The sequence below is a fragment of the Anopheles coluzzii genome, chromosome 3 (genome assembly GCF_943734685.1).
Source record: "Anopheles coluzzii chromosome 3, AcolN3, whole genome shotgun sequence".
NCBI lineage: Eukaryota > Metazoa > Arthropoda > Insecta > Diptera > Culicidae > Anopheles > Anopheles coluzzii.
Window position 1 is genome coordinate 50,985,517 of NC_064671.1, and position 245,739 is coordinate 51,231,255.

The 245,739-nt window shown below is 41.1% G+C and overlaps 5 protein-coding genes and 1 long non-coding RNA gene across 13 annotated transcripts; 4 read left to right on the plus strand and 2 right to left on the minus strand.

The window, feature by feature from the left end:
- The first annotated feature begins 5,049 nt into the window (after positions 1–5,049).
- On the plus strand, positions 5,050–10,404 carry LOC120956216 (uncharacterized). The gene is made up of 2 exons (XM_049608911.1): positions 5,050–5,200; positions 6,545–10,404. The coding sequence occupies exons 1-2, from the start codon at positions 5,050–5,052 to the stop codon at positions 10,402–10,404; spliced, it is 4,011 nt and encodes a 1,336-aa protein (XP_049464868.1).
- Positions 10,405–24,501: 14,097 nt separating this feature from the next.
- Positions 24,502–30,904, minus strand: LOC120958635 (uncharacterized). 5 transcript variants are annotated; one of them, XM_040381575.2, is made up of 5 exons: positions 30,779–30,904; positions 28,555–29,005; positions 26,426–26,509; positions 25,370–25,620; positions 24,502–25,278 (listed from the first exon to the last, which is right to left on the minus strand). In XM_040381575.2, exons 2-5 carry the CDS (start codon positions 28,999–29,001, stop codon positions 25,152–25,154), a joined length of 909 nt encoding a protein of 302 aa, XP_040237509.2. In that variant the 5' UTR covers positions 29,002–29,005; positions 30,779–30,904; the 3' UTR covers positions 24,502–25,151. The 5 variants fall into 5 exon arrangements, with proteins under 5 accessions (XP_040237509.2, XP_049466068.1, XP_049466067.1 ...); XM_049610111.1 differs by having other exon boundaries at positions 28,555–29,001; positions 30,779–30,900; XM_049610110.1 differs by having other exon boundaries at positions 30,687–30,900.
- Positions 30,905–55,111: 24,207 nt separating this feature from the next.
- LOC120956055 (uncharacterized) lies at positions 55,112–56,308 on the plus strand. Its single transcript, XM_040377434.2, has one exon. It carries the CDS (start codon positions 55,112–55,114, stop codon positions 56,306–56,308), a length of 1,197 nt encoding a protein of 398 aa, XP_040233368.2.
- A 17,781-nt stretch (positions 56,309–74,089) lies between these two features.
- LOC120955571 (muscle calcium channel subunit alpha-1-like) lies at positions 74,090–183,710 on the minus strand. Of its 3 annotated transcripts, XM_049610047.1 has the most exons (26): positions 183,539–183,710; positions 183,020–183,355; positions 173,546–173,791; positions 163,581–163,687; positions 143,563–143,715; positions 143,250–143,443; positions 142,540–143,119; positions 141,626–141,851; positions 127,330–127,540; positions 126,881–126,901; positions 126,711–126,810; positions 126,331–126,628; positions 126,072–126,175; positions 119,615–119,759; positions 119,031–119,327; positions 118,856–118,943; positions 118,629–118,736; positions 94,262–94,314; positions 94,051–94,197; positions 93,504–93,978; positions 93,330–93,431; positions 91,823–92,011; positions 91,650–91,752; positions 74,961–75,772; positions 74,702–74,771; positions 74,090–74,639 (listed from the first exon to the last, which is right to left on the minus strand). In XM_049610047.1, exons 2-26 carry the CDS (start codon positions 183,310–183,312, stop codon positions 74,368–74,370), a joined length of 5,394 nt encoding a protein of 1,797 aa, XP_049466004.1. In that variant the 5' UTR covers positions 183,313–183,355; positions 183,539–183,710; the 3' UTR covers positions 74,090–74,367. The 3 variants fall into 3 exon arrangements, with proteins under 3 accessions (XP_049466004.1, XP_049466006.1, XP_049466007.1); XM_049610049.1 differs by lacking the exon at positions 119,615–119,759 and adding an exon at positions 120,083–120,188 and having other exon boundaries at positions 183,020–183,710; XM_049610050.1 differs by lacking the exons at positions 142,540–143,119; positions 143,250–143,443; positions 143,563–143,715; ... (2 more) ...; positions 183,020–183,355; positions 183,539–183,710 and adding an exon at positions 142,191–142,425.
- On the plus strand, positions 97,122–97,647 carry LOC125907493 (uncharacterized). 2 transcript variants are annotated; one of them, XR_007452712.1, is made up of 3 exons: positions 97,122–97,299; positions 97,360–97,463; positions 97,542–97,647. It is a non-coding gene; the product is annotated as an uncharacterized LOC125907493 (long non-coding RNA). The 2 variants fall into 2 exon arrangements; XR_007452711.1 differs by having other exon boundaries at positions 97,130–97,299; positions 97,366–97,463.
- Positions 183,711–190,062: 6,352 nt separating the features above from the next.
- On the plus strand, positions 190,063–194,836 carry LOC125907469 (uncharacterized protein K02A2.6-like). Its single transcript, XM_049610053.1, has one exon. The coding sequence runs from the start codon at positions 190,282–190,284 to the stop codon at positions 194,512–194,514; it is 4,233 nt and encodes a 1,410-aa protein (XP_049466010.1). The 5' UTR covers positions 190,063–190,281; the 3' UTR covers positions 194,515–194,836.
- The last annotated feature ends 50,903 nt before the right edge of the window (positions 194,837–245,739 follow it).

Consider the following 245,739-nt stretch of genomic DNA (forward strand, 5'->3'; position numbering starts at 1 on the left):
GCGTGCGTGCTGGCGTGCGCGCGTTCATGCATGTGCGCGCGCACGCGCGCGCGTGTATGTGTGTGTGTGTGTGTGTGCGAGTTTGCGCGCGCGTGTTTGTGTGTGAGTTTGCGCGCGCGTGTTTGTGTGTTTGTGTGTGTGCGTGCGTTTGGAAACCCCAAAACTATTTTATTCTGATGCGTACATTTTCATCCGCTGCGGCTACAACGTCCACGCATTTTCGATCTCGCTACCTGACAGACAACACAACCATTGGTATTGACATCTTTGCGATCGGCTCTGCTGTTGGGGGTATTAAAAAGACACACGATCTAAGCAAACGTGCGTGTGATATATTGTACATTTATTTCTAATTCAGCTAACGGACGCAAGTGGAAACAACATTTTGAATTGAATCCCTACAAAAGAGGATTCTGGATTTGTTTATTACGGTGCGCGTATGGTGCTGCACCTGTCCGTCCAGAATCTGATGGCTTGTTGGTTTGGAGTAATTATCATAACGCCGATTGACCGGCAATGCCTTGGAATGGGCTCGGATGGGTAGGTTCATGTTTTGGTCGAGTGCATTCCATGCATTTGTCGCCCCACAGCGGTAGACCCGGCAGCACCAAAGTCAAAACAAAAACCATCCCCGAGTGTGGACTGCTATGCTAAGTTCTTCTTCTTATTATTATTCTTATTATTGGCGTAATGGCCTACGCGATCATGTCGGTCTTTTCAGGACTTGAGTACCACGTAGCCGGATAGTCAGCCCTTCCTACGGCGGACGGTTCATACGCGATTAGAACCCACGACGGGCATGCAGATGTCTGGAATGATGGCGGTGCCGCGGGCCCGCTCCTATCCAGTGTGCAACTTGCATACTGCCACACTGTCTCCTGCCCGGTGCATACGCAGCAGGCAGGGGGAAGGATGCACCTCCACGATAAAAAAAAACACCGTCATGAACCAGCGGTGGATCTAACGGTAGGCGGACTAGGCGATCGCCGAAGATTTCTAGTCTGTAGTATGCCGTATGTCTACAAGTGGACAGATTATTAGCGACAAAGGCCCCGGGAAAGATGGTCGTTAGGGCTCCGTGGCTGGAGAACCATTTGCACCTCCCCTCCCCCCATGGCGACAGCAATTTTAGGGCCTGTGACCGATGATCGTAGGGGTCCCATGGCCACCCCCCCACCCCCATCCGCTGGCATTTTAAGTATACTGTTCAATCTTCCAACAGCTGTATGTCAGTACCCCCTCCTCAGGGGCCTCAATTCGTCTTTCCGCCTTTCATGAACACCTTCCTTTCTTTGACCGATGGATTATAACATTCCGGAAGAAATTACATTTGGCGACAGTTTTGCATACACACATGCGCAGGATGCTTAGCATATCTATGTAATCCACAACAGACGAAAGCAAAAGCTTAGTGTTAGAAACGTGTTAGAGCGAATTATGGTTCTGCGCGTTGCACAGCAAACCCTCCATCGTGCGCTAGCGATTCCGTAATCATTTTTACATTGCATCGATTAAACTCATTGCGCTTTTTTGGTTTGATTTGTGAAAATGCAACTTCATCGCCGCAATGTTTGTTAACGGCTTTTAAGCGCCACAGCAACTCATGAGCATTGACCACACGCGAGAAAGAGATGGCGCTATGGAGGGAAAGAGCACGGACGATGGCTGACAGCGATTGGCCGTCTGACGCACCAACACATCCAAACCTTCGGCAGCGCGCTCAGGCGAGGGGTATGAGGCGGAGCCAGGGACGGGCAGCTCGACGAGCTGCTCGACTAATTTGCCGTTGGAGAGAAAAGGAAGGCATGATAAAATTCTCAGAACGCCATAACGCCTTCCGTCGCTTTGCGCAGCGGGCGCGAATACCAGTTCGAACGCGTTCGATGAATTCAGTCGTATAGATACGATTTCCACACCAACAGCACACGTATCGAACACTGCTGGACAAATTCGACGGCGTTCGAGGAATTGAGTTGTATGGGTACGATTTCAACACCAACAGGGTACATTTTGATCTCTGACGACCCGTTCGCACGGTGCGAGAAAGAGCGAGAAAGCAATATGATTTTGCACGTTTTATTACCACATTTATGTGTGCCGTCGAACACTGAACGGAACGTTCGAACGCATTCGGTGTAGTCAGTTTCTTCCAAAAGTCCTGGTCGTTGTTTTTGTTAAGAACCTCGTTCGTTCGTGCACTTTACCGAACTGTTCGAACGGTGCGATTCTCGTTCATTTTACACATGCCTAATCCGGAGAGCTGCCTCAGCAGCATCATCGGCGTCCGGTGCAACCACGTACGACAGTGGTACCAACAGCAACACCAACAACAACAACACCGACAACAACAACAACAACATCACAGCGGCTGCAACGGAACGAGCGAGCGCAGCACTGCGTCGGCTTAAGCCGTACCGGCCTGATTAAAACGGGGAAATGTTGTGGACAGACCGCTCCCTCATCCTGAGGGCTCGCCGTTGACAGCAGGCCTGTCATCCGGTGACGTCCTCAGTGAGGATCGCGGCGCGAGCAGAACCAGTCGTCCTCTCCCCGCATTGCGTGTGTGTGTGCGTTTCTATTCATATCCGTATTTATTGTATAACGATGCCAAAAAATAGTTTAAAATATATGTTCTGTTTGTGCCGTACATCACCGTCCATGTTTCATTTGTGCGGACACAACACTAACATAAAATACAATTCTAATCTAATATCTAATGGTAGTAGTGCAATCGTTTGCTATTGTTAGTGTTAGTAGGTGAGTGAGTGCTATACGTTACGCGCGATGCGTTATGTATGTCTTTGCTATGCGTAACGCGTCTTAAGAAACGGTTACACGTTGTGTCGCTACATATTCACCGCTACATATAGCAAACATCCAACCAACGATCTGTAGGAGGTATTGGTTTCCATAAGACTGACAGTTTGACGTTTAACGTAAAAGTCGCTTTCGCATATTGCTCTGTATATTTTCTTGAAAATCGCGCTGTTTATCACACTATTTTTCGGTTTCTGTATAATCACAGTATTTTAGAACACCGTTCGTATATCGTGCATTAGTGCGTTTATCTCTGTGACCCAAAAACTCGCGCATATTTCGCATTTCGGATCGCTTCTGAGTTCACGCGTCCTGACCGCCATCGCTCTTGTTGCTGCAATGACAACCTGCACCGTTTCCCGTAGAATGGCCCGTATTTGCAACGCCTGCACTATGGAAATTGCGGAGGCATCTATCAGCTGCTGCCTGTGCGACTCTCCATTTCATCAGCGCTGCACTTCGGTTCCCGCTGATCTGTTCCTGCGCATTTCGGAATATAAACAATTACACTGGTGCTGTATTGGCTGCAACAACGTCTTCATGAATCCGCGCACCAAGTTCGTAAAAGACGCAGCCATGCAATCTGGATTCCAGGCGGCAATAACGACAGTAGCCGAAAGCATCAAGACCGTTATGGAGCCATTGACTAAAGAAATTAAAACTGGGTTTGCACGGATGAGCCAACTTGACCTAAAAACTCCACGTAGCAGTCACCCTCCCGCAAAAATTCGTCGCATAAATCCATCTGTTGAGTAATGAATTTGTACGGTATAAACGTATGACCTTCTGTCACTTGAATTTGTTGCTTGGGAATTGTATTGAGGGGACGAATGAAGGAAACAAGGAATAAAGAAGGAGTCTAGCGCAAGCGTTCAATCAGTACAGACGTTCCTCTCTCTACCAGTTGAGAAATTCACTAACTAAAACATTATGGTCCTTCGTAGAACCGGATAGAATTGGCTATCGAGATAACGACAATTCGTTGCACACGGGTGCATTAGTGGCAGTGTATTGTGCGTTTGCTGTTTCGATACTCGTAGAGAGATAGAGGAAGTGTGCATAACGGCAGTGTATTGTTCGCGCGAGTGTCACAGTGTGAGTTGGACACTAGGACATTCAGTGTGCGTGTAAAATAGCTGTGCGCGTTCGGACAGGCTCATACTTGAGCATACGCATGCGTTAGATCGTGCACTTCACAAGTGGCTTAATTGTGAAGTCCAGATACGCAACATTTGGTGCATCGAGCGTTCAAAGTGTGGAACGTTTTCGGTGAGAAGTGTTGTGTAGCTTCAGTGCGGAAGTGCAAGTGTCCCCACAAACCGAGTACCTGACTTCCAATTCGTGGAACGTCGTTGGTGGTATCGTTTGTTCCAGTGTAGGTGCGCAAGTTACCTACACACGCACATCGAGCGTTTTCAATCTGTGGAAACGTGGTCGGTGCGATACATTATTGTGTGTCGTCGAACCGCTGCCGTTCGAATTCACAAGAAATTACCAGTGCAGGTTTGCAAGTTCCTGTACAAAGCATATCGAACGTTTTCAATACGTGGAAACGTGGTCGGTGCCAGTTATTGTTTCTCACGGTCAAGTCTTTTGGACGCTTGTTGAACAATATATTGTTCAAGTGTTAGTGAACATTGAATTAAAAGTTGTATGTTTCAAGTGTAGGTGAGCAAGTTCCCTATACACGTACATCGAACGTTTTCAATCTGTGGAAACGCGGTCGGTACGGTATCTTTTTGCTTGTGATCGATCATCAGTCGTTCGAATACGCAAGAAGTGTTTTCAGTGCAAGGAGGCAAGTTCTCTACTTAAGGCATATCGAACGTTTTAATTCGTGGAAAACGTGGTCGGTGCTAACAAACGTATTGTGAACAATACAGTTCGCGCGCGTTATTCAAACGGAGTGAGCGTGTGCGCGAGTGAACAATTCTCTCTTTTCGGGTTAAGATAAAGGTTCGCGCGCGTGATTCAAACGGAGTGAGCGTGTGCGCGAGTGAACAATTCTCTCTTCTCGGGTAAAGCAAAGTTCCGCGTGTGTTAATCCGAGTGTGTGCGTGTGTGAGTGTATGCGAAGAATACGATCCGCGCGTGTTAATCCGGGTGTGTGCGTGAGTGTGCGAACAATAAAACCGCGTGGTTTGAACTAATTCTACGGGTAGTGTACGGGACAAATTGAACTATTTTACGAACATTCAGTGTTGTGAAAAGTGTTTTTTGTTACAAGTGAAAATGCCTGGTTCACCAGTTCCAACGACGTCGGCGGCGTTTGAGGAACAAGACGCATCGCATCGTGTATCACATGTGCAAGCTGCATCAGACAGCGATCATGGCCAAGCCAATCCAATACTGAGGGCAGCCGTGGCAAGAGAAGCTTCGGAGAGTGAGTTTGAAGGTTTTGAATCAGTAAATTCAAGTCCTACTTTTCCAACAGCAGCAATGCTGGCGGAGAAAAGAAAGCGAATGCGTCAGCATTTCGACCAAAGGCTGGACCGCATTGATCAAGCACTACAGCATGCAACAAGAGCGGATGCCGCTTTTCTGAAAGGATGTGCGTCACGCTTGTCGATGCTATCCACGGAATATGAAACATGGCACACCAACAATTTGGTTTCTTCTTCCAATGCACAGTTCGAACAAGAAGAAGAAGAGTACGCCTCTTTCGAGAACCGCCATTTTGAGCTTTCATTGGCAATTGAAAGAAACTTGTCATCAAGTGTAGTTTCCACACCAACACGCGATACCATGCCACACACAAAACTTCCCGAAATGCGCTTGCCAACTTTTGATGGAAAGATGGAAGATTGGTTACCGTTTCGAGATGCCTTTCTCAGTCTTATTGATCGCAATAAGAATTTAGCCGACGTAGACAAGCTACGATACTTAAAAGGCTCTCTTCAAAAGGATGCTCTTAACGTAGTAGGAGACATCGAAATCACCGACGCAAATTATTCTGTTGCCTGGGAAGTATTGAAATCGCGATTCGAAAACAAAAAGCTAGTGGTGAAACGATATCTTGATGGATTATTTGCGATACCACACATGAAAAAGGAATCATACGAATCACTGATTTCTTTAATTGACAGTTTTGAGCGTGGTGTTAAAATGACGACTAGAATGGGAGTGGCCACGGAAGGATGGAGCGTGCTCTTAGCTCACATGGTCTGCTCTAAATTAGACCTGGCCACACTTAAACAATGGGAAATACATCATAGCTCAACCAATGTTCCCACGTATGACGAGATCATGAAATTCCTTCGCAGCCAAGCAACTGTTTTGCAAGCCATGGCTCCAGACAGGAATCGAACAAGTGAAGCAACAACAGCTGGAGGCAGAATGAAAACCCGCAACGAAGTGTACAGCGTGGTTAAGCCGGCCACAAAGGTTTGTTCATTCTGCAAAAGGGCTTCACATGCTGCGTACCTGTGCGAAGTGTTTCGAAATGCATCTGTGGAAAAGCGACACGAGCTGGTGAGGAACGGACAGTTGTGTTTTAACTGTTTGTCGGCGGGTCATCAGCGAAAGGATTGTTCGTCCGGATCTTGCCGTGTATGTCAGCGAAATCATCATACGATGCTTCACAAACCGAATTCTCCAATTGATCAGTCGTCATTAGCATCAGCGTCATCACTGCCGTCTACATCAAATGCAGAAGCAGCTACACCGGCTTCTATTGTTCAACATTGTGCGCGCAACAATTTCGAAAAAATAATCCTGTTACCAACAGCAATGGTACAAGTAGTGAATGTTGACGGAACACGTATCTGGGCTCGAGCTTTACTGGATGGAGGTTCACAGATCAACATTGTTACGGAACGATTGGTACAGCTGTTGAGAGTCCAGAAGAGGAACGAGCATCATCTGCTTGGTGGAATAGGGAAGGCACAGCATTCGTCTCATCATTCTGTGAGCCTTGCTATCCACTCTCACTGCTCTACCTTCAAGGCAAGCTGGAAGTTCCATGTGCTGCGAGAAGTGACGTGGGACCAGCCAGCACATGCAGTCAATCCGGAAGGATTGAACCTACCGAAGGGAGTGACGTTGGCGGATCCTCATTTCTATGAGCCAGGGCCAATTGATCTACTTATTGGGCGAGAAGGTTACAACGATCTACTTTTGGGTAACATTCTTCGGTTGAATAGCCCAAAACTACTACTGCAAAACACGGAGCTGGGTTGGATTGTCTCAGGTCAGGTAAGCCAAGGTCTAACACACTCTTCCTTAGTGCTCAACGTCATGACGCTGAATGACCAACTAAGCCGGTTTTGGGAACTGGAAGGCTGCTACTCCCCTGCGATGTTATCCGTCGAGGAAGCTGAGTGTGAGGCAGCATTTGTACAAACAACTTCACGAGACCACGAAGGCCGTTTCGTGGTAGCCTTACCAACGCGTACTGAAAGGCTTAATCAACTAGGTGACTCTTATGAAGCTGCATCACGGCGGCTACAATCGCTCTGTAGGCGATTAAATATCGACTCGAAATTGAAGCAGGGATATTCTAAATTCCTACAGGAGTATCTCGATCTAGGACACATGGAAGAAATTCCATCTGACCGCCATGACATTGGAAAGACATATTACATGCCGCATCATTGTGTAGTACGACCCGACAGCCTCACGACTAAGCTAAGAGTCGTATTTGATGCATCCAGTTCTACTGATACAGGGGTATCCCTCAACGATGCACTGATGGTGGGACCTTCAGTGCAAGATGATCTTTTGTCGTTGTTACTCCGATTTAGAGTACCCAGATTTGCGATTTTGGCTGACATTGAAAAAATGTATCGCCAAATTTGGGTGAAGGAATCCGATCGTCCACTTCAACGCATCCTGTGGAAAGAATCTGCTGATGATAGAATTCGCATCTATCAGCTGAAAACCGTTACGTACGGCACAGCCTGCGCACCTTACTTGGCCACCCGTTGTCTGCAAGCGTTGGCTAAGGAAGGAGAAACAAGATATCCCAGGGCATCCAAGGTCCTCGAGCAAGATTTTTACATGGATGACATGATCACCGGTGTGGAATCTGTTGAAGATGGCCGGATTATTTGCAGCGAAATAAATCAGCTTCTACAATCGGCAGGATTTCACCTGCGCAAATGGGCTTCAAACTCGTCTGAGTTACTGGAGCAAATACCAGCTGAACTACAAATCGAGGGAGATGTTTTGAACATCGATCGCAGCACATCCATCAAGGCTTTAGGTTTAAGATGGATGCCATCATCGGACCAGCTAGGGTTTAGTGTGCCTGGTTGGAAGGAATCAGAAATCATCACCAAACGCATTGCGTTATCAGACGCAGCTAAGTTGTTCGATCCTCTTGGACTGTTAGGACCAGTCATTGTAGTAGCAAAGTGTTTCATGCAGGAGCTCTGGAAGAACGAAAATACCTGGGATGAACCTTTGGAGTCTGAACGGCAACAATTCTGGTTGCGCTTCAGAGAACAACTCGCTGATCTGACTAGCTTGACAATTCCACGACGAGCAATTGGTGGAACAGTGCGAATTGAAGCTCACGGATTTAGTGATGCTTCCCTACGGGCTTATGGCGCCTGTATCTACATACGAGCAGAATCGTCCGATGGCCAAGTCTCAGTACGGTTGTTATGTGCTAAGTCAAAGGTGGCACCGATACCTAATACCAAACGGAAGAAAAACGTGTCCCTTCCACGGCTCGAGTTGTCGGGAGCGTTGTTACTATCACACTTATGGCAGAAGGTGAAGCAAGGGGTGAAATTGGAGCTTAAAATCAACTTCTGGGTTGATTCGACGATAGTTCTTCATTGGCTTTCAAGCAGTCCTTCCCGTTGGAAACAGTTCGTTGCGAACCGAGTTGCGGAAATCCAGCACCAAACCTACAAGATGCCTTGGAGTTATGTGGCCAGCGAGCACAATCCAGCTGACATTATTTCCAGGGGAATGATGCCTTTGCAGCTCATGGATTCCCAACTTTGGTGGCAAGGGCCCTCATGGTTGCATTTTCCAAGTCAAGCTTGGCCTACGAACAAACCCAATACTGAAATTTCCTCGGAAGATTTGGAAGAGCGATCGATTGTAGCCACATCTCAACAGGTACCGCCAAATTTTCTATTCGATCTTTTTTCATCTTACGAAAAATTGGTGCGACTTACGGCATATCTGCTGCGATTCATGTACAATTGTCAACCGACACACCGCGGAAATCTACGAAAGGGGTTTCTAAAAATAGATGAATTAGTGTCAGCGTCTCTAACGCTCGTTCGTCTGGCCCAACAAGAAACCTTTGCTGAGGAGCTTCGGGATGTTCGTCAAACTGGAGCGGTCAAGCCGAACTCAAAACTGAAAACGCTAACACCTATTCTGAAAGAGGGTATCCTACGTGTGGGTGGTCGTTTGCGAAACGCGCCTGTTTCGTATGAACGCAAACATCCGATAATTTTAGCGTTTTCTCACCCATTGACCCTACTGATTGCGCGTTCTTATCATCGACAATATCTGCATGCGGGACAACAAGAGCTCATATCTAGCCTGCGTGAGAGATTCTGGCCCCTTCGCGTACGCAACCTGGCACGAAAGGTCGTATATGAGTGTGTAAGTTGTTTCCGATCCAAACCAACAACGGCAGAGCAAATCATGGGAGATTTGCCCAGAGAACGCGTAAACCCAGTTCTCCCATTCTACAACACTGGTGTGGATCTGTGTGGTCCATTATTCTATAGACAAACCAACAAGAAGGCTGCTCCAATCAAATGCTATGTTGCTGTTTTCGTCTGTCTTGTGATCAAGGCAGTACATGTGGAGCTTATTGCCGATTTGTCTACTCCAGCCTTCATTTCTACATTGAAGCGTTTCATAGCTCGTCGCGGTAAACCATCCGTAATCCAGTGCGACAACGCCAAAAATTTCCGGGGAGCTGATCGAGCGCTCAAGGAGATGTATGAGCTGTTCCAGAAACAACAACATCAGGATGCTGTTACAACTTACTGCGGAACGGAAGGGATCACCTTCAACTTCATCCCTCCGCGGTCACCCCATTTCGGTGGGATCTGGGAGGCCGCAGTGAAGTCGCTGAAACGGCATCTCAAGGCTACGATAGGATCCAGTATCTTGCGGCGAGACGACCTGGAAACTATCTTAGTTCAAGTGGAGGCTTGTTTGAACTCGCGACCGTTAACTGCACTTTCCAACGATCCAGAGGACCTGGAAATTCTGACACCGGGTCATTTTTTGATTCAACGGGCGCTTACATCGGTCCTTGAGCCATCTTATGCTGAGATTCCAGGCAACCGCCTGGACCGCTATCAACAATTGCAGGAGTATGTTCGGCGGATTTGGAAGCGATGGAATCGAGACTACTTGTCTGGTTTGCATCCGCGTACCCGGTGGACTTCAAGGCGAGACAACGTTCGGGAGGGCACTATGGTCCTGCTGAAGGAGGACAACCTTCCCCCTCTCAAATGGCGCTTCGGCCGAGTGCTGAAGATTTATCCTGGTGATGACGGCTTGGTTCGAGTGGTTGATGTGAAAACGAAGGATGGAATTTACAGAAGAGCCATCACCAAGATCTGCATACTGCCCGGACAGAAGGAAGAAAGAGAGGTTTCGTAATAAGGGTTGAAAGCTACCTTTCAACGGGGGGCGGCTATGTTGAGTAATGAATTTGTACGGTATAAACGTATGACCTTCTGTCACTTGAATTTGTTGCTTGGGAATTGTATTGAGGGGACGAATGAAGGAAACAAGGAATAAAGAAGGAGTCTAGCGCAAGCGTTCAATCAGTACAGACGTTCCTCTCTCTACCAGTTGAGAAATTCACTAACTAAAACACCATCCAAACGTTTGTTTTCCGATGTCATTAAGGACAATCACGCATTGTTTACATTCGGTGCTACGAGCAATCAAAGAAATAGCCAAAACAACAATACGAAGCGAATTGACGATGTTCAACGCAAAACTCATGCACCACCTGTGATAACTGGCACAAAAAAGGATATAGCAGCTTTTCCTATCAAAATAGTTCCCGCTCATTCCGCGGTGCAAAAATGCGCGTTGTATACTTCCCGGCTCTCTCCCGATACAACCAGTGACCAAATTGTACAAATGGTCAAACAAGCTTTATCCATTGACGATGCTACAGCATACTGTCTTATTCGCCAGGGTACAAATACGGCTACACTCTCATTCCTGTCGTTTAAAGTGTTAGTGCCTTTATCACTACGTGACAAAGCTCTTTCCTCTGACACCTGGCCTCTTGGCCTATCAGTACGTGAATTCATTGACTACCGAACTCAACAGCCGAGTGCAAATTTTCGTATACAACCGCCAATGGGTCTCTCCACCCCTACAACTTTGCCTACGGTGCTAAATATTCGCTCACCGCCACTGCTGGATCACACAATTTTATCGGCACACACTCCACGCACATCACCAACACCGCAAACCCACTAATATTCACCGGTATTCAGTCCACGCACATCGCGCACACTTAGGGGAAAGCGGGGCAAAATGGGCATGTGGGGCAAAATGGGCACCCTCTATTTAAGCATTATTTGACTACAAAGCTACTTTCCAATGCTCAAAATGTATTCATTAGAGTGTTTTATGAACACCATGTAAGTTTCATAACCCTAACACAACAAATAACCAAGAAAAGTGCAAAATAAGGTTTAGTAGCATATTGATGTAATTTTTGTCACTTCGAAAATAAGCTTAACCCAGTGTCACAGGGATGCGTTGAAGTTTTACATTATATATTATTAAAGATATGATATTTCTATACAATTTGTCTGAAGAAAGCAAGGCGATCGAATGCGTATTTTTACTAATATAACATAAAATACAAAAATGCTTCACGTGGGGCAAAATGGGCAGTTACGCTTGGGGCAAAATGGGCAGATACTTTTGACAAATGGCGTTTGGTGAGGCTATGGTGTTGTATTTGTCGCCTCAATAATGATAACAGACACAGCTTCAAAAGAATCGATTTTGTAGATTTAAACGTGTAAAAACTGTTTTAATTTTGATAACATATTTTTGGAAGAATTTTAAGGGCTTTCCTGACCAGCAAAACAAAAGATAGAACGAAAATACAATTCACGAAACGGTGCGCAAAAGCATAGACCATTACCTAAGCGCAGTTGTTGTGGCCCATTTTACCCCAGTGTTTTGACGTTTCACAGTTTGTTTACATATGCCCATTTTGCCCCAGGGCTATGCCCATTTTACCCCGCGTGTCAAAATAGCTTCTCGTAAAACATCAACTTTTATTTTACACTGTTTTCATGATTTTAAGTTGTTTTCATTCTATGTGGCAATTTTAATCCATAGATAAATAGTGGAGGCATACAATAATGCATGAATAATTGTGTTTTGTGGCATATTCAATAGAATATTCAGTAAACTGCTTAACATGCCCATTTTGCCCCGCTTTCCCCTACAACCACACAAATCATCCTGACAGGTCTCAAGAAACGAAGAACACCGGCGCTGAAACAACGTTAGTAAATAATAATTGCACTTACCAGACGATTGTTTTTCCTACAACAAACAAATTTTTTTCCACTGAGGTAGTGCTTGACGAGAGGCGCACGCAACTTAATGATCGTGAAATCAAAACAAACCATCGCCAAAGAACGGACACTACACTCACACAATCGCACGGCTATCATGTCAATCCTACAGGGGTCGCCTGCCGTAATAATACTGACGAATTATTGTTCCTGTACCAAAACGTTAGAGGATTGAAATCTAAATGCAATCAAGTATTTGACTATGTTTCTACAACCCACTATGACGTTATTATCCTGACTGAAACATGGTTGGATTCAACGATTGATTCCTCGGAATTGTTCCCGGATAATTATACAGTGTATAGAACAGACCGCAGCAGCAAAAATAGTAAAAAATCAATCGGTGGCGGGGTTCTTATTGCCGTTGCTTCACACCTACGTACAATACTTTGTCCTACACAGGATACCGTTGAGCAACTCTGGGTAAGAGTTTATGGTAATAAACGTACTTTTATCACGGGTGTAGTGTACATTCCTCCAGATTTAGTAAACAACACTACTACCATGCAAACTATCTGCTCCACCATAGATAATATTGCTTGTGCAACCACCGATACGTTTCTCCTATTCGGGGACTTTAACTTCCCCAATCTTTCCTGGAACACCGATGATTCTAACGTTCCTGCACTGCGAATCAATTATGAGAATTCACGAATTACGGACAACTGCCGCTCTTTGCTTGACTGCATCTATAGTAATGGGCTTTCTCAGATCAACTTTATACCTAATGCATCGAATAACATTCTCGATCTCATAATTGTCTCTGACGAGATCCTACATTATTGTGCCCCACCGGTGGTGTCACCCTTCCCTATGGTTGCCGTTGATGTTCATCATCCTCCTGTTGAACTACACTTAACTGGTGCTGGCAATAAAGCTCGTTCCTGGCGTTCTACCGCACCAAACCGTGAGTCCGGATGTTAACTCAGCATTGGAACTATTTAACACAACACTACTGGCGCTTATATCTGATTGCTGTCCTCTAATGCCACCGCGTCGCAGTCCACCATGGTCTGATGCACGTTTACGCCGTCTAAAGCAAAACAAAGCGTCATGCTTTCGCTTTTACAGTACAAATGGTACACAACACTCCAAATTAAGGTTCATTGCTGCCCATAATGTATATAGAAGCTATAACAGACAACTTCATACTCGTTATCTCATTCGAGTGAAATTCTCGCTCATCAGACACCCAACACGATTCTGGAGGTATGTTGAATCAAAACGCGGTAACAGCTCGCTCCTCGATGTTCTCACATATAACAACGTCTCCACAAGCAGTAAGGAAGGCATGTGCAACTTATTTGCTGATCGTTTCAAGGACTGCTTTACTACGGATGATGCAAGCTTATCATTAGAAGCAGCTTTAAATAATGTGCCCTGTGATGTTGTTGACATTGATGTCTAACTACGTGCTCTGCAGCAGGTCAAAACCTCATACAACCCTGGACCCGATGGTATTCCTACGGCAATCCTTGCCAAATGCCGCGAATTTTTAGCAAAGCCTCTGTCTCAAATCTACCAACTCTCTTTTGCACAAAGTACTGTACCCACGGCCTGGAAATCCTCTGTGATGTTTCCGGTGTACAAAAAAGGGGATAAAAACTCTGCTGAGAACTACCGCGGTATAACCACCTTGCCTTCTTGTGCAAAGGTGTTTGAGATCGTCATACAAAACTCGCTAATGTATCACTGTCGTTCTTATATTTCTACACGCCAGCATGGTTTCTTTCCTCGACGCAGTGTTACCACAAACCTGGTGGAATTCGTCTCCAACTGCCACGCAGCCTTTACTTCCGGAGCTCAGATGGATGCAGTATACACTGATCTTAAGGCTGCGTTTGATCGTGTGAACCATCGCTTGCTGTTGGCTAAGCTCGCCCGGATCGGTCTCTCTACTCCGCTGGTGAATTGGTTCAGGTCCTATATCTCTGAACGTAGCTACTACGTACAAATCGATGGTGTCATCTAACGTTTTCGAGAGTTCATCTGGCGTCCCTCAGGGCAGCAACTTGGGACCACTGCTGTTCTCGCTTTTTATTAACGACGTCATACTGGCCATTACGGAAGCAGATTGTCTGCTTTATGCGGATGATGTTAGGCTGTTTCGTATCGTACGTAACACTTCCGACTCTCTTTCTCTGCAAAGATCGATTGATGTTTTCTCTGACTGGTGTATCAATAACGACCTGCTAATTTCTGTTGATAAGTGTACGTCAATGTCTTTCTTTAGAATAGCTAGTCCGATAAGGTATATCTATAGCATATCAGGGACACAACTACCGCGGTGCAATACGGTCAGGGATTTAGGAGTCACCCTGGATCGCAAACTAGATTTCCGACAACATTACTGTGATATTTTAGACAAAGCTAACAAAATGCTAGGATTTATTCGTCGACATTCGAGAGAACTCAATGACCCACACTGCCTGTTAACTCTGTATAAGTCCTATGTTCGTTCCATCCTCGAGTTTAGTTCTACAGTTTGGTGTTCATTCTCTAGTGTTTGGTCCAATAGAATAGAAGCTGTCCAAAAGAGAGTTACTCGTATTGTCCTACACTTCACTCCGTGGCGTAATGTAACCCCTCGTCCATCGTATCATACTCGTTGTTTGTTGTTTGGTCTGGACATACTTGCTAGGAGACGTGATAATGCCCAATGTACGTTTTTGTCCAAACTTATTGTCGGTGAGATAGATTCGCCAGAACTACTGGCTCGAGTCAACATAAATGTCCCTCCTAGAGTATTCCGTAACTACAGACTAATAAGAACTGACCTTACAAGACGTGCATACAGCGAGAACGACCCAATGACTGCGATGGCCCGTAAGTTTAATCAGCGTTACATTTTATTTGACTGGCACCTACCTACCTACCTGCCTACCTACCTAGATTCTGTTGATCCTAAAGTGTAACACAACTGTGAGCCTTTATTTCACTTTCAATTCCGCCACGATACACACAGTAAGCCGAGCCAGAACCTTCTGATCTGCTCCGGCCGATCGCGGCTTTTTATATCCTCCTTGACCCTTGCGTGAAAGAGAAGAAATGTTCTCATCCTTGTTCCTCAGGAAAGTTCCAGAACCGTTCCCTGTCTCTATATCTCGCAAACCGTTCACGGTCTCTACAATCCGTCTTGTCATTGTACTGCGTTAGTTATTTAAGTTTTAGTTTTAATTCAGTGATAAGGCCGCTTGTTTGGCCAATCACTTAATACAATAAACAACAACAACAACAACAATAAGAATCTTCTCATTTTGCTTTATGTACCCGGGATCTATTGGTATCTTTGACGGTTTAGCGTTCTCGTTTCCGAGGCGATCAACAATCTTTTCGATGTAGCTTTTCTGATTTAGGGTGTAAATGCCGTTTACCTTTTCTACATGTATCCCGAGGAATTGTCGTATGTCTCCTAGGTTCGAGTCCATGAACTCCTTTTGAAGCGTGGTGCTAATGCTGCGATACTCCTCGTCCGTGTTGCAAATTACTAACATGTCGTCGACATAGATAAGTATGAAGCATCGCTTACCTGCACTGTTACGGGTATACAGGCATGAATCTGCTTCACCGGGTTTAAAACCCATACTTCTGAACTTCCTCTTTTAGATCAGCATAAAGATATGCGCATCTAGTATCGAGATGTTTGACGATCATGTTTGTGCGGTTTGCTACTGACAAAACTGTTCTTAGTGTTGTCTGTTTTGCCACGAGAGCGAACACCTCGTCGTAGTCTGTACCGTACTGCTGTAAGAAGCCTTGTGCTACTAGTCTCGCTTTGTATCGTACGACTTGGCCATTCTCATCGAGCTTCTTCTTGTACGTCCATTTACAGCCGACTATTTTCCTCCCAGGTCTTTACCAACTCCCATGTTTCGTTTTCGTAGAGAGAACTGATCTCCTCCTCCATTGCAGATTTCCAAGCGCTCTTTTCTAGGCTTCGGATGGCCTCTTTGTCGCTTCGAGGTTCTTCGATTTCGTCACTTGCGCAACCCTTGACTTCTATGTAGCGCTGCAGTGGTATCCCTCTGGTTGTACGAATCGACCTTCTTGTCTAGCTTGTCGTGTTAGTCGATGTTGAGCTATCGTCGTCGCTGTTCGCCGAATCGAGATGACCTGCATCTTCGTTCGTAGCGTACTATTCGATAGGATCATCAATCGGACTGTTTCTTTTCAGCAATGATTCGTACACGATCTCTTGGTGACTGTCCTCTTCATTGGTTGCTTTATTGATTGTTTGTTCCGAGTAACTTTCAATAAATCTTGCGTCTCTACTGGTGATGATGCGTTGGGTCCCTTGGTCTAGAAATCTGTAAGCTTTGTGTTCGCCAGAGTATCAGACGAAAGGTAGTTGTCTTGCAGTGGCACTAAGCTTCTTTCGCTTTTCCTTTGGTATGTGGACCTTGCACTCGAAAATCTTTAGATGCCCCATCTCCGGTTTCACTCCATGCCAAATCTCATATGGTGTCAGCTTTGTGGATTTAGTAGCCAAATTTTTAGCGTAAGTAGCGTAAATAGACGGCAGTATTCAACGGCTCGGCCCAATAACGCTCATGAAGGTTAGCATCGAAAAGCTTACTCCTGGTCATTTCCACGAGATAGCGGTTCTTACGCTCCGCGACGCCGTTCTGTTGTGGACTGTACCCCGCTGTAAATTGGGCTTGAATGCCACAATCCGTTCTAGTTCTAGCGATGCATAACTTCAATGCGAAACCATACAATAGTACAGAGGAAATGAGAAAGCTCTCCTCCAAGCGATGAAGCTCAACTGGTTGGGGTATCCCACCAACAGAGAGCGCCACCAGCTTTTTTTTGCTATTTTTAGAATGCATGAGTCGTTTGCCGTCTGCTAAACGAAGTCTTTCTATATTCCGTTTAGGTAGTGTAAACTCTTTTTCCATAGGAATCCGCGAAAACTCGAGGCACGCTATTGCGCTCGGTCCCGTACGATAGCGTATGCATGTTTGTGTCGTAAAAGTTCTCGGTATCTGACTTGACAGGGGCCTCACCTTTAGCCACCACATCAGTTGACTCAGTTGTCAATCAAGTGCGGAAAACATTGGCTCTCGTAGAGAAAATTGCTAGCGATTTCTCCGACCCTATGTGCCTGAAGACTCTGTTCTGCTCTCTGGTAAGATCGATTTTGGAGTACTGCTCAGTAGTCTGGTCCCCTACAACTCGGACCCACGTGAAACGTATCGAGCGTGTGCAGCGATCCCGGGAGGATTGTCCTCTCCCATGCCTCCTTACGATAACAGATGTCGGCAGCTTGGCCTGGAACTATTGGGCCGTTCTCATGTCCAATCCTCGATTATTGCCGCATTACTCCTTGGTAATATCGATTCTCCATCCCTTCTTTCTTCTATCCCTTTCTACGCCCCTAACCGTGTCCTTCGTAACCGTCCTCCCCTACTGATCCCATCCCTCCGAACTGCAGTGGTCCGTAATGACCCCCTCCTTCGAGGATTTCCTTAAAATTAATCGATTCAACTGTGTATACTATATGTTTGATTTCAACCTTCCTTTATCCTCTTTCCGTTCCCACACCAGAGCCCTCTATAATCCCAAGCTGCCTTAATTTTTGTTAGGTTAGGAACATAGGTCGTAAGTATTATTTAAGTATTTGTGTAACCAAAAGGTAGACAAATAAATATGAATATGAATTAATATGAATGAAATATTGTAGAAAATAAAACTATTTCTGTTTTTTTGGTCATTTAAAAATTTTGGAAAAAAAATGCAAATTAATTTCGTTTGAAAATTGATGGAGAAAATTGCACTGATTTGACATTTGAACTGTCAAAAATAAAAATTCACGTAACTCGTGTGTCGCGTAACTCAGGGAAAGTTTCTCAATGCACCTATTATTGGGTTTCGATTCATATATTGGAATAGTTGATTTGTTTGAGAGAATGTTTCAAAACGATAAGACTGCACAGTTTTTCCCCAAATTACGTGAATAATTCGTTCCACAGACATTCGCGTTACTCGGAATTTCGCGCAATTCAAATATCACGTTATGCATCCAAAATATAGTTTAAAATTTAAAATTATTTTTTATTCAATTTAGTTCATTGATGTAATTTATTACTTGTTTGATGCAATTATTGTAGAAATCTAGGGTATTTCTATCTTTTTAGTGATTTAAAATTTAATTAAAAAAAATGCAAATTATTTGTGTAATTTTGCGTGCATACTGTGGAGCCGTCAGACAGTGGGAGCCGCGCTGCAAAACATTTTCATAAATTGTATTTATTTATCATGTTTAATTATGACTTCACGGCAGGATTTTTTTAGTTTATCATTTGTCCATATGAATGTTATACGAAAACAACTCAAAATTATATTTTTGTATAAAACATAATCGGTATCAACTCGATGCATTTTACAACGGCACCCACAGTCTGTCAACCGCTCCACAGTATGGTTGCAAAATTCCATAACTCGGTTGCAACACTCCATTACATGATTGCAAACCTCCACAGAATGCTTACAAGATTCCACTACCGTTTTGAAACATTCTATTAAACGATTAAACATTTCCATTATATGACTCGAAACTCTGCATAAGAGCTATCGAAATGAGTTTGATATATTCACACGTTTCAACGGGTTTGTATTTATGAACTGAATAATGATATAAGCTGAAAAAGCTAAGGACGCTAAGCTAAGCTAAGGATATGCTCCTAGCCTTATAACCATTAATTTCTAATGTTCAACATGGCTTTATGCCGAAGCGATCGATTGAGACCAATCTAACATACTTACTTAACTTTTGCCACTCCTATATTGACAAGGGCTTACAGGTTGACGTCATTTATACTGACTTCTGCGCTGCTTTTGACAAGGTCAACCACTTTCTATTGCTATCTAAATTATCAAAGTATGGTGTTCACACAAATTTGTTATTTGTTATTTATTAATTAAAATTCAACGGACCGCAAGTGGCCCACTTGAAGCGAATTCATTTACATTCATTATACATTTACATTCATTGTTCAACAAATGTTGTTGAGTGGTTAAGAAGTTATTTAACTGATCGTTGCATTAACGTTAAGATAGGAACTAGCTTATTTGCCACATTCCATTATTAATCTGGTGTTCCTCAAGGGAATATACTAGGACCTGTACTATTTATACTATTTATATTTATTAACGATGTCGTGTTTGCTATTCCTCATGTTAAACTGTTATTATATGCGAACGATCTAAAAATGTCCTGTTAAATATTCTGACGACTGTGAAATGTTACAAGACTCATTAAACTATTTTTCTGCATGGTGTTTTAATAATGAAATGTTATTTTATGTTAGCAAATGTAGTTGTATAACATTCTCAAAGAAATAAAATCCTATTATTTATAACTACAAAATCAATGAAGACAGCGTTCCACGTTTTTCTCAGGTTCGGGACTTAGGAGTTATTTTAGACAGTAAGCTTAGTTTATTTAGCCATTATCAAACTATCGTCACTAAAGCTCGTAAACAGTTAGGATTTGTCTTACGTGTCTCAGCCGACTTTAAAGATCCTTTCAGTTTAAAAACATTATACTGTTCTTTAGTCCGTCCCATCCTGGAATTTGCCAGTGTAGTTTGGTGTGCCCATCAGATTACATACATAGATAAAATTGAAAAAAATCAGAAAAAAATCACACGTGTTATGTTTCATCGTCTTCCCTGGTCAAACCAAATTCCAAGTCCTTCGTATAATGTTCGGTGTTTATTATTTGGCTTAGAGACTTTACAGCATAGGAGAACTACGGCTCAGATAACTTTTATGCATAAATTATTAATTGGAGATTTTGATGCACCTGATATTTTAAATTTTATTTGCTTTTCTACTCCCTCTAGAGGTCTTAGAAGTAGAGAGCTACTAAGAAACCCTTTTAGATCGACTGGTTTTGGTGCCAAAATCAAAATGATTGATGTGTATAATAGGTTAGGGTTATCAGCAGATTTCAATCAATCCGTAAGTCAGCTGCGTCAGCATATTCAAGTTAGTTCTAGGGCCATACTTTAAACATGTACACTGTAAGCATTTAGTTATTTAGGCATACTGCCCGATAACTTTGATTTAATTAAATAAATAAATAAATAAATTACGGACGTCACACGATGCGCAATCTTTGGCGTAAACTGGATTTCAGCCATACAACCCTATAATCTTTTGACAGGAAGTTTACGCTCTCTCATACAAATCAAGCGTAAACTTATGGCTGAAATCCAGTTTACGCCAAAGTCTACGCATCGTGTGACGTCCGTAACTGTATCAATAAATGATGCGCAATCTCAGATGGCGCATATATTTATCTGTCAAACGGATCGGTTTGATATATTTATCTGTTCAAAAATTATATGTCTCGGACATATAATCTTGAAAATTTATGCGTAATCTGAAATTGTATGGAAATGACGTTTATAGCTCAGGGTTGGCTACGTGAAATGATATATTTTTTGACAAAACGAATTTATGCGCAATCTGAGATTGGGCCTTAACCCACTGTAAAGCCACTTCAAACCCACGTGGATTAGTGGTGGTTGATACAGTCGTTAACCCAGAAAATTTTAGAATAATCGGAGCTCTCAGTTCCGATCAAATGTATTAACCTTGCACGCGCTTGGCCCACCTTATCCAAACATGTTGACGAGGAAAAGATGGATCAAGGGCGGGCTAGGGTCTATATGCCGAACATGATTTTAACACATCGATTACTTTAACTCAGCTGTGTCAAACTCAATTCATAAGAGGGCCGCAAGTACAGATTTTCAGTGATTCGTGGGCCGCAAAGTTGAGAATAAAAAATATATCTCAATCTATCTATATATATAAAAATTTCGTGTCACGGTGTTTGTTGCGAGCAACCTCCGAAACGGCTTGATCATTTTCAACGAAACTTTGCACACACCTTATGGTGGTATGAGAATAGGTTTTAAGACTTAAAAATCGTTCAGATGTTACATTAAACATAATTTAAAAATGATTTTCTAACTCCCATACAAAGAGCAGGATTGTTGTTGTGTTGCATACAGCACTTTGACACTTGGTGTGAGGGGTCTGGCGGTTTACACTCGATGATCGGTTCCTGAAGGGATACGGGCACGATACAACTATCCCGAGTAAAGCAATTATGGAATATTTTAGTTTTTTTTTTATGAATAACTCAGTTTGTCGGGCCAGCTAGTATTCATATAAAAAACTGTTTAAAATCATTATTGTTAAACAAATTGACTTTTTGTAATCCTCGCTTCAAATCTGGAATAGTTTCTTATTTACAAATTTGCTATGTTTTTTTATTGTGCACTTTTTTATTTAAAAAAAAATGTTTAATGTACTTTTAAGGTCACATGCGTTGTTTTCATCCTTATTATTAAAATAGGAAATTTCTCATTAGTCGCGTTCTAACACGGTACTTCTGTTAGAAAATATCACTCAACCACACTTTTTCACTGAGGTAGGGGAAGTCTACCAGGCTGTTGCGAATCTTTTTCAAGCCATCCGAGCTTTCCACCGCTGGATGAATAACAAAAATATTTGCATGCAATTTTTTGATAGATCAAGAGGAAAATGGTAAAAAAACGTGTTTAAACATTATTTTTCGCTAATTTCCAAGTTCGAAGGGATATATGGTGGTATATGGTGGTATGGAGGCATTTCTTATTACATGAACCCATATTTTACGAATAATTTTGTTAAATTTCGATAATTTTATCTGACGAAGATTCATGATGTGTGATCCCATAAAGATTGGCAAATCTTGTTTTGCACTTGAAGGGAGATGATTCGCGAATTGAGGTATGGACTGTGTGAGCTAATCTATTAATACAGGGTTTACCAGCATAATAAACAACTGTCCACTTGTTTATAACAATAGTCGTTTTGAATAAATACCGCTGTCTACCACTTGCTCACACGTCAGATGGTGTAAGCTACTCTGTCCATTTCAATAACACAATTTTCGCCTTGGATAAGCAGCTGTCAGATTCGGCACAGTTTGTTTTGTTTTGACAAATTTTGCAAAAACAAAACATTTTCAAACACGTTTCTTTTATTCAAGAAATATGCAGTATAAACCATACATTTCAATAAATCAAAACATTAATTTTGTTAATTATACAACAACCACAAGAAACCGTGCCGAATCCGACCGTTGTGCAATCGAAGGCGAAAATTGTGTTATTGAAATGGACAGAGTAGCTTACACCATCTGACGTGTGAGCAAGTGGTAGACAGCGGTGTCTATTCAAAACGACTATTGTTATAAACAAGTGGACAGTTGTTTATTATGCTGGTAAACCCTGTAAGCTATGTATCGCACGACTTCGGCATTTCGATTATTTTAATTCTTCATCTAAATACTTTAGGCTTAAGCGTAATCATATCATTTTGGTTTAGATTTTTGGGGAGGTTCAAAAGCACATTAATTCGTCTTGCAAAATGTGGGGTACACAAAATTCCAACTTGGCTACAATCATTATTATTAAAATTGATGGTGGCATGATTATGACAAAAAAACAGAAGTGGCTCCAATCGAACATCAATGATGTAACATTATAAGGTTGGAGCCGTGCAAATCGGAGAAATTCGGAGCCGAATGAATCCTTTACTTGGCACTCGGGGGCATTGAGATGGTCAAATTCGGTGGGACCGACCGGATCCATTTCTCACTGTAGAATAGCCGCTCCGTGCGACAACCGATGACTCCAACGGTTCCGAATGGCTTTAAACAGCTCTATAGGCTTCGGACGGCACCGAACGGAACTGTTGGTTTGATTTGGCCGGATTCGAAGTTGCTATAGCTAAGATCGAAAATGGTTTTGAGCCGTGGATGCGATTCTGACAATCCATCATTAGTTGTTGCGAAGTTTCGAAGTGTGTGTCAAGTTATTTCAAGTTATTTTCATTACTTTTTCGTTGGTAGAAGGTAGTCGCAAATCTATTTTTCCATATAGAATGTGCAATCGAGTGTGCACAATACTATGCTAATATTCAGAATTTAATCGAAACATAATACCGACTGAGTTTGCATTCAATTCAATGTTTCTTAAGGGTCTCTATTCTTCTGTACGATTGTGTAGAATAAGTTTATGAGATGTTAGGGGTACATTCATGTTAGATTCGATAAATATACCATCTAAATGATAGTTCTTCTCTGGAAAATTAAATACACTTCGACAAATAGTAATAACAGTTTTTTGGTTTGGAGTGATTTTAGAAATTCTCAAAATATTCTCGCGGGCCGTATTCAGCATTGACGAGGGCCGCATGCGGCCCGCGGGCCGCCAGTTTGACATACCTGCTTTAACTCATTCACTTACATCACAGTATAACTTCGGCAATATTATAAATCTAAAACTGTGCACTGACCAGCGAAATGAATGAGTCCATTTGCAAGTAAACAAACACACACAAATATGTTTTACAACAAATGAACTTAAACCCACACGTTTAATCGCTTCCTTTGCATAATTCAACACATATTGGGGTGAAACATGTTTAGCAAATGAATTACCCGTGTATAAAAACTTACTTTAACAACATTGAAGAGGCCGCTTCTGTGGCCGTGTGGTTTAACCCACCAAACTGACAGTGTTTGGCTTTGTTTGATGCAACTGGATTTTTTGTACATGAAATCGGTGGCGGTTTCGGTATCTTGGTTATTTGGGACTGACATTTGTTCTAATTTTTTAACCATAATCTGCTCGAATGTTTCTCGAAGTACAAAAAATTAAGGATTTGTGTGTGATAAACCACATAGAAAGTTTCAAATTTGCGTTTGTACGTGCCTATGACCTTCTTCTATCGGATGATAACGTTCAATTCGTTTTAGATTCATTTGCTTTAATATTTGACGATGAAAGAAGGCACATATTACGCGTTACGTTATATCCTTAAGGATAGAGATGAAAGCAACGTCACAGAAAGCCACATCACAGTCGATTTTAAAGAGCTTGTACTAAAAGTCCCATAAACTGGTGCGGTTTAAGGGAAGTTTATGGTGCCAGTTTAAGGGAAATAGCTCGAAACCATGATTTTAGAACTCGAAAATGTCAATTGGGATGGACTTCAAAACCAAATCACCTCAAATTAGCGGGTAAGGACTCTGTAATGTTTAGCGGGTGTAAAGAATAAACAAGTGCTATTGTTCCTGGTCTATTATTTTGTTTTTATTTTGCAATAAATAGTGTTCACTTTAGTAACTATCACAGGGATAGGTAGTTGTGTCGTGATTTTATGTATGTGAAAGGCTCGTTTGTAGTTTTACATGGTACATCTCATAAATTTAAATTGGTAAAAGATGTGTCTTTTTATTGTGAGCGGCACACAGATGGAGAATTTGTATGCAATAATCAACTATTTTATTTTTAGCTTAGTTTATCACTCGTGAGAATTGCTTGGATAAGTGATTGATTTATATAGATAAACATGCACTATGTTGAAATTCTCACTTTACTGCTCGGCATGATGAATTTGAACATATTAGTTAGTTGCTCAGAAAACTACAGAACTATAGCCAAATAAATAAAGGATGTTTATAAATAAGTATAAATAGAACGGACACGAAAACTTTTCTTTACCTCTACATATAAAATAAATTTAAAAGCTACATGTTGGCTTATCGATTTTGACGGCAGGAATCATAAAATTATGTTTTGCCATTTTTACCATCGATCCTGGACAGTTGTAGTATTGTCTTTGTATAAATGTGGATCAAAAACAAGTGTTGAATTTTTCTCATTCGCCTAGCAAATTGCCATTTTTTTCTTGTTTTCTCTAATTAATCGCTTTGATTTACACTTCATTACATTCAAGGTATAGCTGTCGGCAATCGAATCCGGAACGGCCATTCCTACCAGCTTCATAAAAGTTTTCGAACGATTTACCTGTCTGTCGCTCTAGGATGTAGCTCGTAGCATATCTGAAAAAATAAGACAGTATAATTTTAAAGCTCAATGTAAAACAATAATGTTAAATGTTCATAAATCATTTAACATCCACAGAATACTCACGATCCTAGTTGACAAAAAATGCTGGATCCTCCAATTGCGCTCATGCAGTCAGTGTTAGCTTCACAGAGAAATTTCTGCATGCAACGATCATCTGCATTTCGCGTGCTGCGTACGTATCCTTTCATCATGCTTATACTAGCAACAGTAGCATCACTGATCACATCCTTCTTTCCCATACTACGTGCAGTCAGTGAACGATGCGAAAATGACGTCTTAAGTGCATCCAGCAAATTTACGACGATATTAATGAACTGTAATGATAAATCATGTATTTGAAACTTTTATATGTTTATTACTTCACTTTTGTTAACACACGGAGTTATGAAGTTATGAAGTAGCATAGCTGAGTAACTGTTGAGACTTTGTTTAATGAGTAACAATTCATTTTATATCACTTTTAAAGCTTAAATGCACATCAAACAAATCTAGCATTGCCAAAAATTTATAAACTTAAACCGTTTGTGCGTGGATCCATTGAGACTTTATTCAGCAAAAAAATTTACTTCTTCTTCTTGTTTGACACAAAAACCATGGACGGTCTTGGTCTGCCTGTACCGTAAATGGACTTATCTATCTTTTCTCATTGAATACCTCGAACAGGATGGCCAGTCCCACATATACGGGGATACGATCTTATTTGCGGATCTTAAAAATTTAGGAAATTGTATCTTGAAAAAATTTTGTTTTTCAATTATCTGATATAAATATATATAAATATATATATTCAATTATAGGGCAAACTATACATTCAGTTGTTTGATTTCATTCTCAAATAATCTCACTTACTCAAAAACGCCACGTCATCTTAATCATTGTGTGAATGAATTATTGATTTAATTAACAAATCCCACCTTTTAAATACAACGCTTTCATTAGTATTAGTGAGCGACATTACGATTGATTTACAGTATTTTAAGCTCTAATATCAACAAGATAACTAATTCACGTAAGATAATGCATTTATATAATACACTAAAAAAGGAATATTTTTTTACAGAAAATTTTATTATCATAGAAGATAGAGATAAAAACCATATAATTTACAATAATACATACCTCTCCAGCCTGTTTTGCCATCGTATTTACTTGGTCCGGATCTTTGGCGCCAAACATGGCTGTGAATACGGCAGCTAAAACGTTCTAAATGTTCAGAGGAAATAATTTATATTAAACTACACTTGCAAAAACCTGCTGTGGTGATCGTAGAGTAAAGGGGGGGGGGTGGTAAAGGGTAAAAATGACCAAGAATTCAAGTACAATTCAGGCAATTTAAACAAAATAAGAAATAAGAATATGAGCATGAATAAGTAATGGTATAATGGTATAATGGTATAACTCATTAATTTAACTTTTGATATTGAAACAAACTATGTTTTTGCAAAAAAAGACAACATTTAATTATTTTACCCTGTAAACAAAACTGTCCAATTCGAACTGGAATTAGTTTTTTGTTTTTATTCAGGAGTAAATGGTTTTTTGTTTTTAATTTACGAGAAAATGGATTCTTCGTATTTTTATTTTATCTTTATATTTAATGTTATTGAGTGCAGTTATTTATTTCAAAGATCACCATTTTTTAAAGGTTAAATGCAAAATATCTGGGAAAAAATCAGAAGACCACCTATTGATTGAACTCACTCATTTTGCGATGTGCACTGCATATTTGATCGCCCACGAATTTTATTTTGACAGCTAGGATGTATTTTTACTGCCCCTAATTTATTTCAAACCGAAGTATGTGTTATATGTTTAACACTTTTAAAATATGTTTTTACACTTTACAACACTAGAGTACAAAGCGCGAAATGTTAATCAAGCGAAACAAAATGTTCTAATGCTAATAATTTTTTAAATAAAACGAGGTAAATTTACTTCAAATAATACAGAATAAAAAGGCCAAACTGCATTTAAATAGGGTTGTCAAATATCAAATGGAACCGATGAATATTTATATTAGGCCAGTACAAATACGTGAAAAAGAAAGGCGAGAGTGAAAAAATATGCAAAACGACTTGATGAACCTAATTATCTCACCCATCTAATTAAATCTGATAGCAGTTAAGAGAATTGACAGTCCGAATAGGAAAATTGGGAGATACATAGTTACAAAAAGAAGGAAACAGAAAAAAGATGATAATCACTGAAGATCGTATTTGAATAATGACAAGCCAAGGAGCAAGTAACATTTATTGGTGATTTATGAAGCATTACAAAATAAAAATTACCATTGACTAATCCTAACTAATTTTAAGACATACTTCTTCTTCTTCTTCTTCTTTGGCACAACAACCGCTGTCGGTCAAGGCCTGTCTGTACCTACTTAGTGAAGTGAGCTTGAATTTCAATGACTTATTGTTACCATAGCAGGATAGTCAGTCCTACGTCTGGGGGCACGGTCTATTCGGGACTTGAACCCATGACAGGGATGTTGTTACGTCGAACGAGTTGACGACTGTACCACCAGACCGGCCCTTTTAAGACATACATGAATGATTATTACAGTATTTTACGAGTCATAACACCTCAACACCTTTCAAAAATAAAATATGTGATAACTGTTGATCGTCTTGCGATCAGTTATTAATGCTGTTGACAAGAAATATAATGACCCGGATAACATTGAGTTTTATCATGATAAAGGAGTAGAGCGACACAAAATACATGCAACATTATTCCATTCTTGCAATTAACAGATTTCGACTTGAAAATTATGTGTACATGAATATAATGTCGTTTATATTTTGGTAGAGATGATAAATTTCGTAAAACCTTTCGTATATGCTACAAAATCTTTTAAAGGGTTATGGTGATTAAAAGGACATGAGTGAACTTTGCGGGTTTTTTTTTATAAAAGTCGATTGTCGATTTAATTATTTTCGGCTGCGTACTGCTATGTCTGACCTTGCCATTCATTACTTTTTGGAGACTGTCAATAATAAACAAATGTCTTTAAAACAAAAATATATTCACAACGATTTCTTATCCATAGTCAATGTTCATCTACTTTCAAATATTGTTAGGCTACTAAACTATTGTGAATGAGTAGCAGGAGATCTTTTTAGTGAGGGACGTTTGCAAGTTATTATGCAAAAGTCTGTATTATGTTCATAAATAAATTGCATAATTAATCACCCTCCACCACGTTTACAGTATGTACGATTGTCTCAATTAGTTAGATTGCTTACCTGCATCGGTGATCCTCCATTATCAACCTTATCAATACCATCCCCTGCACCACCTCCTCCTAGAAGGGTAGTGATGATCTTCAACCCAACCGAAATCACGTTTGCCCATGGTGATTGACCAAAGGTTGACACACCATTATCAATATCGTCAGATTTTGTTGGCACGTTTCCGCCGCCTCCTCCGCCGCCGTTGAAAATCATTTGCATCAATAGTCCAAGCATGTTGGACCACGAAAAACCGCCTTCTTGTATCTGGTTAGTCTGTATCTCATCGAGGTCGTCGAGTGCCACTTTCTTAATGGCGTTTGGTTTTTCCGCAAACTTTCTCTGCTCCACTGTGTGTAACTGGTGCTGTTGATACTGTTGCGGATATGCCCAGGTATATATCACTAGATTACTCAATACTAGCCCCAAGAGAAGCATGTTGGCTCCAACTTTATGATTCATCTTTCTGGGAAATATAACGAAGCATATTATATTGCATTAGGCAAATGTTAAAATATTTTAAAATACGTGTATAGCACATCTGCACCAACCAACCACAAAAAAACTACCAAAAACAGCACCTTCACTTCCACATGAAGCAGAAAGTAAATACAACGATGACGGACAAAATTCATGATATAATACCCATAAGGGAAACTTTCTCTTTTTGGAGATCATTCAAACCTAGAAACCAGCGAACATGTTTACTGATTTTTGTTGCTTCCTTAATTATCACAACACAAAAAACTTATTCTCGACAGTGAATTACTATTACTTCACGTTATACATTCTCAAACATGTTTTATGTGGTCCACTGTTTATAATAGACATGACCTACATGAACAGACATGCTGCCACAGAAAATACAGAAAAAAAACTGCTTACCACTCAATTTAATCGATCTATTTCTTTCATTTTGTTGTTTTAAAACTTTTTACAGTCACGAGCGAGCCAATAAAATTAATCTATACCAAGGCAATCAGTTTTAAAACACTAACATTCATCCAATCGAGTCTTTATGTAAGATTATGTTAACACTTTCATCCAGCACCCATAGGTAAGACTGAAGTACTAGAATTTAAATCCGAAAATTGAAAAAAAATTGCCAAATATTTTATTTTCCAACTCATCATTGAAATGCTTTTACTGTGTGGCAAAATATTTTAACTATTATACTGAAGTTAAGAAAAAAAAACACTTCGTGTAATATTTGGATGCTGCTACAGTAATACGAAGAGCTGCTGCATGACGAATGTAGGTACGAATCAAAATAGGCAGACAAAATATCACTGTCAGGCAAAAGAGAAAGTTTCAATAATTTACCACAGCAATTTCCCCAAAAAAAGGTCAAGATCCACTTCGATGCTAGTTTGTTTCTATGTTCATCAAATATTCTGTTGAATTTTTATCCAAGTCCAACTAAATATACATAATGACGTCAATAATTACACACACAAAATAAGTGTACAAAAGTATTTTACAGAGGCTTTATATACTTTCTACGTGTTCTACGCTTTGCTTTTCTTCGCTTTAAAATCAAGTCCAACAGCTACGTGGGTTAAAAATGGCACACCCCGTTCGGAACCCCGTTCCATAACCTAAATAAAATATAACTGTAAAAGATTTCTCATTTTCCCATAACTGCTGACCGCTATCCGTCCAGAAGCATATTCTTTTCCAATGTGCTTTTTATCAATTACCACAATAACGGAATCTTTTCATACGGAGGCGCTTGTGGGGCTGATTTAGTAAAATATTCTATGATAATTAGGCATGCTTAATAATGTATGGTTATGCATAATAGCCTTTTTTTAATTTAAGCTACATATTTATGTTATCACATAGGAAGCAAAACAAAATATACTTTCACACACGTCACAGTAAATAGCACTTATATGACAAAAGTATTAAACTACAAAAACGTAATACAAACTGTTTTTTTTTTCTTCAACTTGGTGCACTAACTAACCGAACAAGTTAATTTTTCCCCGGTTAAGAATTATTTTCTATTTCAAAAAATCGCATTATTCACTCATTTATTTAGAAAATCTTCACAACCTATTTGGGTGTGTTTCAAATAACTCATAACCGATGCACTATTGAACAAAACAAATAGTTTTGAAAATTTTTCTCCTTTGTAAACATACATTTCGAAAACACCTTATGTACAGCTATGGTAACAGATCACTAACAGATATATCGCAAACATAAGTAATTAAATGTTCCATCAAGAACAAACCTTAAGTTTATTGAAAATTTGCAAGGTACAACAATGTTTCTTAACACCACAATACAACTCACTGCTATGCACCACTGAGCTCTTTTCTGTACGAACTTCACCGCCCGTCTAAAAGACTCATTGCCTTGAACTTGCCTTTTTATAACATGACCCACTTCTTTGGCTTGCTTTCTTCTTTCTTGACGTGTTTACAGTTACCGAGGCGTTCGACCTCTCATCAGCAGCATCAACGGCAACGTTAATACAGCGATCTTCGCGGGATCGAAGAATGCACATAAAACTGGGCAGAGAAAGCGAGAGCGCGTATAAGAAAAAATATGTGAGGAAGTTTGAAAAAGAAAACATACACAGAAGCTTGGTCACACGCATACAAACATAAATTCAATCATATACCTACACAAATATGTTAGCAATCATAAACCAACAAAGTTGGAATAAGACAGACAGAATAAGACTGTGATGAATCAAATAAAGACAGACAGAAATCATCAAGCAAAAGTTAGCTTATTGTTCTCAATATCTACCAACTAATCCACCGAACAGACTGACCTGGCAAAATTACTCGACCAACCCTGCGTTGGAGATCCCATGCAGTCCAATCTACCTTTTAAAAGGATCTCTTTATGACCATCACTGTGAAGATCTTATGAGGAACAAACAGTTTTTTTTTTACTTTATCTAAAACAAAACTTCTACCTATTGTAATATTTCTTGAATCATTATTGAATTTGTTACCCCCAATATTCATGTCATCAATTTATGTTTATAAGTTGAATAGAACAACATCGCAATGATTGCTTCAAATCAAGTGGTTGTAAGCTTTTTATGTAAAATAGTAAAACAGTAAATGTTTGTAAAAGGAGATGGAATAATTCCACAAGAAAGACTGGAAATAGTAGTATTAAAATAGTTTATCAAAGCATAACAAAGATGTAATAAAGTTAGCAAAAACAATTACAAGCAAAATTACAAAACATTTTTTTCTCGTCTCTACCATAATTGATGTTTCTCATTTTATTTACGAACCGCTGAGTTCCGATAGTAGCACACACGTTACGATTAAGTGAGCATAATAATAGCTAAATGCGATGTCTGTCTGGTCGTTCAAGATACTGGAAACTACAATTGTATAGTTGCAGAACCATTTATCAGTTACCACTTGTTTGCAGGCATTTTGTATATTACATTTTAAAAATTAGGTAATCACTACATTCGATCAGAAAGGGTAATAATTAAATTAATTACATTCAGAATTTCATAGTTGAACGTTTTTTAGTTGGCATGCCTTTTGTTGATTGCTCGATAATTGGCTGACATATCATTAAAAATGCGTTTGTATGCAAAAGCCGGTTTTTGAAAACAAAATAAAAAATCTCATGTTATTATTATTGTATTGTCCTGTATTATTCCAAATTTTCGATTTTTTAATGGAAAAACGTGCTTACTAAAAAGCGCATATTCAATAATTGGCAGGCAATCGAAGTTCAACCAGTGAGTTCAGACTATAGTATGTTATTAGTTATAACATAACAACCATAACATAGCATAGCAACCATAATACAATAAATATACCATTCACTTTCATACACATACCTTATTGTAAAAAATCAGATAAATTGATACAATTTGTAGTAATATGTACAATTTCATAAACAAAACACAAGCCATTCAAAAGTCCTCAATGCTTCGTAGTTCTATAATCGGTAAAATAAAAATCGACAACACTTAAAAGAACACAAATTGCAAATTAGGTATTTTCTTTCCATTTTGATCAAGACTCAAAAATATTTTTTTCTGCAATTATTATTTTGACAGAAATATACATTCTCATGCAGGTATCGTTATTGTTAAGCAATATATTTCACAACAATTACAACTAAAAGAACGCTATAATAGAAAGCCATGGTTTGACATTAACATTGACGCACGTATACGTTAAAGTGCTGCTGTAATAAGTTTAAATAGTTAACTTGACGCTTATTCTGCCCTACGAACGAAAAATTATAATTGATTCTTCTAGACCAGGGGCTGGCAAAATGCGGCACGCAGCTCAAAGCCGTCCTCGAGTTCATGTAAGAACAATTCTAACTGTACTTTAATCTTAATAACGGGTAGTAGAATTGCAAATCACAAAGGTTCTCTGCAAACTTTACCTTCTGTGGTTGTCTGGATTGTTTTCCTTGGACTATAGTTCGTTGACCGGCTAGCAAGTCTCGCCATTATAGAGCGCCTTTATAAATAGAGCTTAGTTTCTTTTACTCAAATGATGGGACATATTCACTCTTTATAGAACTCATCTTTAAACTATTTCACCATGTGTATACCGAATGCTAGGTTATAGCATAACGCATGGCCTAAACCAGGTATGTCAAACTTGCGGTCCGTGTCGATTTTGAATGCGGCATGCGAGAATATTTTGAGAATTGTTTAAAGCTTTGCGAACTAAAAAAATATATTATTATAATTTGTCTAAATGTGTGCAGTTTTCCAGAGAAGAACAAAAATTCTGTCGCTATATTTTTCGAGACTAACATTTATATGGTCCAGGCAGGTCTTGACCGACAACGGTTGTTGTGCCAAGGAAGAAAAAGAACATTTATGTACACATTATATCTAACAAACTTATTCTACACGTACGTACAGCAACCGAGACCCTTAAGAAACATTGAATCGAATGCAAATTTAGTCGTATTAGATTTCGATTAAATTTTATATTCTATTTTGGGTAGACTCGATTGCACATTGTACGTGGAAAAACATACTTACTTCAACTGTCTGGAAACTAAACAGGAAGACAAATATATACATACATACACTTGGAAACTACGCAACAACGAGAGATGAATTGTCGCAATCGCATTCACGGTTCAAAACCATTTCCGATCATCTGCTTAGGACCAAATCTAACCAATTGCTCCGCTCGGTGCCATCCAGAGCCATTTGGACCCGTTGGAGTCGTCATTTTTCGCACGGAGCGCGCCGCGGCTAGTCTGCAGTCAGAACTGGCTCTGATCGTTTCCACCGATTTTGACGATGCCAACGCTTCCTACTGCCGAGTAGAGGCTGCATTCGGTTCCGTATTTTTCCGAGCGGTTCTGTACGGCTCCGACCTTAGAGTGTTACATCTTTGATGCCGATTGGAGCCAGTAGTTGGTAAATCATGAGTTGATGAAATATTTGAATTGAGACGCAAGAAACATTCGTCAATATAGCATACACTTGTGCATAATGACGAAATCATACCATCATAAAAATCGGTTAGTAGCCAATATATACGACCCATTAAAAGCGTTTGTAGCCAAATTGAAATTATATGAATCCCACCTTCTTTCCCATCTTTGAGCCGGTCCCGTAGTACAGTCGTCAACTTGTACGACTTAACAACATGCCCGTCATGGGTTCAATCCCCAAATAGACCGCGCCGCCATACGTAGGATTGACAATCCTGCTATGGGGAGGAATCAATTAGTCACTGAAAGCCAAGCCCACAAGTGGGTACAGGCAGGCCTTGACCGACATCGGTTGTTGAGCCAAAGAAGAAGAAGAAGAATCCCACCTTCTAAAAGACGAATTATTATATACTTTACAACCTCCTCAAAAATCTGAACCAAGATGAAAGGATTACATTTAAGATAAAAGGATATTGATTAAAGATTAAAATAATCGAAATGTAGAAGCCTTGCACTACAAAGCTTCTTAAAAGGTTTTTCTCATAACAACACAAGTTTCTGTTATAAGAAATGCTTAATATACCACCGTAAGTCCACTTGATCCTTGAGTGTAATCGAAAACTAATGTTCAAACACGATAAAATACGATTTCTCTTCGAACTTAGTGAAAAAGTGTGTTCAACATACAGTCTTTCCCCGAGTTACGCAAATAATGCGTTCCAAAAACATTCGCGTAACTCGAATTTTCGCGCATGTTGAATATCATGTTTTATAGCCAAAATATACTTGATTAATAAAGAGTATTGATTGAACTTAGTTCATTTATGTAATTTATTACGTATTTGATGCAATTGGTGTAGATAAATGGGTTATTTCTGTTTTTAAGTGACTTAAAACTTTAAAAAAATGCAAATAATTTTACGCATGACAATTGATATAGAAAATAATACTGATTTTACATCTGAACTGTCATAAATTAAAATTCGCGTAACTCGATTTCACGTAACAAGAGTAGCTTGTAACTCGGGGAAAGACTGTACGCAAATATTCTATTGAGAAAATATTCAATTCTGTTAAAGATTCAACCCTGCAAAGTGACAGTTTCGCAAAGATTTAATTTCGCTAAGAATTGCAATGACTTAGAAAGATTCTATTCCATAAAGAGTTGCAAAAAAGTAACAAGATTCAATTCGGCAAAGAGTGACAAAGGAGTCGGAAGATTTAATTCCTGGAGAGAGTCGATTCTTATTGAGATTAACACAGGAGCCGAACAAGAGGAAGCAGTAAAGAAATGAAATGGAAGAACACCGGTGGAGAAAACAATAAAATTTTCTTTCGAGCCTCTTTTTCAAAAATAGGATTACAGTATGAGACGAAAAAAGAGAAGTACTTGTTTTTGTTGATAATCTCTTCTCTTCTCTATATAGAAAAAAATCTCGTGTCACGGTGTTTGTTGACAGCAACGTCCTCAACGGCTGGATCATTTTCAATGAAATCTCGCACACACCTTATGGTGGTATGAAAATGAACACGTACAACATGTTCAGATGTTACCCTAAACTTTATTAAATGGCAACTATTATCATGGGTTCAAGCCCCAAATAGACCCTGCCGCCCATCGTAGGACTGACTATCCTGCTATGGGGGAGGGGAGTGGTAATCCATAAGTCATTGAAAGCCAAGCCCACAAGTGGTACAGGCAGGCCTTGACCGACTACGGTTGTTGCGCCAAAAGAAGAAGAAGCGGTACATTTTGATTTGAAAATTGATGTGGCCAGAATAGGGTAACTGTACCAGATTTCGGCAGTGTACCTATTTTCGCCAGGGTAACTAAAAACGTGAAATTCTGCACAAATACGGTAAAAAAAATGCCACAAAACACAATTTTGTAGTGAAAGTATACTCATTTGTTATTCATATACCAAGTTTTACATCATTTCCTTGCGTATTTTCCAAAATATCAACTAAATTGTGCAAAGCTCAGCATTTTTCGGCAATAGCGAATAGTTTGGTAGGTTTTGTGATTAACAAAACCAGAACATTGAAACAATGAAAGTGTGGTTTATTAAAAAGATTTTATGCTTGTATAAAATGTTCTTACTTGTTTAGAATTTTAAAACCACGATAAACAAGTTATTTTTCAATTTAAATGCTGCAGAAAAAAGGTACACAATAACCGCGAGGCCACATGAGGTGAAATATACAGCGAAATGAACTATTTGACAGGCGAAATATTTGACGGATAAAGCATCACAGCAACCAGCTGATGTGCAATGTAAACAAATAACGTGCACAAAATCGCAACTAAACCCATTGAATAACTGCAATATGCAGTATTTTGTCCATTTTGAGTCAACATTTCATTATTTCTTCCAATTAGGGAATGTTCTGCTTAAGAAGATATTATGTTTAAGTGAGTTTCGAAATCGGATGTTGTGTCTCCCCCAACCCTTTACCTGTATCTGTCAGATATTTCACCTGTCAAATAATTCATTTCGCTGTACAGTAGAACGTCGATTATCCGGGGACGGATTAACCGTCGGGCCGCTTAATCGTGCGCATAAAATTGACAGCTGTTCTATCGTGACCAAGGTGTAAGGATATTAGGAGGTGAAGTGCTTCAGAGCAAATTGACATTTCACGATTTGACATAACAATACTGTGGGCTCCGGTATTAAAATCGGGGAGGACTGGAGGGGGGTATAGAAAATTGTATGCGATTTGACATAACAATACTCAATGATGGCTCCTGGAAAACGCGCTAACAACCCAACTGACATTTTATACCACGAATAATCGGGAATTCGAGCAAATTCCCTTAAACTGGAGCCTTAAACTTCCCTTAAACTTCACTAATTTAAGGGAATTTAGAAAAAGGCCTTTAAAATCAACTGTGATGCGGCTTTTTCGTTGTTTTATTTTAGATTCGCTCGAAAATGATGTTTTCTATTGTTATAGTTGGTCATGTACCCATTTTATACTTAAATAATACCCATTTTTATAGAAAAACGTCACATAAAATTAGCTTTTGTTTTTCATCAAAAAACCATAGCTATGAATGAAAAATGAGCTCGACGGCATCGTCCATCGATAGAAGAACGTCTAATTTACGATCACACCAAATTTACATTTACATTTTGTTTACATTTATTTAATATGTTCATATAATTTATCTACCCCATTTTTTCGATTAAATATTCTTTAAAAATATATTTTGGACTTTGCGAGTTCTTGTTTAACATTAAAACATCGATTAAAGTGTATTATTTTGTGTTATTCCGTGAATTTATTCTACAATTCATTGTGTTTTCGACATTTTTGGTGATAAAAACTAAAAAATTGTAGTATTGTGGAGATTTGACCCCTAATTAGACCATAGTGCCGGATCGGAACATGACCATCACCGCGACAACTGTGCGAAAATCTGAATGTCAAAAATAAAGATCATTCGTTTACGGATCGTTGAACTGACAACACCTTCAGCCTTCGGTTTATTCTTCTGCCTTGCGTATTTGTCCTTTTGTGATACGTTCAACGTTAAATTCAAATTAGTAAAATTCGAGGTTTACATCTCAGAAGTGGGATTGTGCCATGCCGTCTAAAGAAGATATGTTGTGTGCGCTGGAGAACGCGAAAGTGCCGGTGCTTCCAACCGCTACGATTGCTCAAATCCGCATGTTGTACGAGGAGCTATTTCCTAGAAGTCACGTGGTAGCCGAACAAAAGCTTGCGCCCGAAGTAACGCATGAAAGTGTTGATACTGGGGATTTGGCGATAAAGCAAATGAATGACGAGCAAGAAATTGTCAAGACAGCTAATTCTGGCAGGTTAGAGACGGAATTAGAAACACTGCAGAAGGAGTTGCAAGTGCTCGAACTTCGTCAGAAAATGCTATGCTGAAGTCATCTAACATCGCTTCGACTTCGCTACCATCATCATCATCACCACCACCGCTGCCTTTACCTACAGCGCAACCAGTGCCGCCATCTTTAACATCGTCACCACCGCTCCCTTTGCCGCTACCTACAGTGCTGCCAGTGTATGTACCCAACTTTGAAGACTTCATAGGAAAATTTAGTGGTGAAAGAGGAGGAGTAGGGGTGGAGCACTGGTTTCGAGAATTTGAACAAGTATGTAGCTTGTACACACTAAACGACCAGCTGAAATTTTTCTGTATGCGCCGCCTGCTTACTGACACCGCCGCCATTTTTGCTAAAACCTCAGGCGCATGCACCTATGAGACACCAAGCTGACCTTATTAGTACTTTCACATCAAAAACTTCTCAAGAAGAAGTGTTTAAAAAACTAAGGGCACGACATCTCTCGCAACATGAAAGCATCACAAGGTATGTGTTGGAAATGCAGCAAATAGCGGGCACCGTAATTCCAGAGGAAGACTTGGTCAATATTATAATTGACGGAATTGATGATCCCATTAATACGTCATCCATACGTTTCGCTGCAAAATCGCTCGAGCACCTTAAAACCCTTCTGAAAAAATACGAAACTTTTCGTCAAACTCGTGGCGTGACTCCTACACCAGCACCGTTAAGCACTAAACCCACAGCTCCACCCCGCAGCACTGGCCCAGATGGGCGCAGAACAACAATAATGAACCGGCCAGATGCTTTAACTGTTCTCAATTCGGCCATTATCAAAGCGCTTGCCCAATGCCACGCCGCCCCAAGGGATCCTGTTTTAAATGCCACCAAATGGGACATACACATCGAGAGTGCCGAAACTTCCAGCCCGTTACGACTGCTGCGGTGCACCATCTGGGTTCCCATGGATTCGATGAAGAAACAGCGGACCAGATACTGCTTAGCGAAATTGAAACGGTATGTGTTAGTTTCAATATCCAACATACATGGAGCGAACAAACGTTTTTACGATCACTTTTTGATACAGGCAGCCCTGTAAGTCTAATAGCAGACAATGTAGTACCAGGTAACTTTCCGCATCAACCTACCCCTTCTGGGTACCGAGGATTAGGAAATACTATGCTCACGACGTTAGGTCGAGTGGAGTGCAGGATCATAATTCGTAATATTAGTGTGAAACACTCGCTTATCATTTTACCTGCTAGAAGTATGCCTTGGCCATTCATAATAGGTCGTGACCTTTTAGGAAAATTTAGAATATTTCTTACACACTATCCAAGTATGATTCCCGTACGCTATGCTCGCGAACCGGAGGGTAATTCAGATTTCGAAAAGATACCAAAACCTGTTAAGTCCCTTGATCCTTGATGTAGGTGATCCGTTTAGCCACATTTGTGTGTCGGAGATATTTGACAGCCCCCTTGAATTAGATATCGAAAAGCAACTTTCGCCTAAAGAGTCTGCAGCCATTTTGTCCGAATTTGATCATTGCTACACTAACTATCCTATTGAGAATATAGAATATCCTCAGTATTCCATGAAAATTAATCTCGTTCATGATACCCCCATTTATGCAAAGCCACGTAGACTTTCATATGGGGAGAGGAATCAAGTGCGACAGATAGTAAATCAATTGTTAAATGATAAAGTCATTCAACCAAGTAATTCCCCATACGCTTCTCCCCTTGTGCTAGTTAGAAAAAAAAGTGGTGAAGTGCGTATGTGCGTCGATTACAGGCCCCTGAATAAAATAACAGTAAGGGATAATTTTCCATTACCGTTAATTGAGACATGCCTCGAACACCTGTGTGGTAAAAGTGTATTTAGTTTGCTTGATTTAAAAAGCGGTTTCCATCAGGTAAAGATGGATGAAAGCTCAATTAAGTACACCTCCTTCGTAACACCTGATGGGCAATATGAATATTTAAAGATGCCTTTTGGGCTTAAAAATGCCCCCGCGGAATTTCAGAGATTCATAAATTCAATATTACGCGAATTTATAGATTCCGAGAAATTAGTTGTCTACTTGGACGACATCATAACAGCTTCTAATGACTTTCACTCTCATCTTGAGACGTTGAGTTCTGTTCTCGAGAAACTTAAACAAAATGGACTTGAACTGCGCATTGATAAATGCAAATTTGCCCACACTAATTTGGAATATCTTGGATACGAAGCCTGTGCCTCTGGTATACGACCTAGTGGAAAACACCTTACATCAATATATAACTTTCCTATGCCCACTAATGTCAAACAGTTAAGAAGATGTTTAGGGCTCTTTTCTTACTTCCGTAGGTTCGTTCCATCATTTTCTCATATAGCTAAACCTCTTACAAATCTTCTTCAGAAACATGTGCCATTTGATTTTGATAATTCTTGCATCCAAGCATTTCAAACCCTTCGTCAAAAACTTGTCCAGTCTCCTGTCTTGGCTATATTTAATCCCAAATATGAGACGGAGCTGCATTGCGACGCGAGCTCTTTCGATTTTGGTGCAGTCTTATTTCAGAAACAGAATGAGGGGAAACTTCACCCAGTAGCATATTTTTCTAAAACCACCTCAAAAGAAGAATCAAAACTTCATAGCTACGAATTGGAAACTCTATCCGTAGTATATGCGTTGAAAAGGTTCCACTCGTACGTCCATGGTTTACCCTTAAAAATAATCACGGATTGCAATTCTCTTGTACAAACGCTGGAAAATCGTAACGCTTCTGCGAAGATTGCCCGGTGGTCCTTATTCCTCGAGAATTATGACTATACTATTCAGCATCGCTCAGGTTCCTCTATGGCCCATGTGGATGCTCTGAGCCGGACTGAAGCAATTGGTGCTATAAGTGAACTTGATAATGACTTCCAACTACAGCTAGCCCAATCTTGTGATCCTACTATTGAAAGCATTAAGTCCCAACTAGAACTGGAAAATTTACCTGGATATGTTTTGCAAGATGGTTTCGTATATCATGAGTCCCCCTCAAAAGAGCTTCAGTTTTATGTCCCCCGCGAGATGGTAGATAATATCATCCGCCACACACATGAGAAAATAGGTCACTTATCGGTTGACAAAACAATTTCAAAAATTAGCTGTCATTATTGGTTTCCTTCTATGCGGAATAGAGTTGAGTCTTTCATCAAGAATTGTTTGAAATGTATCATATATTCAGCTCCCACTAGAACTAATAATCAGACCATCCACAGTATACCGAAAGCTCCCCAACCTTTTGACACACTTCACATTGATCACCTGGGACCACTACCTCTTACGAAATCCAAAAAGAAGTATATATTAGTTGTGATAGACGCAAGTCAGAAAGTATGCAATGCTCTCAAACAATACATTTCCTATTACAGCCGACCCAAACGGATAATTAGTGATCGAGGTACCTGCTTCACGTCCAACCAGTTCGAAAATTTCCTTAGATCGAATGAGGTACAGCATGTACTCAACGCTACTGGTTCACCACAAGCAAACGGACAAGTCGAAAGGGTTAACCGCGTACTTCGACCCATCCTCAGCAAACTTTCGGACTCTTATGATCACGATGATTGGAATTTGCATTTACTGGATGCTGAGTATGCGTTGAATAATTCAAAGCACGCCAGTACGAAGTTTTCACCCTCAGTTCTCCTGTTTGGTATTGAACAACGGGGTCATTTAATTGATGAACTAACGGAGTTTTTATACGGACGTCACACGAAGCGTAAACTTTGGCGTAAACTGAATTTCAGCCATACAACCCTGAAATCTTTTGACAGGAAGTTTACGCTCTCCCATACAAATCTAGCGTAAACTTTTTGAGTTTACGCCTCGTGTGACGTCCGTATTAGACGAGCGTCGCGGAAGTACACTAAATGATTTAAGCGACATTCGGGCTGAAGCATCGGCAAATATAATTAAATCTCAGCTTACCAATGAGGCATATTTTCGTAAAAATCATAAACCAGCAGCTAAATATGAAATTGGAGATTATGTAGTAATGCGGAACATTGATAGCAGCACTCAGCAGAATAAGAAGTTGATTCCTAAATATAAAGGTCCGTACGTAGTCCATCAGGTATTGCCTAACGATCGCTATGTCATTAGGGACATTGAGAGCTGTCCAATAACTCAGATGCCATATGATGGCATATTAGAATCAAACAAGTTGAAGAAATGGAGTGAACCGTATTAAACCGTTAACGAAATCTGAATTACTGATATATTTACACATAAATTGAGGTCAATTTGTTGGTTAGGATGGCCGAGCTGTAGTATTGTGGAGATTTGACCCCTAATTAGACCATAGTGCCGGATCGGAACATGACCATCACCGTGACAACTGTGCGAAAATCTGAATGTCAAAAATAACCCAAGCGAAATTTTTCGGGGATAATGAACATAAACTCATGCCATCTCTTTCTATTCATCAGCTCTACTCTCTCACACGCATCGATGAACTTTTACACATCTCTTTGTTCATTGTGCTATATTTGAAGGGCTTAAAACTGATAGATGACGATTCATGTTCATGAACTAGTAGTGGTCAAATGGTAATGTAATGTTTGCACCATGGTCGACATGAGTTCAATTCCATTTTTATTGTTTTCATTGATGATTTTAAGTTTTGATTTCTTTTTAAAACATGCAGCTCCAGTAACTTCAGACCCCTTTACTCATTGTTAGAAATGCGTGTTTAATAGTAAATCTATTATTTTTATTGTTTTATTTATTTCTTTTAATACATTTAGTATCAGTACCCCTTCATACAACAAAACAAGCAAATAGCACGATCATGAATAATAATATGGTGGCGCAACTGGCAAAGTGATTCGAAGTAGAATTAGCGATGTGGTTGGTAGCATCAAAGATGAAGCATGAGCATGAATTGGAATATGAGGGAAGGGAATGAATCCGAATGTTCATTTCTATTTTTAGCTCTTTTTTGCATGGGTTCATCCTTCACGTGTGTTCACTATCCCCGAAAATGATCTGTATTTCGCTGGTCTTTTCGGGGATAATTCGTTAACGAATTATCCCCGAAAAGACCAGCGAAAACCAGCGTGGTCGGGAGCTTGGGAAAGATCATTCGTTTACGGATCGTTGTACTGACAACACCTTCAGCCTTCGGTTTATTCTTCTGCCTTGCGTATTTGTCCTTTTGTGATACGTTCAACGTTAAATTCAAATTAGTAAAATTCGAGGTTTACAAAATCTTTTTTTTTTCTTCAATTTTAACATTAATTTCTCATTATCTACGAGCCGCATGGACATTAGAACTCTTACTCACATGATTTTAAATTTCGTGCATAAACAAATCAACTTTTGTTAATATATCTCATTTTTTCGATAAAATCAATAGACACACAAAAATGCACATAATAACAAAGAAATCTGTTCTATTTGCTAAGCTTTGTGTGCGGAAACCAATGGTTAACGGTTTTTAAATGACGTAAAGTCCCTCAACTATGGCGACCCCCCAAAGGCCCTTATCCACCACCTGATATTTTTAATCCACCTTGATCGTGACGAACATTTACATCGATAGTCAAGTTTGTGAACATTTTTTTTATGCAGCTATCTAGTATCTAGTGATATTTTAGAGTTTCATTTTTGTTCATAAAAACGTATCAAACCTGTAGTAATTGATTAGAAGCATATTCTACTAATTATTAACCGATTGTTTCAAAGTGAATTGCTTGTAAAATCAGTAAATACAGGCGGTCCCCGAGATACACGGTACCTCTTATACGCGGATTCGGAGATACGCGGTTTTCTAAATTTGACAGTTCTTTGAACAAATTGTACTGATTTGACACATCAAATGTAAATTGCCAAATAATTTCCGTTTTGATCGAATGTTAAAAACTATTTAAAAACGTTTAAAACTGTTATATTCCGTCAGAATCATATCAAATAATTTATAAAGTGGCTAAAACCACCCCCTACTTTCAAAATTACACGAACATTATTGATATTTTGGCTAAAAATCACGAGATTCGACTTACGCGGAAATTCGAGATACGCGGTATTTTGCGGCCGTTTTCGGTCCCCATTAACCGTGTATCTCGGAGACCGCCTGTATTATAATTTTTCAATGAATTTGACGTTTCTTGAACCATTATCCGTGAATTTGATTAACCTTTAAGTTGGCAACCGGATACCCGGGTATTTTTTTCAACTTCAAACTGCAATAACTTTTGATTCATTGCTTTTATTGACCTGAAATTTTCCGTAGCGTCTCAACTTTTAGTTTGTGATTTTTTGGTGCATAAGTTGTAATTTTTAACAGCCTGTAAGTATTTTATTTTGATTTTTTTTAACTTTACCACGTAAGTTGGCAACCAGCATACCCGGGTATTCTATACAATATGGAGAATGACGTTTCTCTTCTTCCTCTTTTCGTATTGTGCTTATTTTCGAGTCAAATTCAAGCGATTCCAAATTTCAATTTGACCGTTATTTTTATAATAAAATGAAAAAACTTAATGAATAAATGAAATAGAAGAGAATATATGGTCGGCATTACTTGCTTAAAGCATTAAAATATAGAAAGTATTGTTTACCTATGAAAATCGTTAATTTTTTGCATCAAAACGTGTGGAATACCCGGGTATGCCGGTTGCCAACTTACGTGTGTAAATCTGGTTGTCAACTCTACGGTTAACCGGCAATCGTCCAGTCCCAAGCTGCCCGGATAATCGACGTTCTACTGTATATTTCACCTCATGTAGCCGCGCGGTAAATGTTGATTTTCGACAGCTCAATGTTGTGGGCTCCTCCCGAAAACAGGTAACAATAAAACACCTTGGATTTGGCTGAATATTCCTTTTAAACTTGATAAGAACACTAAAATGCGTATGTCGACACATAAAACTACCTTTTATGTATCAAATATCACCAATTTCACGACAAATAATGTAATAACTTATAAAAAAATAAAAAATAATTATTTGTAAGCCAGTTGGTGCCGTACGCTATAACCGTCGAGCTGTCACTTTTTTTCAATGGCTGCTCTGTTTGAATATCACAACAAAAAGGATGTCAAAACCAAGGTGTTATAAATGACAAGGTGAAGTTGTTCAGAGCAAAATAACATTTCTCGACATGACATTTCTCTTCCGGGGGCTCCGGTATAATCGGGGAGGAATGGTGCGGGGTATTGAAATTTGTATGCAGAGAGTGACAGATGTCCCCCACAATGTCGCCCAGCAAAAGCGATAAAAATCAACCTTCTAAATACATTATCCTTGGTCAAAACGGACGAAAATAAGCAAGCAGAATGTCAATAATAAAAGTTTATAATGAAAGTAATAAAAAACTAAAAAAAAAGTGCTTTTCAACATCAATCTTAGGAAAGTAAGGGTGTTAAATTGTTTTAAACATTTTTTCTACCTACAGTAGAACAACGATTATCCGAATTATACAAACTTGAGTATCGATGCAAATGTTCGTCACGATTGAATAGCTGTCAATTGTATGCGCACGATTAAGCTGCTCACCGGTTAATCCGTCCCCGGATAATCGACGTTCTATTGTATTTACAATGATAAAAACATTTTATGACCCGTATTCGCGTTGCCGAAAATAGGAATACAGCCTGCCAAAAATAGGAACAAACTACCGAAAATAGGAGCAAAATCAATGTTAGCATTTTCACGAATACAGGCGGTACCCGAGAAACACGGTACCTCTAACACGCGAATTCGTAGATACGCAGTTTTCTAAATTTGACAGTTCTTTGAGCAAACTGTACTAATTTGAAACATCCATTGTCAAAGGCCACCCAAGCGACCCGCTGTGCAAAGCGACGGAAGAAATCATGAAGTTCTCCCAATTGACATTTTCGAGCACGAATAATAGGGAATTCGAGCAAATTCCTTTAAACTGGAGCCTTAAACTTCCCTTAAACTGCACCAGTTTAAGGGAATTTAGAAAAAGTCCTTTAAAATTAACTGTGAAGCGGCTTTTACGTTACTTTCTTCTAGATTCCCTCGGAAATGATGTTTCCTATCGTCACAGTTGGCCATGTTCCCATTTTATACATAAATAATATCCACCCGCTGCGCAAATTCGAGCAGTTTCCAGCGCAGAAAATGCACCAAAATCTGCGCTGGCCAGCGCAGATTTTGGCCCGATCCCCGCGCTGGACTTCAGCGATTCCTGCGCTGGGTCGAGCAAGTTTAGTGCCATCTGCTGGCGAAATGGACGAACTATTTATGGCGGCGGAGCAAAAAAAAACGGTCAAAAAAATTTAAAAATATTGGCGCCCATTTTTTCGTCCGCTTCTTCTCCCTCCCTCACCCTGCCCTGCCTTACTTGTACTTACGGCGCTTTACCCGTGCTTTCCGCCGCCAGCTGATTGGTTGTTGTGGTGTATGCGTTGGTTCATATATGTGCATTGCGGTTGTGTATTGTTATTGGTGGGTGTTAGCATTTATTAATTTGTGTGTGACCTTGAGACGCTGTGGGAGAAGCTGGATTGGGATTCAAAGTGTTATAGGTGTTTTGATGGTTTATTTTATTTCGTGCCGCTGCTGATGAGACCATTCGATGCCCGTGACAATCGAGGGTGAAGAAGCCTATTTAAAACAAGCGTAGGAGAACGTCTAACACTAATCTAATATTTTTTAATTTGAACATGTTTGATGCTTCGACGACCTTCTAAGCATCATGAAGCACAGTGTATAGTGACTATAAAATTTTTTTTTTTAATGTGCCGAAATCTTTCTCGAGTTTTTGTGTCTCGACACACACACACACACGCACACAGCGCGGGGAAAGTGACCATTCACTCTATCATGCCGCGATCCCCCACCCCGCCCGGCGCTAGGGATGAGGATGCTACAAGAAAGCTGAACCTACCGTTCTACCGATAAGGTAGCCGTAATCGATCATGCGTGGAGGGGGGGAATGGTCTAGTGGGGGGGGGGGGGGGGGGAGTGCGTGCTTGCGCGACTTCGGGGGTGCGTGCTCGCGAGCGCGCTTTCGTGGGTGCGTGCTGGCGTGCGCGCTTTCATGCTCGCGGGCGCGCGTACGTGCGTGTGTGTGTGCGTGCGTGCGTGCTGGCGTGCGCCCGTTCATGCATGTGTGCGCGCGCGCGTGTGTGTGTGTGTGTGTGTGTGTGTGTGGGTGCGAGTTTGCGCGCGCGTGTTTGTGTGTGAGTTTGCGCGCGCGTGTTTGTGTTTGTGTGTGTGCGTGCGTTTGGAAACCCCAAAACTATTTGATTCTGATGCGTACATTTTCATCCGCTGCGGCTACAAAGTTCATGCATTTTCGATCTCGCTACCTGAGAGACAACACAACCATTGGCATTGGCATCTTTGCGATCGGCTCTGCTGTTGGGGGTATCAAAAAGACACACGATCAAAGCAAACGTGCGTGTGATATGTTGCACATTTATTTCTAATTCTAAGCTAGCGGACACAAGTGGAAACAACATTTTGAATTGAATCCATACAAAAGAGGATTCTGGATTTGTTTATTACGGTGCGCGTATGGTGCTGCACCTGTCCGTCCAGAATCTGGTGACTTGTTGGTTTGGAGTAGTTATCATGACGCCGATTGACAGGCAATGCCTTGGAATGGGTTCGGATCGGTAGGTCAATGTTTTGGTCGAGTGCATTCCGTGCATTTGTCGCGTCACAGCGGTAGCCCGGCAGCACCAAAGTCAAAACAAAAACCTTCCCCGAGTGTGGATTGCTATGCTAAGTTCTTCTTCTTCTTATTATTATTATTGGCGTAATGGCCTACGCGATCATGCCGGTCTTTTCAGGACTTGAGTACCACGTAGCCGGATAGTCACCCCTTGCTACGGCGGACGCCTTCATGCGCGATTAGAACCCACGACGGGCATGCAGATGTCCGGAATGATGGCGGTGCCGCGGGCCCGCTCCTATCCAGCGTGCAACTTGCATACTGCCACACTGTCTCCTGCTCGATGCATACGCAGCAGGCAGGGGGAAGGATGCACCTCCACAATAAAAAAACCCCGTCATGAACTAGCGGCGGATCTAACGGTAGGCGGACTAGGTGGTCGCCGAAGATCTTTAGTCTGTAGTATGCCGTATGTCTACAATTGGACAGAGTATTAGCGATAAGGGCCCCCCGGAAAGATGGTCGTTGGGGCTCCGTGGCACCTCCCCTCCCCCCATGGCGACTACAATTTTAGGGCCTGTGACCGATGATCGTAGGGGTCCCATGGGCACCCCCCTCCCCCCCATCTGCCGGCAAATTAAGTATACCGTTCAATCTTCCAACAGCTGAGTGCCAGTACCCCCTCCTCAGGGGCCTCAATTCGTCTTTCCGCCTTTCATGAACACCTTCCTTTCTTTGACCGATGGATCATACCATGCCGGAAGAAAACACATTTGGCGAAAGTGTTGCACACACACGCACGCTCACACCCACGCGCAGATGGCTCAGCATATCTGTGTAAGCTACAGCATACGAAAGCAAAAGGTTAAGGTAACAAAGTTATGCTTAATGCTAAACACGTTCAGCACGATGACATGCCCCAGGGACTGCAAGTGAGCTTTGCAGTGTGCCGGTTTCACAATCAGCTTGCGTTCTAAATGCCGGCGGATAGAAAAGTTGATGAAAATCAGCGCCGGGCTGAACGTGTAAATGCGAATTAGGGTTCTGCGCGTTGCACAGCAAACCCTCCATCGTGCGCTAGCGATTCCGTAGTCATTTTTACATTGCAGCGATTAAACTCATTGCGCTTTTTTGGTTTGATTTGTGAAAATTTAACTTCATCGCCGCAATGTTTGTTAACGGCATTTTTGGCGCCACAACAGCTCGCGAGCATTGACCACACGCGAGAAAGAGATGGCGCTATGGAGGGAAAAAGCACGAACAACGGCTGACAGCGATTGGCCGTCTGACGCACCAACACATCGAAACCTTCGACAGCGCGCTCAGGCGAGGGGTATGAGGCGGAGCCAGGGACGGGTAGCTCGACGAGCTGCTCGACAAATTTGCCGTTGGAGAGTAAAAGAGGGCATGATAAAATTCTCAGAACGCCTTGATTTCTTCCGTCGCTTTGCTCAGCGGGATTTTCTGCGCTGGAAACTGCTCGAATTTGCGCAGCGGGCGTGCGCCGTACTCGGACACTTTTGCTGACTGTTCGTTTTGATCTAGCAGTCACTTTCAACCGTACGGATTTATATCTGGTGGATGAAATTGTATTTGTGTTTTTTTTTGGTGGAATATTTTTTTAAAGCTTTTGAAACTGTTTTAACTGGTGCTGGGCCAAGTTTTGTTAATCAATTGGATTGCTTGGGTGTTGATCAAACGTGTGTTGAGGTGAATTGAGCTTGCGGAAAGAAATGGCATGTCGATATTTGCGAAATTGGTGCTTTCGTCTAATCAATTTGAAACGCGAACAGTTTGGTAAGTTGGATGAGTTTTTGTACAGATGTTTATAGTACTAACCATAAACAATGTATCTTTTTCATTTGTGTATGAATCCTTGACCAGCGTGATCCAATCGAATAGCTTCAAGGACAAAAATGTACAAAGAAAAACAGAAGAACATGCATCGCAGTCGCGTAGCTGAGCATGAGAGTTTAAATAAAGAACGTACGGAAGTGCTCCGACAAGAAATTCAACAACCATAGAATTCTCTACTTTGCTTTCCGAAATCAGCCAATAACGTGTGTGATTCCTTAGCAAGGGGGAAACCGAATGGCAAGTCGATTAACGACTATATTCAGATGCTTGAGCATAATCATATATCGGCCTATGACTGGAAATGAAGTTGATTATGGCAAATAATTGATGACGATGATGATTTATACAAATGTATGTTCATGTATTTGCCCTTGCAAAATTCATGCGAAATATCATAGAAAAAAGTGATTCATTCACATTGGCTTTTATACGGTGTTAAATTTAGCAACAATGTCATAAACACAAGTACAACGCTGTCGTTTAAAAACTATTTTACACTCATTCAATAAAGGACTTATTAAATGTTTTACAAAAAAAGACCTGCGTCCTTCTTAGCCTGGTTGATGTTCACTACATATTGTTTATGTTTTCAGCTACCAAGTAATGCAGGAAGAGGAATATTCAAAATAAACCTACAAGTCCAATTCAACCTTTCAAACTGAGATGGATGCATTATGGGACAAACACATACACACTTATTTCTTTGAAGTGTTGAACAGAAATCCACACACTTAAACAAACAACAGTAGATTTTGATATTATAGCACTCCTATCACACAATTTAAGACAAATAATTGTAATTTTACGATCCACCTACGTTGATGAGATTAACGATAGCTTCTAATTGTTGCCACTGTGGCGCCGTTTCCTGGGTATAAACATTAGCGTCCAAGTACTGCAGGACTCATCATCTATAATTTATGAAACTGAAAAACCAGTGATTATCAACTTACATTTAAACACTTAAAGCAAAACCATGAATGTTAAGCAGAATGCATGTTGTTAATCATAGAGCTACGGCGTTTGATTCAGTCAAATCATTTTTCTACAATAAAACCCTGCAGAAAGTAGAGCACAGATTAACACGATCAGGTCTACACGCTATGGCGGTCTACAGGGACCTCCAGCAAACTTTCCCGTACGCCGGTGGCGGTCCCTGTGTCTTTTAATGGGAGATGAACAATCATTACGATCAACTGTACTCTGCCCTCATGAATGGAAGCAGTGTACAGGTTGAATTTCGTGTTCTAAGAATTATTGCGATTGACAAAAATCTCATCGGACACACAACAGTATTGATTAACAGTTGAGTTGAAAACTTAGCAAAAATAAAATCAATTTTGCATCGTGTACTTCTTCACTTCTAATTGGCGTAAACGTCCTACGAGGACATGCCGGCCTATACAGGCTTTCAAGACTTTATTCAATACCACATAGCCGCATAGTCAGTCCTTACTACGGGGGGACGGTCCGTTCCAGGCTTGAACCCAATGCGGGCTTGTTATTGAGTCGTTCGAGTTGACGAATGTACCACGGGACCGCCCCATTTGCTTCGTGTATATTTGGTTAAATTCAACTTAAATTCAGTTAATGTAGGCGGAACGGAAAGTTAGTAAATTCAGTACCGGGTTGAACCTATTGATGGTAGTTTGTGCAAAGGAGGACAATCAGTTCTGTCAACGGGATTTGCTGCCACATTACAATGATTTGCATCTATCAAGCAGTTTAAGAGCAATAAGTCTGCTGGCAGTGATGAGCTAGAGGAAAAGCTCTTCAAAACAGAACCGGTGAGGCCTACTCTCGAAATCGTTGGTGTATTCATGATTATAAGAATCTGGGACCAAAAAGAACTGCTAGAAATGAGTGGATGCTGGGTTTCATTCACCCATGACATTTAAATTTAAAAAAAAAACAGACGACCAGCTGGAATGCTCGAATTTTCGTGACATCACAGTCTTTAATGACGCCTACAAGATCCTGCCCCAGACCCTGTTCTGCGCGTATGCGTACCTAGCTACAAATTTCGTCGGCAGCTACCAAGCAGGGTTTGTTGGAGGCAAATCCACCACTGACCTATTCATCGACTCCAGGCAGCCTACAAAACCTTAGTCCGGTATGAGCTATAGAAAATCATGCAGCGGTACCACTTTCTTGGGAACTTGATCCGGATGGTAGAAGCCACTATGAACGAGGTGCAGTGCAAGGAAAGAGTATCAAACTTGATGTCGGAATCGTTCGAATCGCACAGGGTACTGTTGACGATCACAGGTTCTGAGACAAGGTGACGGACTGTTCTGTCTGCTCTTCAACATCGCCCTGGAAGGTGTCATTTTGTATGCAGCCGAAGAAATTGTTTCATGACTTTCAAATGGTTAATGTTTCATTATTGAGAAATAGCGAGTGTGTGTGAGGCGTATAAATGCAGGTGACTCAAATGCAAATCAACAATCATTGGTCAGACTCAGACCAACTGGGGAGCAGTTTATTAGTTGACGGCGACAGTCTCGAGGTCGTAGAGGAGTTCTTCTATCTTGGTATGGTTGTTACTTCGAACAACAACATCAGCAGCTTCATCGTCTGCTGAGATCCAGAAGACTTAGTCCGCATGAAATGTGAAATATAACGCACATTGATTCGCCTGGTCGTCCTCTATGGACACGAGTCCTGGATCATTAGAGCGGAAGACGCAAACGCTTTGAGCGTGTTTGAGTGACGCATTTTCCGACCACCTTTGGTGGTGTGTTCGAGCATGAAGTTTGGAGGAGAAGGATGAACAACGAGTTTGCTGAGCTGTACGGCGGATAGAGCATCCTGAAGATGGTGAAGGCAGACACGATACGATCGCTGGGGCATGTTATGAGGATACCGAACTCATGTCTCGCCAAGAAGGGGTTGGTAATCTGGATCGGATAATGTAAGTTTTGTCGGAGAATGGGTATCTCCATGGTTAAAATGCTGCAACTAGGGACCAAACATCATGGAGAATTGTTGTCCAGGTCATGTAAGGACGATGTGCTCGATCGTGAAAGAAAATATCGATAAAGATAGGAGAAACAGGACTGCATGTGAAGGTGTTTGAGTACAGTCTCGAGTGGTATAAAAACACTCGGGATTCTGTTGCAAAATCCTGTAACCGGGCCATCTTAAGCTAGTCTCCCTATACAAAACGAAGTAAGAGGTGACGCTCACGTCACGCTCACGTTACGCTCATAGGTGAAATGATTGCTCACTATAGGATCTTCCTGTACGAAAAAGTTACTCACTATAGAACGGTTTTGCTAACCAACTATGGGTGCTTGGATGATTTTCATTTCTTTGTGGTGTTTCCATTCTCCGAGGCAACAAGCAATGGTAGAGTGATTGAATCATTGATATATTCAGATCGAAAGACATCATTGTTTTATTCAATACAAAACTTCTACACCAACGTTTTCAAAGTGTTTATGTGAAGTTCATCGTAGCATGGATTGATCGACTTAATTTTTTACGAAAATAAAAAAAAAAACAAAAGAGAGGAACAGTTATGAGCAATGTGTAAAAAGAAGTGACATACTAATAAAAATAATATCTTTTGAAAAAAAGTATGTCAATAATAAAAAAAAGTTTTTTGAGAATTATTCCTCATTTATATGCATCGAAATTTTTGATGAAAAATATGGTATTGAAATTGTAGAATTTTGGGATGCTTCTGTCAATCTTTCACTGATTACCGTCGAAAATAACATTTTCTTCTTGAAAACAAACAGTCTAATCAAGTAGTCTATGGAATCAAGCTGATTGTCAAGAAAGTCTATAAAGTCTTGAAAAGAAACAGTCTAATCAAGTAGGCTATGGAATCAAGCTGATTGTCAAGAAAATATAATTCATGTAAATTGACGACATTCAAGCATATTGTGAAATAATTGTTACAAGATTTCTTAACAAGATTAATTTTTAACAAGAAATAAGTGTTGGAAAAGTTTCTAAGCAGTGGACGGGTAAGCATATACATCACATTGAGAGATAAGGTTACACAAGTAGTTCAACGTTACTGTTCGATTTTAAGAATATGAGTGCTGAGCCATGTCCACAGGACTGGAGGGTAAGATATGCAACTCCTCCCGAAGAAACACCCGATGCAAAAAAGAAACGTCTACAACGCAAACGACAGGTCGAGTACCGTCATCGTCGACGGACAATTGATGATACTGCCGGCCCGGAACCATCGGAAACGAGGACAAACGATCGTGACGAGGAGCCGTGTCCTCAGGACTGGAGAGTAAGATATGCAACACCTCCCGAAGAAACACCTGATGCAAAAAAGAAACGTCTACAACGCAAACGACAGGCCGAGTGCCGTCATCGTCGACGGACAATTGATGATACTGCCGGCCCGGAACCATCGGAAACGAGGACAAACGATCGTGACGAGGAGCCGTGTCCTCAGGACTGGAGGGTAAGATATGCAACTCCTCCCGAAGAAACACCCGCTGCAAAACAGAAACGTCTTCAACGTAAACGGCAGGCCGAGTACCGTCATCGTCGACGGACAGTTGGTGATACTACAGGTCCGGAACCATCGGAAACGAGGACACATGATCGTGAAGAGAATCCTTCATCACATGAATTGCAGGTTGCTCCATCAGAAGATACGCATGCTGCTCGATCACATCTTCAGATTTATAGAGAGATAGTAAGTATATCATATGTCAATCTTTTGCAACAGCTAAAAATAAGAAAACTTATTAATCTTCACCATACGCAGCAGACAGAATTCGTTCTCCCGCTTTGCCAACGATGGGAAGCCTTTCGACGGAAACGAATCCAAAACAAATACGGAGCACGAACACTAAATACTGGGCTCTGTTATCATGATAACTACAACTACCCTATACGTCATAAACTGAACGCTCGCACACCGTGCCCATATTGTGCGACAGAAAAATGGGCTGGAGAAACTGGAACATTGTGCTGTAATGGTGGTCAGGTCATTTTGCCACCATTTCAAGAGCCTCCAACTGAGCTATCTGAACTGTTTGACGATGCAGAATTCATGCGAAATATTCGTGTATACAATAACGCATTCGCCTTTACGTCCATGGGAGCATCAATACGTGCAAATGATCATGTGCGTCAAGATCGCTCCGTCGCCAACGGTACAGGTGTTTATACGTTCCGTATCCAGGGTACTCTGTGCCATCGAATCGGTGCACTTGACCAAGTCCCAGGTCATGCGCCAGCATATGCACAACTTTATTTCAACGACACGCGTATAGAAGAGAATCAGAACAATGTTATCGAAGCACGAGTTGCTTTGAGCAATAAGCTGGATCGAATGAAAGTGGCAATTCTACAGCGTATGTTTGATGCCAATAACTCCTTGGCTCACCTGTTTCGTCACGCAAATGAACGTAAGACGCTACAACAAAATGTCCAGCTACACATTCACGCCCGCTTGCCGGGCCTCGATCAGCGTCGCTACAACAGACCAACCGCCGATGAGGTTGGTGGCATATTCCTTTATGGAGAACATGGACAGTCACGTGACATCGTTTTACAATGTCGTGCTTCTGGCAACCTCAGCCGTGTTTTCGAATCACATCAACTATATGACCCACTAGCCTATCCGCTCCTGCATCCATACGCAGAAGTTGGGTGGACATATAATATTTTAAAGAGAATGCGGCGTGATCGGGCACAACGACACACACGAACAGGTAGCCGCAACGATGATGAACCAGCCGACGGTGAAGGACAAATGGCAGTTGGAGAAAATACCAGATCACGGCAGATTACGAATCGAGAATATGCCGCTTATCGGATGTGTAAAAGGGCCGGACAAACATCCCTAATCCATCGTGCAGGACGGCTTATGCAACAGTACGCCGTTGATCAATGCTGTAAGATCGAAGAACAGCGGCTCAAATTCCAACGTGAACATCAAGCACAGCTGCGTGCCGATGCATACGCTGGCATAATGGATTTTGCTGGTCCAATCGTCAATCCGTTACCGGAAGATCCGCTCGAACACGACCGAAACCTTGGGCAAGCGGGCACACGCATTATTCTTGCCCCATCTTTTCCAGGAGGCGAGCGCTATATGCGCGCCCAATATCAAGATTCGATGGCCATTGTGAGAGCTATTGGAAAGCCAGATTTATTTATCACTGTCACTTGCAACGCGAAATGGGTAGAGGTATCGGAAGCTTTACTTCCACGACAACATGCCGCAGATCGACCAGATCTGACGGCCCGTGTGTTTCGACTGAAACTAAAATCCATCTTGGATGACCTTTCGGCTGGAGTTCTTGGTTTAGAGATTGCACGCATTCATGTTATTGAATACCAGAAGCGTGGCCTTCCCCATGCTCACTGTTTGCTGATGCTTGCTGAAGCGGACAAGCCACGGTCGGCGGATGATTATGACCGTTTAGACTCTGCCGAAATCCCGGATCCAGAAAACGAACAACTTTATCAAACAGTACGCATGTGCATGATGCATGGACCATGCGGTAGATCGAATCCGGATGCACCGTGTATGAAAGATGGTGTATGTTCGAAAAGGTTCCCGAAAAATTTCACCAATGAAACAAAACAAGCCGATGACGGTTATCCAGTATATAGACGACGCAACGATGGACGTACTGTAACAGTAAAGGGTGTACACCTGGACAATCGTTATGTTGTACCCTACAATCCATGGTTGTGTCATAAATACGATTGTCACATAAACGTCGAGGTATGTTCGTCGGTGGCCAGTATTAAGTACCTTTACAAGTACGTGTATAAGGGACACGACCGAGTAGTAATTTCGCCATCTACATCATTGAACGAGATACAAGAATATCTTGATGCTCGGTACATATCAGCATCTCAGGCCATGGCAATCATCTTCGGTTTCGAGATGCAGGCAAAAACAGTCACTGTCGTCGTACTACCGATACACCTCGAGAACCAACAGGGAATCGTCTTTAATTCGAACGAAAACATCGAATCTGTCATCGAACGAGGCCACCACACAATGCTAACGCGCTTCTTTCAGCTGATGGCAAATGATCCTTCCGCGTGAAATCTCACATATCAAGAGCTACCGACGTACTTCCGATATGCCAAGCCAACTCAGCGACTTCTATGGCATGAAGGCTCAGGATGCCAGTGGATTCTACGCATTCGTGACGCAAGCATCGTGATTGGTCGTATGGTATACTGTCCGATGTCGCAGATGGAACGGTACTGCTTGCGGTTGATGCTGTGCTATCGCAAGCTCCCAACTTCATTTGAAGACCTTCGGACGGTTGACGGTATCGTTTATGCGTCTTACCATGAAGCAGCTACTATGGCTGGGCTACTACAAGATGACCATGAATGGGATCGGGCAATGCAGGAAGCCGTTTCGTTCCATATGCGATCTCAACTGCGCCATCTGTTCGCAATCATCCTGTCGCAACAACCACAAAATCCTCGCCGCCTGTGGGAGTCGTACGTGTTACATTTATGTCAGGATTTCCATTGGCAGCATCGAGAGCGTTATACAACGCAGGACTCTGATCAAAACATGCTGCTACGTACACAGGAGCAATTTTGTGCTCTGCGCGTTATCGACAGATATTTGCGTCAAATGACACCATCAAAAACGCTGACCAACTTTCCATACATGCCACAATTGGCTGATTTTCAACATCTTCCGGTGCACCTTCAATCCGATCAGCATAACGATGTAAATTCGCACATCGATGCAGAACGTTCGTATAGTTTCAATGTACTAGACGAAACGCTTGCATGGATAAATCTACTGAATTCCGAGCAAAGAGTGGTGTACGATATTGTCACTGCCGCGGTAGATCGTATCGGACCAGAGATAGAAGATTTTCCAGAAGAGCATCACAACCTTTTCTTTCTGGATGGTCCTGGTGGTACCGGAAAATCTTTCCTCTTAGAGAAAATTCTGGCGTATACGAGGCGGAAGTCAAAGATAGCACTGGCTGCAGCTGCGAGCGGTATCGCCGCGTTACTTCTGACTGGTGGTAGAACAGTGCACACAACTTTTAAGCTGCCACTGGTGCTGGACGAGTATAGCACCTGCAACTCTCTTATCGTCTGGGACGAAGCTTCGATGAGCAGTCGCTTTGCTCTGGAAGCAGTAGATCGTAGCTGTGATATCTCAGCGGATATTCCTAACGCAATGTACTGAACACGGTTAATCCTGTACGCACAACTTTTATTGGTTGCGACTTAACTCCTTCGCGTTTTTCATCAGACTGACCCACTCCACTCGGTCACAAAATAAATTTCATAATTCCCTCTCTTCTCTCACTCTCTCCTTATCTCTTCATTCCCTCTCTGTTCCCCCTTAACGTGGTCCGGCGAACAGCAGCAACTCGCTTGCCTCGCTTCTCTGGTCCGTCCGACCACACAAGCCGCCCGCTTGCATTCTACGGTGGGTTTCGCGGAATTCTGGCCGGTGTCGATGAGATCGAACAACAATTGCGGGTGCCGCCGTTCCAGACAATTGTCGCCAAAGCAGATGCCACTCGAACAGCCTTCCGTTCGCTCCTCACCCCGCACCTCTCTCTTCTTCCTCAGCCCACCCTTCTCGCCCGTTCCTTAGACCGCGCATCTCGCTCGTTCCATCGAAATGGAACATCCTCCCGGCCAGGTTGAAGCTACGGATCTATAACTGGAAGAAGAGCCAATTTATGAACAGGACGTTTAAACTCACCACTCCTTGTCTTCACATCCGCTACCCGGATCAATCCGTCCTCGCCCGGGTACACCCTTGTAATGCGTCCCAGCTTCCACAATTGCGGGGGCGTGTTATCCTCCTTTATTAGAACCAATGCTACCTCCTTTACGTTGTCCTTTATTTTGGTCCACTTGTATCTAGTTTGCAGTTCGCACAAATACTCCCTTTGCCATCTATTCCAGAATTGTTGCCGTAGTTGTTGGATTCTCTGCCATTTACGCAATCGACCTTCAGGCATATCTAAATATGATGGTTCTGCAACTCCAATCAAGGGACGATCAATTGTAAAGTGAGCTGGAGTGAGGCATTCCAAATCGTTAGGATCATTTGAGTGAGCATACAATGGCCTTGAGTTTAAGATGGCTTCAATTTGGCATAGGAGCGTGCTAAAATCAGTTATTGTTAGAGATGCAGATTTATATATCTTCTTCAGTACACTCTGAACACTCTTGACCCCTGCCTTCCAGATTCCTCCAAAGTGAGGGGCACCAGGTGGTATCGTTTTCCATACGATCTCCTTTTCTTGGCAAAACTGGAAAATGCCTTGGCCTGTCGCCTCCTTCCTAAACATCTCATACAGCTCTCGTAGTTCATTTTGTGCTCCGAAAAAATTTGTCGCATTATCACTGAAGATTTCTTCAGGTATTCCACTTCTTGATACAAATCGTCTCAAAGCTGAGAGAAAGGCACCAGTTGATAAGTCCTCCACTGCTTCCAAATGGATCGCCTTTGTCACCATACACACGAATACACATATGTATCCCTTTATTGCCGTAACACGACGTATACCGGATTTCAGCATAATTGTCCCAGCAAAGTCAAGCCCAACTCGTTGAAAAGTAGGAGCAGCTGTTACACGGTAGCTAGGAAGATCACCCATCTGTTGTTCCAAAGTAGTTGGCTTGCTTCGGAAACAAGTAATGCATTTATGCAGAACCATTCGAACCGTTGATCGCGCATTGACAACCCAAAATTGCTGACGAAGAATCGCAATCACTCCAGATGTGTAACGATGTGTAATCACATTTCGATTTGGAAGAAGAAGTTGATGCTTGTTTCCAAAAGCCAGATTTGCATTTCTTATACGACCTCCTACCCGCAGTAAATCATCATCCAAAAAAAGGTTAAGGTCTTGATAACGTTGCAACGGTTTGCTATTTTTTACGGCCGAAACTACTTCCGGTAGATCCTGATGCTGAATAGCTCTAATTATCCAACGCATCGATTCTCGCAATTCGGGAATAGTAGGGTTTGGATCATTAATGCGTTCGCCCTTGCGACGCTTTGTGTTTTGTTTGAACCGCACGATGTAAGCAAGTATTCTTTGTGTCTTTCTAAAGGATTCATATTTCTCCAAAATTGGAAGAACTTTCAGCGGTACGATAACATTGCAGATAAACTCGTTGCGCAATTCAGGAATTTCATCATCATTTAGTTCATCGATGCAAACATTTGGTATCTCACAAGTACGTAAAAACTCCGGACCATTCCACCATATCTCATTTGAAACCAGCAGCGACGCCGATTGACCCCTTGATATAACATCCGCAGGGTTTTGATGTGTCCGAACATAACGCCAAATGAATGCTCGGTTCTCGTTGATCTCGGCTACACGATTTCGTACAAAAACTTTCAGACGCTCCATCGGCTTTTTCAACCATGCCAGAACTATTTGGCTATCCGACCACAAGTTAATCGTTTCGAAATTAAAATCCAGCTTTTAGAAAGCGGAAGCGGAAGCGGAAGAAATTAAATGCTTCCAGTACTTTTTTCACAAGACGAAAAAGCAATAACGCTGCAAGCAGTTCCATTCTAGGAATTGTCACGTTCGATAAAGGAGCAACCCGAGATTTGCTGATCACTTATCTCAATTGCGCATCTCGATTCCTCTCTATTGATCTTATATAGACGCAGGCTCCATATGCCTTCAAAGAAGCATCCGCAAATCCATGGATCTCAAAGGAAACTGCATTTGTACCTACTACATGTCGAGGAATTCGAATTTGATTTTCTGTTGGCAATGCTTCCAAAAAATTATCCCATTCCTCTATCAACGGCTCAGAAATTTGATCATCCCAGTCCAACTTTGCTAACCATAGCTTTTGCATCAAAATCTTTGCCAACACAACCACTGGAGAAATAAGCCCCAATGGGTCAAATATTTTTGCAATGGCAGACAGAACCTCTTGTTTTGTAGGTGTTCTGCCCTTAGACGGTACCTTAGTCAAAAAAATAAATTCATCATTCATCGGATTCCACATCAAACCTAACGTTTTGATGATTTCGTTAGCTTCACAATCGCCGATTTTTGTTAGAGCATCTCGATCTTCAAATGGTATCGATTCTAAAAGCCTTTCATCATTCGCTTACCATTTATGAAGTGTCATACCCGCCTTTCTAAACACCTCAATGAGTTGCTCTTGTGCAGCATGGACAGTCTCGATATCATTTGCCCCAAACAATCCATCGTCGGCATAAAAATTCTCTTCAATAATGCGACTGGCTAAGGGAAAACTTTCTCGTTCATCTCTCGCTAGCTGCAACAACGTTCGCGTTGCTAGAAAAGGTGCTGCTGCTGTTCCGTAGGTCACCGTGGTAAGCTCAAGCACACGCAGTTGTTCATTCGGCGAAGCTCTCCAGAATACTCGTTGTAGCGGGCTGTCGCAGGGATCCACCTTTATCTTAGGGCCGGTCATCATAACGTCATTCAAAGACAAGCCGTTTACTTTCGCCGAAGCATCGAACACCACACGGCACTTGGTAGTGTTCTTGGCCGGGTTCAATACAGCATGATGCGGCAGATACCACTTTTTCACGGAACCATCGTCCTCACTTTCATCAACCACTCTACAATGCCCTAACTCCTTGTATTCACTCATAAACGCTTGATATTGTTCACGTAAGGATGGATTTTTCAACAGTTTTGTTTCCAACAAATAAAACCTACGCAGCGCTACACTTCGCGAACAACACAATTGGCTTATCGATTCCCTTAAAGGCAACTGCACAACGTACCTGCCACTGGACTCACGATAATGTGTCTTCACAAAATGTTCTTCACATATCTCGTCTTCCACCTTCACGGAACGCTCACTTGTCACATCTTCAACTTCCCAAAACCTTTGCACTAGGCATGGGCAAAACGATTCTTTTCAAACAACGCGAACGAACTAGTTCGCTCACCAAAAAGAACCGAACGCGAACGACGATTCTTTCGTTCTTTGTTTCATAAGGTTTTTATTCACAAAGAACGCTCGTTATCTTTTTCATTTACCCACCATAGACGCATACTGTAGCCAAAGAAGTACTCATTCTGCAGTTGAAACCAATCATTTAAAAACATTAAACACTCGGCTGTCTGGTCAACACAATCCATCGCAAAACCAACCAAAAACTAGCATGTAAAAAACTAATACGAGCAAAAATGTCTCCTGCATATATTGTACCCCATGCCTTATACACACTTAAGGATTCTATTTAAAAAAAAACTACTTAAATATGGATCAACATGATGAGCGCAATCAATTCAGTTCAGTTCATTCGCGAACAATGACTAATCCGTTTGAACGGGCTCGATCTATTGAATTGTATAGGTATAATTTCCATGCCAAAAGAACACAGATCGAACACCAGTTCGAACGCGTTCGATGAATTCAGTTGTGTAGGTACGATTTACACACCAACAGAACACAGATCGAACACCAATTCGAACCCGTTCGATGAATTCAGTTGTGTAGGTACGATTTATACACCAACAGAACACAGATCGAACACCAGTTCGAACGCGTTCGTTGAATTCAGTTGTGTAGGTACGATTTACACACCAACAGAACACAGATCGAACACCAATTCGAACGCGTTCGATGAATTCAGTTGTGTAGGTACGATTTATACACCAATAGAACACAGATCGAACACCAGTTCGAACGCGTTCGATGAATTCAGTCGTATAGATACGATTTCCACACCAACAGCACACGTATCGAACACTGCTGGACAAATTCGACGGCGTTCGAGGAATTGAGTTGTATGGGTACGATTTCAACACCAACAGGGTACATTTTGATCTCTGACGACCCGTTCGCACGGTGCGAGAAAGAGCGAGAAAGCAAAATGATTTTGCACGTTTTATTACCACATTTATGTGTGCCGTCGAACACTGAACGGAACGTTCGAACGCGTTCGGTGTAGTCAGTTTCTTCCAAAAGTCCTGGTCGTTCTTTTTGTTAAGAACCTCGTTCGTTCGTGCACTTTACCGAACTGTTCGAACGGTGCGATTCTCGTTCATTTTACACATGCCTAATGCATACCATCTTGGCGACACACGCTCTGCGGTGCGGTGAGATTTGTGTTCTGTGTCCAGTGGTGCAAATATACACACACACGCTCTTGGCTACACACGCAGTACGGCGCGGTTGGCTTGGCAGAAGCGCATACACACATTCACGCAGTAGGCTTTACTTTCAGTCCAGTGAGGTTGGTGCTTGTGTGGTGTTTCAGCGCTTGGTAGTCAGCGGATAAACCCCGTGAAAAATGGAGATTTATTTGATTTAAGGTAAGTAAAAGTGATTGAAATTATCAACCAACATCCCCCCTTCTAATTAATATAATTTTTCTTCCATTTCATGTGTGGTTCACGACGAACGGAGACAACAAAACCTGTGGCTGTGTCGTAGTGTTGGCGTATTTGGCCCGTACAGTGTAGCTAAAGGAACTAGGCGCAACAGTGAGGAAGAGCAGAAAGTGTTGTGACGATTTTGTGATTTTATTCACTGTGCGAGTGTGAAAGGGTGTTTTAAAATAATGTGCGTTAATGTGAAATTATGTTCAGTGTTCGTAGTGCATGTGTTTTTGATTTTTGTAAAACTTGTTAGATAAATGATATTAATTTCAATAAATAGATTTGTTGTGATATAATTCTGTGCACTGTATCATTTCGGAAAGAAATCCTGGCAAAAAAGAGGGAGGGGACTAATTAAACGAAGGTTCGTGCAGACCCCCGTTCGGGTTTTGCTTCGGCTTCGGGTTTGCTTCGGCTTCGGGAGCCGACGGATCACTTGAATAATTTCGCCAACTCAAGTTCTTTTTCAAGCGCGTATTCAAGCGATCTCTGAGTGCTGGTGCCCGGTGGGGCACTTTACCGAACTGTTCGAACGGTGCGATTCTCGTTCATTTTACTCATGCCTACTTTGCACTATTGTTTCCAAATTTTCTTTTGTCACCACATTTGTGTACACCTCACGCTCTTTGTGTATTTCCGCAACACGTCCACCTATCACCCATCCGAAATGAGTGTCCGTCATCATGGGAAGTGTTTTTGCCAATTTCACTGAACCAGATACCATTATTTCCGAAAGACAATCCATTCCCAATAAAATGTCCACACAACTTGGATTGTTGAAATATGGATCGGCCAACATCGATTTATCCGGCAAATTCCACTTCGACGTATCGAAATACACAGAGGGTATTCTACCTGTTATTTCACGATACACAAAACATGTCACGTCCATAGCAAAATCACTACACCGAGATTTCACTGTAAAAGTACACTTTTTCTTCACCGAAGATTCAACGTTGCCAATCCCCTTAACCGGTACGTTCACGTTTACCAAATTTACGCCTAATTTCGTTGCAAGCGCTTCAGTCACACAACTGATTTGCGATCCACTATCCAACATCGCACGACACAACAACACCTCTTTGTTCGGTAATTCCGCGTAAAGCAAGACGGTTTGCAATAGAACAATACTTCCCGCCGCATCGGTATTGTTCACATGCTGGCTCGCGCTCAATTGTTCGGGTTCCCTTGAAACCGGTTCTGAACCGTTGTCCCAATGCAATACCGTGTTGTGTGGTCCGTGGCACCTATTACATTTCAAATGCGATTTGCAACGATTTCGAAACAAAACGTCCCCTTTGCCCCGCTGCAACATTTCCTTGGCACCTTTCTAGAACCGACACTCTTTCTTTTAGGAAGCTCAAGGTTTTTTCATAACACGGAAGTTCGTTTCTAGGGACACTCGCTTGCCATAGTTTCTTTGTTTCAATATCTAACGCATTCGCTATCAAATGTATCACCATCGCACACGACAGACCGGTAAACTTTTCACCCAAATACTTTAGATTTTCCACGTGACTTTCAACCGATTCAACCAAACCGCGCAAACCTACATAGCTTTCCTCATTCACTTTTTTCAAATTCAAAAGTCCACTAATATGTAAGTCTACCATACGCCGTTTGTTATCATAACGTTCGGATAACAGTTGCAACGCACGTTCGTAATTACCGTCGTTTATCGTTTTCTCATCTATTATCTTGGCAGCCTCACCACTCAAGACCTTTTCAAGATGATACAACTTGATACGCGAATCTTCACTACTTTTGTCAACAATATCTTTGAATATTGTTTTAAACCGCGCCCACTCCTCATACTTGCCACTAAACGAAGGTATTGGCCGAGGAAGCGGAGCATTCACAATCACTGACGAAACGCTAGGAGCAGGTATCAATGCCTTTGGTGAAATGGACTGTGCCGCATGGGCTTCAGATGCACTATCTATTTCCATCATCACCTCCTCATGCAATTTCACTGTCTCCTTAAACTTGGCGTCATTCACTTCACTTTCGTCATGTTTTATGATCTCACCATAATGTTTGTTGTGTTCTTCTAAAGCACTATCTGCCTTCTTCCCGAACACTTTGCACTGTATCGCGGTCAGCGCCTTTCCCTCTTCCTTCGCCTGCACAATGTTGTCCCTTATGCGAATCAATTCGCCATACGCAAGGTCACGCATGTGTACATGTGGCCTTACAGCAACAATTACATCCACCCAACCGGGTTGTGGCGCCGGCTTTACGGTTCGAGTGCGAGGCGTCCGAGGCGTTCGAGTAATGATGACGCGATTTTTACCGATATCCAGAGCACAAAGGGTCAATATCCGAAGTTTGAAGGACCAATGTGATATCTCAGCGGATATTCCTAACGCAATGTACTGAACACGGTAAATCCTGTACGCACAACTTTTATTGGTTGCGACTTAACTCCTTCGCGTTTTTCATCAGACTGACCCACTCACTCGGTCACAAAATAAATTTCATAATTCCCTCTCTTCTCTCACTCTCTCCTTATCTCTTCATTCCCTCTCTGTTCCCCCTTAACGTGGTCCGGCGAACAGCAGCAACTCGCTTGCCTCGCTTCTCTGGTCCGTCCGACCACACAAGCCGCCCGCTTGCATTCTACGGTGGGTTTCGCGGAATTCTGGCCGGTGTCGATGAGATCGAACAACAATTGCGGGTGCCGCCGTTCCAGACAATTGTCGCCAAAGCAGATGCCACTCGAACAGCCTTCCGTTCGCTCCTCACCCCGCACCTCTCTCTTCTTCCTCAGCCCACCCTTCTCGCCCGTTCCTTAGACCGCGCATCTCGCTCGTTCCATCGAAATGGAACAGTAGCTTAAAAGACATTGTAGGTGTACATCGGCCGTTTGGTGGTAAGGTGGTACTGCTTTGTGGTGACTTCCGGCATATTTTACTAATAGTTCCGAAAGGTACCGATGCACAGGTGGTTTAGCAATGTATAAAGAAAAGTCAATTGTGGAGGCTGTTTCGGGTTTTGCGGTTAAAAACCAACATGCGCGTTCGAACTACGCCAACCGTACAGAATGCCAATGATCTACAACAATTTGCTGATTTTCTACTCTGCATCGGTGAGGGTCGCCATTCCACATATCCGGGAATGCACGCCTCTGTAGCAAAGCTTCCACACGATATGGTGTTACCCAACTCTTCCAGCATTGATGCCGACGTGAGGAAGTTGGTAAAGCGAGTTTATCCGAACTTACGGTGGCATTATCGAAAAGCAGAATATTTCACAGATCGAGCAATACTCTCACCAAAAAATTCTGATGTGACAGCTATCAACAACAGTGTGTTGGAACAATTACCTGGCCAGGTGCAGGAGTATCTTTCGGTAGACACGTTGGTCAACCCGGAAGAGCAAGAGGCGCTTCAGTTGCCACCAGAGTTTCTGCACTCTATTAATGTGAGCGGAATTCCAGTTCATTGTCTGCGGTTGAAGAAAAACACACCAGTACTGCTTCGGCGAAATCTTAACACCGAGAGAGGGCTATGCAATGGGACGCGTTTACAGATCATCGATATGAAACCACATTGCTTACATGCACGGATTTTAACTGGCAAACGGCGGGAAGACGATGTGTTGTTGCCACGTATCTTTTGTGATAGCAACGATGTAAAGCTTCCGTTTCAAATTCGTCGCAAGCAATTCCCGGTCCAGGTTTGCTTCGCAATGACTATAAACAAGGCGCAAGGTCAATCCCTACACCACCTTGGTTTGTACCTACCCTCAGATGTGTTCGCACACGGACAGCTTTACGTTGCACTGTCGCGAGTGACATCAAGGAAGAACGTGGCGGTGCTGATAGTGTATCCCGATTATGATCTTGAGGGTGTCACAGTGAGAAACATTGTTTACCACGAGGTGATTGACAAATTAAAAAAGATTGATGCAGGAAAATAATGAATCTTAGTGCCCGTTATGTTTAAGGAAAGCCTGCTTTTAAGTCCAACAGGAACAATACAAATACTGGCATACTGGTAACATACATAACATCTTTCTTGTTTATTCACTTATTCAATTAATAATATATTTAGTCGGAAATGAACTGTAACAGTTTGCGTGTTCAGGAATTGTTACTTATCAAAATAAAACAGATAACAGATTTGATAACTCTGAATTTGCTGTGTAACCCACTAAAAGGGCCAAATTAACTAGTTAGGACAAAAACACATTACAAAACAAAATGTACGAAACCCATTGAGTATAAATAAAACCAATTCCGACCATAGGCCAGAATCGTTCGGACTGTCAGGATAGGACTATGCCCATCCAACATCTATCGACTTCTCATTTAAAGAGTTTAGTTATGTCCCCCTACCCAAGGTAAGGCCTCTAAACTCAAACGTTTCCAGTAAGGGAAACCTCCTAAAGGTTTCTATGATCGCCTGGACGATCAAGTGTCGAAAAGTCCGCTTCGAACAAAGTGTTATTCTACCTCGATACATGTCAGCGAAACACTGACCTACCACGATGGTACGCGTTGATCAGTTGTACCGTTGTACGCTCATCAGATTACATGGCGACCGTATCAAAAACCGAACATATTATATGGCGACCATAGCTATCACCAAACCTACTACACGAGTTCTCAATCTCGGATCATAATAGAAAATGAGCATGTTGTTTTAATGTGGTGTTAGCACTTTTTTCCAGTTTGGAATAAAATAGTGCTAGAATTGGATAGCCGGTCTTGTAGTACAGTCGTCAACTCGTACGACTTAATAACATGCCCGTCATGGGTTCAATCCCCAAATAGACCGCGCCGCCATACGTAGGACTGACTATCCTGCTATGGGGGGGAATCAATTAGTCACTGAACGCCAAGCCCACAAGTGGGTACAGGCAGGTCTTGACCGACATCGGTTGTTGAGCCAAAGAAAAAAAAAAGAATTGGAAAAAATTATGTTGTGTTTTTTTCATTAAAAGTAAACAAAATTATATTTCAAACGATATATTATTCATCCTCTGTTGTGGTCCGATCGAATTTAGCCATTCTGTCCACCTGGGTGTGCCACTCAGCGATAGCAGTCGACGGCTTCCGTATGATGTGTGCGTGGAAGGATGTGCGTGAGTTACAGGTCGCTGACCAGAGCATTGAGAGAGATAGTGCATGCAGTGAGTATTTATCATTCGTGCGGCTGAGCTAGGGCAGATAGGATTAACATGGGCCTGTGGAATAGTATTGTATAATTAGGGAATAAAGGTTTTATATGTTATGTCGATCCAAAGTAATTGTCTTCGTCGTTGTAGTTACGTCCATGCATCCGACATAAAATCCTCCTACTGCAATTATTCACACCTAAACTCATTGTGAGAAAATGGGACAAAAGTTGGGGGAAAAAGCAATGTTAGGAAAGAATTTTCAACTTTGACCAGTCATGACGGTTGAAGTTGAATTGCCAGAGTTACAATATTAAAAAAAATCTTAACTAACTATTTAGCTTAGTAATAAACATGATATTTTTTTCATCCAAGAAAAAAAATTGGAGCTTCCGGGCAGCTCAAAAAATTGCTCGACAAAATTGCTTTAAGGCGGCATAATAAAAGTCTGAGAAAATGAGCAAGAAGCAATGATTTTTTCCGTCGCTTTGCACAGCGGCCATATATGATACCGACCACTATCCGAAATCCTCGCATTTACCAGGTCTGTTTAAATTAATAGTGCACATAGTAAAGTGGTCATTATAAACTGTGAATACTCATAATTTATTTTTTATCTCTTCAAATAACATTCCCAATTTATATAAATCACGCATACTACTCTATTTGTATTTGTATTAATCACGCAGAGACGCAAAAAATCAATTCAGTATAGGGAACTGGGGGTAGTTTCGACACCTTATGGTTTTCCCCTGATTGCAATACTTTTGCCATTGTAAACTTACTAGTAGACATCGAAAAAGCTTTTTTATTCATTATGTACCATCTTACGAGAAACTACGGTTCCTGGGTTGATTTTGATAACATTTAGATAAAAATAAAACGTGTATTTTTTGTTGCATCAAGACTGCAGTGCGGGGAAGATGGACACCATGATGGGGTGAAATCGATACCTTGTGGGGTGGTTACGACACATTGGCTATAACTTTAAAATAACAAACTCTGATGGCCGACTGTTTTTCATTGAAGGTCAACAAAGTATAGTGTACCAATGTTATGAAAAATTTACACAAAACATTATTGAAATATGCGAAATAAATAAAATTACAGGCATGAACAAAAACTTCGTTACAAATAGCCATGGACCAGACTCCTTATAGAAGAAGCTGCGGAGATAGCATCTGGTTTAAGGGATGAATGGTTAAGATTCCTTAAAAAAACCTTGCTGCCAATATCTTCCAGCTATCGTCATATTTTTTTCATAACATCGAAAGGTATGCAATTTTATCTTTCTCTGCCAACTCGAAAGCCAAATGTCGAACATAGGTCAATGTGCTTCCATACGAGCGCCTATTTTTTTTTCAGTTAAGCCTAAACCGGCCTAAAGTAAGCAAAATACGGTCAAAGTCATAAATATATTTATTTTAATAAGCCTAAACCATATATTAAGTACATGTTCCGAGTTTGGCAAACGTTCTATGAGAGAATAATAGCTAAATTCCATAATTATAAGCTCCGTAGTTAGATGACATCGCGAGTTTTAAAGCCTCTCAGATATTTTTAATTGAGTGTTTGCTGAGATTGGTTATGACGTATGCCGTACATAGTTACAGAAAATTTATTGAAAATATATGCACTTTCAAATTACGATATAAAAAAAGTTAACAATTAAGCATTACACTACTAACACGTGTGGTGTCGATTTTACCCTCATTGGCCACACATGTTTTAGTGGTACGTTAAACTATATAGTTTAATATAAAAATTACGCATTTTGATACAGAACTAGTCAATAGTGTTTATAAAACAATACTAATGATACGGAAACTATTTTTTTTATTTGATGCCACAATTATTTATGTCCCAGAAATAAAAATTTACATCAGCTGTCAATCAGAACCATCATGTGTTTATTTTATTGTTTTTATGACAGTTAACAGGGTTCTGATCAATGAAATGATCTATGAAATGTATAAATAATGTGTTGGTAAAAGTTGTTAAAAGTTGTATAACTACTAAAACGGCAAGGTGTCGATCTTAACCACAGTGTCGAATCAACCCTGACTTCCCTTGTAGTCTTTCCCCGAGTTACCCAGCGCTCAAGGTGGATTAAAAATATCAGGTGGTGGAAAAGGGCCTTTCAGGGGTCGCCATAGTTGAGGGACTTTACGTCATTTTAAAACTTTTAACCATTGGTTTCCGCACACAAATAGAACAGATTTTTTGGTTACTACGTGCTTTTTTGTGTTTCTATTGAATTTATCGAAAAAATGAGATTTAATAAAAAAAAAGTTTTGATGATTTGTCTAGTCACGAAATTTAAAATCATGTGAGTAAGAAATGTAATCTCACTTAAATTGTTCATGTGTCTCGTAGATAATGAGTAATAAATGTTAAAATAGGAAATATGAATGATTTCTTAGTTTTTGTCCTCAAACATGTCGAAAACACAATGAATTATTCAAAAAATTCACGAAATAACACGAAATAACTAACTTAAATATTTGTTTCAATGTTAAACATAGATTCAAGTGAACTCGCAAAGCTCAATATATATTTTAAAAGTTATTTTAATCGAAAAAATGTGGTAGATAAATTATTGTATTGTATTGTATTGTATTGTATTGTATTGTATTTATTAGTTGCGAGTCCACCTTATAATGGTTACACAAGCTTTAGTAATAATAATAATAGTAATAGGTAAAGACTAAATGTTATCCAAATCGTATTCGCTCTCTAAATTGTCGTGTCGTTTCATTAAAATCAAAATGTCCTGCAAGTGCATTAAATTCGCGCATCATTACCGTAATGGGTTCATTAGATCCGTACTGCGTATTTCTAAAATTAGTTCTTAATAATTGTCGATTTCTGGTGGTTGGCCTGTTTGCATTTAAATTAATTTGTTCCAATATTTCCGAACAGTCAATATTTCCACAAAGTAGGTCAGCAATGAACAAGGTTTGCGCATTTATTCTTCTATCAGTGAGAGTCTCTAATCCTAGCAGTAAACGACGCGAATGGTATGGTGGCAAAGTGTTACTATCACTCCACTGAAGTCGCCGTATCGCAAAACGTGTGAATTTGCGTTGGATTCTTTCCATTCTCTCTTTCCAAACTTCTACAGATGGACACCAAACAATTGAGCAGTACTCCAATATAGGCCTAACTAATGCACAGTACAAAGTTTTCACACTCACTGGATCGTTGAATTCCCTCGTCATTTTAAACAATAAACCTAAAGTTCTGTTTGCTCTCTTGATGATATCTTCATAATGCGTTTTAAAAGTCAGTTTTGTGTCAAGTAGAACACCTAGGTCACGTATTTCACTTTTCTTCTGAAGAAGCTGTCCGTTTATCCTATAGCTATGTGAGACTGGTAGACGTGCACGAGTAAAGGACACAACGACACATTTTTCAATACACAGACATAACATATTACGCTTACACCACTTATCGAATAAGTCCAGAGCCATTTGGAGGGTATTAGTGTCTTTGGAAAACGAGTATAACTTAATGTTGTCGGCATACATTAAAAATTTCACATCACGCAGGACAAAACTCACATCATTAATATATTTAGCAGAAAAAGTAGCGGTCCAAGATTACTGCCCTGAGGCACACCTGATGTAAAGTAAAACGGATTTGATACAACTTGTCCAAATTTTACACAATATAGTCGGTCTATTAAATAAGATTGAAGCCAAGTGAGAGTACTCTCGGTTAGTCCTAGTTTTTTTAGTTTTGCGAGCAGCATATCGTGTGATATGCTGTCGAAAGCTGCTTTCAGATCTGTGTACACACAGTCTGTTTGTAGGCCAATATCCAGGCCACTCAAACAATCCGAGACAAATTTTACCAAATTTGTGGATGTTGAACGCTTCGGCATGAATCCATGTTGTTCGTTGCAGATATAATGCCGAGATGCTTTCAGCAGGATCTCATGAAAAATTATTTCACACACTTTAGCACATGAACACATTGACGTAATTCCTCTGTAGCTCTCTGCAAGGTTCGGATCGCCTTTTTTGAACAGGGGCGTCATCCAGGAAGTTTTCCAGATCCTCGGGACCGTTCCGGAAGAGAATGAGATCCGGAATAATTGTGTCATATACGGCAATAAGGTGATGACACATTGCTTTAGTACAACAGATGGAATCCCATCTGGACCCATCACTGCAGCTTCTACCATTTTGCAATTTATTTCAATGAATGGCATCTCTAACATGTCAGCAGGAGTGTTACAAGTGGCTTCGTTAATTTTTTCTTGATCAATAATGCGAGGACTGAATATATCACGAAACCGAGAAGCAAACAACTCACAAATGTCACTTTCTAAAGATGCAGTGGTACCATTGTATGACAGTTCTGTAATACTTTGTCTGTTATTTCGTTTTGAGTCTATATATGACCAAAATGCTCTTGGATTTCTACGAAGGTTGTTTTGGACACGAGTAATATAATTTTCAAGAAGCATTCTGTTGTATGCACGGTATCTTCTCGACGCAATACGACGTTGTTCTCGGTTTGTAACTGTGTTATGACGCTCAAAGTTTCGTAACGCTGTTTTACTTCGCCTTTTCATGTCTGCTAGAAGGCGATTACCCCAGGGTGGTTTGCGTGGTTTATTTTTTTGAGGAACTGTTTTACTTATGACATTTGTTAATGTTTCGTTGAATTTTAAGACTGCGTCGTCGATTGTGATTCCTTCACCATATAGAAAGTTCCAATTCGTATTTGCTATTTCAGTGTTAAGTGCAGTATAGTTGGCTTTAAAAACATTTATCAGCAGGTAATAAATATGTTGTAGAGTTAGATTGTTTAACGGTCATAAGATTTGCTAAGTTGTCATCAGCTAATACAAGATCTAATATTCGTCCAGTTTGATTTCTCACATTGTTGATTTGTTTTAACAGGTACATATCAATGATATCAATTATATGATTATCACCTATAGCGCTTTGGGTAGAACCACTACTCCATTCAATTCGATTCCCGGTCTGTTCCCGAGTTATGCGGTTTCTGCGTTCCCGAGAAACGAGAACGAACTAGTTCGCTCACCAAAAAGAACTGAACGTGAACGACGATACTTTCGTTCTTTTTTTCATTGAGTTTTTATTCACAAAGAACGCTCGTTATCTTTTTCATTTACCCACCATAGACGCATACTGTAGCTAAAGAAGTACTCATTCTGCGGTTAAAATTAATAATTTAAAAATATTAAACACTCGGCCCATCTGCTGTCTGGTCAACACAAGTTATCGCAAAACCGACCAAAAACTAGCATGTAAAAAACTAATACGAGCAAAAATATCTCGAGCATATATTGTACCCTATGCCTTATACACACTCAAGGATTCTATAAAAAAACTACTTAAATATAGATCAACATGATGAGCACAATCAATTCAGTTCAGTTCATTTGCGAACAATGACGAATCCATTTGAACGGGCTCGATCTATTGAATTGCATAGGTATAATTTCCACACCAACAGAACACAGATCGAACACAAATGAGCCAGTTCGAACGCGTTCGATGAATTCAGTCGTATAGATACGATTTCCACACCAACAGCACACGTATCGAACACAGCTGGACAAATTCTACGGCGTTCGAGGAATTGAGCTGTATGGGTGCGATTTCAACACCAACAGAGTACATTTTGATCTCTGACGACCCGTTCGCACGGTGCGAGAAAGAGCGAGAAAGCAATACGATTTTGAACGTTTCATTGCCACATTTATGTGTGCCGTCGGACACTGAACGGAACGTTCGAACGCGTACGGTGTAGTCAGTTTCTTCCAAAGGTCCTGGTCGTTCTTTTTTTTTAAGAATCTCGTTCGTTCGTTCACTTTACCGAACTGTTCGAACGGTGCGATTCTCGTTCAGTTTACACATACCTAATTTGATGCGATTTTTGAAGAACATTGTGATATTTTTTACTTTTAAGTGGATTACATCTAGTACAAAAATGCAATTTACTCTGCATTGGACAATTCTTGAAGAAAATTATTTCCCGCGTATTTCCGAATCCGCGTAGGTCGAGAACAGCGTAACTCGGGAACAGACTGTATTATCAAATTAAAAAAAAATGTAAACAACGTTTGAATCCTGGGGACCTTACGTCAAGTGACGAATTGTAAAATGCTATAGATTCCACCACCTGATATTTTTAATCCCCCTTGCCCAACGCTTTAGCACTAATCGGACACAACATCGAACATGAGAAATTATGTTCCAATTATGTTCGACATGTTCGATTTTTCATGTTCGATGCCGTGTTCGATTGGTGCTAGAACGCAGGGTCGCGCGAGTAATGCGTTCCGGAGGCATTTGTGTAGCTCGGATATTCACATAAGTCGAATGTTAAGTTTTACAGCCAAAATATACTTTATTAAGAATGATTTTTGATTGAATTTAGTTCATTTGTGTAATTAATTACTTATTCAATGCAATTGGTGTAGAAAATTCGGTCATGTATGTCTTTTTAGTGACGTAACACTTTTGAAGAAAATATGCTAATTATTTTCATTTGATAAGAGATGGAGAAAATTGTACTGGTTAGACATATGAACTGTCACAAATAAAAATTAACCTAACTCGAACTGGCGTAACTCGGAGAAAGACTGAATCAGTACTAAAGATTATGTTTCATTTTCTGCTGCATTTACAACCCGGCTAGTCTGTTTTGAATATATTTCGCCAAAACAAAGTGGTTTTAGTGCTCTATCACTATCATTGGTTTCAATTTCAATATCACTGGTGAAAGTTTCTTTGAACTGATCGTGATCATGCATCATTCTAAAACCGTACATTAGAGTTTTATTGACATCGCGGAATCCTTTGTTCAGTGTAGCATAAGTTCTTGTCGTCCGAACCGGAGGGCAATGTTCTTGGGTCGAATTAATAGTATTAGCTATTTGAAATTATAAAAAAATCGTATCAGATATCGGTATGCTGAATGATTGTTTTTATTACCTTTATTAAAGTAGGGTTTCCTTATCGTGTATGACGTGGGCCAATTAATTCCAAAGAGCTTGTGATTACGCTAAAGTAAAATGAAAAAAAAGGTAAAAATCAATTTTGTAAAGCAATCCGTTCTCTAATGGTGATTCGCAAAACCACTTTAAATGTTAAATTGTAGTAAAAACAAATAAAATTATAATAAAGTGTATAAAGCATGTAGAAATAAACTTAAAAATAACAAAAATTACAAGCACCATATAAATACACCTACCCGATGTGTTGGCTCTGGGTTTATAGAAGATGCACTTTCATGAAGTGTGCCGGAAATCTTACGCTTCAGTTTAGGCCCTTTTTTATGCAGTATTCGTAATCCGGCTAGTAAAGTCATGTGTGAAGCCGGTTCAGAATTACGGTCATAGTTTTTTCGTTTTTTAAACCTCCTGAAGTAGTCCTGTATTAAATATGTTGCATAGAATTTACCCACTGTTACCTCATCATCTATGCCAGGTGGGGGTACTACTTGATCCAGCAGTTTATTGCTCGTTCGTTTCCATATTTGTTTAATAATGTGTCTCAGCTCAAGATTGGCTTCATCGATGTTCCCCTCAGTTTTGATTTTTAACGAGGTGCGCACTACCGCAAACAGTGTTGCATTGAATAACACCGTACCATCACTGTTTAGCGGCATATTCATCGAGACAAGACGCTTACAGGCTACTCGGTGTGGGCACAGCTTGCCAAAACCAAGCGGTGGCGAGATTTTACGTAGCAGGGTCACTACGTCCAGATGCTTGATACGACCCTTCGCGTCAGGATCGTACTCGCTCCACAGGCGCACAAACTCATCCAGATGATGGGGTCCAAGAATGGACCAGTCTCGTGTCAAATAGTCAAAGTTATCCATGATAACGGCCACGAACAAATTTATGATGAGAAATGAACAAAGTACATAGAAGGAAATAAAGTAAGGGAAGGCAAAGTTGGATCCACAGCCTTCTTTGGATTCCTTATCCTCTGAGTTTTCATCGCAGCGTACCTCTTCACGAGCAGAACAATCAAGCATGATATCTTGCCAAGCCTCTCCTTAGGGGATGAAAATAAAAGAAAATGGATGAATAATTTATCCAGGCTATGCTTTTGTGTAAATTCTAAAATGATAAACTCGATACACGTTTTGTACTCACTAGCGTAATTTTGATCTACACTAGTGCACCATGTGGAAGCTCGCGGAAGCTGTCAAAAATATGTTTGGTCATTGAGCGAATGATGGTTTATGTATGCCATCTGCAATTTAACTATTTTTTTATCGTTGCTGGTGCAGATTGAAATGTATGCATACCATTTGTTTCTAGCTATTATAAAATCTTTTCAGAGCGGCACATAATTATTATGCTGCACGTAGGGTTGATGTTTCGGCCAGCCGCCTTCAGATACTGAGGTCAAACTCAAAATTAGTCTATAGAATTAGTCTATAGAGAAAACATTTCAATTATAATGAATACAAAATCAAGGCATCGATAATCCTTTGCATCATTGCAACTTTGTTCATTGTGCTGCTTTGGAAGCATGTGTGAGTTTTACTGTCTTCTCCTTCTTTGGTACAACAACCGTAGTTGGCCAAGGCCTGCCAGTACCAATATTGAGGTTGGCTTTCATATACCTATTGTTTATCCGTAGTAGAATATTCACTACGTATGGAGGTACAGTCTACACGCGGCTTAAATCCATAACGGGTTTGCATATACTATTTGACGACTGTTCCACGAGAAAGGCATAAACCGGTGGTTTTTTATTTCTAAGTTATGTTTTTATGTGTTTTTAACATTTTTTTTAATGTATGCAGTTCAGAAAAGTGTCAGTACCAACAACAGTAAGAGTAAATAGCACGATTACTAATTATAATCTGGTTGTAAAACTATGAATGAATGAATTATCCTCGAAAAGACTGACGAAACCCAGCATGGCTGAGAGTTTTGATTGGGTGTACCCTTGCTAGTCAATTGTAGGGGCAATGGGGTAAAATGAGCATGCGGGGAAACCAGGGCAACCTTTATTTTAGTATTATTCTAAAAGGATCAATTACAATACTCAATATGTCGAATTGTTTCATCAACACCATGTAAGTCGAATAACCCGTTGTTACAGGGTTTTACAGTCCAATTAACAATCGTCAAGATGCTTAAAAGAATGCCTGATTTGAAAAACATACCACTTGTACCACTAGTAAATACGTCATCCCGCACACACACGCATCCTTTTGTACACTTTCCACATGATTTAAATAATTGTCGCCTTCAACTAAATAGCTGTCAGCGACGGCACGGTTTATTTTGATACACTAAACAAACAAGCAAACAAAAAACATGCAAAATCTTCTCACCGAACGAAAAAAATATAGCTTATATCGTTTTATTATTTTAATCATGCGGACAGTGTACAAAATGCGGGATGACGTATTTACAAGTGGTGGACAATTATGTTTTTCAAATCAGGCATTCTTTTAAGCATCTTGACGATTGTTTATTGCACTGTAAAACCATGTAATTAACAACCAAGAAAAATACAAACTAACATATAGCAGCAAAATTATATATGTTTAATCACTTCAAAAATAAGCTTCATGTTTGTTCTACGAATGTGTGAAAAATGTCCATGATATGTTAATAATGATATGGTTGATCCTGTTTTGATTTTATTCATATCCCCAATATGCAGTCCATACAAGGCTTGGAACCATGGCGGGTATATTAATCGGCACGTCTCCGCTTCCAGAATCCGTCAAATTCAACCCGCAATATTCACAATTATGCGTCAGCGTTAAGTAACTCAATTACTACTTTACAATTTATCAACAAGTTCTTCATTAGTTCAATAATCACTGATTACTTATTGATTCTTAATTCACCTTCATAGGCGATTTTCTTGTGAGGATAAACTAGGCCAGCAGCACAATCTAAGAAAAGGTGAAATTTGCAACCCTTTTTTCGATAATATTCGACGCCAAATTTGTTCTAGCGTCTAGACAAACCCAGTCGATACAGTAAAATCTTCATTAGGTGAATCTGCTAGGGACTCTCAGCTTAGAGACATACTCTCTCTTTTTTCTCTCTCTTTCTCTTTCCCTCTCTTTATCTCTCTCTTGTTGCCCTGCTCACGATAGATCGCGTTGATGTGACATGGCCCGGTCAACAATTATTCTCCAGGATGCTCGGTCCCTGGTTGCAGCCTCCCATCCATGCAGACATCCGATCTCCGACAGGTCTCGCTTTATCTGACCCAGCCATTGAGTTCGCTGTGCTCCCCTGCGTCTTATGCCGAACTGGGGATCGCTGTCGAACACCTTCTTGGTGGGGTATGAGTCCGGCATCCTCATAACATGCCCCAGCCATCATATCCTGCCAGCCTTCGCCACCGTCAGGATGCTCGGTTCGCCGTACAGCTCAGCAAGCTCGTGGTTCATCCTTCTCCTCCACGCTGTATGCTCGAGCACACCGCCAAAGATAATCCGGAGGATGCGTCGCTCAAACACGCTCAGAGACTCGTGTTCCTAGACGACCACCGGGCGAATCAATGTTCAAAATATCTCACACTTCGTGCGGGCTCGAAGTTTTTTGGATCTCAGCAGTCGGTGAAGTCCATGGTATGCACGATTCCCCTGTAAAATGCGTCTCCGGATTTCGCTGCTGATGTCGTTGTCCGAAGTAACGACCGTCCCGAGATAACAGAACTCCTCTACTACCTCGAGACTGTCGTTGTCAACTAATACACTGCTTCCCAGATGGTCTGAGTCACCGGCAAGCAGGTACTTCGTCTTCGTCGCATTGATTTTCAATCCAATGCTTGCTGCTTCGCGTTTGAGTCGGGTGTACGCCTCACACACCTTCGCTGTTGTCCTGCCGATGATGTCGATGTCATCCACGAAGCCAAAAAATTGGAGAGACCGGTAGAGGATCGTGCCACGGAAGTCGTTGTCTAGCCCCGTGCATCGAATGACACCTTCCAGGGCGATGTTGAAGAGTAGACAGGAGAGTTCGTCACTTTGCCTTAGACCCCTTTGAGATTCGAACGATTCCGACGTCAAGTCTGCAGAACAGGATCTGGGACAGAATCTTGTAGGCGGCATTAAGGACTGTCATGACTCGAAAGTTCGAGCAATCCAGCCTGTCGCCCTCTTTGTAGACTGGGTGAATAACACCCAGCTGATGCATTTCGACGGTAAGCCTCCCCGGCCCCATCTTTAAGAGGTCGGCCGCCAGCGCATCACTGCCAGCAGACATGTTGCTCTTTAGCTGCTTGATAGCGCTGACAATCTCATCCAGAGATGGAGAGGGCATTGTTGTCGCTAGTGTTACTGCTGTGCTGCTGCTGTGGTGGTTGCCTTGTTTTGCCACATGCTTTAACCTCTCCTGACTTTACTCCAATCAGGTGTCCTTCAAAGTAGCACTTCCTCCTTTCGTTCACCTCCCGCTCGTCTATCAGGAAATTTCATTCCACTTCCCAGCACAACGCGGTTTTAGGAGCAAACCCGCTCAGTGCCTCCTTTAATCTCCTGTAGAATAAGCGGGTGTCCCACGGCTGTGAAAGCAGTTTTAGCAGCTGTTGCGAAATATATCCGTTCTGGCAACCCCGGTCGTACATCAAAGTCGCACACGAAACCGGCATTCATCGATCCCTTCACTCCGAATTGCAAACATACACAAGTGCACGTCTTACAGGGTGTCACACTTTATCTCACGACCGCGGAAACCCTTCCCGAATCTGTCTTAGCCAATGCCAAGACTGCGGTATGATGCTTCAAAACGTTGATGATATCTGAAAACAAGGATGATACCTGAATTCATCGGATGCAACGCTGAATTTGCGGCACATTTCTCGAATACACTGTTTCACCCTCAGGACATGCGGTCAAGCAAATTGTTTACACGTATAACCCTTGTGTACAACAGTGTTGTGGTGATGGGAACAATTGTTGTTGGTTCGGTACGGGTTCGCGTCATAGGCCTGGTGGCAGCGCTGAGTTAGCACTTCGCGATTGGTGCGGTAAACTAATCGAACTTGACCTTGCGTAACAATTGAAATCAATGTGATGCTTCAGGTGAAAAGCGGACTTCCAGTTATGCTAAACCGTGGGAACTTTCGACGTTATGCCATCTAGCATACGTTAACCTTTCGGATTGGAATTGTGACGAACATTCCACACCGTCTAGACAGGTCTAATTTCGATACGCACACGCACTGCCCAGTACCGGAATAGCTAATGCCAAAACGGACTGCGGCTGCAGTATGCAATAAGAGACGCGTGTCCGCGACTTTATCGAATGGTTCCCACCTTTTGCCACCTTACAAAATAACAGGGAACCGATGACAATTTCGGTTCCCACAACAAAATGCAACTTTGGCAAAACGGCTTCAGGTATCTCGCCTAACGTGAAACTAATGAAATTAATAAATAGAACGCATCGTGTCCGGAACTAGGACAGTGATGAACTAAGAAACAAACAAGAAGGTTCTGTTCAGTGTTGAGCATAATATCACAAAGGTCCGAGTTATTACATGGCGACCGTGACAGTGTGTACACGTAAACGTGATGTTGTAGAACAGTGAGACAGTGATTACAGTGAAAAGTGTTAAGGCCGGGCTACATTGATCGTACTCGCAAGTGTAATTTTTATATTCACTAGCGCATCTGGCGGCGACCAGCGCAAGCTAGATGTGGGTATAATTTAAGTGCCAAAATTATTCATGCTTGGTGTCCCATCAATTTTCGACCAGGCTACCTGTTTGCCGTTTGAAATTTTGATAAACATCCATAAATTGCAACAAAGTAGGCCGTTAATTGTTGTTGTTGGACAAATCGTCATTCATACAAAGCGCTGGTCAACATTTTTCCCCATCTTCCAATATATATGCATCATTGGGTAAAATTATAGCCTCCTCGACCCAAAACGTTTTTTGACAGATAAATTATACCAGCCTCTAACTTCAACCCGCCGCCGCTAGATGGCGTACGCGTTCACAAAAATTACACTACGGAGTACGATCAATGTAGCCCGGCCTTTACGTTTGAAACACAGTGAAACAGTACGCAATGTGCTCCCCTCAATAATCGAAAAAAAAACCCATACATAATGAGTGACTCTATCGAGTCAGATTTAGTCAAAAGTATCAATTGATTACTTCACATAGTAAAGAATAGAATCGACAAATCTGAGCTCGAAGAGGAGGTTAAAGATGAGCTCCACGAAACCGCAATCTCAATATTGGTAAGCTGCATGGATAATAACTTGCCACTAGAAGAAGTGCAACACCAGCTAGTGCGAGCACATTTACTGTGGTCAAGTGTTGTGAAATTGATAAATGGTAACGCTAAGAACATGTCAATGGAAGAATAGTGATTATAATTAAAAACAAAAAAAAACAATATAGATGTGAATAAAAAGACGTGTAAAAACTTAGTGAATGAAAATGACGCGCGCAGAAATGGAGAACCAATTGAACGAAATATTGGTAAGAATCCAAGAAATTAGTGACGCGAGTGAAAAAGAGCGGTGGCGACAGTACTTATCAGACTTTGATATAGAAGAAGCCACTACGGACATCATCCAAGAAATAAGTATGACGATAAACTTTTATTTCGATGTGGAAAATTTGTGAAAAATAGTTATCTTGAAAAACAATGTTGAAAACCGTGAAAAATAGTTATCTGTGAAGGGGATGAAATCAAAAACAGTGATCATGTCAGAAAACGGTTCCCTGACGTTTAAAATGTGTCGGTCATATAACAGGCACACCGCCGTTACAGGTGATGCCCAAGTTAACGTAATTAACACGCTTGAAAAACATAGCCATGATCACGAAGAGCATGATTGGAAGCTCTGGCTAATACTTGCACTCGTTGTTGTTAAGCTCGTAATAATACTCTGGAAAGAGTACAAGGCAGCAATGAGAAGGCAAGCAATACGTGCAGTGAACCTAAGAACAAGTACGCAAAACATTTAAACATTTAAAGCGAAAAGTGATGTGATGAAAAGTGTCAAAGTTGTAATGAGTGACAAATATGATGAAACAATTCCCGACTGCAACGGAAGTTTCAAACCATTCCCGACTGCAACGGAAGTTTTAAACCATTCCTGACTGCAACGGAAGTTCTAAACCATTCCTGACTGCAACGGAAGTTTTGAACCATTCCTGACTGCAACGGAAGTGCGAAAAAAAATTTTTCCTGACTCTAAGAAGCATTCCTGAATACATCGATGCATAATAAAGGTACTGTAAGTGAACAATATTTACTATAAAATATATAAATACAAATATACACTAATATACAGTATAACAACAAATGTATAATAACAGTAGAGTAATATATGCAGGTTAACGACAATATAATAATATATTGTTAGTAATAATGACATATCAATAATAAGTAATACTAAAATGAGTCGCAAACGTACTCAACCGTCATCAAAAAAATGACTGGGAAATGTCAGCATCAGTAATAAGAGAAGAAATAGAATTATATATCAAGAACCTTAATAATGTCTTAAGAAATTTAAAAAAGGCCCCAAATAGGAGATATAAAAAGGATACACTGCTTAACAAATTAGAGCAGACTAAATCAATCTATAAAAATATAACAGATAATTTGGCTAGTTTGGAGCATACAATTTCAAGCGAGGAAATAAAATTCTTCCTAAACTGCTCAAGGAATATTTTTGGAGAGATCCATACAATCATAGCAACAAAATTAGAACAAGCATATGCACATAAAATTAGTTTACCAGCTATTGTGTATGCATTAAAATTTACATCAAAATTAAAGGCGAAAATCAATACCAAAATGGCTAAAGTAGACATTAAATTAGGAACAACCCTCATACCGATGTATGATGGGTCCCCAGAAACACTGCATTCCTTCATCGACGCAATTGAACTATTCAATTCTATCACTAACGATGAATTTGCATCAGCTACCCAGGAACAAAAAAATATGGCAGAAAATATAATTTCGCGTTTAGTCAAGACACGACTCTCGGGTACGGTTAGACAAAGAGTAAACGATAACCAAAATCTCTCAGAAATTATAACAACACTCAAGCAACATTGCGTATCTACGGTCACAACTGACCAATTAATTTCCAACCTTAAATCAATACAGTCAAAAGGGAACGTAGCCGAACTTTGCGACAATATTAGCAAAATAACAAACCAATTACGATCCCTATATATCACCGAAAACATTCCTGTAGAGACTGCAAATCGAATGGCCACAAAAGCAGGGATAGAAACTTTAATAAATAAATCAAGAAACAATGAAACAAAAATAATCCTAAAAGCAGGATCCTTCTCGAAGCTAAGCGAAGCAGTAACAAAATTTCAGGAAAATGAGATTAATTACACACCAGCGCAGGTGCTCTACGCAAAGCCACAATACTTCAACCAAAACTTTCAGCAGAGAGGCAGGTATAACAGCCGATACAACGGAAGAGGAAACAATAATAGAGGAAATTTTCGAGGAAATTATCGCGGAAATTTTCGAGGAAATTCCCAAAGAAACCAATACCAAAACAACGGCCAGTATCAAAGCCAGAGATTCCAAAGAAATCAGGGCTATAGAGGTACGAGTCTGAATAACAGACCACAGTTCAACGCTTACCTACAAGAATCAAGGCCGGTTGAAGCCCCAAACCAACAAAATGACACGAATATTTTTTTAGAAACCACACCAAAATAGTATACACCATAAACGGAACCACTGACAACTACGTATTACTTAGGAGTGATATGTCGACGAGCGCGCTATCACTGATGGTAGACAGTGGTTCAGATATATCAATAATCAAAATTAACAGTATAAAAAACAACAAAGCATACAACCCTAACGAACAAAGCTACATACAAGGCATTGGAAAAGGGTCGTTTACAACAATAGGAACAACAAACGGTTTTCTACAAATAGGTGGATATAACATTGCTGAAACTTTTCATATAGTTGACGAAAATTTCCCAATACAGGTAGATGGCATACTTGGCAGAGATTTTTTTGAAAACAATAATTCTCACATAGACTATGAATCATGGCTTCTTCACATTAAGATAAATTTTGAAAGAATTTCTATTCCTATCGCGAACAACAAAAGAAATAAAATAATTATCCCAGCTAGATGTGAAAGCATAAAATACATAAATAAAATCAAAATAGATGAGGATAGTGTAATACTATCTCAAGAGATAGCCCCCGGAATTTTCTGTGCTAATTCAATCATAAATATAAACCGTCCATTCGTAAAGTTCATCAATACAACCGAAAATGATTTTGTATTACCTAAATCATTTCTCCCCAGTTTGGAACCACTGAAGAATTTCCCGACAGACAAAGAGAACGAAATTTTCAGGCGAGGGGTAGGTAGAAACACGCGGTGGGGGCCCGGCCCAAGATCGGATCCAAAGTCCGTTGTTTTGGGCTCGAAATTAAAAATGGCGAATGGAGCGCTACCACGGAGAGAATGCGCTCTCTTGCTTGCCTTTAAAATACACGAGGCGCTCTCGCTGTAAAGAACGCTCGCTCGCGCTGTTTCATCGTATTTTCCTCATACCCCTTCCTTCCCGTTTCTTTCGGCTTGCGCAGCGCTGAACTGGTACCCCCTCCCACTTGATTCCAGCGAATTGCGCTGCGCTGGACTGACACCCCCTCCCGTTCGTTTCTTTCGTAGCGCGCTGTGCGCTTCCCTTCATTCGGACTTGGTGCACCCGAATCAAAACAAAAACTTGAACACATCAAACTTGGTTTATATTTTATCACTTTTATTGCAAATAAAGGGGCATTTTCACACATAGCTTCACACAATCTTGCCACAAAATCACACACATTATTTATATAAAAAAAATCGCCGTATTTAAAATAGTCGCCTAACTGCATGGATACCGTTGTTGATGTTCAATACAGCAAACAAATATTAAAATGAAGCAACGCAAATCACACATTTAGGATAAATGATAACAAATAAGCGCAGCTTCATTTCAATGTGCACAACACTTCAACACTTAGCAAAACTTCGATCGCCCGGGACTTAGGCTAACACGCGCGCAGCCTTTCACGGCGAACGCTTGAGCTGAACTGACGATTTCGTGTGGTGGCAAGAAGGGGAGCACACAGAGGAACACTCGCTGCACTAGTGCGAGCGAGACACCGATACCCGCATGCCGCTGCGAGAAAACCAAACTGAGCGCGCAGGCTGAAAGTGAACGCACACATTCACACATGTGTAATTGTGTGAGTGCAAAAACTGTGTAGAAACCAAAACACGCTCGCGCCTCCGCGTAATTCCGCGTATTTCCAACCGTCTCCCCATGCTTCTACATGCCCCTCGCCTGAAAGTCGCACACTTTTTCATTCTCATTGCTAGTAGGGTTTTATTACGTTTCCATTAAAGAGGCAAACAACAACAACAACAATCACAGCAACAACAACAGAAATCAAAAGCTTCAAGAGCAAATAACCATCAACACTAAAGATACTGAAGTAACAAAAAAACTAATAGAGCTTTGCTCACAGTATAATGACATTTTTTGCTTAAAAGATGACGTTTTAACTTGCAATAATTTTTATGAACAGAATATAACGGTAAATGACAATAAACAAATTTATGTCAAAAATTTCAGAATACCAGAATCTCAAAAAGATGAAATAAACAAACAAATAAAATCAATGGTTGATGAAAACATAATTCAAAATTCTGTTTCACCATATAATTCGCCCATCCTTTTAGTACCAAAAAGAACCGGTAACGACAACAAATGGAGGTTGGTCATAGACTATCGTCAGCTGAACAAAATAATTAGCCCCGATAAATTTCCTTTACCACGCATAGATGATATTTTAGATAAATTAGGCCGTGCAAAATACTTCTCAACGTTAGACCTAAAATCAGGATTCCACCAAATTCCGTTAAACAAGGATTCAAAAAAATACACTGCATTTTCAACAGATACAGGGCACTACGAATTTAATAGGCTACCTTTCGGGCTCAATATTAGTCCAAATTCTTTTCAACGTATGATGTCCATCGCTTTAAGCGGACTGTGACAATGTGCTTTCCTGTACATAGACGATATCATGTGACGAACATTCCACACCGTCTAGACAGGTCTAATTTCGATACGCACACGCACTGCCCAGTACCGGAATAGCTAATGCCAAAACGGACTGCGGCTGCAGTATGCAATAAGAGACGCGTGTCCGCGACTTTATCGAATGGTTCCCACCTTTTGCCACCTTACAAAATAACAGGGAACCGATGACAATTTCGGTTCCCACAACAAAATGCAACTTTGGCAAAACGGCTTCAGGTATCTCGCCTAACGTGAAACTAATGAAATTAATAAATAGAACGCATCGTGTCCGGAACTAGGACAGTGATAACACACCCTTTAAATCAACTGTTAAGAAAAAACGCCACTTTCCACTGGAACGAAATTTGTCAACAAGCTTTCGATACCCTTAAGAACCAATTACTATCACCACACATTTTAAAATTTCCGGATTATACTAAAGACTTTGTTATTATAACCGACGCCTCTAAAATAGCTTGTGGAGCCGTACTAGCTCAAAAATACGATGATATGGAACTCCCCATAGCTTTCGCTAGCAAAGCTTTCACGAAAGGAGAATCCAACAAGTCAACTATAGAACAAGAGCTAACTGCGATACATTGGGCAGTTCAGCATTTCAGACCATACATATATGGTAGGAAATTTAAAATTCGTACAGACCATCGCCCGTTGGTGTACTTATTTTCAATGAAAAACCCCTCATCAAAACTGACACGAATGAGATGGGATCTAGAGGAGTACGATTACGAAGTTGAATACGTCCCGGGTAAATCAAACGTTGTATCAGATGCTTTATCAAGAATTCCGGTCACATCGGAAAGATTGAACGCTATGCACATAGTTACCAGGGCTATGAAACAAAAGAAACAAGAAACTGAGTTAATTCACATCAAGGAGCCTGATCAACTCCATGTATATGATGCAACAAATAGTTTAGAAGCATTCGATCTACCTAAACTAACGTTTCACCTGGACAAAAATAGAAAAACCCTATTTTTGAATATCTACGATAAAAGATTTCGTAAGAGACTTGCCGAAGAGGAAGTATTCGCAATAAATACGAACATGAACGAAGAATTAGAAAGGGTATTAAAAATCATTGATGGCAGGCCTGCCCAAAAAAATAAAATTGCTGAAAGATGCAAGAATAATGAAAAATATAACCCTTCGAGAGGTAAAACATACGTCGCAATACAAGCTAATGATGACATTTTTAAATACGTTAGTAAAGAAGATTTTAAAAACATTGGCAACGCTGTTCTTAAGAACACTGCCGTAATAATCTATGACAAACCTGTCGAGGTTTATAAGAAAACTGATATTGACATGTTGATTAAAAGATACCACGACATGCCTACAGGAGGTCACGTCGGAATCAACAAACTATATAAAAAACTAAAATCGATTTATTCATGGCCGAACATGAAAAAAACAATTACAGACTATGTTAAACAATGTTTAAGCTGCAAAATAAACAAACATGCCATACCATTGAGAACCCCTGCAATCGTTACAACAACGCCAAATAAACCATTCGATGTAGTATCTATAGACACTATAGGACCTTTTCCTATAACAGAATCAGGAAATCGCTACGCTATTACCCTGCAATGCGATCTTTCAAAATATGTTATGGCTTTTCCAGTACCAGACAAATCAGCTTCTACAATCGCTAAAGAAATTGTGAATAAATGCATACTTATATACGGACCCATGAAATGTATTAAAACTGATCAAGGAACAGAATATAAAGGTGTTTTTGACGAGGTTTGTAAATTGCTTAAAATTGATCGCAAATGTTCAACAGCTTACCACCCCCAAACGATCGGAGCCTTAGAGCGAGACCACAAGTGCCTTAATGAGTATTTAAGAAATTTTGGAAACGAGCGTAGTAACGATTGGGATGAGTGGCTATCTTTTTACTGTTTTTGCTATAATACCACACCAAATAACCTACACGATTATACGCCATTTGAACTTGTTTTCGGGAAAAAGCTGAATGCATTTGAATTCTGCAATATTAACAAAACGGAACCATTATACAACATAGATGCATATGAAAAAGAGTTGAAATATCGCCTTCAAATTGCTCATGATACAGTAAGAAAAACTTTAGAACAAGAAAAAATAAAAAGAACAATACTATTAAACAGCCTACTAGATGAAAGGAACATAAGCGTAGAGATAAACGATATAGTATATCTTAAGATAGAAAATAGACATAAATTAGAACCAGTCTATAGTGGACCCTACATAGTAACAAAAATAAATCAAGCTAACGCCACTATAAAAGGTAAAAATAGCAAAGAACAAGTAGTACACATATCTAGACTAGTTAAGAGATAAGAAAACTATAAAATAAACATAACAATATAATGTACTCATATACTTAAGTATAAATTCCAGAAACAAGGAAAGGTATCTGAAGCCAAATTTTCAAAAATCAAAAATTCGTCTTTAAAAAGGGGTGAGGTGTGACGAACATTCCACACCGTCTAGACAGGTCTAATTTCGATACGCACACGCACTGCCCAGTACCGGAATAGCTAATGCCAAAACGGACTGCGGCTGCAGTATGCAATAAGAGACGCGTGTCCGCGACTTTATCGAATGGTTCCCACCTTTTGCCACCTTACAAAATAACAGGGAACCGATGACAATTTCGGTTCCCACAACAAAATGCAACTTTGGCAAAACGGCTTCAGGTATCTCGCCTAACGTGAAACTAATGAAATTAATAAATAGAACGCATCGTGTCCGGAACTAGGACAGTGATGAACTAAGAAACAAACAAGAAGGTTCTGTTCAGTGTTGAGCATAATATCACAAAGGTCCGAGTTATTACAGAATTTTGCTGATCGGCCAGCTGATATACGGTGCGTTTGTTGGAGACAGTAAAGCCTTACCTTGAGTAGGGGGACAATACTGCTCTTAAATGAGTTGAAGGGACAAGATGTACGATCCTGTGTCCGATCAGAACTGACCTTCTGTCCGTTCTGATAGCTTTATTGATACTCCCTTCTTAAGAAAGTTAGCGCACATTTGTCTACCAGATGTTTACGCTCGTAACTTTCTCTTTCGCAACTTGATGCGCTTTGACAAACGAATATTTGTCAAGAGGGTCGCCTTCCTGGTGGGCTTTTACAGTTTACAATGTTTTGATTAAGGTCTAATGTGTTTCTTATGCTAATTGTTCTTCCTTATTTATGACCTACTTTGGAGGTCTTCCTTGTTTATTTCCAACTTGGGTGGTGCGACCACCATGGTAAACACGGAACCGCGTGTGCAGTAAAGCACGGGACGCATGTGCAGTATTTTACCCGGCTGTTAGCATTCATGCGTTAAGCGGGTATGCGATAGCATGGATGTGACAGTGTTCTGAAAACGCCTAACTAATCTTTTCGTGTATTAATCAAAAAGAATATATGAATAGTTGAAACTAATCTCTTAACAATCTTAGAAAAAAATAATACAACAAATATGTATTACTTCATTTGATTTAATAGTAAATCAGATACGGGAAGGGGTCCCGCGGTCTTCAGAAAAAGTGTGAAACCCTGTGCATACGTTGTTATAGCCGGTCCAAGATCAGTTTGGGAAGGACACAATCTAAACACAGCTGCGACGGTCCTGGGAAGTTGTTAAAGGTAACTTCAGACCTTTTTACTATAAGAGCCGGCAGACTGCCAGCAGATTGTTCGTCCGAATCCTCAAAACGGTGCTACTTGGCCTGCAAGAGCAGGGTTTGCAGTTTTCTCAGTCGTTTGTAGTTCTCCACGTTTTGACGTGTTTCATGCCGTAGCATGCGGGCGCGCACTGCATTCTTCTCAGATAGTGCTCGTCTGCACTCTTCGTCGATCTATTCCTTTTTTCTCTCTACATGGTAAACGGCCGATGCTATGTTCCGTAATAGTGCTGATGGCTCGTTCCACCATACGTCAATCGTCTGCGAGGGACACTACGGCGATGTTGTTATCGGCCGAAAGCGCTACTCCGAGCACTGTCTCGTATCCCTCCGCCACATCAGCATACTTAAACTGGTCCAGGTTGAGCCTTGAGGTGGGCTGACTCCATAGGTTGTTAACCACGGAGAGTTTCTGGCGTATCAGGAAATGGTCCGAGTCGACATTTACACATCTATACGTTTTGACGTCGATAATATCTAAAATGTTCCTTCCGTAAATTAAAACGTGGTCTATTTGAGGCTTTGGATCACCCTTAGTGTGCCTCCAGGTGTAGCTAAGAAGGCGAGCATGCTGGAAGAAGATGCTGCGGATGCTGAAGATGTGGGAGGAGGCAAAGTTTATCAGGTAGAGGCCGTTTTAGTTTGTTAGCTGTTGTACGCTGAAACTTTCGATGATTGGTTTATATACCTCCTCCTGTCCGACCTGTGCATTAAAGCCTCCGATGACGATCTTCACATCATGACATCGGAGACATAGTCATGTTCAAGAAAAATAATGTAAGTGTTGCATTGAAGTATCCAAGAAACCACGGAAAAAATCTACCACTCTTCAACTAATATATTTGTAAACTTTCATTAAAAAAAAATATCTTGGAGAATATGGGCTGCCAAATAGGTACGCGTACACTGCACTTATCTTGGTTCACGAATCTTTCCCCTTTCACCAGAAACAAGTGTCAAGAAAAGATTCGTCAATATTTATACGTTCAAAGACAACGAATCTTCGTCCAATACAAGTGTTGTAATGCAACAAAATATTTCGTAAACCCGATACAACTCTTAGGCTCTGGAAAACAGCGAACACTAATGATTAACCTTCATTTCTATAACCACCTACCCGTGTATGTTTTGCTCATAAATTGTATAATAACTTTTTATTGAAATCGATCCAAAATTTGCAGAATGCCTAGAAAAATATGTTTTAAACAGTGATCCAAAAATCAGAATGTTCAAAATTTTATGTAATGTTCTATGTTATGTAATTAAAAAAATATCTATTCTTTTTCTGTACTTATATAACTACTCACATGGGTAGGCAATGCATACAAAAACGAGTGCATACACACTTTATCTCAAGACCGCGGGACCCCTTCCCGAATCTGTCTTAGTCAATGCCAAGACTGTGGTATGATGCTTGAAAACGTTGATGATACCTGAATTCATCGGATGCAATGCTGAATCTGCGACACATTTCTCGAACACACTGTTCCGCGCCGAGGACATACGGTCGAATATTTTTTTACACGTATAACCTTTATGTACATCAGTGTACTGGAAACACCAAATTATTCTTTTCATGTTTTTTACCAACAAAACGACAATTGAATAAAATGAGTGAATGCATATTTGTTTCATTAAAATATTAACAAGTGTTAAGAAAGTAGTTTCAACTATTTAAATTCTCTTCTGTATGCGAGTTCACAGACGTTTCGGTTTTTTTTAGAGTTAACGAAATTTGATACAAATGTATGACAGATAGCAATAACATGTGAATAACTACTCAGAAAATTGTAGTTATTAATATATTGTGAAGAACGGTTATTGTGTATTGACGGGGTTTTATGATTATTCTGAGGTGAGCTAGAAGTGAGCTGGACTCTCTTACGTAGTGGACTGCATATTGAAGAATACGACCATAACAGGGTCTACAATGAACAGCGATATTATTAATGATAAGGGAATGCTTCAAAATGAAAAAAGACACGTATAAAACAAACTCGTGTACTTCCTGGAAATAAGTTAATCTATGACTGCGCTTTCTAGTTAGTAGGCTTCCAAAAATCTTTTGCCTGGCCCTGTATACTGACTTGCTAGCTATTTAGAATAAAATTAAAAAAATACTTAAAATTACATTAATTCATTTGGATTCAATAAACTTCAACATACCAGTCGCTGATCTAAACAAAACCAAAATTGCCTGAGGAAAGGTTTGGAAATTGTTATTTCTATGTATTGCGGTATCGTCATCCAACGCAATACGACCAAAAACCTATAATAATGTGAAACAAAAGGAGGACAAATGATATAAGTATGGAAATTCCATCACATTTAATACTTACTTGCATTCCTATGACAGCATAAATAAAGAATAACATTACTATAAGTAATGCTACGTATGGCAGTGCTTGAAAGGATTTTATGAATGTCCAGAGAAGGGTGCGTATTCCTTCACCACGAGCTAACAATTTGATTAGTCGCATTACACGAAATAAGCGGAAAAAATTTATGGATATGATCGTCGAAGCACCCTGTATTGATTACAAAAGATGAGTAGAGATCGGTAAATTTAATAATGCGTGTCGTTTTTTTTTATTAGTGTTGCATATAGTAAATTCAAGTGGAAATATGCAGTGTATATTTGATATTCTAACAATAATTCAAATGCAATTCATACAATTAATCACAAAATAACTAAATCATTCAATCTTACAATGCTGTTAGTTTGTTTAGTCTCTTGAAATCTTCTTTGGCTAAACAACAAACAGGTTGTCTCCGAAAAATGCTATCAATGCAGACCGTGGAGTAACAGTATATGTTTAATTTCGCGTTCTTCAACCAAAATATATTTAATTTTCTTGTACTACAGTGAACCCTCTCTTATTTGACACCTCTCCAATTTGAAAAACCTCTCTTATTTGAACATTTCTCGCAGTCCCTTGATTTCCAGTACATTTTTGTTCCTCTAATTTGGAAAACCTCTGAAATCTGTGTCCCTCTTATTTGAGTATAGTGTCGCCATGGTTATTGAAAGATGTATGCTCAAATTAGCGATTCTGTTCGCAGTTTCCTATAGCAACAGTTAAGGCTGCATACTAAATGTTCTGTCTCTTTCTTGTCTAGTATGGACCTTTCATTCACTTTCAACTTCTGTAATTTGAAAACCCCTCTTATTCGACAGTCCCATCGCCTCTCAAATAAGAGAGGGTTCACTGAATTTAATCTTCAAATGGGTGTTTGTATCTACTACAAGATTTATTTAGACATGAAATCTTATTCTGAAGATTGAAATATTTTTCTTTTGAATAAAATCTGAACTCACTGGTTGAACTCTTATTCCCTGCCAATATTTGAATTTGTGCTTTAAAGTTGGCGCGTTTTTCCTCATTCAAAAAAAAAAAATGAAATAAAATTTTCTCGACAAGCTATGAAATTTTTGTAATTTAAAAAAACCTTTTCCTTACAATCGCATGCTTTTAATTGAAATGTCAGCCAACAATCGAGCATGCAACTGAAAAGCATACCAGCTAAAAAGTGTTCAAATTGTGACTGTAGTTTGAAAGATTCAAGGAAAAGGAAATTTATTTTGAATTTGACAGTTGATGTGTCAAATCAGTACAATTTTAATTAGGTACTGCCAAATTTAGAAATCCGTTTTGTTCATAATCCTCGTATGTGAGGCGCTACGGATTTTGGGGACTATGTGTACTTTTAAACGACTTATGGCACCTTAAAACTTGATATTCAGCCCTTGCTAAAAATGCTATTATGGAACAGTGGAAATACTAATAGTAATGAGATTATTATTTTTAATAATATTGACTTCAATAGTCATCGATTTATGCTTACCTTAGTTCCGCTACTAGTCGTCACCTCGGAATAAACGATATCGATAAAGCTTCCTAATACGATAATAAAATCGAAAACGTTCCAAGCATCTCCAAAATAGTTCTGGAAAAAAATACAAAAGTATACAGCATAATCAATGATGATGACAGCTGCTCGTCAAATATGAAAACATACCTGAAACCTGAAGGCTGCTAGTTTGAATACAAACTCCAGTGCAAATACTGCAGTGAACAGTAGATTTAAAAAATCTAGCCATTCTGTGTAGGGTTGTGGTTGACGATAGAATTTCATAGACAGTGTAATCGTGTTCATCATAATCAGAATAAATATGGTGTACTCGAATAGCTGTGACGTAACGAACCACCATACTTTATACTGTATCCGATCATCGTTTGGGATGTATCGTCGGACTGGTTTAGCTTTAAGTGCAAATTCGATGCAATTACGCTGATTTTTATCGAGATCACAGTTTTTATACTCTTGTTCGCCTTCATTTTGAAATGTCACTATCACAAAGCCAACAAAGATGTTTACCATGAAAAAGGCAATAACAATTATGTATATAATGTAGTACGTCGCAACCAACGGCCGATAATTGTATATTGGTCCAAAGTTTTCCGTATGTGAGTCGATCGACACATATAGCAAGCTATAGAATGAAATCGTGTCATAAAGTTGAATAGTACCATACTGAGAAAATATATATTGGTTAGATACATACGATGGCCAGCCTTCAAAGGTAGAAACAGTAAATAGGGTAAGCATAGCTTTTTGTACATCATCGAAATGAAACCTATTGTTAGACCATTCCCTTTCCTTCGACACAGGTTTATCTACGTTACCATCTTCGAAAACTAAGTAAGTGCCGCTGTGAAAATAGTTTGTTAAATAATTATTGATGATACACAGGTCAAATTGATTAATATACTTACTGACATTCCGCTTCTTCGTATTTCGAACGATCTGAGCAGGAAAAGAATTTACCCTAAAAATATAAAAAGAATAAAAGGAATAAAAGGAAGCAAGTTCAAGGAATCAAGGAAGCAAACATATTTTTATGTACTCCATATTCAATTATTTATATCTATCTCTATCTCTTTCTCTATCTTCATCTGTATGTAAAAAAGACTTCGTCCAGCAGACGGCAAATTACTAATGCATTCGAAAAATATCAAAAAAGCTGGTGGCACCATGGTAGGATACCCAGCCAGTCGAGCTTTCCTCGCTTTAAGAGGTTTATCCTTCCTTCAGTACTGTTGTATGGTTTCGCATTGAAGTTTTGCATCAGAACTATAGCGGTGATACGATTGTTTAAGTACTAAACTAAAATGTAAACCACCAGCACTGAAGCAAGTGAGGATTGAGTAATGGTCGTTTGTGTTCATACCCACGTAGTTGACCACACGACTATTCATATCGATTTTTGCTCGGAATGTTTGAAGGATATATAGGCAATGCATAGATGAAGTTAGGCGAAACACATTGCATGAAATGGACAACTATGTGATGAAATCCATAACGTTAAGAATTAGACTATAAGTAAGTTAGGTAACTTTTTTTTTTTGAATGTGAAGCAGGTTTATGACGAAAAAAGTTTTCCTACTCAAGTTAAAAACCCCATGATGGATAAATATTATGATACAGTCAGCTAAGCCAAAAGCAATTTCAGTTAGCGAGGAAAAATGAAATTATTGAACCCACTAATTACCGAATTTGAATCGTCATTGTAAAACACATATAATTATCTCAGAAATACATTACTACTACTACTAGTACTACATCTATGTGATGATGGTTGAAACACGCCATCTATTGAGCAAACCACTGAAGATACGGAGTTTTCGTGTTTATATTTTTGGCATTATGGCTTATACAAAAACTGGATAATTCGATTGTTTCGGATGAAGCAGAAATATTGCGCGAGACAAGTAGCTCTGTTTGCAAAATGAAGTACACAGTTTTAATAATAATAATAATGAAGCAGAAATATTGCGCGAGACAAGCAGCTCTGTTTGCAAAATGAAGTAAAAACTAAGTGCTTCGACGATCCTTCTGTGAATGTGTGTCATCTTTCAGCGAGCTCAAGAACTTGGAGTTGCTCTCACGCATACAATGAGACCCCAAAATTTGGTCGATTAAACCACGGGGAATGTGGAAGCTTGAGGAAGCAAGGAGAAACACGCTGCCCCAGTCCGCAAAAAGCCGAAGTTTTGTATGGGATCGTGTCGTACACACCCCAACAGTCAAAAGCCGAAGATTTTATATTGACCTTTCGTTTTTTCTATCTGTCTCTCGCTCTAATTTGAGTGATTTTCCATTCGTGAGTATCCACGAGCTCCCTCGTGTGGTTGTTGTTGTTGGAAGTTGAAACCGAAACCCCTTCGTGCGCTGCCAAAATCACCCAACAGTCAAAAGCCGAAGATTTTATACCCAACCCAACAGTCAAAAGCCGAAGATTTTATACCCAACAGTCAAAAGCCGAAGATTTTATATTGACCTTTCACTTTTTCTATCTGTCTCTCGCTCTAATTTGAGCGATTTTCCCCTGATGAGTGTCCCCGAGCCTCCTCGTGTGGTTGTTGTTGTTGGAAGTTGAAACCGAAACCCCCTCGTGTGCTGCCAAAATCAGCGAAGAACGAAATCGAGTGGCTCAAGCGAAAAAACGAAAAAAAATGACGAACGAGTGTGCTGTGACAATAACACACACACGCACAAGGCGACAACCGAAATCTGGTGCGATACCGGCTTTCAGTGGAGCAAGTACACACATGCACACATTTGGCCACACCAGCGCTCTGTTCTAGTGCAGGTAGTTTTCTGCAGTCCACGGTGATACTACACACAGCCACGCACTTGGCGATACACGCTGTGTGGTGGACGTTCAGAATTCAGTGGTGCAAATACACACATGCATACACTTGGCGACACACGCTCTGCTGTGCGGTGAGATTTGTGTTCTGTGTCCAGTGGTGCAAATATACACACACACGCACTTGGCTACACACGCAGTACGGCGCGGTTGGCTTGGCAGAAGCGCATACACAAATTCACGCAGTAGGCTTCACTTTCAGTCCAGTGAGGTTGGTGCTTGTGTGGTGTTTCAACGCTTGGCGGATAAACCCCGTAAAAAATGGAGTTTTGTTTAATTTGAGGTAAGTAAAAGTGATTAAAATTATCAACCAACATCCCCCCTTCTAATTAATATAATTTTTCTTCCATTTCATGTGTTTTTCACCGCGAACGGAGACAACAAAACCTGTGTTTGTGATGTGCAAATGTTGGTGCAAATGACGGGTACAGTGGAAAGATGACAACCATGATCAACAGCGGTGGAGTGCAGAAAATACGGTGAAAATGTTGCTTTTTATTCACGGAACAGTTGATAAAAGTGTTTTTAATATAATGTGCCATAATTTGTGTAATTTGCGAAGTGTTGACCGTGTGTGAAATAGTTGTTAGTGCGTCTCATTAAACCGATTTATTTGCTTAAATAAATCAAGTTGTTCTACTACATGTGTGTGACACTGTTTCATTTTGGAAAGAAAATCTGGCAAAAAGGGGGAGGGGGCTATTTTAACGAAGGGTCGTACCGAACCCCGTTCGGGTTTTGCTTCGGCTTCGGGTTTGCTTCGGCTTCGGGACCCGACGGATCACTTGAATAATTTCACCAACTCAAGTTCTTTTTCAAGCGCGTATTCAAGCGATCTCTGAGTGCTGGTGCCCGGTGGGATGCATTTACCAGCGGATATCGCTGGACCGAGTCTACCCATCTCTCTCGATTCACCATGATTTTTCTGCTATCGCGCTCATCCGGGTGTTAGGCATCCTCAGTCTGTCCAGAACTTTCCCTGTGGAAGGATGTACTTAAGTGAGGTGCGATTTCTTGTGCGACGTACTTTGCTCATTTACGTTTTGTGCCGTGTTCCTTCTTCCTCAGTTATGAAATGATTTATCCTAGCAAATTGTTGAGGTAAGTTTCTTGCTGTGTGCTTGTGCAGGTACATTCAACTAACCCTTGGCGTCTAAAAAGTTACAGGTGTGTGCGCTATTTATCAACGACTACCTGCTAGCCTCGTCAACAATCTTCAAAGTGAGCGACGGAAAGAAAACATTTTCCAGTTTTAAAATATTAAGGTAAGTTTTGATCTAATCCTCTGCGCTAAACTCTCCATAGTAATACATACTACTTACATTCATTATTGCTTCATTCAGCCCCCGGTGAGGACGTCATTACTTAACAGAAGCCGGTTCAACACGCACAGCTCCTGTTCATGACGTCATCATAAAACTGAAGCCAGCATAACACGCGCAGCACGGATGGTACCCCGAACGCAGTAGGAGGAAGGAAGCTTTGACGAGCCGTCTGTGAATGTGTGTGTGTCTTCTTTCAGCGAGCTCAACTTGGAGCTGCTCGTCACATCGTGTTGTCTCGCTTACACTACAGCATCGAACCATCGCTCCGTATGTCCCCCCTCCTACGCGTACAAAACCACCAGTACAGCGCGACGCTTTGTCGGAGATGGTTGTGTGTGTTTCGTTATAAGTCCCGCGCGCAGTGTTTGTGCGTTGATGCGCATTTCGTTATAAGTCTCGTGCGCCGGTGTGTTTTGATAAAGTGTGAAGTGAACAGTGTGTACAGACGCACATGCAGTGCGTGCATCGACAGGTAAGAATTTGCTGAACAGAGGCAACGCAGATTGTCGACAAGTTTCCCGCAGCCTGGCTCGACGCGGTACTTTACAGTATGACGCCATACGTGAGTATGAAGGATTCTAAATGTGTTGTGAAAGTGTAATTTATGTTTCAATAAAGTGTTTAATGTAACCAAAAATGACCGTGTTTGTGTTTGTTGTTAGAATAAGTGCGTATTTGCGATCGTGCATGAAAGAAAACGAGAAACGAAAGAAACAAATATCTTTGGATGTGTTGGTAGCATGATTGGAAAGAACATACGGAGCGATGGTTCGATGCTGTAGTGTAAGCGAGACAACACGATGTGACGAGCAGCTCCAAGTTGAGCTCGCTGAAAGAAGACACACACACATTCACAGACGGCTCGTCAAAGCACGGTATTTGTATTGGTGTTAGTGAAGCGCGCGTGTAAAACAGAATGCGAACTCTCATCGCAGCGCGTTTCTCCGTGCTTCCTCAAGCTTCCTCATACCCCTCGGCCTGAATCACTCAAAATTTGGGGTCTCATTGTTTGCGTGGTACCCTGCCGACAATGACACTCAAATTCTCTCATTTTGAGCTCTCGGGTAACCAGCTGTGAAGGGATGCAGAGAAAGATGCTTGCTACAACATTCCCCACACCCGGACGTTTTTCCGTAGATGAATGATATTTGTTTCTTTATTTGGTTGTTTATTATTTTCAATTGTCCGCTCAAAATAGGCTAAATAATTTGTTCTTACAACCTTAATCTATATTATCTTAACCTATCCAAGCATGATGCAAAGACCACTCAATTAAACGGCTACGAGAAAAACACTGAAATGACAATTATGCATCAAGTATAACGAACACAATTACCACTATTGATTGAGGGTGCAAATACATATACAGAACTAAACAGAGGTAATATTGAAATCGAACAGGTGAGAATTTTGATTGGAATTACTGATCGCTCTTAAAAGTAGACCATTCTGTCCAAAACAAGTGCGGCGAATCGGGACATACAGTGGAGGGCGTATAAGCAGCCGACATGATGGAACATAAAAATTAGGACATTTCAGCAAATAAGGAGAATTGATCATATTGTACAGAATATTAGCGATGAACATACGCGAAGTATACGCGTATTACAGTAGAACGAGATCATCGCTGCATAAGAGAATTTTTTTCGATGTACCGAACAATTATCTACGACAAAATCGTGTGCTCACCGCTCCTTCATTCGCCGTACTGAAAGGCAGCAGTTTTCTAAGCCGACACGGTTCTGGAGCTTCTGGAACAAACGGTGCAATATAAGTAGTAGCCCTCCGTGATGTGAGGGCTACAATGACGCTACAATGACGAAATTAGTATCGATACATCAGATATTTGCAACACTTTCACCAATCGTTTCGATAATGCATTTACCCTTCCTATTCACAACCCTAATACACTAGCAGAGGCCACTCGCTATACTTCATCGGATGCTATCGACTTTATTATACCTACGATTGACAAAGGATTAGTTGCGCGCACACTCAGCGATATAAAACCATCAACGTCATATGGTCCTGACAATATTCCATACACTTTGAAGCACTGCCGTCAATCACTCGCACCCATTCTTGCCAAAATATTTAACGATTCCCTTATGCGTGGCACGTATCCTGCGTCCTGGAAACACGCGCGAATGGTTCCTATCCATAAGAAGGGCAGTCGACTTGCATGCTCATACTCATGCTTGCAATTGTGCGCATCATACTATGCGCTTGTGCAAAGGTGTTTGAGCTCATTTTATACAACCCGCTACTCACATCAGTTCAAAACTACATGAGCCTCAGTCAGCACGGATTTCTCCCAAGGAGATCTTCCATCACAAATCTTGCCGAATTTGTAGTTTTCTACTTTGACAACATGGATCGCGGTATTCAAGTTGAAGCAGCATATATCGACTTCAGGGCTGCGTTCGATAGTATCTCGCATGATATTCGGCTCTCGAAGCTAAAAAAAACTCGGTTTACTCGACTGGCACATCACCTGGCTGCGTACATACTTAACTGGTCGTTCGTACTTTAGAAGCATAGGATCTCATCGTTCTCACTCCTTCACCAGCTCCTCCGGTGTACCTGAAGGGAGTAACTTGGGACCGCTACTCTTCCTCATCTATGTAAATGATCAATCTTTTGTTTTACCGCCAGGGCAATACCTAATGTACGCCGACGACGTAAAAATATTCGCTCTAGTTAGAAACGACAGTGACTGTGTACGCCTTCAAATGATCCTTGAGAATCTCGACAGCTTGTGCAGCAAAAACGCCCTCCAGGTGTGTGCCGATAAATGCCAGTGTATATCATTCAGCAGAGTCCGTAACCCTATCCCGTTTACATACACTATGCTCAACACGACTTTAGTTCGTACGACATGCATCTGTGACTTGGGGGTGTTACTCGATCAGAAGATGTCATTTCGCCCTCACATTGACAGCATTGTTGCTAAGGGAAATCAGCTACTCGGTTTAATTACGCGGACCTGTAGCGAGTTTACTGATCCCATGTGCGTCAAATCGATCTTCTGATCCATCGTAAGATCGTGCCTGGAGTACTGCTGTCCGATCTGGTGCCCGCTTGGCGTTGGTGACATCAATCGCCTCGAAGCCATTCAACGGAGAATCACCAGGTATGCCGTTCGACTCCTTCCATGGCAATACCACCAATTTGCGATTATCTCGACGTAAAAACCCAATGCCCAATGTCTTTTCATATTCCGGCTCCATAACGGAGAGATCGATTCTCCGGCATTACTAGCCAGCATCAATTAGTTCGCTCCCTGCCGGATACTTAGATCAAATTTCCATCTCCGTGTACCGCGTACTCGCAACAATCATAGCCAGGGACACCCTTTTATACGTATGTCCCTAGAGTTTAATGAAGTGTTAGATTTGTTCGACTTTAGTATGTCTACATTTACGTTCAAGGAGAAATTGCGTCTACGTCATATTTAATGTTGCTTATAACTAGAGTTCTATATATATATGCTCCTTAATTTAATTATAAGGTTGCCGATTAGACACGAAGGTCTGTCGGTTACAAATGAAATGAAATAAATAAATAAATAAATAAATAAATAAATAAATAAATAAATAACTAAACATTCGACCGTATAGGGGAACTCGTTCGTTGAAGAACGTTCGTCGCTCATGAGTGGGTTGTATTAGGGTTGGGTGGTATCACTAGATTGGGCTGCACAAAGCCTAGACGGTTTTCTAATTCTTGATCATAAAAAGCTATGAAATGAGTGAAAATGAGCGTCGTGGCGAACGTTCCCGGGAACGAACGAGTTCCCCGATACGGCCGATTGTCTTCGCCTGAATGAAGCCCACATTCAGCTTTTCTAATTGCAACAACTGACATCGTGTATCATTGTCAGGAACTGATTATTTGAAGCCCTAAATGCCTTGTTGAGTGCAATACGAGTCAATCGTTTTTGTACTTTCTCAATTCTCTCCATGTGTGTGCTACTTGTTGGGGCCCATATTATGCAAGTGTATTCTAAAATCGGTCTAACCCAATATCAGTACAAAGCCTGTAAACACCCGGGATCATCTAAATCACGGGATAAACGAGACACTATACGGAGACTTTGTGTGGAAGGACAATCGAGGAGCCGCTATAAGGACAAGCTATACGAGATGTACGGCGACCTCACTGTCGTACAACGTATCAAGCTCGTCAGGCTCCGGTGGGCTGGTCATCTTGTACGCATATAAACAGATGACCCAGCTCGTAAAGTCTTTTTAGGCCGTCCACAAGGACAGAGGAGGCGTGGTAGGCAAAAATTGAGGTGGCAAGATGGCGAGGAGGCGTCCACCATTAAGGCCGGAATAACTGACTGGATAGAAGTGGTCTTAACACGCTACCTTGAGGCACCCCAGAAGGGTTCGTAAAATTGTTTGAGAAATGTGCTCCAATTTTCAGAATTCAGAGTTCGACTCGATAGAAACGACACTTTCCTGGATAGTAACAGGCCACTAAGCCCTATTAAGTTAAGTTTAGCCAAAAGCAAGCCATTAGGGAGAGTATTGAATGTCACATTAAAATCTGTGGATATAACATCAACTTGGCGACCTGATGCAATATTTTTAAATAGAGAGAAGACGAAATGCATTAGGTTGGACGAGGTCGAACGTTTAGGAATGAAACCATTTTGATGTTGAGAGATATAATTGACAAAACAGGAGCGAATATTAGAGTACACAATAGACTCCTTAACTTTAACACAGGCACACTAAATATATCTTTTTATTTGGCTCAACAACCGTTGTCGGTTAAGGCCTGCCTATACCCACTTGCGGGGTTGGCTTTCAGTGACTTATGGATTCCCCCCTCATAGCAGGATAGTCAGTCCTACGTATGGCGGCACGGCCCATGCGGGCAACGTGCGGGGCTTGAACCCACGACGGGCATGTTGTTAAGTCGTACGAGTTGACGACTGTACCACGAGACCGGCCTGAATATATATCCCTCTTTAATTTGACACTGAAGATCGACAGCCTTTTTTGTGAACGGGTACAAGTTAGCCGGTCTCGTAGTACAGTCGTCAACTCGTACGACTTTAACAACATACCCGTCATGGGTTCAATCCTCAAATAGACCGTGCCGCCATACGTAGGATTGACTATCTTGCTATGGGGGGAAATCAATTAGTCACTGAAAGCCAAGAGCCCACAAGTGGTACAGGCTGGCCTTGACCGACAACGGTTGTTGAGCCAAAGAAGAAGAACAAGTTACGCCGATTTCCATAGCATACGTAAACATCCACTGCTGAGAGACTTGTTAAAGAAACGGGACAAGATTAAAGCTAAAAAAAGAGCTACAATATTCCAATACAGAGGATGGGATGCCATCTGGGCCAGAAGAAAACGATAGTTTTAATTTGGACAATACTACACGAACAGACGATACGTCAATTTACCACATCACAAGGAGACCACTCTGTAGGGGCAATACTGCTCGCTGGATCGATAAACACACAAGAGAAATATGCAGCAAATTATGCACAAATATCTTGAGGAGCTGAAGCATTGTCATTGCCTAGTGACACGAGTGGTGGAATGCTTTGATGATCACGTTTAGATCTCATAAAGCGCCAGAAAGAAGTTAGATCAGAATAAAAACGAATTTGTAAACGAGCTACATAAGACTTATACCGAGCACGATTATAAATGCGATAAGCTATCGAAGCGTACTTATTTACACGACGTTGAAACGGGTTACGATTAAACCGGTATGAACGAGTGGCTCTATCTTTGACGCGTTTCAAAGATCTTAGCGTCCTGTTCGAACAAGGGGGATCAGGGGATGGTGTGAGGAAAGGACAGGAGAGGAGCTAACACTGAAGATGAAGGAGAATAACCGTATTAACAAATGATTCAATGCAATCGTCTGTTGATAAGTCCGTATTTTAAAAAAATCCAATTTTGCAAGGATAGTAATCTGTTCAACTTATCATAATCCATTTCCTTAAAATTCAGGGTTTTTTTCGAGTGACTGAGTGAGACGACTATTGGGTCTTGTTAGAGCAATTGGCCAATTTAATGCTATTTCGATCGGAGGATGACGGACATTAACATTGGTCAAGGGTAAAATATACGGAATAATATAAGTACATATTGCTGCCGCGTGTTCATTCAAACTAAAGTGGGTAGAAAGGAAGTGTCGTCATGTAGAACAATTGGGCATTGAGGCTTTAGAACAAATCACAAAACCAGGATCGACGGCAGTTCTCAAATGCGACGAATGTTGCTGGTATTTGGATATGATAAATTAATTGTTTTCGTTTCATAAACATTTGTTTAGCACTGAAAATTTGTATTTTGCATCCACACTCCATAAATCGGCATTTTATACGTTATAGTGCAGCTGCTGCCTGTAAACAAATATCGACGGCTGTTGTCAAACTGAATCTCAAAATGTCAACATGCCAAACGCTAAGAAGACACCTCCTCTATATTCCACCTTGATTCAAACAATCGACAAAAACAATATTCGCAGCAGAGATATTGCTAGTTGTTTCGCCGTGAATAGTTTTCGGATAAAGTTTCCTTATCTTTCGTGGATTTTGGCTGCTAAAACTTGTGAAGGTGATTGTTTTATTGCAGCTGCGTTGTATGTTAGCCGTGTGATCATCTGCGGCGTGTGTTGTGTGTGAAGGTGCATCTTGCGCAGCTTGCATTGGAAATGTAGTGGAAGATTTGATGGGAGTGCTTTCAGTGTGAATCATTGGGCCTGATCGCTAACGAAAGTCGATAAAACTTATCCAATCGGTTAATATTATTATTATTTATTATTATTATTATTTATTTATTAATCTTCAACGGGCCGTTTGGCCTAATTAAGATGTAACAGTTTATTAAAAAAAAATACAGAACAAAAACACAATTCGCATCGCAATTCACTGCGGCCACGGCAAAAGCCGGAGACGTTCCTTGAAGCAGTGAGTCGAGATGTCGAAGTCGAAGCAATCCGAGACAGTATTGAAGACTGCCGACATGCGGAACATAGGGTTAGACCGACCAGCGCTGGAACGGGGTTGAGCGAGCCGTAGAGTTTCTCTAGACCTAAGTGTTCGGAATGGTGCATAGATATCGACTCGATGCAACAAAGGTGATGAGTCGATAGAGCCATTTAGCAATCCAGCGATGAAAGAACACTGTGCATTGCGTCTTCTAACCGAAAGAGGTTCAAGGCCTAGAAGACGGCACCGCGCAGCATACGGAGGAAGACTATTGCGACCCTGCCAGGGAAGTAGGCGTAGGGCATATCGCGTGAGTTTACGTTGAATCGCCTCAAGTCGAGCAATTGAAGAAGCGGTAGTTGGGCTCCAGACTACGCACGAATATTCCAGAACCGAACGAACGATACAGTTGTAGACAGCTTTGATGCACATGGGGTTGCGGAACTCATTAGTTGTCCGGATAACCACGCCAAGTAATTGATTTCCTCTAGCTACAACGTCATCGATATGCTGTTTAAAGTTCAAACTAGAGTTAAGCAGAACGCCCAGGTCTTTGGCATGATTTTGTCGAATAACTGCAGTGCCGTCCATGAAGTAGATACCAGTGACTGGGCTCCTGCATCGACTAAAAGACACACAGTAGCATTTCTCGATGCAGATAGTCAGTCCATTACGCTTGCACCACGAACAGAAAATTTCGATACAGTCTTGCAGGAATGTACAATCCTGGACCTGTGTTGTGAATAGGCGCAAAAATTTTTGCATCGTCGGCAAACAGACTGATACTGTCGGGAGGTAAAGCGAGGGTAACATCGTTGATGAACAATATGAAGAGAAGCGGGCCAATATTGCTTCCTTGTGGCACACCCGAGCTGCTGACTATTTCTTTTGACATGTGATTATCAATTTTCACGATGTATGTGCGATTAATTAGGTAAGACTTAAGCCACTGTACGAGCGAGCTGGGAAATCCTAGCTTATCGAGTTTAGCGAGAAGAATTGCGTGCGGAAGAGAGTCGAATGCTGCTTTCAGATCTGTATAAATTGCATCGACTTGAGCTCCGGCATCAATTTGACTAGTGCAATAGGTTACAAATTCAACCAGGTTCGTGGCAGTCGACTTTTTTGGCACGAATCCATGTTGATACGGGCTTAGGTAGCTGCGACATGCATGTAGCAGATTTTTGTATATCACTAGTTCGAACACCTTGGCAATGGCACACAAAGATGTAATACCCCGGTAGTTGATGGCATCTGTCCTGTCGCCCTTTTTGTAAATAGGAACCATCCAAGATTTCCTCCCTGTTTTGGGAAAGTAGCCATTAGCTAGCGATTAGACATGGGCAAAATGATTCTTTGCGACGATTCGAGCGAGCTGGCTCTTTTGCTTACTGCGAATCACGAGCGAGCTACCTTGTTCTTCTCGCTACGTATTTTGGATGGGCAGGGCGCTCGCGAGCTACCCTGTTTTTTCTGCATAGATTTTGGATAGGCAGTGCGCTCGCGAGCTACCCTGTTTTTTTCTGCATGGATTTTGGATAGGCAGTGCGCTCGCGAGCTACCCTGTTCTTCTCGCTACGTATTTTGGATGGGCAGTGCGCTCGCGAGCTAAGCAGTTGTTTCTGCATGGATTTTAAGTATACAGGCCGCTCGCGAGCTACCCTGATCTTCTCGCTACGTATTTTGGACAAGCAGAGCGCTTGCAAGCCAGGCTGTTTTTCTCTGTTTTTGTGTTATCTCTGTGTTCTGCACATACGATGCGCTCGCGCTCTACGATGTTTTATACGTGTGTTTTGAATAGGCAGTGTGGGTCGACGACAGTAGCTTGTGATGTTTTTTTTTTCAATAAAACGTTAATTTGAGTTTTAGTTTTAACCACAATAAAAATATTTGTTGTTTTTACTTGTGGCTATTTACATTCCGTATAAGCCCAACAGTATTATTGATTTAGATTTTTTTCTCGGAACAACTAATTTCAAACGATTTTTTTTTATTTTTTAATGCGAGCGGGCGAATCATATTTTTCTGGAATGAAGAGCGGCGAGCGCCCGCTCATTAATGGGAGCGAGCGAACCTTATGATTCCCGCTCTTCTTGCCCATGTCTACTAGCGATGCATTGAACAATTTTGAAAGGATAGGTGCTACTGTCGTTTGACAGCGTTTCAGCACGGTAGAAGGAATTCCGTCGGGTCCAGGAGCGAAGGAAGGCTTTAGTTGCGTTAGGGCAGATAAAACGATCTCACTGTCGATGAAAGGAGTGCTCATGTTAATTGCGCCAGCCTGAGTGTTGACGAGAGCAGCATCAATGGTATCGGTATCATTCATGGCCGGTGAAAAGCAATCTGCGAAGCGATCCGCGAAGAGATTGCACATTTCATTAGTGTTGGCACTTGTTGCTCCTTTGTACGTGATAGATTTCGGAGTATGCGTGGATTTTGTTTTGCTCTTGTAGAAGCGCCAAAACGAATCAGGCCACCTGCAGAGGTAACGTTGAATATTACTCAAATATCTGCCATATCGAAACCTGTTATAGCTGCAGTATAAAGAGTGCGTGTCAAAGTAGATCGAGCGAGATCTTTGGCAGCGGCGCGTTTGGTAGTGACGATAAGCAGCTCTTTTTACACGTTTGAGTCGTTTGAGTGTGCGGTCCGCCCAGGGGGAGTTAGGTTTAGGACGCTGAACTGGGACGCAAACAACAAAGGCTTGCAGCATAAAGGACGAAAATGAACATACTGCTTCGTCAAGTGAAACCGCGAGAGCCAGAGCCGCTGAGAAAGTGATCACAGCGGTAAACAGAGAAGTTGTTGTTGAAGAGAAGAGCAGATGGAATGTTGTCAACAAGCCAAGTTTCCGTGAGGGCGATGAGATCGAAGTCAGCCTCCGATACAGCTAAGTGAAATTCTTTTGTTTTAGTACGCAAACCTCTAACGTTTTGATAATAGCAGCTTAAATACTCAGCGGTAGCGTTGTCATTGTGGCGGTTGGATAAAACGGGTATACGGTAAGTCAATTGAGCTGCGTTGTCAGAGCATAAGGTTGGCGTGTTTGTTGCGTGCAATGAGCGGAACTTCGTCTAGTTGAGAAAAAAACGATCGAATGTAGACTGGTGCAGGTGCGGAGATGAAGCGCGGTGGTTTTGGGGCGGTCCAGAAACAAGTGTTGAGTTGGGTGCTTCCAAATATGCTCGATTCCACCGGTGGAATTTATTTTCCACCGGTGTAAAATTTCTCCACTGGTGGATAACTCTTTCCGATTCGAGTAGCTATTGGTTTTGCCTATGTGTCAATCACACTTTTGTTTACATTTAGAGCTGTTGTTTTGCGGAATGAATAAAATAGTAAATTTTGCTTATTTACGGATCATTTAGTAAAGAATCCACACCAGAAGTGGCCTTAGACAGTACCGACTGTTGGCCTGTTCAAACGTTCCGGGTAAAGTTTCAAACGGGTTGTTGGCTGAACAAGTATAGATGAAACAAAATTGTATGAACTAGAGGACGAGGTTTGAATCCTTTCTGAACTTGCCGCATTCGCTGACCCTTGTCCTGTGCCATATGCGCCCATCAACTCCAGCCACCGCAAACGTTGGATCCGTGAACGTCCGTATTTTACGCTCTCGTGCAAAAATATATTGAAACAACGCGGTACACTTATTCCGTACAATAAGGAGTGTCCGAAGCCGCTCACGGTCTCTCGCCCTCGCCAGTCCATTATTCTGGCCTTAATGACTGACGCCTCCAAGTCATCTGGAGTCATCACTTAAATTTAAACCTACTACTCTCCGCAATTGCGGATTTAACGGTAAGCGGACTGAGTGGCCGCAAGATATAATATATAAAGTGGATATAAAGTCCAGCATATATGGTCTGTACAGTAGTCCCATCGCAGGCCTCCGTGAACGATAGAGGCCTTATGGACGAAGGGACTCAAAGACTACAGGGAGTCCATATATGAGGGATTCCGACCAATACTCCCCACTCCGCCAAGAAAAAAATTAAAGTGTATTTGATTCAAAGCCAAGTGACGCAATCAACCCCACCCCCCCCCCCCCCCCCTCCCGCACAATACCTGGGTCTTTCGTTTCCATGCGTTTAACATGACCTGTCCACTGAAGCCTGGCGAGCTTGATACTACAATGAGTGTGCTTCGACACATACGATGATGATTTCGTCAGATTTGATAAAAATAAAATAACTACGTCAAAATTGTAATAGATGAACAAAAAAATTCATTGGGTGACGCGTTTGTCACGAGGCGTGGAACTTAGCGATGTGTGTGCCAATCCGAACATTCCTGGCCTGTATCCTTCTATAAGCGACCCCGAGTTTTTGGGGATAGTCCGTAAGGTACAAGTAGGCACAACCCTTCGATTGGTGCAAGACAACGCAAACGATTCCGACCGGAACTCGCCGCTCCAACGGATATGAGTTGCTTATAATTTCTTGTACCTAGTGTTCCTACTGGTCTTGTCAATCTCGTTGCATTTACGTGTCGGAAACAATTCTAACATGCCATAAGGCCATAACATAAGGTTGGACAAAACAGAAGGATTAGCAGAAAAGGATTTTTTTTTGGTTTCTTATTTCTTAGCTTGAACTATAAAAACTAGATACCTATAATAAACTTAAATTTATTTGTTTTGATTGTTTATAAAAAAAAGATAAATTTATATTTTATAAAAAAGAATATTTTAGCTAAATCGAATGATAAAACATCTCAAATAACTCAAACAGCGATAAAACATTCTTTTTGCGAACTGTTAAACATGGTTTTTAATATTATTTAGTTTTCCACTGTTATATCAACTGGGGTGGAGCAGTAAATATGGCTATCCGACTGAAACGGTTTTTTTTATATGAAGTTTTCAACTGCATACCCCACTGCTCGACTTTTTAACCACGTTGCTATGGCGGCAAACACCATTCCACTCCACTTCCAAACCGATCAGTTAGCGAAGATTCTGATTAAGAAAACGCAATTGGATAACATTGGAATTTTGCTAACCGACTAAATTATCCACTTCGTTATCGACTTTCGTTCCCGATCAGGCCCATTGTGTGATGCGCCATGTTGCAATGACGACACTTGTACTGTGAGGAGCAATCGCGGGCACGGTGATTGTCCCGCAGACAATTCAAACAGAAGCGGGCATCAAGTACCTTACGGTACCACTGGGCAGGATTCATAGTATTAAATCACTGGCATTTCGTTACCCCATATTGGTCCTAGTAAGTCTACTAGTAAGTTTACATTCCCGTGACCAAGATTTTGCCGATATACTGAATATTCGCAATTTTTTCGATAAAGTGCTAAACCCCTTTGCCTTTCACTGCCCGACCGTTACACTGCACTTAACATTACTCTCGCGTACACGATAATCGCAGTTTTAGTAAGATGCCAGCTCAACCGCTAATTTTATCGTCGAGACGGACGATTTTGATTACCAGTTTGGCCCGTTACGAAGAGTTTTTTTCAAAACTGCAGGAGCCGTTTGATGGATGAATTACATAGAAAACTATCGTTTACTAAAAGATTATCTGAATTTACTTGTATACGAGGAATTTGTAGGCTGGAAGCGAATCCATATAATGCTGTCTTCTTCTTCTTCTTCTTTGGCTCAACAACCGATGTCGGTCAAGGCCTGCCTGTACCCACTTGTGGGCTTGGCTTTCAGTGACTAATTGATTCCCCCCCATAGCAGGATAGTCAGTCCTACGTATGGCGGCGCGGTCTGTTTGGGGATTGAACCCATGACGGGCATGTTGTTAAGTCGTACGAGTTGACGACTGTACTACGAGACCGGCTCCATATAATGCTGTAGTGGGTGGAAATACGCAAACAAATGTTACTTAATTCCGAAACTTTGGGCGAAAGCAAAAAAGACGACTGTTGGCTTAGCCTGTCAAACTGACACTGATATGTTCCTGGTGGGTTGAACTTGTTGTGTTTTAATGGACTGGTTTGTAATGTTTGTCAATTTTCTCCCGGTGGGCTATTTGCGCCAAATCGAACGGTGATCGATGCTGTGAATGAATTGGCAAAAGAGGTGCCGATCATTTTGTGAAAATGGTAGGGGAACTGGTGGTAGTTTCGACACCTTAAGGTTTTCCTCTGATTGCAATACTTTTGCCAATGTAAACTTACTAGTAGACATCGAAAAAGCTTTTTTGGTGTATTATGTACCATCTTACGAGAAACTACGGTTCCTGGATTGATTTTGATTTTGATTTTGGAACATTTTGATAAAAACAAAAAAAGTGTGTTTTTTGTTGCGTCACGACTGCAGTGCGGGTAAGTTCAACACCATGATGGGGTAAAATCGACACCTTGGGGGTGATTTCGACACATTGGTTTTAGCGTTCAAAATAGCAAACTCTGATGGTCTGTAGTTTTCATGGAAGTTCAACAAAGTATTTCGTACCAATTTTACGAAAAATTAACACAAAACAGTATTGAAATATACGAAATAATTAAGATACAAGCAAGAACAAAAATTTCATTTCAAATAGCATCGGACCAGACTCTATATAGTAGAAGCTGCGGCGATAGCATCTGGTTTACGGAATAATTGGTTAAGATTCCTTTAAAAAACTAACCTGGCCATCTTCCAGTAATCTTTTTCTTTTTTTATAAAATCGAAGGATGTTCAATTTTATTTTTCTCTGCCAACTCGAAAGCCAAAAGGTGAACATCGGGTCAATGTGATTCCAAACCAGCGACTATTTTTTCTTCAGTTAAGCCTACCCGGTTTAAAGTAAGCTTAAAATACGGTCAAAGCCATAACAATATTAATTTTCATAAGCCTAAACCATATACAAAGTACATGTTTTGAGTCCGAGTTTGGCAAACGTTCTGTGAGAGAATAATAGCTAAATTCCATAATTATAACTTCCTAGGTTTGTTGACATCTTGAATTTTAAAGCTTCTACGGTATTTTTAATTGCGTGTTTGTTCAGCTTGATTATTACGTTTGTCGTACATCGTTAAGGGACATCTGTATAAAATACAGGCTCTTTCAAATTACGATATAAACAAAGTTAACATGCTACAAATAAGCATTACCAAGTGGGGTGTCGAATTTACCCCCATTGGCTGCACAAGTTTTAGTGACATTTTATATTATAAAGTTTAATATAAAAATTACGCCTTGTGATACAGAACTAATCAATAGTATTTATAAAACAATACTATGAATATGGAAACTATAATTTTGTTGAAATAACGCCACAATTCCTTAAGTCCCAGAAGTAAAAACTTACATCGGCTGTCAATCAGAACCACCATGTGTTTATTTTGTTGTTTTTTGACAATTGACAGGTTTCTGATCAGTGAAATGTGACTCAAATGTTCGAAACAGTTGACATAAATAATATGTATAAGTTTTTTGTCTTCAAAAAGTTTTACAAATACAAAAACGGCAAGGTGTGGAACTTACCCGCGGTGTCGAACCAACCCCGACTTCCCCTACCCAACGGCATCGAGTACGGATCTGCGAAGCGTACCACTTGATGCTGGCGCTTCCCTATCATGGTGTGTGTAAAAACCTAGAGTTAAGCAGAGAAACGGTGTAAAATACAAGGTTGCGAGAGCGCGTTTTGGTTTCTACCAAGGATAATGTGTTTAGAAGGTTGATTTTTATCGCTTTTGCTGGGCGACATTGTGGGGGACATCTGTCACTCTCTGCATACAAATTTCATTACTCCGCACCAGCCCTCCCCGATTTTTATACCAGAGCCCCCGGAGGAGAAATGTCAAGTCGAGAAATGTCATTTTGCTCTGAACAACTTCACCTTGTCATTTATAACACCTTGGTTTCTACACATTTTTGACACTAACACAGTTACAAATGTGTAAATGTGTGCGTTCATTTTCGGCCAGCTCGCTCAGTTTGATCTGCTCGAAGCGCTGTGCTGATGTCGGTGTCTCGCTTGCACTGCTGTACCGAAAGTTCCTCTGTGTGCTCTCATTCTTGCTACCACACGAAATCGTCAGTACAGCTCAAGGATCGGCAGCGAGCGGCCGCACGTGCCTCAGCTTAAGTCCTGGACGATTGGTGTTATGATTTTGTAAAGTGTTCAAGTGTTCAAGTGTTGTGCGAATTCAAATGAAGCAGCGCGAATGATTCGTAATGCATGTTATGTACATCGCTCAGCTTCATTTCATACCTTTTTTTACAGAAATCAACGTGTACCAAAGGATCCCCACCAAAGTGAAAAGTATCGGCACATTAAAAATAATAATCATGCTAATCGCAGAGAGAGTGAGGTAGCGAGAGGCGATACATCCGTCCGTACGGAATTGTCAAAATAGAAGGCTTTTCGAGTAGAGGAGGAAAATCGTCAGTCTTGTGATTGATCTTAGCAAGGATGGACGCAATTATTCGATTGGATGAAATAAAAAGTTGTTATTAATAAAAATATTCCTATTAAAAATATATTAACAAAAAACTTCCTCAGTATGTTGTTCATCGCTCTTATCAGCGCTTAATCGAATTAACGAAGAAAATATCCATGTGCTTGTGCTTAACCTTTTAGGAGGTGCATAGAAATATATCGCTTAAACTGAAACGGCTTCAGGCAAGTACACTTTTGGCATCTCTATTCCAAACACATTTTAACTCAAATATGATCATTATATTTTCAGAACTGCCAAAGGAAATGCTCGAGTCACCTTATACCACTGAGCAACTCAAACTGCTAATCGTTTGTGATTGGTAGTGCCGTATTTTGAGCGGTTCAAGACGGTTTGTGCTTTTTAAGCACGAATCATTTATTTATGTAAATATAAGTCAGTCCTTAAATTCCTTCAATTCAGTTCCTTTTTAATTTTTTATATGAATTATGTATTCATCACAATGTTGTCATAATATATCTTCATCTAGCTATATTTGTCAAACAGGTCATTTTGTTCACTGTCTCTAACACTAAACTAAACTAACTCAAATCAAATTCTAAATTAATTTTAATTCTTAAGTATAGTAATATGTGATTACAAACTACCCTCGTTAGTCCTTTTCTTCCTATTAAACTCTTATCGACTAACTTTTTTAATCACGCCTGTACTCCGCAATACGGCTCCTGCAGTCTGAAATTTGCTACTTAGATATTTTTTCTTATTCTAATGCGCTTATTCTTATAGTGCTCATAGAAGCTACTTCATTAAATAATCTTAAAATATGTCCGTATTCAATTATAACTGAAACTCAATTTTTGGTCCACTACGGCCTCGTCCACTCCAACAGCATTCCAAAATAAACACGCGATTAAACTATAGGTACAATGCCCTCGTGTTTCTTTGCCATAACCCTTGAAGATGTCCCGCTACTAAAAGCGTCTACGTCACTGTGCACTCGCTTAATCAGCGATACAATAGGAACTGCTACCGGCCGTATGTACGTCGTATAGCTTTGCGCTCGCGCGGAAACTCTCGTGTGCGTTGGAAGTTTGTTGACGCTAGGCAAAAATCGTCTGATTTCCCACCTTCGTCAGCTAGAACCTTGGAGTGCTGCTTGACGAAAACTTGAGCTTCAATGACCAGCTAGAGCATGTTATCGCTAAGGGAAACCAATCGATTGGCTTACTAAAACAAATTGCACACGACATAACTGACCCTGTCTGCATCAAGACGCTGTACTGTGCTTGGTACGGTCAGTGCTGGAGTACGCTTCGGTAGTTTGGTGGCTGCTCGCCCCCCGGCCCGTCTGGAGTCGGTCTAGCGCAGATTCACGAGGTTCGCTTTGCGTTTCTGGAGTGTCCAAGTGGATTATGATCATCTTCGACGGTCGCTGAGCGCTGCTACGCCTTGATTCACTGAAGCAACGCAATTGCAACGTCCATAGATTGTTTGTTGCAGGACTGCTGGACAACCGCGTTGACTCGCCAATGCTGCTTTCCGGGCTGATTTTGTATGTCCCATCACGATCGCTCCGTGCCAGGTCGATGCTTGACGTAGAGGATCGCCAAGCCCGTTTTGGCGACTCAGATCCCTTTTTACGTATGTGTTGTGAATTTAATGTCGTTTGTGATCGCCACCAACATGACACGTCGCGCGCCGCGTTTATAAGCTGTATTCGTGACGTGCGGCCTACTCTGTGTTAATTTACAGGGTTTCGAATCATATAAGGGAATAGTTCAATCACTTAGGGGAATGTTGCAAATCGGTAGGGGAATATTGCATGCAAGCTGTGGATGTTTGCAATTACTTAGGGGAGTTGTGCAATCGATTAGGGGAATGTTGCAAGCGTACTGTGGAGCTGTCATCAGACTGTGGGTGCCGCTGTAAATACCTTAAAATATTTTCGTAAATCTTACTAACTTATCATGTTTAATTATAGCTCTGCAGCAGGATTTATTTAGTTTATCATGAGTACAGCGGAATCCCACACGAAAACAACTCCAAACGATGTTTTTAAAAAACATCATCGGTATCAATTCGTAGCTTTTTACACCAGCACCCACAGTCTGATGACAGCTCCACAGTACGCTTGCAACATTCCCCTAATCGATTGCGGAATCATTGAATCGAATGCAAGCTCACTCGTATTATGTTTCGATTAAATTCTGAATATTAGCATAATTGTGTGCACATTCGATTGCGCATTCTGTAAGGAAAAATAGATTTACGTCAACTGTCTACAAACGAAAAAGGAATGAAAATAACTTGATACACACACTAGGAAACTTCGCAACAACTAGTGATGGATTGTCGGAATCGCATCCACGGCTCAAAACCATTTCCGATTTTAGCTATTCCTACTCCGAATCCGGCCAAAATCAAACCAACAGTTCCGTTCGGTGCCGTCCGAAGCCTATCTTCTTCTTTTCTTTGGCTCAACAACCGATGTCGGTCAAGGCCTGCCTGTAGCCACTTGTGGGCTTGGCTTCCAGTGACTAATTGATTCCCCCCATAGCAGGATAGTCAGTCCTACGTATGGCGGCGCGGTCTATTTGGGGATTGAACCCATGACGGGCATGTTGTTAAGTCGTACGAGTTGACGACTGTACTACGAGACCGGCTCAATCGGCTACGGTCCGAAGCCTATAGAGCCGTTTAAAGCCATTCGGAACCGTTGGAGTCATCGGTTGTCCCACCGAATTTGACAATCTCCATGCCCCCGACTGCCGAGTAAAGGATTCATTCGGCTTCACTTTTTCCGACCTTAGAATGTTACATCATTGATGTTCGATTGGAGCCACTTCTGTTTTTTTTCATAATCATGCCACCATAATTGTTAATAAAAATGATTGTAGCCAAGTTGGAATTATTTGTACCCAACATTCTGCAAGACGAATTAATGTAATTTCCAACCTCCCCAAAAATCAAAACCAAAATGATATGATTACGCTTAAGCCTAAAGGATTTAGATTAAGGATAAAAATAATCGAAATGCCGAAGCCTTGCAATACAAAGCTTATTAATAGATTAGCTCACACAGTCCTCAATTCCTCAATTCGCGAATCATCTCTCTTCAAGTGTCAAAAACAGATTTGCCGATCTGTATGGGAACACACACCACGACTCTTCGTCAGATAAAATTATCGTAATTTAAAAAAAAGTTATTCGTAAAATACGGGTTCTTGTTATAAGAAATGAATATATCACCAGAACACTTGGAACTTGGAAATTAGCGAAAAATAATTTTTAAACACGTGTTATTACAATTTTTCTCTTGATGTGTCAAAACATTGCAAGCAAATATTTTTGTTATTCATCCAGTGATGGATAGCTCGGATTGCTTGAAAAAGATTCACTACAGGCTGCTAGACTTCTCCTACTTCAGTGAAAAAGTGTGTTTAACAGATATTTTCTAGCAGAACTGCCGTAAGAGAACGCGAGTAATGTAAAATGTCCTATTTTAATAATAACGTTGAAAGTACATTAAAAAAATTTTCTCATGTAAAAAATAGCACATATAAAAATAACATCGCGAATTTGTACATAACAAACGATTCCAGATAAGAAGCGAGGAGTACACAAAAAGTCAATTTGTTTAACAATAAAAATGTAAAAAAGTATTTTACATAAATATTGGGGTATATTTTCCATTCCAAACTTTGCGGCCCGCGAATCACTGAAAATTTGTACTTGCGGCCCTCTGATGAAATGAGTTTGACACAGCTGCCTTATATGATTCGAAACCTTGTATAGTTATGGCTTTTAAGTTGATGTATATTTATATACCTCATTTGTTACCCCGCTTCAAGATGGCCATAAAATGCCCATTAAAAATATTATGTATTATTCAGGAGAAACGGTCCAAAAAGGTCGTATGGCTAACCATTGAATTTAATAAACAAATATCAAATCCGTATAGATGCTATCTTATTTCTAGCCATTTTTGTTTTTTTGAAATGAACTTACAATAACAAGCAAGGCTCAAATTCATCCAAAAATTATCTCATGGCAAATCTAGGTAAAGATGACACTGCCTTGCTATCCTCCTTCTGCTTAGGTAGGTATAGGAAACGTTCATTGTATGGAACGTGTTACAAATGTATCAGTCCCCTGTAGGCCACGGGGCCGTGTGGTTTCTCACCGCTTTTTTCTCAAGCAATAATGGGTGCTTTTGAAGGTCCTACGTTCTCAATGTTTGTTGAACCGACACAACATTGGTTTAAGAATATTTTGAGGATCTTTGATGATGCAGCAATCAGCTATCTGAAATATGAGCAAATGTGCTATCGTTTATTGGTTATTACGTTGGAAGTTGTTTTCAATGGTTATGATTGAAATAGGTTTAAAAATATGCGATACAACATTTTGTGTGTTTTCTATTTAAAGCTCAAAATAAAGCGTTTCGCCTTGCTTCTTCAAGCTTATTCATACCTCACGGTATGAATCAGACAAATTTTGGGGTCTCATTGTTAGTGTTGTATAAAACAACGAGGTCGGCGAAAAGTGACAAATTGTTGTTTACAATTTGTGTTTATTACTATGCCGTTGACAGCCGAACCGTAACGTCGCCGATTTGCCGTTATCAGAGGGAGCAGAAAAAACATCGCCGCGCGAATCGAAAAACGGCCATCGCGCGAGCGCCATGAGATGAAGTCAGAAAGTATAGGAAAGCGTACGTGAATTTTTTTAACGATCCGCCGCGAAAATTTACTTTGCTACATTGTACGATTTTGAGCAATAAAGTAGTGCAGTAAAAGACGAGTTAAAAAATCACGTTTTAAGTTTCAGTAGAAGAAAGAACTTTGCTTCTAGCTTGAGAAAGCTCCATGGCCCCGCGTCGGACGATGCCTAGATCGGCTATTTGAAATATGAGCAAATGTGTTTTTCGTTAATCAATAATTACGTTGGAAGTTGTTGTCAATGTTTATAATTGAAAAAGGTTTAAAAAGGATGCGATCAAAAAATATTTTTGAAGCTTTAAATGAAGAATGAGTGACAATATCAGTTTCTCAGAGTAAGAAAAACTGTCTTAAAGTAACGCGTGCTTAGTGTCAGCCAATTTTTCCTGCTAATTTATGTGGTTATGAGCCAGTGTTTTGATATTATATTTCAAGGACTATAAGATTTTGAGTCGAAGCCGACATCCACATTGGCGGCCGCCCAGACCGCTCAACGTTAAAATCGCCTTTGTTTGGTTTGGTTTGGATTTTACAGATCGCGCTACGAACAGTGATAAACGAATTGTAAACAATTTTGAGGTGAATTTTCAAATGCTAATTATCAGTGAATAAAACGGTCAACAGTGAGACAATAAGTTATAGGTCAAACAACATATCATTGTACAGTCTAAGTCCAGCTCCATTTTCCGTTTCTTCCGATACAATAGTAAAATTCAATAAATAAAAAACAAATCACAAAAATGTGTTGAATAATATTGAGGTAAAAATAGGTAATTCAGCACCTCCATAGGGGTGTTAAAATTAAATTTTAACAGGTGAAAATTAGAACGTACGTACGTACTGTGTGTCATAGTAAGTTGCGTGAGCAACAAAATATGCAGCACACATTTCAAAACGACTTGTAAAACCCTGAGAAGGGTTTTGGTGGTGGAAAGGGGTTTGAGAAAAAGTAAAAAATGATAATCAGCTATGAATGTGATGCCACGTATCACTAATATAATCAAATATCAAATATATTTTTCCAATGCATTGAAGCAACGTAATAAATGTATGCATTATTACCTTGAATAATTGTACTCCAATCACGGCAAACATAAATTGTAGCAAAAATGTTACCAAAACAATGTTTCCAATTGTTTTAACAGCAACAATAACGCATTGCACAACATGCTGCAACGACAGGAAGAAATGTAAAGTAAAAATAAGCAAAGATTACTACGATTCAAAAAGAAACTATTACTAATGAATAATAAATCAAAATTTAAATCTACATCATGTATATAGCTCACCTTTAATCCTTTCGCTCGATTAATAGCTCTAAGAGGCCTTAACACTCGAAGCACTCTAAGAATTTTGACGACAGATATTGTGCCTGAGCTGCATAAAAATGAGAAAGAATTTATGGTTTATTATTGAGATTTCATTTCATGTCCACATACAAAACATTTATTGAACATTACTTGCCTGAACAACATGGACACTAATGAGACGCTGACTACCAGCAAATCCAATAAATTGAAGGCTGAGCGACAGAATGCTCCCTTGTGAAGAATAAATCCGTAAGCTATCACTTTTAAAATTAGCTCGATAGCAAATACAGCGGTAAAGAAGAAATCAAATTTGTTCAATATTTGATTCCGCTCCGAATTTGCATTTAACGGATCCTCAGCAGCCAACATAACGGAAGAAAGCATGATGCACAGGAGGATTATGTTACCAAATACTGTGTGATTACACAACCAGTGGCAAAACTGACGAAACCTATTCAATAAAACGAATGATGCAAACCATTGTTGTTCACCGTTGAGTTTTAAAAATAAAATGAATTGTATAATTTGTAAATAGATTGTCTTTAGCTTGGTTATATAAATACAACTTGGACTAAAAAAACTGAAAAAGCAGCAACACCTAGTTGTTATCGCATGCATGACAATTTCTAAATATTTCAGTGTGATCGAAAGTGTAATGTAATTAGTTTCGTCATAAAGGATCAATTGATTATTTTTTAAGCAAAAAACTAAATGAATAATACAAATAACAGTCTTAACCTGTTGGTAGGCTTCAATAGAAAGAGTGACTTTTCGTCCGATATCGGTATAGGGCTGCTGGATACCACGGCCTCCGATAATCGTTTGGCATATGTTGTATGAGCGGAAGAACGATCATTCGGTATTTCTATCGCTTCACAGTGATCTGGAATAATGAAACAATAACAATTGTCGGGCCGGAAATGGTTTACAAAAAGATCATTACATCACCCTTGATATTAACCAACATTTTAGTGCATTGTGGGTCAAGTGTCAGGCAGGAGAAAAAGTAAAATTATGTTCGTGCTATTAGTCAGACATGCTATCAAGAACATCAGTGACACAACAAGAGGCACTTCTATTTACTAAAGTGTATACAATGTTTAATCCATGAAAGAAAACAAAAACGAAAAATGGTTTGTATTATAAGATGCTCAACAGATACATGAATGAAACAAGCACAAAAATATTAAAATAGCAAATGATCACCTGTTGGTGTTGGACAAGATAAAAAGCGCATTTTTGGGAGGTTCGCGATGTTTTTTTACTTTCAAGCCTATGTGGGATAAGCGTCTTGGAAGTAGCTTTGGTGGTACTGTTAAAACAATTACAAATGTTAAAAAAGCGTATCATAATTCAATGAATGCATTAATATTCAACTCTTTAACATCAACCTGTTTAGCACATAGTGCCGTGATAATGCTATGGTGCTATGTATTGAAAAATGTCGTGTTTTTACAAGTCTCGATCCTGCTCATGATTCAATTATCAGAACGATAACATATCCGTAGAACATACCGATACATTCCGTGATCTTGGGATCATTATAGACTCGCGTTTAACGTTTAATCAACATTTAGGGAATATATTTTCAAGAGGAAACCAACTACATTAGAACGCCGATTATCCGGGCAGCTCGGGACCGGAAGGTTACCAGTTAATCGATTATCACGGATAATGGTCCAAGAAATGTCAAATTCGTATAAAAATTATAATATTCATTAGTTTTATGATTAATTCACATTGAATCAATCGATTATTCGTTAGTAGAATACCGTTTTTTTGGGCCGGTCTTGTGGTACAGTTGTCAACTCGTTCGACGTAGCAACATGCCCGTCATGGGTTCAAGCCCCGAACAGACCGTGCCTCCATACGTAGGACTGACTATCCTGCTATGAGGCAGGCCGCTAACAAAAGACACTGAAAGCCAAACTCACTTCACTAGTGCGTACATGCAGGCCTTGACCGACAGCGGTTGTTGTGCCAGAGAAGAAGAATAAGACGAACATTATTTTAATCAATAAACTTAAGGTTTAACAACTGTTGATGAACAAAACTGAATTTCTAAAATACCACTAGACACTACAGAGCTGCTCAAAAAACTGATTGCCCACTTGGCTATCGCAGCAAATGTTCGCTGCACGTTTGAACAGCTATCACATTTATGCGCACGGTTGGCACCCGCTGGTTAATCCGCCCCGGATAATCAACGTTCTACTGTATTTGGTTGGATTATTCGCTCAATGTACTGTTCCCATGTCTGATCAGTGTTAAAATATGGCAGAATAGTTAGCGATCCCTGCGCCGAATAATGAAGTCAAGCCTCTTTTTTGCACTAACTGTTTAAAATTGCTCGGATGCAGGGCTCGGATGAAGTATATCTGTTACAAATATACTTACTCAAAAGTGCAATAAAAAGTATATATATATATATATATATATATATATATATATATATATATATATATATATATATATATATATATATATATATATATATATATATATATATATATATATTGCCTGGTATTATTGACTAGAATTAAGGGTATGATACTGGAATATGGATGAACTGGCTAAAAAACCGAAACGAACATTGCAGTTTCCTGATTTCCTGATTCTATTTCTCACAATGCCCTAGTATGATTATCTTTTTTCTCAGTTTCGGTCAGATTCTCAATTTCCATGCAATCCATTAGGGTTTAAAACCATGACAGAATATGTTGAACAACCTGCTTCCGCTTTTCATTCGTATATTGAAACTTCCTTCTATCTCAATTCACAAATTTCACAATATCGCGTCAATAAACATGTTCCTCCTTCCATTAGGTGTTAATATACCTATATGGCTATAAATGAGGATATGACAATGAATGTGAATATGCTAGCCTATACAGCAAGTTGTATAAGTTTAACTCAGTAATGTTTTTTTTCCTGAAAGTGTTTTAGTAGCAGATAGTTTTGCTAAATTTTAACATCAATTTTATGTTTTTACTGATTTTTAATCCGACCATTTCAAGTCAAGTCAAGATTTTTAGTCAAAGCATTTCAGTAATGCAAATTTTATTGAAAATCAGCAGTAAGCAGCGAGTGCTTATCGAATCATAAAACTTTTATGGACAAAATACAGTTTAAACCTGTATAAAACTTTATGAATCATGTATGAACATTAGCTGAACGGACTGTTTTTTTCGCCCCTTTTTAATCGCTGTCAATTATTGAACAATCAGCAATTACATAATAGCTTTACAGTAATTTCAGTAAACGAGTTGTCATGTTGGTCAACATTTGAGATTACTGAACAGTTCAGTAAACATACATTATTTAAAATAGTTACTGAACTATCAGCAGGACAACATTCAGTAAAAAAAAACTGAATTGCTATAAAAAAAAGTGTATTTACAGACTTCCGAGACTTAATTAGTAGTTTGCCGGATAATTAATCCTTGCTACGGCCACATGAAGTCACTAAAACACTAGTTCACTATTTATATGTTCTTTATCAGTTTGATAATCACTGCTTTCTTTCACACATTTGTTGACGATTCTCGTTTGACAAAAACATGGTTGTCGTTTTTCGTCCAACGATTACGTGGACGAATCGCTATGACGTGGTTTGAGAGTGCAAGAATACCTACAAGACCAAAGATACAAGAATAACTCAAGTTATGCGCATCTAACAATATCTCAATAACCAACATCCTCTCATTAAAGATAGAAAAAGTAACGCTCCATAGTGAGACGATTGAAAATGAGAAACTTTTTGTAAAACTAGTTAATCTACAGCACGGTTACAGGGTTATGTAAGATACTTTCAACATATTTAATAACTTTAGGATGCGTGCAAATGATTTTGGAAAAGACAACGCCAAATCCTGATGAAATTCAACTTTAAGGGACACATTAAAAGAACTGATTCAGAATACATTGAAAGAAACCGATTCTGGGATTGATTCCGAATGCATGTCCATCCTGGAATTTCATAGATGTTATAATGATGTTGGAACTGACTTCAATCCCATACAGGTGTTACAATTAGTCATAAACCTACGCTGCGCCTGGAATTTGTCCTTATACCGGTCTTGGAACTAGTCCCAAAGCCATACCGGTCCTGAAATTAATGAAGAACTCATACCAGAATTTACACTGATCCCATATCGGTCCTGGAACTGATGCTTACTTCATATAGATCCAGCAACATGTGTCTACCGGCACTAGAGCTGATCGTAAGTCCACAATGGTCCTTGAAATGATTAAGATTGCATTTTGATCCTAGAACAGATCCTTACCAATTTCGGGCTATGATACTGCGCTCTTTCATTCCGGTACCAAAAATCTTACATGATTCTGTCTCAGTGAAGGAAATAACCAGTCAAGTGGTTTTCATATCTGTTTGTTATTGTTGCATTCGAGGTCGCGCAGTATTATCGTTTACCCGAACGGCTTAACAACATTCACGTCATGGGTTCAAGCCTCGTATGGACCGACATAAAAAAGTTGACTGTCCGGCTTCGTGGTTCTTAATAAGTCTCGAAAGCCTGTATAGGCCGGCATCCACCCCTTAAAGAAGGTTATTTGTTGCAGTAGTATCTTTTTGGTAAAAATATTTCCATAGTATTTTTATATATTCAGACCCACAGTAGCGATCGCCTAAAGCAAAACGCGTATCTTCTGACTTTGAGACTTCTTTGACAGTTTCTTTGAACACATATTGGAAAACTTGGATCACACGTTATATGACGTTCTAGCAATGTCAAAAGTCAAAAATGAGGCCAGTAAAAGGATAAATTCGAAATACAGTCAATTCTCTCTTATTTAAGAGGCGATGGGACTGTCGAATAAGAGGGGTTTTCAAATTACAGAGGTTGAAAGTGAATGAAGAGTCCGTACAAACTAGAAAATGACAGAATATTTAGTATGCAGGCTTGACTGTTGCTATAGGAAACTGCGAACACCGTTGCGGATTGGAGCATACATCATTCAATAACCATGGCAACACCATACACAAATAAGAGGGGTATAGATTGCAGAGGGTTTTTCCAAATTAGAGGAAAAAAATGTACTGTAAATCAAGGGACTGCGAGAAATGTTCAAATAAGAGGGGGTTTTCTATTTGAAGAGGTCTCAAATAACACTGATTGTAGACGACCAACTTTTGTACCGCGAAAAATTTTCAGCTAGCTCTTTTTTCAAAAACAACATCTCAGTTTTAAGGCCAGGCTACATTGATCGTACTCCGCAGTGTAATTTTTCTTCATCTAGCGGCGGCGGGTTGAAGCTAGATGCTGGTATAATTTATCTGTCAAAAAACGTTTTGGGTCGAGGAGGCTATAATTTAACCCAAGGATGGATAGATATTGGAAGATGCGGAGAAATATTGCCTAGCGCTTTATATGAGTGTCGATTTGTCCAACAACAACAATTAACGGCCTACTTTGTTGCAATTTCTGGACGTTTATGAATATTTCAAACGGCATACAAGTAGCCTGGTCGAAACTTGATGAGACACCAAGTATGAATAATTTTCACATAAATTATATCGACATTTAGCTAGCGCTGGTCGTCGTAAGATGCGCTATTGAAAATCGAAATTACACTAGCGAGTACGACAAAATATTTATTTATTTTTTTTTTTTAGTTTTGAATGAGTCAGGCTCATAAACGAACTGGATAATTCGATTGTTTCGGACGAAGCAGAAATGTGACGCGAGACAAGTCGCTCTGTTTGCAAAATTGAACTTCTTTTAATTGCGCGACGTCGCACGCGACGTTGTCGCTCTATTTGAACTATTTGAACTATTTCCTGCGCAGGAAACTGCTCGATTTTGCGCAGCTGATGTAAGGCTGGTTCAAAAGAAATCATTGCGATTTTTTGGTTTGATTTGTGAAAATTCAACTTCATCCTCGTAATGTTTGTTAACGGTTTTTAAAGCACCACAACACGCGAGCATTGACCACACGCGAGAAAGTGATAGCGCTATGGAGGGAAAAGCACGGACGACTGCTGACAGCGATTGGCCGTCTTGCGCACTAACACATCCAAACCTTCCACATCGCGCTCATGCGAGGGGTATGAGGCGGAGCAAGGGACGGGTAGCTCGACAAGCTGCTTGACAAATTTGCCGTAAATGGAAAATGAAGGCACGAGAAAATGCACGAAAGGCAATGAACTCTTCCGTCGTTTTCCCCAGCGGGAAGGCACGAAAAACTGCGCGAAAGCCAATGAGTTCTTTCGTCGCTTTGCCCTTCGGGTTGCCATTTTTTCGAACAGGTACGTGAATCTAATTCTTGCTTTGAGGCTAGTATAATCTAGACTGAAAATTGAAGGCTAGTTTTATGTGTGGTTTTGTATGGAGTGGTTACATGATTTCAGCCTCCAAATGTCAGCCTCCATACAAAAAGCTGACTAGAATCGTGAAGGGCCCCACTGGTTGCGATTGCGAGGTCTCATGCGAGCTAGCAGACTGCTTGAATTTGTTTTGTGGGAGTGCTTTCTATCGACTAATAAGTCTTTTATTGATGTAACCGTAAGATGACGGCCTCGGTACGAGAATAAAAGGTTTTAATAGTTTTTGGTCCCAAGTGTATGCTAGCCGAAAACTTTACGTTAAAAATATTTCGGCTTCTGGAGCTGAAAGTTTATCCCAAATCTTTTTAACAGGAGCCCGCAATCTCAAGATACCGCATTCTAAATGTTAAAAGGAAAGAGGAGGGCATTATCACAACCTGTCGTCCTGTTGTTACGCGAATAACCCGGCTAACCACTCTTCACTCATGAAAAGAGGATCTTTTTTCATTTGGTGAAATTTATTAACTTGTGAAGTTTTCGTTTGCTTCAAATGTCGGCGATTTTGTGCACTTGGTAGTGCCCAAAACGCGGCTTCACGAATCAAAATCTTTTTTATGTAAATATTTCAGATTTTTTAATTTTAGTCTCGAGTTTTTGGGTCGTGTACCAAGTCCTTGATAATCAGTCTTACGTATGAGGGCACGGTCAATTTAGGGTTTGAACCCATGACGGGCATTTTGTAAAGCTATTCCAGTCGAAAACTGTACCGTAGATTATGTTACTAATCCCAATGAATGTTTGTCAAGTTTGTTACTTTCAAATAAGCTTAATAATGTGTTATGTATGAATAATGGCCATAAGCTATGGCAAGAAAAAGTGAAATAAGATGATGTTCATGCTTTTCAATACCTTGTATCACTACTCTACTGATGCGCGTTTTTTTCGCCTCTTCAAACGTTGGTAATGCAATTTTAGTGTTGTTGATACTGATGGAGATTTTTGTGACATTTGCACTGAAAAGCAAAACACGGTTAAACGCAGCGATCGATTAGTACTCAAATAGTTGCATAATTTTGAAAAGGGGCTTGTACAAGATCCGATCATTTAAAAAAAAAATCCGATCTTGTGTGACAAACCGAAAGAAAAAATAAACCCAAATGTCCCGAACTTTTTACTAGTCTTATCCACGGTAGAGTCTTCCATTGCATTTGATCGAACATCGTAGACTCTCCTTGGTTCATCATTCTTATAAAAATTTTCATCATCGTCGTCTAGCCCTTCAATCTCATCAGCGCCATTGAGATCCTCCTCATCCTCATTGTCTCTACCACCCAAACCATTTTCCGACTTTTCAGTCAAATTATCGAGTTCTGTATCAGGACCATCCTCTTTCTCAACAGCAGTTAATGATTCAGCATCGGCAAGATTGTCTACAGCAATGGCAAGGAAAACATTCAACAATATATCTGTTGTGAAACACGTGAAAGAATATTACGCTAATGTTTATTTGAATGGCATTAAACTGAAGACAACTTAATAAAAGGATACAATTTCCGCAAATGAATAGAATGATGAAGTAGATGCTTGCTAAAATTCCAAAAGATGCCACACCTCCATAAGCTTGGATACCATCATACATAACCGCATTCTTCAAAAAAGATATTAGAGATTCGTTTAAATACATTATCATGACGCTTAAAGTTAATTCTTTAACTTACCCAATCCTCTCCTGTAAGGATCTAGATTACAAAAAATAGATAAACTCTAAGTTAGTCTTTCAAAATGTCGAGCATTATCAAAACTACAGAAAGCAATAAATATATTGAAAAATAAACTGAATGTTTCATCAGCATTCAAATAAGTATATAAGTACATTTAAGGACTGCTTTTTGAGTTTCATTAGAATTGCATGAAAAAAAAACCTTCAAACCCGCAATAATTAAAATTTTAGGAACAGTAATGTAAAAAGCGTCTAATTTTCTCTTTTTTGATATCATCAACAAAAATCATGAAATATACATCAATCATCAATTTTCGTTTATGTGAAATTCAATCATTCTTACTGATGAAACAATCAATCATTTAATATCAATATATAGTTTAGAATGTATATAAATGTTTATTAATATTTATTAGAATGTGTACAAAATTGTGGACAATGCAGTACCTGAAACACGGTCAAAAGGCTTTGCACAAAGCTATCGAAATTTGAACGCGGTTTATTATCCATTGAATTGAAGATAAAACGTCCGCCAAACACTTGCATTCCCAGTAGAGCGAATATTACGATGAAAAGAAAAAGAAGCAGTAACAGGGACGCAATTGATTGAATTGAGTTAAGCAACGATGCTACAAGATTCGATAATGACTGCCAGTATCTGGAAAAAGAGGGAAAATAATTCAGTTATTCAAGTTATTCAGTCAGAAAGTAATTAACAAGCAAAAAATGGTAGTTATGCCATCAGCTTGGGGTTATGTATAGATGATGAAGTAATTACATAAACGTCAACCAGTCAAAATAAAGTGTGCCCTACTTTCTTTAGAAAAATACATAATACTAGCTAGTATCGCGAGTAAATAAACACAATTTAACAGTCGTTTAAAGTTAATTCTGGTTTAACCGAGTTATTTTGTTGTTCATTCCTGTTAAAATAAACGATCACAGGGGAAAAAAATCGAGCAGTAGAGGGAAAAAAAAGTCGTCCCACAATTCACCTATCTGGGGTCAAAGGTCAGCAACGACAACAGCATGGAAGCTGAGTTGCGCGCAAGGATGCTGGCTGCCAACCGATCATTCTACAGCCTGAAAAATCAGATCACCTCAAAGAACCTGTCGCGACGGACGAAGCTGGGACTATATAGTACCTATATAGTACCAGTACTCACATACGCCTCTGAGACATGGAAACTGTCCCAATCTGACGAAATCCTCTTAGCCGCGTTCGAGAAGAAGATGCTCAGAAGGATATTTGGCCCTGTAGGGAACTATGTTAAGAAACTGCTCGACAGCAAGATTAGGGAACTGCTCGATAGCAGCATTAGGAAACTGCTCGATAGCAGCATTATAATATAATCGCCCAACTCGTGGGCGTAAACAAGGCGCATAAGATACTTGTCCTTATGCGCCTCGATGTGACAATAGCGAATAAACACTCTCTTGTATCCTGAACCTCAACCGAGTAAGACGCCTTTCTAAAGCTCATCCGAAGCCCCTGTGCTAGTGTTAGGGAACCGTATAATTTCCCTAAAGCCCCGTATGGGTAGAAGGACAATGGAGGAGCCGATATAATGAAGAGCTATACGAGATGTACGGCGACCTCACAGTCGTACAGCGTATCAAGCTCGCCAGGCTCCGGTGGGCTGGACATGTTGTACGCATGGAAACGGACGACCCAGCCCGTAAAGTCTTTTTAGGCCGTCCACAAGGACAGAGGAGGCGTGGTAGGCCCAAGTTGAGGTGGCAAGATGGTGCGGAAGCGTCCGCCATTAAGGCCGGGATAATGGACTGGCAGACGAAGGCGCGAGAGCGTGAGTGGATTCGGACACTCCTGAGGCAGGCCAAGACCGCAATTTCAAGAAACTACCCAAGCGAGTCAACACGCTCTAAAGTAGTAAGGAAAGTAGAAATGAAGTAGCCTTCTACTTCCCGTTCTATTTTTGTTGCTTAAAATCAGAAGAATGTAGATTGTCTGTCGTGCGTGCGTGTGTGTGCGTGCATGAGTGCGTGCGTGCTGGCGTGCGCGCGTTCATGCATGTGTGTGTGTGTGTGTGTGCGCGCGTTCATGCATGTGTGTGTGTGTGTGTGTGTGTGTGTGTGTGTGTGTGTGTGTGTGTGTGTGTGTGTGTGTGTGTGTGTGTGTGTGTGTGTGTGTGTGTGTGTGTGTGTGTGTGTGTGTGTGTGTGTGTGTGTGTGTGTGTGTGTGTGTGTGTGTGTGTGTGTGTGTGTGTGTGTGTGTGTGTTTGGAAACCCCAAAACTATTTTATTCTGATGCGTACATTTTCATCTGCTGCGGCTACAAAGTCCATGCATATTCGATCTCGCTACCTGAGAGACAACAGTTACCCCCAGTTACGATCGCTACAGCCATTGATGCTGATAAAAGGCTGAATTATGCTCGTGTTGACCTTCCAAAATTGGAACGATTGATTTTATCTTTTGACAATTCTTTTAACTGTTCGGACTATTCAACCATTGACGATGCCACAGAAGCTTTTTGTGAGTTCATGAGATCTGGTATATGTGAATGCACTCCTGTTAAAATTCCTCGTCGTGGACCACCATGGGCTGATCGCACACTAAATGCATTAAAAAAAGAAAAAAGAAAAGCCTATTCTGATCAACGAGCAGAACGAAACAGCACGTCACGTCTTTATTGCAACAGAGTTCATTCTCTCTATCGCCGATATAATAGATCCTGTCACCGAAGTTATTTGAAACAAACTGCACGTTCCCTCTGCAAGTACCCTAGGCGCTTTTGGAGTTATATGGACAAAAAACGAAAATCTGCTGGGCTAAGCTTTATACGTTATGACGGTGACAGTGCCTGTTCCCTGCCAGAAATGTGTAAATTGTTTGCCTTGCGCTTCAAGGACAACTTTGCTTCTCAAACTACTGGTCCAGAAGATGTGGCCGATGCTCTCTCTAACACACCTGTTGGTGCACTGCTCCCTATGCTACCAGTCATCACTGTCGATACGATCACCTCTGCCATCAAACGTGTCAAATCCTCAAATACCCCTGGCCCAGATGGTATACCGGCCGTTATCCTAAAGTGGTGTGCTTCTGCGCTTGCTCCCTCGCTGATGAAGATGTTTAAGGAGTCCCTGAGATGTGGAACCTTTCCTGCCACTTGGAAATCTTCCTGGATGACACCCATCTACAAAAAGGGCTGTAAGAATGATGCTGTAAACTATCGTGGCATAACCTCACTCAGCGTGTGTGCAAAGGTGTTCGAAATGCTAATCTACGAGCCATTGTTGGCCTCGACCTGCAACTATATTAGTGTGAATCAACATGGTTTTGTACCCAGGCGATCTACAACGACTAATCTACTAGAATTTGTTAGCAAATGCCATAAATCTATCGGTAACGGTTTACAACTAAAGCTATTTATACGGATATCAAGGCAGCATTCGACAGTGTATCGCACTCCATCTTGCTAGCGAAACTCGACTTACTTGGTCTCCCAAACCCTATGATAATGTGGCTTAGATCGTACCTTACAGATCGTCAATATTCTGTGAAGTTAGGCCCGTACATGTCAAGTCCAGTGCATGCATCTTCTGGAGTCCCGCAGGGCAGCAACCTGGGTCCTTTGCTGTTCCTTCTTTTCATCAACGACGCGACATTGATCCTTCCGGCTGATAATCATCTACAGTACGCAGATGACGCGAAAATTTTTCGTGTTATTCGTGAACCAGAAGACCACGCCCGACTGCAAACTTCCTTGCATGAGTTCCAGTGTTGGTGCAACCGTAATGCTTTATCCCTATGCACACATAAATGTGAAGCCATCACTTTCAGTCGTTCTCGCTGCCCATCATTGTATGAATATGCGCTTGATGGACAGTCCTTGGCGCGAAAACAATGTATTAAGGATCTAGGTGTTTTGCTCGATACAGAACTATCATTTAAGGATCAGCTGGATCACGTAGTAGCCACCAGCAATAGAATGCTAGGACTAGTTATAAATATGACTCGCGAGCTTAATGATATACCTTGCACCAAGGCGCTCTATTGCTCACTTATCCGGTCGTTGATGGAATATGCAAATATCGTATGGTGGCCAACTGCAGCGCGTCCGTTAGCTCGATCAATCGGAATCAATCCAGCGCAAAATTTCACGATTTGCACTTCGCTCATGGAACCAAAGGCTCGATTACCGGACTAGGTGTTTACTACTCGGGCTACCCACCCTAAGTGTGCGTATACGAAAAGCCAGGTTGTCGTTCATCACGGGACTTCTCGACGGCCGTATTGACTCTCCGTCACTACTGGCTGCCATCAACCTGTACGTTCCGGCCAGGCCGCTCCGGACTCGGGCAATGTTGGCCCTCGACGACCGTAGAACGCAATTTGGCTCCTCTGACCCGTTCCTACTCATGTGCCGTGCTTTCAACGCAGTCAGCGACGCTTTTGAGCCGCGAATTTCGCCAACTGAGTTCAATGATCGTGTTTCTGTGTTAAATTTGGTTCCATAGTGCCCATTTTTATGTTCTATGTTATTGTAATCCATTGTAAAGAACTAATTGTAAAACATTGCTAAAATGGTTCGAGAGGGCATTATTGTCCATCGATAGACAAATAAACATAAACATAAACACAACCATTGGCATCTTTGCGATCGGCTCTGCTGTTGGGGGTATTAAAAAGACACACGATCTAAGCAAACGTGCGTGTGATATGTTGCACATTTATTTCTAATTCAGCTAGCGGACGCAAGTGGAAACAACATTTTGAATTGAATTCATACAAAAGAGGATTATGGATTTGTTTACTACGGTGCGCGTATGGTGCTGCACCTGTCCGTCCAGAATCTGGTGGCTTGTTGGTTTGGAGTAGTTATCATGACGCCGATTGACCGGCAATGCCTTGAAATGGGTTCGGAACGGTAGGTTCATGTTTTGGTCGAGTGCATTCTGTGCATTTGTCGCGCCACAGCAGAAGACCCGGCAACACCAAAGTCAAAACAAAAACCTTCCCCGAGTGTGGACTGCTATGCTAAGTTCTTCTTATTATTATTATTCTTATTATTGGCGTAATGGCTTACGCGATCATGCCGGCCTTTTCAGGACTTGAGTACCACGTAGCCGGATAGTCACCTCTTGCTACGGCGGACGGTTCATACGCGGTTAGAACCCACGACGGGTATGCTGTTAAGATGTGCGGAATGATGGCGGTGCCGCGGGCCCGCTCCTATCCAGTGTGCAACTTGCATACTGCCAAAATGTCTCCTGCTCGATGCATACGCTGCAGGCAGGGGGAAGGATCCACGATAATAAAAACACCGTCATGAACCAGCGGCGGACCTAACGGTAGGCGGACTAGGCGGTCGCCGATGCTCTCTAGGCTGTAGTATGCCGTATGTGTACAAGTGGACAGAGTATTAGCAACAAGCGCCCCCGGAAAGATGGTCGTTAGGGCTCCGTGGCTGGAGAACCATTTGCATCTCCCCTCCCCCCATGGCGACAACAATTTTAGGGCCTGTGACCGATGATCGTAGGGGTCCCATGGCCACCCCCCCTCTCCCCCCATCCGCCGGCAATTTAAGTATACCGTTCAATCTTCCTACAGCTGTGTGTCAGTAGGGGAAAGCGGGGCAAAATGGGCATGTGGGGCAAAATGGGCACCCTCTATTTAAGCATTATTTGACTACAAAGCTACTTTCCAATGCTCAAAATGTATTCATTAGAGTGTTTTATGAACACCATGTAAGTTTCATAACCCTAACACAACAAATAACCAAGAAAAGTGCAAAATAAGGTTTAGTAGCATATTGATGTAATTTTTGTCACTTCGAAAATAAGCTTAACCCAGTGTCACAGGGATGCGTTGAAGTTTTACATTATATATTATTAAAGATATGATATTTCTATACAATTTGTCTGAAGAAAGCAAGGCGATCGAATGCGTATTTTTACTAATATAACATAAAATACAAAAATGCTTCACGTGGGGCAAAATGGGCAGTTACGCTTGGGGCAAAATGGGCAGATACTTTTGACAAATGGCGTTTGGTGAGGCTATGGTGTTGTATTTGTCGCCTCAATAATGATAACAGACACAGCTTCAAAAGAATCGATTTTGTAGATTTAAACGTGTAAAAACTGTTTTAATTTTGATAACATATTTTTGGAAGAATTTTAAGGGCTTTCCTGACCAGCAAAACAAAAGATAGAACGAAAATACAATTCACGAAACGGTGCGCAAAAGCATAGACCATTACCTAAGCGCAGTTGTTGTGGCCCATTTTACCCCAGTGTTTTGACGTTTCACAGTTTGTTTACATATGCCCATTTTGCCCCAGGGCTATGCCCATTTTACCCCGCGTGTCAAAATAGCTTCTCGTAAAACATCAACTTTTATTTTACACTGTTTTCATGATTTTAAGTTGTTTTCATTCTATGTGGCAATTTTAATCCATAGATAAATAGTGGAGGCATACAATAATGCATGAATAATTGTGTTTTGTGGCATATTCAATGGAATATTCAGTAAACTGCTTAACATGCCCATTTTGCCCCGCTTTCCCCTACTCCCTCCTCCCGGTCATCAGTTACCATTGACAGGGGCCTCAATTCGTCTTTCCGCCTTTCATGAACACCTTCCTTTCTTTGACCGATGGATCATAACATTCCGGAAGAAAACACTTTTGGTGAAAGTGTTGCACACACACACGCACGCTCACACCCACGCGCAGACGGATCAGCAGATCTGTGTAATCTACACCATACGAAAGCAAAAGCTTAGTGAAACAAAGTTATGGTTAAGCATTAACACGTTCAGTTCGATGGCAGGCCTCAGGGACTACCAGTGAACTTTCTAGGATGCCGGTTTCACAATCAGCTTGCGTTCTAGATGCTGGCGGAAAGGAAAGTTTAAGAAAATCATTGTCGGGATGAACGTGTTAATGCGAATTAGGGTTCTGCGCGTTGCACAGCAATCCCTTCAGCGTAAACTAGCGATTCCTTAGTCATTTTTATATTGCAGTATTTGAACTCATTGCGATTTTTTGGTTTGATTTGTGAAAATGCAACTTCATCGCCGCAATGTTTGTTAACGGCATTTTTAGGCACCAGAACAGCTCGCGAGCATTGACCACACGCGAGAAAGAGATGGCGCTATGGAGGGAAAAAGCACGGTCGACGGCTGACAGCGATTTGCCGTCCCGCCATGCAATTCACAGTGATTTGCGAGGTTGCGCGAGGGCTCGCACGGCATACAAGTTCACAGCCCCAGCGCCCTCGCATTAAAAAGCTTGCGAGCCATGGTAGTTTTTTCACCCCTAGCTTTTGCAGTTATAATTATAGCACCCTAAGAGCAGGTATAACAGTGCAAATTGTAGCATACTAAACTCCTGAATTTTGTTATTTTATTTTAAAAAATCCACAAAAATTTACATAGTGATGTTTTCGACAAATACTACCGCAAAAAAATCCATGAATAAAAATCAAAGATTATTTAAAATACCATAAGATTTCGAGCAGATGAAATCATTCGCAAACCTCGCAATGTTCGACGAGGTCTGACGCACCAACACATCCAAACCTTCGACAGCGCGCTGTTGCGAAGGGTATGAGACGGAGCCAGGGACGGGAAGCTCGACGAGCTGCTTGACAAATTTGCCGTCACGCCATGCAATTGACAGCGATTTGCTAGGGCGCGCGAGGGTTCGCAAGCCATACAAGTTCGCCCCCCCCCCCCAGAGCCCTCGCATTAAAGAGCTTGCGAGCCTTGGTAGTTTTTTCACCCGTAGTTTTTGCAGTTATAATTATAGCACCCTAAGAGCAGGTATAACAGTGCAAATTGTAGCATACTAAACACCTGAATTTTGTCATTTTATTTTAAAAAATCCACAAAAATCTAAATAGTTATCTTTTCGATAAATACTACCGCAAAAAAAAAAATAATCCATGAATAAAAATCAAAGATTATTTACAATACTATAAGATTTCGAGCAGATGATATCATTCGCAACCCTCGCAATGTTTGACGGGGTTGGAGGGATAAAGAAGGCATGATAAAATTCTCCGAACGCCTTGATTTCTTCCGTCGCTTTGCGCAGCGGGTAACCTCAAAGCTAGAATTAGTTTCGAGTACCTGCTCGAAAATACGTTGTTGTTTACATTTACCCTAAGGTGCATTGAAGAGATCACGTGGTATAATTTAGAATCAAAGTGTACAGGCGTCCCCGAGTTACGACCCCCTCGAATTACGAAGATTCGCAGATACGACGATTTTGATTTTGACAGTTAAAAGTTGTCATTGACAAGAAATTTATGTATTTTTTTGAATATCTAGGCTGATAACCGTTATACACACATTTCCAAAGATTCCACAACTACCCTATCTGGAATATCGATATTGTGTACGGTTTTTAAAATATAATTATTACATTATCAAACATTATTTTAAATAAAATACACGATATCATAAATTCCAACTCTTCAACTTCGGTTATAAACTTAATATTCATAGATATTCGACATACGACTTTTTCGACTTACACCTTGCTTTGGGACATTTTTTCGGTCCCAAATACAGTCGTATCTCGGGGGACACCTGTATGTAGTTCAGGTGGTCTCATAGCATGTTTTTTATATCCAAATTTTCATATCACTTTTTGACAGGATGGGTGAAAACTTTAATTCAAACAAGCTTTCTGAAGGCGTGACGAATACTCATAACACTGTTAAAATCTTCGTTCAGAAACAGAAGCGATAAAAATCAGCCTTCTATGCTTGGGATAAGCCTACCAGTATATTATTCCCACTTAGATAGCTGCTCGAAAACTGATATACAATGCAAACAGCTGACAGGTTGAAATTTCAGCCTACGAACTTAAAACGGAAAGGACTCCAATACAAGAGTATTCCAGCAGTGGTCTGATAAATGTGAAGTACAGTATCTTGAAACACATTGGATCATGAAGCTCGCGCTCATGACGCAAGCCAAGTAGCCGATTGCCACTAGCGACTACTTGGTCTATCTGTTCTTCCAAGGAGAGTTTAACATCTAGGAGGACTCCTAGAACCTTTTCACAGTACACTCTTTCGAAGTTCTGACCATAAAGGGGGGGACACGCTATCAAAAGCCGCCTTAATGTCCGTGTAAATGGCTTCAACTTGCATTCTATCATCAATGGACTCATTAAAGCCGTTAACGAATTTCATCAGATTTTTCATAGTTGATTTTTTGTGGATTTTGTAAGTTGATTTTTGACATATGTCAAAATTCAGGTGTTTAGTATGCTACAAATCGCACTGTTACGGCCAAGCTACTCGTACCGGACGACATCGGACGATGCCATAAAACGTAGGAGCGCAAGCAAGAGATTTGCGTCGGGCCGGGCCGTGTCGGATCACATCGGGCCGATTTTGTATGAGATTTGACAGTTGGCGTTAGCGGATTTATAGCATCGTCCGATGTCGTCCGGTACGTGTAGCTTGGCCGTTATACTTGCTCTCGGGATGCTATAATTATAACTGCTAAAACTAGAGGCGGAATACCTGCCTAGGCTCACAAGCTATTGGCTGGTATTATTGAATCCGTTCGTAGCGGGAACGTACGGCGCTCACATGAAATTCTAGGGATCCGCTCCTACAACGCCGCGGTGAATAACTATAGCAACCATCTAGTACGTTAAGAAAATGAGTGTCGGGACGTACGCCGCCGCTACGAACGGATTCAATAATACCATCCATTATATGCGAGGTCGCTGGGGTAGTGAACTTGTATGACGTGCGAGCCCTCGCGCACCTTCGCAAATCACTGTATTGCATGGCGAGTATGTTTTGATTATAGCAACCCTAGAACATTTATAATGTCATAATTATATAGCTTGCCAAATACGACAAACAGCGAAGGAAATAAATTTTATGACATAAATTTATTAACATAAAGATGAACAAAATCTAAACATTTCGCGCAGAAGATACTTCTCGAAACCATCGCAATGTTTAGCGGGACATTATAGTTATGTGTAAAGTCCAAGGACTGTGCAGGAACGGGCGCAATCTGAAATTGTATGGAAATGACGTTTATAGCTCAGGGTTGGCTACGCGAAATGACATACTATAAAGCGAAAGCAAGGTGTGTTTATTAAGGAGGTGAATTGTTAGCGCGTTTTCCGGGCGCCATCATTGAGTATTGTTATGTCAAATCGCATACAATTTTCTATACCCCCCTCTAGCCTTCCCAAGGTGGATTTAAAAATATCAGGTGGTGGACTCTAGTGCATTTTGACAAATCGTCACTTGACGTAAGGTCCCCAGGATTCAAACTTTGTTTACATTTATTAAATTTGTTGATATAATTTATCTACCCCATTTTTTCGATTAAATATTCTTTAAAAATATATTTTGGACTTTGCGAGTTGTTATTCAATATTAAAACATAGCTTATAGTGTGTTACTTTGTGTTATTCCGTGAATTTATTCTCTAATTCATTGGATTTTCGACATTTTTGATAATAAAAACTAAGAAACAATTATTTTTTTCAATTTTCATATTAATTCCTCATTATCTACGAGCCGCATGGACAATTTACGTGAGATTAGAACTCTTACTTAAATAGTTTTAAATTTTGTGCATAAACAAATCATCAGATCTTTTGTTAATATATCTCATTTTTTCGATAAAATCAATAAACACACAAAAATGCACATAATAACAAAGAAATCTGTTCTCTTTGCTAAGTTTTGTGTGCGGAAACCAATGGTTAACGGTTCTAAAATGACGTAAAGTCCCTCAACTATGGCGACCCCCCAAAGGCCCTAATTCACCACCTGATATTTTTAATCCACCTTGAGCCTTCCCCAATTTTAATACCGGAGCCCCCAGTATTGTTATGTCAAGTCGTGAAATGTCAATTTGCTCTGAAGCACTTCACCTCCTAATATCCATACACCTTGAGCGAAAGGCAACGGGAGCAAGGTGTATTTATTGAGGAGGTGAATTATTAGCGCGTTTGCCGGGCGCCATCATTGAGTATTGTTATGTCAAATCGTATACAATTTTCTATACCCCCCTCCAGCCCTTCCCGATTTTTATACCGGAGCCCCCAGTATTGTTATGTCAAGTCGTGAAATGTCAATTTGCTCTGAAGCACTTCACCTCCTAATATCCATACACCTTGAACGGGAGTGACAAAATGCTGAAAATTTTTTCAAAATGTTATAGCGCGTGGCCACGGAGCTGAAAAAATGTAGAAAAATTGTTCAACTTTGTCAAAACTGCTTGTCAACTGCAAAAAAGAGCTTTTCTCGTGGCCGCACCAAAAACATACACAAGAGCGACAAAAAGCTCCAACATCTGAATATCATCGATATTTTGTTTAAGAAGCACTAACTAGTTACATAAATCAATTAGAATCATGCATTTTAGCATTATTATCATAACAATGGGTCACAACTGCGCCAAATAGCTGTTTGTTTACGCTTTTTCACGAACGTCAATTTTTGTCAACTTTTGTCAACTTTTTTTCCTGGCTGCTCCAGGTCACAAAATTTTGACAAAAGCTCAAAAAAGTGACAAAAGCTCACATTTTGAAAAATTTGTCAGCATTTTGTCAAAATTTTGTGACCTGGAGCAGCCAGGAAAAAAAGTTGACAAAAGTTGACAAAAATTGACGTTCGTGAAAAAGCGTAAACAAACAGCTATTTGGCGCAGTTGTGACCCATTGTTATGATAATAATGCTAAAATGCATGATTCTAATTGATTTATGTAACTAGTTAGTGCTTCTTAAACAAAATATCGATGATATTCAGATGTTGGAGCTTTTTGTCGCTCTTGTGTATGTTTTTGGTGCGGCCACGACAAAAGCTCTTTTTTGCAGTTGACAAGCAATTTTGACAAAGTTGAAAATTTTTTCAACATTTTTTCAGCTCCGTGGCCACGCGCTAATATGTTTTGATAAAACGAATATATGCGCAATCTGAGATTGCGCATCGTGTTATAAAAGGGTAAGAGCCGTTTTCATCTGGTCTGGTCATCACAATTTTCAATCACAAAACCAAAATTTTTAAATGGTTATTGAATGTTTCTCCAAATGTATTGATGCCTCTTTTAATAATAATCATGTAAAGGTTTGTTGAGTTTTCCAGGGCTTTCCAATGTCAAATGGCATCCAAGATGGATAAATTGATTTTTGATATTAATCAATATATTATTGATATATTTGACTAATATATTTGACCTCGTGCCTACACAGTCTTTGGGTAGAGTTATTGTACGGTGTAAGCTGACTCACGGGACCTAGTACAGTAGCATATCTCGAACTTTCGCGTATAGCGGATTTCTTTGCAAAAGAGTTTATACTACTGGTTCGAGGATCGAAAAATATCGAAACAGGCTTTTGCACTAATTCAATACAACACGCCTTTTGAACATCAGTGAAATTCAAAAAGAGCATAACATAAATAAAATTATTCACAACAATCAATCACTACAATTAATGAACAATCAAACAAAGCACATGAAGCTGTTCAATTTGGAGGAATGGAGTAAGGCCCGTGTCTGTGCTCCATCGGATGCGATTTTATCGGAAGGCCTGTCAAAATTTTATATGGGATTTGACAGATAACGTCGGACGTGCGATTTCATCGTACGACGGAATCAAAAATTTTTGATTTCGTCGGACGCCGCATCCGATTTTATCTGTCAAACTAAATGTGTGGTGTAGTTGTAGGAACAATCTCAATTTAATTTTTCATAATCGTTATATTATTAAAATCATCCAATTAATCGCAATATTATACGAAAAAGCGTTTGACAGCACGTGCGGCAAAATCGCATGCGATGGAGCACAGACACGGGCCTAAATTCGCATATAGAGAAAACCGGGTAGGGGAAGTCGGGGTTGGTTCGACACTGCGGGTAAGTTCGACACCTTGCCGTTTTTGTATTTATAGAACTTTTTGAAGACAAAAAACTAATACAGTAGAACGTCGATTATCCGGGCAGCTCGGGACCGGACGGTTGCCGGTTAATCGATTTGCACGAATAATGGTCCAAGAAATGTCATTTTCATATAAAAATTATTTTATTGCTAGTTTTTTATTAGTTTTATAATTAATCTAACTTGAATAAATCGATTAATCGTTAGTAGAATATTATTTTAATCAATAACTATAGGTTTAACAACTGCTCATGAACAAAAATGAATTTCGAAAATATCACTTTAGAGCTGCACAAAAATCTGGTTGCCCACTTGACTATCGCTGCAAATGTTCGCTGTACGTACAGCTGTCACATTTATACGCACGGTTAAGCCGCCCGCCGGTTAATCCGCCCCCGGATAATCGACGTTCTACTGTACATATTATTTATGTCAACTATTTCGAATATTTGAGTCACATTTCACTGATCAGAAACCTGTCAATTGTCAAAAAACAACAAAATAAACACATGGTGGTTCTGATTGACAGCCGATGTAAGTTTTTACTTCTGGGACTTAAGGAATTGTGGCGTTATTTCAACAAAATTATAGTTTCCGTGTTAATAGTATTGTTTTATAAATACTATTGATTAGTTCTGTATCACAGGGCGTAATTTTTATATTAAACTTTATAATATAAAATGTCACTAAAACTTGTGCAGCCAATGGGGGTAAATTCGACACCCCACTTGGTAATGCTTATTTGTAGCATGTTAACTTTGTTTATATCGTAATTTGAAAGTGCCTGTATTTTATACAGATGTCCCTTAACGATGTACGACAAACGTAATAATCAAGCTGAACAAACACGCAATTAAAAATACCGTAGAAGCTTTAAAATTCAAGATGTCAACAAACCTAGGAAGTTATAATTATGGAATTTAGCTATTATTCTCTCACAGAACGTTTGCCAAACTCGGACTCAAAACATGTACTTTGTATATGGTTTAGGCTTATGAAAATTAATATTGTTATGGCTTTGACCGTATTTAAGGCTGACTTTAAGCCGGGTAATCTTAACTGAAGAAAAAATAGTCGCTGGTTTGGAATCACATTGACCGATGTTCGCCTTTTGGCTTTCGAGTTGGCAGAGAAAAATAAAATTGAACACCCTTCGATTTTATAAAAAAAGAAAAAGATTACTGGAAGATGGCCAGGTTATTTTTTTAATGGAATCTTAACCAATTATTCCGTAAACCAGATGCTATTGCCGCAGCTTCTACTATATGGAGTCTGGTCCGATGCTATTTGTAATGAAATTTTTGTTCTTGCTTGTATCTTCATTTTTTTCGTATATTTCATAACTGTTTTGTGTTAATTTTTCATAAAATTGGTACGAAATACTTTGTTGAACTTCAATGAAAACTACAGGCCATCAGAGTTTGTTATTTTAAAAGCTAACACCAATGTGTCGAAATCACCCCCAAGGTGTCGATTTTACCCCATCATGGTGTCGAACTTACCCGCACTACAGTCGTGACGCAACAAAAAACACACTTTTTTATTTTTATCAAAGTGATATCAAAATCAATCCAGGAACCGTAGTTTCTCGTAAGATGGTACATAATACACCAAAAAAGCTTTTTCGATGTCTACTAGTAAGTTTACATTGGCAAAAGTATTGCAATCAGAGCAAAAACCTTAAGGTGTCGGAGCTACCCCCAGTTCCCCTACTGCGGATAATTGGTAAAGAAGGGGTATTAAATATAATAGCAGCTTACGGAATGATGCTTTGAGTAACTGCTCAGTTTAAGTACTTACATTAAACTAACTTAAATCAAGTTAAATATTTAAACAAATCATACTTGGTCACTTTGAAGACACGCAATAACCGCACACAACGGAGAACAGATATACCCAACGGAGGCATCAGTTGAGTGTTGGTCAAAAGAACTTCAACTACACTACCAATAACGACGAAGCAATCGAAACGATTGAACAACGAAACGTAGTATCCTTGCAGCCCTAAACTGTACATTTTAAGAAACATTTCCAATGAAAATAGCGCCACGAAAAACATGTTGGTGTACTCTGAAAAAAAAAAGCATATAAGGTATTGTTATTCCCATTTTTTACAGCGAAATATGAGTCATTTACGAATAGAAACATAACACAATTTTGCAAAATGCTTTTTCATAGGCTCATTAATCAATTAAACACTGCGCAAAAAAGCGTTTTCAATACATATTAAGCTTAACAAGTATTCATTTAAATCACAAGCTATAATTTTCCATGGTATTTAGGATTGACAGTTTGTCAATTTTTAAGGCATTAGGTTATTAGTTGCTTTGCAGCATATCTATTTAAGGAACATGTTATTCAATTTAAAAAGCAACTATTCATTTAAGTTTTGTAGTAATGCTTGCTTACATGCGTTGTTTTGTGCTTGCGTGCGTACAACAGTGCAAATAATATCCGGGCCTCCAATATATGATATCCACCAGTTGGTCAACACCTTCTTACACAATTCTGCCCTAAACTCCTGGTTTCAAATCAAAATGAGCGTCTGACCGTTTGAATTAATCACAACGGATTCAGTTTGCAGCGGGAAGTGTAAACATTACTGCCTTTAGTCACGGTGCAACAGGTGCATGGGTGCTTTACAATTATATCTCTAAATCTAAAATAGTAACATATAGCTTTCTTTTGAATCGAAAAGGTTTGCAGCCGCTCTGAAGTCGACTGAAAGAGATAGTCTGATTACAAATCGCATACATACCCTGAAAATCGTCCAGCCATTGAGGTTGATGGTAATGTTCAGTTGCAAGTACACCAGTGTTTAAAAAAACCAAAATTATGATGAGCCAGTAAAATGCTTGTGATTTTACTGCCTTTCGGCAGGATCGGCGCATCTTACGATTCAGCCGATCATAAGCACGGAAATGTTGATTATACCACGACTTCGATGCAGATTGTACATAATCAATATTTGCTTCATTGCAGCCTTCAGTAGAATTGGGAGATAAACCACTGAAAACGGAGGAACCTGAACCAGCGAGCATTGCTCTAGTACCCTTCAGCAATCCTTCTGACATCATTTTTCCTGGTGACGGTGGTTCCTGGTATGTATCAATATCTTCTGCTTGAGTAATCCAGTCTAAGTAACCTTTCAAATCTTCTTCAATTCGTTGCTTTTCTCGAAGTTTCTGAAAATCGCCACGACTCTTCGCCTTTGTTCGCTCCTTGGAAAACTCACCACTTAAAACTCCGAGAATAAGGTTCATTACAAAAAACGCACCAAGAATTACCATAGACACAAAATATATCCACTGCCAATTGCTTCCCATTGCATCCTCAATCTGTGTTCATAAAAGGGGGGGAAAGAAAATATAAAAAAAATTCTTTAATAATGTTCTAGCTTATAATTAACTGTTTCCTCGGTTTCAAATGTGTTAGTGTTTTCTTAAAAAAATATATATATATATTTACGTAATACAACATATCTGTCCATCCCTCTAATGTTATGCATTGAAACACAGTAAGCATCGATAATCCGAAGTTGTCGAAATTTGTGATTCCAGCATTAGGTCCTTCCCAATAGTAGCGACAAACCCAGTTAACACCTATGGAGCTGCATTGAAAACCACCTTCGCCGCATGGCGTTGGGTCTTCCATCATGTCCTCTGTAAAATGTTGAGCATAAAATGTTGATTGTATCACTAAATCGATGCATTTTAAAAGTTCTCGACTATTCCATTTGTTTTTCATTCCACTAAATATGTGTGTTTCAAACAATGCTTACCTGTAATATTGTGAAAGCAAGTTTTATGCATTTTTCCAGAAAATAACTCAAGTCCCACAATTGCATAAATTATTATTACAAACAATACAAGCAATGCAATATGCAACAGTGGTACCATTGCTCTCAGAATGGAATTGAGTACTACCTGTAAACCTAAAAATAAAATATTAAATTGTTACAACACCTTCCTTGATCATATTTATGTCGCACAAGGTCCATTTTTGCGATTTGCGTTAAATCCGGAAGAGATAGATAAAAATAGTGAATGCAAACATGCATTTGTGCAAAATGATATTTCACATCTTTTTGTACTTTTTCAAAATGTTAAAACTGTTGTATCATACTTTTTTCAAAAACTAGATCTAATCAAACATTATACAAATGAAAAATTTTTTTTAAGTTACTAATGCATTTCAAAATCATTTGATACAAAGAAAATTTTCCAGGAGGGTTAGGCAGAACACATTTTGAAACTATAATTTGACAATGGGATCTGGTAAAAAAATCATTGATTAGGTTTTTTTTTTCTTTTTTGCCTGATCAGATCTATTTTGATCCGTTATGCACTAAATTGATAACGCACTCATGACAATATAAACATTTTTTTTAAATCAGGTTTTCGGTTACAAAAATATTTTTAAAAATTTAATATTTTTATAACTTCCTCAGAAAAGTCATAATACCTCAAAATGAAAGTTATAAAAACACTTTTTGAAAATCATTTAACAATTTATTTTTGAAGATTCATCCTAAAATGTGTTATTTGTATTTTTGGAAGATTCATAAATGCATTAGTTGCAACAGACAACCTATTTTATGAAGTGTCATTATAGTTTTGTTACAACCTTATATTCGCTCTATCGTAAGGCCACACACACACGATGCGCGTTTCTGCGCCCGCGGAAACGCATATATCAATTCAGCCATAGAACTGAAATGTTATTCGAACGCGCTACCGCGGATCTGCAGAGATGCTCATGCTGGATATCTCTACGGAACTGTTATTCGCGTTTTAACGCGCCCGCGGAAACGCGCGTCGTAATGCGTCATGTAATAACGAATACAAATACAATACAAATTAAAAAATAAGACAAAAAGATGTTAAAATCATTTTGCAGAAATCTTGCATTTACTGATTTTATATCTATCTTCTTCCTATTTCTTCATGATTTACTACAAATCACGTAAAACAAAGGTTTATACAATTACAGTAAGCGGTATAATGCATTCATTGATTTGTCCCCAACATAAGAGACTTTTCCATCAATAAAACACACTAACTAACACTATACCAGTAGCACCATGTCTCTTTATTTCAAATTTTTGGCCCATTTTTCGACTCGCGGTGCCGAAATTTGTTCTAGCGAGGGTCGCAAACCAGGACGATAATCAGTTCACTTTCAGCCTTTTCGATTCAACCATAGAATGCCTGAAAAATGTAGCAGGCTCTGAAGCACGCTGTGGCGGTATTGATCTACAAAGCTACTTTCATCGTACAAAAATAATCGCATTAAACCATCGTAGCGGACCTTAGGTGATGTTTTTACAGCGCGCTCTCGTGAAACCCACCAGCGTAACCTGTTCCAGCGTAACAGGAATGATGGAACGACTTGATCATCAAAAAATAGGAAATCATCTTTACTTAGAAGAATGTTCAAAGTGAGAACAGCCGCACGCCCCGCGCGCTCGCCATTGCACAATGGGAAGTTTAGAACAAATTTCGGGATAAAACTATTTTTACAGAAATTGTAAGTTTTCATAGCTTGTAGTCAAGTATTATGATAATACATCTCGTCGTGCAATGCGAGGGATTTTAAGGTATCTCCCGCTCTATTTTTTTCTAGTTGTCTCGTATCCGCCTAGAGCAGTTCGGTCCAGCAAAGCTTTCATACACCCTGCCACTGAACTTCTTCCTACTTCTCGGCTTTGTTCGTATGAGGTCATGCATTACACCAGCTGTGTCAAACTTATTTCATCAGAGGGCCGCAAGTACACATTTTCAGTGATTCGCGGCCCGCAAAGTGGAGAATGGAAAATATACCCCAATATTTATGTGAAATACTTTTTTAGATTTTTATTGTTAAACAAATTAACTGGAATCGTGTGTTATGTACAAATTCGCGATGTTATTTTTATATGTGCTCTTTTTTGTATGAGAAAAAATGTTTAATGTGCTTTCAATGTTATTATATTTTTCATTACTGGTGTTCTCTTACGGCAGTTCTGCTAGAAAATATCTGTCACACACACTTTTTCACTGTGGTAGGGGAATTTCAGCAACTTGTGGCGAATCTTTTTCAAACAATCCAAGTTATCCATCGTTGGATGAATAACAAAATTATTTGCCTGCAATTTTTTGACAGATCAAGAGAAAAATTGTAATAAAACGTGTTTAAACATTATTTTTCGCTAATTTCCAAGTTCCAAGTGTTCTGGTGGTATATTCAATTCTTTTAACAAGAACGATTTTTCGTTCGATTATTTCGATTATTATTATCCTTAATCTAAATCGTTTAGACTTAAGCGTAATCATATGATTTTGGTTTTGATTTTTGGAGTGGTTGGAAAGTACATTAATTCGCATTGCAGAATGAGAGGTACAAATAACTCAAACTTGGCTACAATCATTATTATTACCATTTATGGTGACATGATTATGAAAAAAAAACAGAAGTGGTTCCAATCGAACATCAATGATGTAACATTCTAAGGTCGGAGCCGTGCAAAACCGTTCGGTAAAAAATTCGGAGCCGAATGAATCCTGAGTAATGCAGTGCATTCATACGAAATAAGAAATCCTGCGACCGTCTTCCAGCTGTAATGAACTTCAAGGAAAACATCATTTCGGGTGAAGATGACCTCTGCAAAGGTTTTGCAGAACATTTCGCTTCCGTGTACACCTGCAATTCTTTGAAACCTCTCAACCTATCTTCAGCACTTTCCGCAATCAACGACGCAGTTGACTTATCCACATCTATTATCAGTGAAGATGAAGTCGATGCTGCCATATCGCAACTGAAGCTTTCGTATGCCTCTGGGCCAGACAACATTCCTAGTGCAATTTTTATTCACTGTAAGGCTGCTCTTTTGCCTATTCTGACTCAACTTTTCAACAAATCCTTACAGTCGTAATGCTTCCCGCAAATATGGAAATCTTCTTTAATGTTTCCTGTCTTTAAAAAAGGAGACAAATCTGATATATGTAATTATCGCGGAATCTCTATGTTATGTGCTTGTAGTAAGCTGTTTGAAAAAGTTATGTTCCGCCACATGTCCTACGCTTTCCTGCCTGTTATATCTGTTATGCAACACGGCTTCATGCCTAAACGTTCGATTGAAACTAACCTGCTTCATTTGCTTCAATTTTGCTACTCCAATATTGACAAGGGCCTCCAGGTTGATGTCATTTATACCGACTTCTGCGCTGCATTTGACAAGGTCAACCACTACTTATTGCTTGCTAAATTATTAAAATATGGTGTACACACAAATTTTTTGGCATAGTTAGAAAGCTACCTAATGAACCGTTGCATTAATGTAAAAATTGGAAAAACTTGTTCTGACCCTTTCTGTAACTTTTCTGGTGTTCCACAAGGAAGCATATTAGGGCCATTATTATTTATTATATATATTAACGATATTGTGTTTGCTGTTCCCAACGTCAATGTTTTACTATATGCAGACGATCTTAAGACGTTCCTTGCTGTTGAAAATTCAAATCACTGCGAAATACTTCAAGATTCCATAAACCGTTTTTTGACGTGGTGCCATGATAACGAAATGTTTGTGAATGTACAAAAATATAACTGCATTACTTTCGCTAAGAAAAGGATTCCAATAACTTTTAATTACAAAATAGGTCAAAACAGTGTGCCGCGGTCATCTGTAGCTCGTGATTTAGGAATAATGTTAGACAGTAAACTTATATTATCGTGCCATTTCCACACAATCGTCTCAAAAGCATTAAATATGTTAGGTTTTATTCTACGTGCTTCTTCCGACTTTAAAGATCCTTTCTGTCTTAAATCGTTATACTGTGCCCTAGTCCGTCCTATACTAGAATTTGCTTGCGTTGTTTGGTGTCCAAACCAAGTGACCTATATAGACATGATAGAAAAAGTTCAGAAAAAGGCGACACGCGCTATGTTTTATCGTTTTCTATGGTCAAACCAAATGCCACGCCCCCCGTACCATGTCAGGTGTCAGTTATTTGGTCTCGAAACTTTAGAACACAGGAGAAAGAATGCTCAATGTATTTTCATGCATAAATTATTAAATGGGCTTATTGATGCACCTGAAATTTTAAATCTGATCAGTTTTTCTGCACCTACTAGGGATCTTAGAAGCAGGTCTTTAATCAGGATCCCATTTCGATCTTCTTCATTTGGCGCTAACGACCCTTTAATTAAAATGTGTGTCAGCTACAATAGACTTGAATCATCTGCAGATTTTCATATCCCTGTTTCTCACCTTCGTCAGTTGTAAAGGGCTAGTGTTATTTATGTTTAAGTTGTTATTAATTAAGAATTTGTATCTGTTATTTAGGTCTATTGCCCGATAACGTTAATAAATAAATAAATAAATAAATAAATAAATAAATAAAGTTGGGTATAAATTTTGATTTTTTTGTTTTGATTGAACTTGATATTATTTTCACGAGCTCGCTGCATGACTTGAAACAATATTTCATCATGTTCAGTCTCGTTTGTTCCACCAATAGCCATTTCGTCAAAATAAATTTCCGCACCAGGGATATCAACGAAAAAAAATTTTCCGCTGAAACATTTCAGGTGCGCTTTAGCCCAAACGGAACTCGATTCCATCGGAATTGCCCAAAAGGTGTCTTGAATGTTGTCAAGTCAGAATTTTCGCGTCTAGCTCCAATTGCCAGAAACCACTTCTGTTGTCTTGTTGAATAGGAATGAGAAAATGTTCTCGTTTAATACATTTGTTCAGAGCTGTTGGATCAATGCAAATTTGCAACGAGCGATTTGATTTATCTACTACCTGCATATTACTAATCCAGTCGGTTGAATAGTCAACATTTGATTTTATTCCTCGTTCTTGCATCGTATTAAGTTCTAATTCTCTAATGAAGGGAATCCATTTTTTATATAATAAGGTCGGTATCAAATTTTCTTTGAGAATTATCGAGCACTTAACAAGAATCTTTCCTAAGCCATCAAACACATCCTGATATTGCTCTAAGAAATTCTGTTTGTTAGCGGGGATAGATCTCACAACCCTGTGCACACGACTTATCAAACCAAAATCGACACATGATTTGAAACCTAATAAAGGTTCAAATAAAGGCTCAACAACAATGAATCTAGCGTCATGAACACTATTTTTAACTGGATCTACACAATCTAAGGTTCTTCTTCTTCTTTGGCTCAACAACCGATGTCGGTCAAGGCCTGCCTGTACCCACTTGTGAGCTTGGCTTTCAGTGACTAATTGATTCCCCCCCATAGCAGGATAGTCAGTCCTACGTATGGCGGCGCGGTCTATTTGGGGAATGAACCCATGACGGGCATGTTGTTAAGTCGTACGAGTTGACGACTGTACTACGAGACCGGCTCACAATCTAAGGTTACGGTTCCAAAAACTTTTATTCTGTTTGAACTATAATATACAGTATTTATCGAATAATTTGCTTTACGGAAATCCAAATTTATTCACTATATCAACGGGTATACAGTTTACGTCCGTACCTGTATCTAGTTTGAAGTTCACGTCCATTTGTTGTATTGTATATTTCTGTTTCCAAATTCCTGCATTTCTGTTTTTATCTTCATTTCTTGTTGTGCTTATTCTGTACAAAATAACGTGATCTTTAGAATTAAGCTTCTTTGCATTGCCACCTACCCGCTGCGCAAAGCGACGGAAGAAATCATGGCGTTCTGAGAATTTGATCATGCCTTTCTTTTCTCTCCAACGGCAAATTTGTCGAGCAGCTCGTCGAGCTGCCCGTCCCTGGCTCCGCCTCATACCCCTCGCCTGAGCGCGCTGCCGAAGGTTTGGATGTGTTGGTGCGTCAGACGGCCAATCGCTGTCAGCCGTCGTCCGTGCTTTTTCCCTCCATAGCGCTATCTCTTTCTCGCGTGTGGTCAATGCTCGCGAGCTGTTGTAGCGCCTAAAAATGCCGTTAACAAACATTGCGGCGATGAAGTTGCATTTTCACAAATCAAACCAAAAAATCGCAATGAGTTCAATTGCTGCAATGTAAAAATGACTATGGAATCGCTAGCGCACGCTGAAGGGTTTGCTGTGCAACGCGCAGAACCTTAATTCGCATTTACACGTTCAGCCCGGCGCTGATTTTCGCACTTTCCGTTCCACCAGCATCAAGAACGAAACCTGATTGTGAAACCAGCATCCTGGAAAGTTCACTGGTAGTCCCTGGGACATGTCATCGTGCTGAACGTGTTAAACATTAAGCATAACTTTGTTACCTTAACCTTTTACTTTCGTATGCTGTAGATTACATAGATATCCTGAGCCATCTGCGCGTGGGTGTGAGCGTGCGTGTGTGTGTGTGCAACACTTTCGCCAAATGTGTTTTCTTCCGGAATGTTATGATCCATTGGTCAAAGAAAGGAAGGTGTTCATGAAAGGCGGAAAGACCAGTTGAGGCCCCTGTAAATGGTAGCTGATGACCAGGAGGAGGGGGTATTGGCATACTGGCTGTTATGAGATTGAACATTATACTTAAATTGCCGGCTGGGGGGAGGGGGGGTGGCCATGGGACCCCTACGATCATTGGTCACAGGTCCAAAAATTGTTGTCGCCATGGGGGGAGGGGAGGTGCAAATGGTTCTTCAGCCACGGAGCCCTAACGACCATCTTTCCGGGGGCCCTTGTCGCTAAAACCTTCCCCTTGTCTGCAGCGTATGCATCGGGCAGGAGACAATGTGGCAGTATGCAAGTTACCCGCTGGATAGGAGCGCTCCCGCGGCACCGCCATCATTCCGCACATCTTAACAGCATACCCATCGTGGGTTCTAACCGCGTATGAACCGTCCGCCGTAGCAAGGGGTTAGTCACCGGCTCCGGCTACGTGGTACTCAAGTCCTGAAAAGGCCGGTATGATCGCGTAGGTCATTACGCCAATAATTATTATTATTAATAATAATAATAAATAATAATAATAAATAATAATAATAATAATAATAATAAGAACTTAGCATAGCAGTCCACACTCGGGGAAGGTTTTTGTTTTGACTTTGGTGCGGCCGGGTCTACCGCTGTGGCGCAACAAATGCACGGAATGCAATCGACCAAAACATGAACCTACCGATCCGAACTCATTCCAAGGCATTGCCGGCAATCGGCGTCATGATAACTACTCCAAACCAACAAGCCATCTGATTCTGGACGGACAGGTGCAGCACCATACGCGCACCGTAAAAAACAAATCCAGAATCCTCTTTTGTATGAATTCAATTCAAAATGTTGTTTCCACTTGCGTCCGCTAGCTGAATTGGAAATAAATGTGCAACATATCACACGCACGTTTGCTTAGATCGTGTGTCTTTTTAATACCCCCAACAGCAAAGCCTATCGCAAAGATGCCAATGCCAATGGTTATGTTGTCTCTCAGGTAGCGAGATCGAAAATGCATGGACTTTGTAGCCGCAGCGGATGAAAATGTACGCATCAGAATCAAATAGTTTTGGGGTTTCCAAACGCACGCACACACACAAACACGCGCGCGCAAACCCACACACACACACACACACGCGTGCACGCGATAAGGCACTTACGAACGCGCGCACGCGAGAACGCACCTTCCAAAGTGCGCACGCAAGCACGCACCCTCCACCAAACCCCCCCTCCCCTTCCGCAATCATCATCTATCATATAGCGCATCCTCATCCCTAACGCCGGGCTGGGTGGGGAATCGCGACATGATAGAGTGAACGATCACTTTCTCCGCGCTGTGTGTGTATGTGTGTATGTCGTGACCCGAAAACTCGAGACAGATTTAGGCATATTTAAAAAAAATATTTTATTGCCACTATACACTGTGCTACATGATGCTTAGAAGGTCGTTGAAGCATCAAACATGTTCAAATTAAAAAATATTTGATTAGTGTTAGACGTTCTCGTACGCTTGCTTTAAATAGGCTTCTTCACCCTCAATTGGCAGGGGCATCGAATGGTCTCATTTGCAGCGGCACGAAGTAAAATAAACCATCAATACACCGATAACACTTCAAATCCCAATCCAGCTTCTCCCACAGCGTCTCAAGGTCACACACAAATTAATAAATGCTAACACCCACCAATAACAATACACAACCGCAATGCACATATGAGTATCAACGCATACACCGCAACAGCCAATCAGCTGGCGGCGGAAGGCACGGGTAAAGCGCAAGTAAGGCAAGGCAGGGTGAGGGAGGGAGAAGAAGCGGACGAAAAAATGGGCCCCATTTTTTTTTAATTTTTTTTGACCGTTTTTTTGCTCCGCCGCCATAAATAGTTCGTCCATTTCGCCAGCAGATGGCACTAAACTTGCTCGACCCAGCGCAGGAATCGCTGAAGTCTAGCGCGGGGAACGGGCCAAAATCTGCGCTGGCCAGCGCAGATTTTGGTGCATTTTCTGCGCTGGAAACTGCTCGAATTTGCGCAGCGGGTGTTGTGGTGTATGCGTTGATACTCATATGTGCATTGCGGTTGTGTATTATTATTGGTGGGTGTTAGCATTTATTAATTTGTGTGTGACCTTGAGACGCTGTGGGAGAAGCTGGATTGGGATTCAAAGTGTTATCGGTGTATTGATGGTTTATTTTATTTCGTGCCGCTGCTGATGTGACCATTCGATGCCCCTGCCAATTGAGGGTGAAGCAGCCTATTTAAAACAAGCGTAGGAGAACGTCTAACACTAATCTAATATTTTTTTAATTTGAACATGTTTCATGCTTCAACGACCTTCTAAGCATCATGAAGCACAGTGTATAGTGACTAAAAAATATATTTTTTTCAATGTGCCGAAATCTGTCTCGCGTTTTTGGGTCTCGTCACACACACGCACACACACAGCGCGGGGAAAGTGACCGTTCTCTCTATCATGTCGCGATCCCCCACCCGCCCGGCACTAGGGATGAGGATGCTACAAGAAAGCTGAACCAACCGTTCTACCGACAAGGTAGCCGTAATCGATCATGCGTGAAGGGGGGGGAGGGTGGTCTAGGGGGGGGGGGGGGGTTGGGGCGAGTGCGTTTTTGCGCGACTTCGGGGGTGCGTGCTCGCAAGCGCGCTTTCGTGGGTGCGTGCTGGCGTGCGCGCTTTCATGCTCGCGGGCGCGCGTACGTACGTGTGTGTGTGTGCGTGCGTGCTTGCGTTCGCGCTTTCGTGGGTGCGTGCTTGCGTTCGCGCTTTCGTGGGTGCGTGCTTGCGTTCGCGCTTTCGCGGGTGCGTGCACGCGTACGCGTGTGTGTGTGTGTGTGTGTGTGTGTGCGAGTTTGCGCGCGCGTGTTTGTGTGTGTGCGTACGTTTGGAAACCCCAAAACTATTTGATTCTGATGCGTACATTTTCATCCGCTGCGGCTAAAAAATACCACGCATTTTCGATCTCGCTACCTGAGAGACAACACAACCATTGGCATTGGCATCTTTGCGCTCGGCTCTGCTGTTGGGGGTATTAAAAAGACACACGGTCTAAGCAAACGTGCGTGTGATATGTTGCACATTTATTTCCAATTCAGCTAGCGGACTCAAGTGGAAACAACATTTTGAATTGAATCCATACAAAAGAGGATTCTGGATTTGTTTATTACGGTGCGCGTATGGTGCTGCACCTGTCCGTCCAAAATCTGGTGACTTGTTGGTTTGGAGTAGTTATCATGACGCCGATTGACAGGCAATGCCTTGGAATGGGTTCGGATCGGTAGGTCAATGTTTTGGTCGAGTGCATTCCGTGCATTTGTCGCGTCACAGCGGTAGCCCGGCAGCACCAAAGTCAAAACAAAAACCTTCCCCGAGTGTGGACTGCTATGCTAAGTTCTTCTTATTATTATTATTATTATTATTATTATGATTATTGGCGTACTAGCCAACGCGATCATGCCGGCCTTTTCAGGACTTGAGTACCACGTAGCCGGAGCCGGTGACTAACCCCTTGCTACGGCGGACGGTTCATACGCGGTTAGAACCCACGACGGGCATGCAGATGTGCGGAATGATGGCGGTGCCGCGGGCCCGCTCCTATCCAGTGTGCAACCTGCATGCTGCCACACTGTCTCCTGCCCGGTGCATACGCAGCAGGCAGGGGGAAGGATGCACATCCACAGTAAAAAAAAAACACCGTCATGAACCAACGGTGGACCTAACGGTAGGCGGACTAGGCGGTCGCCGAAGATTTGTAGTTTGTAGTATGCCGTATGTCTACAAGTGGACAGATTATTAGCGACAAGGGCCCCGGGAAAGATGGTCGTTAGGGCTCCGTGGCTGGAGAACCATTTGCACCTCCCCTCCCCCCATGGTGACTACAATTTTAGGGCCTGTGACCGATGATCGTAGGAGTCCCATGGCCACCCCCCCTCTTCATCCGCCGGCAATTTAAGTATACTGTTCAATCTTCCTACAGCTGTGTATCAGTACCCCCTCCTCAGGGGCCTCAATTCGTCTTTCCGCCTTTCATAAACACCTTCCTTTCTTTGACCGATGGATCATAACATTCCGGAAGAAATTACATTTGGCGACAGTTTTGCATACACACGCACACTCACAATCATGCGCAGGATGCTTAGCATATCTATGTAATCCACAACAGACGAAAGCAAAAGCTTAGTGTTAGAAACGTGTTAGAGCGAATTAGGGTTCTGCGCGTTGCACAACAAACCCTCCATCGTGCGCTAGCGATTCCGTAGTCATTTTTACATTTCATCGATTAAACTCATTGCGCTTTTTTGGTTAGATTTGTGAAAATGCAACTTCATCGCCGCAATGTTTGTTAACGGCATTTTTGGCGCCACAACAGCTCGCGACCATTGACCACACGCGAGAAAGAGATAGCGCTATGGAGGGAAAAAGCACGGACGACGGCTGACAGCGATTGGCCGTCTGACGCACCAACACATCCAAACCTTCGGCAGCGCGCTCAGGCGAGGGGAATGAGGCGGAGCCAGGGACGGGCAGCTCGACGAGCTGCTCGACAAATTTGCCGTTGGAGAGAAAAGAAAGGCATGATCAAATTCTCAGAACGCCATGATTTCTTCCGTCGCTTTGCGCAGCGGGTGTCAATTGGGATTTATTCATTCCACAACGTTTGTTGCGTTCTCGCTCATCAGGGTGTTAGTCAATTCTCTCTTGCCACACGAAGAGATTTTTCCTGCTCATATCGTGTGTTTGATTTTACCCATCCCTACAAACAACAAGCGGGATATTTTATCATGGTGTGTGTAAAAACCTAGAGTTAAGCGGAGAATCGGTGTGAAATACACGGAGGCGAGAGCGCGTTTTGGTTTCGACACAGTTTTGGCACTAACACAGTTACACATGTGGAAATGTGTGCGTTCATTTTCGGCCAGCTCGCTCAGTTTGATCTGCTCACAGCGCTGTGCTGATGTCGGTGTCTCGCTTGCACTGCTGTACCGAAAGTTCCTCTGTGTGCTCTCATTCTTGCTACCACACGAAATCATCAGTACAGCTCAAGGATCGGCAGCAAGCGGCCGCACGTGTGTCAGCTTAAGTCCTGGACGATTGATGTTATGATTTTGTAAAGTGTTCAAGTGTTCAAGTGTTGTGCGAATTGAAATGAAGCTGCGCGAATGATTCGTAATGCATGTTATGTACATCGCGCAGCTTCATTTCCTACCTTTTTTATGTTTATAACAGGATCTACGCAGATATTCGGCCACTTCAACGTTTGCATCGATGGAGCAATTGATTTTATTTTAGTTTAATATTGTGTATGTAAATGTGTGAAATCGTGTAAAGTTATGTAAATGTTTGAATAAAGTGATGAAAAAAAGATCGACGCGTGTTTGTTTTTTTTGTTTAGCTTTAGATAACACATGCACATAACAAAGAAACAAACACATGCACACGAAAGGATGCTCGCGCATCCCAAGGACGCAAAAACCGACGGCGGCCTGTGTAATCTGGGCTCTCTACAAAGCTCTCCTCGAAGCTCTCGTCTGCAGTCTTGTCGAGAGCTTCGCCAAAGGCGCCCGAACCATCCGTCACGCACACATCTAAACGTTCTGCCCAAGGACGCAAAAACCGACGGCGGCCTGTGAAATCTGGGCTCCCTACAAAGCTCTCCACAAAGCTCTCGTTTGCAGGCTTGTCGAGAGCTTCGCCACAGGCGCCCGAACCATCCGTCACGCACACATCTAAACGTTCTGGTTTCTACAGCCGCTGACGCATACCAATGTGTTTGCTCCACCTCCTTTTTCGGATTGCTTATAGAAATGATGAAGCTATTCACATTTGCTATACGCACACATTCGCATGCTGTTTATTGAATAATATCTCTCTCCCTTCCCACATGTGTTTTGGCATACTCCCGCTGTGTAGACGGCAGAACGCTTTCCCCCTTCCAAATTTAACGTTCTTCCTCCTCTCGTTCTTCCTTCCTCCTACTGCGTTCGGGGTACCATCCGTGCTGCGCGTGTTATGCTGGCTTCAGTTTTATGATGACGTCATGAACAGGAGCTGTGCGTGATGAACCGGCTTCTGTTAAGTAATGACGTCCTCACCGGGGGCTGAATGAAGCAATAATGAATGTAAGTAGTATGTATTACTATGGAGAGTTTAGCGCAGAGGATTAGACCAAAACTTACCTTAATATTTTAAAACTGGAAAACGTTTTCTTTCCGTCGCTCACTTTGAAGATTGTTGACGAGGCTAGCATGTAGTCGTTGATAAATAGCGCACACACCTGTAACTTTTTAGACGCCAAGGGTTAGTTGAATGTACCTGCACAAGCACACAGCAAGAAACTTACCTCAACAATTTGCTAGGATAAATCATTTCATAACTGAGGAAGAAGGAACACGGCACAAAACGTAAATGAGCAAAGTACGTCGCACAAGAAATCGCACCTCACTTAAGTACATCCTTCCACAGGGAAAGTTCTGGACAGACTGAGGATGCCTAACACCCGGATGAGCGCGATAGCAGAAAAATCATGGTGAATCGAGAGAGATGGGTAGACTCGGTCCAGCGATATCCGCTGGTAAATGCATGTGTGTGTGACCAACGAAAGACGTCAAACCCCGCTTCCCCCGTATTTCATCCATAATTTTTCGTCACACGCACACACCTCTGCACGGGCGGCGGATTGCCGTCCAAAATCTAGAGAAAGAAGACAGGGCCTCTCGCTTTGGCACACAGCAAAATCTCTCAACAACTTTGGCTCTGCTACTTCCCAACCAACCAAACCGAGCTCTTTCGAAGCAAATCCTTCGTGATGAGCGAGAAAGCATGTCACGCATCTCACGTGTTGCCATGCGAACAGATGTGCGTGTAGATGTGTGAGTGTGCGGAGAAAAATTGATGGATGACGAATGGTGGAAGGGGAGGAGCTTCACTCTGTCGAAGCATCTGAAGGGGGGCCGAACGCTCTCTTCACATTTTGCGAAGAATCAGTTTAACTCAAACGCTTGGCAAAGAGGATATACTACTTTGAGGCATTAAATATTTCAGGCAATGGAGTCTTGGTCTATTAGTATTAGTATAAATTATTTCCCTTACCCCATTTATGAATTAATTTAAAGGAATAAACATTAATCTGAGTAAAATTTCAAAAGTCACTTTTAGCAAAAAACTTTTTCCAAATGTGTTTTGAAATTCTGAATCGATCTTGTAAAGACGGTTTTTTCATACAATGCGTACTTTTTAAGATATTTGGAAAAGTACGGTTCATAGGGTGCGCGGATGATATACTAGCAACGCTATTACAATGAAATGCTATTCCGCTCTATAAAATTTTCAGCTGAGCGAATTGGTCTGTTTACGTTAGAACCGCTCCATTATTATTGCGCCTATTACGTCCTCATGCGCGAATTCACAAATAGTTAAAGTGTTAGGCCCGCTTGTGATGAACAGTAGATTCACCTGCTACCATGTTTCAATTCTCTGATTAAATCGCACGTAATAAATAAATCGAATATCTCTCCTTCCAATTTCAATTAAAAACACATAACCACTGCACGTAAGGTAGGAAGATAGAAGAGAGGAGGAGGAAGAGGAGGAGGGGCTATAAACACGTACGTAAATAAAAGGGGGCAGGGCGCGCGTGTGAGCGAGAACGCGGCAGCATACGAGAGATTTTTTTCTTTCTCTTTTGTAGCATTTCGGCTAAACACCCGAGCCTAACTTCGGTAGGAACTGCCTATCAAAGTTGATACACCTTCGGTAGAGAACTTCTATCGAAGGTATATCGAAGTAAATTTTCTTCGAAAGAGCACGGTTTGGTTGGTTAGGTTGGGATGGGCGCGAGCATTGAGAGAGCGCACCGTGTATTTTGTATGGGAGCGGGAGAGAACCGTGGTACCCGTTCCCGCCCCCTTTTTTAAGCCTAGGAAATCATCCATCGGCTTAACTCTAGGTTTTTACGCACACCATGATAAAAATTACCTGCTCGTTGTCCGTAGGGTATATTTTGTATGGAAGCGGGAGCGAACCGTGGTACCCGTTCCCTCCCCTTTTTTTAAGCCTAGGAAATCTTCCATCGGCTTACAGGGTTTTCGAGGATTATATAGACATGTTCAGCGAGTTGTAGATTCGTTCATGCATATAATAGACTCTTTCAGCGAGATATAGAATTGTTCGGAAGTAGGTGTAGACATGTTCGGTTATACTGTAGAGCTGTCACTTTCGTACCCCTTGGACTGCAGTTTGGATCGTTCTCATCAGGATGTAAACAAACGGTTTTCGAAAAAATATGCTTTTTTCACCTAATCTACGTATTAAACAGCTTGAGGAATGATTATTAGCTATTTTTAGGATATTTAAGAATGAAAAATTGAATGCAGCGGCACAGGGTGTAAACAAACCAAATGACAACACTACAGAATCGCTGAACATGTCAACACCTACTTCCGAACAATTCTATATCTCGCTGAAAGAGTCTATTATATGCCTGAACGAATCTACAACTTGCTGAACATGTCTATATAATCCTCGAAAACCCTGTAACTCTAGGGTTTTACGCACACCATTACCATTACATAAAAATTACCCGCTCTTTGTCTGTAGGGTTGGTTAACGGTTTTAAAATGACGTACAGTCCCTCAACTATGGCGACCCCCCAGAGGCCCTCATCCACCACCTGATATTTTTAATCCACTTTGGGTCAAACAGAGCGAGAAAACATGCTCATTTTGTTTCTTGGAACCACTCGCACGCACCGCATATCTCCCGTGACCATCAAGATGATCACCGACTGAAAGTGGCGCGACCAAGTGACTGACCAAGAGTTAGTTGCACACAATGTCACCAAGCATGTGATAGTCGCACCAACAGTTTGAGGCTCGCCTCTGGGGTACAGTAGAGCTCGTGACGCTGAGATGATTTTATTTCAGCTGGAATTTGTCTTGACTATGTCAGTGACATTTTGCAAAATTGATCACAGCAAAAAAAGTCGTGACATAGTTACTGACCAAGCGATGGTCGCAAACATGTCATGAGCAAGATGAGTCACACCAATCGTTCTGAGTATCACCTCTGATTATCACAATTGAATACGTGACGCTGATATGGATTTTGTTTCAGTCAGATTTTTTTATGACATTGATAGTGATATTTTGCAGCACTGGGCTGTGGAATCTACTCCAGCATAGACAAAAGCGCCATCCGGCTGCCAGACCATACCTCAATCTTCACCGCAGAAGCAATAGCCCTGGTTATTGCTGCTGATGAAGGTCTACATAGAGACAAACCCAACGTAATTTTTAAAGACAGTGCAAGTAGTGTTGGGTCAAGAGCGAAAGAGGTACCTCAATCGCTCCGCTCTTCTTATTGTGCGCGCTCCCGCACTGCCCACAGGAAAAACAGGTAGCTCCGCACGGAGCGCTGCACACAGGAGCGATTGTGCGATGCGCTCCCAGGAGCGATTGTGCGATGCGCTCCCAGGAGCGATTGTGCGATGCGGTCCCAGGAGCGATTGTGCGATGCGATCTCAGGAGCGATTGTGCGATGCGCTCCCAAGAGCGATTGTGCGATGCGCTCCCAGGAGCGAAATTGCACGCAGGAGCGATTGTGCGATGCGCTCCCAGGAATATTATTCCTAATAGAAAATAATTTCTTATGATTTATGCAAGCTAGTGTTGGGTAACATAGCACAATGAAGTGTGCTGTGCGTACACGCAGATTTCGCACTGTGCGCGCTCTCCGCACTGTGCGCGCCCTCCGCACTGTGCGCGCACTTCGTACAGTGCGCGCACTTCACACAGTGCGCGCACTTCGCATAGAGCGCGCATTTCGCACTTTTCGCACAGTGCGCGCACTTCGCACTTTTCGCAAAGTGCGAGCACAATCCGCACGGTGCGCGCACTTTTCGCACAGTGCGTGCGCACTCCGCACTTTACGCACACTTCGCACAGTGCGCGCACTTTTCGTACACTCCACACAGTGCGAGCACACTCTACACTTGAGAGAGAGAGAGAGACAGAGAGACAGAGACAGAGAGAGATAGAGAGAGATAGAGAGAGATAGAGAGAGAGAAAGAGAGAGAGACAGTGAGAGAGAGATAGAGAGAGAGAGACAGAGAGAGATAGAGAGAGAGACAGAGAGAGACAGAGAGAGATAGAGAGAGAGACAGAGAGAGACAGAGAGTGAGAGAGACAGAGAGAGAGACAGAGAGAGAGAGACAGAGAGAGAGAGAGACAGAGAGAGAGAGAGAAGCTGCACTTCATTCCTCGCTCTTCTTTTCCACCCTTTTACGCAAGGCGAAAGCGCAGAACGCTGAAATACACGCGCAAAGCTGGAAACAATACAATTTAATCATCGTTGGCCCAAGGCATTGGGTAGAGCGAGAAACATAATTCTTTGCCAGTGTGCACGTGCATAGATGGCCGGTGCACCAGCACACCGAAACTGTGCGGAGACATTTTCTGCGAGAATCGAATGCACAGAACGCTGCGCTTGACCACTATCGAAAACCCGTAACACAACCACAAGCATACAACACAGACAAAAATTTAAAGGCCCCGAAACACAATATCAACACAGCGGTCCGTAGCCGTAAAAATTATCAGGAAAAATCGGCTGGTACCAAGCACGCGTCTCTTTAAAACAACTATGAATTGTGAAGGTCGTAGGTAAACGACGCTCCAGTGAGTTGAGGTTTCTCTTGAATTTGGTTGAGATGAAACGTGTCTGTGCTTGTACTCGGAGCCACTGCTTTGCGATTGTGCGATTGATGGGCATGTGTGTGGTATGTGTGCAAGCAATTTATGGACATTTGATTCGCCCCGACTTCAACTCGTTGCACCAACGCATCGGAGTCGCTAATGCTAACTGATGCTAATGCTAAAAGGCGGTTTATCAAAATGTGCTCAGTACTACACCAACTGACTTCCTATAACATGGTACGAAGTGTGCTCGCACAGTACAAAGTTAAGCACTGCACGAAATTTTCTAAATATGCTTGCACTGACCGAAGTGTGCTCGCACTGTGCGAAGCGTGCGTAAAGTGCGGAGTGAGCACGCACTGTGCGAAAAGTGCGCGCACCGTGCGGATTGTGCTCGCACTGTGCGAAAAGTGCGAAGTGCGGGCACAGCGCGGAGTGCGCGCACAGCGCGGAGAGCGCGCACAGTGCGAAATGTGCACCGCACACTGAGATGTGCGTGCGTGTACGTACAGCACACTTCATTGTGCTACTTTGCCCAACACTAGTTTGCATAAATCATAAGAAAATATTTTCTTTCAAACAGGTGAGTAAAAATATTGGCGCATTCCGCTCACATTCCGCAAGTTAAGGCCTGGATTTATGCAAGCCATCATTTTCTGTGCGAAGCTTTCAAGCGCACATTTTCTAGCTCCTGCGTGCAGCGCTCCGTGAGGTGCGAAACTTCGCTCCTGGGAGCGCATCGCACAATCGCTCCTGCGTGCAGCGCTCAGTAAAGTGCGAAATTTCGCTCCTGGGAGCGCATCGCACAATCGCTCCTGGGAGCGCATCGCACAATCGCTCCTGGGAGCGCATCGCACAATCGCTCCTGGGACCGCATCGCACAATCGCTCCTGGGAGTGCATCGCATAATCGCTCCTGTGTGCAGCGCTCTGTGCGGAGCTACCTCAAGCGTACCGCACACTTTAGAGAGCGAGAGCGGTGCGCTCCGCTCTTGCAAAAGAGCTACTTAACCCAACACTAAGTGCAAGTGTTCTTCAAGCACTTGAATGTGGAACCACCCGCGACCCGAGCATCCAACAACTCTGCAGTATACCGAATTCACTCCAAGTCACATTCTGCTGGATTCCTGGTTACACAGGTATCCAGGGAAATGAAATAGCAGACCGCCTAGCCAACGCAGGACGCAGGCCTGCTGCCATAACACTCTTCCACGCTGTGATTTCATTCGCATTAGCAAAACCATCATCGCCAATAGCGGGAATGGTTATTGGGTTATCAGCGGTCGCTCTTTCCTGAGAAACATCAAGATCACAATACCACCATGGAAAGACCAGAGAATCCTGTCACGACTTCGGATAGGACACACCCAGCTCATCCACACCTTTTTATTGCAAAAATCCAACCCACCGCTATACAGTTTCTGTAGCGTTGATATCACCGTTCGTCTCATTTTAACGGGATGTCATGTATATACTGCGGAACGCATCACCTGCAAAACAACTCTAACCAAAACTACATTTGTAATATACACCTTTTTAATAAATTCAACAGAAAATAGGTTTAAGTAATTCGAGACTATCCAGTATAAGGTATTTGCAAGCCACTAATGGCTTTCAAAGAAGAATGTTAGACTTTTAGTGTAGAATTAATTGAATTATAAAAAGAGGCGAATGATGTCAATCGGCGTAGAGTTTCTATAAAAAAAATGAAAAAAAAAACGTAAACACAACACTCAATCAGCTGATGACAGAAGGCACGTGTTTAAGCGCAAGTGAGACAAGGCAGTGATGAAGGAAGGGGAGGGGAAGAGAAAGAAATGCATGCTTTATTTTTTATTTTTTTCCTGTTATTTGCTCCGCCTGAAATAATATGCCCATTTCCCCAACAGATGGCGCCTTAATATACTCGTTCCAGCGCAGATTTTACTGAAGTCTAGCGTAAGAATCTGGCCAAAATCTGCGCAAAACCTGTGCAAATTTTGCCCTTTCCCCTGCAGGATTCTGCTCGATTTTGCGCAGTGGGAAATCCATTCCGCTAAATATTGTGAGGTTTTTAGTAAAGGCGTCCCCCGAATAACGACCTCCTCGCGTTACGACGATTCGCAGATACGATGATTTTGATTTTTACAGTTAAAAGCTGCCAGAAGAAATCGAAGTAATTTTTTGTTCTTACTGATAATTATTGAATACACATTTAAAAATATTCACCAATTTCCTAATCTTATATTTTTATATCGTATAAACGATGTTTGGAGTCAAATGTATACATTATCGATTATCATAGATTTTTGCTCGGAAAGTTAAAAGGGTATATAGGCCAAGCTAAGATAAAGCTAGGCAAAAAGGCAAGAAAAGGACAGCAATATCATCAATAATGATCAGTTATAAAACGCAATCAATAGAGCAAACCTGTGAAGCTTTAAAGCTTTCTTTTTTTTCTATGCATATTCGATTTTACAGTCGTTTACTATTCAGAGAACTATTCAGCACATCCTGATGCGAAGCAGAGATTGCTACTTTTTTCGGATGTTTTTTTAATGGAGTCAGAACTGCCTAAAGTGAATTGACTACCGACTTAATTAGCGGCACTCGCTAGAACAAATTTTGCCTGTAAATCCAAAATTTTGCCTGTAAATTGTACTACTGCATGAAATGAAAATGAAGAAAGAATTATGATTTTTAATACATCATTTTAAAATTTGCAACTTACTAGGCACTCCAGAAACTAATCGTAATGGACGCAACACACGGAACGCTCTCAGCGCTTTCACATCGAAACCATCCTTCATTATACTGGATAATGTGGTGCTGATCATTCTGAAATTTGAAAGAGAAAATTATGGAAATTGTTGTATTATCATTAGATAAACGGCCTTATTATTACATTAGTTAACAGAATAAAATAACTAATGGCAAATTGAACTTCTTCTTCTTCTTATATGGCACAACAACCGCTGTCGGTCAAGGCATGCCAGTATTAACTAGTGAAGTGAGCTTGGCTTTCTATGACTTACTGTTACCATAGCACAGTGGTCGGCAAACTTTTGAGGCAAAGGGCCACATTTAGTAAATGATCTAAAGCCGCGGGCCAGGAGAATGCGATTTTTGTGTTATTGTGGTTCAATTATTACATTATATAATTTTAGAAACAAAATAATTGGTTTATAATATCAAGCAATGCGATTGGTATTATTACTGTTTTCCTTTAATTGTGTCATCCAAGTATGATTCAAAATACTTATTTCTTTTTTAATACAAAAATATAAATAATAAATTTTTTATGCGACCTTCATTTCGATAGTCTCATTATGGTGTTAAAATAATGTTAATATCACATAACGATTGCATTGAAAAATGGACAACAATTGTCGATTTTTTCATGGGTTTATCTTAACCTGCACTAACAAAACGTTAATTACACTTTCAGTAGCAGACAAAATTTGACGCCTCTATCAGTCGAACTCAAACCATGATGGCCAAAAAAGTGAATCAAAAGCGTGCACGATCAAAGAATGGCACCCCGTAGCGTCCAAAATGGACTCCGTGCGGAAGTTTGTGGACGTCGTTTATACCCGTTTTGGCATTTTGGTCGCCAACATCTTGGCACTATTAGGCAACAATCAAATCATCGAAAGAATGCCCAGGTTCATGTTTGAGATTTCAAAAGAAGCTGAAATGAAGACAGAGTTATAAGTGGCTACATTACTGCGTTAGCTGGACCGGGATATCGATGCAACCCACCCAACAGTAATATAATACCTGGGAAACATGAATAAACAGATCAGGAATCAGAAATCGCATCCACTGGCTTCGCAGTGGAAAACAATTACGCGCAAACTCAATGCAATCATTTCAGGTGAATTTCGACAGAATTTCGATATAATACCGTAGTCCGCAAAGTGGTCCAACATCCGTCACCTGTGTCCCATCGATTTTTTCTGCACCAACGTGATGCAAAACCTGTACTCTAACAATTTTGTAGCGAAAATTAAGGAGGAATTGATGAAAATCAAAGGTAAAACTTAAATCATGCATGTCTTCGTCCATCATGGTGAAAATTCCTAATAACTGACGAAAGGCAATTCGCAAAGTCTTTAACTTATTTGTACAAGTAATCTGAAATAATTTCCTTTCAACAGATGTAAAAGTAAAGAAATTATCTTTCTTAGTTTTTTTCTACAGCCAGTCGAAAATGGCATATTTTAGTCACAGTCATTACAAGGTACAGTATCGGACAAAATGATAGGGCATTGGTTTTTTCAACGCACCATGCACTCGTTGGGACAGGTTTATGTGTGGTTTGTATTGGTTTGTGTTTGTGTGTGTGTAGGACGTCTGGGTGACTTGCGCGTTTCGGTTGTCCGAAGCGCGTTTGCTACAAAAGTGCGCGATCGTTCTATCACGAACTCGATCGTTTTGCGCTTAATGCCAGCAGCCGCCATTCGCTTTATGATATGGCGCTGATAATCGGTACAATGTTTACCACGACCCATTGGGCCTCATCGCGAACGAAAGTCGATAACGGAGTGGATAATTTAGTCGATCGGTTAGCAAAATTCCAATGTTATCCAATTGCGTTTTCTCAATCAGAATCTTCGCTAACCGATCGGTTTGGCAGTGGAGTGGAATGGTGTTTGCCGCCATAGCAAAGTGGTTAAAAAGTCGAGTAGTGGAATATGCAGTTGAAAACTTCATATAAAAAAAACCATTTCAGTCGGTTAGCCATATCTACTGCTCCACCCCAGTTGATATAACAGTGGAAAACTAAATAATATTAAAAACCATGTTTAACAGCTTGCAAAAAAGGATGTTTTATCGCTGTTTGAGTTACTTCAGATGTTTTATCACTCGAATTAGCTAAAATATTCTTTTTTAGAAAATATAAATTTACCTGTTTTTTATAAACAATCAAAACACATAAATTTAGGTTTATAATAGGTATCTAGTTTTTATAGTTCAAGCTAAGAAATAAGAAACCAAAAAAACCTTTTCTGCTAATCCTTCTCTTTTATCCAACCTTATGTTATGGTTTATTAAGTTTTGTTATGGCTTTATGGCATGTTAGAATCGGTTCCGACACGTACATACAACGAGATTGAGAAGACCAGTAGGATCACTTGGTACAAGAAAGTGTAAGCAACTCATATCCGTTGGAGCGGCGAGTTCCGGTCAGAATCGTTTGCGTTGCCTTGTACCTATCGTAGGTGTTGTGCTTACTTGTACCGTCTGGACTATCCCCAAAAACTCGGGGTTACTTATGGATGGATACAGCCCGAGAATGCTCAGATTGACTCACACATCGCTAAGTTTCACGCCTCGTGACAAACGCGTCACCCAATGAACTTTTTTTGTTCATCCATTTAAATGAATATGTACACTTGAAAAGCATTTATACTGAATCACATAGATTACAATTTTAACGTAGTTATTTTATTTTTATCAAATCTGACGAAATCATCATCGTATGTGTGGAAGCACACTCATTGTCGTATCAAGCTCGCCAGGTTTCAGTGGACAGGCCATGTTAAACGCATGGAAACGAACGACCCAGGTGTTGTGCGGAAGGTGGTGGGGAGTGGATTTCATCACTTGGTTTTGAAACAAATACACTTTAATTTTTTTTTTTTTTGGGAAGTGGGGGATGTTGGTTGGGATCCCTCATATATGGGCCCCTTGTAGTCTTTGAGTCCCTTCGTCTGTGGAGCCTCTATCGTTCACGGAGGCCCGGGATGAGACTACTGTACACACCATATATGCTGGACTTGATATCCACGGGACCTCCCGCGGCCACTCAGTCCGCTTACCGTTAAATCCGCCATTGCGGAGGGGGCGTAGTAGGTTTAATGTTAAGTGGCCAGATGACTTGGAGACTTCAACCATTAAGGCCAGGATAATGGACTGGCGAGGGCAAGAGACCGTGAGCGTTTTCGGACACTCCTTATTGCACGGAATAATTGTACCGCGTTGTTTTAATATATTTTAGCACGAGAGCGTAAAATACGGACGTTCACGGATCCAACGTTCGCGGTGGCTGGAGTTGATGGACGCACATGGTACATGGCACAGGACAAGGGTCAGCGAAGGCGACAAGTTCAGAAAGGATTCAAACCTCGTCCTCCAGTTCATACGATTTTGTTTCAACTAGACTTGTTCAGCCAACAACCCGTTTTACACTTTACCCGGATTGTTTGAATAGGCCTACAGTCAGTACTGTCTAAGGCCACTTCTGGTGTGGAATCTTCACTAGATGGTTCGTAAATAAGCCAAATTTACTATTTTATTCATTCCGCAAAACAACACCTCTAAATGTAAACAAAAGTGTGTAAACAAAAGAGGCAAAACCAATGGCTACTCGAATCGGAAAGAGTTATCCACCAGTGGAGAAAATTATCCACCGGTGGAAAACAACTTCCACTGGTGGATTCGAGCAAATTAACCGATCGGATAAATTTTATCGACTATCGTTCGCGATCAGGCCCATTGCTTGCTTGGACCGTCAAGAACGCGCTGGTTAAAAACATGGACACGTGCTCTGCCTGCGTTCTGCTTGTATACGTGATGAATTACATCGTTGTAGAGCAGCGAAAAAAGCGTATGGATAAAAACTATCAATGAGTAAGCGAGTGGGCGTCTACCCATTCAAGTCGAGAACAAAATACTGCCGCGCTCATGAAACAAAACGCCCATTGAAAAGAACAACTGCGCGCCTGCTCAATGCACGCACAAAGTTTCCCATGCACACACGAGGTTCAACGCAAAGATGCACGCAGGCCTTTCAATGGCGTGTACTGGCGAAACACCTGTGAGGGAATGCCGAGTTCATTGCTATTGTGCGCGTTTCCATTTCGCATCGCTGTCGCATTTACATTCATCAAACAGCACACCTGCGGTTTCGTCCGAGGTACAAGCGCTGCTGTCGATGCTAACTATAGCGTTTATCCAAGTGTGAACGCACGCTGTTTCACATGATAACACACATTATCAGAATACTTTCAACGCAATATGACATCATGTCAAGCTACGTTTCTTCAGACACAAACCCGCGCACTTGCAAATACACATTAAAAAGCACACTCTCTTTCTACTACACACACATACACACATACACACATACACACACACACACACACACACACACACACACACACACACACACACACACACACACAAACACAAGTAACGTGGCGGTGCAAATCGAACCACAAACCATGGTCCATTGAAACTTGTAGAGTTTAATTAAAACCAGCTCCGACAAGTCACAAAGCACAAGCGACAAACTGCACTTTAAAGTTTTAAAGTTTTTTACATTATCATGCAAAAGTGACGTGGATATTGACCTCGAGCTCGAACATACTGAACGATCCGTCATTCCATAGTACTTTAATCAAAAGTTGGAAAAGTACGATGGTTTAGTATGATATATTAAAAGATCTTCAGTAATTTGTGTAAGAATCGTTTCTTCCCATCTGTCAAAATCAGTCAAATCCTTTCGCGGGCCGGATTGAATGTTGTGGCGCGGGCCGGACTTTGCCGACCGCTGCCATAGCAGAATAGTCAGTCCTACGTATGGGGGCACGGTCTATTCGGGCCTTGAACCCATGACGGGCATGTTGTTACGTCGTACGAGTTGACGACTGTACCACCAGACCGGCCCAAATTGAACTATATTATTTAAATAAGCAAAGTAATGATTGCACTCGATGAACATTTCGAGGGCTACGAGCGATGGACTAAGCTATTCTAATAAGTTAATCTCTACTTTACTGAAAACATCACCCATACTTTTCCATACTCCTACACTTATTTTTGTGCTTCTACCACATGATGTTCATTTACTTTTTAAGTTAATCTCTACTTTACTGAAAACTTTACTGAAAAATTAATCTCTACTTTACTGAAAACATCACCCATACTTTTTCATTCGTCTATACTTATTTTTGTACTTCTACCACATGATGTTCATTTACTTTTTAAAAGGAAATCTGTAATTTGATGCCCGCTAAACGTTGCAAGGGTCTACATTGTACCTTCTGATTGAACTTTTCTGGCATTGGGGCCCTTTCCGTTTTAAGTTCTTAGGCTAAAATTTCAGCCTGTCAGCTGTTTGCATTCTACAGCAGTTTTCGAGCAGCTATCCAAGTAGGTATAATATACAGGTGGGCTTATCCCAAGGTGTATGAATTTGGAAGACTGATTTTTATCGCTTCTGCTTCTGAATGCAGATTTTAAGACAGTTTTGTTTATTCGTCAAGCCTCCAGAAAGCTTGATTGAGCAAAAGCCCCACCCGACCTGTCAAAAAATCCTCTTTTGTATGAATTCAATTCAAGTTTTGTTTCCACTTGCGTCCGCTAGCTTAATTAGAAAGAAATGTGCTGCATATCACACGCACGTTTGCTTCGATCGTGTGTCTTTTTGATACCCCCAACAGCAGAGCCGGTCGCAAAGATGGTGGTTCCAATAAAATGGTTGTGTTGTCTCTCTGGTAGCGAGATCGAAAATGCACCGACTTTGTAGCCGCAGCGGATGAAAATGTACGCATCAGAATCAAATAGTTTTGGGGTTTCCACAGGCACGCACACACGCACGCACAAACACGCACGCACACATGCATGAACGCCCGCACGCCAGCACGCATGCACTAACGCACGCACGCACGCACACACGCACGCACGCACACATGCACGCACGCAAGCACGCACCCCTGAAGACGCGCACGCAAGCACGCATCCCCCAACAAACCCGCCCCGCCCCCCTGCATGATCGATGACGGCTACCTTATCGGTAGATAGGCTGCTTTAGCTATCTTGTAGCGCATCCTCATCTCTAGCGCCGGGCGGGGGATCGCAGCATGATAGAGTGAACGGTCACTTTCCCCGCGCTGTGTGTGTCGCGACCCGAAAACTCGAGACAGATTTCAACACATTAAAAAAAATATTGCCGCTATACATTGTGCTACATGATGCTTAGAAGGTCGTTGAAGCATCAAACATGTTCAAATTAAAAAAATATATTATATTAGTGCTAGACGTTCTCCTACGCTTGTTTTAAATAGGCTTCTTCACCCTCGATTGTCACGGGCATCGAATGGTCTCATCAGGCACGAAATAAAATAAACCATCCATACACCGGTAACACTTTGAATCCCAATCCAGCTTCTCCCACAGCATCTCAAGGTCACACACAAATTAATAAATGCTAACAGCCACCAATAACAATACACAACCGCAATGCACATATATGAATCAACGCATACACCGCAATAACCCACTCAGCTGGCGGCGGAAAGCACGAGCAGAAGCGCAAGTAAGGCAAGGCAGGGTGAAGGAGGGAGAAGAAGCGGACGAAAAAATGGGCGCCAATATTTTTGAATTTTTTTACCGTTTTTTTTGTTCCGCCGCCAAAAATAGTTCGTCCATTCCGCCTACAGAGGGCGCCAAACCGGCGCAGGCCTGCGCAGGAATCGCTGAAGTCCCGCGCGGGAGACCAGCCAAAATCTGCGCTGGCCAGCGCAGGCTTTGGTACATTTCCTGCGTAGGAAACTGCTCGTATTTGCGCAGCGGGGTACCAAAGCCTGCGCTGGCCAGCGCAAATTTTGGCTGGTCTCCCGCGCGGGACTTCAGCGATTCCTGCGCAGGCCTGCGCCGGTTTAGCTCCATCTGTTGGCGAAATGCACGAACTAATTATGGCGGCGGAGCAAAAAAAACGGTAAAAAAATTCAAAAATGTTGACGCCCATTTTTTCGTCCGCTTCTACTCCCTCCCTCACCCTGCCTTGCCTTATTTGAGCTTCTGCCCGTGCCTTCCGCCGCCAGCTGAGTGGGTTATTGCGGTGTATGCGTTGATTCATATATGTGCATTGCGGTTGTGTATTGTTATTGGTGGGTGTTAGCATTTATTAATTTGTATGTGACCTTGAGATGCTGTGGGAGAAGCTGGATTGGGATTCAAAGTGTTACCGGTGTATTGATGGTTTATTTTATTTCGTGCCGCTGCTGATGAGACCATTCGATGCCCCTGCCAATTGAGGGTGAAGAAGCCTATTTAAAGCAAGCGTACGAGAACGTCTAACACTAATCTAATATTTTTTTTAATTTGAACATGTTTGATGCTTCAACGACCTTCTAAGCATCATGTAGCACAATGTATAGCGGCAATATTTTTTTTTTTTTGATGAGACCATTCGATGCCCGTGACAATCGAGGGTGAAGAAGCCTATTTAAAACAAGCGTAGGAGAACGTCTAACACTAATATAATATTTTTTTAATTTGAACATGTTTGATGCTTCAACGACCTTCTAAGCATCATGTAGCACAATGTATAGCGGCAATATTTGTTTTTAATGTCCCGTCAAACATTGCGAGGGTTGCAAGTGGTATCATCTGCTCGAAATCTTAAGATATTTTAAAAATATTTTAAAATATTGATTTTTAATTCATTTATTATTGCTTTGCTGTGTGATTTGTCGAAAAGATCACTATTTAAATTTTTGTGGATTGTTTCACAATAAAATCTCAAAAAATTAGGTGTTTAGTAAGCTTTAATTTGCAATGTTATACCTGCTCTCTATAATTGTGGGGTGCTATAATTATAACTGCTAAAACTAGCGGCGAAAAAACTGCCTAGTCTCGCAAGCTCTTCAATGCGAGGGCTCTGGGGCGGTGAACTTGTATGGCGTGCGAGCCCTCGCGCGCCCTCGCAAATCGCTGTCAATTGCATGGCGGGAGGGGTGAAAAAACTATCAAGGCTCGCAAGCTCTTTAATGCGAGGGCTCTGGGGCGGTGAACTTGTATGGCGTGCAAGCCTTCGCGCGCCCTCGCAAATCACTGTCAATTGCATGTCGGGGGGTTGAAATCTGTCTCGAGTTTTCGGGTCGCGACACACACACACACAGCGCGAGGGAAGTGACCGTTCACTCTATCGGCCAAGCTACACGTACCGGACGACATCGGACGATGCCATAAAACGTAGGACCGCAGACAAGAGATTCGCGTCGGGCCGGGCCGTGTCGGATCACAGCGGGCCGATTTTGTATGGGATTTGACAGTTGGCATTAACGGATTTATGGCATCGTCCGATGTCGTCCGGTACGTGTAGCTTGGCCGTAAAGCAGCCTATCTACCGATAAGGTAGCCGTCATCGATCATGCAGGGGGGTGGGGGGTTGGTGGGGGTGCGTGCTTGCGTGCGCGCTTTCGTGGGTGCGTGCTCGCGTGCGTGCATGTGTGCGTGCGTGCGTGTGTGCGTGCGTGCGTTAGTGCATGCGTGCTGGCGTGCGGGCGTTCATGCATGTGTGCGTGCGTGTTTGTGCGTGCGTGTGTGCGTGCCTGTGGAAACCCCAAAACTATTTGATTCTGATGCGTACATTTTTATCCGCTGCGGCTACAAAGTCGGTGCATTTTCGATCTCGCTACCAGAGAGACAACACTGAGGCCTTTTCAGGACTTGAGTACCACGTAGCCGGATAGTCAGCTCTTGCTACGGCGGACGGTTCATGCGCGGTTAGAACCCACGACGGGCATGCTGTTAAGATGTGCGGAATGATAGCGGTGCTGCGAGACCGCTCCTATCCAGCGTGCAACTTGCATACTGCCACACTGTCTCCTGCCCGATGCATACGCTGCAGGCAGGGGGAAGGATGCACCTCCACTGTAAAAAAAACACCGTCATGAACCAGCGGTGGATCTAACGGTAGGCGGACTAGGCGGTCGCCGAAGATCGATAGTCTGTAGTATGCCGTATGTCTACAAGTGGACAGAATATTAGCGACAAGGGCCCCCGGAAAGATGGTCGTTGGGGCCCCGTGGCTGGAGAACCATCTGCACCCCTCTCCTCTCCTCCCCACGCCGGCAACAATTTTAGGGCTTGAGACCGATGATCGTAGAGGCCCCATTTAGGTGTACTGTTCAATCTCCCAACAGCTGTGTGCCACTACCCCCCTCCTCCCGGTCATCAGTTACAATTTACAGGGGCCTCAATTCGTCTTTCCGTCTATGGCGGAACGGAAAGTTGATGAAAAACAGCGCCGGGATGAACGTGTTAATGCGAATTAGGGTTCTGCGCGTTGCACAGCAAACCCTCCAGCGTGAGTTAGCGATTCCTTAGTCAATTTTACATTGCAGCGTTTGAACTCATTGCGCTTTTTTGGTTTGATTTGTGAAAATGAAACTTCATCGCCGTAATTTTTGTGAATGGATTTTTTAAGCGCCACAACAGCTCGCGAGCATTGACCACACGCGAGAAAGAGATAGCGCTATGGAGGGAAAAAGCACGGACGATGGCTGACAGCGATTGGCCGTCTGACGCACCCACACATCCAAACCTTCGACAGCGCGCTCAGGCGAGGGGTACGAGGCGGGGACGGGACGGGTAGCTCGACGATCTGCTCGACAAATTTGCTGTTGGAGGGAAAAAGATGGCATGATAAAATTCTCCGAACGGCATGATTTCTTCCGTCGCTTTGCGCAGCGGAACTCTTTGGCCATTTGGACATAACTCAAAACCTTCGCAATCTTGAACGTAATATGTGCGATAAATTGCTTTTCCTCGAAGTTTACGAAGCTGTGCTTCGCTGTTTGAACAAACAGCTTAATGAATAAATAAGATTTTGTTTAAATATGTTTCTTTAAATTGAATTAAGTCTCTTGATATTCACTAATCTTTGTTTGTCTTACTTACCCGATTAGAACAATCGTAAAATCCAACATATTCCACCGACTTCGAAGATATGCTCCAGGGTGCATGATGAATCCATAAGCAATCAATTTCATCACACACTCAAGAGTAAATATTATTAGAAAGATATGTTCCACTTTTTCCAACATGGCATTTGTTGAATTTGAATCACCGTTTGGGAAAGGTGTGTATGTTGCTAAAGCAACGCAGTTAGCAAAAATCGTTAGAAGAATTAGATATTCGAAAGGCCTGTAAGAGAAGGATAATTAAGAGATTTAAAATTAGAATCTTTACTTGTAACATACGATTTAAAAAACGAGAATTATTTCTGCATAACTTAACGCATGTATCCAAAGAAATCATGATAACACAATTTAATACAGAAAAAAGAACACAACATCACAAAACCAAGAGGGTTTAACTAAATCATTTAGTAGAGTAAACAATTACTTGCACGATATTACGATGATGATGTTTAAATACATGATTTACTATTCGTTAGTGTATTTATACTCATACGAGCGCTAAAGCTTTTTCGTTATAAACCATCAGTGTTGTCTATTAGTGCACAGTGGATACAAGCTTCCGCCTAAATATGTTTTTAATATTAATATTTGAAAGCTGCTACTATTTTTGCTTGGTACACGGACTAGCTCCAACCCCTCGAGCGGATGGTGGCATGTGGCTAACCAGGAAGAGGGTGAGCATCTCAGAAAACTGGGGGTCTGAACGTCAGGGGAGTAACCCGACGCTAAACAAAATCGTCACGTGAGCGTGGGGCCAACCTCCCAGTTCCATGCACTAACTGACTACATAACGCTCAAGAAATTTTTGAATGTACTCAACGATACCGACCTTACGCTATGCCCCAGGACTACTCTTAGAATGCCTGGGCTCATGGAACGTAGTCTGTTAAAATTCAGAACTTATCGAGGAGCCAATATCGCTTCCGATCACTAGTTGGTTGGGTTAGTGCTACGTTGTAGTGTAGCATATCTACTATACATAACTTATTATAATACACACTATCAGCTATAAACACATTGTAATAAACTTCGGAAAGCCAAACCACATTATTACAACACATTCATTATAACACATCATCAAATCAATCCACACCATAGCAACATTCCCAGACCATACCGTTCATAGAAAAAAACAAAAGAGATGCACTAATCGAAATTAACCGCAACTCAAGCGTTAATGCATCAAAGTAGACTAACAGAGAACGCATAGCAACTTATCGCTAAAGGTGCAGCGTTGCCAAAAATCGACGAACGCACCCGTTCTTTTGCTAGAACAGTTGAAACATTCCAGAACTTTCGAAAAATACTAAAAGCAAAGCATAGCGAATTTATACAATGTATAAATTTCACCTAAAATCAATAACCTTTAATTGCGAAAAAAACATATTCCATAACATCTTTTGAGTATAGATAAAAGCAACTCCGACCGTGGCAAGTAGTGATGGGTAATCCGGAGCGGAGTCATTGATCAACTCCGACTCCGGTGCGCAAAATATGACTCCGGCTCCGGATCATAACTAGATTCGACTCCGGATCAGTCCAGATCAGTCCGGATTACTCCGGATCACTCCGGATTACTCCGGATCACTCCGGATTACTCCGGATCACTCCGGATTACTCCGGATCACTCCGGATTACTCCGGATCACTCCGGATTACTCCGGATCACTCCGGATTACTCCGGATCACTCCGGATTACTCCGGATCACTCCGGATTACTCCGGATCACTCCGGATTACTCCGGATCACTCCGGATTTCTCCGGATCACTCCGGATCAGTCCGGATCAGTTTTCGTACATATTAGATGTACGACTTGAAAGTCAATGAACTCATCAAGAATTGTCTAAACGATAATGGACAATCATTCCGGATCCGGAGTGATCCGGAGTGATCCGGAATGATCCGGAGTAGTCCGGAGTGATCCGGAGTAATCCGGAGTGATCCGGAGTGATCCGGAGTTATCCGGAGTGATCCGGAGTGATCCGGACTCGTTGTCGATGAGTCCGAGGGTTTTCCCGAACACCCCCCGAACACCCAAATATGGGTGAAGTATCTCGGTCGACTGCGTCACTGCGTTGTCGAAAGTGATTAATCTTTTCTCGGTATGTGTTTGAGTTCGTACTAGATATACGTATCGTTGACCGTTTGTCAAGACGTGTACACGATTGTAACCGTTTGATATCGCAGGCTGTAGTAGAGTAGTGTTTGTGTGCATTTGCTGTTACCTTTCCCGCCATGCAATTCACAGCGATTTGCGAGGGCGCGCGAGGGCTCGCATGGCATACAAGTTCACAGCCCCAGCGCCCTCGCATTAAAGAGCTTGCGAGCCTTGGTAGTTTTTTCACCCCTAGTTTTTGCAGTTATAATTATAGCACCCTAAGAGCAGGTATAACAGTGCAAATTATATAACAGTGCATACTTAACACCTGAATTTCGTCATTTTATTTTAAAAAATTCACAAAAATTTAAATAGTAATCTTTTCGACAAATACTTCGGCAAAAATTATTTGATTATAAATCAAAGATTATTTAAAATACCATAAGATTTCGAGCAGATGAAATCATTCGCAAACCTCGCAATGTTTGACGGGAAGCGACCATGGCGTACAATTAACTTCTACGCTATTCCAATAATTTATCAATATGGTGAATGGCGTGGTGCATAAGATGGGTGCACTTTATCCCCCTGCAGGCTACGAACATCCAAGCGGAGCGATATGTGCAAACAAACATGAAAGCATTAACATGCTCCAAATCGCAGATCAATCTGAAATTATCCAACATTTTACTAGCCTACGGAGTATGCGGAGACCATGTCACAACATTGAACTCGAGTATGGACCGGACTAAGGCGACGAACAGTTGTTTTAAACAGAAAGGGTCATTAAAATAGGATGTCAGACGATGAATAAAACCAAGCTGCCGATATGCATTGTCGATGTCATAAAAATACTGTTGATGGAACGAGAGTGACGAGTCAAGAATAGTACCGAGGTCCTTAGTTTATATTTTAAGTGAGATTACACAAGAGTCAAGATTATAAACTCGCTTAATAGGGTCCTTTTTACGACGTGACACACAAGGATAGCGAGGTCACATGCGCAAATATTGATTTGCATGCGCAAATACAACATCATTAATAAATAGAACGGACAATACTGGGCCAATGTTACTTTCCTGCGGTGCACCGGACGTACTGCCAAACACGTTCGACAAGCACTTATTGATTTGAACACAGTATGATCATTGGTTTAAATATGATTTTAACCATATGACTAGATTGTTATGAAAGCCAAGCCGGCTCAGTTCGCAAGGAGTAAGTCATGGTTAATCCGGTTAAATGCTGAAATGATACGACTGTGATTGCATCGATCTGTGATTTGTCATCCATTGCGGTTAGGCAATTAGACACGAATTGAGAGATAGGTCGACAATGATCGCTTGAGAACATACCCGTGCTGGCTGGGACTGATATAATACAAGCAACTCCTGACTAAGGCTTCCTGGACAAGATTATCAGTGATTTGCGAGGGCGCGCGAGAGCTCGCACGCCATACAAGTCCACAGCCCCAGAGCCCTCGCATTGAAGAGCTTGCGAGCCTAGGCAGTTTTTTCGCCGCTAGTTTTAGCAGTCATACTATTATAAAAAAAAAAAAAAAAAAAATATATATATATATATATATATATATATATATATATATATATATATATATACATATATATATATATATATATATATATATATATATATATATATATATATATATATATATATATATATATATATATATATATATATATATATATATATATATATATATATATATATATATACATATATATATATATATATATATATATATATATATATATATATATATATATATATATATAATATAGTGTTATAACTGCTAAGATTAGGGGCGTAAAAACTGCCTAGGCTCGCAAGCTCTTCAATGCGAGGGTTCTGGGGCTGTCAACTTGTATGGCGTGCGAGCCCTCGCGCGCCCTCGCAAATCGCTGTCAATTGTATGGCAGGGAGCCTACCCGTCAAACATTACGAGGTGCTGCTCGAATTCTTATGGTATTTTAAATAATCTTTGATTTTTATTCATGGATTTTTTGCGGTAGTATTTGTCGAAAAGATCGCTGTTTAAATTTTTGTGGATTTTTTAAAATAAAATGACAAAATTCAGGTGCTTAGTATGCTACAATTTGCACTGTTATACCTGCTCTTAGGGTGCTATAATTATAACTGCAAAAACTAGGGGTGAAAAAACTACCATGGCTCGCAAGCTCTTTAATGCGAGGGCGCTGGGGCTGTGAACTTGTATGCCGTGCGAGCCCTCGCGCGCCCTCGCAAATCGCTGTGAATTGCATGGGGGGATGCTATACACCTGTATTTTGACATTTTATTTGGTAAAATTCCGCAAAAATAGGAGTAGTGATCTTTTCGACAAATAACACCGCAAAAACAATTAAATGAATAAAAAAAGATGATTATTTAAAATACCATAAGATTTCTAGCAGATGATACAACTCGCAACCCTCGCAATGTTTGACGGATAGGCAGTTTTTTCGCCCCTAGTTTTAGCAGTTATGATTATAGCACCTCGATTGCAGATATAACAGTGCGGTTTGTAGCATACTAAACACCTGAATTTTGACATTTTATTTTGCAAAAATTCCCAAAAATTGGTAATGTTATCTTTTTTTGCTGTTGTTTAACGAACAGCACCGAAAAAAAATCAATGAATAAAAAACAAAGTATTGGGACTGTTTGCTACGAAAATGCCCAACGACCTGTCATAAACAAGAGGCATCCGAAGATAGCCAGAAAACCCGAACCAATACGAACCAAACTGATCAGGACATGGATAAAAAGGAGCTGTAGGGCAACATTGGGGGCTTTTGAACCAATTAGCGGGAGAAAACGACTAATTTTTGGCGCGTTTCTACAATAAATGCATGACAAAAAATTCCACCCGTTTGTGGTTGTTTTAGTTTCTAAAACAAAAATTATATAAAATACCATCAGATGTCGAGCAGATGATACTACTCGCAATCCTCGCAATATTTAACGGGATGTTTAGTGAAACATGTTTTGGAACAGTTGTAAAAAATCAAAATAAAAAAAATAAAATATATGTATTTTTACACCTTACTTATATGACCACCCACCCAACTAGGTAATAAATAATTTGGCTTAGGTTTAGCCGTTCAATTTGTAATGATATGTATAGCAACGCGTGTAATTATATTTACAGAACTTATTCCAATAGTTTTTTAGTTCCAAATATTCTTCTAAAGTCATATAGAATGAAATAATTGCCCCGATAGTCGGGACGATACGGTGGTCTATTAGTATCAGTTGAACTATATACTATGCTTTGAATGTACATAACTCAAAGCCATACCATATTTTTTAACATAAAAAGAAGCATTGTGATTAAAAATACAAAAAAAAGTGAAATAAGATATTTTTCACCAATAAAAATACAAATCCCCTTATAAAATGTATCACCTACCCGGGTAGGTGGCCGTAAAGATGAAGGTGTATTTTTGATCAAAGAAATTGTTAGAAACGCGACTCTTTTAATTTTATAATATTATATTCCTTCACCTCTTTCGTATCATCCCAGTTAGAGTCAGTTAAACAAGTTGATACTATTTATACTGACTTCAAATCTGCATTTGATCGTATTCCTCATTCCTTACTTCTAAATAAAATTTCACAATTTGACGTCAATAATCATTTTGTATCTTGGTTACGTTCTTTTCTATGTGATCGTTCCTACAGTGTTAAATTTAATGATATGTTTTCGACTCCCTTTTCATGTAGTGCAGGCGTACCGCAAGGTAGTGTCCTAAGTCCTTTGCTGTTCATAATTTTTATTAATGATGTCCGTACCATCCTTCCTCCTGAGTGTTTCCTCTGCTACGCAGACGACCTCAAAATCTTTCTCCCAGTTTCGTCTCCTAGAGATTGCATTTCCCTACAAAATATTCTTGATCGTTTTTCGTCTTGGTGTTCTAGTAATTCCCTCACATTATGTCCTGATAAGTGTAACGTCATTTCGTTTAGTCGTTCGCAGTCTCCAATCACTTACTCGTACGTCCTAAATTCTGTACAAGTCAATCGTGTTTGTGTCGTAAAAGACCTCGGTGTCTTGCTTGACACCTTCAGCCACCACATTGACTCAGTTGTCAATCAGGCGCGGAAAACATTGGGTCTCCTAAAGAAAATTGCGTGCGATTTCTCCGACCCAATGTGCCTGAAGACTCTGTTCTGCTCTCTGGTCAGATCGATTTTGGAGTACTGCTCAGTAGTCTGGTCCCCTACAGCTCGAACCCACGTGGAACGTATCGAGCGGGTGCAGCGATCGTTCACCAGGTTTGCTATATGTAAAATCCTGGGTAGATTGTCCTCCCCCATACCTCCTTACGAGGACAGGTGTCGGCAGCTTGGCCTGGAACTATTGGAAAACCGCCGTTCCCATGCCCAATCCACCTTTATTGCCGCATTACTCCTTGGTAATATTGATTCTCCTTCCTTTCTTTCTTCTATCCCTTTCTACGCCCCTAACCGTGTTCTTCGAAACCGCCCTCCCCTAGTGATCCCTTCCCGCCGAACTGCAGTGGGCCGTAATGACCCCCTTCTTCGTGCAATTCGTCGATTTAACTGTGTATATTCTATGTTTGATTTCAACCTTCCCTTATCCTCTTTCCGATCCCGCATCAGAACCCTCCATAATCCCGTGCTGCCTTAATTTTTAATTTTTAATTTTTAATTTTTAATTTTTAATTTTTAATTTTTAATTTTTAATTTTTAAATTTTAGATTCTAATTTTCTAAAAAAATTTTTTTTCTCAAATTTTTGATAATTCGTGTTAATTTTTGTTAGGTTAGGAACATAGGTAATAAGTATTATTTAAGCATTTGTGTAACCAAAAGGTAGACAAATAAATATGAATATGAATATATGAATAAATTTCATTTAGATAAATTTTTCTTTACGAGTAATCGTCACGACGATAACATTTTAAAGCTTAACGGACAGTTATTAATTGCAGGTAGAAAGAAACGAAAAGAAAGATAAGACAATATTTCGTAGAATCAACATACTTCGCAAGCCATCTTTATCCAAAATAATAAAACATAGACAGGAAATGCTATACAAACATGCGTAACATAAATAAGTTCAGATTTCTATAACGAATTCAGCTGAACAAACTTTGCAACGGGATGGCGCAGAATAATCAACAGTTCAGTCTAGTCAAACATCATACTTAGGAATCACTATCGCTATCCGAAATAAATAATATCCTTTTCGAGGTTCGCCATACGAATTAAGCATAACGCGATCTGCATACGCACAACTCGGTGCAATAAAATAATAGTTTAGATACGCGAGCGGCCCATCCACGGCAAATAACATAATCAACCCACGCCCACACAACAATTAGAACAGGGTAAAACAATAACGGGCGAACATTTACATCCTCGGTCCTCGCGGAAAAGGAAGGAGACAAGCGATCCAGGCAAAAATAAGATAAAGGTGTACCCCGGAAAAACGGGTTAACCTAAGAATCAAAATAGAACATACTACATTTTTCATTGTTAATAAACGCTTGCAATCTTAAACTCAAGCTGAAAGGTCGTGAGTGTGATGTTAATTTATTCTTCCCATCGTTTCAGTGGAAAAGCCTGCGCGTAGGCATCGGTCTTGATCTAGCTCATTGATCAGGCCAAAAAGATAATTGTAAAACACTTTTAAGTTTTTTTTTACAGAAACGAAGGATACAACACTCAACGAAGGGGGTTTGCGCGAACAACAGCTATTTCTTGAGCATTTAGATTTTCTCGTTCTACGAAAAACTCTTTACTCGTTATGAAGGGTACCTTCTTCTTCTTTTATTTGGCGTAACGTCCTACGCGGACATGCCGGTCTGTACAGGATTTCGATACTTTATTGATTACCACGCAGCCGGGTAGTCAATCGTTGCTGTACCACGCGGGGACTGTTTATTCTAGGCTTGAACCCATGACGAGCATGTAGGTAACCGACAGGGTTTTACAGTCCAATAAATAACTGTCCTACTTCTTAATGCAGTGCCTGATTTAGAAAACACACGTTTATTTAATGAAATTATTTGAAGTATGTTTAATCGAAGTCGATAATTATTTAAATCATGTGGACAATGTACAAAAAACGGTATTAACGGTTGAAGTATTAACAAATAGTGGACAATCGTGTTTTCTGAATCGGACATTGTATTCTAATGTTTTTTATTGGACTGTAAAACCCTGTATCACTTATTCTGAATCGCAATGTACTTTAATTTCGTTTGGTAGATATTACCGACAAGAGCAACACATTTTAATGTTTATTCTAACTAGCCCAGAACATCGGAAAATCGGGATTTTTTACAGATACGACGGGACATACAATATCCGGTAAAAAAAACGTGACTGTCCCGATAAATACCGTCCGTCTGATCAGCATCCTAAGTTCCGTGTCTGTGCTCAATCGGATGTGATTTTGTTGGAAGGATGTTCAAATTTTACATGCGACATTTGACAAATAACGTCGGACGTGCTATTTCGTTGTACGACGGAATAAAAAAAATCGTCGGATACCGCATCCGGTTTTATCTATCCAACTAATATTGTGGATTTTTTAGGAACAACCTGAAATTAATTTTTCATAAGCATTAATCTATTAAAATCAGCAAAACAATAGAAAAATGAATCGAAAAATGATTTGACTGCACGTTCGATAAAATCTCATGCATTGGAGCACAGACACGGGCGTAAGGGGGCAATCGCCAGCTAATGAAGCGACCCCAAAAAGATATAAGTAACATTAAAACTGTTACGAGTTTTCCTTGCGATTATAATGTTTTCTTTTTTCTTGTTTAGTACATTGATTTCTGGGTTGAAATACACTGATATTTTCGCGGATTCGGAGATATGCGTTTTTTATTGGACGTCTTCAAGAAGTGTTAAATGCATCTTAAATTTCAGTTTTGGGAAAAAAATAATCTGCTTAAAATCTAGAAATATCAGGATTTCTTCACAAATCGTATTATGTAAATGATAAAGTGTATAAAACTACTAAATAAAAAAAAACAAGTAATCACATATTTTTAGGCGAAAAACGTGTAATTCGGCCGACGCAGATTCCTCGGGAAAGCATAAGCCGCGTATCTCGCGAACAAACTATTTACAATATCACTTTAGGATTGTAGGATTACTTGAAACAAAATAACTACTGCCAACTTATTTTTGTGCACCTACGAGAATGTTGTGAGCTACTTTAGTTTGTATCAATGTGTGTTTTTTCCATTAATCACCATTGCATTACATCTAACATTAAAAATCTACCGCACACATTACAGATAATACATGCAATTCGTACATCAATACTTTCAAATGATTTATCACATACTTCCATTCTACCACTTTGATACACAGCTTCCGAAGTGGATTTTTCAAAGTAAGGCAATAAAATACACGTTGCGGACGATCGGGGATTACTTTTCCCGGTCGTCTAAGGGGACGTTTCGGTTGATTGCTTGCTCCGGCATCGGCTAACGATGGATCTTCCGCCCCTACGGTAGTTTGAGGCACTGTGCTAACAACAGGCGTCACCCCAGGAGATGTAGTTTTATGCACGGTTTCATCAAGCGCTGGCATCGATGACACATTGGCTGGTTTGTATTTATTCGTGTTGGCATCCATATTGTTCACATCAAATCATACAACCATTATCAATCAAACCAATCTAAGGAATTAACATGATCTTCTCAGCAAATTACGTTCTTTAAGCAAACACTTAAATGATTTTAAAATCATTTTATCCATTCACCAAACAACTCATGTTACACAACATGGTAACTCATATCTTCTAAAAAACAATGATATTCCACTTGCCAACTGTTGTCGTTGATCAACAAGGCGAACTCACAAAAAAACCGCAGCGGTTTCCTCACAGATTTCTGACTTGGCCACGGAATTTACGATCCAACACAAATTTGCCTAGAGAGTACTGAGAGCAAAGCGCACCGAATGAGAACATGAGAGAGGAATTGGTAATCCTACTAGCGTATGAGCGATCCGCTACAACCACCGATTTTCACAAGATCTAAAGAAAGACTGATTTCTTGTTTGCTCATCGACATTCAACGCTCTGCTCAGATTCAGTCTTCTTTCTAACATTAGTACAAAAAACTGTATCTTATATGTAGTTGTGTATCATGAGATTTTAGTCCTCATTATTTGAATTCAAATGTCTTAAAACCTTGTTGAAGAATTTATGAAAACTCGAAAAACTTTCTACAAACACGAAATGGTTATAATGATTGATCAAGAAAATTAATAAAGTCTATTTATTTTGCAGCAAATAGCAACCAAAATAATCGTTAGTTGGTGATTTTGCTTAACCAAATACATTAATTTTTTTAGACTGGAATGCAATGCGACGTTTTCTTGTAGTGTGAAATAAGCGTGTCTAAAACTGCTGAGTGTCAATCGGCGTTTCACACGGCTTAAGGTGCTATTTTTGGATATTACACATGACGCAATGGCACGATGTCGTTTGTTACAATAAGAAAGGATATTTTTAAACATCATTCTAAAAAGCAGTTTGCATAGATTACATGAATGTATTGGAAAGGCTATTGCAATCGAAATGCATTTACATAAACGTTCATTTAGTTCATTTTTTGTTAAATTATCTTGATTATTGCTGTGCCTAGCTAGAAGATGTTGCAATAATTTTTGTAACAATTGCGTGTTTTTGTTGAAAAAGTAGGTCAATTTTGTAAAAGAACGTACTTCAGCGTTTCAATGTATTTTTATGGTGTCGTGCCGGTGTGTATCAAAAATATTAAATAATTGCATGAATTTTACAGTGAAATATGGCGATAGCTTGCAAAGGCTGGTTTACTAATGAACGGTTTATCTTCCAGTGGCAAAATATCACCAGTGGCTAGGTATTTTTGAAGTTTCAAGAGTGAATTTTTATGGGGCATTCTAAACCAAAACAGGAACGAGAAACAAATTTACTTGTGAGCGGTGGTAGGGACCTTTGCATGTGGCCTCGAGACCCACGCTGACGCTTAGATTGCTTCAATTTCAAAAACCATGCCAGTAACAGCTTTATACAAGACTACATAATTATTTCACAGCATAATGTATCAATAGATCGGGTACTTCTTCCCACACGACTTCGGTTCCCTCCGATCTAGCATTGTACATTGCAATTTTCTTGTCGTATTTTTCTCCCAAGAATTGCATCATTTCCATTATCTCAAATTGTCTTACAGGGTTTTACAGTTCAATGAACGATTGTCAAGATGCTTAAAACAAAGTCTTCTTTTAAAAAACATAATTGGCTACCACTTGTAAATACATTTGTATATTTTGTACACTTTCCACATGATGTAAATAATTGTCTACTTTGATTGAATAGCTGTCAGATCTGGCACGAATTATCTAGATTCATCAAATAAACAAACAAAGAAAACGTTTTCAAAAATCATCTCATGCAATAAAAGAAGTTTTTTTTGTTTTTTGTCTAAGTAAAAGCCACAAAATCTCATCAATTAATTTATATTCTATGCCAACATTGCATCTACCAAAACAAACCGTCTCGGATCTGACAGCTATTCAATCAAAGTCTACAATTATTTAAATCATGTGGACAGTGTGCAAAATGCGGATTGACGTATTTACAAGTGGTAGTTAATTATGTTTTCAAATCAAGCATTGGCTCACGCTATGACTCCAAACAAACCGCGATCATACGTCACTTTTGTACTATTTACGGTATATACCATATCTAATCTTGTTTAAAATGGTAATCTTACTTGTAAAACAAGATTTTAAGCATTGGAAATCCAGAAAGCGTCTTTACAGGGGTTTTTTATCACATGTTAGAAATATTTCGCACACTATATAGAGACGTTCGGCCCAATAGCAAGGCTGAACAAGGCGATCATTGCGTCATACTCTAGGTAGGGGAAAGCAAAATGGGCCTGTGGGGCAAAACGAGCACCTTCTATTTATGCATTATTTAACTACAAAGATACTTTCCAATGCTCAAAATGTATTCATTAGAGTGCTCTATGAACACCATGAAAGTTACATAACCCTCACATAACAAATAACCAAGAAAAATGCAAAATAAGGCTTAGTAGGATATTGATTTAATTTTTGCCACTTCGAAAATAAGCTTAAACTAGTGTTACAGGGTTGAAGTTTTACATGATATGTTTTTAAAAATATGATATTTCTATGATTTTTTTCTGAAGAAAGCAAGTTATTTTACTAATAACAAAAAATACAAAAATGCTTCACGTGGGGCAAAATCGGCAGATGCTTTTGATATATGGCGCTTGATGAAGCTATGGTGTAGTAGTTGTCGCCTCAAAATTGATACAGGGTTTCTCAAGCCAGCTCGACATCGTAACACTATTTTTCGAATAGGGTAAACGATTGTCAACATCGTACATACAATTTGAATCCGTAAACTGTTTTCGATTTGGTAACACTAGGTTTTGGACCCGTAAAATCCCAACTCGAATCTGGAAAATGTATAATGGGTGACAAGACAGCCAACATACATTTTCCAGATTTGAGTCGGGATTTTACGGGTCCAAAACCTAGTGTTACCAAATTGAAAACAGTTTACGGATTCAAATTGTATGTACGATGTTGACAATCGTTTACCCTATTCGAAAAATAGTGTTACGATGTTGTGCTGGCTTGAGAAACCCTGTAAGAGGTACAGCTTCAAAATATTCGATTTTGTAGATCATAACGTGTAAAAACTGTTTTAATTTTAATAACATATTTTTGGAAGAATTTGACGGGTTTCCTGAACAACTAAAAACAAAAGATAGAACGAAAATACATTTCACGAAACGAGCGCAAAAGCATAAACCATTACCTAAGCGCAGTTGTTGTGACCCAAATTGCCCCACCCGCCATGCAATTCACAGCGATTTGCGAGGGCGCGCGAGGGCTCGCAACATTGCGAGGGTTGCGAATGATATCATCTGCTCGAAATCTTATGGTATTGTAAATAATCTATGATTTTTTTTCATGGATTATTTTTTTTGCGGTAGTATTTGTCGAAAAGATTACTATTTAAATTTTTGTGGATTTTTTAAAATAAAATGACAAAATTCAGGTGTTTAGTATGCTACAATTTGCACTGTTATACCTGCTCTTAGTTTGCTATAATTATAACTACAAAAATTAGGGGTGAAAAAATTACCAAGGCTCGCAATCGCTGCTCCCGCCATGCAATTGACAGCGATTTGCGAGGTCGCGCTAAGGCTCTCCCGCCATACAAGTTCACCGCCCCAGAGCCCGCGCATTAAAGAGCGTGCGAGCCTTGGTAGTTTTTTCACCCCTAGTTTTAGCAGCTAATAGCACCCCAAGAGCAGGTATAACAGCTCGCCATGCAATTCACAGCGATTTGCGAGGGCACGCGAGGGCTCGCACGCCATACAAGTTCACCGCCCCAGAGCCCTTGCATTAAAGAGCTTGCGAGCCTTGGTAGTTTTTTCACCCGTAGTTTTTGCAGTTATAATGATAGCACCCTAAGAGCAGGTATAACAGTGCAAATTGTAGCATACTAAACACCTGAATTTTGTCATTTTATTTTCAAAAATCCACAAAAACTTGAATAGTAATCTTTTCGACGAATACTACCGCAAAAAAAAATCCATGAATAAAAATCAAAGATTATTTACAATACCATAAGATTTCGAGCAGATGATATCATTCGCAACCCTCGCAATGTTTGACGGGCATGAACAAAAATTAAAAATTTTTTATCCGTCAAACATTGCGAGGTTTGCGAATGATTTCATCTGCTCGAAATCTTCTGGTGTTTTAAATAATCTTTGATTTTTATTCATGGATTTTTTTGCCGTAGTATTTGTCAAAAAGATTACTATTTAAATTTTTGTAGATTTTTGAAAATAAAATGACAAAATTCACTTGTTTAGTATGCTACAATTTGCACTGTTATACCTGATCTTAGGGTGCTATAATTATAACTGTAAAAACTACGGGTGAAAAAACTACCAAGGCTCGCACGCTCTTTAATGCAAGGGCTCTGGGGCAGTGAACTTGTATGGCGTGCGAGCCCTTGCGTGACCTCGCAAATCGTTGTCAATTGCATGGCGGGTAGGGTTGCGAGGGTTGCGAATGATATCATCTGCTCGAAATCTTATGGTTTTGTAAATAATCTTTGATTTTTATTCATGGATTTTTTTTGCGGTGGTATTGATCGAAAAGATCGCTATTTAAATTTTTGTGGATTTTTTAAAATAAAATGACAAAATTCAGATGTTTAGTATCCCGTCATGCAATTCACAGCGATTTGGGAGGGCGCGCGAGGGCTCGCACGGCATACAAGTTCACAGCCCCAGCGCCCTCGCATTAAAGAGCTTGACTTTTTAACAGTTTGTTTACATATGCCCTTTTTGATCCAGGGCCCATTCTAGTCCGCGTGTCAAAATAGTAAAACATCAACTTTTATTTTACACTGTTTTCATGATTTTAAGTTGTTTTCATTCTATGTGGCAATTTTAATCCATAGATAAAGGGTGGAGCCATGCAATAATGAAAGAAAATTTTTATTTCGTAACATATTAAGAGGAATAATCAGTAAACTGCTTAACATGCCCATTTTGCCCCTCTTTCCCCTATTGGTCTTCATATACATAGTGAAAGTCTTTATTTATTTTTTTTATTCAAGAGACGGTCCGAAAGAAAGTCGGTTAAAGTAAGGCTCAGCCCTCTACGTTACATTGGAGAAGCGTTACGTCCCTTAAAATATTCCCAAGCAACATTTTTATTACAGTTTTGTCATCCAAGCGACCGACCAATGTACATTATTAGAATAAAAAACATTTTAAATTGCGATGAAAAAAAAGTTAATTGCTTTAAGATCAATCGATATCTAGGAGATTTAATTTTAAATAACAATTAAATAACAGGTTTCATATTTTTCATTGCTGCACTATGAATAATGAAAAAAAGTCTGAAAGAAGGAAGCTCATGAACACCCCAAAAGCTTTCAATCGGAGTAACATTTCCTATGATTAGAAAATATAAAATATAAAAAATAATTATAATTAAGTTATATATTTGAAATTTCCGGCCATTTCGAATAAAAATTACTTTAGATACAAGGGCTCTTTTTAAAAATTAGGTTAATGAAGTTAATGAATACTTGAAATTATTTCATTATCCTACTTTATCAATAACTGGGTAAATAAATAAATAATCATATTTTATTATTTATTATTTATGTAAAAGATTGTTATAATTATAATTCTTGAAGTTGTTACAACTCTGATTGCTGTTAAAAATGATAGCCTAATAATAATATTAGTATATATTTATACTAATGAATTATCAATGAATTTATCTTTATTAGCGATTGCTGTACTTATTTATGTTTGTTCATATAAAAGAAAACAATATTAAGACATGATAATCTATTAATTTGCTCATCCACGGCGGTTAAAACAAACGTTCAAAAATGCTGCTTGGGTTTGTGATAAACAGGCGTTACGTGTAACGCTAGCGTAACGTAGAGGGCTGAGCCTTACTTTTACCAGAAAGTCTATATTTTGAGTGCCAAAGTATTTCTAACGAGAGAAAACCCTGTATCCCTTAGCTGTACATCGCCACAGACACATATCTGAATCGACGAATGACAATCGTCATCAATTTTTTTTTATATTTGAGAAAAAAATAAAAAGTTCAAAATTACCAATACATAATAAAAAAAACAGATAAACCATGTAGTTAAAAATAAAAATGTATCATTACTTTTCCCAGTGCTCAGAGCATCCTACCCTTCTAGCACAATTCGTTGTTTAAAAAGTAAAATAATGATTTAGGCAACTACTTTATCTTGTCCGGCATTTTTTATTGCATGAGCACTTTGGCCGTTTGATTCATTTGATATGTCTTCGTCAATAATGCTGAAACCTCCTGCATTGGATACAAACAATGTATTACAGTTTCTTCATATGTGTATTACAATATTTCATTTCATTTCATTTCATTTCATTTATTAATTTCAATATGTCTGCCTCTGGGGCTGAACATATAATTGCTTAAAACCTAGTTAGCCCTTTTGGTACTAAAACTAACTGTAACTTAACTAAACTAAGTTGAAATAGAAAAGGATGTAACAGAATGGAAATCCATAGTGAAAGGAAAATAAGCAGCGGATAAGAAGAAAATATTTAAAACAAAAAATAAATTAAGAATAAAAGAGACATAATTATAAAGAATAACAAAGAGCCGGAACATAAAATTAGAAATTAAAATCACGATAATGTTCATTGAATTGACGCAAACAAATTAGCCACGAGTCGTTAATGCCAAACGCTGTATTGCGGAAAGGTATTGCAAGAGCATACCGATTTCTTAAACACCTAAGTTGGGGAACATACTGTTGCATAGTAACACGCATAACGCAGTAACATTGCAAGACTCGATCAGAGTACACATTGAGTGAATAAAGACGATTCCATTCTGAACTAAGGAATAAAGCAGTTGTGTTTTTCTCAAGATATATTCCCTGCGACATATCATTTTGGCGACGAGGATTATTACTGAACCCGGAACCCGAAGCTCACGAGATTCTGAAGCTAACGAGAATTAGCGTCAAGGATGAACAATGAAAACCTTGAAACCGTTATCAACCAAATGGCTCAACTTCTTCAACAGATGGCTGCTTTTAAAACTAGAAGTCCTGACGAAATCCTTGAATCTTTATCGAAAACCATCGAGGAGTTTCGTTTCGATGAAGAAAACAACATCACTTTTGAAAAATGGTATGTACGTTTCAAAGACCTTTTTCAAAACGATGCCAGCAGTTTGAATGACGAAGCGAAAGTGCGACTTTTGCTGAGGAAGCTGGAAACGTCCGCTCACAGCCGGTATGTGAATTACATTCTTCCGAAGCAACCGCATGAAAATTCGTTTGAAGAAACCGTCAATATTCTCAAAAAAATCTTCGGAAAGCAATATTCGGTGTTCCACAAAAGGTACCAGTGCTTGCAGATAGTGAAATCTGCATTAGAAGATATCATCACTTACGGCGGAAGAGTGAATAAGGCATGCGAGGATTCTGAGTTCGAGAATTTGAAATTAGACGATTTCAAATGTCTAATTTTCATTTGCGGACTGCAAGCTCCGGAATTCTCGGATATCAGAGCAAGACTGCTATCTCGAATAGAAAACGCGACGCCGGAGGCTAAAGTGAACATTCAAACACTAATGGCAGAATTTCAACGGCTTATCAATCTGAAAGCGGATACAACGATGATCGAAAATCAATCAAGATCGAAGCATTCCGTGCATGCAGTTTCAGAGAAGAAACCGTATCGTTTGCCACAGCCTTCCCGATTCGACAATTCAAAAGATCAGCGTCAACCGAAATCAGATTCGAATACTGTCCCTCGTACTCCTTGTTGGCAATGTGGAAAAATGCATTTTGTACGGGATTGCAATTTTACAGATCATCTCTGCAAAGTGTGCAAAAATGTAGGCCACAAGGAAGGTTACTGTAAAGCCATGAGATCAAAATCTTCAAACAACAACACATATCAAAAGAGTGAGAAGAATCAAAATCAAAATCAAAAGAAATCTCAGGGAATTTTCGTTAATCATGTCACGAAAAACACTGCTAAAAGGAAATTTATCTCTATCATAATCAATGGCATAACTACATCACTCCAACTGGACACCGCAAGTGACATAACAGTTATTTCTAAAACAACATGGCAACATTTGGGTCAACCGAAACTTTCTCAAGCATCCATTGAAGCATCGAATGCATCGGGAGAACAACTCAAGCTTATCGGTGAATTCGAATGCGAGGTTATCCTTAATGCGATTACAGAGAAATGTGTTTGTTTTGTTACATCATCACCAGTCCTAAATGTTATAGGTATAGATTGGATAGATAGGTTTAATCTATGGGCAATTCCCTTCGATGTACTGTGTAAGAAAGTTTCATCAGCATGTCCAAAGGATCGAATAGTACAGCTTCAATCGAAATATCCAACAGTTTTCGATGATTCGCTTGGACATTGCACAAAAACGAAGGTGAAACTGTTTCTGAAGCCCAATGTAAAACCAGTTTTCTGTCCAAAACGACCAGTACCATTCAATACTATCGCTCTTGTGGATGCGGAACTATCAAGACTACAATCACTAGGCATCATCACACCAATAGACTTTTCGGAGTGGGCTGCTCCGATAGTAGCCATTCGCAAGCCTAATGGTAAAGTTCGAATTTGTGCGGATTATTCGACGGGGCTTAACGAAGCTTTAGAGTCAAATCATTATCCTCTACCTACTCCTGAAGAAATTTTTGCACAGTTGAACGGAAGTGTTGTATTCAGCATAGTCGATTTGTCCGATGCATACCTACAAGTAGAAGTAGAAGACGAATCTAAACACCTTCTTACGATCAACACACATAGAGGTCTTTTTCAGTTCAACCGTCTCGCACCGGGAGTCAAATCAGCACCTGGAGCTTTTCAAAGACTAGTTGACGGTATGATTGCTGACATTCCTGGCGTTAGAACATTTCTAGATGATGCTATAATTTTCGGTAAAACTTGGGAGGCACACAAGCAATCATTAGACACATTTCTTCAGCGTTTAAAAGAATATGGCTTCCACGTCAAGCTGGAAAAATGTCATTTCTATCAAACTGAAATTGTCTATTTGGGGCATGTGGTAGATCGCAACGGCATACGTCCTGACCCAGAGAAGCTGAAAACCATCGCATCTATTCCAGCACCAACGAACATTTCCGAATTAAGATCGTTCTTAGGAGCTGTGAATTTCTACGGCCGATTTGTGAGAAACATGCATGAACTCAGACACCCGTTAGATCAATTGCTAAAGAAGGATACGAAGTGGAAGTGGAATTCGGATTGTCAGACATCGTTCGAAAAATTCAAGAAAGTACTGCAATCTGACTTACTGTTGACACATTATGATCCGAATCTTCCTATCATCGTTGCAGCAGATGCGTCTAGCACCGGCGTTGGCGCAGTCATTTTTCATAAATTTCCGAACGGATATTTGAAAGCCATTCAACATGCTTCAAGAACATTAACGTCTGCAGAACAAGGCTACGGACAACCGGAAAAAGAAGCTCTGGCTCTTACTTATGGGGTAACCAAATTTCATAAGTACTTACTTGGTCGGAAATTTACTCTTTTAACCGATCATAAGCCTTTACTATCCATATTTGGTTCAAAAAAGGGAATTCCTTTGCACACAGCAAACCGACTCCAACGGTGGGCATTGATGTTATTAAACTACGATTTTACCATCGAATATGTTTCAACCACCGAGTTTGGGTGCGCTGACATGCTATCAAGGCTAATCGACCGTTGCAAGCAACCAGAGGAAGATTACGTTATAGCTTCGATTTCACTTGAAGAGGATATTCAAAACGTCATGCACGAATCATTGAAACAAGTACCAGTATCATTTGCTGACATTCAAAAAGCAACAAGATTGGACGAAACACTGCAAGCTGTTTTGAAATTCATCCGGGAAGGCTGGCCGAACGAAGCGTCGTCAATCAAAAATCAAGACATTCGTTCGTATTACACACGAAAAGAATCGTTAACGCATGTAGATGGATGTATCTTGTTTCACAACAGAGTTGTTGTTCCAAACATTTACAGGAAAAAGGTACTTCAACAATTCCATCGCGGTCATCCTGGAATGGTGCGAATGAAATCCATTTCTCGAAGTTTCGTTTTCTGGCCGGGAATGGATGTCGATATCGAAAACTTTGTCCGGCGTTGTACTTCATGTTGCACTGCTGGCAAAGCACCAATCAAAGAAACACCCGAATCTTGGCCTGTGCCGGAAAAGCCATGGTCACGGGTACACGTGGACTATGCCGGTCCTGTAGATGGCGTGTATTTTTTGGTTGTAGTTGATCCATACACAAAATGGCCAGAAGTATATGCAACCAAAACTACAACAGCAAAGACAACTATCAAGTTTTTAACGCAATCATTCGCAACGTTTGGTGTTCCAGAAACTATAGTCTCTGATAATGGTACCCAGTTCACCAGCTTTGAATTCCAAGCATTTTGCAAACAATTGGGTATTTGTCACATCCGTACTGCACCATACCATCCGCAGTCAAACGGTTTGGCAGAACGTTTCGTGGACACACTAAAGCGTACATTGCGAAAAATTCGAGCAGGAGGAGAGACTTTAGATGAAGCTTTGCAGACTTTTTTGCAAGTTTATCGAACCACACCTACACCAGATAAGTCTCCAGCTGAATTGATGTTTCAGCGGCCTATTCGAACAGTTCAGTCATTATTACTACCTCCAGTTTCACGGTCACGAAATGAAAAGCCAGAAGCTGGTAGAAAATTCTTCGATCCTGGAGAAGCGGTTTATGCCCAAGTCCACCGCAATAATTCCTGGGAGTGGAAACCGGCATCAATAGTCGAACGAGTCGGTAGAGTGAATTACAACGTGTTTTTGGAAGACAACCAGCGAATTATTCGCTCACATGCAAATCAACTGAAGAAGCGTCTACAGGAGGAAACATCGTGTGGAAATAGAAATTGTCACGACACTGGAAATTTGTTAACTATTTTCTTTGACGAATTTGAATTGGGAACTCCACAGGCAGTTGAAAACTCAATTGAAATGACTGAACAAGAACATTACTATTCAGCTGATGAAGAGTCCGCTGAAGAAATTGAAGGAGAAAATTGGCAAACATCATCGTCCACAGTTACTACTCAAGCCACTCCACCGATGCCTGCATCTTCTGCTCAACCCGTGAAAGCGGAAAGACCTCGAAGAATTCGTAGGCCACCAGCCAGGTTTGAACCGTATTGGTGAATTAAGGGGGGAGATGTTGCATAGTAACACGCATAACGCAGTAACATTGCAAGACTCGATCAGAGTACACATTGAGTGAATAAAGACGATTCCATTCTGAACTAAGGAATAAAGCAGTTGTGTTTTTCTCAAGATATATTCCCTGCGACATATCACATACCAACTAAGTTGGGAAAGCAAGTCTGGAGCATCTATATTCCCTCGTAACAAATTGCTGATAAATGACACACATGCTTTAGTTCGTCTAGATTCGAGGGTGTCGATATTGAACAATATGCAACGTTCACTGTATGACGGTAATGCGGTGGTGGAATTTCCAAAGAAGCGACGATACTCAACAACAGGGCGCACTAGGGAACAATACAATGCCTTAAGGCACCTCAAATCGGTGAAGCCCGAATTCATGCGAAAAATAAGGCCAAGGTTTGAATAAGCTTTACCGATGACCAATTCAAGATGGCTATCGAATGATAGCCTTTCGTCTAACATAACACCTAAATCGCGAACACCCCAAGTAGAAATTGTCAGGCGAAATGTGGGCAAAACAGGGGGGGAAGGGTAAAAATCTGCTCGATCCGTGTGGAAGAGCATCAAATGTATGGTGGTGTGTGTAAACGTCAAGAGTTGCGGGTGCATTTTCAAATCAAAACAAACTGGTGTTGGAAACAGATGAAAGAGATTTCTTTTGCTTCGAACTTAAAGTTGTTTTTTTTATTTGTTTTGCATAAAACCAAGTGAAAATGGATACGTCCAAACGTTTGAAGAAAAGTGGAGTGGCGAGCAAGCGTGCCAAAGCAATTTGGTAGCGCTTTGAAAAGGAATGGGAAGAGGAAAATCTTCCGGGAACAAGTAGCGGTGTCGATTAGTGATGGGTAAATTCAACAAAAATCCGGAATCGCTTCCGGATGACTCCGCCAAAATTGGAAGCGATTCCGGAAGGTAGGTGCGAAACTCCGACCTCGGAGCCGTCCGGAGCCGTCCGGAGCCGCTAGTCAGCAGCCGGAGCCGTCGGAGCCGTCCGGAGCCGTCCGGAGCCGTCGGAGCCGTCCGGAGCCGTCGGAGCCGTCCGGAGCCGTCCGGAGCCGTCCGGAGCCGCTAGTCGGCAGCTGGAGCCGTCCGGAGCCGTCGGAGCCGTCGGAGCCGTTGGAGCCGCTGGAGCCGTTGGAGCCGTCGGAGCCGTCCGGAGCCAGCCGGAGCCGTCCGGAACCGGCGGAGCCGTCGGAGCCGTTGGAGCCGTTGGAGCCGTCCGGAGCCGTCGGAGCCGTCGGAGTAGTTGTAATAGTCGGAAGCATTCTGAAGCGCATTAATTTCCCGATATTAGTGATAATTTTATTGTAAAAAACAGCTAACGAGTAAAAAAAGAGTCTTCTTCATTTATTGATATGAAGTTTTTTTGTGTGTTTTTTTTTCAAAAATAAAGCCAAAAATAATTGTTTGCTCCGTATATATACATAGGAAAAAAATGAATCAAATTAGGAGGTCAAGGAGCAATAGAACTATGACGGGAGGTGGGTTTGATAAAATACGAACGAGGTAGACGAGTGTAATTATGGCAGTTTTGCACGGTTGTTTACATCGACTAACGTGTATGGTTTAGGCCGCTCTTGTTTTTTACCGAATAACATGATGGCACATGGACAAGACAAAGAATATAACTATCAATCATCCGTCCATCTTTTATGAAAATAAAGATCAATAATAGTTTGATTCATAGTTTTTCCCTATATATACGGAGCAAACAATTGTTTTTGACTTTATTGTTTAAAAAAAATACAAAAAAAAACTTCAGAGCAATAAATGAAGAAGACTATTTTATTACTCGTAAGCTGTTTTTTTTAAATGAAATCATCGCTGATATCGGGAAATTAATGCGCTTCAGAAGACTTCCGACTATTACAACGACTCCGACGGCTCGAACTGGCTCTGTCGGCTTCGACGGCCCCGACGGTCCCAACCTCTCCAACCGGTTCCGTTGGCTCCAACGACTACGACGGCTCCGTCGGCTCCAACGACTACGACGGTTCCGACCGGCTCCGGACGGCTCCGACGGCTCCGACGGCTCCAGCTGCCGACTAGCGGCTCCGGACGGCTCCGGACGGCTCCGACGGCTCCGGACGGCTCCGGACGGCTCCGACGGCTCCGGACGGCTCCGGACGGCTCCGACGGCTCCGGACGGCTCCGACGGCTCCGGACGGCTCCGACGGCTCCGACGGCTCCGGACGGCTCCGACGGCTCCGACGGCTCCGACTGCCGACTAGCGGCTCCGGACGGCTCCGGACGGCTCCGACGGCTCCGGACGGCTCCGACGGCTCCGGACGGCTCCGGACGGCTCCGACGGCTCCGGGCGGAATCGACGGTTTGAATTTTTCGGAATCGGAGCCGGAGTAGCAATGCTCGGAAGCGATTCCGAGCCGTGGGTGCGATTCCGGCTACCCATCACTAGTGTCGATCAACAAGGTACAGGTGTCCCCCGAGATACGACTGTATTTGGGACCGAAAATATGTCCCAAAGGAAGGCGTAAGTCGAAATAGTCGTATGTCGAATATCTGTGAATATAAAGATTATAACTGAAATTGAAGAGTCGGAATCTATGAAATTGTGTACTTTATTTAAAGTAATGTACTATAATGTATTAATTTTCCTCCAAAAGCCGTTTACATAATATAGATATTCAAGACCGGGGAGTTGTGGAATCTTTGGAAATGTGTGTATAACGGTTATTAGCCTAGAAATTCAAAAAAATACTTAAATTTCTAGTCAATGACAACTTTTAACTGTCAAAATCAAAATCGTCGTATCTGCAAATCGTCGTAACTCGAGGAGGTCGTAACTCGGGGGACGCCTGTAAGTTATGTTTGTGTTAAAACAATGAAATATGAAAAACGCAAGCAGAGCAATAATTTGTTATTTAATATTATTACACATTACAGCTTCATCATACGGGAATGTGCAGCCAGATGCCGTGGAAATTGCCGATATACCCATGGAATCAGAAGCAGCGGATTACGTTTCTGATGACGATGAAGACGCTGATTGCTCGGTGTTGGAAGACGATTGTAGTGAAGGCGAATTGGAGGACAAAGTCAATGAGGATGAGTATTTTGATACTGATGAAGCCCCCGAAGGCAATGCTAATGCTAGCAGGCTTAGGATATGGGCTTTAACTCATAAAATAACGCATTCTGCATTGAGTGATTTGCTGGTGTTGACTCGTGAAACTACAAATATTTCTCTTCCTAGGTGTGCAAAGACGCTACTGAAGACTCCGAAACAGGTGGAGAGACATTTTACGACCGTTGGAGAAGGGCAGCTTTGGTACCAAGGAATACAAAGCACTCTCCAACAATATTATATATTAAGAATAATATGACTGTTTGGAATGAACATGTGGTAATTTTTGGATTACTTTTTCGTTCTAGATCTATACCACCAGTCATCAGATTGATAGAAGCTAATATCGCGGTAGATGGACTTCCGATGCATAATAGTGGACCAACGCAGCTATGGCCTATATTAATGCACATAGTTAATCTACCAGCACTGCCAATCATGGTGCTGGGTGTATTTTGTGGTGCGACAAAACCGAGCTGTTTGGAAGGGTTTCTCCGGCCTTTAGTGGATGATGTCATCCGCGTACTGGTGCAAGGCATTGATGTTAACGCAATTATCATCGACTTTTGCCTGAAAGCTATTGTAGCAGATACACCAGCTCGTGCGTTCATCAAAGGTAAGAATGATACAATAAGAAACTTGAGAATTTTCAAAGAGAAGTAGAGAGTAACAGCAAATTTATTATATATTTTTAGGAGTAACGTATCCTCCTGGGCTGGAAGCATGCATAAAGTGCAAAATTGTTGGCAGCCATGACGGAACCAAAACAATATATGAAGGAACAGCTGAAGTTCGGACCGACAAAGAATTTAGAAACGGAGACTACGTGAAACACCAAAAATATTACAGGCCATTATTCGATACAGGTGAAGTAGACATCGTAACACAAACAACGATAGCCGATGACCTTCACTTGTTCGCATTAGGAATAGAAAAAAAATTACTTAAAGGTTTTACAACTGGTGCTTTACACCCTTTTCCGAAGTGGTCAAAACAGGAGCAGTTAGAAATTTCAAATATTTTAGTCAGGATCGAATACCCGTCAGAGATACATCGTAAGCCTAGGGCATTAAAATATTTAGGATTTTGGAAGGGGTCCGAATTGTCAGCATTTTTATATCACGTTAGCATACCTTTGTTAAAAAACAGAATATCAGATCTAGCCTATGAGCTCCAAAAACTTTTTTTCATTGCGGTAAATTTATTCTCATCAAGAATATTTGAACAATATTGGATATATGCTGGTCAGTTGCTCGAACAATTTGTATTAGAATATAGCACAGTTTATAGTCGAACACATTTAACAATTAACGTTCATAATTTACTACATGTAGCAGCAGATGTTGAAAATTTCGGGCCTCTTCCATTTTTATCAACTTATCGTATTGAGGACAAGTTAGGCTTTATGAAAAACTTAGCTAGAACAGGACATAGAACTTTAAACCAGATAGTGTGTAGATTAATAGAACTAACACAATTGGAGGCAGCAGATGCAAGGAAAAAGGATGATACAGTGTGTCCATCACTAAAGGTAAAAAAAGATGAGGTAATTTTGTTGGTCAAACCAAAATTTATGTTAATAAAGGGCAATAGAAATGGATGGTTTTTAACACAGGAGGATCAGATAGTAAGGTATTGTACTGCAGAAAAGTCATCAGGATCATATTTTATAGAAGGACGATTCTTAAAAGAGAAACAACTAACTTTTAGCCAACCATGTAGCTCGGCGATAATTTATAACTTTAAAGCTAGGGTAGAAGATTTATCACAGGACATATTCAGGGTAGAATTAAAAGAAATTAAATGCAAGCTAGTGGCAGTTAGTTTAGATCAGCGTAATACATTTTATTTCAGTCCTCTTTTACATCCGCTTGAAAGTTAGATCATAATTAAAATATGTAAGCTATTAGGTTTAGAATAGGTAAATAAGGTTTAAGTTTAGTTAAATATTTTTATTATTTTTTTTTATTAGCTTTGTATTAAAATGAGTAGAATAAAGTTGCCGAGTATGCCCGGGATAAGGCAAAATGCAAGGAGGAAATGCCTTAAGAACTAGAACAGATTGTTGGTATTTCACATATAATTTTTACCCATTAAATACATAAACGTTTACTCCTACATAGTTCATATCACAACTTGAATCACAGCTCATATTCCAACTGTATAAATGCCTAAATCATTAATTCAATAAAAAACTTATATATATATACTTAACTTATACATATATACATAATTCTTTTCTATAATTCTTTTTTACGTTTCACCGTATGTCGCAACCCTTTCACTAAACTTCGTGCTTTTCCGTATTTTAGCTTATCAACTAGAAAAGTCTTCACTGTTTCGTGTGAAACCGTAGCTGTGTCATCTATAAAGCTAGTGCCTCCTACAAATTTAAATAAACTTATAACATAGACGTATTTTTCTAATGGAATCTTGGCTTCCGGAAACCCAACACCTGTCGAACTAAACTTGGAAAAAAAATCGCGATCGAATAACAAATCGAGTGTTATCGATAGTCTTTCTTGGACATTGTCGGTCCCTTTTAATGCACTTAACAAAAGGCAAATCGTCTTTGCCATGTATAAGCTTTCATGTTTAAATTTTCTCTCCATTTCTTCTAACATGTCAAGAGTTTCCATTTTTTTGATTAGCGGATTCCTTTCCGAATTTGCGTCTTACAGAGATTGTCTAAAACTAAGTTCGTCACAAATTGTGTGTGACAAGCTACTTTGGACAGAATGTTCAACTGTTTTTCAATACGATCCAACTGTCTTAAATTTTCAGTTGGATTGAGTTTTCTGTTGGGCTCAGCAAGGGACACAGAACAAGATCGTGGTGGTAAGGTAGGAGCAAGGTGTTATAAATGACAAGGTGAAGTTGTTCAGAGCAAAATGACATTCTCGACTTGACATTTCTCTTCCGGGGGCTCCAGTATAAAAATCGGGGAGGGCTGGTGTGGGGTAATGGAATTTGTATGCAGAGAGTGACAGATGTCCCCCACAATGTCACCCAGCAAAAGCGATAAAAATCAACCTTCTAAATACATTATCCTTGGGTAGGAGGATGTGATGCACTTTCGGTGTTTTGGGACTTTTGGAAGAAACGTGACTAGAATTTGGCATCATTAAGGAAGAGGATCGTGGTGGTATGGTGGGCGAGTTTAATTTGAAAGTATTATTCGGATCGGAAGCGGGAGTGCTTATGGCTCGAAAGGAAATGGATTGCACCGGAAAGCTTTGCGTGGACAAGGATGTGGTTCGAGGGGGTGCGAAGGGAAAAGGAATTGGTGAGGCTATGTTCGTTTTTAAGATTAATTGAGGATTTGGTCGGGGCAATGAGGAGGATCGTGGTGGCACGGCAGGAGGTAGGGAATTTTGATGATTCTGGGATGGATAAGTAGGGCACTTTTCATTTTTCAGTAGAGATGATCCGGTTGAAATTGCTGCTTCAAGTTTTTTGCTCGACGGTTTGACTGGGATGGTGTCGCCTAGTTTTTCCTCAACATTATTGTTGAAATCCATTTTCCTAAAAGCATATGCAAATGTATTACTTTTATTAGCTCCCTAACGCTTCTCAAGCAAAACCGCGAGATAGTCAAGCTGTAACGCGGTGAGCTGTTCAATCAAAGGGTTTGCGTTCAATTCACCGTAAGTACATAAATTTATACAATACCAACCTGAATAATACGTCTCCTTCTCTCATTCACAGTACAACAAGCGAAGAAAGTAACAGATATACTGCAAGTAGGCGGTGGCGCGGCAGAGATGATGTTGAGGCACAAGCTTGTGTGAATTGAACGAACAGAATGTTTACAATCCACACATAACCCAACTTTTTGCCTGTTTTCAAGCCATCAGAACGAACTGACAGCGAGTCTCAATATGTGCGTGTCACCGTGTTCATTTGCGCTTGTGTGCGTGCAATCTGGACCACCCGTTAAGCTGAAATCGGTTGTGTGTCATTAGAAAAATGAAAAAAACTGCTCGATTTTTCTACTTGGGACGTGACACCCTGTTGATAACAGTGTTTTTAAGAACATAATTGTGAATAAGAGGGGAATGACGACGACAAAAAGATATGACGCTACATTTACTAGGACAGAGCTCTAAGAAGTTTGACGCACACCAGGAAGAGAGGGAGTTAAGAAGAGATTGGAGTGCGCTGCAATCATCCTCTTGCATCACTGGAACAAATACTTTAATGTCATCAGCATATAGAAGGTGGTTAGGAGATGGGAGAATAAAACTAATGTCATTTATGAATAACAGAAACAAGAGGGAACTTAGCACACTTCCTTGAGGGACACCAGAGGAATTGGAAAACGGTAAAGAAAAGGACGATCCGTAACTTACATGAAGATTTCTATTAGAAAGGTAAGACCCAATCCAGTGAACGAAAGACGTAGATAAGCCTAATTTAGATAGCTTCATCAACAGTAGTTTATGATATACTCTATCAAAAGTAAATTTAATATCAGAATACACTGTATCAACTTCGTAACCTGTATCCAAGTACTAGAACAATTTGGATATGAACGACATAAGGCTAGAGGTAGTGGAACGTTTTGGGATAAATCCATGCTGATTAAACGTGATATACAGGGTTTTCGAGGATTATATAGACATGTTCAGCGAGTTGTAGATTCGTTCAGGCATATAATAGACTCTTTCAGCGAGATATAGAATTGTTCGGAAGTAGGCGTTGACATGTTCAGCTATTGTGTAGTGTTGTCGTTTGTTTTGTTTACACCCTGTGCCGCAGCATTCAATTTTTCATTCTTAAATACCATAAAAGTAGCAAATAATCATTCCCCAAGCTGTTTAATACATAAATTAGTTGAAACAAGCATATTTTTTCGAAAACCTCCTGATCCTTTGTTTACCTCCTGATGAGAACGATGCAAGTTACAGTCCAAGGGGTACAAAAGTGACAGCTCTACAGTATAACCGAACATGTCAACGCCTACTTCCGAACAATTCTATATCTCGCTGAAAGAGTCTATTATATGCCTGAACGAATCTACAACTCGCTGAACATGTATATATAATCCTCGAAAACCCTGTAATATATAATATGTCAGGTATATACCAAATACTGCGTTTTTTTTTTTCTTCAAAAAGTACTAAAATCCCTAACAGGCCGCAACGCCAAGTACAGGGCGTTCTGTTGTTTGTGCTGTATTGCAGGTGAACGATTTTTGTATGGCTCGCCGTGCAACGGTACGCGCTCCAAAAATGTTTGAATGCATTTTTGACATTTAAGGTTAAATGATAAATCAGAGTCTGTATGAATTTTTGACAGCCTGTTGACCACAAGTAAAATAAGGTATTATAGTATAATACAGGGTTTTCGAGGATTATATAGACATGTTCAGTGAGTTGTAGATTCGTTCAGGCATATAAAAGACTCTTTCATCGAGATATAGAATTGTTCGGATGTAGGCGTAGACATGTTCGGTTATACTGTAGAGCTGTCACTTTCGTACCCCTTGGACTGCAGCTTGCATCATTCTCATCAGGAGGTAAACAAACAGTTTTCGAAAAAATAAGCTTTTTTCAACTAATTTATGTATTAAACAGCTTGGGGAATGATTATTAGCTACTTTTAGGACTTATAAGAATGAAAAATTGAACCCTGCGGCACAGTGTGTAAACAAAACAAATGACAGCACTACAGAATCGCTGAACATGTCTACGCCTACATCCGAACAATTCTATATCTCGCTGAAAGAGTCTATTATATGCCTGAACGAATCTACAACTCGCTGATCATGTCTATATAATCCTCGAAAACCCTGTAATGCCCTAACGCTTTCTGCTGCATGGGCCCACATCGACTCGCAGGTCGACTCGCGGGATCGCGACACGAAGCCGAAGCGAAGACGGTTATAGTGCGAAGGGTATAAGTACAGGTGTGAGGTACGCTATCGCCCTTTTTCTATCGTTATCGGAATAAAGACACGTTGTTTATAGCTTTTTGTCATAACCTTGAATTCGAGGAGCGTGAGCTCGAAATCACGCGGTAATTTGCTCTACAGGATGCGTGCATACCGAACCAGGCGGAAAAGGCAGTAGCGTGACTGGCCGATACGGACCATGTCGGTATGGCACCTGGGGCGCAACGCGATGGCGGCAGCATCGGGTACCCTCGATCCAGTCAGCCCCCCTTTACACCAACGGGAAGCCGTAGGAGTTTTCCCCCGCACTACGATCCGACGTGGATGTATGACCAACGAGCAGCGCGGGAACAAGAATACGAGGCGTGGCGGCGTGCGGAGGAAAACTCCTTTCGCGAAAGGATCGCGAAAACCATCATCCCAGACAGATCATCCCAGATCTTGAGTCAACCGACGTACAAAATGGTGGTCCAAGTCGCGTGTCTACATCCTTAAACATGGGTCTCAGAAGTACAGCGTTGAACCAAAGCCATGGAAATGCACGTCAATGTTGGAAGTCATGCCGAAGAACCCTGTTCCTATAAACCCTGTTACCCTGAACGGTGTTTCCACGCCATAATATGGCTAAGACATTGAACTGTGTTTTAGCTGTCATCGAGCCGCGCTGACAGCTTGCGTGTGTGGATTAAAATAGATGTGAATAAAACGTGGATTTGCGCAGCAGAACAAATTGGTTTGTCCTCTTTTGTTTTACTCAGCGAATGATTAACATTGACTGCGTTCAACAGGTTATGGGCCCAGCAAGTTGACTCAAAACAAGAGTATTACATTCAGCTGAAAGATTCGGCCGAGAAGAGCCGGATAGTGATTTATTTTCACATTGTAAAATCAGTGCTGCTACGACGTGAAAAATGAGTGAGACAAAATTCACAATCGATAAGCTAAATGGGAGCAACTGGCAAACATGGAGTATTCGGATAGAAATGCTTCTGAGTCGAGAAAATTTGTGGGATGTTGTAGAATCACCCATTCCCCCAGAAATCGAGCGCACCCCGTTTTGGAAGACAACAGACCGAAAAGCAAAGGCCACAATAATATTACTAATCGACGATAGCCAATTACCACTGGTGAAGAATTCCGTTTTTGCACACTACGTTTATGACAAATTGAAAACATACCACCAGAAAACGACACGATCTGTTCGAGTATCTCTTTTGAAGAAATTATGTGCGACAAACCTGGCAACACAAGGTAACGTGGAAGATCACCTGCGCATTTTCGACGATTTATTCGACCGCCTCGAAGCTGCAGGTACAGCATTAGATAAAGATACAAAAGTGTGCATGTTATTGCGCAGTTTACCAGCTTCGTATGATGGTTTAGTTACAGCGTTAGATAGTCGTTCAGACGAAGACATATCTCTTGAAGGAGTAAAATCTAAACTTATCGATGAATATAATCGTCAAATGGAAAGACGAGAAGGTGAATCTTCTAAAACTGAAAAGGCTATGCGATCTGCTGAGGGTAAGCCATTCAATAATCAATTAGGTGGTGGGGTACGCACATGCCATTTCTGCAAGAAACCAGGCCATTTCAAGCAGAATTGTAGGAAATTTTTGGCTATCAAGAAAAATGAAGAGCAATCTACTAGTGCCGGTAATAATTCCGGAAGAGCAAAAGCAGCACAAAGCGACTCGCGAACAATAGCATTCACGGTGGGCAGAATAGAAAAGTCGCATAGCTGGGTCATCGACAGTGGCGCTAGTGCGCATATGACCAATAATCGATCATTTTTTACATCATTAGATGAATACGAAGGTGGATTCATCACCATGGCCGACGGTAACAAATCACAAAATCGTGGCGAAGGAAAAGGCATTATACAGGGCATTGACGGTTCCGGCAAAATAATGCAAATCGAAATGAATGATGTTAGATTCGTACCCGGGGTCTCTACTAATCTTCTTTCTGTCGGGAAATTAGCTCAAAAGAACCTGGAAGTGACATTCAATGAAAAGGGATGTCAAATTGTGAGTGCCGGTGATGCAGTGGTCGCTACAGGATCTATAAACGGTGGGTTATATTTTCTAGACGAGGTAGAAACCTCGATGACTGCATTACTGATAAAACACAAAGCAGATTGTCAACATCAATGGCATAGACGGCTTGGGCATAGTGACTGGTCAGCGATTGAGAGAATCTATAGAGAAGATCTAGAAACCGGAATAAGGGTGAGTGATTGTGGTTTAAGAATAACATGTGAATGTTGCATGAAAGGTAAATCATGTAGATCTCCTTTTCCAACCGTCTCTGATAGAAAATCAAACAAAATTCTTGATTTAGTGCACACCGACGTATGGGGGCCATCGAAACACCCAGCGGTAACCGTTACATGATGCACATTACTGATGATTTCAGTAGATATACAGTTACATACTTAATGAAAAACAAATCTGATGCAGTAGAAAATATTAAAGAATATGTACGATGGGTAGAAAACAATTTTGGACGTAAGCCTCGGGTTATTCGTTCAGATGGTGGTGGAGAATTTAATTATACAGAGCTACGTAAATTTTATAAAGAAGAGGGTATAAAGCCACAGTACACCACACCATATTCACCTCAGTCCAATGGTGTGGCTGAACGTAAAAATAGAACTATCACTGAAATAGCTACCTGTATGTTGATGGATGCAAACATAGACAAGCGTTTCTGGGAAGAAGCTGTTCAAACAGCTACCTATCTTATAAATCGGCTTCCGTCGAGAACTGTTCCTAAAACACCTTATGAATTGTTGTGGGGTCGAAAGCCAGATTTGAGCCATATTCGCCTTTTTGGAAGTCAAGCGTATGTACATATACCCGATGTAAAACGAAGCAAGCTCGATCATAAAGCCCGAAAACTAACGTTCGTTGGATATTCCTTAGAACATAAAGGATATCGTTTTGTTGATTTAGAAACTGATGAAATCACTATAAGCCGAGATGTTCGTTTTATTGAAGATAAAGAAGAAACTTCGGAAGAAGTTAATATTGAATCATTGTTGGAGGAGCCATCAGAAACCAGTAATGATCAAACGGTTAAGGATGATTCTAATGATGAATTCACGGATGCTGAAACTGATATTCAAACAACTAAAGAACAGTTACCACCAGAAAAGAGAAAAGTAAAACTACCTAAACATTTAAACGATTATATCCTTGATTTAGCCATGGGAGTAGCAGCTTGCGCGAAAGAAGAACCAGTTAATTACCGCGAAGCAATGAAAGAACCAAATTGGAAAAATGCGATGGAAGAAGAAATTAACTCTCACAAACAAAACAATACTTGGGAACTCGTACCATTTCCAAAGGGTAAAACGGTAATAGGTTCGAAATGGGTTTTCAAAATCAAAAAGAATCAAGATGATGAAATAGTTAAACATAAATGCAAGGCAAGGCTATAAACAACAATATGGACTGGATTATGAAGAAGTGTATGCACCCGTTGCCCGTCACACTACCTTGCGAACTTTTCTCGTAATTGCTTGGAAGCAAAAGCTAACAGTACGTCATTATGATGTCAAAACAGCATACCTTAATGGAATATTAGAAGATGAAGTATATATGCATCAACCACCTGGGTTTGAAGCTAAAGGACAGGAGGAGATAGTGTGTCTATTGAAACGTAGTATATATGGACTACATCAATCAGCTCGTTGTTGGCATAAGACGCTAAATGAAGTACTTACAAATTTAGGTTTCAAATCCTCTTTCGCAGATCAATGTTTATTTGTCAAGTCGATTCATGGTGGCCAACATATCTTCTTATTAGTCTATGTGGACGACATACTGATCGCAGCAGCAGACGAAGTAAAAGCCAAGAAGATATACGATCATTTAAGCAAGAAATTTGAAATTAATTGCTTGGGCGAAATACGTGACTTTTTAGGTATGGAAGTGATATGTACCGATGGAGTATATGGAATTCGGCTTAAACAGTTCATAGAAAAATTACTAACGGATCACGGAATGCAAGAAGCTAAAGTTGATAGATCACCAATGGACCCTGGATACCTGAAACAAAGTGCCAATGCAGAGAATTTCGAAGATGCTACAATGTATCGAAGTCTAGTGGGTGGATTGCTATATCTGTCCGTTATGACCAGACCAGATATTGCGGCGACAGTAGCTATACTGGGCAGAAAGTTTTCATCGCCATCGCAACAAGATTGGATAGCTGCCAAACGCATACATCGTTATCAAAAAGGAACAAAAGAGTATTTCTTGCATCTCGGTGTATTCAAAAACCAAGGCCTGATCGGATATTCCGATGCCGATTGGGCAGGCGATTCAGAAAGTAGACGTTCAACATCTGGATTTGTATTCACGTTTGAAGGTGGTACAATATCATGGTATAGCCGTCGTCAATCGTGTGTGACATTATCAACTATGGAAGCTGAATATGTTTCACTTTCGGAAGCATGCCAAAAAGCAATGTGGCTAAGGCAGCTGATTAAAGATTTTGGAGAAGATCAATTGAACGCGACTACAATCAAAGAAGATAACCAAGGTTGTATCGCCTTTGTAAAAACAGACAGAATAAGCCGGAAATTGAAGCACATCGATACCCGAGAGCGGTTTATAAGAGAACTTTGTGAGAAGAAGGAAATTGTTTTGGAATATTGCCCTACGACTGTCATGGTTGCAGATATAATGACTAAACCATTAGGTCCGCAGAAACATGACATGTTTCGTAAGATGCTGAAGTTAGAATAACTGAGGAGAGAAATTCTTCGACATGAGGAGGAGTGTTGGAGGTCATGCCGAAGAACCCTGTTCCTATAAACCCTGTTCCTCTGAACGGTGTTTCCACGCCATAATATGGCTAAGACATTGAACTGTGTTTTAGCTGTCATCGAGCCGCGCTGACAGCTTGCGTGTGTGGATTAAAATAGATGTGAATAAAACGTGGATTTGCGCAGCAGAACAAATTGGTTTGTCCTCTTTTGTTTTACTCAGCGAATGATTAACATTGACTGCGTTCAACAGTCAAGCTATCGGAAACGATCTACTAGCTTCGAGGAGACGTTAGGTGTGCTCGAGATAGAATTTGGAAGGCCGGAACTGATCGTTGACAGCAAGATCGAAAAGGTGAGGAAAATGCCTGCTCCCTGAATTGAGAAACTTGAGACAATGGCAGCGTTCGGATCAGCAGTAACTATCGGCGAAGCTCCCACCGACGTCTCGCCTGGAATGGGGGCGGTACAAACTGCGGCTCCCCGAAGTTACACTGATGGAGTTTGGTAAGAGGATTGCAGAAGTAGGTGCAGGTGCAAAGCTAGAGGGGAGTCTCACTGCTAATTCCGACTATACTAACCGCGAAAGTACCAGCCGATCACAACCGCCGAGAAGGACACGCGTATATATATGAACACGCGGGGGTACAGTATCGGACATTAAGATAGGACCCTGGTTTTTTCAACGCACCGTGCACTTGTTTTGCCACGTTACTTGTGTTTGGATGTGTGTGTGTGTGTGTTTTTGTGTGTGTGTGTGTGTGTGTGTGTGTGTGTGAGCGTGTGTGTGTGTTTGAGTGTGTGTGTGTATGTGTGTGTGTGTGTGTATAGTAGAAAGAGAGAGTACTTTTTAATGTGTATTTGCAAAAGCTCGGGTTTGTGTCTGAAAAACGTAGCTTGCCATTATGTCATATTGCGTTGAAAGTATTCTGATAATGTGTGTTATCATGTGAAACATCGTGCGTTTACACTTGGATAAAAGCTAAAGTTTGCATCGACAGTAGCTCTTGTTCCTCGGACGACAACGCAGGTGTGCTGGTTGATGAATGTGCATGCGCAGCGATGCAAAATGGACACGCGCACAATAGCAATGAACTCGGCATTCCCTCACAGGTGTTTCTCCAGTGCACGCCATTGAAAGGCCTGCGTGCATCTCTGCGTTGAGCGTTGTGTGCGCATGGGAAACTTTGTGCGTGCATTGAGCTGACGCGCAGGTGTTCTTTTCAATGTGCGTTTTGTTTCATGAGCGCGGCAGTATTCTGTTCTCGATTTTGAAGGGAAGACGCTTACTCGCGTAATCGTTGATAGTTTTTATCCATGCAATGTTTTCGCTGCTCGACAACGATGTAATTCATCGCGTATAGAAGTAGAACGCAGACAGAGCACGGGATCAGCCGTGTCCATGTTTTTAACCAGCGCGTTCTTGACGGTCCAAGCAAGCAATGTTAGTAACAATGGGTCGAGGTAAATATTGTACCGATTATCAGCGCCATATCATTAAGCGAATGGCGGCTGCTGGCATTAAGCGCAAAACGATCGAGTTCGTAATGGAACGATCGCGCACTTTTGTGGCAAAAGCGCTTCGGACAACCGAAACGTGCTTAGACAACCGAAACGCGCTTGGACAACCGAAACGCGCTAGTCAACCAGACGTCCTCAGAAGACCACGGCGAAAGAAGACCGTAAAATTGTTATTGTATCGAAAAAAACACTGATCACGAGGGCGGTGGTCCTGCTTATTCATCAAAAACCTAACCCAAAACACAAAAAACTACTAACAAATCTATCCGAAACGACATACTTGTGAAACAAACACACACACCAATACACATTCAAACATACACACAAACACACACATGCACACACACACATGCACACACACACACACACACACACACACACACACACACACACACACACACACACACACACACACACACACATGCACACACACAAATACAAACACATACAAATCACACATAGGGGACCCTCCGACACCTTAAGGTTTTCCTCTGATTGCAATACTTTTGACCATGTAAACTTACTAGTAGACATCGAAAAAGCTTTTTTGGTGTATTATGTACCATCATACGAGAAACTACGGTTCCAGGATTGATTTTGATATCATTTTGATAAAAATAAAAAAGTGTGTTTTTTGTTGCGTCACGACTGTAGTGCGGGTAAGTCCGACACCATGATGGGGTAAAATCGACACCTTGGGGGCGATTTCGACACATTGGTTTTAGCTTTTAAAATAACAAACTCTGATGGCCTGTAGTTTTCATTGAAGTTCAACAAAGTATTTCGTACCAATTTGATGAAAAATTAACACAAAACAGTTATGAAATATACTATACATACTATATATATACTATATATATACTATACAAGCAAGAACAAAAATTTCATTACAAATAGCATCGGACCAGACTCCATATAGTAGAAGCTGCGGCAATAGAATCTGGTTTACGGAATAATTGGTTAAGATTCCATTAAAAAAATAACCTGGCCATCTTCCAGTAATCTTTTTCTTTTTTTATAAAATCGAAGGGTGTTCAATTTTATTTTTCTCTACCAACTCGAAAGCCAAAAGGCGAATATCGGTCAATGTGATTCCAAACCAGCGACTATTTTTTTTTTCTTCAGTTAAGCGTACCCGGCCTAAAGTCAGCCTTAAATACGGTCAAAGCCATAACAATATTAATTTTCATAAGCCTAAACCATATATAAAGTACACGTTTTGAGTCCGAGTTTGGCAAACGTTCTGTGAGAGAATAATAGCTAAATTCCATAATTATCACTTCCTAGGTTTGTTGACATCTTGAATTTTAAAGCTTCTACGATAGTTTTAGTTGAGTGTTTGTTCAGCTTGATTCTTATGTTTGTCGTACATCGTTAAGGGACATCTGTATAAAATACAGGCACTTTCAAATTACGATATAAACAAAGTTAACATGCTACAAATAAGCATTACCAAGTGGGGTGTCGAATTTACCCCCATTGGCCGCACAAGTTTTAGTGACATTTTATATTATAAAGTTTAATATAAAAATTACGCCCTGTGATACAGAACTAATCAATAGTATTTATAAAACAATACTATTAACACGGAAACTATAATTTTGTTGAAATAACGCCACAATTCCTTAAGTCCCAGAAGTAAAAACTTACATCGGCTGGCAATCAGAACCACCATGTGTTTATTTTGTTGTTTTTTGACAATTGACAGGTTTCTGATCAGTGAAATGTGACTCAAATATTCGAAATAGTTGGCTTAAATAATATGTATAAGTTTTTTGTCTTCAAAAAGTTCTATAAATACAAAAACGGCAAGGTGTCGAACTTACCCGCAGTGTCGAACCAACCCCGACTTCCCCTAAACCTGTCCCAACGGGTGTATGCTGCGTTGAAAAAACTAGGGTCCTATCATTATGTCCGATACTGTACGTGGTAAATCGTAAACAATGTGCAACAACATTTACTAGGCGAGTATACGATGACCAACGCAGGAAAACCCAATTGTAAGTCGGCGCCGTATGAATCGACGTCTGCAACACCTTCAGCGCTCTCTCTTCATCATCTCCTTCAGAAGGATCGGAAACGGGCCAAAACTTCTCGGAGAGCGCGAGCCACGAAGGCCCACGTTTCCACGAACGACTCTCGTTAAAATCAGCAACTGACATGCCACGAGATACTAAATCAGCTGGGTTCTCAATTCCAGCAACGTGTTTCCATTTGCATCCGGCGGTAAAATGCTGTATCTCCGAAACTCTATAGGCAACAAATGTCTTCCATGTATTCGGCGGCAGCTTTAACCAATTTAGACAAATTGACGAATCGGTCCAAAACCACGATCCATCTATCCTCATGTTGATAGCACGCTTAATGCGGTTATGTAAGTGCGCTGCAAGGACGCAGGCACACAGCTCAAGTCGAGCGATGGATAACCGTTTCAGTGGTGCTACTTTGCTCTTGGATGCCAGTAGCGCAACACGAACAACTCCAGCTTCCTCCGACCGCACATAAGTACATGCTCCGTACGCAGCGATGGACGCATCAGCAAACGTGTGAAGTTCCATTTTGGTTACATTAGGAAGCAACACATAGCAGCAACACATGTAGCAACACGATCCATGCTACAATTGGCCAAAGAAGATACCTCGAGTTGAAACAGCTTCCATTTAGCGACAATACAATCAGGCAAAGGATCGTCCCAATCGCACGAAGACACCCACATCTCCTGCATGATGATTTTTGCGCGAATGATTATTGGAGCCATCATTCCTAAAGGGTCATACATTTTAGCTATAGTAGAAAGTACTGACCGTTTTGTTGCGAATGCACTGTCTGGTTGTATCATGCAATCAAATTGCAAGACATCTTATTGAGGCTGCCAGCTGATGCCAAGGGTTTTCACCGTCTCATGCGTAGCGAAACACAACGATGATTTTGTACCGATCTGAGAACCATACAAACCCTTAAGCACCTCTAGACGATTGGACGTCCATTTTCGCAGCTCGAAACCTCCTTTGCTCAATAGAACGCTCTAGTTGAATAGTCTAGTCTAGAATAAAAATTCTTCTTCAGCGCGGATCCAGTAAGAGCGTAGCCAGCACCTTCATCCTCTGCCAATTGCAATAACGTTCGTGTCGCAAGAAACGAAGAAGGAGCCAGTCCATACGTTACGGTATTCAGCTCATGTTGGAACCTTACAACAGCAAAATAGGATGGTTCCAACGACCTGTCGACATATGCGTTAGGAATTGGTGAGAGAGGAAAAGAGATGGGAAATTCTCTCTTGTTTGTTAAATTGTTAAGGAAATAGGCTAAAAAGACTCGCAAGATTATCCAGAGCTTTATTTACAAACGAACTGGCGGAATAAAAAGACATATTTTTTGGCAACAGCTAAAGCACAACCCAAAGGCTTTAACGTGTTCGGCATTGAATTATTTTTCCGCTTCGTTTTTTAACATTCCAAAAAATATTAGTCAACTGTAGCGACCTTGGCCGCTACGATATAGACCGTCGATGACAGCTGATAACGGCGGCCGTATCTGTACAGGCGGCTAAAGAACACGAACCGTGAAATAGGAGAGGAGGTGAGAGAAAGATCATCGTGAGAATGGAGAGAGGACAAGGTTGACGATCGAAGGAGCCAACGGGCGATGGCGGTAAAAAGATGAAGGAGATTCTGGTGTCGGTGCTTGGCTTGATCGGAAGTGTAGTAATTGAAATAAAAGTTCTGGTGTTGGGGAGCATAAAATTAAGCATTTTATTTATAATAAATAGTTCTAACCCTTTCACAACAATTGTGTCGAAATATCGTCTCGCGGATCCAAGTCGAAGTAAGTCGCGCGGGCGTTTCTATTCGCGTTAATCATAACCCGTGTTGCAAGTGACGAGTGAAAGGAAGGCTGAGTACGCGTCGTATGCGAAGGGTGGAAAGAGCTACCGAAAGACGAGTCCGAAGATGGAACGCGTGTAAGTCTCCATCGACCCTAGCGGAGCATTTCTCCCGGGAACATTGCGCGAAGCTGCCATCCCATCGGAAGTAGTCACCCCCGGAAGGTGCATTTCAGAAAAGAAATTTGATGCCTTATGAGCGGGTGCAGAGTAAGACGGGAACTTTACATCGTCGCCAACTCATCACGTCGGAAGTAGTCGCCTTGAGGAGCATCCCTGAAACAGGAGACGCGAGTCCTCGCAAAAAGGTGTACAGGAGTAAGGTGATGGACGATGGATTGATCAGCTGGGTGACCAATTGTGTGGTGATAGCGACATGGCTCGAGTTCCAGTGGAATCTGATGAGTAGCAGTAGCAAAATGAACCCTTCCGGCCGCAGAAGCATCTGCTGTAGGTCGAATAATATGGCGATGGCTTCGAAGAGGAATCATCCTTATCGGCATCAGCTTGGGGCACAGTCGATAGAACTAGTGACGTCTAAATGGTACAATTCATCCAGCTTACCGTAACGCAACTAGTATGCCGAGCGTCTATCCGGAAAAAATAGCAGTTGACAGTACACCAGCCTAGCCGTGTGCGATACGCAACCGATGTTCTGGGTGCCTTTTCCACTGCTATGTGTCCAGGAAGATAGCTAAAGCGTATAAGGAAGCCTCCACAACGCAGCCCAGAAAGTGCATCCGGAGCTTCAGATGCAAATGCAGAGCGATTTACGATGCGCCATAAGTTGATCGGTGGTATGATATGCTGTACACCTAAAACTAAAATATTCTCGTTTTAGATGGAGCAGTAAGCCGAGGGCTTGTATACTTAGCTATGAAGGACGAACAATAACTCCTAACCGAGAGGAAGCGACGTGCAGTGATGTGGTCTAATTATTTGGCAAACGGTAGCTATCCTGCTAGATTAGGAAAGCACACGTTACTCGTATATTTTGCGGGAACAGTTTAGAATTTCGATTTGGTGACTAATTGTAACGGTTCAGCTATCATCATAGACGCACCGTTTAAGCAAATCTGTTAATACTATAAGTCTATCATGAAAAGCACATGTAATTCACGGACGACAATAACAACACGCGAACGTAATTGACAGGTCTATAGGAAGTGAAGCTACAGTTAATGTGAAATGCCAGGTGATTCAACTGTGCCACACTTGGGGGGACATTGTTGGAACCTTACAACAGCAAAATAGGATGGTTCCTACGACCTGTCGACATATGCGTTAGGAATTGGTGAGAGAGGAAAAGAGATGGGAAAAAGAGAGAATATTGTTAAGGAAATAGGCTAAAAAGACTCGCAAGATTATCCAGAGCTTTATTTACAAACGAACTGGCGGAATAAAAAGACATATTTTTTGGCAACAGCTAAAGTACAACCAAAAGGCTTTAACGTGTTCGGCATTGAATTATTTTTCCGCTTCGTTTTTTAACAGCTCATATTCTTGCAAAGGGTGTTGTGGTGAGAATCTATACAAAATGCGTACAAGAGTCCGATCATCAGGGTGCAGTAACACTTGCCTATACATCTTGGCAATGTCCCCAATTAATGCAACACGGTATGTTCGAAAACGCAACAATTGATCCAACAAATCATCTTGCACCACTGGGCCAACGCAAAGAGATTCATTAAGAGAGAAGCCACTTGTGGTTTTCGTCGAGCCATCAAATACTACCCGTATTTTGGTCGTGGTACTTATTTCTTTAAGTACTGGGTGGTGTGGTAAATAATAGCATTCTGTAGGTTCCGGCGTTCCTTTACGTACTGCTGTCATGTGCCCAAGATCCAGATATTCTCTCATGAACGCGTGATACTCCTCCTTCACTTTTGAATCGCGTTCAAACCTTCTCTCCAGAAGGTGAAATCGGCGCTGTGCACCTGACTTAGATTCGTCAAGCCTCAGTCCAAAGTCAGGATGACGTGATATGCGTACAACATATCGACCTTCTTCATTTCTCTCCGTCGTCTTCTGGTACAGCTCTTCACTCCTCTTTTCTTCGGGAGAGTATCCATCTTTATTTTGCAGCGATTCGATTTTCCAAAACCGCTCCATACTTTCTTCCAGTGACAACATACACACGGCTACAGATACTTGTGACATAGGAGAATGAGGAAGAAATTGTACAGTTGCTGAGCCGGCTACGATCCAACCAAATACACTCTCAATCAGCCACGGAAGTTGATCAGATAACTGAAAACGCGCAGAGGAGGGGAACAAAGAGTAATAGTGTTTAGCCCCTATGATCAAATCAACTGGCTGCGCTTTATTGAATTGAGGAGCTGGTAACACGATTCCTTCTGGTATTTTCCAATCAGCGATAGATACACTGGTGGACATAAAAATAGGAAAAAAAATTGTGTGTGTTTTTTTTTTGCGTTCACTAGGTGTGTCATCGCCAACAGTTCGAAGCGTACTGAATTTGTAATAGCCGATTTTTGCCTTTTATACTCTCATTTTTGGTGCGCTACTTATCTGAGTTTTGAGTGCCGGCAGCGTTTTGCGGCAGTATAAAAGGAGAGCCAAACCGTGTTGCGCTTCATTCTTCCATCAGTGGTCAAGGTGAAAGGTTGCTATTTAAAAATTCCACAAAATCATCATGGGTCGCAGAAAGCACTGCACACCAGAGGAGCGAAAACACATTCAGGGGCTATATCGTGAGAACGTGCCGATCAAGACAATCTGCAAGGCGTTCGGCCGTTCGCGGACGTTTGTGGACAACGCCATTCGTAGCGAGGCTACGGGTAAATCGACAGGTCGTCCGCGAAAAACAACGGCCGACGTTGACGCACAGATTGTTGAGATGATCAGGGCGGATCCTTTCAATACTTGCGCTCGTATCAAGCAGGAGCTTGGTTTGCAAGTTTCGGCGAAAACGGTGTCTCGCCGTTTACACGCCGCTCGGTTCTGTGCCCGGAGACCGCGGAAGGTTCGTAAGCTGCTGCCGCACCACGTAGAAGCGCGCATTCGGTTTGCCGAAGAACATTTAGCTGCATCCATCTTTTGGTGGAGCAAAATAATTTTTTTTTGATGAGTCCAGAATCAATCTGGATGGTTCGGACGGCATTAAATACGTCTGGCGCCTTCCTAATCAAGCGTATCATCCGAAAAATACGATAAAAACCTTAATTCACGGAGGCGGCCACGTAATGGTGTGAGTCCTGAGTCCTGACCTCAACCCGATTGAAAATCTGTGGTCAACTCTCAAGCATCAGCTTAAGAACCAGCCTGCACGTTCAGCCGATGATCTATGGACACGCTGCAAGGTTATGTGGAAACGCATACCCAGAAGCAAATGCCGTAACCTCATCGGCGATATGGCCAAACGCTGTCAGGAAGTGATAGCGAATAACGGTCACCACATTGACCGTTAGAATGTGTTTTCGCTCTGTGGAACACCGCAACACCTCCTCCAAACAACCACTTAAACAGTCCTTTTCAGGGCTACCAAATATTTCTGACAAGAACTATGTCTTTCGGTCACAGAAAAAAGTTCCTATTTTTATGTCCACCAGTGTACGTCTTGAGCAGGAAGTTGAAGTAAACATGCGAGCCTTTTGGTCATTAAGTTCGGCTGCGACGCGCTATCTAGCAGAGCACGAACCGGATGATCCTGGCCAAATGCGTCAACAATGACTAATCGCACAGTGAGAAGAAAAACATGTTCATTTATCTCGATTTCTCCAGCGGCATTTTGGCTGTGCACGACAGTTTCATTTATGGCTTTGTGAGGACCGGGAGAGGCTGACATCGCCATACTAGATTCCGTTCGGCTTTCGGGTGCGCTATTCGAACCGCGATGCAACAAAGAATGATGCCTCTCTCCACAATGTCTACAATTATGTACCGCAGGGCAGCTACGTACTACATGTCCTACCTTTAAACAATTGTTACATACCCTCTTCGTATGGACTATCTGCATACGTTCAGACAGCGGAAGGCGGATAAACTTGTAAAAGTTTCCCAGCAGATGGTCATGTTGGCAGTGTGCGCATTTTCTCGTAGTACTCGCAACAGCAAGAAGAAAGATGCGTTGGCGTTCGTCTCATCTGTGGGTAGGTAGGTTCTCTGCTCGAATGATGGTTCATGGAGATTGACTCAAGTATTCTCATTTTTCGTTGCAGGAACTCGATCAATGTATTGTAGTCAGGCGTTTCTAATGTTGAGGCATGATCTTCCTACGTTTTTAGGGTCTCTTCTGGCAGCTTGGTGCACAGCACATACTCTAGCATGGTGCTCCAATGCTCCGTTTTCTCGCCGAGTTGCTGCAGCATTTTTACATGTCGATCAAAATCGTCCACGAGCTTATGCAGGGCCACATTAGATTCCCTTGTTACACGAGTCATACAAAATATTGACTGCAGGTGTCTCTTCTTTTGCAGATAGTTATTAGCGTAGCGATCTACCAAAGACTTCCAAGCTATCTGATTTTTTATTGCGCATAATGGAAACGATTCAATGAGCTTCGCAGCTTCACACTTTAATGCAGCGCGAAGATAATGGAATTTTTGAATTTCCATTACTTCGGAATTTTTGTGTATCAGCGCTTCGAACGTGTCACGAAAAGCAGCCCAATGCATGTCGTTTCCACTAAACTCCGGTAGGGCAATGGTAGGCAGCTTTATGCCGGACACTGCCACGCTGCTGGTAGATGAAGTAGCGGAGGACGCGTGCGGCAAAAGCGCACTTAACGATGCTCTCGTGACGTACAGCTTCTCTTCGATGACAGCACGAACTTGGCCTTCTTCTCCACGTAACTCTGATGTTGCCAAGTTTTCGATATGCTGCTGAACATTGTCGAATTCGGCGGCTAGATTCTCAAGTTCCGCAATCCGAAACGGTACTTGGGTAGTCCGCAATCCGAAACGGTCTCTAGTAGGAACGTAGTTCGACACGAAAACAGATGCTCGGTTCAATTTCTCTTCCAGGGTTAAGCGGCGGGAAAGCAGGAGCTCCATGTTGGCCATTTTTGATGCGCTGAGGACGATGAACTAAGATGACGATTTTGCGCGCGAAACCAATCGAAACTTAAACCGACGTGTAGAATACGGAAAAATCGGACGCGAGACGCGGAACGTGGGACGGGGTTACAACACGAACGCGTAAATGTTCAAAAAATCGTATCCTAACGTAGAAGACGATTTACACGACGAATAAATCAAACATTCACGGAAAACGTAACGCACAAAACCTTAGTCCTGATTTTTGAAAATGGTGTCCAAAAAAGGTGTGGCCGAAAACCTGTCGCAATTGCTACGCAGCAAACGTACAGACGTAACAGGACAAAACACGGGCGTACAACACTTTAAAAACAATAATGCAAATCAGCAACTAGCGAAATAACGATGTGTTTGGTCCACTATTTAACCGAAAAGAATGTTCACAAATCACGAAGGAGAAAGTAGTGTCACAAATGTTCACATAAAGACGGTACTGTAAAGGGACGGAGCACCAAATAAACGGACAAACAGGCACAAAATTTATGTAATTAAATTTCCGCAGCAATCCTGGTCACGGCACCAATTTATGATCGCGCAAATCCCTACGTTGTGTTATATTTTTATGAAAACCAGAACACGCTTTCACAATTTTACAAAACTTTATTTTAACGCGCGCTGTCGAGAGCCGTTTCTCCTTCGTGGTCGGTTACAAGATGAATATCATTATGGCAGCTTATTCCCGTGGTCTAATTCCCTACCAATACACACAAAAACAGCACCTGTCAATCGTTTCTTTTATAGGTGAAACGCATATGCAAATAATGCAAGTGAAATATTTCACTCGGGACTATGGGCATTTAAAAACATGAAACGTAAACAAATACATTTTTATTATTTTATTTCAGATGTCTCGTTCTTGGATTAGCAGAATTGTGAAAGAGACGAGTCTTTGCCTTAATAAAGTGTTACGTCCCGATTTGAAGGTATGATACGATTTGCTTTAGTAATTGTTGTATAATATGGTTTTTTTCCGTTCTTGTCTTGTGCTTGAATATATCAAGCAAAAACGAAGTGTTTGAACACAAAACCGACGTTCTCCCGTTTCGATGACACGCGCGGAGTCACAGTCGCTGACGACGCAATACGGATGCGCGTGTGCTGAACAAGCAGAACGGACACACCGATGTGAAGCAGATAAAGTAGTATAAATAAATAAAATTAGTTCTCAACTAAAAGCCAAACCAATCTTTTGGCTTTTTTAAAAACATCCACTTCATCGGAAAACTGTAACTGGCGCCTGAAGATGGAGACTCCCCAAGTAATTGTATAATTCGCTAGAAGAAGCGAGCTCCAGCTGCCCTACAACACAGGAATTCAACGTCTGGTCCCAGAACCATCGCCGTTTAACCAGCGATTTGAGGCATTGAAGCGCGACGAGCTCCACTAAGGAGGGCCTAACCATGAGAAGAGACGACATCAGACGATGCGGCTTCTACTCATATCGGAAATATTTTGGTGAATATAAATAATATTACTAACAAAAAAATATCCGAAACAATGGGGCCCTTTCCGTTGTAAGTTCGTCGGCTGAAATTTCAGCCTGTCAACTGTTTGCATTGTATAGGAGTTTTCAAGCAGTTATCCAAGTGAGTATAATATACAAGTGGGCTTATCCCAAGGTGTATGAATTTAAAAGGCTGATTTTTATCGCTTCTGCTTCTGAATGAAGATTTTAAGAGTGCTTTGAGTATTCGTCAAGCCTCCAGAAAGCTTGTTTGAACAAAAGTTTTCACCCATCTAGTCAAAAGTGACATTCAAAATTTATTATAAAAACATGGTATGAAACCACCTCGACTACATACACTTTGATTCTAGAATGTAAACAACACCGTGTTTTCGAGCAGGTACTCCAATCTAATTCTAGCTTTGAGGCTAGAATAATCTAGATTGAAAATTGCAGGCTAGTTTTTTATGTGATTTTGTATGGAGTGTTTAAATGATTTCAGCCTCCAACTGTCAAACTCCATACAAAAAACTGACTAGAATCGTGAAGGGCCCCAATATCCGAAAAAGTGAAAGTGCAGTGTCAAAAGTGAACTAATAGGATAGGCTAGTTAGAGACACTCAAAAAAACTTACACACTAATACAACAAAAACTGGCTTACCCAGAAAAGCCTCTGAAAAACTTGATAGAAATATTCAGAACCAATATTAATATGATTCATGAAAACGGAGAAAGTAGCAACAATGTAATGGGCGCGCACACGTTTGCGCACGCACCCAATTTTGTGGTGAATCCAGCGCTATCTTTCCACGACAGGTGTAATAGGGTAACTGTACCAGTTTTCGGCAGGCTAGTGCAGCAGTTTCACAAAAATTGCTCACACATCAATATTTTTCATTATTTTTCTTGAAAGTGTTGTTATTCTGGTTGATAAACTATCATAGTATGTTACAATATTTTTTATTTGCCGGTTCAAAGTCCTTATTCATAAATATTCGTGAAAATGCAAACATTGATTTTGCTCCTATTTTCGGCAGTTTGTTCCTATTTTCGGCAGACTGTGTTCCTATTTTCGGCAGCGCGAATACGGGTCAGAAAATGTTTGTATCAACGTGAATATGTACAAAAAAATGTTTAAAGCAATTTAACAATCTTACTTTCCTAAGATTGGTGTTAAAAATCACGTTAATTATTAATTTTATGTTGCTTATTTTGGCCCGTTTTGACAGCCATTTTGATGCGACGTTTAAACAGAGCAGCCATTGACAGTTTGATGGTTATAGCGTACGGTGCGAACTGGCTTACAAATATTTATTTTTCTCTTAAGTTAGTGCATTTTTTGTAGTAAAATTGGTGATATTTGGTACAAGAAAGGTCATATTATGTGTCGACATACGCATTGTAGTGTTTTGATCATTTTTAAAAGGAATATTCATCCAAATTCAAAGTGTGTTATTGTTCCGAGTTTCGGCAGGAGCCCACAACATTGAGCTGTCAAAAATGAACATTTACTGTGTACCTATTTTCGGCAGCATTTAAAGTGAAAAATAACCTGTTTATCGTGATTTTAAAATTCCGAACAAGTTAGAATAAATTAAATAAGCATAAAATCTTTAATATACACCACTTTTTCATTGTTTTACTGTTCTGATTCTCTTAATCACAACACCTGCCGAACGATTGGCTGACAGCAAAGCTGCCGAAAAAAATTACAATTTATTTGATATTTTGGAAAATACGTAATGAAATGGTGTGAAACTTCGTATGTGAATATCAAATAAGTACACTTTCACTGCAAAATTGTATTTTGTGAGAAATTTTACCGCATTTGTGCAGAATTTCACGTTTTTAGCTACCCTGCCGAAAATAGGTACACTGCCGAAAACTGGTACAGTTACCCTATACCAAGGATCGTAGCCGATTTACCCGAATTTAATGGAAATCCGAGAAACCTCTCGAATTTCATCTTAGATGTTGAAGACATCTTAGAGCTTTTCAAAGACTTCAAAGAATCGTGTGAGTTCTATTTAATCTTAAAAATAATTAGAAGAAAGATCAAGGGAGAAGGTAACGCCATTCTTGTTACGAATAACACGCCGACCGAATGGTCAGCGATAAAAGAAGTGCTATGTCTTTACTATTCGGACAAAAGAGATTTGATGACGTTGGATCATCAACTCAAATCCACAACTAGAATGAAGGGCAAAACTATCGAATCTTACTACAGTAAGATAACGGAGTTAGTGACGCTCATAAGTTCCGCAATTGTAATGAACGGAACGTAGAAAGGGCACGAACACGTGGTTGTAAAACTTTATAACATGATAGCGTTAGACACGTTTATCAGAGGTTTAGGTGACCCGCTTTCCATGTTTTGTAAAAATTTTAAACCAGAAAATTTGGCAAAACCGTACCATTACTGTATCGAGTTTCAAAACGTTGACGTAAGAAACGCGCCATACAGGGGACGAATTGCAAAGCCGGTACCATTACCCCGCTCAAATATCCCGCAACGTCCACCCAAGCCTATGCAACATTATAACCCGCAAAGACAAAGACCAGAATTTAACCAAAATAATCCGCTTAGAACGGCAACAAATAATGCATTCGCACCAAATCGGACCTTTTTCCCGAAACCAAGAATCGAACCCAAGGAAATTGATCATTCCATACGATCAAAGGTTATCGACTATGGTAATCGACTCAAATTTTCGAGACCCAGCTCTTCGTTCAAAACCCAGTTTCAAAACGTTGACGTAAGAAACGCGCCATACCGGGGACGAATTGCAAAGCCGGTACCATTACCCCGCTCAAATATCCCGCAACGTCCACCCAAGCCTATGCAACATTATAACCCGCAAAGACAAAGACCAGAATTTAACCAAAATAATCCGCTTAGAACGGCAACAAATAATGCATTCGCACCAAATCGGACCTGTTGACAAACATCAACGGTCCGTTCATCGTGATGCTAGTTTGAGCAACTAAACATAGAGGGCGCTGACTTCGTAGAGAGGATGCCATCGATGCCACGATCGTAGGGCGAAATATTTCAACATGACTCAGCCATATTTGCAACTGTTAGCACGAAGATTAACCGAAGAACCACCGAAGGGAAAGGGCATCGACCGTAGCGCCGAGCGGGAACGAGCGAAAGGGTACTTAAGGAACGACGGCTGAAGAAGCGCCCTTTTCTCGCGTACTAAAGTCCCGGAAGAAAGAGTATTTTTTTAACCCTTCCGTTTGAATAAAGTGTTAAAAGAACTTTTTGCGTTTACTATTCGCGGACTTTCAAGTTGAGAAAATTCTGTTGCTCGAGGCAACATTTTAAAAAAATACTCGAGTGCAAGTGCCATTTCAGTGCTTCGTTAGCGTGCCGGAAAGTTCTTGAGGCAAGTCAGAACATTAAGAACCGTGCAAGTGAAGTTTTGTGAAATGGCGCCCAACGATATTCTATGCGTAATCTGCGCCGCGCAAGGCGAAGAAGATTGCGTACTTTGTGACGAGTGTCGTGAAGCCTATCATCCCAAGTGTGTTGGTGCGGACGATTCGGTTAGAAGTCGCGAGTGGTTCTGTCCGAAATGTGCCGCAAGATCCAGCCAGAAGGAGACAGGCTTGCCAACGACGTCATTCCCCAGCGGTGATAACCCGGGGAGCTCCACGCCCACGCATCAGAGGGATATGATGCAGGAAATCAGCCTGCTTTTCGACCAAATGAAGGCACGTATGGAGAAAAGCAGTGAGTCTCCTCAGACCCCGCAGGTCAGAACGCGTTGCTACGCTTGTGAGAAGACGGACGCAGGAAACAAGATACTGTGCAATCCTTGTGGTAGATGGTGCCACATCTCCTGTCTCTCCGAGGACGAGGCGGCATCGATCGCATCCTGGAAATGCGCCCTTTGCACCGTCGCTAGGATGAGGGCATCCACCAACGTTATGGATCGTCTAGTGGATCGGTTGGAAAGACTGGAGCAGAAAATGGTGGTTTCAGCCATGGACCCGCGTCCCTCTTATGGCATTCCGCCACCAAGTTCAACCGTCTTTGGACGTTCCGCTGAGACCAGCCAAGAGCTGTCCCAAAGCCAAGCCTCGGCGAGGCATACAGGTGCGTCCAAGTTGCCACCCTTTTCTGGCAATCCGGAGGAATGGGACATGTTCATCTCAGCGTATGAGGAAACCACCCGCCTTTGTGGATTCACAGACGGCGAGAACATCATTCGCCTCCAGCAGGCGTTGAAGGGTCAGGCGCTGAAGGCTGTGCAACTACGCCTTCGTAAGGCCGAAAACCTGGAGGAAGTTCTAGACACCTTACGCAGCAGTTACGGACGACCGGAACTGATCGTCAATACTCTGCTGGATCAAATAAAAAATGCACCGGTGCCGCGGATGGAAAAGTTGGACACCCTTGTGAGCTATGCCCTGATGGTAGAGGAGATCAGTGCGGCAGTGCGGACCGGAGGCTTAGAAAACCGATACGATGGTCCATTGCTAGAGGAACTTGTCGGACGGCTGCCTCCCATTATCGCATTCTTATGGGGAATGCAGCGTTTGGGAAAACCTCTAGCCAGCTTATCCGATTTTGGAACCTGGATGAAAAGTGCTAAAGAAGCTGCGCTTATAGCTTCTCCAGCAGCGGCGAAAACGGACGACAGACGGAGGGCGAGAAACATCAACGTGCATATCCCGGCTGAGCGGACTGCTCAACATGAACCAGATAAATGTGCATGTGATCATCGATGCAATCAATTGGAGTATTGCGAGGCCTTCCTGCAGCTGACTCCCAACGACCGATGGAAGCTTGTAAAGGGTGAACATCTGTGCAGCATATGCTTGAGGCGCCACCGGACCACCTGCCGAATCACGAGGTCTTGCAACAAGAACGGCTGCACGAAGAGACATCATCCTCTGTTACACTCACCACCCTCACCGGAAGGGCAAAACGGTACCAGGTATGAGTCTAATCTTTCCCATTCTACAGGAAGTGCTGACGAAGTGTTGTTGCGCTATATTCCTGTTGTACTACACGGGCCGAAACGAACGTTGAATACGGTAGCTCTACTCGATGAGGGGTCGTCCGTCACCTTGATGGAACACCGCTTACTAAAGGAGCTCGGACTAGAAGGAGAATCGAAACCCCTTTGCCTAAGCTGGACTGGGGGTCAAAACCGCGAAGAGAGCGATTCCGTAGAGACATCGATCATGATTTCCGGTACGCGTAAGGGAGACCGTCGCTTCGATATGCACGCCGTGCGGACGGTTCGCACCCTGGGTCTTCCACCACAGTCTGCTGATGGATGCGACATATCAGCACGTTATAAACACCTGCAGTCTCTGCCCCTACCATCATACGTATCTGCCGTCCCAAGACTACTCATCGGCATCGATAATTATAGCTTGTCTCGACCCCTGAAAACCGTTGAAGGAGAGGTAAACGAGCCAACGGCAACAAAAACTCGATTAGGCTGGGTAGTGTCCGGTTGTTTCGGCAAAGCAACTCATTCTGCGAAACAACAAGTTGTATCGATGCATAGACTTCATCCGTGTGATTGTCGGGACCTGGAAGCTAGGGTAGAAGCTGCAATCAAGGGAAGCTTTGCGTTAGAAGATGTTCACTCCAGCAACGCTTCGGCATTTATGTCCAAAGAAGATGAACGAGCCTTACTCCTACTACGCACGTATACAAAGCAGGTAGAGGGACGATACGAAACAGGGTTGTTATGGCGCTTCGATATGGTGAAGATGCCTAATAATAGAGGAATGGCTTTAAAAAGGCTGGATTGTCTAGAACGACGCATGACGCGTGAAGTCCAACTACGAACGACCTTAAACGAAAAGATCAAAGAGTATTTAGATAAAGGTTATGCGCGAAAACTGTCACTGGAAGAGAAACAAGCGATCGGTCCCAAAACGTGGTATCTTCCTATCTTTCCCGTGGTAAACCCTAACAAGCCGGGAAAGGTGAGGTTGGTTTGGGACGCTGCCGCCAAATTTCATGGGGTCTCTTTGAATTCGATGCTGCTATCAGGTCCAGATCTACTGTCCTCCCTTACATCAGTACTTCAAAGATTCCGAGAATATCGAGTGGCAGTGGCCGCTGATATACGAGAGATGTTCCACCAGGTCTTAGTAAAGGAAGACGACCAAAATAGCCAGAGATTCCTATGGCGTTGGAATAGAGAACAAACTGAACCTGATGAATATGTCATGCAAAGAATGACGTTTGGAGCGGCCTGCTCTCCCACCAGTGCGCAGTTTGTGAAAAACCTTAACGCAGACAAATATGCCACATCGCATCCTCGTGCAGTCGAATGTATAAAGAGAGACCACTACGTAGACGATATGCTCATTAGTACAGAGACGGTAATGGAAGCGAAAACCTTAGCATATGAAGTAACCAAAATACATGGCGAAGGTGGCTTCCTTCTCCATAACTGGCTGTCTAACTCTCCAGAGGTTTTCAATTATGCCACAGGAAGCACATCTACTCAAAAGGAGCTCAACATCAACGAACTATCTGCGACACAGAAAATATTAGGTATGTGGTGGGACATACAAACCGACTCATTCTGCTTCCGATCGCCTATGCTAAACTCCGAGCTTCTGCAAGGGAATATAGTCCCGACGAAACGTCAAGTCCTTCAGGTGTTAATGAGGATTTTTGATCCCTTAGGCCTCATTGCAGGACTATTACTATACTTGAAGGTTCTGCTCCAGGAGGTCTGGAGAAGTGGTACTGGATGGGATGAGCCAATCCCGTATGAGCTTAAAGAAAGATGGAATGAATGGCTAGCATGTCTCCCGCATCTAGAAACAATAACCATTCCTCGATGCTACCGTAAGTCTTTATCACTAGAGACCTCTAAACTTCAGCTTCACGTATTTGTAGACGCTGGAAAAGATGGTTTTGCCGCTGTGGCCTACTTTCGATTTTCAAGCAAGGATGATGTCGAGATAGCACTCATCGGCGGGAAAACCCGTGTAGCACCTTTGAAGTACTTGTCAGTCCCACGACTCGAGCTCCAAGCAGCCGTCTTAGGTACCAGACTGGCTAAGAGTATAACCAATGCACACCGAGAAAAAGTCATACAGCGTTTCTTTTGGTGCGACTCTAAAGATGTAATTTTATGGATTAATTCCGATCATCGAAGGTACAGTACATTCGTAGCACACAGGATTGGCGAAATATTAGAAAATACAGAGGCAAATGAATGGCATTGGATTTCTACCAAAAGCAACGTCGCCGACGAGGGTACCAAATGGTCGAAGCTGAGCCGACATCTCACGGCCAGCGAGTGGTTCAGTGGACCCCAATTCCTAAGTCGACCAGAATCAGAATGGCCAAAAGAAACTGTAGACGGTCTAGTGACAAATGAAGAGCTGCGAAAAACGATATGCGCTCATATAGTACGAGAACCTGTTTTTAAATTAGACCGTTTTTCAAGGTGGTTAAGGTTACAACGCTCGATTGGTTACGTTTGGCGCTTCATCAACAACTGCAGAATATCGAAGGCAGATAAAGCAAGACGAGAAGTGGGAGCACTAACAATGGGAGAGCTGCAACTGTCCGAGTTAAGCATAATACGCGAAGTACAGCAACAAGCTTTCCACGACGAATATAAAACGCTTCTACACTGCAGAGACCACCCCGATATTAAGCCTCGTTTACCTCCCTCCAGTAAATTATACAAAAGAAGCCCTTACATGGATCAAAATGGAATTTTGAGAGTGAGAGGTAGAATCGACGCTTGTGCCTTTATCAGCGAGGAGACGAAACGCCCTATCATCCTTCCTAAAAGCAACTACATCACCGATTTGATCGTCGATCGATATCATAGGAAGTACCGCCATATGAACCACCTCACTATAATGAATGAAGTACGTCAAATCTACGATATACCCGCTTTGAGAGCAGCGTGTCACCGAGTAAGAAATGGGTGTCAGTTTTGCCGTATAAAAGATGCTAGACCCAGAGAACCGATGATGGGAAATCTACCCGAATGTCGCCTCACACCATTTGCCCGTCCGTTTACGCATACCGGAATTGACTATTTTGGCCCATTCACCGTGGTAAATGGACGTAAAAGCGAAAAAAGATGGGGAGTGTTATTTACCTGTTTAACGATACGCGCAGTGCATATTGAAGTGGCCCACACATTATCAACAAGCTCTTGTATATTAGCACTGCGAAATTTTATAGCTCGCCGGGGCGTACCCAACGAAATCATATCCGATAGAGGAACCAATTTTGTAGGCGCGAGCCGCGAACTTCAGGAAGCCCTAAAAGAAATAGATGTTGATAAGATCGTCGATGGAATTAGCCTTACCAGCACCAAGTGGACGTTTAACCCTCCAGCGGCTCCGCATTTCGGAGGAGCATGGGAGCGGCTCGTTCGGTCGATAAAAAGAACGTTAACGAACATTCAGTTCACTAAGTATCCGACCGATGCCGTATTCAACAGTTGGTTGATCGAAGTTGAGTTTATCATAAATTCACGCCCATTGACTGATGTTCCGGTTGATCGCGAAGAAGACGCCCCTTTGACACCAAATCACTTTCTTGTGGGCTCATCATCCGGTGCCAAACCGATCACCACAGTGGACCCCTCGCCCGAAATGTTAAAAAACACTTGGAAAACATCACAAATATACGCTGACGTATTCTGGCGAAAGTGGTTGGCCAGCTACCTGCCCACTTTAACACGGCGCACAAAGTGGCACGCACCGGTGAAACCGATCGCAGAGGGTGACATCGCACTAATAATCGACGAGACTCTTCCCCGTGGATGCTGGCCGAAAGGACGCATTGTAAAGGTGATCGAATCAAATGACGGTCAAGTACGGCGGGTGCACGTGCAGACAGCATCCGGTAAAGTGCTCGAGCGCCCAGCTGTCAAAATAGCAGTTATCGACGTATCGGACAAATGAAGTGTTGTTTACAAACACTGGGGGGACTGTTGACAAACATCAACGGTCCGTTCATCGTGATGCTAGTTTGAGCAACTAAACATAGAGGGCGCTGACTTCGTAGAGAGGATGCCATCGATGCCACGATCGTAGGGCGAAATATTTCAACATGACTCAGCCATATTTGCAACTGTTAGCACGAAGATTAACCGAAGAACCACCGAAGGGAAAGGGCATCGACCGTAGCGCCGAGCGGGAACGAGCGAAAGGGTACTTAAGGAACGACGGCTGAAGAAGCGCCCTTTTCTCGCGTACTAAAGTCCCGGAAGAAAGAGTATTTTTTTAACCCTTCCGTTTGAATAAAGTGTTAAAAGAACTTTTTGCGTTTACTATTCGCGGACTTTCAAGTTGAGAAAATTCTGTTGCTCGAGGCAACAGGACCTTTTTCCCGAAACCAAGAATCGAACCCAAGGAAATTGATCATTCCATACGATCAAAGGTTATCGACTATGGTAATCGACTCAAATTTTCGAGACCCAGCTCTTCGTCCATGCACGTCCATGCATAACATGACACAACCAAAGAGAATGGCTCACCTATTAGAGGATATTAATTATTACGAACCAGACAACCAAGAGCACGGAAACCAAGAGGAAACATGTGCTGAAGAAGATTACCAAGAAAAAGCAATCAATTTTTTAGAAGAAACAAAGGGGTGGCAGAGCAACTGGGAAAATTTAACCCTAAAGTGTCTCCTCTCCCGTACATAACTGTACCTACCACAAAAGGAAATATAAAATATTTGATAGACTGCGGCGCGAACGTCAATCTGATATCTTCAAAATGGGCAAACAATTCAGACAAAGCAATACATAATATAACGACAGAAACAGTTCAGGATGTTACAGGAAAAGACGAAATTTCAAAAATAATTAAATCAGATATTTTTCAACCAATATTACAAGAAAGTTTCGAATTTCTTATATATGATTTCCACCCATTTTTTGATGGTATAATTGGAACGAAAATAATTTTCAACAGACACATAAAACTTGTAACAAATAATCCAATTTTACATGTGTCTGGAAAACAAAAAGATTTTAGAGTACCTTTACACTTCTATTACCCTACACCTGCCAAGCGCAGAGTAAATAATGCGACTGTAGAAAAGGATATCAGGACAACACACCTAAATGAAACTGAAATGGAACACTCATTAAGACACTAATCCCTTTCGAACAAGTTTTCCACGACCCACAAAGGAAACTCACATGTACTACCGAAGTAGAATGCAATATACGCACCACAGATGATATACCAATTTACCAAAAATCCTACCCCTATCCAATTTCATATAAGGAAGGGATAGAGAACCAAATTCAGAAACTATTGAACGACGGTATTATTCGACCGTCGCGATCCCCGTGGAACTCACCCGTGTGGATCGTACCGAACAAAATAGACGCTTCAGGACAGACTAAATTCAGACTAGATATTGACTACCGTAAATTAAATCAAAAAACTATTTCAAATAGGTACCCCATGCCAGAGATTACAATTATCCTTGATCAGCTAGGGGGTAAAAAATATTTTTCAACCCTTGATTTAGCATCAGGGTTTCAGACAAAATTCAGACTAGCTATTGACTACCGTAAATTAAATCAAAAAACTATTTCAAATAGGTACCCCATGCCAGAGATTTCAATTATCCTTGATCAGCTAGGGGGTAAAAAATATTTTTCAACCCTTGATTTAGCATCAGGGTTTCATCAAATCAAAATGCATTCAAAAGATATAGAAAAAACAGCGTTTTCAATTAACTTTGGAAAATGCGAGTTCGTTTGGATGCCTTTCGGACTGAAAAATGCTCCGTCAATTTTTCAGAGAGCATTGAACTATGTCCTACGCGAACACATTGGCAAACGTTGTTACGTTTATGTTGACGATGTGGTTATATTCGGAAAAAAAAACCTAGACGAACACAACGAAAATTTGCGAATCGTTTTGCACACATTACAAAAATTAAACCTAAAAATACAAAAAGACAAGTCAAAATTCTTACACACCTCGATTGAATTTTTGGGTTACATTATTTCCCAAGAGGGCATAAAACCCAATAACAAAAAAATAGAAGCAATAAAAAAATGTCCTGAGCCAAAGTCTCTGAAGGAACTTAGAAGATTTTTAGGACTGCTAGGTTATTATAGACGCTTTGTCAGAGATTTCGCCAAATTAACGAAACCTCTTACAAAACTTTTTAGAGGGGTGAGAAGCTCCACCCAAAACATACCAATAACTCTAAACGAAGAAGAAAAAGAAAAATTCGAGAAATGAAGTTAATTTTAACATAGAGTGACATACTCGTCTATCCAGACTTTCTTCTTCTTTGGCTCAACAACCGTTGTCGGTCAAGGCCTGCCTGTACCACTTGTGGGCTTTGGCTTTCAGTGACTAATTGATTTCCCCCCATAGCAGGATAGTCAATCCTACGTATGGCGGCACGGTCGGTTTGGGGATCGAACCCATGACGGGCATGTTGTTAAGTCGTACGAGTTGACGACTGTACTACGAGACCGGCTTCCAGATTTTAAGAAACATTTTATTATAACGACCGATGCATCCAATCATGCCATAGCACAGTGGGCAACCGCCATACAAACACCGGGATGAAAACCAATTCCTCGAGCTATTGCAATTTATCTTCATTCAATACAATTGCTCTTACTATACAGGGTTGTTCTATACTAAAATCGTCAAGACAGCGAATAAAACTTAATAATTATCGCTCACAACATTGCATTATTGCGTATCAGTTAACAGCATCAATAATAATTGTTAGGAATTAAAACGAAGGCGGAATAAGTTTCTGACTGAAAACGAATTTTTAAAGTATTACGCACTAAAAAAGTTGTGTTTTTCATGGTTTGTTAGGAAAAGAGCCGATTCCTATCTTACGACCTTTTTTGAACTGTTTTTCCTCTCTTCAGCTTTGTTTTATGTCCGTTTGTTTCAAATGCCCGTTTATGACAGGTAGTTGGATACTGGTGGTGTATGGCTCATACAACAACACGTTAAAATCGCTCGCGCTATTTTCAAGAAAAAGTTTAATAATTTTCGGGGTCGCAGATGATCGCAGCTAATTTTAACGACAATGCGTACGAAAATTGTTGATCTTTCCAATGATATACGACTCACGAGTGAAATCGAGTCGAATCATAAAAAATCACTCTCCAAAATAAAAATATCCAAAAATTCAGCAGTGATGTTTGGTTTTCAATCATTTATGAACTTTAAAAACAAGTTTTTGTAAAATATTCAGACATAACATCAAAGTATGACAAAAAACCTTTCCAACGACACATTGATTATCAAAATCTTAGCATCATTACTAAAATATGATGGTTTATGTTCGGTCGAAAAATAGCTCCAATTTGGGACAAAAAACCCAAAGTTTACTCTTTGATGGCCTATATCTCAGTAAGTTTAAGATAAAAACGTGAAATATTTTGGTTTCAACTAAGTTTAAGTATCTGTTTTAAGAAAATGATTATGGTGTAAACCTGCGATGAAGTTGGTTTTCGATTTTTATACAGGCGTTTGCCCAATGTGCATTGGTGCAGTTTTAAGTCAAAGAGATATCGGGAAAGACCGACCCATATACTTTGCCTCCCGTACCTTGAATAAGACAGAAGAGAACTTTTCTGCCACAGAAAAAGAAATGCTTGTCATTTTTTGGGCACTGAAAATTTTCAGGAATTACATATACGGACACAGATTCATTTTACTAACAGACCATCAACCGTTAACATTCACACTATTGGCAAAGAACGTGAACGCAAAACTCAAAAGATGGAAATCATACTTAGAAGAACACGATTATGAAATAAGATTAAGATAAACCAGGAAAGATAAACGTAGCAGCTGATGCGTTGAGTAGGATACAGATAAATTCATTAACCCAACATTCTGGTGAAACGATGATTCTTTTTCATCATTTCAACAGAAGCACCCTTGAATGCCTTTAAATTGCGAATAATTTTGGAAAAAACGACAACAAATCCAGAAAACATAGTCACGAAACCATTTCCGAACAACACACGAATTGTTATAAAAAGAACACGTTTCGATGAGCAAATCTTAACGTCTCTGATGAAAGAATTTTTCGAACCAAGCAAAGTAATCAGACTTATGACATCCGAAGAAATCATGGAACAATTACAAGAGGTGTATAGGAAATATTTCTGCCAATCGAAACTTTTAAGAATTCGATTTACGCAAACTATTTTGACCGATGTAACTGACGAATTAGAACAAGCAAAAATCATCGAAGAAACTCTCAATAGGCACACCGTGGCATCGACGAAAACAAGCAACAAATACTAAAAAGACAATATTTTCCGAAAATGACTCAATTAATTCGAAAATTCCTATCCTCTTGTGACATATGTAATGTATCAAAATACGATAGACATCCCCTCAAGATACAAACACAAGAAACCCCCATCCCAAACTTCCCATTCGAAATCATACACCTTGACATCTATCAAATTGAAGGACAATAGGCCCGATTATTAAACACAAATTGTAAAGACAAGTTGTCAAAATCAAAAGATTTGTATTATGACATCCATTTGTCTTGCGTGCTGGAAAAATAAAATTTGACGAAACACAAACTCACAAGCGTACTGCCAAGATTATTCCTTTCAAACATCGACAAATTTTCAAAGTACGCTTTGAAGTACACTCAAATGTTTTTTATAACACTATCACTTCAAACATAAAACCATCATCAGTTGTATTGGATAATGAGAAAGCCTTCTTATCCGCTGAAATTAGAGGAATGATGCAAGACCTTAAAATTAAAATCATTACCACTCCCAGTAGTCATTCGGAATCAAATGGACAAACAGAAAGATTACACTCGACAATAACAGAACTATACAGAGTTCAGAAGAAATTAACTCCCAACCTAAATTGCAAGTAAATGGTCTGCATTGCTGTAGAAAAATATATCAATACCATTCATTCTTCTATCGGGAAAACACCGAAAGAAACCTTATTTGGGATCACCAATAATTGTACATCTCCTGAGCAACTCGAAGAAATCAGAACCAAGAGATACGAAGAAGTTTTAGTTAACTTACAAGAAATGCAATTAAAATCGTTACAGAAACATAAAAGAACAAGAATTGACCCACCGAATTTAGAAACAGGTCAAAACGTATAAGTGAAAATAAGGTCGTAAGTGCAAAACATAAATATAAGTTTAAAAAACAGTTTGTTCAGAGAAACAAAAACACAACTTTTAAGAATGAATTTAACAATAAAATCCATAGATCAAACGTGAAAATTATAAAGCTAAAGAAAACAAGGAACTCACTCTCATACAAAACATCCGTAAAAGCATCGTAGCAGATAAAACAACTAATCGAAATCCAACCGTTACAGCATCCCATTTATAAAGGCTGCAATCGACATAATTGACCTGACGAACAACCAGTAGCAATAATAAATACCGGAACAACGAGACTCACAGAAGGACACAAGAAGATAGTACACACAATAAATGCAACATTTATCGAAAATTCCTTACAAGAAATAGAATCACTGTTGGAAACTCGTGAGTGCCCAACAGTCTGTCAGGTCACTACGCTAGAGAAGAGAGTAAGAGGGAGAATAAAAACGATAAATTAGGAGATAAGGAGGAGGATTGGTCCGCCCCTAGCCTGTGAGTTGAAATTCGACAATCGGTACATGTGGACTATTTTTTTTTATTTAACCTCATACCAGTAAATAAAGTGTTTTCTCTAAAAAATCCACCGCTTTTTTCAACAATCACAAATTTTACAATCAGGATCAATTCCAGAAATATTATCACGGAAGTTACAAGAAATAAAATATAACCTATATCAAATAAAACCCAGGAAAACTCCGCGTGCTAAAAGATGGTATTCATTAGGTAGAGCTTGGAAATGGATAGCCGGATCTCCAGATGTAGACGATTTAAGATCTATTACAACCTCGTTAGATGAACTCGTTGATAAGAGTAACACACGAATAACGATAAATTCTATTATTAGAGAAAGACTTCATAACATTTCAAGAAATGTAAAAGAAACTGCTACATTAAAACAATTGTACGCGTTAGACACGATTAACAATGTAATAGAAGAAATTCAGATGTCAGTCGTATTATCTAAGATAAACATTGTGAACAAAAACCTACTAACACCAGCCGAGATCGACCTAATACACCTGAATCTTCAAAAGCAGAACATAGAGACCGACATGATTGAAGAAATACTGCAGTTTACGTCAACGCGTTTAGCCGTAAAAAACTATCTGAACGTGTACATCGTAGAAATACCGAACCTGAGCACAATTTCGTACAACACCCTACGTGTAGAGCCAGTGGTTAAAAAGAACGAAAAGGTCAGAATATCAGCAACACATTGATATTAATATTTTTATTTATTTCTACAAATGTCCGCCTCGAGGGCGAGACAATGTTTCTTAATTACTAAGGAAAGGATAAAGATTGCGAAGATGGCGGGAAAGGGCATAAAAGGAAATGACAGATAAGAGATAAGGAACATTACCTGAGATATCAAGCGAACGTACTCAAGCAAACAGGAAGGTGCCAGAAGCTAAGCAAGATACAGGGTTTTACAATTGATTGTAGACTTCCTGCACATTTTTTTAAATTGTCGCTATTGATTTCTTACCAGCAGCATATAATTTGGGTTGAGTGCTATAGATTTTTGAAAAGGTGCAATTGATTTCAACAGGCCATTTTCTGACAGCTTTACCAGAGGCGCGTTTAGAATGCTGCAGAATCGGTTACTGTTTTTAAATGCCGTCTGTAATTAGTGTAAAGTAATCAATTTGCTATGAAAATCGATAATTTACTTAAATACTGATTCTACAAATACATAACGTATGTTGTAGCAACATTTAAAATATAATATTATATAAAATAAAAATATCCACCGGTGTTTTTCAAATTTGAAGATGTGGAACTAGGCACATAAACGCAGATCATGAAAACGGAATCGCGCAATCCGCCCCACGGTCACCAAAACACACAAACACAAAATAGAAACAAACGTGTTGCAAACAGTTCGCAGTTGGAACTATAAAATTGATCATATTGATACAACAGTGCATCGTCGTGTACCAATAGGTATGTATTTCATAACAAAGTGAATGTGCAACATACTCATGTTAACGGTTTTAGGTGCGTCAACAATATTTATCTTCCGGACGGGATTTGATTGCAGTAGTAGCAGCGGTCTGTTGTAGGTAGTTCTAGTTCAACTCTATCGTTGTCCCAATTTTAAATCATGCAAACACATGTAATGCACGTATTTGTTTATATTGTTTCAGCAAACATGGATGCATCAGTTGCCGCACCTCGACGCCGAAACAAAACTACTTCTTATGAAGACAGGAACCGGGTGATAGTAGCGTTTGAAAACGGAACATCCGGAAAAGATATCGCCACAATGCTGAACATGAATCGTGGAACTGTTTATAGTATTATAAAAAAGTTCCAAAACACTTGGGAAGTTGCGGCTGCTAAACGGGGTTTCAATCGTGCAAAACTATTATCGGAAGAGGCTGCTCAATACCAGGCGCATTCGTGCTTGGATAGACGAAGACTGCACTGTCACGTTGAAGGCATTGGTAGAAAAGGTATACGAAAGATTTAACGTGCGTGTGAGTACGACGACAGTAGCTCGCGAAATCAAAGGGTTTAATTATTCGTTTAAAAGAATTCATAATCTTCCCGAACGGCGTAAAACGGATTCCACCATCGAAGAACGTAGGTCGTATGCTTCGATGTTTTACCAAATATCGATGGAAAATCCCGATACAGATATAGTATTCTTGGATGAGGTAGGATTTAAAGTGAGTATGCGCACGTCAAAGGGTAGATCGCTAAAGGGAACAACTCCAACCATTGTCGTGCCTCAACTGCGCTCAAGAAATATTTCTATTGTTTGCGCAATGAACAGTGGCGGATCAAGGGTATTGGGGGCGAATTTCTCTAGGCGGAAAGACGAATTGAGGCCCTCTGTAAATGGGAAGTGTCATTGGGGGGGGGGGGGGGGGGGGGGGGGGGGTTGTCCGCCTACCGTTAGATCCGCCGCTGGCAATGAATAAGAGTGGTATTGTTCATTACCTGTCGCACAACAGAGCCATAAATCGCGAACTGTTTACGCAGTTTATTTATGAGCTCAAAGAAAAATTAAGGATGCGCGAAATTCATCGGACATTTACAGGGTTTTACAAGTCAGAATCGAATGTCAGCAAAACAATTTCAGAAGCTCAAGATGCAGTTTAGCTGTCAAAAGTTGTTGTTTCACCGCACCGATGCTATTTTCAATAGCGCAATTTGATTTTTAAATCGCTCAAGTTGTTTTTTTAGAGGCCTTTCGCATCGTTTTTGCAATTTCAAACACAAATTTTGAGATTATTTGTATACAAATCAATTATTTAGTGCATTTCTAGCGTTATATTTATGAAACATTACGTATTTATAGTACAAAATGAGTGTTTCTGTGCAAAAAGCTACGAGCACTTGCGTATGTAAACATGTAAACAATGTTTATGTAGCTTTTTGCACAGTGTTGTGGACAGACCGCTGCCTCATCCTGAGGGCTCACTGTTGACAGCAAGGCTGTCATCCTGTGACGTCCTCAGTGAGGATCGCGGCGCGAGAGAGATCAGTCGTCCTTTCCCCGCATTGCGTGCGTTTGTTGTATTACACATACCAAAGATTAGTTGTTAAAATACATATTCTGTTTGTGCCGTACATACTGTGATTACGTTTCATTTGTGCGGACACAACAGTGGCGACGAGGATGGGATCCTCCTCGCGTAGGGGGGGATCCTACAACGAACCGACGCAGCACGGAGACCACCATCGCGGTTCCACCATCGCGCAACCGTCATCGCGCAGGATGGGCACGCTCGGGCTTGCGCGAAGCCCCGAACAGGATCCTCACTCCGCTGCAGCGTATTCCGGCTAAGGCGAGGGGACATTCCGCCTTGGACCGACGACACACGGCATCACCGCCGCCCGCTGCAGCGTTATCGGACACACTGGTGCAGCATCGACGTCGCGGCACCACAGCCGCCCTTCTGCACCAGCATCATCGCGGAGCCCGATAAGGCACAGTGCTGAGGCATTTCGGCTGCCCCCTGTGGACCTTCATCGCCGGCGCTCCAGCTGCACAGGTGCGTCTCGACGGCGACACCACTGTCGCCCCTGTGCAGCACCATCACATGTGTCCCGAGTGCACAGTCGTCGTGCGCGGCATCACGGTCGCCCGCTGTGCACTCGCATCGTCATCATCATCACCATCATCCTGCGCGCCCTGCACAGCAGTTCACCGGCAGCGACATCACGGTCGCCCCTGTGCAGCGGTACCGGCTGAGTGGTCCAAGCGCGCGCGGCACCACAGCCGCCCCCTGCTCAGCCGCACATCGACGCCCCAACGGCAGCAGCATCCGGAGAGCTGCCTCAGAAGCATCATCGGCGTTTGGTGCAACGGCCTACAACAACAGCATCATGCTGCAGTTGCACCGACAACAACAACAACAACAACAACACCACAGCGGCTGCAACGGAACGAGCGAGCGCAGCACATCGGCTGCCCCCTGTTGCAGCCCGCAACGCTCATCCCGTCGAGCGTTAGACACGGAGGCCGGTCAACACTCCCCCCCCCCCCCCCCCCCCCCGTTTTACACAGCGCCACTTGAGCCGTACGCTTGCCACTCCGGTTTTAAGTACATTAAAACTGCTGCGATGGCTTAAGCCGTACCGGCTTAATTAAAACGGGGAGATGTTGTGGACAGACCGCTGCCTCATCCTGAGGGCTCACTGTTGACAGCAAGGCTGTCATCCTGTGACGTCCTCAGTGAGGATCGCGGCGCGAGAGAGATCAGTCGTCCTTTCCCCGCATTGCGTGCGTTTGTTGTATTACACATACCAAAGATTAGTTGTTAAAATACATATTCTGTTTGTGCCGTACACACTGTGATTACGTTTCATTTGTGCGGACACAACACACAGAAAATCGCCATTTTTACCATAAATACGTAATATTTCATAAATATATTGCTTAAAATAATAAAAGCATTGATCTCAATCATATAATCTAAAAATGAGTGTTTGAATTTGCAAAACGATGCGAAAGGCCTCTAAAAAAACAATTTGAGCGATTTAAAAATCAAATTGCGCTATTGAAAATAGCATCGGTGCGGTGAAACAACAACGTTTGACAGCTAAAGTGAATCTTGAGCTTCTGAAATTGTTTTGCTGACATTCTATTCTGACTTGTAAAACCCTGTAAACCAATTTATTTGCCTCCCTACTCGCCTTTTCTAAACCCGATAGAAAATCTTTTTAGTAAGTGGAAAAATTTAGTAAAAAGAGCCAACGTACAGAATGAGCAGGAATTAATGGAAGCTATCACAAATTGTGCTAACCTTGTCACTTCCCAAGATTGTGAAGGGTACTTTCGGAATATGGGGGCTTACTTGGTTCGTTGTTTGCGAGGTGAAGTAATTGAGGATTGAAAAGCTTCTTTTCTTTTCTATTCTAAGTTGTCTTGATAATTGATTTTAATTATTTTTGTTTTCTTTTATTAGCTTTAAACTGATCTGATCTTGAATTTATGTATGAACAACTGTGATGTAATGAACTGCAATGAAGTGATGAACTCCCTAGTTACGTTTAAATTGTTTAATTAGTTTATGAACGGATCCTGCCTTGAATTAATACCAAAACCAAAAGCTGTTAAGATTCTTTGAACTGATAAGGGAAAAATAAACCCATGGTATCATGCTTTATTGATTATATAGCTCCTTATTATTTATATATTCCTAATAGTTTTACTGCTATCCAGAATATATTCGCTAACCTGCTAGAAAATAGAACAACTTTATGTAGATACAACACCTGTTAGTAGAGTGTGCTCTACTGTTACTGCCCCCACAACAACGTGTTTGAGTGGAAACTGGCGCACTGAGTAACGACGATGGAAAAGTCTAACGTAAGCCTCTGAGACTTTTCTGAGACAGAGATTCTCACCAATCTCTGCAAGCGGTGTGTCAAAGTTGAGACTAGAAAATGTATGAATTTACCAAACAAAAAAAAACTAATATCAAATTGACAAAAGATGACCAAAGTCCGTGAACAATTTCCTTAGGAGAATCTGTTTAGTTTCGGCGTCGAGGTGCGGCAACTGATGCATCCATGTTTGCTGAAACAATATAAACAAATACGTGCATTACATGTGTTTGCATGATTTAAAATTGGGACAACGATAGAGTTGAACTAGAACTACCTACAACAGACCGCTGCTACTACTGCAATCAAATCCCGTCCGGAAGATAAATATTGTTGACGCACCTAAAACCGTTAACATGAGTATGTTGCACATCCACTTTGTTATGAAATACATACCTATTGGTACACGACGATGCACTGTTGTATCAATATGATCAATTTTATAGTTCCAACTGCGAACTGTTTGCAACACGTTTGTTTCTATTTTGTGTTTGTGTGTTTTGGTGACCGTGGGGCGGATTGCGCGATTCCGTTTTCATGATCTGCGTTTATGTGCCTAGTTCCACATCTTCAAATTTAAAAAACACCGGTGGATATTTTTATTTTATATAATATTATATTTTAAATGTTGCTACAACATACGTTATGTATTTGTAGAATCAGTATTTAAGTATATTATTGATTTTCATAGCAAATTGATTGCTTTACACTAATTACAGACGGCATTTAAAAACAGTAACCGATTCTGCAGCATATCGATCTTTCACTGTAGGGGTTCTAAACGCGTCTCTGGTAAAGCTGTCAGAAAATGGCCTGTTGAAATTGTAGCGACCAGACCGCCATCTGGCGTGAGAATCGTGAGCGATCGTGACATCCAGGGACAAAGACACGGATCTCCGTGGAGCGCACTCACCAGGCACACGAATGTGTCAAAGTGACGTGCGCCGCGTGTCCAGCGCTACACTTCCTGCTGTCAGCGAGCACATTCTCTCTCTGGCGTCCCAACCTCGAAAGCAAACAGACCTCTTCCTTAGCTCCGCGCTCGAAAATTCCTTAACGTGAAACCCTCTCGAACGAACGTGCGCAACCGTTCATAATATAGTGTAAAATAAAGTTCATTATTACCTACTCACGAAACCCAACGCGTTCGCGACATAAAAATAGGGACAAGATTAATCCGAACTAAATCGACCCCCCTAAAAAATCAATTGCACCTTTTCAAAAATCTATAGCGCTCAACCCAAATTATATGCTGCTGGTAAGAAATCAATAGCGACAATTGAAAAAAAATGTGCAGGAAGTCTACAATCAATTGTAAAACCCTGTAATACACAGTCCCGGATTAAAAACGTTAATACACAGTCGTGGATCAATGAAACAACAAACTAACACGCAACAGTAACAGGAAGCAGTTTGGTAGTCAATTGGACGAGTATTAACTGGGTACGTTAGAAAATACACTTAAATATTTTTGAAAAAAAGCGGAGCACAGCGATATGCGACCGAGCAGTTAGGCGTCAGACGTCAAGATGTGACGTCGTGGCGCTTATCAATTGTTCTGCTCACTGTTTTTAATTCAATTTCAGCAGCTCTAGCATTGTTGAATAACCTACCAACAACCGCCCCATATGCTTTGGCACAGAGCCAAGTACAAGATGTATCATCTTCCTCAGCACAATCCATACCATTACCAGCAAATGAGCAAGCGTATGTGCGCCAACTTCGGGAACATGAAGCAAATCGACAGCGACAATATATCCTTCAAAAAAGATCCAAAATTCTGAGAGCAGTACACGGCTATCACGAGCAGTATAACCATCCAGAGGTACATAAGCTTACCATACCGCAGCCCTGTACTTTTTGTAGCGCACCCAAATGGCCTGGAGAACCGCCAACAGTATGCTGCAACAGCGGGCAAGTTGCGTTGGCACCGTTTGCGGAACCACCAACCGAATTACGTCGGCTGTTCGATTCAACGGAATTTATGCGAGATATTCGAAAGTATAACAATGCGTTAGCCGGTCTCGTAGTACAGTCGTCAACTCGTTCGACTTAACAACATGCCCGCCATGGGTTCAATCCCCAAATAGATCGCGCCGCCATACGTAGGACTGACTATCCTGCTATGGGGGGGAATCAATTAGTCACTGAAAGCCAAGCCCACAAGTGGGTACAGGCAGGCCTTGACCGACATCGGTTGTTGAGCCAAAGAAGAAGACGAAGAAGATAACAATGCGTTTGCCTTCACCTCCGTTGGTGCGACCGTTAAAGACCCAGTGCGACAGGACGAACAAATGGCTCGCGGTGGTATCTACAACTACCGCATACTGGGTGCACTTTGTCATCGAATTGGTGCCCTCGCAACGCTACCGGGACATTAACGCAGTTATGCTCAGCTCTACTTTTTTAATCCAGCGTCAGACATGCAGTACGAAGAGATGCTAAACACGCGATTGGCATCTTCAGCTAATCTTAACCGCAACATTGTAGCCATTCTACAGCGCGTGCTTACTGATCACAACCCGCTGGCAAACAGGTTAATGCATGCGTTTGAAAGAATGTCGCTTAGAGATGATCTGCGGTTCTATATACATGCCCGATTGCCCGGTATTGATCAACGCCGGTACAATAAACCGACCGCAGATGAGGTTGGCGGTATTTTCGTATGTGATACAGGGAGCGAGCATACGCGTGATATTGTGTTGCAGTGTCGTACCACAGGACGCTTGTAAGCAATTTTCAAAACCCACCAGCAGTATGATGCGATGCAATTCCCACTATTGCACCCGTACGCTGAACCTGGGTGGACGTATGGAATTCCAAAGCAGGCACCCCAGCACAGGCAGCCGCAGACAAACCGCAACACACATGATGCTGATGAAGACGACAATACAGGGTTTTACGAGTCAGAATAGAATGTCAGCAAAACAATTTCAGAAGCTCAAGATTCACTTTAGCTGTCAAACGTTGTTGTTTCACCGCACCGATGCTATTTTCAATAGCGCAATTTGATTTTTAAATCGCTCAAGTTGTTTTTTTAGAGGCCTTTCGCATCGTTTTGCAAATTCAAACACAAATTTTGAGATTATTTGTATACAAATCAATTATTTAGTGCATTTCTAGCGTTATATTTATGAAACATTACGTATTTATAGTACAAAATGAGTGTTTCTGTGCAAAAAGCTACGAGCACTTGCGTATGTAAACATGTAAACAATGTTTATGTAGCTTTTTGCACAGTGTTGTGGACAGACCGCTGCCTCATCCTGAGGGCTCACTGTTGACAGCAAGGCTGTCATCCTGTGACGTCCTCAGTGAGGATCGCGGCGCGAGAGAGATCAGTCGTCCTTTCCCCGCATTGCGTGCGTTTGTAGTATTACACATACCAAAGATTAGTTGTTAAAATACATATTCTGTTTGTGCCGTACACACTGTGATTACGTTTCATTTGTGCGGACACAACAGTGGCGACAAGGATGGGATCCTCCTCGCGTAGGGGAGGATCCTACAACGAACCGACGCAGCACGGAGACCACCATCGCGGTTCCACTATCGCGCAACCGTCATCGCGCAGGATGGGCACGCTCGGGCTTGCGCGAAGCCCCGAACAGGATCCTCACTCCGCTGCAGCGTATTCCGGCTAAGGCGAGGGGACATTCCGCCTTGGACCGACGACACACGGCATCACCGCCGCCCGCTGCAGCGTCATCGGACACACTGGTGCAGCATCGACGTCGCGGCACCACAGCCGCCCTTCTGCACCAGCATCATCGCGGAGCCCGATAAGGCACAGTGCTGAGGCATTTCGGCTGCCCCCTGTGGACCTTCATCGCCGGCGCTCCAGCTGCACAGGTGCGTCTCGACGGCGACACCACTGTCGCCCCTGTGCAGCACCATCACATGTGTCCCGAGTGCACAGTCGTCGTGCGCGGCATCACAGTCGCCCGCTGTGCACTCGCATCGTCATCATCATCACCATCATCCTGCGCGCCCTGCACAGCAGTTCACCGGCAGCGACATCACGGTCGCCCCTGTGCAGCGGTACCGGCTGAGCGGTCCAAGCGCGCGCGGCACCACGGCCGCCCCCTGCTCAGCCGCACATCGACGCCCCAGCGGCAGCAGCATCCGGAGAGCTGCCTCAGAAGCATCATCGGCGTTTGGTGCAACGGCCTACAACAACAGCATCATGCTGCAGTTGCACCGACAACAACAACAACAACAACAACACCACAGCGGCTGCAACGGAACGAGCGAGCGCAGCACATCGGCTGCCCCCTGTTGCAGCCCGCAACGCTCATCCCGTCGAGCGTTAGACACGGAGGCCGGTCAACACTCCCCCCCCCCCCCCGTTTTACACAGCGCCACTTGAGCCGTACGCTTGCCACTCCGGTTTTAAGTACATTAAAACTGCTGCGATGGCTTAAGCCGTACCGGCTTAATTAAAACGGGGAGATGTTGTGGACAGACCGCTGCCTCATCCTGAGGGCTCACTGTTGACAGCAAGGCTGTCATCCTGTGACGTCCTCAGTGAGGATCGCGGCGCGAGAGAGATCAGTCGTCCTTTCCCCGCATTGCGTGCGTTTGTAGTATTACACATACCAAAGATTAGTTGTTAAAATACATATTCTGTTTGTGCCGTACACACTGTGATTACGTTTCATTTGTGCGGACACAACACACAGAAAATCGCCATTTTTACCATAAATACGTAATATTTCATAAATATATTGCTTAAAATAATAAAAGCATTGATCTCAATCATATAATCTAAAAATGAGTGTTTGAATTTGCAAAACGATGCGAAAGACCTCTAAAAAAACAACTTGAGCGATTTAAAAATCAAATTGCGCTATTGAAAATAGCATCGGTGCGGTGAAACAACAACGTTTGACAGCTAAAGTGAATCTTGAGCTTCTGAAATTGTTTTGCTGACATTCTATTCTGACTTGTAAAACCCTGTAATGATGTAGACCCACAAGAAGAAGTACAATCGAATGCGGAAAGTTCATCCCGTCAAATTTCGCCAAGAGAGTATGCCGCCTATCGTATATGCTGGCGGATGTGCGACAAATCGCTGCTGCATCGTGGAGGCGATTATTCCAGCAATACTGTGTCGATCAGTACTGTAAAATAGAGACACAGCGACTAAAGTTTCTAAGAGATCATCAGGCACAGCTTCGCACAGCAGCTTATTCGGGTTTCATGGACCTAGCTGGTGCCGAACAAACAATAATAGACCTGCAGCCGAATATTTCCCATTTGCCTGCCGAAGGTCCGGCAGCTCCCGATGTACCATCAGTGCCTAATGTTCCAAATGAAACGACCGAACCTAATCTGTCACGCACCGGTACGCGCGTAATACTGGGACCATCATTCGTCGGTAGCAATCGATACATGCAGGCGCAGTATCAGGATGCAATGGCGATTGTGCGAGCATTGGGCAAGCCGGACTTATTTATTACCATCACATGCAATCCTAAATGGCCCGAAATAACAGAAAATCTACTACCGGGACATCGGGCACCTGATCGACCCGATATTACCGCCCGTG

Excerpts from the sequence above, each read along its gene's own strand:
- LOC120958635 (XM_040381575.2), bottom strand. The coding sequence starts at position 29,001 with ATGAATCATAAAGTTGGAGCCAACATGCTTCTCTTGGGGCTAGTATTG. Across the intron at positions 25,621-26,425 it reads TGGCAAAACAGGCTGGAGAG|TTCATTAATATCGTCGTAAA; the intron begins GTATGTATTATT and ends TTATCATTACAG. Across the intron at positions 25,279-25,369 it reads ATTTTTTGTCAACTAGGATC|ATATGCTACGAGCTACATCC; the intron begins GTGAGTATTCTG and ends TTATTTTTTCAG.
- LOC120956216 (XM_049608911.1), top strand. The coding sequence starts at position 5,050 with ATGCCTGGTTCACCAGTTCCAACGACGTCGGCGGCGTTTGAGGAACAA. Across the intron at positions 5,201-6,544 it reads GGCAAGAGAAGCTTCGGAGA|CAATGGTACAAGTAGTGAAT; the intron begins GTGAGTTTGAAG and ends TGTTACCAACAG.
- LOC120956055 (XM_040377434.2), top strand. The coding sequence starts at position 55,112 with ATGCAACAGTACGCCGTTGATCAATGCTGTAAGATCGAAGAACAGCGG.
- LOC120955571 (XM_049610047.1), bottom strand. The coding sequence starts at position 183,312 with ATGGATGCCAACACGAATAAATACAAACCAGCCAATGTGTCATCGATG. Across the intron at positions 118,944-119,030 it reads TTAGTGTCCATGTTGTTCAG|CTCAGGCACAATATCTGTCG; the intron begins GCAAGTAATGTT and ends ATTTTTATGCAG. Across the intron at positions 75,773-91,649 it reads TTTGTTTAGATCAGCGACTG|GAGAGGCTTGGCAAGATATC; the intron begins GTATGTTGAAGT and ends TCATCCCCTAAG.
- LOC125907469 (XM_049610053.1), top strand. The coding sequence starts at position 190,282 with ATGAACAATGAAAACCTTGAAACCGTTATCAACCAAATGGCTCAACTT.